Raw genomic sequence first — 288,358 nt, forward strand, 5'->3', positions numbered from 1 at the left:
GTTTTAAGATATGCATAATTCTTAGTGAAAAAGTACATATATAATTTATAAATGAATATACATACACGAGGAGTACCCAATACCTTTTTATTGATAGGATAAAAAATTAAAAAAAAAACTTTTTGGAAGCCACTGGTCTAGTCCCTTGCATAAGACTGCAAACAGTGAGTAAATTAAAGAGCACAAAGAGTTCATGTCATCAGGTTTATAGTCTAGGAGTGAAGACTATAATAGAAGGTGAAGAGACTACTTCTGGATCAAGGAGGATCAACGAAGACTTCATGGAAAAAGGTGGTATTTGATATAATGTTAAAGAATGGATAAGCTTTCAATGAGTGAAGATTTGAAGGAGAGATAGAAAAGTATTTCAAGTATCAGGAAAAGTAGGAAAAAACAAAAAGGCAGAAAACGATGATACTTCATGGCATAACAAACAAGTAGTTGTTCAGTTGGATTATAGACTTAGATCAGGGGTTCTCAGTGGATCTTAGGTGGCCTATGAACTTAGATGTGAAAAATACACCTCTTTTTGCACTGCCCTCCAACTAAAATTGATCATTTCCTTCAATTATTAATTTTAAAATTTTCTGAAAAGGAATCCATGAGTTTGATTGGACTGCCAAAGAGGCATATGACACAAAAGAAGATTAAGAACTACCTGCTACATTAGCAATCATATAAAATGAGCTTAGATTGGGGCCGAATCATGAAGGATTATATAGATGCCAAGCTAAGGAAGTAAGATATAGATTCAGACTGCTAAACGTGAATAAGATCTTAGAGGTCTTGTTGTTCAAATGTTTTAGTCATATCTGATTCTTTGTGACCCCATTTGGAATTTTCCTGGCACAGACTTGGAGCGGTTTTCTATTTCCTTCTCCAACTCATTTTACAAATGAGGAAACTGAGTCCAACAGGGATCAGTGACTTGCCCAGAGTCCCATTGCTAATAAGCATTTGAGACCACATTGGAATTCAGGTCTTCCTGCCTCTAGACCCAGTGCTCTATCCACTGTGCCACTAAATGCTGAGATAATTAGATAATTAAGTATCCAGGATGACACTATAGCCAAGAGTATCAAATATCATCGAGTTCAAGAAGGAAGAGGATTGAGAAAAGACCACATCAGCTTGGGAATTCAAGATGTTAAGTAGCACTTTTTGTAGTAGCATTGACTAGGGGATGGTTTAACAAGTATCCTACATGAATGTTATGTTTTTTTTTTCTGTGCTGAACACATAGAAGCACTTTTATGAGCTAATTGCAAACTGTAGAAAACTAAGAAAACAATATATACAACTACAACAATGGAAATGGAAATAAACAATAGAAACTGAAGGCTATGACAGCACAATGACCTCACACGTCCCCAGAGAAGGTGCCTTTTCCCTGCTGCTTTGCAGGGCTTGTGGGGTGGGGAGGTGCCTATGAGTGTAGAACCCTGTGATAGAGAGCCTCCTCCAGAGTCAGAGCTGACTTCTCAACTTTACCAATAACATTAGTTCCCTGGACTAATTCTAATTTTTCATTTCAAAATTTCTAATTCTGAATTTTCAGTCTCCCCTATTGATAAATTAAATTGATATAAATATCAATTTAAATGAGTAAAGTATAGGCAAGGAGATAGTCTTCACCAAGGGTTGCTTCTTGACCATTTGATATTCAAATTGGACCAGTCAATTCTGACATGATTATAAATCTGCCAATCAACTCAAAAAGTCTATATCTCTTTGCCAGTTCAACATGGTTTTTTAGTCCCTTGGCCTCGAGGTTGGGCTTGTCAGTGATCATCTTCCCTTCCAATAACCTTATCGTGATGTGAATTACCTCCTGCTGGCAAACTGGTACCCAACTCAAAAACCACCTCTCAAATTCATGGCTACTACCAAGGTTCAAATGTGTATTTTTTTTAGACTTCTTGGTTCCTGACCTCAAAGAAAAATCAAAAGGTAGCCAGGAATTGTTTCCCCCATGCAATAGCTGGGCGCCTTTTGTTTATAAGTGTTTGGTCACTTGCCAATCATTTTTTTTAAACAAACCACAAGGCTGGAACAGGATCGATCAGGATTTCCTGCATCATCCCAAAGGTCCTTCAGCAAGGAGCCACAGCATATGTCCTACACAAAGGACCCTACGCATATATCCAGGTTGATGAGTAGGGCCCCAGTCCAGCAAGTCTGACTGTTCCTCAGTCACTTTGGTTACCTAATATCCTTTAAAGACAGAGGAGAATTGGGCCAAAAGCTAGAGAATGGAGGGATTTCAAGGATAATGTACTGAAGAAGATAGGATGGGATGGCATAAGAGTATGGAAAGGATCAACTTTGATGACAAGGGCCCATCTCATTAGAAACTAAAGAAGGAAAGGGAGGATGAATGGAAGTGTAGCCATGTTGCAAGATATAAAGAGGGGGGAAAGAGGGAGACCAAGGCAAATGACCTGTTTTTCTTTAAGGTATAAAGTGAGGCCTTAAGCTGATAGGGCATGGACGTGGGGGAGTGGTGATGGGGGAGTCTTGAGAAGAAATGAAAATGAGGGCATTTGCTCTTTTCTGATCCTCTGGTGCTCCTATTATTTCTATAACCTTTGAAAAAGTAGCTTAACAACCACATCCGTAAATTGCCCTTTGCCTAAAAAGTCCAAGAATAAAAAGCCTGCCCCAAGGCCATCATTCACACAAACAAACCCCGTAGAGAAAATGGGTCCAATTTCTCTGCCACAAGAACATTAACCTCCAATCAATTGGTACTAAAGGGCAGGCGAGGCTAAGAATTCAGGAAGGAGCAATGCCATCCCAAACCCAAGCCCAAGCCCTGTTTCCAGGCTGACTCCTGTAGCCATCATCATTCAGAGAAGTGACTCTTGTGGAGATGTCACTGGGCAGCTGACTAAGTGCTACAGCTCCTAAATACTCACCAGCCACAGTTACTGAAGACCCAAAAAAGAAAATTATCACCAATCTCTGTCACCATCAAATGTCTTAACATCAGAAACTAATATGGTTTGATTAATAGAAGTGACTAAAGAAAATGCCTCAAGAACCATAACTTTTCTAGACTCTCCAGCAAAAACCACAGTGTCTTGTGTACAGTAAACACTTAATATCTTTTCATTCATTCTTTCAGTATGCTGAGGTATAGTTTGTCTGGGCCTGGTATTTAGATGCATCAAGGGCTACATCATCTAATCCCAAACCCCTCATTTTATAGATAAATTGAGGACCAGAAACATTATGAGTTGCCTAAAATCATTGCTGAATGCATTCCAAAGCCAAACAAAAATGACTCATGGATGATCCATTTTCTTAAATTATCCATGCTGCTGCTTGATCCCCTTCAATTGGCATAAACTAGAGTTGGCTTCATGTTCAGGATTAAATTGATTTTCCAGATCAAATTCTTCATATCTGTTTCTAAGTTCAGTTTCCTCACTAAGATAAGAAATGGATAGAAACTAAGTTTAAGCTAATTCTTTCCAGAATTTAATTCAATGCCATAGAATATATGGTTTATGGTTTTGACAACTTTTGAAATTACAAGCATTTATTATCTCTTTCCCATTGTTCCCACTGAACAACACACACACAAACCCTCATAACAAATGTACTTTGTCTGGCAAAATCAATTCTGAGATTGCCCATGGCTCAAAGTGTATGTTTCATTCTGTGTATTGAGTCCATCTAGCAAGAGGTGAATGGCATGTATGATACATACATGTTTCAGTCCTTCAGACTCATGGTTTATTGTTGCATTTGATCAGAACTCTAGTATCTTTCCAAGCCATTTTTCTCTATAATGTCATTATATAAAATGTTCTGGTTCTACTCACCTCACTTTGCAACAATTCATAAAGATCTTTCTAACTTCCTCTGAAGCCATCCATTTCATTTTTTATGGTACAATAATGTCAATTATTTGTTTAACTATTCCCAAAGAGGAGAGTATTTCCTTAGTATCGGGTTTGTGATTACTATTTTTGTACATTAAGTCTTTTTCCCTTTCTTTAATCTTTTTTTTTGGGGGGGGGGGGGATATAGGCCTACTAGTGGCATAGCTGAGTCAAAGGACATGCACAGTTTGATTTTTTTTTTTTGAGCAAAATTCCAAATCGCTTTCCAAAATGGTGACAAGTAATAAAATGAAAAAATGAGGGGGGAAAAGGACATTCCAATGTTCTAGGTAACAATTCATTCCTTTTCCAGAAACAAAAATTAAACTAAGACTTCATTTTGTTTACTATTATAAAAAGACAAAAAAATACATCTAAATTGCAAATTTTGTCCTAAGTAGTCATAGTTCATATAGAAATTACAGGAGAGTCTAGCTATGCTTAACTTCTTTCTCTGAGCTATGAACAATATCATGGCTTTTTAAAATATTTCATAGGACAGAAAACCTTTTTAAATGCTGCTTGCTAGCAATGGGAAATAAGATGAATGCAGCAAACTAGAAAAAAATTCATCACATTTGTAAAGAAAATATAACAAAAAGCAAAAAATCCAAGCCTATCTAAAATACTACTTCTTTATATGAGTTTCACGGAAGAAATTCTATTTTTAGAAGTATAATCGTCTCATACAACTAAAAAAGAAATCCAAATTAATTCCTTTTAATCTTAATATGTATTTACTGACTAGAATTAACAATGTTAATTGATACCAACATTTAAGGAGTGCCTAGAGGAAATATTTTTGTTTGGAAAACAAATTTTAATTTGGGGTTATTCAAAATAGCTCTTGGATGAACAATATGGAAATATGTTTTGCATGATAATACATGTATAACCCAGATTGAATTGCTTGCCAACTCTGGGGGTGGGGGTAGAGGGGGGAGAAAAGGGAGGGAGACAATCTGGATCATATAACAATGGAAATTTTATGTGGAAATTTGTTATTACATTTAATTTATAAAATAGCTTTATACTTTTAAAAAATAGCTTTTGGAAGCTTCTCCCTTATTATACTTTTCATTAGCCTGTTAAGGAATGGTATTGCAGAGGCAGCCAGTTGGTTCATTGGATAAAAAGGTAGGCCTGGTGATAGGAGGTCCTGGGTTCAAATCAGACCTCAAACACTTTCTAGCTGTATGACTACGCAAGTCGCTTAACCCCAATTGCCTTGCCCTGTTCTTCTGCCTTGGAACCAATTCTTAATATTTATTCTAAGAGAAAAGTTGGAGTTTTTTAAAATGATATTGTAATATTTATTTTAAAAAACAGTAAAGTATTAAATGTGCTGATGGACAATTTAAAATTATTCTACTGAGAATTTTTCTATTCAAAAGTAGAACAATGTAACAAATTTCCCTTCAGTGAAATGAAGTAACTAAACAGTCTTTCAGGCAACTTTCAGATTCAATGTTTTGTGATTCTCTAAATTGAACTAGAAAATATTTTAAATGTAAAATTCCACTATCATTTGCAAATGGAAATGACCTGCTACCAATAATTTTGCACTTTATAGGTCATGATCCCAAATAGAGTAGGAATTATGCCACACCTAAATTATTATAATGGTAGCTACAAGTAAATTGGGTATAAGATAGGATTTACTGTATGTAAGTACCAGGTTAAAGCTTAAATGAGGGAGGAGTAGTATCTCTGGTATGGAGGGCTTGTTGTGCCCTCCTAGGGCAACTCTCCAGCCTCTGACCCTCACCTGACACCCAGCTCTCACTTGTGGCTCCCAGTAGCTGCTAGCATGCGGCAGCGGCCACACCCTGGGCAACGGCTTCGACAGGCCAGCCAAACCTTGTGAGGGTAGCCATCGGGTCGTCGACCCCTGGTGAACCAGGACTTTGCTCACCCAGCATGTGAAGACTGCTTCGGCCAAACAGACGGAAGAAACCAACAAGAAGGTTCAGAAACCAATAAGAAGGTTCAACGGCTGAGAGGGCGACGCAGCAAAGCACTGTGGGGTGCTTAGGGCGTGTTGGAGCACAAAGGACAACACGGCCATCCAATGCAGTTGAGGAAGTCTCCAGATGTAAAGACTTTTCGTACCACTGGACCCAGGCTTCCAATGCCGAGAGAGTGGGACTGTCTCTGTGCATCGACTTTTCCACTTAAATCTCCTTCACGCACAAGTGTTTTTGTGCACACTCATCTATCCCCACCCTCTTCAAGCCATATGAGGGTACATCACAGATGAAAGCGCACAAAGACAACTGTCATTCTCGGTTACCGAGAGACTACTACTACTAAAGCTTAAATTATTTGCATCTATTTCAAAGGGGCTTCTTAGTTAATTAATCCATCTAAGTATATGAAGATTATATGACTTAAGAAAAATAAGAAACCCAATTATTTTTTTAAAAACTGAGTTGGTTTACCACAGGGCATTTATCAAACCAATTCCTCTTTTTAATTGAAAGCTTCATATTAAAACATTGGCAATTGAGTTCAACAAGTACTTGGCACCGCTACAAGGTATCTTCACTGTCTTTCTTGGCATCAATTTTTTGAGGCAAAGGTGTTCTCTTGATTTGTTTTTGAAGCCGTCTATTCTGCATTTTTTTAACCCCTTACTTTCCACCTTGGAATCAATGGGCTAGGCAATGGGGGTTAAGTAACTTGCCCAGGATCACACAGCTAGGAAGTGTCTGAGGCCACATTTGAACCCAGGACCTCCCATCTCTAGGCCTGGATCTCAACCCAAAGACACCCAGCTGCCCCCTAAGGGATGAATTCCTAACCAAATTCAGGGATAGAAGCAATTTCTAAAGATAATATTTATAAAAGAGGTAGTTTTGATTATATGAAAATTGAAATGCTTTTTTGAGAACTCAGAAGGGCTATTCCTCAAAACTAGCTCCTCACCAGACTCAATCATTGCTGCTGTTAACTCTGGTACTCTCTACTACAAGCTTTGGTTGATAGGGGATCCAGTCTACATTCCACTCAACTATCCAATAATCTTGGAGATGCAGCAATATCATTCACCAACTCAATTAATGCTTGTTTCCTTTTACAGGTAAAAACAAGCATAAAATTCTTTTGGCTTTAAAAATTCTTCACAATCTGGTCCCTTCATCTTTTCCACACACTACAATCAATGGACAATAGTGTATTTTCTGTTCTCCATGGGACAGCCCATCTCCCAACTAATTACTGTTGTCTTCCTCACCCAGAAGGTTCCTCCTCCTCACTTCTGCATCTTGGCTTCCCTCAGGAAAAAGCTCAGGTCACACATACTCCTTCCTTGGTCTCTCCTACTACTTGTGTTCCCTCTGAGATTACTTGCCCTTTGCACTGCATGCATCTTGCATCTATGGAGTTGTTTGTATGCTGTCTTCATTGGAATGAGAGCTCCGTGAGGGCAGGAATCTTGTTCTTGCCTTTGTTCCCCTCAGCAGTTAGCCCGGTAACTAGCTTAGTTTGTCAAGAGCACTTACTGCACCCTGCACCATTGACTCATAATAAAAGCATGTGGTGATATGTCTCCAAGCCACTCTCAAGAGGAAAGAATATAGAACACTCTCCTATTCCCAAGCATTTGCAGGGTCTGGCATTCTGTAGATCTGGGTGGCCAATAACAAAACCAACTTTAATGTTTTCTGGAAGCAACAATGAAATATCACAAATCAAGCCCTTCTTGCTTCCTAGTGTCCCAAGTTACCCCATTCCCAAAATGCTTACTTTAATAGAAAACTTTGCCTACATTTGCCAGTCGGTAAATATGAATGCTGATCGTCCCACTAGGGCTGAAAATTGCTTGATTTCTTAATGCTGTTTTAATTAAGAAATATTCATAATAGCAACCTTTAAAAGGGGGGTGGAGGAGAAACTAATCCCTGTCTAAGAATTTTAAATCTGCAGGGGGCAGAGGGCCTGCCTTCATGAGTTCACTAGTACAATGGAGCTGCCAGAAGAGGAAATTCCCTTTACCAGGACATGTCAGCACCTTCTCTGAAACTAAGGCTTAAGAGAGTTGCCAAGAGCATGAGTGATTAAGAGACTTCCTCAGGATCACACAGCCCATGGGAGTAAGGGGTGAGACTTGAATCCATATTTCTGGTCCTGAGAAGTCTATCTACCCTGCCATAATGTCTATCTCTAAATCTAGCAACACTGACAATATCTAAGAAAATGTCATACTTTCATCATCTATAGTCACATTTTCCTCAGAATGTGTTTTGATTGGCAAATAAAACAGCTAGGCAGATTTCAGCACTATTTGAAAATGGAGAGGGTTAGAGAATTACTGCTTAACAAATGAGAGATAATATCCCACCTTCCAGGAATATTACATAAATTAAGTAAATGCTAATAGTGAAGAGGTTCAAGGACAAAAAAAAAAGGTATTCCAAGTTCTCAAGTCTCATTATTTTTGATGGGGTCTTTTAATCCTGAAAATGCATTCTCACAGAGTAATACTCATATCTTTATTCTACCTTCCTCTTTCTAGTTGTTCAAATCCTGCCCATTCTCCAAGGCCCATGTTTTGCTTCATAACCCATTTTTGTCCACTTTAGCCTGCAATGATCTTTAGGATGAAAGATCTAGAAATGGACAAAGGATACTTAGTTCAATCCTTTTGTCTTGCAGCTGAGGAAACTGAGGCCAAAATAGGTCAAATGACTTGCTCAAGATCACGTCTTTACTCATGCATCACCTAAGAAGATACTTTTAACATTCTTTATATTGTCCTCAATTCATCTATAATCTTTACAAATAGAAGCTTCTCAACAGAATGAACTCTTTCTACTTTGTACCTTCACTGAGTAATACAAAGTCAGCAAGGTGGAATGGAAAGAGGTCCCTCAGATAGAGAAGACCTGGTTTCCAGTCTTGATTCCTCTTTCTTAGACAAATCATTTCAGTGACTCAGTATCTTCAGCTATAAAAATGGAGATTCATATCTGCCCTCCCTACCTTATGGGCTTATAAGAGACAAAAGTGAAAGTTCTTTGAAAGGAATAAAACATAGGACAAATGAAAGGTAGTGAATTGCCAAACAAATCCATGTTCAATTAATTTTCTCATTAGGTATAGGTTTAGGAGAGACCTGGGTTGAATCTTTCCTCCCATACTTAGTTTTTATGTGACCACAGAGAAGTCACCACTTCCATTTGTTTTTCTCATTTTATAGATGAGATAATATTTCTAGTCCTTAGCCTTTCAAATTTGTTATAAAGCTCAAAGAAGATAACACAAGCAAATAACAAATAATATTCAAATAACAAAATTTCATATAAATGTCAGGTGAGTGCATCAATATGAGATTAATACTTTTGAGGCATTTAAAGTCACAATTATAAGAAAATTATATATGGATCTTTTTCCCTCAGTAGATATTTACCACATGCCAAGGAACATATTTTCACACAATGGTCTTAATTTCTCAATGTGTTCATTAAACTTTTTAAAATCCAACACCATTGAATTTTTAATATATTTTTCATATATGAATGCTATCAGCATAATGAACCTTATGTTAGGAATGCCATCTTGTGGTTGGGACCAGTCTATTACACAAAATGAAAGGCAAATTCTCATTTAGAAAAATTTCCACTATAATTCACAAATCCTAATTGTTACAAAAAAGTATATTAATATAATTCAAAAATAAGTTTAATTTTATGTTTTGCTTATGCCAAAAACATGCTAAAGGAAAAAAGGAACAAAAGGGAAATGTTCAACAAATTTATTGGGATGTATAAAGTTTCTGGTTTCAAACATTACAGAACTGTTTTTATGAAATGGTAAAAATTTGGCTGCTACATCTATACAAATATTATTAATTTTGAAAAACACTCTAGATTAGGATAAGAAATTTCATTTACTTAACAACTATTAACAGATGTTATTTTATTATGATGCTTATCATTTAATAATAATAAATTATAACATAAGAAATAATGCCTACAATAGACTTTGTTCTCAAGGACTATCATTCCAACAAATCTACACTGTTAAATTAAGTTGGAGGGCTAAGTAATTGTCTAATTAAATCTAGGCAATCTAGATGCCAATTAAGGTAATTCTAGACAAGTATGATTCCTTCAAGACAAAAAAATATAGTCTTGATCCTGTTGGATGAGTTCATCATTCCCCAGGGACAAGTTAGACATTTTTTGAGGTACATTAACCTTCTAGTCACTCGAATACCAATAAATGTTAACAGATGTGGTACCCAACAGCAGCATTGAATATTCCAGTTGCCAAATTACTAATGGAAACCAGAAATCTTAGCTGTTAACAAGGGCAAAGAAGGGCTCCAGTCATCTTTCATAAGCACAGCTTTGATTTATGATGACTACCACAATCATATCCTGAAAGCCCATGCATTTATGCATTGTTTCCAGTAAACTGTCTAGTTAAGAGTATTTGTAGACACAACATTTAATTCTAGAAAATATGCAAGTTACTGAAATGGCAACTTCATATATATTATAAACTTCTAAAACACACATTAGGTATAATGACAAATACTCAATATTTTTTATTAGGAAACTTTCATGAAATGCTTTTGTATAAGTGTTTCTAGATGTTCCTTCATGACATTCACATCAGGGGCACAGACTTGATATTCTGACCCTTGTTGTTTTATTCTCCCTAACAAGCCTTCATGTGGTGGAGGTAAAGCATTGTATGAACTTAGTAAACTAAGCTGACCTGATGAAGTCTGATTTATTTCTTGAATCTTTAAAGCCTGCATGATAGCAGAAGCAAACTTGGAGTAATGGGCTGTAGAAGCCAAGATCACTGGACAAGTTTTATCTTGTACTTTATCTGCAACTACTTTAGCAACAGCAGTGTGAGGGTCTAAAATGTACCCTGAAGTATGATATGTAGAATTAATAGCAGCTAGGCAGTTCTCTTCAGAACACCAATCGGCTACAAAATCCTGCTGAAGCTTTTCAACTAGGATTTTTTCTAGCTGAAAGTGCTGCTGATTTTCTAACTGATGAAATAATTTTGACATCAACTTTCCATCTCTATCAGTCACGAAGTGTAAGTGTCGTTCCAGGTTGGAAGATTTCAGAATATCTAACGATGGAGAAAAGGTCTGTACCAGTTTCCTTTTCCTTAGATCATAGAGTCCTGTTTTTATAAAATCAGTTAAAACATGGTTTTTATTAGAAGCACAAATAAATTTCCGAATAGGGATTCCCATCATTTTGGCATATACTGCTGCTAATATGTTACCAAAGTTTCCTGTGGGAATACAGACATCTACTGGGCTTCCAAAAGAAATAGATCCCTGACTAACAAGATCAAGATATGCAGAAGCATGATAAATTATCTGGGGAAGCAATCGGCCCCAGTTTATAGAATTAGCTGAACTCAAAGTTGTTCCATATTCTATTGTCAGAAATCCAGTAAAATCAGAATCATTAAACATTTTTCTTAAAGCTGTCTGGCAAAAGTCAAAATCTGACTTAACACCAACTGCCCACCCATTTTCTCTCTGATTTCCAATTATTTGTTCTTTCTGAAAATCACTTATTCCATTTTCAGGAAAGAATGTGACCGCACCTATTCTTTGCTTATCATTGCTAGGAAGACGACTAAAACCATTTAACACAGCACTCCCTGTGTCTCCAGAAGTAGCTACAAGGACCAAATAATTACAAGTTGGAGGAATACAGTATGCAAACAGATGTGGCAGTAGTTGTAATGATAAATCTTTAAATGATCCTGTTGGTCCATGAAATAATTCCAAAATGAACTGATTGCCCCAAAGATGCCTTACAGGGGCAATTTTAGAGCAGGTAAAGTTTTCTCCATAAGCAGTTTCAATCATTTCTCCCAATCTGGAAGCAGGTATGTCAACAGGATGTATACACCTCTCCAATATTAATTGTGCTCTTTCTATATATGTTGCTCCTACCAAGCTTTTCCATTCTACAAAGTTTAATTTTGGAAATTCCTTTCGAGGAACAAAGAGTCCACCATCAGAAGCTAATCCCTCAATAACAGCTTCACTAAAGTGTTTTGAGAAAACTTTTTCTTCAGAGCCTTTGGGCTTATATCTAGTTGAAACAAATGTTTCTGAATCTACATCTTCATACCTCTTAATTGCATTGAAGACTTTATCAGCTATTACCTCTGCAGATGCTCCATCTTCACAAAATATACGAATATCATACCATTTTTTATAGAGTTGTCTCCTATACTGAAGTACTTCTTTCAGAGGCATTCCAGAGTTAGGGCCCACAATTCGATCAATCTTCGTTAAATTCAGACGATTAATTATATCTATCACAGGTACATCCAGATATACAACTATTCCATTTTTCTTCAGATAGTACATGGTAGCATCATGCAATGGATTAGACCCAGAAAGGGAAATTACAGCTCCAGATGCAACAAAGTTTAGCAGCACTTTTCCTTCCTCTTCTAAAAATTGCTCATGACCAACTTCCCTCAATTTTTCAGCCACAGTCATATTCCACGTTGTTTCAAGGATATCATCATCCACATCTATAACACCACAAGCTAGTTTCTGACCTATTATTTTGCCAACTGTTGTTTTCCCAGCACCAGGAAGTCCCATCAATAAAATATTTCTGTCTCCAAGGAGAGAGTGAGTTGAGAACCATGACTTCTTTAATTCTCTAAATGTAAAGGTTCTTGGAAGAATCAACTTTAGGTGTCTATTTGCTTTAAAATGCATAAAAGAACTACATGTCTTGGTTATTAGTTTCAAATGATGACACCGACTAATATGAAGCATTCTCTCTGCACTTGTCTGTCCAGGCCAACCTACAAATGGGCATATGCCCTTATCAAAAACAAAATGTGTTAAAAAGGACCATTAGTTACTAATAGCAGCAGTTTCAAAATCATGTCAGATTGAAGAAAATCATCATAAATGTAAATCAAACCAAATTATATAAGCTTTTCAAACTTGGGGTTTTAAATATTCTTAACAATTTCATACAATTAAATTGTTTAGATAATAAGCAGTAAATTTTTAGAAAGTATATTTTACCTTTAAGATGCATAACTGAAAATATTTTATACAGAATATTTCAGTTTGTGAGCTATATGCTAGCAAAGAATATTTTGTTTGCATCCTTACTTGAATATTCCTGAATTATCTGCAATTAGGACACACATGATATAATATAGTGATAACATTCTCATTACTTATAATACACAAAAACTGAAGTGTACTCCTTAAACCAACCAATATTCCTTTTGTTAACATTAGCTCCAAGTCAACTATAGCCAGCATCCTTGATTTTCTCTGATCAAGTTAAAAGCAAATGCCAACTATAAGAAAGCATTTCTTTAAATGTAAATTTCAATTGAAAATGAGTTTCTTAAAAGAAAATTTATAAATTCTAATATCAGGTCCAAATAATTTAATAACTTTATTTTTAATCAGGGCCTAATAAATATTCTATTTTTCCCTCATTTTTCTTTTGAAGTCACAGTCACGAGCAGGTATTCTCTCACCAACTAAAAAGAGTGATTGATTTGAAAAGAAGAAATCTATTTCCTTATAGAAATATACTATAAATATAGTAGTTACTATAATTTGGAGACAGTGCTAATGTATCAGAAAATGACATTATTTTATAACATTCTTATCCTACACTTGCTTGACAAATGCAATAAAAAGAAAAAAAAAGACCCAGAATCAAATACAGTCACTGTTTATTACTATATTAAGTTTAGACCTTTTTTAATATGTAAAAAGAAGGGGTTCTATTGCATGATCTCTAACATTCCTTCTAATTCTAAGCCTATATAAGGCAAAAAAAAATTAATTCTTTGCTCAAATTTTATTCAGAAATATATTTTAATACTTTATTTGTAAGTAAAATATAAAAGAAGGCATATATTTTTAAATCCCTTTTTCAAAATATACATAAGTTTTTTAAAAAAAAACCTAACCCCTACATAGCTTAAGTTTTAGTATTTCATGTTTTCATATTTTTCATGTTATTCATATTAAATGTATTCAACATTGAATAAAACCCTCAAAAGAAAGGAAACACAATGTTTAATTTTATGATTATAACAAAAAAAAACATAAATTAGTGATAAATGCCTATAATAATGTTATCTCTGCTGTGAAAACCATCTTTTATTTAGGTTACTCCAAATTACTATGGAGGGAAATATAGGAACAAGTCAAATCCCAAACCTTCTCCAAAGTACTAACTTTGGAGTTAATCAAAATGTTTAAACATCCGTTTAATGACAGAGAACAAAGTTTTCCAGGCAACAGTTGTTCTGGGACTCAGATGTAACCCATAATTCCCCATTCTTTTTAGGAGACCAATTACCCTTTGGTAAAAGTCTCATCAACAATGCAATAATGTTGTCAGTATTTTAGAAACGATTTCAACTAAAAGTAGTGATCATAGGTACTTATGCTGTCAGGCAAAAGTTAACTTGCACAGTTGTTTTAATGGTTTGGGTTTTTTTTTTCCTTCATAACAGAAACTAGAATTCAACCAAAGTATGTTAAGGTGAGACATTATTTTAACATGTTCTAAAAACAATTTGCAAGTTTTCTCCTTTATTTCCCATTTACTGATATAGACAAAATCTTAGTCATGATTTCAATAATACAACAGACCAAAATTTCATTAGTGAGGGTATTTGTTCCACTAAATCACACCATGACCCTTTACAATGGTCTTTAAAATATATGACCAAAATATTCACTATCCTACAGACAAGCCAATGATGAGTCTCTCTGAACTTAGTGAGGTGGGTTCCTAGATAACAGGTATGTAGTCCATCATTGGGTTTGTAATTAAAGCCCTTTCAACTTGGTGGGGACAAATATACACAAATTCTACTAAATAGGACCTTTAAGAATTCCCATAATGGGGGGCAGCTGGGTGGCTCAGTGGATTGAGAGCCAGGCCTAGAGATTGGAGGTCCTAAGTTCAAATCTGGCCTTATATACTTCCCAGCTATGTGACCCTAGGCAAGTGACTTAACCCCCATTGCCTAGCCCTTAACACTCTTCTGCCTTGGAGCCAGTCCACAGTATTGACTCCAAGACTAAAGGTAAGGGTTTAAAAAAAAAAAAGGATTCCCTTAATGTTCTAATAAGGTATGCGAAGATGAATTAGCAGAAGGCTCACTAACATAAATATATATGAATAACTATAAGCTATCTTTTAATTTAACTTACAAATAAGTTAATAGGGCAAGCAGGAATTCATTCCTCGGTGACTTTTCTTCAAATGGTAGGTAATATACTTCACTTCCACCAATCAATCTGTACACATAAAAAAGGCAGGAACAGATATTAAATGAACTGTGTTCCTTTCAAAGTCAAGGCGATCTTTCTGTATAAGCTTGATTGTTCAAAGCAGAAATACATTAAAATTAATCAAAGTTGACAGTATAAGGCTGTAACGTTTTCAAGATATTCTACAAAGTCTACTTTAAATCGTAAAAATTGAGCCATAAAACGAAAATGTTAAATTTACCTGTTTCTATTTCTACCTAATTCCATCCTATTAAAAAAAAACTAAGACATAAATTCTATATGTTCAAACAGTCAAAAAAAAGTTATAAGGTGATCAGGTTTTGCCACATAAAAATGAAAATGTCGCATAAGTGTCAATGTATAGAAGAAACCCCTACTTCAATAAATATTGAAACTCAGCACTGTTGGCATGAGATGAGAAATATGGTAACTCCCACGTGTACCAAAAAGTTTTTAAATTTGACTTTTACTGATTGATAAAATAGCCAACACTCTAAAATTAGTCTGCTATTCATTTGAGTGTCTAAATAAATCATACTCTCTCTTGAGTCATTAGTTTTCTTGCCTGTAAAAAGTAATTTTAATATATGAACTCTAAGGATCCTTTCAAATTAAAGGCTTTATGAAAATTTGACCCTTTTTTTAAACCATCTTATCAATTTAACCAAAGTAATCCATTGTAAAGATAACTGAAATGAGTATTTCAACAAAGATGTACAGGCCTTTAGCCTATAAATCTACAGGTATCTAACTATTACACTACTTTAATAAATTTTTGTAATTTTATGAATTCACAAAAGACTTATAAATCTTAGATGAGTTCTAAAAGTTAAAAAGGAAAAAGACAAAATTTGTTTACAATTATGGTTATTATTGGATCAATGTAGTAATTCATCAATATTATTTCACAAACCATTATAACAACATCCTATGAATGCTACTTTATTTGAAAGACAATAAAAAATTAAGACGTGCAAATTTTCCTTTATTAATGTTGGTTGTAAACTGATTTTGCAGTGTGAATTCAATTTGCTTTACTAAAATCAAAAGCAAGAAAAGGGAAATAACTATACATTTTTATTTAAGAGAAAAAATATTAAGACATATAGAGTCCAAGAAATTTTAAAACCTTGTTTATTAATTAGAGTCCAAGATCTATTCCATCTTATTCTGTTTTTCTCTTAGTGTCATGGTCACGAACAAGTAATATTACTTAAGCAAAATGGTCATATATCTGACAACAGGTATTCTGTAGTAAATGCTTTACAAGTGATTGATGAATGTCATCTGAATGAAAAAATTACTATGAAGTGAGCATTACTTTTATTTGGAGAGTGCTAAAATATCTTAAAGTGCTAATTTTCCTCTATTTTTAGTGTTCCTTATCCTATATTTTTGCTTCTCCGGTCTTGCACAATCAGAAGAACTTGAGAACTAATCTTCTCACTGCTTTTTACTAATATGATTTTGAGCAAATCATCAACTTTGTTATTTCCACATATAAAATGAAGGGGTTAAACTGCACTGACACCTCGAAACCCTTCTAACTCTGTAGCTATAGAGCCAATGAAGTGAAGTCCTTAACAGACATTTAATGTTTTCCAACTTCTCTACTTCAATGGAACCATATCCTCTATGTGGAGACTTCTTCAAATAATACAAAAATCATAAAGTATAACTCCTCATTCTCAGACATTCTCCTGCACTTTCTCCCATAATTCTTCCAAACAGCTCTTCAATATGCTAAGGGCTGACTTTTATCTTTTATCATTTTGTGATTACAAATACTACACTCTGTAGGTTATGTTATCCTTAAATCAATATGAGACCAGCCTATTTCCTTTTCTTTTTTATCCTATTTCTTATAGACAAGTCATCACTGGCAATAAGAAAAGTCACCACATGCCTTCTTTGGTAATTATTACATCTTGTGATTCATAGTCATATAGACCAAATGGAGAATATTGGTGTTAAAGAACTTCATGATTTTCTACACAATCAGTTTTTTGTTCTTTGTATGCTGAAATGTTTTGTTTTTGTTGATGACTCAAGTTCATAATAAAAAGGAAAAATTTTAATAGAATGTTGTTTAAAAAATGAATATCAAGAAATTGAATGTACCACTAAAATTGAAACGCAATTTCCCAAATGTTATTTATCCTGCTGTCCTCTCAATTCAATATACAGTTCACTGTTTACTTGCAGCATCCACTCAATTGATAGTAAGCATTTACTAAGTACTTACTACATAGTCAGGTACTAAACTAAAAACTGGGGATGACAAAGTGAAAACAGTCCCTAACAGTCTCTCAAGGACTGAAATTCTTGCTTGTCAGCTCTGGAAGGTGGGGAGAGGGAAGAAGGGAGAGAAAGAAAATTAATCATGTTAATATGGAAAAATATTTAAAATTAAATTTTTTTAAAAGGGAAAGAATTGTATTGGCCCAGTTGGAAGTGTTGAGGACCAACAGGAAAACAGGTAGGAGAGAAGGGGTTTCTTACTGTACACATATTCCCAATTGGACTAATGACTTCAAAGCTTTCAGCCCAGAGTTGTAAGTTATCCTAATCACATGAGTTTTCCTTCTCCATTTGCTTCCCTTTCAGGTTTGTCTAAAACTGTTCCTTTTCTTCACATGGATACTGCATGCATTAGTGAGAGAATGTAATCTAGGTTTATGCATAATATAGTCATCATTAGTGCATTTGCTTTAATAAATGAGTACTTGTAGTGTTAAAAAAAAAGTACTGAAATTCTAAGGAGAGAGGAGGAAGAGAGAGAGACATGGAGAGACAAAGGGAGAGGGATAAAGAGACAGACAGACAGACAGAAGGTAATTTTGAGAAAAGAAAGCACTAGTAGCAAGGAGAACCAGGAAAAGCTTCAGGCCCACAATATTTTAGCAAATTACTTTGAAGCCAAGAACCCTAAGAGGCAACAATGAAGAAGAGCATTCCATGCAATATGCTAGTCAGTACAAAAGCTCTGTCTAAAAGACAGGCGACATAACATTGCATGTGAGGAACAAGCAAAAAGGGCTAGATTATATACAGATTAGAGAGGATATTAAAGGTGAAGGACTCAGGTTATGAAGAGTCCTAAATGTTAAATAGAAACTTGCATTTGATCCTATAAGTAATAATGGAGTTTACTGGTCACGTGGTTTAGGAAGGTCATTTTCGCAGCATTGTAGGTAGGGGGAGACTTAAGGCAGGAAGACCAGTCAAGAGCCCATTGGTAATAACCATACTTATGGACCAACTCAGTAAGCTGCCTTCCCATCCCAACTGAATGTTATCATTTGGACAATGTTACACTGTCTCTCCACTGAGACTCTGTTGTATTACGGGACTTTATGCAATTCTAATCATGCCATTTCCTAACAGTCAAGATTTTGCCATCCAAGGGCAATTTCACACTGGACATCACTCATTGTATACCTGACACTCAGTAATCAGAGGAGTATTGACAGCTACCTTGGATGTTGCACTTTGAAATAGCACATAGACACAGCTTTGAAGTTTACAACACAATTTATGTACACTATCTGGTCCAAGAAAACACTGTGAGGTCAGTTCTCTTAAGTTGGGACTGATGCCATTTTAAAGTGAGAGAAATAAGGGACATACTTAAAGCTGTTGAGCTAGAAAGGGCTGGAGGAGATATTCAAACCCAGATTTCTCCTATAGCCAAGACTAGCACTTCTACTAGATCATGAACTTCTCATGGCATATGAGCTTTCTGGTCAAGCTTTTAAGGGGGAGCTTTTGGTCTGTCAATTTCTTAATAGTCAAGAAAGAAAAGAGTCAATTCTGCTGTGAAGACTGGATTGGCCATTGAAAAATCACTTGCAAAAGACCATCTTTTCTCTTACATTTTCATCAATTACATTTGATATCACTTTCTCACAATGTTTCATAGGTTAAGTAGGCACATGAGGTGGGCATAACTGTAGTCTATTCATAAAAGTAGCATTCATATTTTTCTTGATCAGAATCTTCTCTTCTTTCAGATATCTTAAAAATCGATCCCTTAATACATTCAAAATTGTTTCACTTCAAGCATGACATAGTGGATGATGCTGAGCTAGAATCTTGAAAACCTGAAACTTAATCCTATTTCTGACAAATTATGTACTCAAACAGGTTCCTTAATCTCTCAGCTTTAATACCTATATTATCTACCTCACAAGAGTCCTTTTAAGGCTCATCCCTCAAGACCCAAACTATTGATGATGAACCTCTGACTTCTCTTAAAAACTGAAAATATACTCAAATATACTTATCTTTGTGATTTTTTCATTATCTCTTCTTTAATTATAGATTAATATTACAGAGTTCTAATTTACCTACACACCACTTTAAAGGTTGAGGCAAAATAGAGGACTAGAAGAAAATAAGAGAATACATAAGAGAAGGGATATTAAAGCTGATCTAGTCCAATTCTCTCATTTTGCAGAAATGTTAGCAGACTCTGAGAAATGCTTAGGCTTCCTCAAGGGCAAATAACAATAGCAAAATTAGGCCTAGAAAATGTCTCACAATTCTCTAACCAAGGTCCTTTATGAATTATCTCAATAATAAAGTGGAACTCACACTGGGCTACAGATAAAAATCCTGTATTACTTCCCCATATGTATACAAATTATTCTAGATCCAGTGTTCTGTATATATAATATCAGACCACATTTTATTTTACTACAAAGCAACCAAAATCAAAGAATTCCAAAGAATCCAAATGTACCATTAAAGTATCTATCAAGTTACATATTCATCGTCTTTCCTATGCATATTAATTTAGTTTATCAAGAAGCATATTGATTTAAATGATCAATAAACTCCTCCCAAAAAGCAAAGCAAGTATAATTCCAAAAAATATTTTAAATGGCCTAAGATTTTTATCTATCATAATTAAACCAATTACCCAATTTTAGAAACTTCAGGTATTCTAATCAAAATACTTTCATGTCTATCAATATAAAATCTTTGCTTTTATCTATTCTTCTAAAACAAGAGTTCTTAACCATTTTTGTGTGTTATAGATCCTTCCGGCAGTTTGATGAAGCCTGTGGACTCCTCCTTTAAAAAAAATGTATAACTGAAGGAAATGCTAAATTTAACTTAGAGAAAAAGAAATATGTTTTTCTATATCCTAGTTCACAGATCCCATGAAACCTATCCATAGTTTTCTACAGGGGCAATGGATACCGGGTTAAGAACCCCTGTTCTAAAACATTAACACATGTATGCATATGTGGTGTGTAAAGTGTGGGGGAATATGTGTATTGGGGGAGGGGTGTCTCTGCCTATGTGCTAAAGCTGAAAAAAACTTTCCTAACACTAAAAATCTTAATTGGCCCAAAAAAGTACAGTTATGCCATTCTAATCATGCCTTTCATTTTGAACCAGATAACAAAGTATACTGTCTAAAACTGAAATAATCCCCTAAGCAAAAAGGCAAAAACAGACAAGAAATTTTAACAGGCTCAAAGAAAACTAATTTTCTCTTCCTTCTTCCTATGTTAGGTTACATTACATATTTCATTGTAATGTCAGAATTTCTAAGCTACTACCATAAAATCTCTAGGAGAATTATGAGAGATCGCTTTCAGTAAGACTCTGGATCAGAGAGAGGTTTAGAGGTAGTGCCAGATTTTTACTTTTTTTTAAGTTTTTTTTAAATTAATTTGTTGGTTACATTGTAATTCCCAGGTATCTTCCTCCCTTTCCTTCCTTCCCTTACTGCACTAGAGAAGGCATCATTTGACTTAAAAAACATATGTATATATAAACTATATTTTTTTCTTTTTCTGTTTATCAATTCTTTCTCTGGAGGAAGACATTCAGAAAGCTATTCTTCAAATGCTAATTCTGGAGCTAGATATTTTGATCTCTTGATTCTACTTGTTTCACTTTTCATAATTTCATGCAGATACTTCCATTTAAAAAATAACTTACTCGTCACTTCTTATAGCATAATAGTATTCCATTGCCACTATAACTTGTTCAGCCATGTCCCAATTGATGGGCATCCCCTCTATTTCTAGATCTTTTCCACCACAAAGAGAACTGCTATCAATATTTTTGAGCATATAAATTCTTTTCCTTTTTCCTTGATCACCTAGAGGAAAAGACCCACAAGTGATATTGCTGGGTCTAAGGATATATATGGTTTTATAACTCTGTGAAGAATGCCAGATCATTAGGGAAGAAAAGGATTTCAGGAATTGTAGGTGTGAAGGTAACAGATGGAGGGCAATTTGTATGAATGTATTAAAGTGGGAGAGTATAAAATACGGAAACAGAGAATCCATAGAATCACAGATCATATAAGCTCCTTCCTTCCTTTTACAAATAAGGAAACAAGACCAGAGAAAGGAGTTAAATGAACAGTGGTAGTAAATTCAACTTTTTTAGAACATAGTGGGCCTGAAGGGGTGATATTATGAAATAAAATTTGGCAGGTAGACTGGATCCAGATTATGAAAATCCTTAAACAACTGGATTATGAAATTTTTTTTGTATCACTCTATGTGATCCACTTATTTTTGTGTAGGGTGAACTATGTAGTAAACCTCTGCATTGAAAAGTTGGGTTTTGTTGTTTTCTTGACAGATGAGTAAAATTTAGAATGGAAAAGAAAAGACTTGAGAAAGGGTTTGGGAACTACTTTAATGATCCAGGTATGAAGTAATTTTAAGAGCCTAAATATTTTAACCATTTTCTGCTTTTAGAGGTATTAACAGTTGTTTGGTGGGGTCAGCATTATAATAACTCTTTCCATCTATGTCAGTGCTATCCTTCAAAGAGGATACCACTAACCTATATTTCTAGGACACACACATTTTAATTCTTCTAATAGTGATGATTGGTTTTTATGGAGCAACCTATATTTAGCCACTCAACCTTCTTATAAGAAAGTACAGGACTTGATAACATAGTAGAAGGGATGAAATAAATGATTTTATTAATAATTCCACTGAACTCCAAAAGGCTGTATTAAGCCTCATTATCTCTTCAGAAAGACATTAACTACTGAACTATTTTATTTGCATCTATGTCCCCAACACCTAACATATTACCTTACCCACAGTTGCTTAAAATTGTTCAATCAATGAGTATTTTATAAAGTACCTCCTTTATGAATGGCACCATGTTAAGTGCTAGGGTACAAAGGCAAAAGTGTAATAGTACCTACTCTCAAGAAGCTTACATTCTGACAAGTAATATGTATATATTAAAAAGTATATAAATGCATATATTTTTTAATCCTTACCTTCCATCAATCAATATTGGGCACTGGTTCAAAGTAAAGGGTGGGGGTAAGGGCTGAACAATGTGGGTTAAGTGACTTACCCAGGTTCACAGTGCTAGGAAGAGTCTGAGATCAAATTTGAAACCAGAACCTCCTGTCTCTGAGTCTGGATCTCAATCCACTGAGCCACCCTGAGCACATGTATTTTTAAAATGATAGTTTTGAAAGAGAGGGATCAAAAAAGTCTTCACCTAGAAAACATGATCATGAAGCAGAGCTGTAAAGAAAAGCAGGAATTCCAAGAGGCAAAGGCAAGAAAGAAGGACATTTCAAACATGGAAGATAATTACTGCAAAGGTAAAGACAGAAAATAGAGCATTATATGTGAGGAATAGTGAAAAGGTCAGTGTGGCCAACCTGAAGGCTGTATAATGAGGAGTAAAGCATAAGACTAGAAAACTAAAAAAGAGATAGGATGTAAAAAGCTTTAAATATCAGAGGAATTTATATTTGATCCCACAGAGACCGGACGAAGTAGGGGAGTAACAGGGTTAGAACTGTACTTTTAGAAAATCACTCTGGCAGCTGTGTAGAACACATTTTAGAGTAAGAAGTCTTCAGTCAAGGAGACAAACTGGGAGGTTAATTGCAACTATCCAGAATAGAGGTCATTACAGGCCTGAACTAGTGGAATAACAGTGTAACAAGAAAGAGTAGAAACACATTCATCAGATGCTAGAAAGACAGAAATGGCAAGACTTGGCAAACAATGTAATACATGTGGTGAGACTGAGAAAGAATTACACAACACTGTAAACTTCATAGTAAGTAGAAAGATGGTGGTACCATAAAAACCAATAAGAAAGAAGAAAGAGTGTTGAGTTTGGGGGAAAGATAATGATTTCAATTTAGATCATACTGAGTCTAAGGTCCCCTTAGAACAGAAGTGTCAAATTTAACTAGCAAAACTCACAAGTGACACCAAGTCAGACTAAAATGTAATTCGGATAAATTTAACAAAAAAAATAAAATGCAAAAATACATGTGTGTTTTTAAGTCAATATGAAACCCATTTCTGTTGTTTTACACCACTGCCTTAAAATATCCAATTCAAAACATCCATCAGTGAGTTGGTAATGTGGGATTAATGCACAAGAGAGAGGATTGGGCTGGCTAAATAAATTTGGAAGTTGAGGCAGCTAAGTGGCTCAATTTATAGAGAGGCAGATCTAGAGCCAAGAGGTCTTGGGTTTAAATCTGGCCTGTCACTTCCTAGCTGTGTGAGTCTAGGCAAATCATTTAACCTCAATTGCATAGTCCATACTTCTACCTTGGAAGAAGGTATGGTTTAAAAAAAAAAAGACCTGGGAATAATAACTGAATCCATGGAGACTGAAAAAGTCACCAATAAGAAAAAAATGGGTCCAGGACAGAGCCCTGTAGTATAACTACAGTTAGTATAATCACATCAATGTAGATGATAATCTAATAAATAAGACTGAGGAGACACCAAACAGGCAGCAGAACCAGGAGAGAGCAGTGTCAGGAAAACGCAGAGTAGAAAACATCCAAAGAAAAATAGTAGTCAACAGAGTCAAAAGTTAGAGAAATCGAAGTGGGAGAACAGGGGCAGCTGGGTGGCTTAGTGGATTGAGAATCAGGCCCAGAGATGGGAGGTCCTGGGTTCAAATCTGGCCTCAGACACTTCCTAGCTGTGTGACCCCCCACTGCCTAGCCCTTACCATTCTTCTGCCTTAGAACCAATGCATAGTATTGATTCTAAGACAGAAGGTAAGGGTTTAAAAAAAAAGTGGGAAAACAGAAATGAGTCCAATAGATTTAGGCATTAAATGACTATTGTTGAACTTCTGTAACAATTGTTCTTGTTCTCAATTAGAGCCTAAAAACCACTGATAGTAAAGAAGGATCCTTAAAATAGCAAAAACACAACCCTGGAGATGAAATTCAAAAATACTAAATAAATAAAAAAGAGTTAAGGGTATTAATATTCTGACTTTTTTATAACTGTAAACCAAAAAAAAACTATAGCTAAAAAGCACTGGAGAGAGTTACTATGGTAACACTTCTGAAATAATACTCTAGACCAAGAAATCTTAGCCTTTTTGTGCCAGGAACCCTTCAAGAATAATGCTTTTAAATACATAAAATAAAATATATGGCATTACCAAGTAAAAAAATGATACTAAAATAGCTATCAAAATATTTTTAAAAACAGATTCACAAGTGCCAGATAAAAAAAGATGTCTTTACGTTATCCTACAATCCCCAATTTCTCTCCTATGATCTAAAATGCTGAGTAACATAGTAAGACAACATCAAGAATTGTATGTTACCAATATGAGATACTCGCTTTATTACTAAGGGGATATTAAATCAATTATATGCATAAATGATTATATATATATATATGGAGATGGGGAAAAGAAGCATGAAGGGAAAGGGAAAGAAAGGGAAAGGAGATATGGGGGGAGGGGACAGGGAACAGGAAGCTGATGAGAACCTGAATTACTGCAAATTAATTTATTTGGCCTCCTTGTTTCTAATCTCTCCTCTATTCAAACCATCCTTCACACAGTTCCCAAACTGATGTTCCTGACACACTGGCCACCTCACTTTCCTGTTGAAGATCCAGTGGCTCTCTGTTTCTAAAAGGCTTATAATTTAAAGTCCTTCCTAATATGGCTCCAACCTCACTCTCCAAACAGATTTCATATTACTCCCTGCCACAGATTCATTTCATTTAATCTGGCATGCTGTCTCCCACTTACAATATTCCACCCCTGCTTCTTGCCTTTGAACAGCAGGTCTTCCATGCCTGAAATACTCTCCTCCTCTCTGCCTTTAGAATCCCTTTAAGATTAACCTAAGGTGTCATCTCCTGCTGTTTAGTTGTGTCTGACTCTTCAAGAACTCATGTGGAGTTTTCCTACAAAAATATTAGAGTGCTTAGCTATTTCCTTCTCCAGCTCATTTTACAGATGAGGAACTGAGGCAAACAGGGTTAAGTGACTTATCCCAGGGTCACATTGCTGAGTGTCAGAGACAGATTGGAACTCAGGTTTTCCTGACTCCAGGCAGGGTGCTCTTCACCACCTAGCTGCCCATACTCTCCAACTTAAAACCTTTCATCTGTTATTGTATTACATTTGTACTACTCAAAATTACCTTGTATTTTGCTCAAAGGTTAGAAGCTTGTATCCACAGAGGAGAATGTAAGCTCCTTGAGGGCAGGGACTGTTCTTGATTTTATGTCTTCAGCACTCAGTATAGGACATGGGACATGTACATATTAGATGCTTAATAAATGCTTGTTTAATAAAATTTCTACTTTTAAGTTAAAATTATTCTCATTTAAAAGTCCAAATCAACTGACATGAGACAATCACAATTTTTAAAATGTTTTGCAAATAAAGACCATGTAACACTTATACTTGCCGATATTTTCAACACTTTTAACTGATCTTTTGACAGTAACATCCAGTAACAATTTTTCTATAATGTTTATTGTAACAAATTTCAAGATAAAGAGTAAACTATTTTAAAATGTAGATTTGTTGATTAAGTTTTCAATACTGACAACTAGTAAATTAAAAAGAATTGCTTAAGTGCTAAGATTATTGCAAATTAAATTAGAGAGGCAGTGTGGCTCCATGGGTCTCAAGTTCTGCCCTTGAAATGTATGTCTATGTGACCCCAAGCAAGTCACTTATCCTTTCCATTCACCAAGGCTCTGAGACTAGAACATATAGTACAAGCTAATAATTTGCTTAGAGGGAATTTCCTCACAATAGTTTTCTATATCTATAAAATGAAAAATCTAGGCACTCCTTTGCCACAAATTAATTGAGTTATTGGTCCAATTAATCCAACCTGATCCAATTATCAAGTCTAAGGAAAACCTTTTTGAGGACTAATTAATTCTAATTTTTAAATTACTTGGCAATTTTTGAAAAATCAGGAGGAAGCACTTATTTATTCTATCCTATAATTAAATAATAGCTGGCTTTTATCTACTACTTTAAAACTACTTGACATACATTATTTCATTTGAACCTCACAACAGTTGAAGTACAACAGGTATGGTTATCCCCATTTTACAGATGGAGGAACTTGGGCTGAGAAGGGTTACATGACTTGCCCATGTATACACAGCTATTTTAGTGTTAGAAGCAGGATTTGAACCCAGGTTTCTTTTGACTCCAAGCTCAGAGGTCTTTCCACTACACCATTCTGTATCTCAGGAGAGAGAAAAAAAATTAGTTGCTTAACACAATATATTTGTTTAAAACATTTAAAGCACATGCTTATTTTGCTAAAATATTATGTTTGCATTTAGAAAAATATAGAAAATTCCAAAACTTCAAAATGATAATAGCCAGCTAGCATTTATATAGGACTTTAAGGTCTGCAAAGTGGTTTACAAATATTATCCCATCTGGAGGTGGGGGGAGGGGAGGAGAGATTAGGAATTTAAAAGATTACTCTGTTATAAAAATTAATAATATGGAAATAAGTATTCAAGTAATAACACATGTATAACAGTAGAATTGCTTGTCAGTTCTGAGAGGGGGTGAATGAGGGGAGGGAGAGAAAATGAATGATGTAACCATGGAAAAATAGTTTAAAATTAAAAGCATCCCTTTTATCTTATAATAATCCTTGGAGGTAATTGCTATTATTATCCTCATTTTATAGATTACGGAAACTGAAATAAGCAGAGGTCAAGTGAATAGTCCCAGGTCATACAACTAGTAAATAACAGAAAGAAAATACTCTGATCTTGTTTTTTGGGTTGATTATGATACAACAACAAAAGCCATTACAGAGTTACCCATGGATATAGTCTATTAGAGTGAGACTATTATTTCTCAAATATTTTACAAATATCTTCTTTGTAAATAAGACAAACATCCACTATGTACCTTCCAAATCAAATAACATTCACCTGAGTTATAAACTGAGAGGATCATTCCTTAGAAAAAAATGTCCAAAACTCTAGAATATAAGAAAACTAAAACCAAGTCGATCCTTGTCACCACTCTTACTTTCCAAATGTGAAATGCTAAGTTTTTTAGTCTTTTGAGGTATTAAAGATGTCAACTAGGGGGCGGGGGAGAGATTAGGAAAATACTGTTCTCTTAAAACTTTACATTAAATTCTAGCCCCAAAAGAATATGCCACCTTAAGGATAGGGACTATTTCGTATTCCATCTTAATGTCCTTTAGCCCCTAGCAGAGTTCTTGTGGCATACAGGAGGCATTTTTAATATTTCTGATTATCCCATTAATTAAAATCAGTACCATAAGTACACAAATTCAATTACTATTGTTCCTGCTTCTCCTAGGTAATGCTTCTCTCTAGGATAAAAAAAAAATCAGGATATAAAGACTAGAACATTAAGGAGAATGTCAGTAGTTTAAGGTATTAAAAGCACACACAGTAGGGTAAAAATTAACATTAAAAGGTCCACTAACCTTATTCCAATTCTTGAATAGACTGACTTCTAAGGTCAACTCCAAAGTCAGTAGTAAACAAAGACTAGAATCTAAACTTCAACTTCAGTCCAATGATGAAGGATTCTCAGTTTCTTCCCAAACTGATTAAACTACAGTGAAGAGATGTGAAAGTTGAAGTTCCTATACTAATTAGATATAATAAATTTAAAAATCAACATTAGATGAAGAAGTTTAACACTTAGTCAAATATTAAGACTACAAAGAGTACTGTAAAAGATTCAAGTTAGAAATGGGCTGCCTGGCTTTTATAAAAAAATGAAAAGACTTAAGTTGTACTCTTCTCCTCTAAATCTTCCCTGTTAACAAAGCAAAAAAAAAAATATATATATATATATATATATATACATTAAGCAACAGTGTGATTAAATCCCATTAAGCAAAAAAAAAAAAACAAACAACAAAAAAAAACTGGTCCTGTGGGGACTCATATTTAATCCCTAGGTATACTGTCATCTGTACTAAAACCAAACAAGAAAATGCAAAGGGCTGGGGATATGATGCCATACTGAAATACTCTTAGCTTTTTAAGTCACATAGATTAACTCCCAAATAACTTGTCCTACCTTAAACTGTGACTATCACTTCTCTTTCTCCAAGTAATCTTTCAGTCACCTTATGACATCTGCTCATGACCTGAGGCTGAATAACCCCCAAAATATTAAAAGTCAGATCAATATTGGCTAGGGATTAACTATACCAGTTCTATCCAGTCCAATTTGATTGGATGATTCTACCTGAAAAGGCCCTGAATTTGGTGGTCTTGTAAAGGCCCACCAAAAAATATTCTAGTCTATGAAGCCATTTAAAAATTTATCAGCATGGGGGAATTTCAAAGGCAATAATATGAACCAAACAGTCTACTAAGGCACGTTTACTCGCTTTGGAGGAATTCTTATTTTTAAAAAGCTAGCATTAGTTATTTAGCGCTTTAAATGTTATTTTACTTGACTATTCAAATATTCCAAAATCTAGTTAGTTAACCGCCGTTAAAGGGATGGTTACCGTTCGTATGAGGGTTCCTTTCACTCTACAAAGAGGTAGGAAGCATATCGTTTGGAAGCCCAGGATTTCAGCTGATGGAAGGTAGTTCCTATCCTATCCTCGGAAGGTAGTTTTAAATAAAGGAAGGCAGGTGGAATTTAGGTGAAATTTGGCAAACGCTTAGGTGATGGTTCCTTAACCCATCTGGGGGAGAAGGCCAGAGAATACAAGTCAGAGGAGAACAATGTTTGGGGTTCAGACGCAGTAACAAGTCCTTCGCTCTACAGGAAAGGGTGGTCTTCTGGCCAGTCCCTTGCCCAGGCAGGAAAGGGCTCCTGAGACGGGGAGGTGGGCGTGGAGTCCCAGCCAGGTAACGGAAAGGGGGAGGGGGCGGGGGCAGCTGAGGGAATTCGGTGGGTTTCCGGTCTGGCTTCCTCCTCAAATGACTCACCCAGAAAAGTCACCCCGAGGAGACGGGGGAAAGAAGGGGATAAGGAAAAGGGAAACATCCAGAGAACGCTTCCGACGACTGCGAACCACGGCTTGCAAAGTTAGGGTTTCCTCGCCGCGGCAAATAGCCTGGACCCAGTCCCTCCTGCAGCAGGCGAGTACAAGCCTAGGCAACGGCTCCGCCCCCTCGGCGCAGTGCACGCCCTCCTCCCTCGCTCCGCCCCGCTTTCAACGGTCCTGCGCTCCCGGATGCAGCTGCTCTCATGCCTAGCGACTCTGCGCAGGCGCCGTCGTTGCATCTGAGCTCCTCTTCCATATTCACCACTCTCCCCACAACCCTAGGGGACTTCGTTCCTTGGCTCTTCCCGGGCAACGCCTCTCTCCGCTCCGCCTCACCTTCTGAGTCGCTTCTGACCTCACTTCATTCCCCCCTCAACCTCCTGTACACTCGACACTGCGCCTGCGTTAGGGAACTGGCCTCACTTTCAGTTGCCAATTAATAAGCAGCCACTACGCCTGCGTGCAGGCGTCCCTTTCTGTGGGTAGGTTTGGCCTCTTTCTTCCGTCTCCCGAGAGCTGGAAAGAACCAAATATATAAATATAATTTTGTAAAGAAGGATGCTGTTACGCACACTGAGTTCCCCTCGCCGCATTCCCAGAGGGTTTTGGCGCTCCGGTGAGAAAAGGTCCTGCCAGAGAGAGGAGAACTCTCCCACTTTCTTTACTCCCTTCACTTTATGTTACCGGGTAACGGTTTCTATAGCAACCGCCAGGTCAACAACGCGGATCCCCTTTCAAGAGCGTGGCCATAGCTAGAACTAGCTAGAACTGTAGGAACAGGTCGAGGAGCCAGCTAAAGTGCAAGCCAGGGCTGGGGACATTTGCGAGAGGAGCTGGAAGGTAGAGAGGGCACAAAGGGAGGTGGAGGGGGCTAAGAGAGGGTAAAGGGAAGAGAGCAGAGAGGGGAGGCAGGAAGGAACTGACCGAGGAAGGAAAGGAAGAAAGAAGTGGGACAGAGAGCAAAGAAACTTGGAGGAAGGGGCGGGTGAGGAGGCATTTGGTGGCAATGGACTCCCTGTGCCCTCCCGAGAGCATTTATAACCTCATACCCGCTGACACGAAGGTTCCTGCCAAGCCTTCGAGGTAGGTGGGTAAGCCAAGATTCATCGGTAAGGGAGAAAGGGAAGTACTCTTCAATTGCAGGAATAAATAGTCTTGCCTGTTGTAGCACTTTTCTGTAAAGAAATAAAACTGTTATCCTTAAAATTAATAGCTTTTTCTACATCAGAAAGAACATACATATATGTGCATATATGTATTTTGTATTTATGTATATATGTACAAGTATATATGTACAAGTATATATGTTTATACACTTATCTCAGTTATATATGCTTTTGAGATCTGAAAGCACAGTTGGCAGCGCCTTTACTACATCAGAAAAACACATATATGCATATATATGTTATTTGTATATATGCATATATACGATATATCAGTGATGTCATATTCTTTTGAGGTTTGAGGGCACAAGTGGCAGCGCCTATACTGTGAGAACAGTTTCAGGTACTGAAGTGCCCCTTTTCAGACAAAAACTCAGCCTTCAGTTTAGCGTAATAGGGTAGCTGCTTTCTAACTATGTCATTATGTACTCTCCTACATATATAGCATGATCTTTTTTGTAACACTCTTCAGGCAGAGGTGGAAAATCAAATTTCAATTTTTCCTCATGAAAAGAAACTTGAAATTGAATTTCAAGATTCATTTGTCTGTAGATAACTGGCTTACTGTGTAAAGGGATAATGAATGATGCTTGGCTTTTTCCAAGTATGTTGCAAAAGTGAAAGTTTTTCATCTGTAAATTATCTGAAATTCTTGAAGTAAATAATAGGTAATCAGTAGCTGAAGTTTTCTCTAAACTTGAGTGCTCTAACTTTTGAAATTGAAAAATGTCATCAATTTCCCTAATTTAAAGACTGCTTAATTCACTGCACTGGGAAGAGGAAAAAAAATAAAGTTCTAATTTTTGTTCTAATTTTTCCCAGTGTTATGCCTTTTTTACCCTAAATAAGGGCTTTAATTAATAAATTGAATAGCTAATCTTCAGTAAATATATAGTCCCAGAAATATCTAACTGAAATATATGATTTTCCAAACTCTTCAGTAGAGTACCTGATGCCTTTTTAATACCTTTTGTATTTACGTGTCATTTCACATTCCCTTTCCAGATTGAATACTGCCTTTGTGATTAAGAAAAACAAATAAAACATACAATATAGGGACTGTATTTAACTGTGTACAATATTCTGTGCTATATAAGTCCACTTCCTCTGCCATTTAATGGGAGGTAGAAGAAGGAAAGTTCATCCTGACAACTTTTAAAATTTTATTGAATTTAGCAAAACCAGCAAGTTGGAATACTATGTCCCAGAATAAGCATAAGTAGAAGTTCTTAGTTGATATCTTCCAGTAACTTTCACCCCGGCCTTGAAGTCTTGGAGATAGTTTCAGTAGCAGCTCAATTTATTAATATCGTAAAAGGTATAATTACTGTTTACACAGTAAATCTCCACTTCTACAAAGTGGTTAGAGAATGTAGTGTATTCTCAGATTTTTTTTTTTACCTGAAGATATCCCATAGTGATCATTTAGTCCATTCCTCTCATTTTACAAATGGAGAAACTGAAGGCTATCAAATATTCCCAATATCCACTTAGTGGTAGAGCCAGGATTAGAAGCCAAGTTTCTTAACCCTAGTATTTCTCTAGTATTTTTACAATATTGTGTTGCCTGGTTAATGTAATATAATTTAATAATAATAAAAATAAGTACCTATTTTATATATCTTTGATCAATCTTTGATTCAGAGGATACTCTAGGATCTTAGAGTACTATACAGATTGAGAAATTAAGAAACATATGTCCTTTTTTAGACCCAAGTTAAAATTTTATTTTCTTAAAAATAAATCTTTGTGTATTTGGCATTATTGTTTTTATTAAAAGGAAAGTATAGCAAATGAATGCCTAGTTGAGTTTTCAATATATTCAGAGTCTGACTAGATTGAATTTTATAATACTTAATTTTTAAAATAATTTTAATTTTATTCCAGTGATCTTCTAATCACCAGACAAGATTAACCTCTTTAATACAACTTAAGTATTTATTAAGTAATCAACCTACTACTTATTTGACAAATGTAAAGTATTTGTAATATGGAAGATAATGTACTAGCTGCTGTTCAGCATATAAAGAAGTATAAATGTGATCACTGCCATCCATGACCTTAACATCTATTTTTTAGAAGACATATGCATGAAAACTATGGTATAAAATGACAGGGCATGAATATGTAGATCATAAGTCCAATGGAAGAACAAGGGTAAAAATTTTCCCAAGGTGAGATGAACTAATGTTCTAATAGTGAAAAAGAAAAAAGCAATCCCTGTGTTTGTCTCTTATATCCTTTTGTAATTGAAATGTGACTTAATAAGGGTATGATTATATGGATTCAACAAAGAATGCTGAGTAATCATTAAATTAATTAATTAAAACTAACTCTAGAGAATGAATGTTAAATGGCTCTATTCTTAACCCTATCCTGCTGAATCATCAGTTCCTTCAAAGAGGTTATAAGAAACATTTGTCATAACTCTATACCTGGCATCAGGCATGTTATTTCAGAATAGCTGCGGGTAATAACCAGCACAGTAAGAGCCAGTGCCGGCAGCCAGACTTTAAAAACCAGCATTCCACTTTCCATTTATAATTTAGATGCTTATCTATGAATACAGAATCATAGATTCAGAGCTAGAAGTAACCTCAAAGTCCAACTTCATTTTACACAGGAAATTGAGGCCCAGAGAAGTCAAGTTCCTTTCCCAAGGTCACCCAGAGAGTAAGTGGCAGCTGGAATTTGAATCTGGATCCTCAGAACTAGACACATCTATTTGCTTTTTCCAGGGTACCATGCTTCCTCTGATTAATTATATGAACTCCTAATGTTAATGTGTCACTCCATTTGATCTCCCTAATCTCAGGCACATAATCACTCTGCCTTTGATTCAAGCTTTCCCTCTTTAATCTAGTTCCACATTATCCTTGGAAAACTATATCCTCTGGAACCTATATTCTAATTTTTTAACCCTTACCTTCTTTCTTAGAATCAGTACTGTATATGGATTCCAAGGCAGAAGAACAGTTAAGGGCTAGGCAATGAGAGTGAAGTAACTTGCCAAGGATCACACAGCTAAGGAAGTGTCTGAGGTCACATTTGAACCCAGCACCTCTTATCTCTAGACCAGGTTCTCAATCCATTAAGCCATCTAGCTACCCCCCTCTATTTTGTTTTCAACAAGCTTATTTTATATTCTCAGATTTTTCCTACTTATTAACTTTTAACAAAATAGAGATGTCCCCTAAGGACACCTAAAACTGAGAGAACTGGGTAATATGTAAAGTATCTTCCAATTTATAATTCCTTTGACATTCTATTAAATCACAAATCTCCCAGTAGTCACCATTGATAACTACTCCTTTCACTCAACTTGATACTGAAGGACAGAAATATGAGTACTTGATTTCTTCCTCTTTCATTTCTAGTACATCTCTCTACCACCATCCTCTAATAACCTTTCCTTATTCTAAATCCATTTTTCCCATTCTTGTTTGCCATCATTTACTCACTTTCAAAGTCACTCTCTAAATTTCAAGAGGTTGTTTTTTTTATTAGCCTCCTAGTTTATTGTCTTGATAATCACTCTATATCCTATTATCCTCACTGGAAACTTTAAAATCCATATTAATGAGTCACCCTTAAAGCCTTGCCCTAAAATGGTTCAATATTAGTGATATCCTCTGCTCATTTCAGCCACATATGATCATGTTCACATTTTAGACCATCCCATTTATTTCATGGAAATTTGCCACATTTATGATCTTAAATTTCAAAACTCCAAACTCTCATCACAACTTCCTATCTTCCCATCTCTCTACACCTCACACTAAATTTGATCTTTCCCATCAATATGAACCTTGGTCAGTTGATCCCTTCTAACTTTTCCACTATAGTTTTATTTTCCTCCATATCTGGCTTTAATCGCCTGGTCTGCATCTTTAATAATTTCCCATACATTATTTTATAATATCTCACCTTTAAACTTGTTACTTTTCCTAATTTACTAGTCCTCAGATATAGATAACCCCAGCATCAAATGTTATACTTAGCCCTTTTTTTTTCTCCAATTCCAGAGGCAATCATGATATTTGTCAACATGACAGTACAAATTCCTGAGTTAAGACTGGAAACTAGGTCCCCAAAGTTTCTGTATAGTCACCCAGACTTAAAATAGTTAGAGGAATAAATGTGCAAGCTCAAAGAACTGCCCCCCCATTAGCCAGTTCACCTTATTAACATAAAATCTTGCATTTGGCTACAAAAAAAAATTTGCCTTCACAAATATGTAATCTGTGACTGTCATGGTAGTATAACGGAAAAAGAGCTAGAGGTTTTTATGGACTGAAAGTTCAATGTTATTTAACATTGTGATTTGGCAGCTAAAAACTAATGCAGCCTTGGTCTTAATTAAAAGGGATTTAGTTTTTAAGAAGTATAAAGTGATAGTCTCACTCAGCCCTTATGAGACATCTTCTGAATGTGTTCATTTTAAGAATGTCATTGAAAAGCTGGAAAGTACCCAGAGAAATGCAAACCAGGATGGTAAATAATCTTGAATCCATGATATATGAGGATCAGTTGAAGAAATATTTAGCCTGAAGAATAGAAAACTCCATGAGAACATGGAAGCTGTCTTCAGGTATTTGAAGGTCTCTCATGTGAGGCAGGAATTATAATTGTTGAGTCTGTCCTTAACAGAACCAGAGGACTGGGTGGAAATTGCAAAAACAAAACAGAACAAAATTTTGGACTTGATATTGGGAAAAATTTTTTCTGACAATTAGAATTGTACAAAAATAGAATGACCTACCTCTAGGAAAGGTGGTAGATTCCACCTGCTTAAAAATCTTCAAGTGGAGGCCAGACACTCTTCAGGTATATTTTAATGGATATTCCTTTAGTATATGTTCCAGAATAATTTAGCTTTGTAGCTTTCCTTACCACATTGGTTAACTCATATTGAGCTTTAAGTCCACTGAAATCACCAAGCATTAGTCTTTAATTTTAGCCCTATTATTTTTCACCTTGTTTATTCAGTCCATGATGTGAAATTCAAGATCTTTTTGTATTCTGATAGTCACTTAGTTATCTCTCTTACTTCTTCCACAAATTTATTAAGGATTCCATTTAATGCTTCTGTCCAAGTCTGTTGAGAATATCAAACAACATAGATCAAGCAGAGATCCCTAGGTTATTTCATCAGAAACCTGCCTTTCAAATTATTTCATTCTCCTCAATGACAGTTTCAAGCCTTTTTGAAGGGGCAAATATTGTGAGTGAGCAAGTGAGCAAGTCACAGCTTCTTGGGGTTTTGGTTTCTTTTGTGAAATGGAAATAATATTTGTATGACCCTCTTCAGAGTGGTTATATAAAAAGTTCTTTGTAAAATTTGAATTAACATATAAATATTATTTTCTTTTCTAACTACCCAACTTTATACCCATGTCCCACACTTAGAGCTGACAGTTAACTAACTACTTTCCTAAGATCATCTAATTGAAAATCCTTCAAGTCCCATTTACTGGCCCTCAAAAGTTCTCATTATATTTATTCTCTAGTCCTTCCTGCTCAACAGAAGTATTTTTACACCTTTATTTCATTATTTCATTAAATATCCACTAGCATTTCCCCCTCAGCTGTCTTGAATAGGTTATTCTGGGTTTCAAATCTAGCTTTGCTCTTCAGAAAGTCATGTTCCACGCCTTTCAGTCTTTTAATGTAGAAGCTTCTAAGCCCTATATTATCCTGATTATAGCTCCACAGTATTTAAATTGTTTTTTCTGGTTACTTATAATGTTTTCTCCTTTACCTGGGAGCTGTGAAACTTAACTATAACACTTCTTTGGGTTTTTAGTATAAGATAGCTTGTTTTAAACCCTTACCTTTCATCTTTGAATCAAAACTGTGTATTGGTTACAAGTCAGAAGAGTGGTAAGGACTGGGCAATGGAGATTAAGTGACTTGCACAAGGTGACACACAGCTAAGAAATGTCTGAGGCCAGATTTGAACCTAGAACCTCCCATCTCTATGCCTGGCTCTCAATCCACTGAGCCACCCAGCAGCCCCCATAGAATATCTTTCAAGTAGTGATGGGTAGATCTTTTTCTTTAATTTCAATTTTATCCTAAATCTTTTTCTAAAATCAGGGTAATTTCCCTTAATAATATCCAGACCCTTCTTTTAATCATAATCCTCAGTCAGACCAACAATTTCAAAATTCTTCTATCATTTTTCCAGGTCATTTTTTTCTAGTGAGATATATTCACTTATATTTTTCATTCTTTTTATTTTGCTTTATTATTTTTTGATATCTTACAAAGTGATTAGCTTCCCCTTGCCCAATTCAAATTTTTAAGAAGTTATTTTCTACAATAAGTTTTCAGATCTCTTTTTTCCAATTGGTTGACTTTCTTTTCATAATTTTCTCACTTTTCTTATTTTTATTTTAATAACATTTCATTTTTACCAATTACATGTAAAAGTAATTTTAACATTCATTTTAAAAAATTTTGAACACCAAATTTTCTCCCTTCTTCCCACTCTTCCTCCTTTATCCCCTTCCATTCTTACCCCACCCCATCCCTGAGTCAATAAACAGTCTAATATAAAGTTTACATGTTCAATCCTGTAAAATAATTTTTTTGCTTTTCTTGCATTATTCTTATTTCTTTTCCCAAATTTTCTTCAACTTTTCTTATTTGGTTTTTAAGTTTCTTTTAATATCTCCCTCTTTCTGAGCTTGCAACTATTTTACATTTTTCTTTTGAAGTTTTAATATCTTCTGAGTTTTAATCCTGAGCTTCTCTATCACCATAGCAACTATCTATGCACAGGGTCTTTCTCTGTTCTTTGCTCATTTTTTGCTTAATGGCCTATTTCTTGGCTGTTAATTTTGTGAGGGCTGGGCTCTGCTTCTAAGATATGTAGGACAATGTCCCAGACTTAAGTTTGTTTTTTTGTTATTGTTGCACTGTTATTTTCTGATATCTTTCTAGGAGCCTTTGACCTCTTGGATCTTCCACTGCTCTATAATCTAAGAGCAGAACTTGCTATTTGTTGACTCCAAATACTTTTCCCAGAGATGTCTGTCCTTTTCACTTTAATTAGGCCAGACTATCACCCCTGGGAGGTCACACCTGCCTAACATCCTTCCAAGTTGCCTTAGGTTACATTACCATTTTACCCAACTTCTAATTATTTCTGCCACTATAAAGTTCATTATCAGGCATTATTTGAAATTATTTGGTAAATGAGGATTTAAGAGAGCTGGGTAATGTTCTGCTTTATTCCACCATTTCCCCATAATTCTTTCAATTATAGCAGACTTAATAAAAAGCTTAAACTATATAAGGAACTATCTAAAATTTTAAAAGTTTTCTCCCAATTCATAATTTATAAATGATCAAATGATATGAACAGTTTTCAAAAGGCAATATGTTAATAATCTCTTGAGAAAATATTCAACCTCATCAGTAGTCAAAGTGATACAAATTTAAATCATGTTCAACCTCAATCTTATCAAATTGGCACATGCACAAATTTGAAGGCAAAAAAACTCATATGGTTAGTTTGTATGTAGTAATCCTGGATTTTGCAGTAAAAAATGCAAAAATAATTATATTCTCTCACCCAGTAATTGCACCATTGGAATTCAAAATTATTATACCTTAAAATGTTATCAAAAAATTTTCTAAATGTCCAAAGAGTGCTAAAAGACTGCCTGCCCTTTGATCCAGCCATACCACTGCTGGGTTTATACCCCAAAGAGATCATAAGGAAAAAGACGTACAAAAATATTTTAGCCACACTCTCTGTGGTGGCAAAAAATTGGAAAATGAGGGGCTGCTCTTCGATTGGGGAATGGCTAAACAAGTTGTGGTATTTGTTGGTGATGGAATACTATTGTGCTAAAAGGAATAATAAAGTGGAGGAATTCCTGGAACTGGAATGACCTCCAGGAATTAATGCAGAGTGAAAGGAGAAGAACCAGGAGAATATTATACCCAGGGACTGATACACTGTGGTACAATCAAATGTAATAGACTTTTCTATTAGCAGCAATGCAATGATCTAGGACAATTCTGAAGGACTTATGAGAAAGAACGTTATCCACATTCAGAGGAAGAAATGTGAGAATAGAAACATGGAAGAAAAACAACTGCTTGATCACATGTATCGATGGGGATATGATTAAGGATGTAGACTCTAAATGATCACTCTAGTGCAAATATTAATAATATGGAAATAGGTCTTGATCAATGACACATGTAAAACCCAGTGGAATTGTGTATAAGCTACAGGAGGGTGTAGGGGGAGGAGAGGGAAAGAACATGAATCATGTAACCTTGGGAAAATATTTGAAATTAATTAATTAAAATTTTCCAAATTAAAAAAAGAAACCCACATAAATTTTCAAAAAAAAATTTAAGACTTCAAAGATTTTCATAATAGCATTATTTGTAATTGTAGATAATTGGAAGCAACCAAAGTTTAAAAATAAGGAAGTGGCTAAATTTTGGTATATTAGTTAACAAAATTAATGCCATTAAGAACAGGCATCAAAAATACTTTAAAAACCTTCAAAATTCTTTAGGAAATGGTGCCAAGTGAAAAGAAACAGAATCAGGGAGCAAAGCCCATGCTTATTTAAACTGAGGCAAGGAAAAGTGATAATGAATGAACAAAAAAATAATCTTGATAGAGATTTAGGAGTGACTAAAATTTTATAGCATTTTATGCATGGGAATTGATTATATGTAAAGAATTACAATTCAAATTTAGTTATATCAATGTTCAATAGTAAATTTATAATATATATTTTTTAATTATCAGCTGTTCTTTTTTGGTCAGAGATAGCATCAAAACAGATGTCTAGATAATTATGGGTCCCCCATCCCTATTTTATCATGTTACTCTTCCAGGCTTGTAACTGTTTCCAAAACACCACATTTATTTTTTCTGACTGTGTTGATGTTCTATAATAAACTTCAATCGCTATGTTACTTCAATTTCTGCATTCAATTCCCTGGCTCTTGGATTTCGTCATGTGAATATATCTTCTTATCAATTTTGCTTCTATACTCATCCCCTCCACCACTTTCCCCAACACAACACATGCTACCCTTTTGCCTGTCTTGTACCAAATCTGTATGCCAGTCATAGATTGTGGTTTACCAAGTCTCAGTGATATGCATAAGGTGAAATTTTCTTTCTTGAGATAATAATGTTCTTAAATAATGTCTCCTGAACATTCTAGGCACCCTCTACTGCTATTCTTCCAACATTTTAGCTACTCTATATGGGGTTTAGCTTGGTGATATAAATTAGCATTTTTACTTTTCCTCTTTCCCTTTCAGTTTAAAATGCTTTTCATTGATTTTCATCATTTAAAGAAAATACATTCTTACATTATTGTTAGGTTCAAAAACCCACATTTCTTTATGATAAGCCAGGGAACGGATCATTACTGATTGAGGAAATCAGGAAAACTATCATATAATTTCATTATATGGGCATTTCTATAGATATCTTTTTTAAAATGATGCACTTTGAATTGTATGCTTCTAACCTGAGTTGACTAAATAGCCAATTTCTTACAGTTTTACAGTTTTTCTTTCATTTTCTGTGGAATCCACAAATTGTTTAAAATTTGAAATATTTTGCTCCTTTCTATGTTGAAAATTTGATCTTTTATCAGAATAATTCTTTTTCTTTAAAATGTGATAATCAAAATTGCAACCATACTATATATTTCTAACACTTGTAACACTAAAATGCCATGAACTTGGATAAAAAGCATTTAAACCAAATATGTAAATATTCAGATTTTTTTTTCAAAAAAAGGCTAATTGGGGAGGGATAAATAATGTCTTTTAACAAAAGAGTTACCATAGAATTCGCTTAAATAGAAAACTCCCTTGAAGCATTTAAAATATGATTTGATTTTTAAAATATTTGATCTAAGTATAAATTTCAAGAAAAACATATTGCAAATTCTGAGATACAATGTTTTTTAACCCTTTACTTTCTATCTTAGTAGCAACACTAAGATAGAAGGGCAAAAGCTAGGCAAACTGGGTCAAGTGGCCTGCCCTTGCTCATGCAGGTAAGAAATATCTGAGACCAGATTTGAACCTACATCCCAATCTCTTTCCCACCCAAATGGCACTTCTAGAGAATAGTGTCAGGATGTCATTGTCTCCAAGTCATGGTTGTCTTAAGGTACTTTAATACCTTAAGTTGACTAATACACATACACACTTCCACATAGACTGATCTGAACTATTAGCAACTTTCTCTACTACTGAACATGGGACTGCCATGGTCACCTAACACCTCACTGTACTTTGCTAATTTGGTAACATTTGATTGTGACTCCTTTGCATAAGTACAGATTTCATTTGCTGAAAATCAATGCATTTTAATGATTAGAAATTATGTGAATAAAATGCTGAAAACTTGGGCTTCTTTTTAATTCAAGATATGTATCGATATTTAAGACAGCTGTGAAAAATGACTTACAGAAAGGTAAAACTGCGTGCAAAACCATGGGGCCAGCGAAAATTGAGTTGCCTTCCCCAAAAGACTTTCTCCAGAAACATTCAAAGGTACCAAAACTTCCACCCAGTAAGTGACACCATTCCTCTTTTATTAAAAATGTAAAAAGAGATATTTAAAATATTAAGGTGTTTGTGATTTGTAATACATGTTAGGTGTTCATTTTTCATTTAAATATTATATTTCAATTTAATTTTTATTAATTTATTTTTTTGTTATTTATATATATAATATATTATATAACATAATAATATAAATTATTAATAATTTAAATTAATCCACTCAATTATTTATTTACTTTATTGATTGCTATTTATTAATTATTTTATTTACAAATTATAGTTTATTCTAAATAATTAATTTGATAGTTAATAATAAATATTAAATAAATTAATGCTTAATTAAAATTTAAATATTAAACATAAATTTGGACATTTACTTTGATAGGTAATGTTGGAAGATTGTGGACAAGGAAGAAAGTATAAGTAATTAGCAAAAGAAACCAAAATAATCATCTTTTTCTTTTTTTCCCAGAATTGCCCATTTAATAGGCATTAATAAATACTCAATTGCTTTAAACCATTTTGTAGCTGAAGAAACATATGGGCAGAGATTAAGTGATTTCCCCAAAGTCACACATAGATGAGATTCAAACCCAGCATTCTCTTTAGTATACCTAACAGTGCCATGTACATTTAAAAAAATTTAGGGAATTAAATTGCCAGAAGGCTAAGGTTATCAGGGCCAACTGCTACAATGTCAAGTAAGCATAATATACACAGCAAGGGTAATGGAAAAGAAAGTTTTCAAGAAATGACAGTTAGGGTGTGAAGGGATCAGCAAGAATGGGCTTATGAAGGTTAGTGAGGTATACTGAATTACATTATGAATCTATTTTGAGACAGTCTTTAAAATATCTAACAATAATATGGAAAATATATATGTTCATATGAGGATACTTCTAAAGATAACTGCTATATTTTTTATTTTAAAAAGTGGCTTGGCCTTATTAAGTATTTTAAAATGTTGAATTTGGCCCTTTTCCTCTGAAATAGCAAATATTAGATTGAAAAAAAAATTCAACCATAATCTTGAAAATAAATTATTTTCTTAAGGCATTTAAAAAGGGAACATGAAGGGGGGTTTTGTGTATTTTGATTAAAAATAATAGCTAACAATAGCTATTTATAGCACTTTGAAGTTTGCCAGTCATTGTACATGTATTATTGTGATATGTCCAAGGTCACAAGGCTTATAAGCACCCTAGGCAGCCTTCACATTTGGTATCTTTGTGAGTACAGAGCTCTCTCTACTATAACAATTAGCTACCAGTAAAATAGTTGTTAAATAAATGACAAAAATGTTATTGCTTATCTTCATACATCATATACTTTTATATTTTACATTCAATACATGGACCTATTATGGTACATTTAATTTTATTCTATATCATAAAATCTTTCATTTCTAGTTTGTTCTTCTTAAAATACTTGAAAATGTTCGTATTAATATTTTGCCATCTATAGTACTAACAAGCAATTTTATTTGTAGGTGACAAAAAGCTTGAAAAGCCTCAACGAAAAAAACCTCCTGTGCCATCGAGGAATGATCATCCAATTATGGGAATTCAGAGTGGAAAAAACTTCATAAACACAAATGCAGCCGATGTCATCATGGGGGTAGCCAAGAAGCCTAAAGCTCTTTATGTTGACAAAAGGACTGGAGACAGACATGGCCTGGAATATTCAGGACTTATTCCAAAGTACATAAATAAAAAGGTAATCTTATGATAAATGGTGTTAAAGGCTTAAGATTCATGGGCATTTTAAATGAGCATTAATAATTATTTCATGTATTAACAACTGTAATACTTTGAATGGTATAGTGGAGAAAGAACTGCATATAAAATCAGGGAAATTTGGGTTCAACTACTGCCTCTGACTCATACTGGCCACATTACTTAATTTCTCAATCCCCACAAGTAGTAGCCCCAAAGGCTATTGAGTTGCTGAACAGTTGCTAATGATCTGCATTTTTTATTTACTAAGAGCTCTTTATAACAATGAAATCACAGTTAAAAAAAAATAAACTTCATCAAAGCCCAGTCTGTCTAAACTGTCAACCATCTGTTATAGTTGTATTTAGCCCCAATATATGACAGAATCTATCTTTGTTGTTCATATTTTGAGTTCCCATACCTAGCAGAGTAAATGAAAGCCATGATTGTTTGGTGTCTTTATAATTATGTGAATTACTTAAGTAGTTCTAATTAGCATCCTCTTAAAATTCAGATTATGACTACTATAATATAGATTTTAAAAGACTAGCCTGTGAGAACAAAATTTTAAACTAACTTATTAAGCATTTTGCAAGAATGTAGGAGCAAAATGATGGAAATATAGAGGATTCAGTTCTAGAATCACTTGAACCTTTAGTGTGATAGTTATGCACTAGGGCAGTGTTGGCAAACCTTTTAGAGATCATGTACCCAAACTGCGCCTTCAAGCCACCTGTGAGACACACACACACACACACACACACACACACACACACACACACACACTACCCCAGAAAATGGAGGGAAGAAGTACTTGCATTGGTCTGCTAGATGGAGAGACATGTAAAAAATGTCCTCAGGCACAGTGGAGAGGGGGAACAGAGTGGTCCCCTCATGTACACCTGGACATGCATGCCATGTCTTCGTCAACATGGCCCTAGAGAATAAAAATTATTATTATTTTATAAGACAATTTGTTCATTTTTATGGAGAAGGGGGATAAGATTAAAAGAATAATAAACAATATTTCCCTTGTCTCTGAACACTGAAAAATAGTGTGCCTTTATCCTTTTATTTAGCAAGATAATTTTCATGACTGAGTTTTGTGGGAAAAGAATAAAAATGATAGGTTTAAATTTACATGGCCTATTTTTCTCATAAAAAATTAAAACATCTATGTGTCTATGAATGGTCCCATTTGTCTATGCTTTTTAAATGCCTAAATAATTTTTAAAAGTTTATATGATTAAATTTAAGCACAGACCACAGAAGTAACAATAATGTACACAGTTGGAGTAGTGATGCAAGTAAATAGGCAAGGCATTAATAGGAAGGTGAGAAAATTTTATCAGAAGTTATTTCTGTTCTCGAATGGCCTTCTCCCTGACTAAGAAAAACACAGAATGCATATTGAAGATTTTACTCTTAAAGTGCACATATGAACACATAAAACATGAAAGTCATTACAGACCTCTTTGCAAAGTCAGAATTCCCAGGAATAATTGTCCTAAAGATCATACTATGTTTATCTGTAATGTTTGCTTAAGAAGCAAAGTACATGTCTAAATACATCCAGAATATAAAAAATATTATGTATGTTCAAAGTTACCACTTAAATCTGATATCTTGGCAAGATGGAGCCCAGTAACATACACTGACAAAGTAGAAAACTAAGCCAAGAACAATATGTCTTTGGGAGACTGGAAAATAGAATGTAGCACCAAGATATGAACTTGCCAGAGATGTCATACATAGCAACTTAAGGTTGGGAAAATATCTTTTGTATTAAACATGAATTTACAAGAGCAACCTTTAGTAATTACCAAAAAGTTTTTCACTGAGTTCAGCAAAATATTGCCCTAAAGGACTTTCTTCCAACCAGTTACTTCTTTTAAACTCATAAAAGATTTTTTAAGAAATGTAGCTATGTATTATATATACATTATTATATCTATATAAATATATTGCATTTATATATAAATAAGTTTATTTATTTAAAATAAACTAATAAGCTTTGTTAATGTCAAGTGTGGTGTAAAAGAAATATGGTTACTAAAAATGTTTGCCTTTTTAAGTAAGGATATAATGTAAACAAGTTGAAATAGAAGAGGAATATCACATAAATAAGTAGGGTAAATAGAACAGTGAAAGTCTGTTTGTGTATATATTTTGTCCGTGTGTGTATGTTATGGAGGAAAATATATTGTTTGTAATTTGTACTATTGGAAAAAGTGCCTGTGACATCCAGGATGACATCAAGAATAATTGACAGAATGACACGTTGATAGCAGTGCCAGAATGCAGTCCACTAGCACTGACACACTGTTAAATACAAAGCAACTTTATTTGGGTAGAAATCGTGTGGAGAAATAGCTAACAAATATTTATCAGTTACCTACTAGGTGCCAAAACACAGCTAAGGGCTGGGGATACAAAGAAAGGAATTCATGGCAAATGGCTTCCTTTTTTTTCTAGAAAATATGAGGCAAGGTTCTCAACTGAGAGAGTGGAGTAGGGGGAGGCATGGGAGGTTGGAGGAGGGATGAAAAGATCTGCAAGAATCACCATGAGGAGTGGGAAAGTAAATGGATATTTTATAATATATACATATATAGTAGAATTACCTAACAGCAGAGAGGACCCAGTGAGGTTATGTAACAAATTGGTCATGGATCAGCTGAGAATGGTTGCATGATTTTCTTCATCTGTGTTCTGCAGCACATCTATAGGAGTAAAGACTGAGAATGATGGGAGAGATCCAAGACTGAGACTTGGCTGGGAAAAACTGGCAATATGATAAGGGACCCAAGAATTTAAGAAAGGAGGACAAGGTATCTTAAACTCACCAAGCATAAGGGCAGGAGTTGGGAAGAGGAGAATAATTGTAGGCCAGGCATCAAACTGCTTGAGGAAGAAAGGGGAGTGACCTGGAGGCCTACAGAAAACAGCTCCCAGGATTTTGATTTGGGTGGCAGAGATGAATAGCATGAACCTCCAAGGAAGAGAGGTGACTGAGTGATGTTGGAAAGGGAGGAATCTGCTAGTGGCAATGAGGACTATTCCAATTCCCCTGCCTTTTCCTGTAAGCAGAGGAGAATGAGTAAATGTGCAGCCAGTACTGAAAGGGGTGCTCAGGGAGGCTGTGCCATCAGGGGAAAGCTAGATTTCAGTAGGGGCTAGTAAATGGAAGGAGTGGAAGAGGAAAAGACTCAAGACAAAGGCAAGTTTTTTGCCTATGTTAACAGGGCTGTGTGGAATTTGTTTGAGGGGGATGTGAATGAGGAATCTACATGTATAGCCCCTTTAAACTTTTCTAATTGCTTGGACTTCCAGGATTTCAGTTTAATCTTCAATAATTACCTCCTCTCCAGACTGAGATATCCACACATTCTCCTGCATGGCAGTATTTTGGCTGACTGTATTATATTCCATATCCCTGTACTTAACAAGTGTAAGTTACAAGGCTCCCCTAGGATGTTGATAAATCTTTTTACCTTTCCAATCATGCAAATCATGCAAAAGAAACCTCTGGAATACTAAGTATTTAAAAAGCAAACAAACAAGATTCAATCTGTTAGTTAAAATAAGTATCCATGCATAATGTGAAGGTGGGCCAATTTGGTAACAATATAGAACTGATAAGAGAAAAATCAGGTTAGTTATTTCTACCCAGACAGACCAGAATCCACTGGTCCCAATGGGGAGAAAATTAATTTAGTCAGGTGGTATGGTTTTGAACAATGGCTAGGATCAAATGGGAACGATTAAGTCTTTTTTTAAAAATAAATTCAAATAAAACGTATTAAATCAATAATGGGTATTGGTTCAAAGGCAAAAGAGCAGTAAGGGCTAGGTAATGGAGGTTAAGTGACTTGTCCAGGGTCACACAGCTAAAAAGTGTCTGAGGTCACGTTTGAACCCAGGACCTCTGGACCTGACTCAATCCACTGAGCCATCCAGCTGCCCCTAAACAATTAAGTCTTTAAGGTATATGGCAAATGAATTTTAAAATGTTTTTATTTTCTTCTCAGTCATTTGTCTCTAGAGTCACAGGACTTGGAAACAAATGGGCCTTCGGAGTTCACTTAATCTTATTCCTTCATTTTACAAAGGACAAAACTGAGGATTTTAATAGCATACCAACAAAGGGAAAACAGATTAAACTACATATGTAGTGATCGTGCTTAAATATCTTTCTCAAAATTCTTTCAGGATTATGGCATTACTCCCCAGTATATATGCAAGCGAAATGAGGAAGTTAAAAAAGTGCAAGAAGAATATGACAACTATGTCCAGGAGAACCTTAAGAGGGCAGCCATGAAGCGTCTCTCTGATGAAGAGAGGGACTCAGTTCTTCAAGTGAGTACCGGGTAGCATAAATTCACCCAAGACTCTCCAAAGCATCCCTGAAATATTCTGGTCTGTCCCATTTCATTTTTGAAAGCAGGAAACTATGCACTGGAAACATTGACAACTCCTGAAAAGCTGCTGCTTTTTAGAGGGGAAAAGAATAGTCATATTTTTGTTTAATGAGTGTAGCTTTCAGCTTCAATATATTCTCTTTCTATGTGTGTCTAAAAGAATTATAGAAAACAAATCTTGCGCTATAAATTTATGTTTTTATTTTCACTCTTATACTTTTATTGTTTTCCTAAAGCCTACCATCTCCGGGTTAGATATTTCTCACTAGATGGAGCTCTCTAATAGAGCTACAGTATCATGATAGCGGCACCTAAACAAAACTAATATGAAACAACTTTCACACTATTCAAACATCCTAATCCTTAGCTTCACATTTTTTCCCCTCTTACTATGGAATCTTATTGGTTTAAAGTCTTGACTATAATAGAATTTTTTAAATTTAATTTTTGGTGTTATTTTCTCCTTTGATAATTTTTTTCCAAATACATTTAAAAGCTATTTTTAACATTTGTTTTTTTCTTAATTTTGAATTCCAGATTCTCTCTTTCCTTCCATACCAGAAATGGCAAGCAATTTGAAATAGGTTATACATGTATAATCATGCAAAACATATTTCCATATATAATAGAACTTTTTTTAAAGACATATAACTCTTTTAAATTAGATTTGCACCTAGAATTATACCATCTTTAGAGAGGGTAAAGGGTATATTTTGTGTGTGTGTGTGTTTTCTTTTTATAAACTTGTGGGTGCATTCTTTATTTCTTCCTCATTTGTCTTACAAGTACATTAATCTATGCTGGTGAATATGGCTACGATGATCACTAATCAACAATAACTTTTTATTTGGATGTTTTTAATGAGCAGAGTCAGGTACTGTTTACTGAGGATACAGTCCCTTCTCTGGAGGGGCTATCTGATGGTAACATGCCCTATAAATAACAAACTGAATCATATCACATAGCCATCGCAAACCAGTGCCATAGTCAATAATTGGTAAGGAAGCACAATAGTTCAGTGGGAGGTACAAGCATGGAAGACTAAGAGAGGCAGAAAAAGGCTTCAGGAAAACATAGGAGACATCAGCTGATCCTTGTAACAATGTAAGAGATTAAAAAAGAAGAGAGGAAGGTACTCTAGATAGGTAGAATGGGATAAGGAAAAAGCACAGGCCAGAATATAACTAGAATATTCATGGAACAGCAAATAGACCAATGGGAATAAAGATGAATATTCAGGGAGGCTCTGGGATGATGTGGGGAGAGCACTGGACAGGACACTGAATTCGGAGCCAAAGGACTTGGAGACAAGGCCCAGCTCTGTGTTTTACAAGATGTATGGTCTTGGGCAAGTTACTTGAGCCAACGAGCCAAGATTCTTCATGGGTAAAATGGGGTTAATAATAATATGCTACTTACTTTACAGGGCCGTTCTGAGCATCAAATGAGATCATGCTTGTAAAGCATTTTGAGATCTTAAAACGCAGCATTAACAGCCTCTATAGCTATGTTGGACACCGGTAGGAGATGAGGTTGACGGGGGCAACCTTGTGGAGGAGCTTGGATCCCAGGCCGGAGTTTGTACTTGACCTAGGCCATGGGAGCCACTGAAGGTTTTCTGGCAGGGTGAGGCAGCACACATTAAGCATTGTTTTAAGCAAATTAATTGTTTAACAATGGGAACGAAATGGAAGGAGGAGGGGGTTTTAAAGTCCAAACAGTCCTGGCTGTCCAGGAGCTCCCGTTCTAATGGAGAAGACAACCCATTTGGAAAGTTTCAGCTGCAAGGCAGAAGTCTGATGGTCTGTAAGGTGCAGCAGCAAAGCAGATTCTAGTGCTTCTTCTTTCATATCATTTCCACTGGTAAAAAATAGCAGTTTCTGATGTTGAACCCTGGGACAGTGCCAAGGATTTGGTGGTAAGAACTCTCCTTTCTGGGTCTTTAATAGCAGTGAGTTGCCAGGGTTCATCGCTACAAGGGCTCCTTCCCAGGATGATGGTGAAGGGCACTGGGCTGGAAGCAGTGATTCTCCAAAGCTCCTAGACAGAGCAGAAATGGTAGTCAGGGTGACGATGGTGGTTTGGTTCCTACTTCTCAGGTTGCCTGGATACTCCATGTAGGCTGGCTTGTCTGCTGTGTGTGTGTGTGTGTGTGTGTGTGTGTGTGTGTGTGTGTGTGTGTGTGAGTGTGTGTGTGTGTGTGTGTGTGCGCGCGCATGTATGAAATCCAAAGAGATCCAAAAGGATCAGGATTGAGGAAAGAGCATTAGGGATGGTAATGAAAAAGGCCTAAGAACTTTGGAGTGAGCAGTTTCATTTCAATAACGAGGAAGAACCATATTACAGAGGGTAAAGAAGAGATTGGGAAAAGAGGGGCACTAAGTATACATGACTTTTTCAAAGGGTTTCACTGAAAAAGTGGGGAGTGAAATCAAAGGGATAGCCAGAAGAAATGGTAAGAGAAAGTAAAGTTTGGAGGTGGTGTGTTTTTTGTTTTTTTAATTTCAAGGATGGAGACCTGAGCATGTTTGGGAAGAAGCAGGAAAACTTCTAATAGGAAAAGCTATTAAATGGGGGCAAATTATTGGATAATTGGGGACCACATGGGATCAAGGATACATGCAGTAGGCAATATTTTAGGGAAAAGATACTTACTTGGAGTGGAAAAAAACCACACACAAACATACACACACCTCAGTGCTCTACAGTATGCCATTGAGTCTGCTTTGCAAGCGAATTATATAGGTTCACAGCTACTAGCAACTTTAATGTGATCTCTGACAAAGGAATTTTGTTACATCTGCCTTTAAATGGTCATAATGATGACAAGGCATAATAATATGGTCATAATAATACTCCAATTGGGAGTACATTGATGCCTAGAGAATAAATAGAGTCACCACAGCAACACAGCCACTAGCCTTGTAGGCAACTAACAAAATGCTGAATTATTCTCCTTTGGGGAGCATATCGTCCTCAAACACATTGTTCCGTGCCTCTTCCTGATGGAGATCTGCCCATACATGGGATCTGTGTCTACAACAACCTAGTTCACTCACTCTGAAATGTTTTGAAAAATAAAACCAAACAAAAAATAGGTAATACCCTCATAACATTATAGTGAAAATATTCAAATACTCAAAGGGATCTGTGATCTCCCCTATCTGGGAGATCCCTCTAACAATTCAGATTAATTCCTATCTATCTTTTGCAATTCTCATCCAGATCCTCCCAAGTGTTTGCCCAGGAGATCCATCCAAACTGCTGGAGGAACTCCTCACCTCCACAAGGGTGCGAGGAGCACACTCTGGCCGTCTACCTGCCCTTCCTCACTTTTGCCAGCCTCTAAGAGTTCTTCATAGTTTCTTGTTAGTTATATATTGCAACCTTCTGACATACATTTGCCTTCCATTGCCATTTGTGGAAAGCTCGTTTTTACTTCTCCAGAGGCAGAGATGTTCCAGATCTTGCTTTAATACATCTATCCTATACATGACAGAAGTTTAGGGTCAGTAAACTTAGGGTCATTCTCCCAGAAGCAATTCTGCATGCCTTCCTCCTCCTTTTCAACTCTGAACTCAATTCCTTGTTCATATATATTGTCTGTCCCAGATATACATAGTACTGGACAAAAGTATTCAATGGACCCCTTTGAAAATCTGGTGAAACATATATGCTCTTCATAAAAAAGTTTTTAGATGCATAAGACAGTATTGTAAAGAAAACCTATCATATCAAAATGTAGTTACTAAAAGTTCCTTGACCCCAGGTTAAGAACTCTTTGAATAGAATGTCCATACTGAAATCTGAGCAATAGGCATTTTTCATCTATTTTGTCTTTCTTTTGTAGATGGACAGGTCAAACTCCTTAGACTGATTACAGATTTCTTTCAGGAAGTTTTGAAATGTGTCGGTGCTTTTGATACAAGCAAACGATGACATCTGCAAACAGGAACATGTTAAAGACCTCATCATCCACAGGGAATCCATCCTTAACCTGTATTCTGTTCTAGATCTCCTCCATCATAGGTGTAAATACTTTTGTTGAGCATACATCTTATTTTTTTGCCTTGCTTGACTTTTATTATCAAATTCAATCTGTTTTTTTTTCCTCTCTCTGTTCTCTCTAAAATAACAAATGCAGATAAAGAAAAAGAAAAAATACTTCCATCTAATTGGGGCGGGGGGAGAGTTACATGTATGATAAAGAGATTGAGAAAGTTTTTTTCAAATGGCAATCCTTAAACTTAGGGTCAAAACTGATATTAATGATAAGGAAGGTCAAAGAAGACTCTTTTGTTATAATTTAGCTTTATACCAACTTTCTTTCTGTCTTTGATATTGAGTTAAATTCAACAAAATTTTTATTAAGTGTTATGTGCATTTCTTAGGTATTGGGGATACAGAGATGAAATAAGACATAATTTCTACCCTCACAGAGTTTACAATCTTTTAAGGAAGACATGTACATGCTTAAAAATCATATGCAAAACAAACAAAAAGCAAAAACAAAAACAATACCCAATGGTTCTTCACTCTCTACCCAATATAAATGCAAGGACATGTTCATTTTTCTGGCAGTCAAGGCTTTCCAATATTTGGTTTCATTCTACCTATCCAGGCATCTAATTAATCTTACTCTTTCTTCATATATCCATGTTCTAACCAAACTTGCCTACTTAGCACTTCCCACTCTTTCCCAATCTCTCTTACTTACTTGCCAGGGTGGATTCCTCACTTTTACCTGGGAATGGCAATCAATCCATCCTCTCTCCCTGGAAAAATCCTGGCTTTCAAAATCTTTCTCTTTCTTCAAGATTTATTTCAGGTACCACCTTTTCAAGAAAGCCTGGCCTGATTTGGTATTCACAGTATGTCATCTGTCTTCCTTCCAGTATCTCATACCAATTTATTTGGACTTTTCTCATGCAAGTGCCTACATTCTAGTACGGATTAAAGCACATGTCTTTCCTAAAAGGCTGTAAATATATTGTAAGATAGAAAAGACTGAAGAGGATTATGGTTAGTGTAAGGAAAGGGAATAGAATTGGAAGTTCCTCAAATGATAAAGTTTATTCAATTAAATCAACGAGGGTCTGAGGGAAAGGTAGGAACAACTGGAGATACAGGAGAATGATATAATTTAGTACCAATCCTAGGTAAGGTGATTCAGAAAGAAGTGGTAAGCGTCAATATTATTGTATGAACAGTACTGTGAGGAAGACAGTGTACTGGAAGCAGCTATAAGAAAGGCTCAAATTTTATATTGAAAGTCCACAGGAAAACATTATAATGATGATCATAACAAAATCATAGGTCCACAGCCAGAACAAACCTTCAGGACAATTTAATATAACTTCCTTGTTATTCAGAGAAAGAAACTAAGGTCCAGAAATGTTAAGTGTATTTCCCATAATCACATGTGAATAGAAGAGCTGAGATTTGAACCCAGGTCCTCCATTCACTCTTTCAAATCCATTGCTCTTTCTGTTACTGCTGCTCTCCAGCCCAAGATTCTCATGAAGACAGTTTGCTGGAACATGTCTCAAAAATTGTTAAGCATGGACTATTTACATTGAGTTTTCCAATATTACTAAAACTCCATTCTTCTTACTTTAGATTTCTTTCTATTTTAGTTTTGCCTTTCTCACAAATCCTCATTAATTTAATTGAATAAACTCTGTCATATAAGGAATTACCAGTACTCTTCCTCTTTCCTGGGCCAACCACAATCTTGTTCAGTCTTTTCTATCCTACTTTCATATTAATTTAAACCAGCAACTAAAATATTAAGGTTTTATTGTATTCTACAAACAAGTTGAAATTTTTCATTTAAGAACCCATTTGGAAAGCTACTAAATCTGATGACCCTTTCGATGCTATCTTAAAACCTTTAATAAATCACTACCCCATTTTCTTTTTTTTTCCAAACCCTTACCTTCCATATTAGAATCAATACTATGTATTAATTCCAAGGCAGAAGAGTGGTAAGGGCTAGGCATTGGGGGTTAAGTGACTTGCCCAGGATCACACAGAAGTGTCTGAGGCCAAATTTAAACCCAGCACCTCCCATCTCTAAGCTTGGCTCTCTATCCACTAAGCCACCCAGCTGCCCCCGACAACCCCATTTTCTAAGCAATAGTTAAACTCCCATGCTTCTTTATTTTCTTATACTTTTATGCAAACAAATATATATCTCTGGCATAAAAATTTTTATGCATTAAAATAAGTTCAGACAGCAGTTGGAAACCATTTTTAAATGGGGACCCACTAATAATCTATATTATAACATTATATATAAATATATATAATGTATTACAGATATACATATATGTATATATTATGTGTTACTATTCATTTGTATATATAGCTGTATATAATAAAATGTATTAAATACGAAGAAACAAATTGTAGCTCCTAAGAGATCCATAGCCTTGAATTTAATGAGTTTTATGAATTTAAAACATTACTTAGAATATTAAATTATCATGTTTATTAACTTTAATGATATTTGAATCATCACAAAGATAAAAAGGAAATTTAAATCTCTTAGTGTATGCCCTATTCTTTGGGCAAAATATGTGCCTCAGAAAATTGAATCTTGGCATTAGGTGGAAAGTTCATTTTGCCAGACAGGTGAAAAAAATAAATATTTTTATGAATGAGTAAATTTTTTTAAAGAAATGAAGTTGAATTTGGAAATGTAGTATTTCCAATTCAGAGATATCTCTATTATAAGTAGTTTGGGGTATTTTTGCTTTAAGATAATAACAATAAATTATATATTAAACTATTGTTCTGAACTTATTACTGCTTTGTTTGATGTTATTTTCTAGCTTTGGATATATGCATTTGATTGACTGTTTTCTTTTTAAGTACAGTTACATCAAAAACGATAGCAAATAAATACTCCCAATGGGAGTTGAACACACATCCAAGGACAGAAATTGGCCCTTGTACAGTATTTTTGTTACTGTTGCCAAGGACTTGATAAAAGCATCCAAAGTGGTTTTCTTTATAATGCACTCATCAGCTTCCTTTGCATTTCATGAATTTACAGGGTCTGAAAAAGAATTGGGAAGAAGTACACAAGGAATTCCAGTCTCTTTCTGTATTTATTGACTCCCTACCAAAGAGGATTCGGAAGCAAAGACTAGAAGCAGAAATGAAACAACTGGAACATGACATTGGTGTAATTGAAAAGCATAAAGTCATCTATATTGCTAATAAGTAGTGAAGAATTTGTAGAATATAATTGTTTTAAGTCAGAAAAATACAAAATGGAAAATAAAATTAAATAATAACATGCTGTCAAAGGAAGAAAAATAGTATTAAGAGAACAAAGCAGTAATGTTTAAAGAATAATGTGAATTGTTCACTTTTATAATTTTTTTTTACTGGTGTGAGATTTCCAGGTATGAACAAATTAAATTTCGATTTTCTTTGTACTTTTCTAGAGTTTTTTGTTATTGTTATTCTCTATCTTAAGAGTTTCATATGTGTGTATATAATTAATAGATTTCTTATACCAAGAAAATCTTAGCTCAGTACCCTTACCCTCCTTTTAAGCTTCATGTCAAAGTTATTTTAATGGACTTAATATCAGTTTGTTAATAGTGCTATCTCTCCCTCTCTGCATACATTCTCCACCCTAAAAGATTATGCAAAGAACACACCTCTTTTTAAAAAATCAAGCTATTTGAGTTGGGGCATTCAAATGATTGTCTATGCCTCCCTCTCCAACTCTGAACATAAGATATGATGTATTGGAAAGGCACAGGACTACATAGCAAAATATTTGTTTCCTATCCCTAACTCTGTGACTTACTACCTAGGTAGCATATTAATCCAGTGCTCTTGAGTGACAACTTTTCCATAAAACAATAATAATAATTACCATACTCAGGACCAGGGTAGCTGTGACTGAGAATAAAATAAGAATACATCAAAATTCATGGGCCACAGCCAAAGCAATACTGAAGAAAAATTTTTATCTCTGAATGCTTATAGCAATAAAATAGAGAAAAAGCAGATCAATGAATTAGTCATGCAACTAAAAAGACTAGGGAAAAAAAAAAGAAATGTCTGATATACCATTCCCAAGCTGTCTTTGTTATCTGTGGCTTTTCTGATTCCTTTCTTAGATAAATACTGCCTTACTATACCAAACTGAAAGTTCTTATTTGGGAGTAAGGAAAGGGGAAAGGGTGAGAGAAGGAATAGATTTGCAAAGATTTAATTATTCATTGTGTCATTGAGGATACTGAAACAAAAGGAACATCTGACTTCTTGCTATACTATGTAAAATATTTTGCTTTTTTATTCTATTATTTTATTATTCATAGTAATGTACTCACATAACAATTGAATGTTAATTTATTGGTCCTTTTCTGACCCTCCATTTCCAAGATATTTATAGATGAAAATTCATTTAATAGCAAATAACTGGCAGAGGTTCTTCAAGGCACAATGTATTCAGAATTAGAAAGGACCCAAGAACCATCTTGTTCCACCTGTACCAGGAACTAGAGTCTTCTCTGCAGTGTCCTCAGCAAGTATTTATCTAATCTAGGCTGGAGAAGGGGAGATTTAGTGCCTCTTGAAATAAGCCATTTCCCTTTTGAATAACTAATTGTCAGGCTTCTTATTCCAAAAGTTTTTAATGTGTTACATCCAATGGGATGGAATAATGTTAAAATAGAAAAGGAAGTGGGGAATATCTATTCCACTAATCAAAAGGAGAGTGAACCCCTTTGGAGGATCTTAGGCATTGAGTTTCAGTTAGGAGAATCCATCCTCTCATACATAAACTCCGTCTCATTTGCCTTTTAGGATTTCTTGGTCCCCAATGAAAAAACCCTGTCTTGAAATTAAGGTGTCATGTCCAGCTATTAGAGATACAATACACTTTTTTTGCCCCCAAATAAAGACCTTGTGTCTGGTGAAGTAGAGAAAGAATGTCAAAACACCTAAAGATCATATGATAGCTAAAGCTATAACATATATAAGGAAAAGAGGTCAAACAAATGTTTATCTTTTTAATTTCAACTGCACACATCAGCAGCATCTATGAGTACAGAGGATATTATCTACATGGTATATAATGAAATTACTTTTTTGTAACACACACACACACACACACATACCCCAAAGCTCATTCTGATGAATAATTTTCTTTAAAGTAGTCTATCAGACAATTCATTCATTCCATTCATGCATATCATTGCTCAAAACATTTTTAAATTCATTGCCTCTTTTGGAACTACATTCTTTGAAAGTCCAATGCTTAGAATAATGTCTGGGGCATCATAGATACTTAAAATAAATGCTTATTGATGGACTGACTGGCCTCAATGAAGACCAATTACTGCCCTTTGAGAGTGGATTTGATTTTTTAGGCAGCCAAAAGTCATCCAAAGTTAAAGTTCAATTCCATAAATATTTACCAACCAACTTTTTACAAGACGCACTGCTAAGCAATGGGGACATAAGGAAAAAACTGAGGCTGTCCTATAATCAAGCTAAACAAAAATAGTCTTTTCAGACAAGGTAAAAGAAATAACACTTGTTTGTATAGCCTACAATTTTATGAGAATTCAAACTGTTTTGAACAGTGTGTCATTGGGATGTACATTATTATAGTCTCTTCAAATGAGCAATGTGAAAGAAGGAAAAGTGACAGCATAGAATTTTAAGTGCAAAGATCTGGGTTTAAATGCTTGCTCTGAATCTTGTTACCTAACCATGGGTAAATGGCTCAACCTAAATCAGTCTACGTTAACTATAATATGAAGGAGTTGGACTCTTGATTGGATTCCAAATCCTCCGATTTGATTGAAATTGGCTCTATGATATGTGAATTTTAGTTGCCATGACAGACAGATAGGGAAGGACCTGACTAGATATGTAAATTCTGGTATCCTTCCTTTTCTAAAAAAAAAAAAAACAAACACTTTTTTTTAAAAAACCTCAACTTCCTTCTTAGAATCAATACTGTGTATTGGTTCTAAGGCAGAAGAGCAGTAAGGGCTTAGGCAATGGGGGTTAAGTGACTTGCCCAGGGTCACACAGCTAGGAAATGTCTGAGGCCAGATTTGAAGTCAGAACCTCCCATCTCTAGGCCTGGCTCTCAATCCACTGAGCCTCCCAGCTGCCCCCCCAAAAATCACATTTCTTCAGAATCACCCCTTGTAGATTCAAAGATGCTACTAAAGGTAGTGTCTATGTGCACATCATATAAAAGATTAAATAGTAATTGGTTTTCTCATATCAAATGTGAAAAACAATTTCAATTTTCACAGTCATAATGCACATATTTCTTTTGATTACTTCTCTGAAAGAGAGCACATTTTTATTCATTTAATTTATGTTTTCAATTAATAAAAATCTAATTTCTCTCCTCTGGCTCCTCTCTTCCTCACTGGGAAAAAAATACTCTTGCAACAGACATAGTTAAGCAAAACAAATTTCAGCCGTGTCCAAAAAATGTATTCCTCATTCTTCACTCTGAGTCCAGCACCTCTCTTTCAGGTGATAGATAGCAAACTTTATCACTAGTCCTGTGGAATCATGCTTTGTTATTGCTTTGATCAAAATTCTTAAGACTTTCAGAGATGTGTGTCTTTATAGTGGTGTTATTATATAAAACTGTTCTATTGGTTCTATTCACTTCACCACTATATTAGTTCACGCAAGTGTTTCCAGTTTTCTATGAAATCATCCATTTTGTTATTTCTCACAGCTCTATAATATCCCATCACCTTCATACCATTTGTTCAGCCATTCCCTAATTGATGGACACTCCCTTAGATTCCACAAAAAGCTGCTATAAATATTTGTGTACATATAGGTCCTTTTCCTCTTTTCTTTGATTTCTTTGGGTCATAAATCTAGTAGTGATAGTGTCGTGTCAATGGTATGCACGGGATAGTAACTTTGGGAGCATAATTCCAAACTGATTTTTAGAATGTCTCTGCCCATGCACAACTCTACCCTCAGTGTACTGTGGTGCATGCTTTACCACAGCTCCTCCAACATTTGCCATTTTCCTTTTAGGATGCAATATTAGATATAAAAGCCCTTTTTATGTTTTTATTTTTAATGAATTTTTTAAAAATTTAAATCTCATTCTATAACCTTAATTTACATGTGTCCCCATTGTCATCTCCCAATTGTCTTCAGACTGCCTGTGCCAAATCTTTCCTAAAATTTAGCACCCTACTCACCTATCGTTGGTCAAAGCCATAATAAATAGTTCTGTAGATTTGGAATCACAGTCCTGGTACAATAGGCATAAAATTGCCATGCTGTTGTAAGGCAAGTTGCTCTTCATGGTAGGACTCTCTTTTACCAAACTGGACAGTTTATGTAGTTTTCCGTTATCTGTACAATTACTCCCTCTCCATGGTCAAAATCATTTGGAGTTGGCTTTATGCAATTTGTGATTGATTATTGCTTCTGAACTTAGATGCATTGGTAATCTAAGATGAATTTTCCCTCTCACAATGCACATTGCAATACATTCATACCTTGCCATAATGTGTGATTTTCAGACATATTGTCCCATAAGTCCTCTTTAAAAGAGTCCACTTGTAAAACCCTTTTCCTCTATAATATTTTGCATTGCATGAAATGGAGCATGCAGACTAAAACATCACTTATCCTGCCCCATCAATGCATAACTGGCCCACTTCCCATTTTGGTCTTAATATCGCTGACACTTCTCCAGCACAATTTTTCATTGTAAATAATATTCAGTCTACCATGTGTCTTTTCATTGTCCTTTGGGTGAACTTTAATTCTTTGGATTCTTTGTTATTCCATGGTCTACAGTCATATATTGCTAAAAGAATATTTTGCATGGACTTCTGTCAGAAGCTTAGGATTACTAAAATACCAATGGCAAGGTAGCCTGCCCTCCAAATCCAATTCCTTGTCCAGTGTCTCTCTGACATGTATTGATCAAAGGTTTTCTAGGTTGTCTATCCTACTGCATATCTTAGTCTTTTTCATCTACTTGATTATCCCAGGATGAACAAGAACATCTAAAAGACCACAACACTTATAGGAAGTCCCTTTTCAATTTGGACTCTGAGTAGAATATCCTTTCTGACAGTAGCTAACGCTTTTGATGAGTACAACTCAATAAATAGTTGTTTCCTCTGTATTAGAATATAATCAACTTCATCTTTGTGGGGTTTTTTGAGCACTCAGTATACCCAATGTCTCCCCTTCTCTTTTTAAAAATGGTTTCCTTATATCTGTGTGAAAATTCCATATAATCTACAAGTCTTGGGCCCCTCTTGTTTCTTAGTCTTGAATTATATTTTCTAACATGTTCCTCACCATTGTCATCTTTTTCATTGAAGTTACTGAATATTAAAGCATAAAGCAAATATTGATTTAATTTGAAAGGTCTTTAGTTCTTCATAGAATTTCTCTTTTTCTTCACCTTCTGCCATAGATGAGGTAGCATAACCGAAAATTATCTTCCCAGTTTTTATCATCTCCATGCAGATAAAGGATGACCCTTTATAGGTATGGCTAACCTTTCTTGGGGGTCATGTACTTTGGCAGTAAGCTGGTGAAACCTATAGACCTCTTCCCAGAATAGTGTTTTTTAAATGCATAAAAACAATACTCCATGGTATTACAAAGGAAATCATATAATAAAATTATAAATTATATTCATTCTGTTGAAATAAAGATGTAATTTTTTTTCATTCAAGACTTACTGAAATCTCCCCATGGACCACATGGGGAAGAGCCTTTTCTTTAAAGGAAACACTTTGCTCTATTCAATCAAATGTTTTTTGTTTTTTTTTTTATAACCAGCAAAAGTAAACCCATGGGACTTCGTATTCTTTATATCTTTTTTATTCAGTTGTGTGACTATCCAGATATAATCTCTTTTAGACTATCATTTACAAAAGACTAATCATTCTGCTTTCATACCTGGATCAAAGTTTCCCTCACTATACTTGAAGAATTGTTCTGAATATTTTATAGAGATTAGAAAGTAGGCATATGGGTTGGTAGTTAGAAAGTAGGCATATGGGTTGGTAGTTACTGATATCTTTAAATTGCCCCTTTTTCAGTAATAATGAAGCTTGTAGTCTTTTCTCCAAAGACATTATACCTTTCCCTGTTTCAGAGAGGTTGAGAATCTATCCTTTGATGCCCTCAAAACTTTTGCTTCTAACATGTACCTCCTCTATGACCATGACATCTCTTCTTATCTTTGCTTTCTTTAGAGAAATATATACTTCTTCATAAAATATATCTACACTATCATTGCTAAGGAATATCATTTTAGAAACTGATAGATCTTGTCCATCTTTTATGCCTTTGTTATACTTCCAGTTTCATCCTTCAGTGCTCTCAAGATGATCCAGCTTAATTGGATCTTTTTTTGTTTTTGTTTTTATTTTTTAAAATTTATTTATTTAGTCAATTTAGAACACCATTCCTTGGTTACAAGAATCATATTCCTTCCCTCCCTTCCCTCCCCCCACCATTCCCAAAGCTGATGTGCATTTCCACTGGGTTTTACATGTATCATTGATCAAAACCTATTTCCATATTATTAATATTTACACTAGGGTGATAATTTAGAGTCCATATCCCCAATCATATCCCCCTTGACCCATGTAATCAAGCAGTTGAGTTGTTTTTCTTCTGTGTTTCTACTCCCACAGTTTTTCCTCTGAATGTGGATAGTGTTCATTCTCGTAGATCCCTTCAGGTTGTCCAGGATCACTGCATTGCCATTGATGGAGAAGTCCATTACATTCAATTGTACCACAGTGTATCAGTCTCTTTGTATAATGTTCTTCTGGTTCTGCTCCTTTCACTCTGCATCAATTCCTGGAGGTCAATCCAGTTCCCATGGAATTCCTCCACTTTATTATTCCTTGGAGCACAATAGTATTCCATCACCAACATATACCACAATTTGTTCAGTCATTCCCCAATTGAAGGGCATCCCCTCATTTTCCAATTTTTTTGCCACCACAAAGAGCGCAGCTATGAATATTCTTGTACAAGTCGTTTTCCTTATTATCTCTTTGGAGTACAAACCTAGCAGTGCTATGATTGGATAAAAAGACTTTTAATGCCCTTTGGCCATAATTCCAAATTGCCCTCCAGAATGGTTGGATCAATTCACAACTCCACCAGCAATGCATTAATGTCCTCACTTTGCCACATCCCTCCAGCATTCATTACTTTTCATTGCTATCATGTTGGCCAATCTGCTAGGTATGAGGTGATACCTCAGAGTTGTTTTGATTTGCATCTCTCTGTTTATAAGAGAATTAGAACACTTTTTCATGTGCTTATATTAATAGTTTTGATTTATTTAGCTGAAAATTGCCTATTCATGTCCCTTGCCCATTTATCAATTGGAGAATGGTTTGATTTTTTTGTACAATTGATTTAGCTCTTTGAAATTTAAGTAATTAGACCTTTGTCAGAGGTTTTTGTTATGAAGATTGTTTCCCAATTTGTTGTTTCCCTTCTAATTTTGGTTGTATTGGGTTTTTTTGTACAAAAACTTTTTAATTTGATATAATCAAAAGTATTTATTTTATATTTTGTGATATTTTCTAGCTCTTGCTTGGTTTTAAAATCTTTCCTTTCCCAAAGATCTGGCATGTATACTATTCTGTGTTCACCTAATTTACTTATAGTTTCCTTCTTTATATTCAAGTCATTGACCCATTCTGAGTTTATCTTGGTGTAGGGTGTGAGATGTTGATCCAAACCTAATCTCTCCCATACTGTCTTCCAATTTTCCCAGCAGTTTTTATCAAATACTGGGTTTTGGTCCCAAAAGCTGGGATCCTTGGGCTTATCATAGACTGTCTTGATGAGGTCACTTACCCCAAGTCCATTCCACTGATCCTCCTTTCTGTCTCTTAGCCAGTACCAAATTATTTTGATGACCACTGCTTTATAAGTATAATTTGAGATCTGGTACTACAAGGCCACCATCCTTCACATTTTTTTCATGATTTCCCTGGATATCCTTGATCTTTTGTTCTTCCAAATGAACTTTTTTATGGTTCTTTCTAATTCAGTAAAAAGTTTTTTTGGTAGTTCAATGGGAATGGCACTAAATAAGTAAATTAATTTGGGTAGGATTGTCATTTTTATTATGTTAGCTCATCCTACCCACAAGCAATCAATGTTTTTCCAATTGTTTAGATCTAGTTTTAATTGCATGGAGAATACTTTGTAGTTGTGTTCATAGAGTGTTTGTCTTGGGAGACAGATTCCTAAGTATTTTATATTGTCTAGGGTGATTTTAAATGGAATTTCTCTTTCTAATTCTTGCTGCTGAGATGTGTTGGAGATATATAGAAATGCTGATGACTTATGTGAGTTTATTTTGTATCCTGCAACTTTGCTATAGTTGTTGGTTATTTCCACTAGCTTTTTAGTTGATTCTCTAGGATTCTTTAAGTAGACCATCATATCATCTGCAAAGAGTGGTAGCTTGATCTTCTCATTGCCTATTTTAATACCTTCAATTTCTTTTTCTTCTCTAATCGCTACTGCTAGTGTTTCTAGTACAATGTTAAATAAGAGGTGATAATGGGCATCCTTGTTTCACTCCTGATCTTATTGGGAAGGCTTCTGGTTTATCCCCATTGCAGATGATGTTTGCTGATGGTTTTAGATATATGCTGTTTATTATTTTTAGGAAAGGCCTTTCTATTCCTATGCTTTCTAGTGTTTTCAATAGGAATGGGTGTTGTATTTTGTCAAAGGCTTTTTCTGCATCTATTGAGATAATCATGTTATTTTTGTCAGTTTGCTTGTTAATATGGTCAATTATGTGGATGGTTTTCCTAATATTGAACCATTCTTGCATTCCTGGTATAAATCCTACCTGATCATAGAGAATAACCCTTGAGATAACTTACTGGAGTCTTTTTGCTAGTATCCTATTTAAGATTTTTGCATCTATATTCATTAAGGAGATTGGTCTATAGTTTTCTTTCTCTGTTTTTGACCTGCCTGACTTTAGAATCAGTACCACATTTGTGTTGTAAAAGTCATTTGGTAGAACTCCTTTTTTGCTTATTCTGTCAAATAATTTGTGTAATATTGGGATTAGTTGTTCTTTGAATGTTTGATAGAATTAATTTGTGAATCCATCTGGACCTGGGGATTTTTTTCTTAGGGTGTTCTTTGATGGCTTGGTCAATTTCTTTTTCTTACATGGGGTTGTTTAGGTAGTCTATTTCTTCCTCCGTTAGTCTAGGCAATTTATATTTTTGTCAATATTCATCCATATCACCTAGATTGCCATATTTATTGCCATATAATTGGGCATAATAATTTTTTATGATTGCCTTAATTTTCTCTTCATTAGAGGTGAGGTCTCCCTTTTCATTTTGTATACTATCAATTTGGTTTTCTTCTTTCCTTTTTTTAATAAGATTGACAAGTATTTTGTCTATTTTATTTGTTTTTTTCAAAGTAACAGCTTCTAATTTTTTTCATTAAATCAATTGTTCTTTTCTTTTAATTTTATTGATTTTGCCTTTGATTTTTAGGATCTCTAATTTAGTCTCCATCTGAGGATTTTTAATTTGTTCATTTTCTAGTTTTTTAATTTGCATGCCCAATTCATTGACCTCTGCCCTCTCTAATTTAATATATGAGTTCAAAGATATAAATTTCCTCCTGAGTACTGCTTTGGTTGCATCCCATAGATTTTGAAAGGATGCCTCATCATTGTCATTTTCTTCATTGAAATTATTATTTTTTCTATGATTTGTTCTTTAACTAACTGATTTTGTAGAATTGTATTGTTTAATTTCCAAATAGTTTTTGATTTACCTCTCCATGTACCCTTACTAATTATTATTTCCATTGCATTGTGGTCTGAGAAGGTTGCATCTATTATTTCTGCTCTTTTGCACTTGTATGCAATGTTTTTATGCCCTATTATATGGTCAATCTTTGTGAATGTAGCATGTTCTGCTGAAAAGAAGGTGTATTCCTTTTTATCCCTATTTATTTTTCTCCACATATCTACTAACTCTAATTTTTCTAAGATTTCATTCACTTCTCTTACCTCTTTCTTGTTAATTTCTTGTTTCATTTATCTAGTTCTGATAAGGGAAGGATCAGGTCTTCCACTAGTATAGTTTTTCTGTCTATTTCATCCTTGAGCTCCACTAGTTTCTCCTTTAGAAATTTGGATGCTATGCCATTTGATGCATACATGTTGAGTACTGATATTTCCTCATTGTCTATATTACCTTTTATCAGGATGTAATTACCTTCTCTATCTCTTTTGTCTAGATCTATTTTTACTTTAGCTTTGTAAGATATAATGATTGAGAATCCTGCCTTTTTTTTATCAGTTGATGCCCAATAGATTTGGTTCTATCCTCTTACTTTTACCCTATGCATGTCTAACTTCCTCAAGTATGTTTCCTGTAGACAGCATATGGTAGGGTTATGGTTTCTAATCCACTCTGCTATTCACTTGCATTTTATGAGTGAGCTCACTTCATTCACATTCAGAGTTATGATTACCAGCTGCGTATTTTCCAGCATTTTGATTTCCACTCCTAGTCCTGCCTTTTCTTCTTTCACTATTTCCTTCTACACCAATGTTTTGTTTTTAATCAGTCCCCCTAATTCCCACCCTTATTTTACTTCCCTTTCTACCCCCCTCCCATCTTATTCCCCTCTTATTTTCTTTACAGTCTTTTTATTTTTTATTCTTATTTTAATTTTTAAAGTGTTCTAAATCATTCTTTTTTTTAATTTTTTATTTTATTTGATCAATTTCAAACATTATTCCTTGGTTACAAAAATCATATTCTATTCCTCCCTTTCCTCCCCCCCTTCCTGTAGCTGTTTACATTCTTTTTAAATAACCCCCCCTCTCCCTCCCTTGTATTGCTTCCCTCCCCACCAGTCCATTTGTTACCCTTCTCCTTTCCTACAGGGCACAAATCAATTCTCTGCCCCAATGTATTTGATTGTTCATCCCTCTTTGTGTCAATTTCAATGTACTTAAGAATTGATTATTTCATATTTCCAACCTCTTTACCCTTCCAATGTATTGATATTCTCCTCCCTCCCACCAATGCGCTTCTTTGTGACATATAAATTTATCCCATTTTGTTTCTTTTCCCATTTCTCTTAGTATTAACCTCTTTTTTTAGCTCTAGCTGTATATATATGTATGTGTATATACATATATATTTATGCATACATATATCTATATACATATTTATGTCTTGGCATTTCATCCTATACAGTTTGTTGCTGTTCCCTCTAGGTATAATTCTTCTAGCTACCTAGGTTATAGTAACAATTTTTAAGAGTTACCAATGTCCTCTTTTCTTATAAGGATACACATCATTTTAACTTATTGGGTCTCTTAAAAAAAGTTGGTTTTTTTGTTTTGTTTTTCTTTTTTCCCCCTTTCTTAATTACCTTTTGATGATTCTGTTGGGTTCTATGCTTGGATATCAAATTTTCTGTTCAGGTCTGGTCTTTTCTTTACAAATGCTTGGAATTCTTCTATTTTGTTAAATGACTATACTTTCCCTTGTAAGAATATAGTCAGTTTTGATGGGTATTAATTGGATCTTTTGATTAATTTTACCCCAGGTTTTTTGTTCTCCATGCTTTCACTTTTTGAAGAAGTAATAGCTCTCCTCCTTAAGATTTTAAGCAAGTTCATACTTTAAAGCAATGTTACCCTTGGCTGCCATGACTCTGTTTGGCAAAGAGATCGCCTGTGTTTGGGCTGATGCATGTTCTAGTCTCTTTTGGTCTCCTCTTTGTACTAATCAATTTAAATAAATTAAACTTCCTTAGGAAATGATGCTAGCCTCTGCCAATGTCTGCTCATTTACCCATTTTCTCCATTTTTCATCATCATTACCTGGTTTAAATAGTTTGAGTTGGAATTACTCCAGTTGTGCACTTATAATTTATATTTTTCTAATTTCTATATGATGCAAATTTGCATTTTATTTAATATACTATAATTTGTCTTATTCTAATTCATATTCTAATTTGCTGTTAGTTAACATCTGCTATAAAAAGCTAATGTTTTAACTGTACACAGTCAGCTGACTTGGTAATAAATTCCACATCATTAAATAGTTGTTTCCTCTGTGCTCAAATCAATTTCATCTTCATGATGGGTTTTTTTTTTTTAGTGGTCAGTATATCTAGTACCTCCTCCTCTTTTTGAAAAAAAAATAGTTTTCATTTTGTGTGTGTGTGAAGGTTCCATGTAATCTAAAAGTGTTGAGCTCTTCTTGTTTATTACTCCTAAACTATGTTTTCTAACATATTCTTTGCCGTTCTCCCCAAGGCTTACCTTTTTCACTGAAGTTACTGAAGATTAAAATATAAAGTAAATATTGATTTAATTTGAAAGGTCTTATTTGGATCTTTGTGGAATTTCTCTTCTTCATCTTCTACAATAGATGATAAAATATAGCCTAAAATTATCTCCCCCCCCCTTTTTTTTTGCAAAAATGTATCATGAACACTGCAAATTCGAATGGCCAAATATCCCACAAGATGACATTTCTAATTGTCATTAGACATAAACCAATTCCATAAATTCCATTATTTGCCTCTTCTAGGAGAACCTATGTGCCAACCTTCTTTTAGATTAAGTAAGGTCAAAGTTGATGTGATTCAGTTTCTCCAGTTGTTAAGTCAACTTTCTGGTCATTAGAAAAGAAGCTCACATTTAGATTACCAGTAGTTTGATGGGGGTTGGGGGAAATGTTTTGAACCAAACTTGTGATTTCATTGGTATTTTGAAACTCTAGTGAGGAATTGTCTTCTATCAGTGCAGATTGGAACATATTCTGATACTTAAAGTCTTCAAGATTTGTCTGGGGGACTTAGAAGTTTAATAATTTTTCCTGGTTCACACAGCTAACATACTATGTATCAGAGACAGAACTTGAAACAACATCTTGGTATTGAAGTTGGCCTTCTATCTGCTATGCATACCACCTCTCCAGGTTTATAGATGCTCTAAAAAAACTCAGTAGCTTTGACTATCCTGTTTTCTTTTCCACCATTTTGCCATTATTACTGCAAAAACTAATGAAGACAAGACTGAAGACTGGCTTGAATTTTTGTTTCATGGGTTGTGATGACAAAAGACAAATTACCAAGAGACCAGCCCATTGGAGATGAGTATTTCAGTACTTACCTAGGCTAGCCCTCAGAAAGCAGATAGATTGTTGCCCAGAGTGTACTTGAAGCCTTTCCACCACAAGGGAACCTGCCATAGTTTTACTTCTGGCATTCATCCATTCTACAATGAGACATCAGAGTAAGACTTTGCAAGGGTCTGGTTGGTGCTACTCTATAATTGCCAGGCTGAGTCTTTACCCAGCTGAATCTCTTTAAAAATACCTAAAAGAGAAAAAGGAATTGTCTTACTCTAATCTATTTCCTCTCACAACTAAGGCAACAACAGAGTGATGATTTCAGTCTTGTGTAAGTTCCCCACCCAACAACTCAGAGTTTCTTTTTCCCCCCTTCCATTTTTGGCCTTAAAGGGTGGTTGACTATTCTTCTGGACAAATCTCTTGTTTTATCCAGTCAACAGCACAAACTTTGGACCTCAAATAACCTAGAAGGTTGTACATGGTTTCAGCTATACAGCTTCTAAAAATCTCTCTCTCTCCCTCCCTCCCTCACTCTCTCTCTCTCTCTCTCTCTCTCTCTCTCTCTCTCTCTCTCTCTCTCTCTCTCTCTCTTCCCCCCCTTCTTCCCCCTCTCTTTCCCTCACCTCCTTCTGTCTTCCCTCTTTCCCTCCCTATCTATTCCTTGCCCCAGATTTTCCTTGACATGGACAATGCAGAAGGCAGCTGCCACCTAGTGACACACTACCTGGCACTGAAATTAGTGTTATATAGGCATGATGGTTACAGACTACAAAGGAATAAATATTGGCTCCATATTGTGACATGATTGCGGAACTTGGATCACTAACCGATGACATCATCCAACTACTTCAGCAATTGTGTAGTTCTGTAACACACCCAAAGTTAATGCATTACACTAACACACCCATTGGAGGAGTAAAATACAGTAGTGAATCCTAAGAGGTTTTGTTCATTCTTAGTATATTTTGATAGCCTTTAGAAAATAATTATAATTCTTTAAATTGCTAGTATTGGAGTTAGATTTCTAACTTTTTACAAATCTTTCACTAATCTAGTACCAAAAAAAAATAAGTAACTGATGACTTACCTCATAGCCTTTTTCAAGGGTGTGAAAGAACTTTAAAGTGACCTAAAAATAAAAACTGCAAGCAAACTGACTTATCATAACTTTGACATCTTTTATTTACGTGTACAGGCATACCTTATTTTATTGAGTTCATTTTATTGCCCTTAGTAAATATTGTGCTTTTTACAAATTGGAAAAGTTTGTGACAACCCTGTATTCCCTGCCATTTTTCCAACAGCATGTGCTAATATTATGTCTCTATATATGATAATTCTTGCAACATTTCAGACTTTTTCATTAAAATTCTGTTATGGTGACCTATGATCAGTGACCTTTGATGTTACTATTGTAATAGTTTTGCAGCACCACAAATCATTCCCAAATAAGATGATAAACTAACTTATTAAATGTTATGTTTTCTGACTATTCCACCAACAGGTAGTTCCTCCATCTATCTCTTTCTCTTCGAGCCTTCCTATTCCCTGAGACACAAAAAGATTGAACTTGGGCCAATTAATAACTCTTCACTGGCTTCTAACTGTTCAAGTGAAAGGAAGAATTAATCAATATGACAAACTGCATTGTTGCCTTATTTTAAGACCACCACCCTGACCAGTCGGCAGTCATCAACATCAAAGCAAGACCCTCCACCAGCAAAAAGATTGTGATTCATGGAAAGCTTAAATGATGGTTAGCATTTTTAGCAATAAACTATGTACATTTTTAGATATAAACAATTGCACACTTAATAGATTATAGTCTAGCATAAACATAACTTCTATATGCCCTGGGAAATAAAAAAATTTGTGTGACCCACCATATTGCAATATTCACTTTATTGTGGGGATCTAAAACTGAACCTGCTATATCTTTAAGTCATGCCGGTATTACCCAAAAGACCTTTCTTGCAGTTTTGGTATTATCGCTCAAATATATGAAATGGATAACAGCAAAGGAAAGTAATGAATGCTGGAGGGGATGTGGCAAAGTAGGGACATTAATTCATTGCTGGTGGAGTTGTGAACTGATCCAACCATTCTGGAGGGCAATTTGGAACTATGCCCAAAGGGTGACAAAAGAATATCTACCCTTTGATCCAGCCATAGCACTTCTGGGTCTGTACCCCAAAGAGACAATGGACAAAAAGACTTGTACAAAAATATTCATAGCTGCGCTCTTTGTGGTGGCCAAAAACTGGAAAACGAGGGGATGCCCATCAATTGGGGAATGGCTGAGCAAACTGTGGTATATGTTGGTGATGGAATACTATTGTGCTAAAAGGAATAATAAAGTGGAGGAGTTCCATGGAGACTGGAACAACCTCCAGGAAGTGATGCAGAGTGAGAGGAGCAGAACCAGGAGAACATTGTACACAGAGACTAATACACTGTGGTATAATCAAACGTAATGGACTTCTCCATTAGTGGCGATGTAATGTCCCTGAACAATTTGCAGGGATCTAGGAGAAAAAAACACTATTCATAAGCAAAGGATAAACTATAGGAGTGGAAACACCGAGGAAAAGCAACTGCCTGAATACAGAGGTTGAGGGGACATGACAGAGGAGAGACTCTAAATGAACACTCTAATGCAAATATTATCAACAAAGCAATGGGTTCAAATCAAGAAAACATCTAATGCCCAGTGGATTTATGCGTCAGCTATGGGGGGTGGGGGGAAGGAAAAGAAAATGATCTATGTCTTTAACGAATAATGCTTGGAAATGATCAAATAAAATATATTTTAAAAAATATATATGAAATGGAAGCAAAAGAAAAATATTCCAAGTATTGATTCATTATATGGCATTTAAATGTTTTTTAAAGCTTCAGTCAGACTATTTCATAAAGATGAAATGAATTCACACTTAATGAATAAGCTGATAGATTGGGAGTTTTTTGATTATCAACATCTTATTAGAAAGAAGTATGAGGGTCAGAATCTGGGGGATCTCCCCATTTAGTTTGGGAACTACTTTCCTTCCCTCACCTAGAAACCTTTGTATAAATCAGCAGGTTTCAATTGGAAGAGTTTAATAATAACAATGAAAATTCCACTGTGAAAGATGCAAGTCAGGAGTACAGTCATCTAGAAAAAGACAAGGAGCAGGAAATGGATAATAGGAGTGGCAGAAGTAAAGACTGGGCAGGAACAAAATCAATCCAAAGAGTAAGAAAGTGAGTCAGAAGTTAAGCTGGGGAGCAGGCAAGCAATCTTGTAAAGCCAGGAGGATGGACTCTGCCATGAGTAGCTGATGTCGCCTCATGTTGGGTTGGGGAGACTAAGGAATGAATTGAGAGAGAGACTAATGCACCATAGAAGACACATGCAGGAAATGGGCAGCAACTAGTGGAGAATTAATGGCTAAAAAAGCAACCACCTAATTCATTCTTTTTTTTTCCCCTAGTTATTTTGTTTCAATGAATGCTTTTGATTTGAATATGTAGCCATTGTGCTTGACTGAATTTGACTTAGTAAAAGGAATCTCTGTGGGAACTCTGGAATAGTACATATAAACTGTCAGCTACCACAACAGCATTGAAAGCCTAGGTTGTAACTTAACTGGAACGACAATGAGAAGGAACCTCATGGAATAATACAGAAATTCAAGATTCTTTTAAAAAATTAATACATTTCTTCTAAAATCAAAACATTAAGAATCTATGGTGCCATTGGTGTGGTGAGAACTCCTTCCACTAAAAAAAAATGGCAACCTATCACACTGAATTACCAACTTAACGAGTCATCTGACTCTCAGAAAGTTTAAATGACTTAACCTTATGGTCACATAGTGTGTGGCAGAAGCAAAATTGGAACTGAGGCCTTCTTGAATCCAAGGTTCTAAACTCTAACCATTTTTACCTTGCAGTATCCCTAAAATCCATATCTCAGTTTGAATTGATCACTGTTCCAGATAGTAATATCATTATTGAAACCCATGAAAAGATAATGAATGATGGATGAGGCTTCTTTGAGAATTAACATTTTCCAGGGCAGCATCAGTGTTTTAACATAATGAAACCCCAATTTGTATGTGTAGGTCCCCTACACACAACTTTTCTCCTCTTTGGGTATCATTCTCCTCTTCCCTTGCCTCTTCTCCCTGCCCCATACACACACACACTTTTCTTCCTCTTTGCCAATTCATCTTCTTTGTGACTTTTAAAACCTGGCTCAAAATATAGTTTACCCTGGAAGAGTTCCATTAGCCTATCAGATTCTGTTAACACTTCAGTTCAATATAGATGGCCTACTGGGGGGAGGGGGGGCATCCCCAGTGTCAGGCCAAGGTCCAACCCCCTCCCCCAAAAGAACACATCTCCCTGCTTCCTGAGGCCCTACCCTTGCATTCTCTGGTTCTCTAGGGCCCAAGCAACTTAGCACCCATCTATTGGCTTCTGTAACCCTGTAAGACTTCTCAATTGCTGACCTGCCATGGAACATGACCATTCCACCTTCCACCTTTTACCCCAAAAGGACCTTCCCTAGAAAGCCAGAAACCATCACGTCCTAACCAAACTACCATGTGTCCCTTTGCCCATTGTGAGGTAGCCTTCTAGGGTCTCAGTGATACAATATCACCCCCTGGCTGGTCTTCATGGGAGTATATTGAATAATCACATACCCAACAGATTTTTCTCTAACCATCAATACTCTGCCAGAACTCAGTCCCCAATTGTTAGCACCCCCTACCCCCTTATATTTCTCCCTACCCTAGTGATTCAGAACCCTCTATTCTATTATCAATGTACAAACCCCCATTCTACATCTTTATTCCCTTCCTTACTGTCCCCATCCTTCCTCCAAGTCCTCTGGAATGCCTGCTCCAAAATTAGCTTTTTTTATTCTTAAATCTCTTCTTTTCTCACCATTTCCATCATCTGGGAATCACTGAAGCCTACTTCCTTCCTGATGACAGTACTTCCCTCTTCTTAGACCAACTATATGTTCTATCATAGCTTAAAGCTCTTCAAAACTCTTTTTTTTTTTACCTTTCTAGGCTTCTCACACTCTTCTCCCCCAACACATTCTACAATCCATCTACCTTGGCCTTCCCACAAGTCTTCACATGACACTCACCTTTCTCACACCTTTTTCTCTGTCTTCACCTCAGCTTTCCCCCCCCCCTTCCTTAAGGACTCAGCTCAAATCTCACCATCTGCAGATTTTCTCAGTCTCTCTAAAGCCTTCTCTACTCAGATTAACTTTCATTTACTCTTTTTATCTTGAATATTGTCATCTTCATTAAAATGTGAACTCCTTGATGTGAAGAACGATTTTAACTTTCTTTGAATTTTTAGCACGTAGTATAACATCTGGTATACAGTAAACATTTAATAAATGTTTGTTAAATGACCAAACAACATCCAGTTTATTTTATAGTCTATTAAATTAATTTTCTTCCTAATTATAAGTTTATATATTTACAGTATGTAGGAAGTATTCCTAACTATATCTATTAGGTTGTCAGAGTGAAGTTAAGGATGATATCATCCTGCAAAATCAGAGCCCTGTGGTAAAGCAGTAGGCATTGCCCTTCCTGTAAACCTTTTTAATTCATTATTCTGCAAAAATGTTCTCCAGTTGCTTCACCTGGAAGGGTTTCTGTCTCCCCAATTGAACTTTAAACTCTCATTTCTTTTATATTTCATTTACATAATCCCAGATTGATTTATGATTTGAAGAAGTTCTAAGCAAGGAGGTAGCTTAAGATACAGACAGGAAGCAAAATGATGAGTCTACAGAAGCCAGTAGAACTTTCAAAATATAAATCTTTGAAATAGATAAAGAAGCCTTTTCATTTCTATTTTAAGTACAAGTACAAGGAATATGAATGACTATTTTGAATGACTGGATTTATAGAATCCAGGTGTACTTGTACACACATTGTGATACATATGACTTTAAAAAACAGACCTTCATCCTCCCTCCTTTCCTCTGCTGCTCTAGCTTCTCTAAGTAGTAGAATGAGTCCACTGACAGTTTCAGTAGAAAATTACTAAGTTATAGATTTCTGAAGTAAAAAATTAACTTAAAAACTCAACCAAAGAACTTAGAAAGGTACATACAATAACGGTTTTCACAACTGCGCATATACTGGAAAAAAACATTTGACCATTTGATCAATGCATGTTTGCTGACATTACTGACTTTATTAGAATTTTTGTCATCCAGGGTGAAAACAGCTGAATAAATTGGGAAAAGGGGGTGTCTGGGGTAGAGCATAGCCTAAATGTAAATCATGCCTCAATGAGGGGTGAAGATGCTGGCCCAGCCTTTAACTTTGGAGGGGGAGGAATGTCTAGGAGAATGGTACCATGGCAACAGAATATGAGACATGGTGGTATTGCCTAGTGATTGACCAAAAGACAGGGCTAAGAAATGAGGCTTTCACAAAGAGTAAGTGCTCCCTGATTTGTGGACTCTAGAGCAAAACCCCATTGGCCCCATGTTAGGTACAATTCTGATCAGCAATGTGTCTATGTTAATTGGTGAGAGGAAGAATATATAAGATATAAAATGCAAAATATAATAAATTCCTTTTAGGAAGCTATAATTTTTTAAAAGAAATATACTTTTATAAAAAGTTAAAGAATAGTAAATATATTAATATAATAGGAATATCATTGTTCCATAAGGAATTATAAAGAATCAGAAACTCATGGAAAGACAGATGAACTAATATAGTAAAGTAACCAGAACCAGGAAAACAATACAATGACTATACCAATGTAAATAGAAAGAACAACAAAAAAGAATTGAATACCACATAATTATAATGACCAGCTTCATCCCTAAATAATTAAAATATGTGTGTATGTTTATGTATATGTACCCCTATGTAGATGTAGATGTATATATATACACATATATGTATGTACATATGTGTTTGTGCAATATATATATATATATATATTACATATATATATCACTACCAGGACTATAGCGGTGAAAGGCTATGGATATGGAATATTAGATATACTCTCAATCATAAACTATGTGTTAACTAGTTTTGCTGAATTTTTTCTCTTTCTTTTCTCTTTATTAATAAGAGACAACTCAGATTGAGGAGGGTAAGGAATGTGTTCAGGACTGAATGTGACATAAAAACAAAAGTTATTTTTATAAATAAAATTATTTTTATAAATAAAAATTAGAGAACAATCTCTAAGGTTCTTTCCATTCTGAGTTATCTACAAGAAAAGAGAAAGGAAAAGAACATACCAAAAACAAGAAAATAAGAGAAGCCAAGTTACAAAGGTGAAACTGAGCATAGATTGGATTTAACCTTTCTGATATCAGGATAAGAAAATTTACAGAAAAATCATAGCACTTGGCATTTGCCAGTGGCACCATAATGTAAATAAGACGAATGCTTCAAAGTCCCATATTCAACTTTCATTGACAAATAGAAATACTGATTGAAAAACCAGGTTTAAAAGATTTAGAAAGAGAGATAGAGGGAGAGAGAGAGACTTTGCTATTGTGACAGAATGACCTATTTCCATTTCCTTTATAGATATTGATCTGCTGGGGTATAACCTCCTCTTACCACGTAACCTGGAAAGATTTCAGTCAGCTTCTGTATGATCTTTCACTGTCCCAGGTAGAAAGTCTGAGTGAGAAACAAGGCTTCCAAGACTTAGGAAGCTGTTAAAAAAAACCCAAGTATAGGATCTGTGATTAGCAGACCAATCAGGATCTAATATGGCTATTTGTGCATTTTCCCAGTTTAAATACAAGAGCTAGTAACCCTGAGAGCAATGTGTATTAATGGATGAAAAAAGTTGGTCATGTCAAAAACACTGAGGTTCAGTCCCACTGTCAGTCAGGGAAAATAAACCAGTCTCTTAAGGACTCCTGGGTAAGTCAACAATTCTATAAGACTGTGAATTGTAGAGGAGATTGTGATAAGCACTAGGAGAAGAGATATTCTCAGCCACAGTTGCCTTCACTGACCAAATCAAAGGTGTACTTTTTTTTTTAACCCTTACCTTCTATCTTAGAATCAATATAAGGCAGAAGAGAGGTAAGGGCTAGGCAATGGGGGGTAAGTGACTTGCCCAGGGTCACACAGCTGGGAAGTGTCTGAGGTCAGATTTGAACCCAGGACCTCCCATCTCTGGGCCTGGTTCTCAATCCACTGAGCTACCCAGCTGCCCAGCTGCCCCTTCTACTTTTTTTTAATACAACCTATTTCACAAATATTTACTAACTTCTCAAATAATGGAAAATACTTTCTGTTATTATTTTATGTAAGAAGTTATTTTATATTTGAAAGTCAATTCAGTTCAGACATTCGTTATCTGCCTAAAGTTCATTTGACCATAGTGATGTTCAATTGGTAGCTTTGCTATTTGTGGGGAAATTTATTTCTCTTTAATAAAAAAAAAGGGATTGTTACTATGGAAACTGCTTACCATACAATACTACATAGCTGCTTTATTTATAAAATATGCTTTTCTTTCTTCAGGGAACATATATTACTTTTTCTGTCCTTTAACAAATACCAACTTTTCCCCTTTCACCTGATTTGCAAATATCATAAAATGTTGTTTATAGGCAATTGCTAAGGAAAAGCATCAGGAAATGAGGAATGTTGGTGAGGCTGGCCCTTCACAGCTGCCATGGGATGGAAGTAATGGAGCACTCCAATGATCTCTGGAAACATGTGATCAATCTCTCTCTAGCAGCATTTCCCTAGATTCTACTTTCTTCCTCTCCCCATCCACCCCCATCCCATGCATCTTCATGTTTATCCTGTTTGGATGTTGCTATGCAAAGATTCAGAAAAGAGCTGGCTTCTTTTTTTTAATGACTATCCTATTCATCAAATGCATTCTTACAGCGGTACAAAAATTCTGCAGAAGAATTCTAAAAGTCTTTGGAGAGACTGGCTAAGAATATCCAAATAAGACAGGATGTAGATTTAAAAACTGCCTAAGCCTTCATTTGCACATTGCAATGTACATCAACTCAAGGGGTACATAGAAGACACTCTGGGGGCGGGGGGGCAGCTGGGTAGCTCAGCGGATTGAGTCAGTTTTAGATATGGGAGGTCCTGGGTTCAAATCTGACCTCAGACACGTCCCAGCTGTGTGACCCTGGGCAAGTCACTTAACACCCTATTGCCTAGCCCTTACCACTCTTCTGCCTTGGAACCAATACACAGTATTGATTTCAAGATGGAAGGTAAGGGTTTTTTTTTATTAAAAAAAAGACAATCTGCATTTTGGAAATAAATACTGTTAAATTTGCTTATAGAGCCAAAATTGTGTGATATTAGTTTTAATTTTTCATACTTCTGAGGCTTTTTTCCCCTGTGTATCCCTTTATTTACTGATAATAATATGAACAGTTAAAATAAGATATTGATCATATAACCTCCCAAAAGTCATATGCATTCTCAGACTCTCAAGGGGAGATAAGAATAGAACTTAACTCATAGATTTGGGGGGGGGGGAAATAATGTATATAAAGTCCTTTATAAATAGTAAAGCATCATATAAATTTAAATTGTTATTGTTATATCATTTTTCCTGTCTTTTTTTAAAATAGACTTCTGGTAGACATGGTCCTAGGGAAAGTCATAATCTTGTTATTATCATATTATATTTAATCTATGCAATATTGCAAAGGAAAATTAAAATTAAAGCTTTTGTAGTTAAATAAAAATATTATGATAGAAATCCTAATAGGTCTCCTGTAGGCTCACTGAGAGTAGTCTGGGTATAGATCTTCAGTAGCAGACAAGACAGCAGCTAATAATATGTCCCCCAAGCTGTTCCCACACAATTATAATTTTCTCTACTAGGTCTCTCTATTTTTTAAAGCTTTTCCCTCCATGTAAATTGGTGATTACAATGGATTAGTTTTATATCAGGGTAATTATGGGACTTTGATAGTGGTCTAGTACAGCTCATTAGTTGAGTTCAACAGGATATTTTGAGTTCTGTATTCCTGGTAGGATAATTTGTCTTCTATCATGCCAAGTCATGAGAGATATTATAAGAAGTTTCTGATAAATACTTCCAGCCATTACATCTAATTTCCTTAGATATTCGGTAGGTGTTAACTTTTTATAGCCTTAAGAAATGTGTTATCTATTTTCTACCATTTCCTTGTACCATCCTTATTGATCAATGAATGTATTCTGGGTTCCTTAAGAATAGTCCTTCTGTAATTTCCAATTATAATGATCTAGTCCTGAAATGTCATCACAAACCCCTTCATTGTAACAAAACCACTCAATTCAGTATTTGAGTAGATAGATAAATATGTGTTTATATATGTATATTATGTTGACCATGTCCATGTATATGTCATCCATGGAGGGCCTTTTGATTTTACTCTTTTTGAGTCTGACAATCTTGTTTTACGAAACCTCAAATTTACCTTTGTCCCATTGGAACTTGCCTTCAAGAAACTCCCTCACTGACCCTTGTCCCAGACTGAACAATAGCTGGTTCTTCTATAATTTCCTTGATGAAAAAGAAAACATGAGAAATCTATAACCAAAACCTCAAATAGTAGCTCATTATTCTTTGAGTATTTGTTCATGTGCATATACAAGATTAACAGACATTCAGTAATTTAAACTGATTGAAATGTTTTTGTAGACCTAAATGTTTGATATTTGTGATTAGAACAACATAAAAAAGTAATTTCATTAACTAGTATTTAATAACATCTTATTATAATTCTAGCAAAGTCTAATTGTAGCCAATAAAATATATATAAGATTAGTTGCTAAGAAAATACAATTGACCAGACTTACCAAAGTTTATAAACCTGACAATGAAACCAATCATTATTTGTAGAAAAAATTAAACAAAAAGAAAATACCAGATAATACTAAATAACAATTCTAGTTCATTCTCCATTATAAAATCAAAACAATATTTTAAAATGCTTGCTCAGAGACAGTGTATGGTAAATCCAAAGATCTCAGCTTTGAGGACAAAAATCCACTATTTGACAAAAACTACTGGGAAAATTGGAAAACAGTATAGGAGAGATTAGGTTTATATCAACATCTCACACCCTACACCAAGATAAACTCAGAATGGGTGAATGACTTGAATAGAAAGAAGAAAACTATAAGTAAATTAGATGAACACAGAACAGTATACCTGTCAGATCTTTGAGAAAGGGAAGATTTTAAGACCAAACAAGAGTTAGAAAAAATTACAAAATGTAAAATAAATAATTTTGATAACATTAAATTTAAAAGGTTTTGTAAAAAAAAAAAAAACCAATGCAACCAAAAGTAAAAGGGAAGCAACAAATTGGGGGGAAATTCTTTATAACAAAAACCTCTGACAAAGGTCTCATTACTCAACTACATAAGGAGTTAAATCAATTGTACAAAAAAATCAAGCCATTCTCCAATCAATAAATGGGCAAGGAACAAAAATATGAAATTTTCAGATAAAGAAATTAATACTATTAATAAGCACATGGAAAAGTGTTCTAAATCTCTTACAATTAGAGAAATGCAAATCAAAACAACTCTGAGGTGCCACCTCACACCTAGCAGACTGGCTAACATGACAGCAAAGGAAAGTAATAAATGTTGGAGGGGATGTGGCAAAATTGGGACCTTAATACATTGCTGGTGGAGTTGTGAATTGATTCAACCATTCTGGATGACAATTTGGAATTATGCCCAAAGGATGCTAAAAGACTGTCTGCCCTTTGATCTGCTAGGTTTGTACCCCCAAAGAGATCATAAGGAAAAAGACTTGTACAGGAATATTCATAGCTGCTCTCTTTGTGGTGGCAAAAAAATTGGAAAATGAGGGGATGCCCTTCAATTGGGGAATGCTGAACAAATTGTGGCATATGTTGGTGATGGAATACTATTGTGTTCAAAGGAATAATGACCTGGAGGAATTCCATTTGAACTGAAATGGCCTCCAGGAATTGATGTAGAGTGAAAGGAGCAGAAATAGAACTTTATACAGAGATGATACACTGTGGCACAATTGAATATAATGGGCTTCTCTACTAGCAGCAATGCAATGATCCAGGACAATTCTGAGGGACTTATGAGAAAGAAACTATCCACATCCAGAGAAAGAACTGTGGGAGTGGAAACACAGAAGAAAAACAACTGCTTGATCACACGAGTCAATGGGGATATGATTGGGGATGCAGAATCTAAACAATCACCCTAATGCAAATATCAATAATATGGAAATAGGTCTTGATCAATGACACATAAAACCCAGTGGATCTGAATGTTGGCTATGGGAGGGGGGTAGGAAGAGGTGATGGAAAAAACACGAATCACCTAACCATGGAAAAATTTTCTTAATCAATTAAATAATTTTTTTAAATACTAGCTCAGGCTCATATCAAACCACCATTGCCAGATTCAAATGCTAAGAGTACTCACATGACAATTCCATTTTCAAAAGAATTAAAAATTTTTTTAATTAAATTCAAATTTTTCAAAATTAAATTTGAAAATAACTTAAAACTCCTTGCTTTCTTTTTGTAGAGAATGAGATGTTAATTCAATATTCTCACTTCCTCCTGAAGAATGAGATGCTGAGGATCTAAAAACAATATCTTTTAATTCACTTTAACTGCTTTTTTAACTGCCATAACCATGCTCAAATGGATTATACATTTTGCTCATGTAAACCACTATTTTAAAAGTTTATTTTACATCCCTTGAACTCTTGTGTACTTTTTTTCAGGATTCGCTTTCTTTATGTATATATATGAATGAATCCCAAATTAAAATACCACATGCAAATGGTTGAATATCTGTTTGAGGTAACAAGATTATAGGCATTCTTTTCTACTGATAGTTAAATTGACTTGACTGAAATTTAACTTTCCTAGTCTCACTAAATAGATTTATATCATGGTCTCACAAACTACATGCAATATTTTCTAACTATTCTTATAACTTCATATATTTTCAAAGGTCTCATAAGGTGGTAGATGATGAACTCAATATTCATCCACTTGATTATTTCACTGAAAATTCTACATGCCTGCATCTTCAATTCCTTTATGTTTCAGTATTAGCCTATCTAGAATTAAATCACTTTCCATGATTATAGAAAACTTGCCATAACAATAGAAAAGAGGGACATAATTAAAATAAAGGAAAAGGGCTCCCCTAATTTAGAGTATTAATTAATGCCAGGTGGAAGTTGGCAATGATGCACAGCCATGTATAGAACATGCCAAGTATAAAACTAAAGTTTCATTCTAGGGAAAACAGCCAAGTACTTTCTCAGCTTTCCCATGATACAGAACTATACCTGCAGTTACCAGAAGACACTCCACAGGGCTGCTTGCATCACCAACCATTATATTCCATAGCATTTCTTCTGATTATATTCCCATATAATTGGGAATGGCAGTTCCCAAATGGCAGTTCTTTCCAATTATGTTTAGGGTTGAGTATCACTATCTCCTGTTGTTACAACCATATCCATAAAAATCATCAGGATCTACTATTCTTTCCTCAATCCTTCTGACATTGGATTGAGAAATTATCTCAATTTCAGTCTCCAATTCTGCATAGATAATGAATATGTGATGATTTATACAAACTTAAAGCACTCTGGAAAATTCATTACAAATCTCTGAATTAACAGTTATTAAATTATATAAAACCTCATAACAAAATAAATGCAAGTGAGTTGAAACTTTCCTACTCTAGTTAACTATGAAAATTGGCTTTTTTTCCCTTTTCTAGTTTTTAGGTTAGAGTAATTTCTCATTTTAAAAGGGACCTGAGACTTCCAGGAGCAGAGCCAAGATGGTGGAGTACAGCAGAGAAGCTCAGAGTCACAATGAGAATCCTCTCCAACCAATATTAAAATAACGCCACAAAATCAAAACAGGAGTGAAAGAACCAACAAGGAGACAGGGTGAAACAACTTTCAAAGAAAAACCCAAAATAAAATGTAAGCAGAGATCACCTGGGGCACAGGGATGAGTGGAGCACAGTCAGCAGGAGGCTAGAAAGGAGTGAAGAGCAATCCACACACTCCCACCTCCACATCTGCTGTTTCAGGTCTGGAATCTAAGCCCAAGGCAACATTCAGACCCTAGACCCTACCTGAGCAAATAGAGGTCCAACCAACCCACACCCCTTAGAATTCTAAACCTCTGGTGAAGTCCAGAGTCCCAGCCCAGGGCAGTCTGTGCTGATATGGGCTAATCTGTGTGGGCCCAGAGTGAAGCCAGGAGTCCTAGTCTGGACCTGTGGACAGGACATAGATCCTAGTTTGGGGTAGTTGGGAGATCCAAAGTGGGTCAGGATCTTTTTACCAAAAGCTCAGTGTGGATAGCTCAGTGTGGGCAATCAACTGTGTGCAGATTAGATCAAGTACACAGTGAGGCCAAAAACTTATACCTAAACCTGAGGTTAGAATTTGAGCAACCCCAGACCTGATCAAGCTCAGAGTAAGGCCAAAAGCTTTCCCCCAAGCCTGAGGCAAGTCTTTAACCTATCAGCATCTCAAGGGTTAATTGAATCAGCAGTGGGAGGAGGCCCTCAAAGCTCCCAGCCCTCAGACCATCATATCACACCACCTTGGAAGAACTAAAACTGGCAGAAACCCAGAAAAAAAAAAAGCTAAGGGCAGCATCAATGAAGGACTAAAGTTTAAGAAGGTATCCCAGAAAACAGAGTCTACCTCTAAAAAGGTAGGTAAAGTGAGAAGACAACAAAAAAGCACCTAACTCTAAAGAATTTTTATAGAGATAAAGAGCAAAGTACAGACACAGAAGGAGACAGTGAAAACAAAGCAAACATACACAAAGTCCAAAAGAAAAATATGTATTGGTCCCAGATTCTGTTATAACTCAAAAAAAGACTTCAAAAAATATCTTTAAAAAGACCTTACTCAAGGTAAGTACCTCTAGAATTCCCAGGAGAAAATAGGAAGGCCAAATTCCATAGCTGGCCCATGGACATGTTTTAAAGGGAATCTAATAGACAAATGGAAGGGAAAGAAAAGAGAATACTTAGCTATATTTAGAGTCATCATAGACTTGGTGAAGTCATTCCCATTTAGCTGGAAAATTCCTTGTAAAGATGGACTTAGTCTTAGATGGACTCCAGGTTCAGGCTATAAGGTAACCTTGTCTAGATTTTGGCTCCCTAGGAAATATCTTAGACATGAAATAGTTAGGGATCCAGGTGTTCTGATTTAGTTCTCTTTTTGCACCATTCTGTGGCTCCAAGAAAAGATCATATCTATATCACCTTCACCCCAAACATCTCCCAATTGTCTTAGAAAGAAGCCCTTCCAAGAGGAAATTGGGCTATTTAATTAAAACACTCACTGTCTTTTACCATTAGTCACAAAATATTTTCCCAAATTTTTCTTGCCCATTTGCAACAATCAGTCAGGTCTACAGTTTACCAAAGCTAAATTAACTTTCTTATACTCCAAAACACATATACATTCATCAGAAAAGTCCCATGTTCTCTAGGCAGAATATGAAATAGCTTTCAAATTTTTAAACCACAGCATTCAAATCAAGAGTTAATACCTAGGATAAAAGTAATGTTGATATACAATATTTTCCACATACCCCATATCAAAAACTGTAAGGAAAACACTAAAATACAACATCGTGAATCCCAGACTTTTTCCTTTGGCTCCTACTGGAGATTCTGATACCTGGATAGCAAGTTCTATACTCTGAGCTGTTGGGTATCAGCAGTACAATTTCAATCATTAGTGTGGGTTGAAATTATGTATTATCCTTCAGCTATATTATACTATACTATACTATACTATACTATACTATACTATACTATACTATACTATACTATATTATACTATTATATTGTATTGTATTGTATTTATTATATTATATTACATTACATTACATTACGTTACGTTACGTTACGTTACGTTACGTTACATTATGTTATGTTATGTTATGTTATATTTATTTATTATATCATATTATATCATATTATATCATGTTATATCATATTATATTATATTATATCATATTATATCATATTATATCATATTATATTATATTATATCATATCATATCATATCATATCATATCATATTATATTATATTATATTATATTATATTATATTATATTATATTATATTATATTATATTATATTATATTATATTATATTATATTATATTATATTATATTATATTATATTATATTATTATAATCAGTTGCTATTAGTAATCTTAAACTGGCAACTTCCTATAGAAAGTTAATGAAAGTTAGGTGCTCTTCAAGAGAGATACCAATCTCTCCTTATGAAGAGTAGAGAAATCCCCCTCCCCACACAGCTTTATATACATAAATATACACCTTTAATTCACTCTTTTCTAATATAGACAAAACTCCTCATTTTCCCCATGTTCCTCTTTTTCTTATTATAGATTTCAAATTGCTCTGGTAGTCAGTATTCAAAAAGTTAAAAGAAGCTAGGTGGTGATGGAAAATTACAGCTCCAAGGGTTCCTAACTCTAAAGTTATAATCTTGACTCCCTATATCAAATGTTTCAGTATGAAAGACCTTGGCCATGTCTAAACTCTGACTCAACTTAGAAATTGCAAACTTGAGGAATGTTCCCATGAGTTCAAGAACACGGGGAAACTTAAGGAGGGGAGGACAAGACAAAGAAAATACAACATACTCAGACATTGTATCTTACACAGGTAGTGGTGGGTGACCAAAAGCATTGTGTTAATTTCTTGTAAATTCTGAGTTTACTTGTATACCTTTGGACATTGCCGTTGAGTTGACCACTCAGAGCAGTATCCCCATCCTCTCCCCTTCTCTAATAAAGGCCACTTTTTTCTGTAAGTATCTTATCCACGCTCCTGTCTGCTCATTAGAGTGACTTTGGGGTGCAGACCCTGAGATTCCACCCTACACAGTGGCTAACATTTAAACCGCATGCATTCAAGATTATTACAGGGAAACTATGATCTAAGAAACACATCAGTAATACAATATAGACAAAATTCAGAACTTAAGTTCTCAAGCTTCCACAAGAAGCTTTTTTTTTTTAAATTCACAACTATTATCAAAAAAAAATCATGTCTCGGTCAAGATGGCGGTGTAGAAGCAGCGAAAGTTCAGACCTCCGAAACCCTTCCCTACCAATTGCAAACAGAGTGCTCCTAGGCCACCGAAATTCAAGCTGAACAACAGGATAGACCTGGGGAAACCTCCTCCTGGACCTGGATCAAAAGGTACCGCACCCCAAAAGCCAGAACCCTAGATCACTCAGATCTAAGGGGTAGACAGAAAGAAGGTCCCAGGACCCATCCCCCCCAACCCAGAGTGCTGAGCCCAAGGCAGCAGCGGGAACCTCAGGGCTCTTAGGACTCACCTTGAAAGCAACCCGAGCCAGTCTCCGGAGCGCCCAACACAGACGGCAGGGAAGCATAGAGAGAAGGGGGAAGCCTATGGCCCCCTGGCTGGGTTCTTCCATTTGGGTCTCGGGGGAGGTCCCAGCTTTGGGGCACCAGCTGAGCCCAATCCCATCGGGAGCCCTCAGAGCTACTGAAAGGACAGAGGGCTCAGGGCTGGCAAAGGGGTGGCTCCGAAGAGCCTACCTTGAAAGTAACCCAGGCCAGTTTCTGGGCACTCAACACAGACTGAGGAAGAGGAGGTTGCTGCTTTTCTCTTTCTTCTTTTTTGGCTCCGGGATCATTCGGCCCACACTACCTGAACCTAATCCCATCAGGAGCCATCAGAGTCCAGGCAAGCCACTACCCCTCCCCCCTTAGAGAGCAGGGTCTTCTGAAAGAACCAGTTGAACCTAATCCCATCAGGAGCCCTTAGAGCTGCTGAGAGGACACGGAGAACTCAGGGCTGGCAAGGGGGGTGCTCCGGGGAGCTTGCCTTGAAAGTAACCCGGGCCAGTTTCCGGGCATTCAACACAGACTGTGGAAGAGGAGGTTGCTGCTTTTCTCTTTCTTCTCTTTTGGCTCTGGGATCATTTGGCCCACACTACCTGAACCTAATCCCATCAGGAGCCATTAGAGTCCAGGCAAGCCACGACCCCTCCCCCCTTAGAGAGCTGGGTCTTCTGAAAGAACCAGCTGAACCTAATCCCATCAGGAGCCCTCAGAGCTACTGAAAGGACAGAAAACTCAGGGCTGGCAAAGGGGTTGCTCCAAAGAGCTTTCCTTGAAAGTAACTCGGCCAGTCTCTGGGCACTCAACACAGGCCGTGGAAGAGGAGGTGGCTGCTTTTTTTTTTTCCCTTCCCTTTTTTGGCTCTGGGATCTTTCGGCCCACACCACCTGAACCTAATCTCATCAGGAGCCCTCAGAGTCCAGGCAAGCCACAACCCCTCCCCCTTAGAGAGCTGGGTCTTCTGAAAAAACAGAAACCTAGAGGCAAAGTCAAGATGGCAGCCTAGAAGGAGCATAGACCTGGCAGCCTGGCTAGAGCTTTAGAGATCCTCCATATCTGCTCCAGCCATCCAGGAAGTTTAAAACTCAGAATAAACCCATCCCAAATAAGCTGAACTCAATCCCATCAAAAGTCTCCAGAACACAGGGAAGCACAGGCTCCCCATCCATCCTCACTGACTGCTGAACTTTAAGCCAATCAAAAGCCTCCAGAGGACAGGAAAGCTCAAACCCCCAACAACCCTCCCTCAGAGATTACACCAAGAGATCCTCTGTTAAAGCTCCAAGAGGGGAGACTGATAGAAGTCCCTAAAAAACAAAAAAATGAGAGGAACAAGAGCACAGACAAATACAGGGAGGAAAGAAGGGGTGAATTTGAACAAACAACAGAAACAGAAGAAAGAAACTACAATAGACAGCTACTACTCGCCAAATGGAACAGAGGGGGAGAGATCAGCAAACGATAAACCAGAAATCCCAGCGAATTGGATACAGGCTGTGGAAGAACTCAAAACACAGCTAAGAGAGGCTGAAGACAATTGGGAAAAGAACTTAAAAATTAAGATAAGTCATCTGGAAACAGAGGCACTTGAACTAAAACAAGAAAATAGTGTCCTGAAAGCCAAAATCATCCAGCTGGAAAATGAGGCAAAGGAGATGAAAGATGAAGCAAAGGAGATGAAAGACGAGATAAAGAGGATGAAAGACAATCTTCAAAGAAACTCAGACCAGAAGGAAAAAGACGACCAAAAAGCCAAAGATGAAATCCAATCTTTAAGAACCCGAGTAAAACAACTAGAATCAAGTGACCTCACAAGGCAGCAGGACACTATAAGACAAAACAAAAAGAATGAAAAAATTGAGGAAAATGTGAAGCATCTCATTCACAAAACAGACGATTTAGAAAATCGTTCAAGAAGAGACAATTTAAGAATAATTGGACTACCAGAAGACCACGACAAAAGAAAAAGCCTGGACATAATACTAGAGGAAATTATCCAGGAAAACTGTCCCGAAATCCTAGAACAAGAAGGGAAAGTGGAGATTGAAAGAATCCACAGATCACCCCCTGTTTTTAATCCCCAACTGACAACACCAAGAAATGTTATAGCCAAATTCAAAAACAATCAGATAAAAGAACAGGTATTACAAGCTGCCAAAAAGAAACCATTCAGATACCATGGAAACATGGTGAGGATAACACAGGATCTTTCTGCATCCACACTGAAGGACCGAAAGGCATGGAATATGATATTCCGGAAAGCAAGGGAACTAGGCCTACAGCCAAGAATAAAATACCCATTAAAACTGACTATATTCTTACAGGGGAAAGTATGGTCATTTAACACAACAGAGGAATTCCAAGCATTCATAAATAAAAGACCAGACCTGAACAGAAAATTTGAAGTCCAACCACAGAATTCAAGAGAATCATCAAAAGGTAATTAAAAAAGAGGGGAAAACAACAACAACAACAAAGGTTTTTTTTAAGAGACTCAATAAGTTAAAATGATATGTATCCCTATAAGAAAAGAGGTCATTGGCAACTCTTAAAAACTGTTGCTATCACCTAAGCAGCTAGAAGAACTATACTCAGAGGGAAGGGACAAACTGTATAGGATGAAAGGACAAGACATAAATAGGTATATAGAGATATGCATGCATAAATACATATACATGTGTATGTATATATATATATATACATGACTAAAGCTAAAAAAGAAAAGAGGTTATGACTAAAAGAAATGGGAAAAGAAACAAATGGGGGTAAATTTATATGTCACAAAGAAGCTCATGGCGGGAGGGGGGAGAACATCGATACACTGGAAGGGTAAAGAGGTCGGAGATAGGAAATATTCAACTCTTACGTACTTTGAAACTGACCCAAAGAGGGAAGAACAATCCAATCCATTGGGGAAGAGAATAGATTTGCGCCCTATAGAGGAGTGGAAGGGTAAAAAACAGACTGGTGGGGAGGGAAGCAGTACAAGGGAGGGAGAGGGTGGGGGGGGGGGAATTTTTAAAAAGACTACAGGGGAAAATAAGGGAGGGAATTAGAAGGGAGGGGGGTAGAAAGGGAAATACAAGGGGGACTGATTTAAAGTAAATCACTGGACTAAAAGGTAGAGCTGAAGAAGAAAGGTTAGAATTAGGGAAGGATATCAAAATGCCAGGGAGTCCACAAGTGACAGTCATAACATTGAACGTGAATGGGATGAACTCACCCATAAAACGTAAACAAATAGAAGAATGGATTAGAATCCAAAACCCTACCATATGTTGTCTCCAAGAAACACACATGAGGCGGGTAGACACCCACAAGGTCAGAATTAAAGGATGGAGTAAGACCTTCTGGGCCTCAAGTGACAGAAAGAAGGCAGGAGTGGCAATCATGATATTTGATAAAGCCAAAGCAAAAATAGACCTGATCAAAAGGGATAGGGAAGGTTATTATATTTTGTTAAAAGGGACTTTAGATAATGAGGAAATATCACTAATCAACATATATGCACCAAATAATATAGCACCCAAATTTCTAATGGAGAAACTAGGAGAATTGAAGGAAGAAATAGACAGTAAAACCATATTAGTGGGAGACTTAAACCAACCATTATCAAATTTAGATAAATCAAATCAAAAAATAAATAAGAAAGAGGTAAAAGAAGTGAATAAAATCTTAGAAAAATTAGAATTAATAGACATATGGAGAAAAATAAATAGGGATAAAAAGGAATACACCTTCTTCTCAGCACCACATGGCACATTCACAAAGATTGACCATACATTAGGTCACAGAAACATGGCACACAAATGCAGAAAAGCAGAAATAATAAATGCAGCCTTTTCAGACCACAAGGCAATAAAAATAACGATCAGTAATGGTACATGGAAAACCAAATCAAAAACTAATTGGAAACTAAACAATATGATACTCCAAAATCGTTTAGTTAGAGAAGAAATCATAGAAACAAATAATAATTTCATCGAGGAAAATGACAATGGCGAGACATCCTTTCAAACCTTTTGGGATGCAGCCAAAGCAGTAATCAGAGGTAAATTCATATCCCTGAGTGCATATATTAACAAACTAGGGAGAGCAGAGATCAATCAATTGGAAATGCAAATAAAAAAACTCGAAAGTGACCAAATTAAAAACCCCCAGCAGAAAACCAAACTAGAAATCCTAAAAATTAAGGGAGAAATTAATAAAATTGAAAGTGATAGAACTATTGATTTAATAAATAAGACAAGAAGCTGGTACTTTGAAAAAACAAACAAAATAGACAAAGTACTGGTCAATCTAATTAAAAAAAGGAAGGAAGAAAAGCAAATTAACAGCATCAAAGATGAAAAGGGGGACATCACCTCTGAGGAAGAGGAAATTAAGGCAATCATTAGAAATTACTTTGCCCAATTATATGGCAATAAATATACCAATTTAAGTGATATGGATGAATATATACAAAAATACAAACTGCCTAGACTAACAGAAGAGGAAATAGAATTCTTAAATAATCCCATATCAGAAAATGAAATCCACCAAGCCATCAAAGAACTTCCTAAGAAAAAATCCCCAGGGCCTGATGGATTCACCAGTGAATTCTATCAAACATTCAGAGAACAGTTAATCCCAATACTATACAAACTATTTGACATAATAAGCAAAGAGGGAGTTCTACCAAACTCCTTTTATGACACAAACATGGTACTGATTCCAAAACCAGGCAGGTCAAAAACAGAGAAAGAAAACTATAGGCCAATCTCCCTAATGAATATAGATGCAAAAATCTTAAATAGGATACTAGCAAAAAGACTTCAGCAAGTGATCAGAAGGGTCATCCACCATGATCAAGTAGGATTTATACCAGGGATGCAGGGCTGGTTCAATATTAGGAAAACCATCCACATAATTGACCACATTAACAAGCAAACCAACAAGAACCACATGATTATCTCAATAGATGCAGAAAAAGCCTTTGATAAAATACAACACCCATTCCTATTAAAAACACTAGAAAGCATAGGAATAGAAGGGTCATTCCTAAAAATAATAAACAGTATATATATCTAAAACCATCAACTAATATCATCTGCAATGGGGATAAACTAGATGCATTCCCAATAAGATCAGGAGTGAAACAAGGATGCCCATTATCACCCCTATTATTTGACATCGTACTAGAAACACTAGCAGTAGCAATTAGAGAATAAAAAGAAATTGAAGGCATCAAAATAGGCAAGGAGGAGACCAAGTTATCACTTTTTGCAGATGACATGATGGTCTACTTAAAGAATCCTAGAGATTCAACCAAAAAGCTAATTGAAATAATCAACAACTTTAGCAAAGTTGCAGGATACAAAATAAACCCACATAAGTCATCAGCTTTTCTATATATCTCCAACACAGCTCAGCAGCAAAAACTAGAAAGAGAAATCCCATTCAAAATCACCTTAGACAAAATAAAATACCTAGGAATCTACCTCCCAAGACAAACACAGGAACTATATGAACACAACTACAAAACACTCACCACACAACTAAAACTAGACTTGAGCAATTGGAAAAACATTAACTGCTCATGGGTAGGACGAGCCAATATAATAAAAATGACCATCCTGCCCAAACTTATTTATCTATTTAGTGCCATACCCATGGAACTCCCAAAAAATTTCTTTACTGATTTGGAAAAAAGCATAACAAAGTTCATTTGGAATAACAAAAGATCAAGGATATCCAGGGAAATAATGAAAAAAACCACTAATGAGGGGGGCCTAGCAGTCCCAGACCTCAAACTATATTACAAAGCAGCAGTCATCAAAACAATTTGGTACTGGCTAAGAGACAGAAAGGAAGATCAGTGGAATAGACTGGGGGAAAGCGACCTCAGCCAGATAGTATACGATAAACCCAAAGATCCCAGGTCTTGGGACAAAAATTCACTATTTGATAAGAACTGCTGGGAAAATTGGAAGACAGTGTGGGAGAGATTAGGAATTGATCAACACCTCACACCCTACACCAAGATAAATTCAAAATGGGTGAAAGACTTAAACATAAAGAAGGAAACCATAAGTAAATTGGGTAAACACAGAATAGTATACATGTCAGACCTTTGGGAAGGGAAAGACTTTAAAACCAAGCAAGACATAGAGAGAATCACAAAATGTAAAATAAATAATTTCGACTACATCAAATTAAAAGGCTTTTATACAAACAAAAGCAATGTAACTAAAATCAGAAGGAAAACAACAAGTTGGGGAAAAATCTTCATAAAAACCTCTGACAAAGGTTTAATTACTCAAATTTATAAAGAGCTAAATCAGTTGTACAAAAAATCAAGCCATTCCCCAATCGATAAATGGGCAAGGGACATGGATAGACAGTTTTCAGATAAAGAAATCAAAACTATTAATAAGCACATGAAGAAGTGCTCCACATCTCTTATAATCAGAGAGATGCAAATCAAAACAACTCTGAGGTATCACCTCACACCTAGCAGATTGGCTAACATGACAGTTATGGAAAGTAATGAATGCTGGAGGGGATGTTGCAAAGTAGGGACATTAATTCATTGCTGGTGGAGCTGTGAACTGATCCAGCCATTCTGGAGGGCAATTTGGAACTATGCACAAAGGGCGATAAAAGAATGTCTACCCTTTGATCCAGCCATAGCACTGCTGGGTTTGTACCCCAAAGAGATAATGGACAAAAAGACTTGTACAAAAATATTCATAGCTGCGCTCTTTGTGGTGGCCAAAAATTGGAAAATGAGGGGATGCCCATCAATTGGGGAATGGCTGAACAAATTGTGGTATATGTTGGTGATGGAATACTATTGTGCTCAAAGGAATAATAAAGTGGAGGATTTCCATGGAGACTGGAACAACCTCCAGGAAGTGATGCAGAGCGAGAGGAGCAGAACCAGGAGAACATTGTACACAGAGACAAACACACTGTGGTATCATCGAACGTAATGGACTTCTCCATTAGTGGTGGTGTAATGTCCCTGCACAATCTGCAGGGATCAAGGAGAAAAAAACACTATCCAAAAGCAGAGGACAAACTGAGGGAATAGAAACACCAAGGAAAAGCAACTGCCTGACTACAATGGCTGAGGGGACATGACAGAGGAAAGACTCCGAGCGAACACTCTGATGCAAATACTAACAACATGGCAATGGGTTCAAGTCAAGAACACATATGATACCAGTGGAATCACACGTCGGCCACGGGGGGTGGGAGGGAGGAAAAGAAAATGATCTTTGTCTTTAATGAAAAATGCATGGAAATGATCAAATAAAATACTATAAAATTAAAAAAAAAATCATGTCATGGCATTTCATGCCATGAGGAGCTTTCCTCCATTTAATGGGTCTACCATTACCCAAATTTAGATTAAACACATTGAGATTTTATCACCTAAACTCAGCCAACCAACCATTTGATGCTTTGGTGCTGCTGTTTGCATCTCCCATCTATACCCCTTCACCTCCTCTCCTACTTCCATAGACTAAGGGTGAGAAATTGCCTCATTTCACTCACACAGAATACAAGCAAAAATACAAAAATACAAAAAAAAATACATACACAAAACCAAAACATACACACATGAGTGTGTGAAGGTTTCACAGACAGAACTGAAACCCTTTTGGGACAGAAGTACATGGGGTCATTGCCAATAATCTCAACACCTAGAGATACCTGGGTCCACAATTTGAGGACATATATCTCATAGCGGTCCCCTCTGCTGGACTTGCTGGGGCAGACACATCTCTGGGCTTGCTTATAGTTCAACAAACTCCTGATTAGAATGATTCCATTTCCCAAATACAGGAAAATCCTTCTTACAGAGTTTCACTCACTCAGCCAACCTGCCAACCTGAGTCTGGACTGGAACTCAATGAGTTCTTATGAACATCTCCCGTTAAGAGTCACTCTAGCAAGTGGTTCAAGCAGCAAAACTTCGAATCTCACTGGGGCCTCCAAATATGGAAACCTGAAAAAAAACACAGAACCACCAAAGTCTTTAATGAGACTCTGGGAACACTGCCCCTGAGAAAATTGCCAAGAATTGGAATTTCCTTCAAAATAAAGAACTTGGGCTTATATTTATACCTTGGCTAACCTAATCAATGAGAAACAACTGATTGGGGACATAGGGGCTTGGGAAAGAGGTTCTAGTCTGAGGCTAGGATACTTGGGCTAGATCTAAACACAATAAGAGAATCTAAGATGGAAAAGGTACTTAAGACTTGACTAAATCCTAGATGCCCTAATGGGTGCTTAAAATGGCTTATTGTTCCATCTGGAATAGAGGGACAGTCAGGGAGTTTCTTGGAGGCAAATTTTAGGATTTCATAAAACAAGGTTGTCAAGTTCTAGCCATATTATAAGCTCCATCTGGAAGTAGACCTTTGGGAGTCACAGTTAATGAATCCAATGGGGTATTCCTAGTACTGTGAACTGACAAATGAGGTTTACATATTCCAGTCATGTTTCTGAAGGTTTTTAGCTGTTTATCATATGCTCCCTCCCTCCCTCCATCCCTCTCTATATATTGAGAGAGAGAGAGAGAAAGGGGGAGAGAGAGAGAGAGAGAGAGAGAGAGAGAGAGAGAGAGAGAGAGAGAGAGAGAGAGAGAGAGAGAGAAAGAGAGAGAGAGAAAGAAAGAGAGAAAGGGAGGGAGAAGGAGGGAGAGAGAGAGAAAGAGAGAGAGAGAGAGAGAGAGAGAGAGAGAGAGAGAGAAAGGGGGAGAGAGAGAGAGAGAGAGAGAGAGAGAGAGAGAGAGAGAGAGAGAGAGAGAGAGAGAGAGAGAGAGAGAGAAATCCTCTTCCTCCTTTTAGGCAAAGCAGTATTCATCTTTCCATTCCTGCCCTAGCATACTGTACTTTGTGTTTTGTTAATATTCCGTGGATTTTTGTTCAGATACATTCCATAGTGATTATTGTATATTTTATAGTTCCAAAAGAATATATTAAGATTGGTATTGAATAGGTGTTAATTGCTTTAAACTTGTTCCTCCCATTTAGCTTTTGATCTCAGCATGCTAGTAAATCTCTTAATGTACTTAGCTACTGCCTTCTCTTTGATACTTTAATGTTGGATATATCTTGCCTGGAGGTATTTGTAGTTATCACATTCATACTATTGAATCAGTGTGATCTCAAAAATTAAACCGAAAGCCACTTCCATATTTCCTTGGTATTTGTTGAATTCTACACTTATAAAGTCCAAATGACATTTTTCTATTATCAGAGAGAATCTGAGTCAAAGGGGTTGTTTAACATGATTTTCAGTGGAGTCTGATAGCTTGGTGTCATCCATATAAAGAAAGAAGAGGATGTGTAGATTCCACTCTTCCTTTAAATTAGAGTCAGACTTATTTCTATTGAGGAGATATGATTATGGATTTACAGTTAGGTGGAACCATAATGGGTTTTAAAATGTCCATCTGAAAAAGTCACACTTTATAGCAATTGTTCTTGGCATTATTATGTTGGCGGATTATTTCAAATGGAGAACAGCTCTCCATGTGGACATTAATTATTCTAATATTCTCACATTACTTGGGTCTAATTTATATATTTGCAAAATATGAATAAGCCATAAAACATAATTGAGTCAAAAGCTTCACAGCAATCAACAAAGACAGTATAAATCTTATAGTGCTTCCTGGCTACCTGTTCAATAATTATGAAATCACTAAAAAGTTATTTTTCCCTGGAACTTTTTGGTGGACCTCCTTTGCTCCTCAATTAATATAGTTTTCTTATAAGTATTTATATTTATAGTTATATAAACTACGAGTGTTTGCCATAAAACACCCAAATATGTAACTGGCCAATATTTGAAGGGTTTACTGGTACTCTCATTTCATATTATTATCATTATCTTTATTACTATAGCAGCTATTGTTGATAACAAAGCAAGAAAGTCAGTGCTTTTATAAGGATCAGAATCATAATTTCCTTTTTACTTTTTTTTAAAGAGAAATCAAATTGAAAAAAATTTAAACCCTGACCTACTACCTTAGTGTCAATTCTAAGAAAGAACAACAAGGGCTAGGCAATTAGGGTTAAGTGACTAAGCCAGGGTCACATAGCTAGGAATTGTCAGAGTCCAGATTTGAACCCAGGTTCTCCCAATGCCAGACCTGCTACCACTCCATCCACTCTGCTATCTAGCTGCCCCAGTAAAATTAAATTTTAATTAATTGTTTATTTATTTGTTTCTAGGTTAGTGATTGTTGCAGTGTGGGGAAATCTTTGGAGTGGAAATTCCCATCAATCATGTTGACTGGCAAATTATCTATAACTTAAAGTCTTAGTTGCCCCCAGTCCCAAAGCAAGTATGTGTTAGCAGAAGAACCTGAACTCATGTCTTCCTCTTTGGCAGGCTTCTCAACTGAACCTTTTCAAAGGCTTTAAATGGAAGTGGTGTCAGAGACTCTCTCTTTTAGAGGATGGGTTGTGGTTATTTTAATGGACCCATACAGAAGGAATTAAAAAGCATATTCCCAGTATCTTGTGTCTATAAGGAGGCTCGTCGTTAAAACCTCAATCAAATATAGAGCAGTTTGTGGAATTTGGGGTTAGACTTTTTTTATTTCATCTCAGCACTGCAATATCCAAACAACTTCCAGCGTATAGCTGTAGCTAAAATGGCCAGGCCAGTCTTCTTGCCAATGATAATTGTATCTGCTGTAGACGCTTTCCTTGCTTTTTATCACTTTTTAGATCTTGGAACCTCTCAGACTTAAGCAGTAGGCTCCAATCCTGGAAATGTTCATCTCGGGAGAGACATGTATAAAACCTAGATCAAGAAGGAATTATTATGATTTATTATGGCCCTTGTACTAGGCTCACACTTGCTTATGCGGGGCTTGTGCTTTAGGTGCTTTGAGCTCCTTAATGGTTTCATGGCAACTGGAGTGGAGATGATGGCAAGTCAACCCATTTCTCCATTTTACTCAAGTCATGGAACAAAACAGTCTATATGTGGTTCAAAGACAGAAATGAAGAGGGAGCTAAGTAAGATCCTTCCCTTTTAAATATCTACCAACTAGATATTTCAGGTCCATCAGCTTTTCTACCTCTCTAGCCAATATGGTGGTTTAGCATCATCTCAAAGTTCAGTTGCTTCACCGATGAGTCACCTCTGGCAGGAAGCAAGTCCCAAAGCTCTCTTAAGGTTTTCTGGAAAAAGGAATGAAAATCAGCCATGCATCATGGATTGGCCATTGTTACGTGCAGAGGAGAGAAATGAGTCCCAGAGAACTTAAAGTCAGACAAGTGGGAAAGCTAGGGTTCAAACCCAGGTCCTTGACTCTCTTTTTTGGGTCTTGTTATCTACTGTGGTGATAGCCTACTTAAAGGGATCCCCTTAACAAAATATTTGAAAGAATCAGAAATTTATAGCTGTAAAGAACTTGAGAGGCCATCTAATGCACTAACTTTCATTTTATGATAAGGAAACTGGGGCCCAGAAATGAGGTGACTTATCTGAAGCCACATAGCTTCTAATAAGTAGTAGAATCAGGATTTGAACCCAGATCTTCCTTCTACAAATCCAGCAATCTTCCCACTACACCACTTAGCCTAAATCTGTTGTTGTGGTTGTTTGATCATGTCCAACTCTTGGCACAGATACAGGAGTGGTTTGCCATTTTCTTCTTCAATTCATTTTGCAGATGAAGGAACTGAGGCATACAAGGTTAATTGATTTCCTCGGGGCCATGCAGTCCAGTAAGTGTTTTGGCCAGATTTGAACTCAGGAAGATGAGTCTTCCTGATTCCCAGATAAGTATTCTATCCACTACACCACCTAGCTTAAATCTAAAACTAAATCCAAATATACATGAAACAATATTTTTAAAAACATTTATCTTTTTTTTGAGTTTCATGCTACAAATACTCAATTAAATTGTGTGATGTACTAGTTTTATAATTGAAGACCGAGGTCTTTTTTTAATTTTTGAACCTGGCATCATTTAAAATCATGCCTCTGGTGTTTGATACCAGCTGCATGTAATGAAAGGGTTCATAGAGTATTTCAGGATGTTGAGAAGTTTAGCAGCACAAACCAGCTCATTCACACATTATATAGTTCTTTTAAATACATTCAGAATGAGAGGGGGAGGATAACTGGTAGAGAGGAAGAGAGGAAGGCAAGTCAAGAGTCCTAAAGTAAAAAGGAAAGAAACAAAAAAACATAGAATTCTGATTTCTTATGGCCATGGTACTCTTTGGGGGGGAAGGGTAGAGGGAGACAGAGACAGAAGCAGAGGGAGGGGGCAGGAAGAGAGAGAGAGAGAGAGAGACAGAGAGAGAGAGAGAGAGAGAGAGAGACAGAGAGAGAGAGAGAGAGAGAGAGTTTAACTTTCAGAAAAAGATGTCAACACATCCAATAAGATAAGAGATATCTTCCCCCAAAATCTAAACCACTGTCAGGAGGTGAAAGTTTCTAATGAGAGAGGATAGATAGGGGCATCAATTTAAATGATCCAAAATCAGGATAACTCTGCTTTTAAAGCTCAGTGGAGTACTACTGAAAATACCTACGACCGTCCCTAATTTCCTACCTATCCCTTTTTCACACCACAACGGCCATCCTTTCTTATTTTTTACCTCAAACCTTGCTTATCTCCATGCGATTTCTGCTTACCTTTCACATGGCTTCCAACCAACTCCCTCTACCTCTGTCTAGAATTTCATTGAAGGTATATTATTTGTATCTGTACATTATAGAAAAGGAAATTTGTTAAGTAGGGCAATAAAGTCATTGATTTAGTCAGAGGAACCTCAAAAGCTATTAAAGGCCAACTCTCTCAGTATACTAGTAACTTAAGTAACTTGCCTTTGGTCTCATAAATTACAAGTGGAAAAGTTGGTATTTGAACTCAAGTTGAATGACTCCAAATACAGAGTTCTTTCCATATACTAACATATTTTAATGCTAGAGGTATTTCCCTTTACAAAGGCCATTGCCCTAAAAGTGGCAGATTATAAATGATCAAAAAAGGTTGATGAATCCCTTAAATGTTGACAAAATGATACATTGAATTCAAAAGGTACAGAACCTTGACCAAATGACAAACTCCATGGAAATTAGAATGGACCAAATAGAAGCCAACGACTCCAAGAGACAACAGAAAAATTTTTAAACGAAGACAAAAGATTGAGAAAGTAGAAGAAAATGTAAGGAGGGAGGGCATTCTAGGCATGGTGGAGAGCCAATGAAAAGGTTCAAAGTCAGAAGTCAGGGTGGCTAGTTAAAGGAATAGAAAGGTCAGTGTAATGGGATCCTAGAGTGCATGTGGGTGAGTAAGATGTTAGAAGACTAGAAAGTTGGGGAGAGAGACAAGTTCTGAAGGACTCTGAATGCCAATCTGAGAGATGGCAAAGATTCACTGGAGTTTATTGAATGGGGGGGGGAGGGGAGAGGGAGGATCAGACCTGCCTTTAGAAAGATAACTTTGGCAGCTGAATGGAGGACTGAAGTGGAGAGAGCAGAGGCAGTAGAACCACCAATAGGCTATTGCACTAGTTTAGGTGTGAAGAACCTATACTAAGATGGTTGCAGTGTTAGAAGAGAAGGGGGCATATATGAGAGATGATACAAGGATGAAATCAACAGAAATTGGCAACAGATTGGAGATGGAGGAATAAGAAAGTAAGACGTCAAGGATGATAGTTAAATTGTGAGCCAGGATACATGGGAAGATGGTGGTACCCAACAGTAATAAGGAAGTTAGAAATAGAGGAAGGCTTAGGAGTAAAGGTGATGAGTTCAGATTTGGTTTAAGACAGTCATAGGATATCTAGTTCAAGAAGTCTAATAGGCAGCTACAGAGACAAGACTGGAAGTCAGAAAAGAGTTTGTTAAAGCTAGATAAGTAGATCTGAGAATCATTAGCAAAGCAATGATAATTGAATGCACAGGAACTGCTAACATTATCAAGTTAAAGAGTATAAAGGGAAAAGAGAATGGGACCCAAGGCAGAACCCTGGAGGAGATCCATTGTAATTTAAGGAGTACATATATATGTAATATATAATAATATAATAAAAACTGAAAAAGTACCAACCTACTTTGGTCGAGAGAGTTTCCTCATCTGAGAGTTCTCTATGCCAATGAAATCACAAGTCCCATCCCTATCCCTGTCCATAAGGACAAGTCCTAGCATGGCAAAACAAAATAATTCTTCTCATTAAGTGGAAATGATGACTCCCTAAGAAAAGGAAGTTGAAAGAGCCAGTGGGAAGGAACGTCTGACCCTAGGGGAGGGCAGGGATTATAGAAATATTTTAAGCTTCCCAGAGAATACTGTCTGCTGGTTGCATGCATTATAGTCATGCGTTTATGCCTTATGCCCCTAATAGATGATAAAACAGCACCAAACGATCAGAACTTCTGCCTTAGCTGGACTTTTGTCTCTTTCCCAACACCTCGCACACTTTTGCTGCCCAACAGACGCTTAATAAATATTTGTTAAATGAATGAATGGATGGGAAGGTGTTTCCCTTTGTCCAGAAAGAGACCTGCTCCTCCCATGGAAGGGATGAAGGGAAGGAATGTGAAGAACCCAGCCTGGAAAGCCTACCCTGCAAATGCAACCTTAGATTTATGGAAAGGCTGCCTCCATAAACCTCATGTTTTTACAAAGAGAAATCATTTGCATCTTGTACAGTTTGGGACTTTCCTTCCTTCAGCTCCTTCTATGATTCAAACCTTTGGGCACATTTTGGCTTTGTTATCTAGATCTTAAGGGAGCACTGACATAAAGAGAGAAGGTTATTTGAGTGCCATTTTCACCCTTCTGTTTGTAGAGTATAAATGCTACAATTAGCTCTAATGCTTCTATTTCTTAGGGGGGATCTGGTTGGCATGCATTGTTCCAGGGATGCCCCTGTGCCTGAATACATTCTTATCAGGATGGGCAAGCAGGGATACTCTGGGAAGTTAGCATCTCAACAAGAGTCCTGGCATCCAGGTAGGAGTGATTTCTTGTTGTTTTCCTCTATTGTTATCTCTTCTTCAGACACATAATTTCTTCTCTCTGGAATCCAAATGTCATTATCCAGTCTAAAACATTTATCCAAAGGCACCAATCCTCAGGTCACCCAAAGGCCATCTTTTTATTTTGGCCTGAATATTTCATTCTTTCCACATAAATTCTTTGGAAGAGGAGTTCAGCCAAATATATGTGTAACCTTCCAAGTTGTATCTCCTCTTCTAAACAGAGGCTACAGTGCAGCAGGAAAAGAAGAATAACAACAACAAAAAAACCTTTAGATTTAGAGGCAAAAGGAGGCAGATAGATGGTCCAGTGGATAGAGAGCCAGACCTATAGATGGGAGGTCTTGGGTTCAAATTTGACCCTGGACCATCATTTAATCCCCACTGCCTAGCTCCTACTACTCTACTGCCTGGAACCCATACTTGGTACTGATTCTGAGACTGAAAGTAAGAGTTTAATATATATATTTAGTGGCAGAAGACCTCTATGGAGGCTCTGATGTTTGCTAGCTCTGTGGTCCTTATGGGTCAGTCATTTAACTTGCCTGGGCCTTTGTTTCCTCGTCACCTATAAACTGGGAGTAATGATTCTTGCCTGGCCCTGCCTACCTCACAAAGCTATTTTGTGGATCAAAGGAGATGACTAATGTAAAACATTTTGGAAAAAGACTATATAAACATCAGTTAATAACACCGGTAATAATAAGTGCAAGTTGTTTCTATAAAGTAGTGAGGCTAATTATTTTCTGGTGTGGAGAATCTATCTTATTACTTCACCATCAAATCTCATACTTTCTACACATAATCATGCTGCCCTTTCTATATGCAGATGACACACTGAGCCATCATCAGAATGGCATGGGCTTATTCATACTATTTTCTCCATCACTTTCTCCCTGTTTGCTTTGTGAAAGGAAACCATAGGATCATACATTAAAGCTTGAAGGGATCTCAGAGATCATCTATCCCAACCCCCTCATTTTACAGATAAAGAAAATGAGGCCTAAAGAAATTAGATGAACTCCCTATAATCATACAACCAATGTCTGAGGCAGGATTTGAATGCAGCTCCCTTGGCTCCAGGTGCATGCTCTATTGACTAGACCATGCCACCTTTCTCAAGGGTAGGAACTTCATTATTTTTGTCTTTGTACTGCCAATATCTAGCACAGTTCCTAAAATATATTAGGCTTTTTAATATGGTTATCATATTTAGTTCTAGAGACCAGAGGTCCAGAATTCAAATCTGACCTCAGACACTTCCTAACTCTGTGACCCTGGACAAGTCACTTAATCCCCATTGCATAGCCCTTACTGGTCTTCTGCCTTGGAACCAATATGTAATATTGATTCTAAGAATCAAATTTTAATAAGCCTGTTGATTTTTTTAAGTCTATTGATTGATTATGTTGACATAGAATAAACTTAATTGACTCAATGAGGATGAAACTAAAGAAAGACTGATATAAAATCATTAAGGTGTAGTATCCTTCCCTCCAACCCCAGGGCAAATTTACCAACTCTATCTTGAAATGTCAGAGTGGTTGCCCACAGGATGACTGGCTATTTTTCTCCATCTTCTCAGGGTAACCTTGGAGGTAGGAGTTTCTGACACTGTTGTTCATTTCTGCCCATATATTCCTCATTAATTATCAACCAGAGTTAATTAATGTTTAAAAAGTGTACTTACTAAGCAGGTAGCAAGGGTGTTGTTGCAGAAATATCTCCCCAAACCAGAGATACATTCTATTCTTTCACACCCAAAATTCCTGAGGAGAATGGACTCCAACTTACAGTATGTGACCATGGGGTCAACTCACAGCTCTTGGTTCCTGGAAGTCCTCTTCTCCCTTCAGAGGGAATATATGAAATTTCTCCTATATGGAGTCCTTTTCTGGACTGATATACCTCTGGACTGGTGGATAGCATAGCTAGCTAATTTCAAAATGGTGGAGCAAACCAACTGAGTGGTGATCATATTTAGAAGTAAAGGACTCTGGAGAGAGAATTATCTTTGCTCATAAGTAGGAGAAAGTTTTCTTTTGTCTCTACTTATCATCTCAACATCACTACCCTACCTTCTTGAGGAGGTGATGACATTATGAACCTCAAAATCCAGAAGAACTTGGGTTCTCCTTGGCATTTTTGAGCTGCCCAAATTTAGAGCCACTTGTATCCTAAATGTTGTCATGGACCACTTGTGCCCAATATGCAGCAATGTCATCCAAATTCATTTTGGCCCAATGAGCCAAAGTTGAAACCTTTGTACCTTGAGTCCAACATAGAGATGCCATTGATCTTCTTAGAAAACAAAAGATGAACAACTGTATCTAAGCTTAGCACAGAGCCCAGTACACAACAGGCACTTAATAAAGATGTGTTGACTAGCTAAAATGTAGGATTTCAAAAAACATGGAGCCCATTTAGAGTAGCGTTAAGCATTTAAAGTACATTTCATGGAGTATTGAAAAAGGCAAAAAAGGAGGGAAACATGGGACATAAGTAAAAGACGAAAATATTCCACTTTGTTTGTTATATGGACAGTGTAGAAGGGAGAAATATAAGATAAGGTCAAAAGGTAAAATGATTAAAGATTATGGAGAGCCTTGAATGCCAAAATGAATTCTTTCTGGACTAAACATTAAAAACAAGGATAATATATTCCTAGAATAAGAAGCAACTCTTTCTTTTGTTTTTAATGTATATAAAGATTCTGACTTTGGGGTTTCTATTTTTCAGATCATTCCCTGGAGGTAAACATTCAAATTATTCTTCAAATATTATTCTGTTGTTCTCTATATATAAAATAATATATTATATGTAATATAATATATATAATGTTTTCTTGGTTCTATTCATTTCACTCTTCATTATTTCATGCAGTTCTTTCCAAGTCTTTTTTAATTAACCTGCTCATAGTTTTTTACAATGCAGTAATATTGTCCAGCCCTTCCCCAAGTGATGAACATCCCCTCTATTTCCAGTTCTTTGCCACCACAAAAAGAGCTGCTATAAATATCTTTGGGCATATTGGTTCTTTTCCTTTTCCCCTGATCTCCTTGGAAAACAGACCCAGATTGCTGATATTGCTGGATCTAAGGGAATACACAGTTTTATAACTCTCTGGGCATAACTCCAACTTGCTCTTCAAAATGGTTGGATCTGTTCTCCAACTAACAGTATATTACTGTCCAGGGTTTCTTGATTAAGTTATTCTATTTAATGAGCTAAATCTTCTAGCATTCACCTCTTTTGGACTATTTTCAGTTACTATGTACAGTCTTCTCTGCCTCATGATACGATAATAAGCCGAAGATCTTTGGGGTCCTTTATCTTTCTCTGAATCTGATATAAGCCTACAAAGTCAAATAGAGCTCTGGCTAAGAAAGATAAATCATTAATGACAATAGCCTGGACTTTAGATTGAAAAGACTAAGCCCAAGGTTCTTGGAAATTCTAGAAACAACCCAACAGAATATTCAAAGACAATTACTGACCAAGTCAATTTACAGGCAGAGGAAAAGAGAGAAGACCCTGGGCTTGTCACTGTGCCACCACAATCTAAAAGGCACCTGAAGCTATCCATGGAAATCCAATGGAGTCCAATCAAACACCACATGCCATGAATCACTTTCCTGTAGGAGAGACACTCCTTCCAATTCTCTCTACTGAGACTTGAGAAAAGAAATAGCATGATAGGGCTTCTGTTTTGATCTGTTTTTACTTGTCCCTCTGGGAAGACTAAGAAATAAGCATTTTTTTTTTGTGTTGTGGTATCACTATTATGAATAAATAGAATGCTTTTGAAAAGTTTCATATTACAATTGTGCAAATGAAAGTGCTTTGTCCCCTAAACATATTGTTGTAACATATATTTTGTTGTTCAGTCGATTTTTCCAATCATGTCCAACTCTTTGTGATGCCATTTGGGGTTTTCTTGGAAGAGATAATAGAGTGGTTTGTCATTTTCTTCTCCAGCTCATTTTACAGATGAAGAAACTGAGGCAAATAGAGTTAACTGACTTGCTCAAGGTAAAATAACTAGCAATTGTCGCAGGTCATATTTGAACTCAGGAAGATAAGTCTTCCTAACTCCAGGCCCAGCATTCTATCTGTTGCACCATCTATCAGCCCCCAGCATATACTATTTCTACCTTTTCAATGGAATTTAATAAGAAACAAGAAGATACCATTAATTCAAACTGTACTTCTGAAAATCAACAAGGAGATTCGAGTTAAAATTTACCTTTGCTCTGCCTAGGCAGAAAAGGTTTGCTAAGCAAACTAATAGAGCAAACAATATTCCAGGGGCCTGTTAAAGCTATTTAAATGGAGAAGTGTTTTCAAGAAATTCAGAAGCATCCATTTACATGGAAACAATGTGCTAATTAATTATAAACTGTCTATCAAAGCTTAATTCCAAATGACCTGAATTTCTGGGCAATCCTTTGTTAGTCTAGATATTATTATGTATACTTGAGAGTAATCAAACTACTTTTTTTTTAAGACTGTCTATGTTTGATCTTCTTAAAAAAAGTTACACTCAAATGTAAAACCCACTGGAATTGCCCATTGACTACGGGAGGGGGGTGGGGTGAGAGGAAAGAACATGAATCATGTATCCCGGAAAAATGTTTCTTAATTAATCAATTAAATAAAATTTAAAAATTTAAAAATAAATAAAATTTAAAAGTCACACTAAATTTCCCCACTTGCAATAACACAAATGTGCTTCACTGAGTAGAATGGGGAAGTACAATTAAGACCTCTAGCTCCAAAAAAACAGCAGCAGGCAATGTCAAATTGAGGGATTAAATTGCCCATGGGTGCTGACACTCAGTAATCTCTGCCTTTGATCCTGGTCTCTGTCTAAATTCTTCTTAAAGACCTGTTATTCTGACCTGCCTGAGTTAAATTATAGGATTTAAAACCACACACTCATACACACACACACACACACACACACACACACACACACACACACACACACACATTTGAGGTCATCTCATCATTGGCTCATAGGAGGCCATCTAATCCAAATTCCTCAATTTACAAATGGGGAAACTGAGGCCTAGAGAAAGTGAAGTCACCTAAGTGACTTCAAGTACCTCAGTAAGTAGCTGATCTTTGAATACTCAACCCACTGTTCCTTACACCCAATAATCCTCCTTCTTAGACTCTTTCTCTGATGTGGTTTTCTGCCTTTGATGCAACACTTGTTTTCCCCTTGGCCTTTTGCTTTGGATCAATATCAAAAATTCTTAATTTGAGGTCCAAAAATATGTTTTTTCAAAGTATTTTGATAAATATATTTTACAATAACTGGTTTTATTTGTAACTTTATGTATTTTATTCATTAAAAAACTTTATTCTGCAAAGGGGTTTTTAGGCTTTGCCAGACTGCTAAAGGGGAATAAAATACAAAAATACAAACAAACAAACAAAACATTAAGAATCCCTGATCAACCTCCCACTTTAGCTTCTACTCTTTCATACTGGCAAGCACTTAATAAATGTCTTAATTGACTCCTGGGCAACTGATTCATTCTCTTAGACCTTTCTATAAATTTTGCTAGCTGTAGGCTTAGGGGCAGGTGAAGACAACTAGAGCCACCAGACTCAGGAAAAGAGTGGCATGTCCTCTACCTACACCTGAATCAGAGAAAAAGAAAATATTTCAGCAAGAAAGCAGTAATGAACTGGAGGGATTCCAAGTGAACTAGAAAGACCTCCAGGAATTGATGCAGAGCAAAAGGAGTAGAACCAGGAGAACCTTGTACACAGAGGCTGATACAATGTGATACAATTGAATGTAATGGACTTCTCTACTAGCAGCAATGCATATAAATTCTGAGGGATTTATGAGAGAAAGAATGCTATCCACCTCCAGAGAAAGAATTATGGAAACAAAAATGCAGAAGAAAAATGTATGATCAATCACATAGTGCAATAGGGATATGATCAGGGTTTTGATATTAAAGAATCGCTCTACTACAAATATGAATAACATGGAAATAGGTTTTGAACAATGACCCAGTGGAACTGCTTGTTGGCTTTGGGAGGAGGGGAGAAAGCAGGAGGGAGGAGGGATCATGAATCATGTAACCATGGAAAAATATTCTAAATAAAATATTCTAAATAAAAATTTAAAAAAAGAAGAAAATGTAAGCAATCTCCATTATATCATTGGTGCTAGTATACGATGGTTAGAGTTAGCCCTTCTTTTCTTTCTTTGGGAAATGAATATTGTAATATATGTCAGGCTATGAGAATGAAGGCCAAAGTGGTCTTGGGCTTCTTACTTTCAAGGAAAAGAGGTTTGTGCTATGACCTCTGACTTTTTAAAAATATATTTTTGTAGCCATATTTCAATATAATCAGTTTCCATTGTAATCCTCTATATTTTAATTTACACATATAAAAATATTTTTCTAAGACAGGGTCTTTATTATAAGGAAAAAGATGCTGGCCCATGAGGAGGTGTGCTAGTTATATCCAACTTCAAAAACTAATTATTAAAATTGGGGAGTAAGCATTTACATCTCTGAAACCTCTAAACACCCTACAAATGAGGGCTTGAATTATTGTTTTGTTAATTGTCTAGACTAAAATTGGTTGAAATAAAAATGGTTATAATCCCCGGTCTAAGTCAATTCTTGTTGGTTGGTGTCCTTTGGACTAGAAGAAAATGAAAATAATATCACTAGTGATATCTTTTGACTCATACATGAATGAGATTTAAATGAGACAGAGTTATACAAAATCAGTAGCCTCATCTTTCTCTTCCAGTCATTAAAGTCCAGTGGCAAGATAAAAGTCAAGACGATGGGGGATGTCCCAGGATACATTGGATGACCTTGGCTTCTTCACTGTCTAGACAAGCCATAAGAGCTCTACAGCTTCTGCTCTCTTCATGGCCATTAGAACAAGTTCTCATCAGCCACTTATGCCTGGGGTAGACATTCCTCCAAATCACCAATGGCTTTCAGTCCTGTCAATTATCTTCACCTTGGTTGAGCCTGTCTTTGGAGACAGTTTTACTGGAGTGTGGCCACTGGGGATGCTACAGTTTCCTGGAACCATACATGAGAGCTGGGAGGCAGGTGGACACCAAAGAAGGATGAGCAGCCTTCAAATGGGCTCAGCAAGCTCTCATACCAGAGTCCTTCCTGAATACTTACACATGCTATTAATTCTTGTACTTCTTAGGGGGTGGGATATAGTGTCCATTTAAATAAAAGATTTCATTAAAGTTGACATTACTGCAGATTCGGTCTGGAGTCAGAAGTGATCCTTCAGGATTGAGTTCAGATCTCATCTCTGTGAATCTTGAAATTTCTCAGACTTGTGAATGTTAAAAAATTCCCCATTTGGGAATTCTCCATTGGGACAATTCCCTATTGAGACTATTCCCCATTTTAAACAGTGAAGCTACTTAGATCTAAAATGTGAGAACTCTACTTAGATCAGAAATGGGAAGACCTCTACTCCACCCATACTTAAGCCTGCTTTAGGGGAGAAAACTCCTTGCTGAACAATGAAAAATACTTACACCCATACTTAAGCCATGCCTATTTTTAGAATTAATACAAAAGGGTGCTAAGTACCTATAAAGGTCAGGCAACTTGTGAATTTACAAGGAGCAAAGAGGTGAGAACTTACTCAGAGATTCTAGTCTACTCAGGTGTGGATTACTAAAAGGATTAGTCTACTTAGGTGTGAATTCAGAATGAGCTGTCCTTTGGAAACCGTCTACTGTGATTGGTAGATAGAAGAACTTAGGGGAGGTGACATAGGAGAAAACCCCCTATATAAGAAAAGGACAGGCTATTAGAAAAGGGTCTCTGAACAGTCTCTAAGGAGGCTGTTAGAAGGAGAGTGCTCTAAGGAGGAGGCTCTGAAGAAACAGTCAGCTGGGAAAGGCTGCCTTGAAGGGTCTCTCTCACGACTCTCTCAGAGGCATTCAGATTCAGGATTGAGCTGGTGAAGTCAGCTGAGATGGAGCTGGCCTGGTGTCACTAGAATCCTTGCTTGGATGGATCTTGTGATGAGTGATTAAGGACTGACTGATCTCTCTCTCTTAAGACTCAGGTCTAGGCCATGTTGGCTCAAGGCCCTTCATACTTATTCCTTTCTTACTCTTTCTCTCTTTCTTTAATTCCTCATTGTATTAATTAAATAAAATTCTCTATAAAACCCAGTTGACTTGGGTATATTCATAATTGGGAATATTTCCCTGGCGACCACCTTATATTTGATTTTAAAACAAGACACTGTAGTGAAAACATATTTTCTGCAGTCACAATTTACTCATCCACACTTATATCTATCACAATTTATATCTTCCACTATTTTACTCACTACAGTTTACAGCCTCAACCATGTTAACTCTTACAGTTTATGGCATCTACTCTTTTAAATGCCACATCTCTCAAAACAGTTTCCAGGAATGGGCATTAAGACAACATGCTCACTTTTAAAAATAGGAAACAGGTTCAGAAAGAAAAAAATAACTTAGCCATGCTCATCATGTTTTAAGTGTCAGATCCTAGATTCAAATCCAACTCTTCTGAGTTTAAATTCAGGATTATTTTACAGAACTATACCGTCTTAGAAACTCATTGTCTCTTGCCCTCTGCTGCTTTTAAGAAGTATATGCCTCTCTCCCTTTCAAGGCTGGAACCAATAACTATTAAAAAATCAAACACAAGCCAAGAAGAAAACAAAATGCTCTTTGAGACCCAGATATGAAAAATCATGATAAAAAATAGTTTGCATTTATATAATTTTTTATGAGCTTTGAAAACTGCCTTCTTCACAGTTCTGAGATAGATCATGCAATTTTTATTAGCTCCATTTTACAGATGAGCAAACTGAGGCACAGATGGCTTAAGTAATCTGCTGATAGTCATGAAACTATGATTCAGAACCAGATCTAATACCTTTTCCATTTCACAATGTTACTGTTGTAGAAATCAAATCAGATTCCCTAGAGCCTGAGTTGATGAAAATGAGAGAAGGGAAGAAGCTTTTAGTAGAGTGGAAACTGTGCTTGTCTTGGAGTTAGTGGATTTGAATCCTGCCTGTGAAGTTGACCAGTTATGTGACCCTGTGCAAGTCTTTTTCACCTCTCTTTGCCTCAGATTCCCAATATATAAAGGGAGATCATTGTTCATCTGGGGTCCCATTCTTTGTTACTCTGCGGACCAAACATAAACAATACTGGTCATGGCCATGGAGTTTTCTCAGCAAAGATACTAAAGTGGTTTGACATTTTCTTCTCCAGTGGATTAAGGTCAATAGAAGTTAAAGTGGCATGCCCAGGGTTACACAGCTAGTGAGTGTCTGAGGTCGAATTTGAACTCAGGTCTTCTTGATTCCATGCCCAGAGCTCTTCCCACTGAGCCAGCTAAATGCCTCCTAATTAATACCTATATTACAGAGTTATAGTGAAGCTCAGGTGTGAAAACTGCTTTCTAAATTTTAAATAGCTCTTGAAAGGTCAATTTTTGTCAAATTGACTTCTATTGAAGACCAACTCAGAAAACACAATAAAACCACCTTCTTTAAGCACAAATCTCACAGTATTTGCTGTCTGAACTGGGGGCAGGTGAGGAGGAGGGTCAGCCAGACACCTTGGCAAGAGTTCCTTCTACATAGGATTTTATACATTATAAACTGATGCTTTATATCTCTGATATCTGGCTCATACAGTCACCTATCTTTTCTTACTTATTAGGATCCTTACCCTAAGGGTGGTGATTCCTGTACAGGATACAGATGAATTAAAATAGGGATTTTCTAGGTAAATATCCCAGCACCTACCTCTTCCACCTCCCCACCATTAAAGGTGTCTTTGATAAACCAAATTTTTGATAAACCAAACTCAATTTTTTTTGGAAAACAAGGAAACTTCACAGGTGGGGTTTACTCTAGTCTGGAGATAAGATCAGTTGCTGAGCTAAACAGAGAAGATTGGATGGTACCTAGAAAGGTCTCTGACATTCAAAACCAATTCCAAGTGCCCTCTCAGCCTGGGACTACCAGAGACCTGATTGGAAATAACCCGAGATGAAAGGACTGAAAGGTTCAATGACTTTTTTTTTCTTCCCTCCTCCCTCATCAGTAGAACTCCAGACTAGTGAAAAATCTCTCCCCTTTTCTCTTTGCAAGCCCTCCCTATTTCTGACCTGTAATGAAGAAACTGAGCCAGAAATGGATCTGCTTCCCCAGCATTCTGTGGTTTATCAGTCTCTGGGATGTCACAAGAGAGTAATGTACTTCGAGTCTGATCTGGAGAGAATCCATCTGCTGCTGAGAGAATAGCTCAATCCCCTTGCCATTTAATTCTCACAATCTCTCCTACTTCAGTCAATGGGGCTGTCAATTAAGGAGACCTTTTTGGGAAGGGTACATCTTTCCATTAGGAGTCTAAGGCTGGCTGATGCATCAATTAATTTTGCATAAGCTGCTCTATCACCATTAAATGCTAATGTGTTCATTCATAACCCGGAGGTATTGTGCTAGGGTCACGCACATGATTTCTGCATCCCGCCCTGAGGATTTATTTAGTACTCAGACCCTTAGTTCTTGCAGCTGTGTCCTCTCAATGACTGCTTTATGGTGGCCAAGAGAGTTGAGCTCTGCTGCCAGACGAGGAGATCTAGAAGAACACATGGACAGATTGCTCTTGTATGCTGAAGCTATCTAATTCCCGTTCGGGTCAGATGGGGAAATAGTGGAGGGACGTCTCCTAAACAATTCACTTCTCATTGTTACTGATAGCAGGTAGCAGAGGCAGAGAGCGGTGTAGGGTGTATACCAAGAGATTAAACACGAAAGCAATGATATTCATTAAGATTTCATCCCGATTGAAATGTACTGATATTTTAACACCAGGATCTGACTGCATGATACAGCAGAAGCATTATTTCGCAGCTACGCCAGGAAGAGAGGATTGCTATGTCAATTGCATACTAATGAAGGCTTTTACTTAGGATCTTATATTTAGAGCTGGCAGGGAGTTTAGTGGTCATCTAGCACAACCATTTTATTTTAAAAATGAAGAAATGGATGCCTAGAGAGATAGTAGAAGGCAGAGGCCAGGGTTTGAACCCTCATTCTATAATTCCAAATTAGCACTCTTTCTTATAAACCACATGCATAGTTTTCTTTTTTGTTCTGTTTTTCATTATGAAATAAAAACATTAAACATAAACATTTCCTTATACAAATAATAAAAAAGGATTGTATGTAAATTTTTGTTACAATTATATCCAACTTCCAAACTCTAGCAACATCGCAAAAATTTAATTTGGCTATATCTTAAGTATCAAGAGGATGGACTGGTTACTAATGTAGGAATCATTTACAAATCAGCTATCTGTGTGCAATTAGTTTGTTAGAGCAATGATAGAAAAGATGAAAATTAACACCAAATGAGAAGAAAAATAAGAAAAAATGATGAACAATTAAAAGAGTACCATTAAATATCTACTGACTTTTTTTAAGAAAGGAAATGGATAAAGGATTAGACATAAAGCAATTGATATAATGCAACTGCCAAAACTTGAAGGTCATAAGGCTCTAAAACACATTGGTCATCAGTAAACACTTGTTCTTCTTGCCAAGTGGAGAAATATGTCAATAAAGGACAATAACTTTATGATATAGATTCATTAAAAAAAAAGAACAAGACTTGATTTTATCAATGTTATCTCATACAACAGAGATGGGGTGGATCACTTGAAGGAACTAGAGATATTTAGCCTATAGAAAAGAAGGCTTAAGGGAGACATGACAGCTCTCTTCAAGTATTTGATGATCTGTCAAGGGAAAGAGGAATTAGACTTGTTCTATTTGGTCCCAGAGGGCAGATCTACGAGCAATGAGTGAAGGTTTCAAAAAGGCAAGTCTGGACTTGACATCATAAAAAATTTTTCCTAACAATTAGAGCTATACAAAAATGAAATAGCTAGGGAGATAAAAGGTTTATGCTCCTTGAAAGCCTTTAGGTGGCAACTAAATGACTGATTGCCAGATATTTTGTAGAGGGAACTATTTGTCAAATATGGTTGGATTAGAAACTTGTTGGCCTCCCTTCCAAATAGAAAAGTCTGAGAGTATATGATTCTCTGTGTGTGTATGTGTGTGTGTGAAGATAAAAGATCTATGTACTAATTTCTCAGCTATAGAAAATTTGCTCAAATATTGAGGGTATGAATAGAGAATAGGTAGATTCAGGTTTTTTCAATCAGATTTGACAAGTCATATCTTAGCCATCATACAGTTGACTCCAAAGTGCAGAGAATATGAAATCTCACTTGGATAGATTGTTAATTTTTTAAAGTGATTTAATTACATAAATTACTTCCTTGAATATTTTACTCCAACAAAGTGAATTTCATGTTAAAGTCATAAAAATGCTTTGATAGAGAAATAAGTTATTTTATGGTAGCAAATCCAAAAAGTCAAATCATAAAACAGGAAGACATATGTGTGTCAAAGAGGTCTGCCATTATCAAAAGAATGTTCAATATGGAATCCAAAAAACAGGTGAGATCTTCCAAATTCCTGATATTTGAATATAGCATAGTGTTAATTATCAAAATCTGGAATACTCCTAAATGAAATCTGTGTTCACCTAAAAGAAATCACTCTAGGAGTCAGGGAATCTTGAGTTTAAATCTCTGATATTTACTCTCTGTGTTACCCTAGATGAATCATTTAACCTGCATGAATCTCAGTTTTCTCTTCTACAAAGTGAGGAGTCTAAATTAAATAATTAAATAAATTTTTCAGAAAAAAAAAACAAAGTGCCAGGTGGTTGGTCTCTGTGGTCCTGCTAAGTTTTAAATCTATGATCTTAGGGACTATCCACTCATGATATACCAAGTGGATGAAGAATTCTTTTTGTCCAGACTATGTTATTGTGAGTCCTGACTCTGCTATTGTCACCTGCTAATGCTTTTCCACCTATTATGCTTCCTGACCTGCTTTCTCTGGAAATTGCAATCAATCTAGAATAAGGTGTCAACATGTTCTGATTTGCACTCATATTCTAAGAACTAACATAACTGTTATATCCCTGTTAAATGAACAAATGAATGTGATTTAAAATCTACCCCAGAGCTGTAGAAAACAGATACTCCATCCCTATTTAAACACTGCTTCCTCCCTGAAACGTGTGACTAAACATGGATACGACAGGTGGAGACCATGAAATGAACAAGAGGTCAATGGACTAAACTGCATTTAGGAAACTGTACAGTACTTTTAACCAATCAAAACTTCTCCCTGAAACAAAGGCTTATCTTTGTAAAAATCAGAGCTCTTCCTGTGATGAGAAATCATGACATGTAGCAATTTCTGAAGGATTCTGAAGTTGCAAATTACCCAAAAGGCAATGGAGAGTGGCAGAAGGTTTTAATAAGGTTGCAACATATTATATAGAGAGAGATATAGATACAGATATAAATATATATGGATAAAAAGCAGCACAAAAATATCCTCAGAGAAATATGGTATCAGAAAAGGAAGTAGCCTGGCTGATTGATAAGAACAAAATGAATCTTGTGCCCCATTGGTGCCCCTACCCTCCATAATTTTCAAAAGACCTCCATTATATTAAATGTGGAATATTTTCAGGAAGATGTGAATAACTCCTTGCTCTGCAGAAGAAGGCACAGAAATATTGAAATGTACAATGGGGAAGGAGGACCAACAGCTCTGCCATCATGGTTCCAAGGACATGCTAAAGAAGATGCCATTGAATTTCTCCTATCTGTAGGTGGAAAAAGAAATCAGCTTCCTCAAAAAGAGTAAGATCCTTAACCTAAATTACTTTTCTTTTTCTTTTTGTTCATCCAACATTTATAAAGTAAAGTGTTTTCTGTTCTGAACCACGGGGAAGCAAAATATCATCCTTTTTACTGGCTTTTGGCCACAATGGATTTCATCCAGACTCCTAACCAGTGACTCAGTGACTAACCATCTGAGTCACCAAGTTCCATATGTTTGTGTGTTTCAGAGTGGTTCCCAGACTGAACATTTTATATTTATTTTCATGTGTCAGTACTCATGGACAATTAGATATGATTCTGAATTTAGCGTGTGTACTGACACCAAGTGACTGTCTCAGATCCCAGGAGAGGGGGAAAAAAATTCTATGTTCTGCACCAGAAATTCACCCAACAAGCATGAATTCATAAAACATTTAAAGATATACATTTAAAAAACTGTAGTGGCAAGACCACCAAAATGCAGAGAGCAATCATATATTTAGAGAAGAAAGTGACTTTGGGGATCACCCACTTCAACCTCCTCATTTTACAGATGGAGAAACTGTAATAAAGCAAATCTTCCAATTTCACACAGGTCGTAGGTAGCAGAGCCAAGCTTCGAACCAAAGCCCCATGACTTCAAATCCAATCTGCTTTCTGCTATCTACCAAGTAATGCTGAGAAGCATTCCAATAGCAAAGTCCAAGTGAGGAATTTGAGAGACTTCCAATGTGAAACCAGATTTGGAATCAGAGGATCTAGCATCAAATATTGATTCTACCTATTTACATGTGTGACCATTGACAAATTGCTTATCTGGCTTTTAATTTCCTCACTTATAAAATGAGGGTGTTGGCTTAAGCAATCTCTAAGTTTCCTAAACCCTCTGATCTTTAATAGCATCTATAAATGTTCATGGTTTTCACCATAGTGGTACCATAGGATGCCTAAAGAGTCATTGGAAATGATCATACATGATTATGTTTATTATTATTTTCAAATTTAACATAACATAAATGATTTAATTTAAACATAAATTTAGCATAACATAATTTTAACATATTGAACATAAAATTATGTTCCATAATTATGTTGTTAGGAACATATAGATAAGACCATTATTATTGAAACAGGCTAAATCTCTATTTTGTTAAATAAATAATAAGTTAGGGTAGGGGCTTAAGCTAATTACTTAATGAAAGAGATTGCAAGTTATTAATGAGAAATAAATTATTATATTTTGTATTATATTGATATTATTATATTATAGATCACTACTGAGATCAGAAGTATAAAATTAAGCCTATAGCAAGGAACCAAATGGTAAGCCAAGACTGGGTGACTTACTATGATCAGACCTCAGATCCCAAAGCCCAATGAACCTGTTACATGCTGGGGCCATGTCTCTCTTTCTTCAGATTTGCTACATGAAGATAAGGGAAAAATAAGAGAAAAAGACAAATGCATTACTTTTGCCTTTGATTTTCACAGATATGAATCTCATTCTCCTTATACATGAACAGAACAAAATCCACAATTGGTTTATGCTCTTAATACCATGTTTTTCTATTTTTTATAAATCCAGCATAGTTTCTTATATTTCTTATATTTCTGTAGCATTTTTCCAAGAGCCTTTCACATATCATTTCACATATATGTTATATAATCTTGTGGGATACAACAGGCTTTTATTCTTCCTATTTTATAGTTGGAGAAACTGAGGCACTGGGATGAATAAACTGACAATGTGATATGAGTCATCATGGCTAATTAATGGCAAAAGTAGGACAAGACTTAGAACTCCTGACTTCTGGGCAAGAACTCTTCACACTAGACCAGTGAGGCATGGACAAATCCCAATATGCTCTCCCCCATGTCATACAATATGCCAATGGCAGGTTCAGGGATAAAGCCCAGACACCTGAGTTGATGTTATTCTTTGAAAATAATCTTTGGAACCATTCTTCTCTTCATTTCCTTGGTTAATTTTTCTCTAGTATAAGTAATATGTGTCTTCTTTCATAATAGCAACATGGAAATGTTATTTTATGATAATACATGTAAACTATGTCACCCGCCATTTTGAGCAGGGGCTTGGTATGAGAGAATTTGTATGGCAAAATGTTAGAAAACAATTGTTAAAAATCAACAAAAAAAACTAAAATCCTCTTATATTCCATCCTATGTAATTGTTGTCCCTGTTTTCCCATAAATTTTCCATAAAGGAAATGGCCCATGAACTAGAAGTCTTCCTTTGATTCCATCTTTTTTTTTCAATCTGTTTAGAGACATTGAAAGCACTTTACAATTTTCTAATTACATTCCAACCTGATTTCCAGTTCAATTCCAGACCTAGATCATTATTCATTTATAGCACTTTACTTCATATATTTGTGCTAGTGGGTTAATTTGTCACTTAAATATGTGACTACATATTTATTACATATACATATGTATATTACATATACATATACATATTATAATTTGAGAAATATGCATTTTTCTCTTTTTTCTATCCTATATGATTAATGTTTTTTACATTATTAAGAATCTCACCAAGGAGATTTTGTGGTATTCAAAGTGTGATGGGCCAAACTGGACCCCATGAGGGAAACAGAAAATAGAAGACTCCTGTCATTAGGTAACATGATCTAGTTAAGATTATATGAAACAGCAAAAATAATAGAACTAGAAAATGTCAAAAAAAATTTTTAAATCTATAGTATTTCCTTTGTGGAAAATTTATGGGAAAACAGGGACAACAATTACATAGGATGGAATAAAAGAGGATTTCAGTCTTCTTTATTGAAATTAGTGTTCACAGAGATGAAATAATTCAAATACCAAGTAAAATGAAGATAAACCATCTTGTAATAACACTCACTACATAGTGATTTTTGTTTTTTGCAAGGTATTTATAATAAGGGCATAAATTTAGGTCTCAACAGAATCTCAGAAGTCACCTAGTCCAACCTCTTTATTTTAAATATAAAGAAAGTGAGAACCCCCCACAGGGTAAAGTATTTGTCCAAGGTCCTAGAGGTATAAGTGGCAGGTTCTGAATAGAAACTTGGGTCCTCTGACATCAAATTTGTCAAATTTGTAATTATTTTCTCTGGGCCACACTGCCTCTATATAATAGATTCTAGAATACTTTAACACTTACAAAGCACTCTGCATATATTATTGAATGTGATCCTCACAATATTCATCTTATCTGTATTTTACATAGGAGGCAAGTGAAGCTCAGAGAAATAAAAGGTTGCCCAGGGTCACACAACTAGTGAGTGTCAGAGGCAAAATTTAAATTCAGGTTTTCCTGATTCAAGTTAGACATTCTGTCCACTCTACTGAATAGCTACATACATTAATTAACTCATTGATAGCCATAATATGAAGAGGTAGGAAGAAGTAATGAATAGGGAGCTAGAGTGGATAAAAAAAACAAATTCAAGTCTCTCTTTTAACACATACAGGCTGTGAGACTCTTAGCAACTCACTTAATTTCTCAGTATCATACCCTAATGCTCTAAGACAGTTAGTCATAGAACAGTTGTCTTTCTTCATTGGAAGAAAGAATTTCCTCCCCCATTTTCTGCGCAGTTGAAATCATAATTTGTCTAATAGTGCCAGTTTGGTCAGAGAGTATAGAGCTTCCTCCAAATGAGATTGCAATAACCCTGGTAAAACTACACATTATGAGAATTTCAGAGAAATGTGAAGATCGATATGAACTGATGAAGAAAAATGAAAACATATGTAATGACTACCATAGTCTCAATGAAACAGTTGGTCGAGAAGCAGAGGGAGTATGAATATGGAGTGTTGTGTACTTTGGTATATTCATTGCTGGGACAATTAGATTTGCTTGAGTTTTTTCTTTGTTACAAAGGAAGATGCAGGGAGGGGAGAGGAGTTTTCCCGGGAAATTACTATGGTGGAAAAGCAAAAGGAATCAATTAATTTTTTTAAGGCATTGTTAAGGGAAATGAAAAAAAAAACTACAGAATAGGTAAAAGGTAAATGTTGCAAAATTATAAAACAAAACAAATTGAAAAAATAAACATGGCCCGAGGGAAAAAACTGAGGAGATCCCTCTGCCTTATTTCATTGCATAGTTGAGAGGTTCACTGCTCCTTTGCATATTATTTTTTCAATGTTATTCATTCATTTTGCTGTCTTTTTTTCTTTCTGTCTCTCTTTTTCTTTAAAAATATTATTTGCTATATGGGATGACTCTTTGGAATGGGTACAAGTTGAGGAGGAATACTGAGAGACATTTTGGTGATATAAAACCAAAAGATATCAATAAAATTTGCTTTAAAGTAATTATTAATGGATTATTACACAAGCTTAGTATAAAGTTACTAAATACTAGCTGTTCTCCTATATCATTGTTCTTGTGTAATTAACCTCCCCATGTCATTGCTTTCACCTACTTTGATTCAATACAACTCAATAAATATGAAGTGCCTACTATGTGCTAAGAACTGTGCTAGGCTCTGAAGCTACAAAGCCAAAAACACAAGTACCTTTTCTTGAGTTTACATCCTAGGGAAGGATACAACATGAAAGCAGATACGTAAATCTAGTGTAATCTAATGAATGGGAGTAGAAGGATCTGGAAAAGTAAACTTTTTGCTTTTGTGAAATCAATGAATAATATTCACTGGAGTATGATCTGTACCAGTTTTCACCATTTTGCTATGATAGTGCTGACCTTACCTCCCTTCTTATCCTTGTGTCCACTGATGTTTTCCATTTTAGTTAAAATGACACTTATGTATTGTTAAAGGACCAAAATTAAGTTACATCATTCCACCCTGCTGGTTTAGAAACTAATACATTTAATAGACACTCAGAATCTTTCTAAACGTGCTCTTCATGTTCAGGAGACTGTGTTCATACGGGCTGAATGTTTTCCCACTCTGTAGGTGTTCAATAAAAATTAATTGATGACAATCCTCCCTCCCCTTAAGCTTGGTAAAGGTCATATTTCTTTCCATGGCTTTAGCCCAAATCTGAAGAATAAAACAGTAATCCTTGGGGAGAATTCTGAGCCAGACCCTTGGTGGAGTACTATGTCCAGTTCTGGGCTCCATAACTGGAGGGGGTGTTGAAAACTTGGAGAGAGTTCAAAGATGGGGGTCATGGATTTATATAAAGGGGAAAAACATACACATTATAGACTCTCAGATATCTGGGGATGGTTTAAGAATGTTTCAGTGTGCCAGAAGTTGTACTGAATCCTTTTCCTTAAGTCCCTTTCAGGCCTAAATTGAGTTTTTTTTAAAAATACACCAGGTTGATTCAGGTTTCATAATGTCAATTCAAATATGACAGAATCACAGAATCTCAGAAATGGAAGGGGCTAGAATGAATCTATTCTCACAGAATTAAAGAACTTTAGAGCTGGACCGGCCTCAGCAGCTGAGTCCAGGTCATATTTGAGAAAGATTCTTCACTATAACCATTGGGGAGAATTCTGAGTCACACCCTTAGGGGAGTATTGTGTCCAGTTCTGGGCTCCATCTTGAGGGGATGTGAAAAACTTGGAGAGAGCTCAGAGACCATGATCACGAATGAAAAGGAGGAAAAAAAAATATCACAAATGCTCATATATCTAGGATATGACCTTAGAGGCATCTGATTTCTTTGTGATATAAAGTGAGAATTAGGCAGGAAAAAAAGCCTGTGGTAATCCCTACTCCCGCTTCATTGTCTTAGAAATCTATTTTGGCCAATGTGTTACTTTATTTTTCTGAATAAATATTCGTTACAAGAGGGAGATTCTGTGGAGAGGGAAATTCTCTGCTAAGGGGGGAGGAGGTTGAAAGTATCAGTAAAAACGTTTCAAAATTCACAAATGAACTAAAAAAGAATAGAATGGGAACCTAAGAAGGTAAATTTTATTAATATCTTTTTAAATATATAGCTTTCTATGAAAAATCTTTTTTGTTTTTTTTTATATTATATTTGTGTTTGTTGAAGATTAAATTCACATTTCAAATGAGAATGGGGGGGAGGGGATTCTATCTCCTGAAGCAAATTACACATCTTTCCCCAGTTTTCTCCATTATTCAGGGTTTTCAAATACTTCAGGGACACAGGCACCTTTAGGTACCCACTTCAGCAGCTCAGGGGTAGAGCATAAGCAGGGTGTGGTAGAAAGGGGCTTCCACTAGACTCCAGAACCAAGTAGCCCGAACCTTGAGCTGCCGCAGGGGAAAAGCTCAGACTCCGAGAGGCAGCCGCAGGTCCTCCGGCTACTTACTAGAGCATCTTCCCGAAGCACCATAAGGGGGAGGAAAGAAGCTGCAGAAGGAGGAGTTGGCGCCCAGCCAATGGGAGCCCGGGGCAGCAGCGCGATCCTTTCCCGCCAGCTGGCTGGGGGCGGGGGCGGAGCTGTCCCCAGTGGCCGGTACCCGGCGCCGCATCCCCCTCCCTTCTCTGCTCCCGCCCCTCTTGCCTCTCTCTCCCTCCCAAGAGCTCCCAGCTCCCTTTCTTTCCTTCCTTCCTGCTTTCCTCCGGGAGAAACATGGCTGGGAAGAAAGAGGAGGCGCGAGACAACGGGCGTGGGGTCGTGGTAAATGGAAACTCCTGATTTCCGGGCAGTAGTGAGCGCCCACACCCTCTGTATCTCCTTCATCCCTCCCTCCAGGCTCTTACCCTTGGCCATCTCTTTCCTGAGAGGAGTTGAATACTTTTCTGTAATTCTAATAAGGCTGGCTCCTCTGCTCTAGCGATGGACAGAGCCCTTGGGTATCGCTCAGTGTCTCCCAGGGACACTTTGTTTCCATCTTCCAACAAAGACCCTCAATCCCTACCCCTAGACAAACTCAACCCAGGGAGCACTCATTGCCCGTTCTCTTTTTCTTTCTCTTTCTCTTTCTCTTTCTCAATCTCTCCCACAGTCCAGACTTTTTTGTTCTTCATACCCCTCACCAGAGCCCCAGCCTCCGCATCCTGGTCTTTGACCTCGCTTTTTGCCTTCTCTGCCCCCAAACCTGACTAACCCCAGGCCTAGCTTTTAGAACTGAGAGCGAGGGGTTAGGGATGGGGAGGATGCCGGTGGGTTTGCACTTTATAACCTTCCCCCCTGGACTTTCCTTGACTGTAAAATACTAAAAGAAAAACGTGAGAGGATCAGTATGGGATTATGAGATTTTAGGCAATCGGCCGGACTCTAAATCTCAGTTCCTACCCAGAGAGCACCTCCTGGGTGTGAGGCTCCGGCCGCTTTAAAGGATTTCCTCTGGTGTTTTTCATAATAGCCTTCCACTCTTCCTTTATTGGCCCGCTTTGTTCCAGCTTCTCCTCAGGTTAAAGTTGAAGTGGAGGGCGGTTTCCAATCCTGAGCAAACCCTGTAGAATCCTTTATAGTGTGCCATTTGGCCCATAGCATATCAGCAAATGATAGTGGTCATGGAAATATTGGCTCCCGATTCCTTGTTTTAGGGCTAGGTCAATTCAGTAAATTTTTGTGGAAATGAACAGAATCTGTAAATTAAGGGGGAGATGATATTACATGGATACATAGAGTGAAAAGAAGAAAAAGGGAATGGGAAGAGGCAGGGAGGGACTCCTTGGTTTCTTCTGTTTAGATAGAACTTATTGTTCTAGTGTTCATTTAACGGAGGGAACAATGGTCTTGGTGGAAATCACCTGATTTGGAGTCAGAGAAATACAGTTCAAATCTTGGACTCACTGATATTTTTTGTGATTGTTTGGTCATTTAATCATGTCCAACTCTTTGTGGCCCTGTGGACCGTTGCTATTGGTGGGGGGATTTTTGGCCAAGATACTGGAATGGTTTGCCATTTTCTTCTTCAGTGGATCTTTTTGTCAGGCAATCAGAAATTAAGTGAAACTTGCCCAGGATCACACAGCTAGGATAGGTCTGAAGCTGGATCTGAATTCAGGTCTTTAGAACTCCAGACTGTAAGATTTAAATTAAGATCCAGAGGGGCAGCTGGTAGCTCAGCGGATTGAGAGCCAGACCTAGAGATGGAAGGTCCTTGATTAAAATTTGACCTCAGACACTTCCTAGCTGTATGACCTTGGGCAAGTCACTTAACCTCCATTGCCTAGCCCTTACCACTCCTCTGCCTTGGAACCAATACACAATATTGATTCTAAGAAGGAATGTAAAGGTTTTAAAATTAAAAAATTAATATCCAATAACTCCAAGTGTTATATTTTAGGAAATTTATTAATAATCACTTGAAGTAAAAGAAAGAAAAGAAAAAAAGTAAAACCCTGAGTAAAGAAAAGTTTTCCCAGGCTTGTTTGGGAGAAAAGAGAGAGGGGCAGGGTCACACTCAAACTTTATCTCCAAAACATAAGGATGTACATGAGAAGGAATGTGGGAAGCTGGGATTTTGAGTCCTGAGGAGCAGATTCTAATTACACAAGACCCAATACTCTTAACCACTGAACCACCACTGCCCTCTTACCTCAACTTGCCTCTTACACAGCTGCTACTTACTACCTGCATATTAAGTTACTACTTGAATGAGTTCTTTCCCTGGGCCTCAGTTTCCTCATTTGTAAAATGAACAATATGATTGCTAAGGATCCCTTTCAGCACAAATCCTTTTACACTGCTCAAGAAATTAAATGAAACATCTTCAGCTTTACTAGTTTAGTTCTACTTTTATAACCCCTGGTTTTTAAGACATCAATGATAATAATGTTACTTTATATTTAACTTTACTTTAAAGTTTGCAAAAAGCTTCACATTTATTATCACACTTAAGGAGATACATGGACATTACAATATGCTGAGATACACATTTCATCCACTTGGCTGTATTTGCAGAAAAGAACAAACATCCAAAATAGGATAGTTATGAGAACAATCACTTGGAATGTTTTGGCTCCTGCCTCAAGCAATTAAAGTTTGTATCACTGAATTGAAAATTTCCCTTCCAGCAGAGAATTCACCAAGAAATTTCTCTCTAAATTAATTTCCTTAGAAGAAACAGCCCAAAGAAAACAACCCTAAAGGGATTAAGATTATTGCATTGTTGTTGGGTTTCAAGATTTCGACAATCACAAAACTAAACCAGTATAAAGAGGGGAGGTCAGGTAGCATTTCTCACTACCCAGGAACCAGCTGGCTATAATGATTCTGAATTCAGACTCAGGATAATTTTTTTAATAACCCACTTCAATGCTTCCTTCACAAAGACCCTGTGAGGTAGGTACCACATAGGGTCTTCAATTTAGAACTGGAAGAGATCTTAGAAACAGTGTAGTCCAACTCTTTTTACAACTGAGGAAATTGAGACTTACAGAGATTAAGGTGATTTTTTTCAATGTTATACAAGTAGTTAGTGGTGGAATGAGAATTAGAACCCAAGGAATATTGATGTCAGTTTTACAAATGAAAAATTGGAGTGCAGAAATTTTAAGTGACTTGGCCACCTAGAGTCAGCAGTGGGATTCTAACCCTTCTCTCTCCTGGATCAAAGTCCATGTGTGTATATAGACATGTACATATACATTTACACACAGAGAGATACCTATTGGGCTACCCAGTGTGACCTTGGACATCTTCCTGAGTCTCACTTTATTAATGTGGGAGTGTGTGGTCTTGTTGATTCAGAGGTCTTATCCAACTCTGAAATCTTATGATTTCTACTGACTTTTGGAGAAGACCCACAATATTTGTGTGTTATGGAGCTCCGATGAAGACATACTCTCTATGGTCCAAATCAGCACTTTTCCTGCAATTTAAAATCTTGGAGAGTTTCCTGAAGCTTTTAAAGATCAAGTTATTTGATCAGGATTACACAGCTAGTTTGTGTTAAGAGCAGGAACCCAGATCTTTTTGACTATAAGATTAGTTTATTACCTGCTACCAATGGAGGGTACAGTAGCTGATAGAGGACTGAGTCTGGAGTTAGGAAGACCTGTATTTTAAGTTCAGACTCAGACATTTACAAATTGTGTGACTTTGGTCAAATCATTTTTAACTCTGCCTCAGTTTCTTCACCTGTATTATCTGGGGATAATAATACCTTTCAGGATTCTTGTGAAGATCAAATGAGATGATATTTGTAAAGCACTTAATGCAATGCCTAGCACAATGACTGGGTTTAATGTTAGTTGTTATTTTTCCATCTTCTCTCTCCTTAATGTCATATAAATATTAAAGTGAGTATTCAAGAGAAGATAGAAAAGTAATTATGAGTCACTTGTATTCAATAGAAGATAGAAAATAAAATGAGTAGTAAGCAGCCAATTTCACTAAAATGGCATACCAAAACTGTACATCATTTATTATTTAGATACTGTAAATTCTTATATACTTGGCCCTTTGCATACATTCCATAAAGCAAACAACTCATTTATAAAGTATGTTCTATTAGGTGTTGTTAGCATATTTGGCAGACTCCATCCCTAATTCAGTTCAATATTAAATGTAGGAAAGGCACTGTGCTAGGCACTGGGAATAAAGACAAAAGTGAGGTCATCCAGAAAAGTCATCTTCCTAAATTCAAATCTAGCCTCAGACACTTTCTGTGTCACCCTGTGCAAGTCATCTAACCCTATTTGTCTGGGTTTCTTCATCTGTAATAAGAGCTGGAAAAGGAAATGGCAAGCCACTCCAGTATCTTTGCCAAGAAAGCACCCAATGGGGAAATGAATGAAATGACTGAACAATAAACCAATGTAACTAAAATCAGAAGGGAAACAACAAATTGGGGGAAAATCTTCATAGAAACCTCTGACAAAGGTTTAATTACCCAAATTTATAAAGAGCTAAATCAATTGTACAAAAAACCAAGCCATTCTCCAATTGATAAATGGGCAAGGGACATGGATAGGCAGTTCTCAGATAAAGAAATCAAAACTATTAATAAGCACATGAAGAAGTGTTCTAAATCTCTTATAATCAGAGAGATGCAAATAAAAACAACTCTGAGGTATCACCTCACACCTAGCAGATTGGCTAACATGACAGCAAAGGAAAGTAATGAATGCTGGAGGAGATGTGGAAAAGTAGGGACATTAATTCATTGCTGGTGGAGTTGTGAACTGATCAAACCATTCTGGAGGGCAATTTGGAACTATGCCCAAAGGGCGACAAAAGAATATCTACCCTTTGATCCAGCCATAGCACTACTGGGTCTGTACCCCAAAGAGACAATGGACAAAAAGACTTGTACAAAAATATTCATAGCTGCGCTCTTTGTGGTGGCCAAAAATTGGAAAACGAGGGGATGCCCATCAATTGGGGAATGGCTGAGCAAACTGTGGTATATGTTGGTGATGGAATACTATTGTGCTCAAAGGAATAATAAAGTGGAGGAATTCCATGGAGACTGGAACAACCTCCAGGAAGTGATGCAGAGCAAGAGGAGCAGAACCAGGAGAACATTGTACACAGAGACTAATACACTGTGGTATTATCGAACGTAATGGAGTTCTCCATTAGTAGTGGTGTAATGTCCCTGAACAATCTGCAGGGATCTAGGAGAAAAAACACCATTCATAAGCAAAGGATAAACTATGGGAATAGAAACACCGAGGAAAAGCAATTGCCTGACTAGCAGTTGAGGGGACATGACAGAGGAGAGACTCTAAATGAAACTCTAATGCAAATATTAACAACATGGAAATGGGTTCAAATCAAAAACACATGTGATACTCAGTGGAATCACGCATAGGCTATGGGGGGTGGGAGGGAGGAAAAGAAAATGATCTTTGTCTTTAACGAATAATGCTTGGAAATGATCAAATAAAATATTATTTTAAAATATATATATATAATACAAAGCAATTGGAGGAAGGAAAAAGCAGTAAAAATTGATGGTGAAGCGGGGAGACTTCACAGATATCAAAGCTGAGCTTTAAGAAAGATAAGGATTGGGACACCTAGGTAGCCTAGTAGTCAGCGTGTAAGACCTGTTGTCAGGGTGATCTGAGTTCACATTTAGCCTCCAACACTCCCTGGTTATATGAACATAGGCAAGTCAGTTAATCCCAATTGCTTCATCCTCGCTGATCTTCTGACTTGGGATTTAATTTTTTTAATATTAATTGGGAAATTTTTATTTAATTAATTTAGAATATTTTTTCATAGTTACAAGATGCATGTTCTTTCCCTCCCCTCCCCACATCTCCTCCCATAGCCAATGCTCAATTCCACTGGGTTTTTCATATGTCATTGCTCAAGACCTATTTCCATATTATTGATATTTGCACTAGTGTGATCATTTTAGAGTCTACATCCCCAAATATATCGTCATCAGCCCATGTGATCGAGTAGTTGTCTTTCTTCTGCGTTTCTGTTCCCACAGTTCTTCCTCTGGATGTGGACAACATTCTTTCTAATAAGTCCCTCAAAATTGTTCAGGATCACTGCGTTGCCACTGATGGAGAAGTCCATTACATTCGATTGTACCACAATGTGCCAGTCTCTGTGAATAATGTTCTCCTGGTTCTGCTCCTCTCACTCTGCATCACTTCCTGGAGGTCATTCCAGTTCCCATGGAATTCCTCCGGTTCATTATTCCTTTAAGCACAGTAGTATTCCACCACCAACAGATACCACAATTTGTTCAGCCATTCCCCAATTGGAGGGCATCCCCTCATTTTCTAATTTTTTAACATCACAAAGAGCATAGCTATGAATATTTTTGTACAAGTCTTTTTCCTTATTATCTCTTTGGGGTACAAACCCAGCAGTGCTATGGCTGGATCAAAGGGCAGACAGTCATTTAGCACCATTTGGACATAGTTCCAAATTGCTATCCAGAATGGCTGGATCAATGCACAACTCCACCAGCAATGAATTAGTGTCCCTACTTTGCCATATCCCCTCCAACATTCATTACTTTCCTTTGCTGTCATGTTAGCCAATCTGCTGGGTGTGAAGTGGTACCTCAGAGTTATTTTGATTTGCATTTCTCTGATTGTGAGAGATGTAGAACACTTTTTCATGTGCTTATTAATAGTTTTGATTTCTTTGGCTGAGAACTGCCTATTCATGTCCCTTGCCCATTTATCAATTGGAGAATGGCTTGGTTTTTTGTACAATTGATTTAGCTCTTTGTAAATTTGAGTAATTAAACCTTTGTCAGAGGTTTTTGTTATAAAGATTTTTTTCTTAATTTGTTGCTTCCCTTCTACTTTAGGTTGCATTGGTTTTATTTGTACAAAACCTTTTTAATTTAATATAATCAAAATTATTTATTTTACATTTTGTGATTTTTTTCTAACTCTTGCTTGATCTTAAAGTCTTTCCTTTCCCAAATATCTGACATGTATAATCTTCTGTGATCACCTAATTTACTTAAAGTTTCCTTCTTTATATTCAAGTCATTGATCCATTCTGAGTTTATCTTGGTGTAGGGTGTGAGATGTTGATCTAAACCTAATCTCTCCCATACTGTCTTCCAATTTTCCCAGCAGTTTTTGTTGAATAGTGGATTTTTATCCAAAAGCTGGGATCTTTGGTTTATCATAGACTGTCTCACTGAGGTCATTTACCCCAAATCTATTCCACTGATCCTCCTTTCTCTCTCTTAGCCAGTGCCATATTGTTTTGATGATGACTGCTTTATAATGCATTTTAAGATCTGGTACTGCTAGGCCACCTTCCTTCATATTTTTTTCATTATTTTCATTATTTCCATTTTGCTCTTCCAAATGAACTTTGTTATTGTTTTTTTCTAATTCAGTAAAAAAAAGTTTCTTGGTAGTTGATGGGTATGGCACTAAATAAGTAAATTAGTCGGGGTAGGATTGTCATTTTTATTATGTTAGCCCATCCAACCCATGAGCAATTAATGTTTTTCCAATTATTTAGATCTACTTTTAATTGTGTGCAAAGTGTTTTGTAGTTGTGTTCATATAGTTCCTGTGTTTGTCTCAGCAGATAGATTCCTAAGCACATTATATTGTCTAAGGTGATTTTAAATGACATTTCTCTAACTCTTCCTGCTGGGACATGTTGGAAGTATATAGAAATGCTAATGATTTATGTGGGTTTACTTTGTATCCTGTAACTTTGCTACAGTTGTTGATTATTTCCACTAGCTTTTTAGTTGATTCTCTAGAATTCTTCAAGTAAACCATCATATCTTCTGCAAAGAGTGATAATTTGGTCTCCTCATTACCTATTTTAATACCTTCAATTTCTTTTTCTTCTCTAATTGCTACTGCTAGTGTTTATAGTACCATGTTAAATAATAGAGCTGATAATGCGCATTCTTGTTTCACTCCTAATCTTATTGGGAATGCTTCTAATTCATCCCCATTGCAGATGATACTTCATAATGGTTTTAGATATATAATGTTTATTATTTTTAGGAAAGGCCCTTCTATTTCTATGTTTTCTAGTGTTTTCAATAGGAATGAGTGTTGTATTTTGTCAAAGGCTTTTTCTGCATCTTTTGAGATAATCATGTGATTTTTATTGGTTTGCTTGTTGATATGGTCAATTATGTGGATGGTTTCCCTAATATTGACCCATCCTTGCATTCCTGGTATAAATCCCACCTGATCATAATGAATAACCCTCATGATCACTTGTTGGAGTCTTTTTGCTAGTATTCTATTTAAGATGTTTGCATCTATGTTCATTAGGGAGATTGGTCTATAGTTTTCTTTCTCTCTTTTTGGCCTGCCTGGCTTTGGAATCAGTACCATATTTCTGTCATAAAAGGAATTTAGTAGAACTCCTTCTTTGTATATTATGTCAAATAGTGTGTATAATATTGGAATTAGTTGTTCTTTGAATGTTTGATAGAATTCATTTGTGAATCCATCTGGTCCTGGGGATTTTTTCTTAGGGAGTCCTTTAATGGCTTGGTCAATTTCTGTTTCTGATATGGGGTTATTTAAGTATTCTATTCCTTCTTCTTCTGTTAATCTAGGCAATTTATATTTTTGTAAATATTCATCCATATCACCTAGATTGTCACATTTATTGCCATATAATTGGGCAAAATAGCTTAAAATGATTGCCTTAATTTCCTCTTCATTAGAGGTGATGTCTCCCTTTTCATCTTTGATACTGTCAATTTGGTTTTCTTCTTTCCTTTTTTTATTAGCTTGACCAGTACTTTGTCTATTTTATTTGTTTTTTCAAAGTACCAACTCTAGTCTTACTTATTAAATCAATAGTTCTTTTACTTTTGATTTTAATAATTTCTCCTTTAATTTTAAGGATCTCTAATTTAGTTTTCATCTGGGGATTTTTAATTTGTTCACTTTCTAGTTTTTTAATTTGCATGTCCAATTCATTGACCTCTGCCCTCCCTAATTTGTTAATATATGCACTCAAGGATATAAATTTCCCCCTGAGTACTGCTTTGGCTGCATCCCATGGGTGTTGTTAGATGTTTCATCATTGTCATTTTCTTCATTGAAATTATTGTTTCTATGATTTGTTCTTTAACTGATTTTGGAGCATCATATTATTTAATTTCCAATTAATTTTTTATTTGCCTTTCCATTTGCCCTTACTAATTACTATTTTTATTGCATTATGATTTGAAAAGGTTGCATTTGTTATTTCTGCTCTTTTGCACTTGTTTCCAATGTTTTTATGCCCTTGTACATGGTCAGTCTTTCTGAATGTACCATATGCTGCTGAAAAAAGGGTGTATTCCTTTTTGTCCCTATTTATTTTTCTCCATATATTTGTTAAATCTAATTTGTTTAAGATTTCATTCACTTCTCTTACTTCTTTCTTATTTATTTTTTGGTTTGATTTATCTAGGTCTGCTATAGGAAGGTTCAGGTCTCCCACTAGTATAGTTTAACTATCTATTTCATCCTTGAGCTCCACTAGTTTCTCCTTTAGAAATATGGATACTATACCATTTGGTGCATACATGTTGAGTACTGATATTTCCTCATTGTCTATACTGCCTTTCATCAGGATGTAATTACCTTCCCTATCTCTTTTAAGTAGATCTATTTTTACTTTGGCTTTGTCAGATAATCATGATTGTGACTCCTACCTTCTTTTTTTTCAGTTGATGCCCATTAGATTTTGCTCCAGCCTTTGATCTTTACCCTGTGTGTGTCTGCCTGCCTCATGTGTGTTTCTTGTAGACAACAAATGGTAGGATTTGGGTTTCTAATCCACTCTGCTATTTGCTTCCGTTTTATGGGTGAGTTTATCCCATTCACATTCAGAGTTAGGATTACCACCTATGTATTCCCCAACATTTTGATTTCCTCTCCTAGTCCTGTCCTTTTTTCTTTCACTATTTCTTTCTACACCAGTGTTTTGTTTTTAATCAGTCCCCCTAATTTTCCACCCTTATTTTACTTCCCTTTCTCCCCCCTCCTCTTTTATTCCCCTCTTATTTTTCTTTACGGTGTTTTTAAACTGCCCTCCAATCTCTCCCTCCCTTGTATTGCTTCCCTCCCCACTAGTCCATTTGTTACCCTTCTACTTCTCTATAAGGCACAAATCAATTCTCTGACCCAATGGATGTGATTGTTCTTCCCTCTTTGAACCAATTTCAATGCATGTAAGAATTAATTAGTTCCTGTCTCCAACTTCTTTATCCTTTCAGTATATTGGTGTTCTCCCCTGCTCCCACCACGCACTTCCTTATGAAATATAGATTTACTCCATTTTGTCTCTTTTCCCATTTCTCTTAGTATTAATCTTTTTTAACTCTAGTTGTATATATATCTATATACATATTTATGTTTTGGCATTTCATCCTATACAGTTTGTCACTGTTCCCTCTAAGTATGATTCTTCTAACTACACAGGTGATAACAATTTTAAGAGTTACTAATATCATCTTTCCTTATAGGATTACAAATCATTTGAGCTTATTGGCTACCTTAAAAAAAAGTTTTTGTGTTTTTCCCCTTTCTTAATTACCTTTTGGTGATTCTCTTGAGTTCTGTGTTTGGGCATCAAATTTTCTGTTCAGGTCTGGTCTTTTCTTTACAAATGCTTGGAAGTCTTCTATTTTATTAAATGACCATACTTTCCCCTGCAAGAATACAGTCAGTTTTGCTAGTAGTTGATCCTTGGTTTTAGATCCAGTTCCTTTTCTTTCTGGAATATCATATTCCATGCCTTTCAGTCCGTCAGTGTAGACGTAGCCAAATTCTGTGTTATCCTAACTCTGGTTCCATGGTATCTGAATTGACTTCTTAGCAGCTTGTAATATTTTTTCCTTGGTCTGGTAGTTCTTGAATTTGGCTATAACATTCCTGGGTGTTAACAATTGGGAATTAAATACAGGAGGTGATCTGTGGATTCTTTTAATGTCTGATTTTCCCTCTTGCTTAAGAATGTCAGGGAAGTTTTCTTGGATACATTCCTATAGAATGATGTCCAGGTTTTTTATTTCGTCATGAACTTCCAGTAGTCCAGTAATTCTTAAATTGTCTCCCCTGGATCTATTTTTAAGGTCTGACATTTGTTGTTGAGGTGTTTCACATTTTCCTCAATTTTTTCATTCTTTTGATTTTGTTTTATAGATTCTTGCTGCATTGTGAAGTCATTTTCTTCTAGTTGTTGGATTCTAATTTTTAAAGACTGAATTTCATCCCTGGCTTTTTGGTCATCCTTCTCCTTCTGGTATGATTTTCTTTTTAGGTCATCTTTCATCTTTGCATCATTTTTCAAGCTGGTTAATTTTGGCTTTCAGGACACTATTTTCTGTTTCCAGATGACTTATTTTGCTTTTTAAGTTCTTTTCCCAATTGTCTTCAGCCTCTCTTCATTGATTTTTGAATTGTGTTTTGAGTTCTTCCAAAACCTGTGTCCAGTTTACTGGAGTTTCTGTGTTTTTGCTTTGTGTTCCTTGGTCTTCCTCTGTTCCATTTGCTCTTTGTTCATTACCTGGATAGAAGCTGTCAACTGTCATTTCTTTTGTCTTTTTCTATTGTCTACTCATATCCCCCAATCCCTGTAATTGGCTGTAATCTTGCTCCTCTTATTATTTGCTGGATCTGTGGATTTGGGCTATTCTGTCCTGACGGGGCTTATTCACTGCCCTGATGATTGACTAGGTTAGGTTGATGGTATTGATGAGCCCTGAGTTTAGATCTTCCCCAGCTGGCAGCAGAAGCTGAAGGTGTAGGTGAAGGGAGCTGTGCTTCCTACCCTGTTATGAAGATATTCTCTAGTGGTTGTAGCCTTTGCCCTGGGATTGGAGTCAGCTGGATTCTTACAGTTGCTCTCTGAGCAGTCTGTAGGGGAGGGGTGTTGGAGTTTGAGCTTTCCAGCCCTCAGAAGGTTTCTTATCTTCCCTATTGATAAGATTAAGCCAGGGTGAAGTCGATCTGTAGTGGTAGATGAAATCTTGAGTCTAGCCCAAAGATAAATGCATCCTGGTTGGCCTAGAAATCCAGCTTAAATGAAAGTTCTGGGAGCACCCAGATGATGGAGAGTGGTGCCATATGAGTGCATTCAATGTATGAATTCAAGAGATGGCATGAAGCTTCAGGGTGGTAGAGGAAATCCAAGAGCAGACCTAAGGGTGTCCTTAGGTGATTTGAGGCAAGGATTTTTAATTTTTTAAATTAATTTTAAAACATTACTAGTATCTGTAAACTTTTAAAGAATATTTTGATAACTATTTCACTATAATTGGTTTCCTTTGTAATCCTAAATATCTTATCTTATGCATTTAAAACATCAATCTGAGGAAGAGCGTATAGGATTTCCAGACCATCAAAGAAATTAATGGCAGAAACGTTAAGGACTCCTGATTTAGGGAAATATACTGGACAGGGGAGACAAAATTGAGATTAGGGAATACTCTACCACATAGAGTTTGAGAAAGGTAGTGATGGGGGGGGAAATCTAGAAATCTAGGTTGAGGCTAGATTTTTGTAGGCTGAAGATTTTATATTATATTCTAGAGACAATTGAAAAGTGAGTGAAAAAGTCATAGCTTTTTTTGCCTATCTATGTAATTTAAAAGAAAATAAAAAGCTGAAAATCCTAGGAGCACCTGCTAGTTAGTACTTAGAAACTGTTTAGAGTTTACTCTTGATTATTCCCAGGTATAGAGACGGAACTAAAAATTCTCCAGAGAAAATCTCCATATAGATAATCCAAAATAATTTTCATTTGCATAATAAAGTCTGTTTTAAAATTGGCCTAGTTGTGACATTGGGCAGAAGATTTTTTTTGTTGCTAGCTTTCTTTGTAAGTATAGGAATGTGGAGACTAAAGATTGTAAATTCTAATGTGTCTTTTTATTTTAGATGAAACCATTTGGGTTCCATTGATTTTTACTTTAAGAAGTTTTGGTTCATATTCTTAATTGATCATGTTATGGGTGAGAGACAGCAAGGATTAGTGGATAGCATAGTAGATATAGTACCAGACCTGGAAATGGGAAAATATGGGTTCAAAGGTGGTCTCAGACACAGCTCAGGCTGTGTGACTCTGGGCCAATCACTTAAACCACCATTGCATAACCCTTGCAGCTCTTCTTCTTAGAATTGATACAAAGACAGAAGGTAAGGATTTTTTAAAAAAGTGGATAGAGAGCCAGACTTGGTCAGGAAGACAAATTCAAGTTCTGCTTTTTATACATTAATTCTGTGATCCTAGACAGGTTCCTTCTCAAATCACCCAGATAGCTCTCTAAAACTATATATTGATGACTTGCTAATGTAGATCAGCAAAGGGAATTTCCATACCTAGAGTTCTCCACACTGAGAAGATATCCAGCCTGAACCTAAACAGGCAGCTAAGGGATACATTGGATAGAGTGCTGAATCTGGATTCAGGAAAACCTGCATTCAAATTTGGCATCAGATTCTTATTATTTGACCCTGAGTAAATGATTTAACTTTATATTCTTCAGTTCTTGTATCTTTAAAATGGGAATAATTATAGCACTTACCACTCAAGAGTTATTGTCAAGAGAAAATGGCATTATACTTCTAAAGCACTTTGTAAACATTAAAACACCATTTAAGTTATAGATATCATTATTATACATATCTATGCATGTGACTCATTTATAAGCACATGTGAACGATAATCTCCCCCTTCCACCACATTCATTTAAGATTTGCATGATATAGGTCAAATCTACCATACCCTCCCTCACTTTGAGGTGTTGGAAGTAGTAGAGCGTGTAAGGATAATTTAGGATCGTGACCTAATCTAAGTTTGGTTTTTGGTTGCCAGGGGATATCCCAAATAAAATACCCAAGTCAGTTTGGAAATCTATGGTGGTTTAATCAATATAGAGGGAAGAGATCAAGGAGAAGAGAGAGGGAAAGGGTATAGGATTTCACCTGCCTGGCCTGTGCCAGGGGGAGTTCAAAGTCCTCCACAACAAGGTTTCTGAAGAAGATTAGAGGCTTCTAAGTGGATAGTGTTTGGAAAATATAGGAGGAAAATCAGCCTAAACTCTGAGAGAGCTCAGAGAAGATGCCACACCTGAACTAGGTTACTAGGCTTCCTCCAATATGGTATCAAGGGAAACTCACCACTAAACTGGACAATAGCTACCACCACGCCAAGATGCCGAAAGGCTCAGCACACTGCCACCAGTCACCTCTCCACCACAAAAGAGGCTGGAAAGAGGAAGTGACGCAAAATATATAGATGGTTTTACATCATTTTCCTGCGTCTCATCTGTACCAGTGGTAGCTTAAGCTTGACTTAGGACAGCCCAGGAGTCTGTCAGCTGTTTCTGATTTGTCATTTGTTAGCACATGTCTATCATACGCCATCCTCCTAGATACTTAATCCTCAAGTATGGGTGTAGACATTCCTGTTTTTGTTAGACTAAGTAGGGTGGAGTAACCTAAAATTCACAAGGGGACATAACATGCAGTGAAAGGGATTAGTGAGACTCCCATGAAAGAGGGAGGAAGCCAGGTGGACAGGGAAATGAAGCCCCCTGATCCTTATTCCTACTTCTTACATATAATAGTATTTTTTTTCAGAATTTATTTTTTTCCAAATGGATAAAATTTAGGAAGTACAGTGATCTCTCAGGACACATTCCTATCTCTTATCTGCTTTGATCTGCTCTGATTTTCAACCTGATCTTCTGTTCATTTCTCCTTTGGCAGCCCATTCTCAGGGCTCCCCAAACTAGCGTTGGACTTAGTGTGGATACTAAATTTTAGCCCTACTGTAGCTCAGAACTCCCAAAACCAAACAATCCAAGAGCCTCAGCCTTCCCTGAGGGCAGAGATTACAAGATTATATCACATGTAAGATAGGGTGGTTTGGGGATGGATTCGACATTTAAATGTAGGGCCAGTATCAGAAGAATAACTTTGGGAAGGCCAGATGTAGGCTGACAGTCCCAGTCCAGGCAAAGCCTGTCCTGAGGTAACAAACACAGTCCAGGTTATATCAAGAATAGATGATGGCCTTATTAGTCAAGGGAAGGTGAAAAGGGGATTCGGAATAATCTAATCTAATATAAACTACGTAAAACCCCTCCAGATCTTAATGTCCTGTAACCAGGAGTCATCTTGGATTCAAACTACACTGAACTACTTAGCTGTCAAAAGACCCAGACCCTAACATAAGTAGACCTTCACTAACCAAAACCAACCCCCCTTTTGGTGATATTAGAGGTTTGGCAGTTAGGCAGGACAAGACCCAGGAGAGCTCCTGGATCCAGAAGGATCCCAGACCAAATCTTACAGACAGATGCCCAGGCCATTCAGGATCACACCAGGAAGCTCTGTAGATATCAGTCCAGCCAGCAGGGAAGCAGGTAGGATGGAGAAGACCAGATAGAAAAAAGCCAACAAGGGAAGGCAGCCAGTCCCCTCCAGGTAAACCAGAGAGATAGAGCCAGCACAGGACCCTCCTGTTCCTTAGCAACAGCTTAACTCCCCCTTGCAGAATTCCAGAATTCCTTACTCTGCTATGCCATTCCTCTGCCCTCTGCAAACACACACTTTCCTCCTTAACTTAACTTTTCCTTATAACACACCTTGCCTGGCACAGTGTGCATTTTTTTAATAGCAAGGGAATACTCTCTGCTTAAATTCTGTGCTTCCCTATCTCTCTGGTCGTTATACTTTTCCTTCTTTTCATTAGGCATTACCCCCAAAGTTAAAACCTGCTCATTTAGACTAATTGAGACATAAAGTTAGTCTACATTAGTGAAAAATCTGATTTTTAGTATTTTAGCAAGCACTTATGTGTTAGGTACTATGGTAGGCTCTGGAGATAAAAAAAAAATATATATAAATAGTCTCTGTCCTCAATGTGCTTATATCTTAATGGGGAGAAATAATAGATCCACAGATAAATATATACAAAATAAATCCAGAGTAAATACAAAGTAATTTAAGGGTGCTGAGCACTAACAACTATTTGGCCTCCAGAAAGGCAGCCCCTAAACTATAATCTGAAGGAAAGGACTATAAGGTAGAGATGAGAAAAGAAAGGACATTCTAGGCATGTAACTACTTCAAATTTTTGTAGTAACAACAACAAGAATAATCAAATGTTCCCAAGGCAGATCTCCATGGGGAAATGCTATAATGTTTCATAATGGGAGTGTAGTTTTAAAATATATTTTAAAATATTGTAAAATTTATATTTATATCTAATTATAAAATTTTATATTTAAATATATATTTTTTAATTTTATATAATTTATCTATAAATTTAAATATAATTTGAAAATTAAATAAAAATTATCTATAAATTTAAATTATCCATACATTTAAGTATATATCTATAAATTTAAATATAAATAAAAAATTAATATATACATTTAAATATATAAATTAATGGTCAGTCTATATGTTCCATTGACATCTCTGGCAAGAGTCTAGGGAAAGGTACTTAACTTGGGTTTCATGAACTTTAAAAGGAATTCACTATATTTTTCACTATAATTGGTTTCTTTTGTAATCCTACGTATTTTGCAAATTTAAAACTTTTATTCTGACAAGACATTCATAGACTCCATCAACTTGCCAAAGGGGCCCATGACACAAAAAAAGGTTAAGAATTACATTTCATTTAGACTCTTGTTGAGGATTTTCAGGATATAGATAAGAGTCACAGAGGCTGAGGAGATCTTTACCTTCTATCCAGATCATCATGTCTACTCTTTGAAAGAGAATCGCCATTGATGAGATCATAGGTCCATCAAAGTAGATCTAAATTTTGCTTAAGAATATCTTCCTGTAAAATGGTAAAGTGTCATCTTATCAGTCAGGTTCATGTAATTTTTTTAAACAAAAAAAGGGCAAAAGAAAATTCTAATGCACTGTTTAGATGATCATGAACTCTGAGTTGGTGGAATCTAAATTAATAGTAAATAATTTGTTTATTAAGACCATACCATTGCTTAGTGATGAACTAGATTCAGTCAGATATACAGAGGTAGCATTGTCTAACATAATGGATAGACGCCAATCTGACATTCAAAAGGATCTGGATTTCTAGTCCTGCATCTGATGCGTTTTCGTTTTGTGACTAGGAGCAAGTCTTTTAACCTCCTATGACCTTCTCCTACCCTCCACAATAAGCTGTAGCCAAGTAGCCATCTTTTTTTCAATGCATGGAGTTTCCAAACTAGAAAATTCCATAATCTTAGATCCAGACCAAGATCAAAGACAAAAAATCCAAATGAATAAAGAGTATTTAGGGTTGGAAAAGTAATGTAACACAGTAGATAGAGAGCCAGCCTCAAGAACTCTAGAAAACCTGAATTCAAGGCCAACCTCCAAAAGAGACAGACTATAAACTCTAATAAGTTATGATTTTTCAGTACTCCCAGCAGCTCTCTAAGACCATAAACTATGGAATAGATCCACTTTGGGAAAAGGAGTTTTTTTCAATGGTAGTTTCCAACATCAGTGAACTTCTATGTCCAGTGTTCCTTCCTCCTCCATCACCCCCACCCATAAAGTGCTAAAGAAATTCCAAAAACCAAGTCAACAAGACCTGGAAGGATTCATGAAAAATGCAAGACTCAAGTTGGTCCTTAGAGATAGTTCAGTCTTGGATAGGAGAAGTAGATAAGAAAAACAGAGAAGGGACATGAAGTGTGACTTATTCAGGAGACACAAGACCAGTGTGGCACTAGAATGGGGTGACTTTAGTACCACTTTATTGGTATTCAATAACTCATTACTTAATGTGTTGTTCAGTCAAGGCTTTTGGGCTTTTCTTGTCAAAGATACTGGAGTGGTTTTCCATTTCCTTCTCCTGGGGATCCCCTTTAGTCAGAACTTTCTCCTATGCCACTACCATCTTGAGTCACCCCGCACACCATAGCTTTTATTGAACTAGGCTTGTCCCTCTGCCATGACTAGGCAGAGATCCAGGAGGGGATTACTTAACAGACTTCCACAAATTGCAGGAATTTTAATAAATTCTTAAGGGAAATAAAAAGGATCTTTATTGTCATCCTTTGTAGACAGACTGTGCTTTCTGGGGGTTGTTTCCTAGACCAATGGGTGGGTTTTTTATTATTAATTTTTAAAATTTTATTTCATTGATTAAGTTTTTATTTTTAGGGTTTTTTTTTAGTTTTTAATGCTTTATTTTTGTTTTATTTTAATAACAAATTTCTGCATATGTTTTCCCAAGTTATATGATTCATGTTGTCTCCCTCCCTTCTTCCCTCCCCCCTCCAAGAGTTAACAAACAATTCAATCTAGATTGAATTATATTGTCACACAAAACATATTTCCATATTATTCACTTTTGGAAGTGAATAATCTTGTAAAACCAAAATCCCCAAGCATATACCCAAGTAAACAAGTGACAAATCACATGTTTTCCTCTGCATTTCTATTCTAGCAGTTCTTTCTCTAGAGGTGGATAGCTTTCTTTTTCATACATCCCTCAGGATTATCCAATAGGTGTGTTTTTAAATGTACTATCCAATTAAAGATAATTTCAACCCAAGTAATTTTATTTTCAGATTTCTAATCATTGGCCAGGATATGACTTGGATTTATTCACCTACCCTCAGCACTATTATGAAGATTTGAACTATGTACTTATACCTCATGGTGTCATTGTGGACAGGTAGGTATATTTGCTTCTTCCATGATTCAGTTTAAGAACTACCTAGGAAGTGTCTGAGGCCATATTTGAACCCAGGACCTCCAGTCTGGGCCTGGCTCTCCATCCACTGAGCCACCTAGGTGCCCCCTCCAAGTTGTGATTCTAGCACATACTGCTTGTGTGACCTTAGACCAGGCATATAAACTTTCTTTCAGAGGTGTGCTAGTAAATGTTTAACAACTAGGTTGGGAAGGGGAGTAATATATTCAGCATGCATTTTATGTTTATCTGCATTTTAAAAAAACTTTACATTTTAAAAAAATTATTAATTTTTAGGTTTTATTTTTTAATTTTTTCCATGGTCATATGATTTTTATTGTCTCCCTCGCCTCTTTCCTTTCCACTCCTGGAGTTAACAGGCAATTCCTCTGGGTTATACATATATTATTGCTCCAAACCTATTTCCATATTATTCATTTTTGTAATAGATTCATCTTTTTAAACCAAAACCCCAAATCCTATGCCCATATAAATAAGTGATAAATCATATGTTTTTCTTCTGCATTTCTACTCCCACCGTTCTTTCTCTAGATGTGGATAGCTTTCTATCTCCTAAGTCCCTCAGAATTATCCTGGATCATTGCATTGCTGCTAGTAGCAAACGTCAATTACATTGGATGGTTCCACAATATTTCAGTTTCTATGCACAATGTTCTCCTGGTCCTGCTCATTTCACTGTGCATCAGTTCATGGAGGTCTTTCCATTCTTCTAGAAATCCATCAATTAATCATTCCTTATTGCACAATAGTATTCCATCACCATCATATACCACAATTTGTTTAGCCATTCCCCAATTGAGGGACATCCCCTCGTTTCCCAATTTTAATCACCACAAAAAGCACAGCTATACATATTTTTATACAAACAGATCCTTTCCCATTTTTAAAATCTTTTACTCTGCATTATTAACTCTTTCTTAGGTCTAGATAGTCATCAAAGCTATAAGTCAAGGCCAGTTTTATAGCAATTACTGATTTCTAAGGTGTCGATGCTGGGAGTGCAAATTTCGTATCAGCTCTTTGCAGCTGGCTCCAGCATACCCCTCTGCTGGTGCTCTAGGCAACTCTCTGTAAGATTAAGTTTCAGAGGAATTGTCCACTTGCATTATTAAAGGAAGTTTTCTCACCTGGCCTACTCTCTGTCTCCTATTATTCCTTTCAGATCAAATAATCCCACACACGCTAATCACTGAATTGAGTTTATATTTTATAATTAATAGTGAGGACATTGACTTTTGGGATATTTATAGTTTAAAGAATATTAGATAGTGAAATTTCTCATACATTGCATGGTCTGACAAAATTGAACAATAGCTAGCTAATTTACTCAAAAAAAAAAGAGAAAAAACTCAAATTACCAAAATCTAACAGAAAACAGATCACAGTGAATTGAAAGTCAATCCACAAGATCATCATTAGTTATCACATCTTAATTGATGCTAATTAAAGAACTTAAAAGAAATGGATGAATATTTCTAAAAATATTTTTAAACTAGATAACCTAAATAGAATGTTAGAAGGAATAGTCAGATGAAAAGTCCAAGGTATCATCTTATATCCATCAATTTGGCAAAAATCAGTTTTAAATGGCTGTGGCATGCTTTTGCCTTGTTTATGGCCTTAGAATTCTTCCTTTGACACTTCCTGGGACTAATGTAAAAACCTTCTGGTTGGTCTTTCTGCCTCAACTCTCTCCCTACTCCAATCCATCCTCTCAGCTATAAAGTGACCTTACTGTAAAAAAAAAACTTTAAATTTTTTAAATTATTTTTATTTTTTAAAAATAATAATTCCCCCAATTACATGTAAAATGATTCTTAATATTCTGGGGGGGGGTGAGTTCCAAATTCTCCCCTTTCCTGAGACAGCAAGCAATCTGATATAGATTTTACATGTGCAATCATGTAAAACATGTTTCCATGCTAGTCATTTTGTTGGAAAAAATTCAAACAAAAAATTATAAAAGCAAAATATGTTTCAGTCTGCATTCAGCCTCCATCAGTTCTTTTTCTAGGAGGATAATATTGTTCATCATGAGTCCTTCAGAATTGTTTTAGATCATTGTATTGCTGAGAATAGCTAAATCATTATCATTGGAGCTTGGAGCTCTTTTGGGCAACAAAATACTTTTTCTCCTGAAGCACAATCTAATGCTGGATATTATGCTAGAACACCATGGCCCTGAGAAATTTATGGCAATTTATTTTTGTCCTTTAATTTCCTTTCCAGGATTGAGAGGTTGGCAAAGGATATCATGAACGACATCGGATACAGTGACATCATGGTTCTGTGTGTGCTTAAAGGGGGCTACAAGTTCTGTGCTGATCTTGTGGAGCACCTAAAGAATATCAGTCGAAATTCAGATACGTTTATCTCTATGAAGGTTGACTTCATCAGATTAAAAAGTTACCAGGTAAGCTAGCAGATTTTCCATTTCAATAATATCACCTGGAACCAAATAAAACAGCATGCAGAGAAATTAAATTCCTAAAAATAAAAATTCTCAAAACAAGATGTGGCTTGGTAGCTGGGAGTGTTTTAGGAAAAAGACTGTTTTACTTTGGATAGCACAATTACTTTCATTTCTCCACCAAAATATTTTTTTGTGGTACCGATATCAAAAGATTCAACCCAAGGGTAATTTTATCTTTTTTTTTTAAATAGTTACAAATTCCACATAATTACCTTCTAGGACTTGAGTTTGACATTTCAGGTGAATCACTATTAGGGCAGTCTAGAATTTCTGTTCCCTGGTGGACTCTCTTGGCCCTAGGATAATATCCTCTACTTTGGCTGCTAGGCATAACCAGAAATTGAAAAAGTAAAGCCATTTGTGGACACTGTCACCTAATATAATTTAGAGAACCCAGAGCAACCCTAAACAAAGACTCCCCCAAACCCTAAACATTTCTGAAAAGAGAGGAGTGAGTCTTTCCCTTCTGAAAACAGCATCCTTAGGACCTTAGTCCTTTTTTTACTTCTCTTTTGTATATTTCCATCCATCTTGCCATGACTTTCAGCAATATGTACTCTCTAGGCTTGAGACTCCTTTACTTTGGACCATGTGTCTATTTGAAGGAGAGTTTGTCACTGTTTTCTGGGGTGATGTTTTATTCTAATTTATTTTGTTCCCTTAATAAACACTCCTTTCTGCAACCTGTGTATAATGATTCTCAACAAGTGATCTTGTAAGGAAGCATACTCATGGGAGGTCAAGCTCTTGGTATTAGAGGACCATACCCAACTCCTCAGGGTGATCCTCTAGAACTTTGTGGGGGAGATACAGCCTTCCTCTGGGACCTGACTCATGTTTGGGAGTTAGGATAAGGATCTTTAGAATATATATGGACCCCATCATTTCTACTATTATCATTATTTAGTTAAACATAATTTAGTGGTTGTCTAAATAACTACTTTTCACTCTACCCCAGTCCAGAACAAATACTTTCACTTTTGAAGCTCAGACAGGGACTTTCTTAGAGTTCTGACCCATAGTCATTCATAGTCCCAAGGTCTATGGATAAGCAGGGCTAATGATGATCATCTTTGTACCAAATGCAAGAAAAGGAAAATAACTGGATGAGACAGGTCAACTTCTGAGACAGTGCCTATGAGAAACTCCAAAACAACTCCTGTGAAGGCACAACTGTTCACTTCAGGCATGCATGACCTCTAATTAAATATCCTTGAAAGTGGGTGGAAGAAGCTGGTCTAGGCTAGAGTTGTGATGAGTAGAGACTTGTGGCGAAACCTTAGGTACTACCCAAAAGAAAGAGAGACTCTTGAGGTCAGGCTCTCACCTCTTTCCCCACAGCACAGCCTAATTAAAGAAAGTATACTAAATAAACACAGCCAAATAAGGGGAACCAAACCAGCTCATTTCCCTAAGTATTTGGGGTTTCTATGTGCCTCTCAAACCAAGGCATTGGGAGAAGCCTTTTAAAAAATGGCATGCCTAGAGCCATGAACAGTTCCAGAAGTCTGTTAACCAGGAGGCTGGAGTAAACCAAGGGCTGCTTTCCAAGTATCACATGGTCCTAGTCAGAAAATTCTAACATTTTTCCTTAGAAGTTTAAAAATAAGTGTATAATTTTGCCAAGAGCTTGGTTCCAGCCCTGCTCATGGCTCCAGGGGTCCTCATCAGGTGGAGAGGCATAGGTGGAAGTGAATGATGGAAGACAGCTGTGTGTGTGTGTGTGTGTGTGTGTGTGTGTGTATCAGCCTGGGGCCAAGCTCTGCATGGAATGGCTGCTTCACTTGGTCCAGGTTTGGTATCTATTTTTATACCCATTTTCTTGGCACACAGCTACATTATTCAACATGCATGTTCAAATGCAGATAATTGGGTAAGTGACATATTAACTTTAGACAAATCGTTTGATTAACATTCTGGGATCATTCTATACACATATTGTAACTATTAATTCTGACATGATATACAAAGGTTTTGCACAAGATTAAATGACTTTGTCACAGGTGGCTTAATTTTCTCATTAACCTGTGAGAAACTTGAGCTTTCAATCAAGGAAAATCACTTATTACCTTTAGCAAAAATAGATAATCAATCAGAAATTCTAGAGACAATCAACAATAATAGTAGCAAAATGGAGAGATCAATTCAGATTTAATAATAGACTAATCGTTTTTCAGAATTTGTTGGGGAGTTTTGGTTGGTTTTGGTTGGTAAATCAAGTCACTGAGGCATGATGAATTAAGGCATATTGTACAAGTCTCTCCCTATGGTGATTTATATACTGGCTCAGGATTAGTTTCTGTGCATGAGAGTAGGGGAAATCTGGGTATGCCTTTCGTTGAGAGTTACATACATAAGCAGAAGTTACCCCATGATAGACTTTTGGAGAAATAGTGTGCAAGCATTTTGCTCTCGTATTACTTTTTCTGAGACCAGGGAGAGGACAATAATCATGTAGTAAGAGATGTTGATGAGAAAAGTCACACAGAAGGGGCTGAGTGGATGATCCCATCCTGCCAAGGAGTCACTTTGTGACCTCCTAGCTTCCACATGTGACCATGTCAAGACATGATGGTTCCCAGCATAATTTTAAAAGCTCACCCTCTAAAGTACTCTTCTAATTCCACATCAAGATGTGGTCCTAAATACTTGAAGGCTGTGCCAATGGAGCACCATCTTTGGCAGGTCTTTCCCTACTAGAAAAGCTTTGAATATAGCCCAGGAATGGACTGGACATCTAGAGCAGGAGGAACAGGCTGACTAAGTTCAGAGCTCATCACTAAAAGGTTGCCAATAGGTAAGGAATCTTTGGAATCACAGATCTTAGAGCAGGAAGGGACATTAGAGCCCCTTACAGGTGGGAGAGTGAGGATCATGGAGATTAACTGCCTTGACCAAGGTCATATAGATAATAAGGGTCAGAGTCAGGACTTGAATACAGGTCTCCTAATTCTGAGACTGGCAGATGCTTTCTTTGACTTTCTTTCTTACTTTCTCCTTTCCCCTTTCCTTCCTTCCTTCCTTTTTATTCCCCAACACTTGAGAGCACCCTTTCCTTTATACTACCTCAGTCCCTAGAGAGAGTGGGTTCCAGCTTAAATGCAGTTTCTCTATAGATTCACTCCATAAAATTCATTATGTGTTCAAGAAGAAGTAGAACAATGTTGACCTGAAGGTAAAAAGAGGTAGTTGAGCCTGAGTTATTCCATGACTAGCAGCCATTAATATCACCAGAATAATATGTGTTATAACCCTGGGCCCGTGTTTCAGGGGAAAGCTCAGAGCCATTAAAAGAACGGTGCCATTTCTCCCAGAGAAACTCTATCTAGTCCACCACCTTCCAGTTCTGAGATCAAGTCATTTTTCATTTCAGAATCTATTTAAAATATGTTGTGAGGACTATCTTTATAACTGTAAAACATAGTGTGGAGATTTATTCTTCATCCACTTGGTTTTTCTTCTCTGGTTAATTAGTCTGAACTCTTGAGTGATTATGAATCTAATATGGGAAACTCTAGCATTCTAGAGTATGACACAGAGCATAATATCATCTGCAAACAGGGGCAATCTGGAGGACTTCATAGTCTGTAGAGAATCTCTCTTCCTTTGGACTGCATATTGTACATCCTTCATGATGGTAACTAAAAGCTTTATTTTATTCCAGACTAGATAACCAAATGATCTTGTGCAATTATATTTGTTGTTAATGATCTTTCAATGAATCTTATGTGATTTGGATTGAAATTTATGTGATTGGCCAATACTTTGTTGTTTTAAGGATTGAAGGGAATTGGACTTGTTTGAGTGTAGTAGGGAAAGATCTTGATGGGTGGGAGACCTTTTAGATTTGGGGAAGAAAGAAGGATAATTAAAGATGCAAACTAATAGGGAAAAAAACAGGAAGAGATGAGATCAAGCACACAGAATAATAGTATTACTTCATCAGAGACTGGGGGAAAGGAGGTAAAATGAGGAATGATGTCAGAGGTTTTTAGATGAAGAGAGGGGAAGGACAGGAATCTAATATTCTCAATATTCTCAGTATATTCAAGAAATTTCTTTAAAATTTTACAGTAAGTTTCTCCAATAAAAGCATCATTTTATGGGTATCTAGGTGGCTCAGTGGATTGAGAGGCAGACCTAGAGATGAGAGGTCTTGGGTTCAAATTTGACCTCAGACATTTATTAGCTATGTGTGACCTTGTGCAAGTCACTTAACCTGCATTGACTAGCCCTTACCACTCTTCTGCCTTAGAACAAACACGCAGTACTAATTCCAAGACAGAGGGTAAGGATTTAAAAATAAACAAAGACACAAAATCAGAGAACTGAGTCAAATTTATAAGAATACAAGTCATTCCCCAATTGACAAGTGGTCAAAGGATATGAACAAGCAGTTTTCAGAAGAAATAAATCAAAGCTATCTATATTCATATGAAAAAATGATCTAAATCCCTATTGATTAGAGAAATTCAAATTAAAACAACTCTGAGGTACCCCATTTAAATGACAGAAAAAGAAAATGTTAAATGTTGGAGGGGATGTGGAAAAATTAGGACACTAATGCATTACTGGTGGAGTTGTGATCTTATCACAAATCTTATCATTTTGGGGAGCAATTTGGAACTATGCCCAAAGGACTATAAACCTGTGCATGCTCTTTGACCCAGCAATACCACTACTAAGTTTGTAACCCAAAGAAATCAAGCAAAAAGAAAAGACTCATACGTGCAAAAATATTTAGCAGCTCTTTTGGGGTAGGAAAGAACTGGAAATGGAGGGAATGCCAAACAATTGGGGAATGACTGAACAAACTGTGGTATGTGATTGTGACAGAATACTCCTGTGCAAAAGAAATGATGAGCAGAGTGGTTTCATCAAAACCAAAGAAGTCTTAAATGAACTGATGTAAAATAAGATGAGTAGAACAGGAGAGCTTTGTACACAGTAATAGCAATATTGTATGATAATCAACTATGAATGACTTATCTGTATTGATCAATACAGTCATCCAGGGCAAGTTCAAAGAACTTATGATGAAAAATGCTATTCACCTCCAAAGAAAGAACTGATGCATCTGAATGCAGATTGAAATATAATTTTTTTCACTTTATTTTTCTTTTATTTCTTTTTTTTGGTGACATGGTTAACATGGAAATATGTTTTGCATGATTTTATATGTATAATTGATATCGCTTTTGTTGTCTGCAAGATGGATGGGGGAGGGTGAGAGGGACAGAGAATTCAGAATCCAAATTTTTAAAAATGAATGTAAAAAATAAATCATAAATTACAAAGTAAAAAAAAAAGAAGAAATGCCTTCAACTTAGAGAAATGGGAAAGGAGACAGAGAGGGAGACTTGGAGAGAACATTTGAAATAGCTTGAGAGGTTAGATGAGAAATAAATTAGGGTGGAATAGAACAAGAGGACTTGAAGCCCCAGTAGAAAGTGGATCAGATGAATTTATAATTTGCCCATGATCAGTTCAGCAGCTTCTGAGTAGGAATGGCAGAAGAGAATAGTGAAAGTAAGTCAGGGGTGATGTTTGGCAAGAAATGAGTGATGACAGAACAAAGTAGTGAGAGACTGGAAAGTAGAAGAAAGGGTAAAGTTGAAATGGCTAACTACAGTGTTTATATTGGAAAGGGAGAAAAAGTAGAGCCAGAGCAAGGCTAATGGCCCAGAGAAAGGACTGGAGATCTCTGATTAGAGAAAAGAGAAGGTTTAAGAGGGATGAAGCATAGGGAGAAATGGAATGACAGGAGATTGCTGTCAGATAAAGGAAATCAGAGTTCCTTATTAAAGAAATGGAACATTTGTGGGGACTGATGAAATTCAGTTTCTTGCCTCTAGCATGAAACTTCTCTCTATGATTGGCCCAGAGTAGCAGCTCTTCCCATCTCAACTTTCTTTCAGACCTTTTTTCACTTCCTTAGGGAATATGTCTATGACTGTGATGCTAATTTCAGATGGGTTATCTTGGATTGTTTTGTTATAAAAGGAATTTCTTATTTAAAAAAAAGAATCAGATTTTTTTATAAAAAAAGAATCACAATTTCAAATGTTCCCAATTTTTGTCTATCATCCTTCCTATTTTATCCCTAAGTGCCTTTGAATTAATTTTGCTTAATCTGACCAAGCTCTATAATTTATGGATGGATTGTGGTAACTATAATGTAGTTATAAGTAGTTAGTCTTCAGTACTTGCTAGAGGATTCAATGAGCTCATCTTGCTTGTAAGTTTATTGAGGTGTCTACTTAGGGATCATTTTTTAAAGTTTTCTAAATTGTAGACATTTAAGGTGCTCATTATTGGTAGTTCCTAATTACAGCTTTTTTGTCTTCTCAACTCTATTTTTCTTGCATGTAGGAATGTAAATACTTAAACTTTTCCTCCTTGGAAAAGACTAAAGTCAGGAAAAACCTTCCCCTGAAAAGGGGCAATGCATTTCCTATGGATTTGCAAGATTCGGTTGTGTTTGATTCAGTAGAGTGAAAAGATGCCTTAATGGCTCTCTCCTAACTATAGCTCTCCCATGTCAGAATTATGTAATATTCCTCAAAAACTATAATAACAAAGATAATCTTATTTGACCCTTTGATGTTAATATCAATTGGGGCATAAAGCCCAGAAACATATATTTGCTGAAAGAATTCACTTCTCTCATGGAGGAGATCCAAGTGGAAGGGTTCTTTAGAGATATTTCTGTTTCAAATAAAGCCCTGATTGTATTAAGCCTCAGAACATTGTAAAGTCTCCTAAATGAAATTTTGCCCTAACTAGCCACACAAGAAAACCCTAGTGAGTTGAAGAATGCTTTTTTGTCCAGATCATGATATGCAATTGAAAGAATAACCTACAAAACTCATCTGTTAGTACATCCATCTTGGACAGATACCTCCTAAATAGGCTGATGAGGAACTGTATAGCCATTAGGAAGTTGCATGGTTTGTCTACTGACCTCAAGCTTCTCCTTCAAACAAAAGTCCATTATTATCATGACTGTTCTTCTGACGTTGTTGTAAGATTCGTAGTCATGGGATACAATCATCTCCAAAGAATCAACATTGAAGATAGCCCATAAGCATGCTGTAAAATGAAGGAATTACATGGGAATGGCCACCAATGAAGTGTATGATCTGAAAAAAGGGTGGACTGGTCATTACTGAATGTCCAAAGAATAATGGACAGCCCCATCTTCTGAAAAGAATGCAAGGAAAACTCCTCTCCTGTGGTGGAAACCCCTTGATGGGGAATTTATAGGAAGATGGATGAAAATTGTACACAATGGTCAGGCATGAATCAATTGCAGTCTGCATCATTGAAATGAAGGCATAGCTTGGTGAGATCATGATGGCCATGGAGTTTGTTATATTCTTATTGATTACATAAAAGGAGGTCAAAGGTGTAGAGAAATTAATTACTTCCTTGCTCTTCCTTAGACAATTACTTTATGCTGTATCTTCATTATTTTGTTAAAAGTGAATTTCCTGTAATAAGAAAATCCATATTTAAATATATTTAAATAAATATTTAATTTAATTTAATTTAATAAATATTTAAATAAATATTCTTGCACACAGACATATAAATATTCCAAAACCAAATGTCTACTATTTAGATTATCTACTGTTTTATATCACCCAAATTTATATTCTCCAAGAGTATAATTAACAGAAAATTAATCTTATATTATATATGTAAAATATTCAAGGGTCATCTCTGTAGATTGCTAATAAATCACTTTTCTTCAGGAGTAATAAGGTAGAAATGAATGAAAGAAATGGAAGAGAGAATCAGGCCCATATGAGTTTATTGTAGATCTAATAATTAGAATCTTTACTTGAACCTTTATGTTACTTTTGAACACTAGCATCTTACATATTTGCCTACTAGTGGTAATATTGTACATATAGATCAACCAGTTTTTAAAGCTGCTATCTCTATTGTTTTATTAGTATTGATAGAGAATAATGCAATAAATAATAAAAATCATGAAAACATAAGCTGAGAAAATGCAATTGCAATCATTAGTATTTGCCTATACACTTATCCCTTCCATATCACAACTTTCCCCATCATAGTTTCTAAATACCATGGGTCAGCATAAGAAACAAAATGAGGATTTTTCTGGAGTTTTGCAGAAGCTACAGATGACATGTGAAGGTCAACAGACAACCCAGAAAAAGTTTAGGAACTCAGAAATTCATACTTAACTCAAAATTTACAATAAGATACTGTAAATACCCCATAAAAGACAGAAGAAAAAAATTCAGACTTGCTCTCTGGTACAAAGGAGGGCCAAAAAATTTTACACCAGTTTTCCAGATTACAGGAACTGTGACTGATATATTATTTGTTCAGGAAAGGAATTTTTAAAAAATGAAGCCACATCACCTCTTCCTACAGTTATGACTGAAAAGTGCACTTACACAAATTGTACCAGCTGCTACCACTGCTGGCAGAATTCTCTTTCTTTCCTTCCTTCTTTCTTTCTTTCTTTTGTTTGAGATTGGCAGTATTTTTAAGTAGAACATTAGCTACTTATTTTTATGACTTGGTTTGTAAAATTATATATATATTATATATATATAAATAAAATATGAAATACCTTCCAAGGAACTGGCCAACAGATAATGACATTTTTTTCTATAAATCAAATGAAATTGAAATTTCCTTCTTGGCTTTCTCGCCTTACACTATACAAACTTTCCTCTAGACATGGACAAATATAGCATCCTTCATTCCATTAGAAGTAATGCTGCAGTGCTACTGGGAAGCAACACTTGGCAGGGTTGCAAAAGACTGCTGGACTCTAATGCCCTTACCAACTGTTTATAGAATCCAAACTTGGTACAAAAGAGAAACAAACAGGCTTTGCTTTGTGACCCCATGGACTGGAACACTTTAATAATTGTTTGAGAAGGAAGAAAGAGAGAAGCATTTTTTAAGACTCTAAGGGATATAGAAGTGGAAGAAGGTGGAGGGAACTGAGCCAATGAAGCAGAGATTCTTAGGAGCTGACAAGCTGGGAAATTAATTTCTTGACTTTTAAAAATAAATTTTATTGATTTTTTTTATCACCTATGTATATCCTGGTGTCTTCCATAATATCTCATTCCCAGACAGCCCTTAGGACAAAAAAGAAAATTGGGTATGGCTGAGGGAGGAGGGGAAAAAAAGGAGGAATCAGCAAAATGAACCATTATGCTTTAAAAAAAAAAGTCTGACCTTGTATGTAGTATTTCATGCTGAAGGCTTTTCACCTCTGCAAAGAAAATGAGGAGGTACTTACTAATCTCTGTTGTTTGAGGGCAAACAGTAATGATATTTGCTCGGCATTCCATTTCTACTCTTTTGTTGTTCAGTAGATTTTTATAGTCATCACTGGATGTTGTTCTCCTGAACCTGCTTATTTAACTTTGCATCATTTCAGGCAAATCTTTCCATATGTTTCTGTATTCTTCATATCAGCCATTTCTTAGAGCTCAAAAATAGTCCAATATATTCACATACCACAAGTTGTTAAGTGATTTCTTAATTTATAGCCATCTATTTGTTTTCCAGTTTTTCTACTACAAAAAGGGCCACTCTAAATAATTTATGTAGATGCGACCTTTCTTTTTGTCATTGACCTCCTGTGGCATGTGCCTACCAGGGAAATCTTTGGGGATGGACATTTTAGTCACTTTCTTTCCATAGTTCCATATTGCTTTCTAGAACAGCTGAATGAATTCACACCAACTATATATTAATGTACCCATCTTTCCCCCATCCTTGCAATATTATCTGGTTCTGTCTTGTCACCTCTGCCAACTGCTGGCCATGGGTGAAAGTATAGAGTTGTTTTGATGTGCATTTTTCTTATTAATAGTCATTTGGAGCATTCTTTCAAACTTTTGTTAACAATTTGCAATTCTTCTTTTGAGAACTGTTCCTATGTCAATTCGTTTTCCAAGCTCAGTCCCTAGATGGGGATGGCTAATGTGCCAAATTTTTAAAGCTGAAATGTAGACCCAGTTCTTCAAATTGACTCACTCTTTATGCAAACAAGCCTAGGGATAAAATTCAGTTAAGGTTGCATTGTTTTCACATGCCTATTTTCCATGGTTAGTCCAAGATGATTTGTGAAGAAAGTAAAATTAGAGGCTCGTTAGAAAAAATCTAACACACCATCTTTGCCTTTAAGCATTTGCCCCTACAGTTTGAAAATCAACTACGTTTCTGTATTAATTAACTATTCCTAAATATTGGCAGAGCTGAGAGAGATTTTGAATGCCAGAAAAATACCAAAGCACGACCTTGGCAGGAAAAAAATACTTGCCATGCAGGAGATGTGAGCCCAGTGGAGAAGTTGGCAGCCTTGTTAAAGACGCTAGTCACAGCTAAGTATAGGCAATGCATTTACTCTCAAGGGATTGGACAGAAATTATTGGTCCATACGATGACCTTAAATGACCTTGGTCCATCTTCTTTTAACTGTTATTGCCCTGATCAGAGAGAAATGATAATTCACATAACATGCTATTTTGGAGTGGGAATAAACTAAATCTCTACAACATCCCCAGATTTATTTTTTAACCAATAATTTTAGTTATTCTCCTATGAAATCTTCTGTTGCATTTAAAGAGTAACAAAAGTTTAATGAGGGGATTTTCATGACTTTGTCCAGCCGTAGAGAATTGCTACCTCCTTCATTCTAATCACTATCAGAAGGCTAAATGGAATCTGGCTACAAATGATAGGCTTAAAGCAGAAAAAAAAGGGTAAGGAAGAATGAGAGAGTGGAAGGTGCCCTAGACTTAGAGTCAGAAAGACTTGTATTCAAGTTTGAATTCAGATACTTACAAGCTAGGTGATCCTGGGAGGAAATGGTCTGATATTTGTAAAGCACTTCGTTAGCTATCATTATTATCAAATAGTATTATATTTTATTACACTTAAAAATTATGTCATATTATTGACATTAACATACATGCAAAAGCCATACACACAGGCAGGTGAATATGATGACAAACAGTAGTGACTCAATTTACTTAGGTCAGGTTGGGGATGTTTTAAATAGTGTGCCATTTTCTAATTCTTTTTTCCCCTAATTTGGAAATAGTATTTAATTTAATAGTATTTAATCTTTGATCTGACAATTTGAAGTTCTGAATATGTATGAACAGTTAATTTGGAAACGTCTTTCACCTCAGGAACCATCTGTCTCTTGTTTCTTAAGATATGAGATTTCATTTTTGTGATATTATTTAGAGCTCCCTATGTCCAGAGCTACCAAAGTCTTTTCTTTTGTGTGTATTACCACTTATTTTTTATTTTTTATCCTTGACAATATAATTAATAACATAATACATATGAATTGTTAAAAATATGTAATAAATTATAACAAATATGTTTATCCAAGAGAAACAAATTCTCATATTAGCTATGTCCAAAAATCCATGGATCATTCTTGTTCCCCTTCTTTCCATCCCTCCCCAAGAAGACAGGTTGTACATATATTATCATATTATACCTATTTCCCCATTTATCATCTTGTGAATCAAGACACTTCCACTAGAGAAAAATTCATGGAGGAAATAAAGTGAAGAATGGGATGTTTCAATCTGCATTCAGACTCTGTCTGTTCCTTCTATCATGGTGGATAGCCTTTTTCCTCATGAGTCCCTTGGAATTGTCTTGGATCCTTGCCTTATTAATAATAATTATTATAATTATTGATCATAATTGATAATAATTAATTAATAATAATTGATAATAATAACAATGGATCATTACACATTATTGTTGTTATTGTGTACAATGTTCTCCCAATTCTGCTCATTAGATCACTTCATATGTTTTTCCAAATTTTTTGTGAGGGCTGAACAAATTGTGGTCTTTGATTATAATGGAATATTATCATGGCATAAGAAATGACAAACAAGATGATCACCAAAAACACCATCTTTTCTTGAGGCATATATTCAGGATACACAAGTTTGAAGCATCTGTTGTACAGACCACAAAGCATTGACATCTTCATTTTCTTGACATGGGTTCAAATTTTACAACGTTTTTTAAAACCAGCAACCTGTTATTTTGCTTTAAAGTGATCAAATATTCAAGTCTATTGATTTAATACAGAGTTTCATGGCATTTTCCTAGTATTTCTTTCCTTCTGCATCCTCTGAAGAAGAGGCTACATATAAGCTGTAATTGTATTAATAGAATTCTTTTTGATTAAGCTTGTCCCAAGCACTGCAATGAAATCACCAAGTATTCCATCACTTGGTATTTCTTGTTGCCTTTGGATACACAATAGAACCAACTCTGTTGACTCCTTTATTTGCCTTTCCAAGCAAAACTTGGGCATCATTCTGCCATTTAATTCTAATTTCCTTATATCTTCTCATTTCATTATTAAGGAGAATATCAATATGTATAGTATTCAGTTCTTGTATTTTAAATCGTTGGTCTTTGGACCAACAAGGATCTCATATGTAGAGTAGGAATAATTAAGCTAATGTTTATAGACATTCTAAAAATGCTCAATTCTTACTTAGTATTCTCTGACCTGTGAATGTTAAAAATTGTAAATGCCAAAACTGTAAAGGGTTTTGGCCAAATCTGTAAAGGATAATTTCTAGTGTTTTGACTTAAAACCTAAAATAAGTGGTCACCATGGGAAAATTCCCAAATATGAAAATAACCAAGTCAGCTGGGATTTTATGGAGATTTTAATTAATAAAGAAAGAAGGCATTAAGGGAAGGAAAGAGAGAGAGAGAGAGAGAGAGAGAGAATTAATTTAAATTGCTCTGGCTCAGGCTGAGCCAAGCAGTAGAAAAAGGCCTAGGCCAAAATGGCCTAGGCCAAAATCTCCTGAATACTTCACACCTTTTTGTTAAGCTTTCCTTTTATAAGTTACTTGACCTTTTAGGTACTAATTTAACCTTTATAGGTATTTAGCACCTTTTTGTATTAGATCTAAAAATAGTCCACCTAGCTTAAGGTTTTGGCTTTACTATAAGGTATGAGTTGGGGACTTTCATTGTTCAATCAGGAGTTTACAACTTTATCTTCCCTTAAGGCACTATCTGAGTAGGGTGGAGTAATTTTAAAAGTTCCCAATACATTCCTGATTACGTATCTCCATTGTTATAATAGGGGAATAGCTTAACCAAATCTTCTAAAGTAGAGTCTGAGTAAATTTTAAGATTCACAGACTCCCTTTCTACTACTCCCCTAATATCACTCAAGAAGCAGAAAGACCTTAAAAAAAAGGGAATGTTTTATATTTCCTTTTGTTCCATGAGTTTCTATTCATGGCCAAAGAATTTTCATCCCATGTGACTATCATAATGTAACATCTCTCCATATTTAGCTAGTCTTGTCCTCAGAAATTATGCATAGTTTGTCACCGGATCCAGGGTCATAACTAGAACTTTTTTTAATATGGTGGAAAAACTATTAAATGAGCAGATTGGAGGGCCAAATGGGGTAAAATGCAGGAGAAAGTCTGACTATGGGTACAATTATACTTGTAGATACGATGGTTTGGCCCCTGCCATTTAAGACTGAGGTTCTTAGCTTATGACCCATTAATTTTTTTTTTATGTTTTAATCATTGTATTTCATTATGATTGGTTTCCCTTAGAATTTTCTATACTTTAATTTGTGCATTTAAAAACACCTCTAAAAGGATAGAAATATGTAGAACATCATTTTAAATATATATGCTTTGTATTTTTGTGAAATAATGTCTTCTTTGATGGGAGTGGGGAAGGAGAGAGATTTTAATGTAACAAACAAACGAATAAAATAATTTTTAAATGATAAAAATAAATAAAAATAAAAACACCTCTAAGAACTTTTGTTCTAGAGGGCTTGGAAGGGGAGAATGTACTATAACTGTGGCTGATGAAGGGCAATAAAGTAAGACATAGGGGTAGTGGTTGCTGTTGGGGAAGAGAATGCTCCCTTATTTGTGGGTAACTTCAGGGAAAGCCCTGTTTGCCACCAATAGACTCCTACAGGTTGATTGCCTAAACATGGCTAGAAGGGACGTAAGGATCTTGAAAACTCTGCTACTGTAACATATCTTGAAGCACATTCTACCCTGCGAGAAAGTCTTTGCATGCAATCTTGAATTCATAATTTACATCATAGTTTTTACAGTTAAATATCTCTTATTTCTTGGGCAGACATCATTGATATGAAAATTCTAGTATCTCTGATACTAAGAGACTTTTTCTCCCAGCTGTTGTATCAAAAACATTCTCTCAGATTTACTAAAGAACAAATCATGAGTAGGAATAGGCACCTTGAGCTAATCCACAAAATCCTTTCAAATAAATCAAATCCATTTGTGCAAACAGAATACAATCCATTTTTTAAAAGAAAAATACAGCATAAGGATAGAAAGATGGAATGGCTGCTTAATTCCTGTATTCACTCTAACAAAAGGTGTCGACATTCCTTGTTTTACCTTTGACCTTTGGTTTGGAAATGTATTTGCAACTGGCCTTGTGGATGGATTAGAATGCTTGGCACATAGCCCATCCCTTGAGTATATACAGAAAAGGGAAAGACTCTAGATTTGTTGTAAGCTTGTTTACTCTGAGATTTGTACTTCCATCCAAGTCAGGAGGAAAGAGTTGTCCAAAGTAACTCTGAAGTCAAAAACTCAGTTATCTAATCTTTGTCTGATTTAATCTCCAAAACTCCATTTTTACAGTACTCTGCATGCCATAGGCACTTCAGAATATTGTTTTAGCATCCGCTATAGTAAAGTCTAGAGCAGAAATTCTACTAGAGCAGTGCTTTTTCAGTTATATATCCTAGAATCTTGACTTTAGTGTTTGCCATCACATATTTTATTCAGGTTTTTTTTTGTCTTTCTAGTTTATAGATTTCCTCATATTTTACAAATATTGCTGAATAGTACACATCATTTGCTTTGTGGAAAACAAATATTGAGAAGAGATTACAAATGGTAACACCTTGAGTCTTGATAATATGAGAGTGCTTCTTAAGTCACAAAGACAACCAAGTTGAAAAGCATTGCTGGGTTCTGTCTAAAAGCAAGGCAGCATTGCCTTCAGCTATCAATGGTTTTTCATACTCATGCTATTCTCCTAGAACTTGGGAGTCCTCTATATACACAGTCCATATTTTACTAGTTATATCTAAAGAACTTCTGATATGATGAGTTATCGTTGTTAAAGATCTTTAGGCAGCAGACTCCTTCCTTTTATTTTGGGGTGGTTTATGCAATTTTTTTTATTATTCTTGATTTATCTTGTATCTTCATGTGTGTTAAAATATTCATAGAATCATAGATCTGGATCTGAAAATGACATCAGAGGTCATCTGGTCCAACTCCTTCACTTTACAGATAAGGAAGCAATGGCCCAGAAAGCTTTATCAGCATGTCCAAAGTCACACAAGGGCAGTATTAATAATATTAAATAATAAAATAAAACTAGATTATTAAGGGATTATTAAAATTAAATGATATTAATAAAAATTAAAGCTAAAATTAATTAAATTAAAATAATATTTTAAAAGCCAACATTTATATAGTGCTTTAAGATTTACAAAGCATTTTATAAGTATTACTGCAGTTTATCAGTAGATTTCTATTACTCCCATTTTTCAGATAAGGAAATTGAGTCAGGCAGTAATTAACCTCTGGTCACGCAGGTAGTATCTGAGTCCAGATTTGAACTCAAAACTTCCTGATTCAGGCCCAAGGCATTCTCTGGCTCTATACCCAGAATTTATCTCTGCCCTCCTGATAAGTGTCAAGCCAGCATGTTCTCTACTACTTAACTCCTTGAGGACACAACCTTCATTATTCCTGTCTTGTTACCCCTGTGCCTTGCACATAGTAGGCACTTCATAAATATTTGTGGAATTGTTTATTCTGCAGTTGAATATATTTGGTAAAATATGATACATACCTCAAGATTCAGGATAGGAATTTTTATTATCTACTGGTTTTCTTCCCTAGAATTTCTCTATAAGAAAAGATCATTAAATATACAAAGTTTCTCTATATAGGCAACTATTTAAATCTGGAATAAGAATATAAATAATAAATGACCTTTACATCATAATGCTTTAAGGTTTACACAGTGTTTGAAATTCATAATTCCATTTGATCCTATTAGTCAATAAACATTTATTAAGTGCCTTCTGTGTGCTAGGCCACTGTGTGCTAAATGCTGGGGAAGGCACTCAAAGAACTCATATTACAGCCTCTGAAACTATAGGTTTCATTCCCTTTTCCACTAAAAAGGATACCAAGACTCAGAGTGGGTAAAGGATTTTTTTTATGGTCACCCAACTATTAATGTCAGAGGCTAGATCTGAACTCAGGTCTCTGCCAGCTCCAAGCCTTGGTACTCATTCTCCTATACCAGACTGCTTCTTTCTCAAGTAACAGTAGCCTGAAAAATGCACAAAAGCTTTAAAATATCAGTTGTCCCATTCTTGACTTGGTTGTTATCATCAAAAGCAATTTTAAATTCCATCTAAATATGGTGGTGTGCAAAACAAGCCAGCCTCCTGGTATCCATCCTCAAGGTGGATTTTATGAAGTGAAGGAGGATAAAAATGGAAAATTACTCCAAGTACATAAACAGGATATGATAGGCTTATTTTGTTGGGGTGAAATACTATGGGGCTCCTACCACTCTCACCATATTCTTCAAGAGGCTTTTCTTCAAGCCCCCAACTAGTTTTTTCCTCTTTTTTTCCCCTTTTAAACATTATTTTATTTGGTCATTTTCAAACATTATTCATTAGAGACAAAGATCATTTTCTTTTCCTCCCCCCTCTCCCAACACTTCTCCCATAGCCCACGCGCGATTCCACTGGGTATCACATGTGTCGTTGATTCGAACCCATTTCCATGTTGTTGGTATTTGCATTACGGTGTTCATTTAGAGTCTCTCCTCAGTCATGTCCCCTCAACCCCTGTAGTCAAGCAGTTGCCTTTCCTCAGTGTTTTTACTCCCACAGTTTGTCCTCTGCTTGTGGATAGTGTTTTTTCTCCCAGATCCCTGCAGGTTGTTCAGGGACATTGCATTGACCCTAATGGAGAAGACCATTATGTTCGATTGTACCACAGTGTATCAGTCTCTGTGTACAATGTTCTCCAGTTCTGCTCCTTTCACTCTGCATCACTTCCTGGAGGTTGTTCCAGTCTCCATGGGATTCCTCCACTTTATTATTCCTTTGAGCACAATAGTGTTCCATCACCAACATATACCACAATTTGTTCAGCCATTTCTCAATCGATGGATACCCCTCATTTTCCAGTTTTGGGCCACCACAAAGAGCGCAGCTGTAAATATTTTTGTACAAGTCTTTTTCCTTATTATCTCTTTGGGGTACAAACCCAGCAGTGCTAGGGCTGGATCAAAGGGCAGACAGTCTTTTATCGCCCTTTGGACATAGTTCCAAATTGCCCTCCAGAATGGTTGGGTCAATTCACAACTCCACCAGCAATGAATTAATGCCCCTACTTTGCCACATCCCCTCCAGCATTCATTACTTTCCTTTGCTGTTATGTTAGCCAATCTGCTAGGTGTGAGGTGATACCTCAGAGTTGTTTTGATTTGCATCTCTCTGATTATAAGATTGAGAACACTTTTTCATGTGCTTATTAATAGTTTTGATTTCTTTGGCTGAGAACTGCCTGTTCATGTCCCTTGCCCATTTATCAATTGGAGAATGGCTTGATTTTTTGTACAATTGATTTAACTCTTTGTAAATTTGAGTAATTAAGCCTTTGTCAGAGGTTTTTGTTATGAAAATTGCTTCCCAATTTGTTGCTTCCCTTCTGATTTTAGTTACATTGGTTTTGTTTGTACAAAACCTTTCTAATTTGATGTAGTCAAAATTATGTATTTTACATTTTGGGACTCTTAAGTCTTGTTTGGTTTTAAAGTCTTTCCCTTCCCACAGGTCTGACATGTATACTATTCTATGTTCGCCTAATTTACTTGCAGTTTCCTTCTTTATGTTCAAGTCATTCACCCATTCTGAGTTTATCTTGGTGTAGGGTGTGAGGTGTTGATCAATTCCTAATCTCTGCCACACTGTCTTCCAATTTTCCCAGCAGTTTTTATCAAATAATGGATTTTTGTCCCAAAAGCTGGGATCTTTGGATTTGTCATAGATTGTCTTGCTGAGGTCATTGACCCCAAGTCTATTCCACTGATCCTCCTTTCTGTCTCTTAGCCAGTACCAAATTGTTTTGACGACCGTTGCTTTGTAATATAGTTTAAGATCTGGGACTGCAAGGCCACCTTCCTTTGCATTTTTTTTCATGATTTCCTTGGATATCCTTGATCTTTTGTTCTTCCAAATGAACTTAGTTATGGTTATAAGTAAATTAATTTGGGTAGGATTGTCATTTTTATTATGTTAGCTCCTCCCACCCATGAGCAATCAATGTTTTTACAATTGTTTAGATCTAGTTTTAGTTGTGTGGAGAGTGTTTTGTAGTTGTGTTTATATAGTTCCTGTGTTTGTCTCGGCAGATAGATTCCTAAGTATTTTATATTGTCTAGGGTGATATTAAATGGAATTTCTCTTTCTAATTCTTGCTGCTGAAATGGGTTAGAGATATATAGAAATGCTGATGACTTATGCAGGTTTACTTTGTATCCTGCAACTTTGCTAAAGTTGTTGATTATTTCGAGTAACTTTTTGGTTGATTCTCTAGGATTCTTTAAGTAAACCATCATATCATTTGCAAGGAGTGACAGCTTGGTCTCCTCATTGCCAATTTTAATACCTTCAATTTCTTTTTCTTCTCTAATTGCTACTGCTAGTTTCTGGTACAATGTTAAATAATAGAGGTGATAATGGGCATCCTTGTTTTACTCCTGATCTTATTGGGAAGACTTATAATTTATCTCCATTGCAGATGATGTTTGCTGATAATTTTAGATATATACTGTTTATTATTTTTAGAGTTTTTTCCTCTTAGATAACCTCCCATCTACTCTTTTATAATTTTATATCTACCCTATTCAATACACATTGTTTCCATTAGAATACAAGCTTCTCGAGGGTTTTTTGTCTTTTTTTGTATTCCAGCCAATTAGCACAGGACTTGACTCATAACAGACACAATAATGCTTGTTGGTTGTTTGGAATTGGTGGGCTGGAACATGTACAGGACAGTATCTATAAGAATTACATCTTTATTTTCATAAATATCTAACCAAAATTTTTCCGTTTCCCCAATTATTTAAAAACATTGCCATAGGGGGCAGCTGGGTAGCTCCGTGGATTGAGAGCCAGACCTAGAAATGGGAGGTCCTAGGTTCAAATTTGACCTCAGACACTTCCCAGCTGTGTGACCCTGGGCAAGTCAATTGACCCCCATTGCCTAGCCCTTACCACTCTTCTGCCTTGGAGCCAATACACAGTATTGATTCCAAGACAGAAGATAAGGTTTAAAAAAAATATTGTTGTAAGAAGGGTTTCCTAGGTTTTTCTAGATTGACAAAAGGGCTCTTGAAACAAAAAATGGTTAAGAACCCGGTCTCCACTGTGAACCGATAAACCATTCTGAAAAGTCATTTGAAAACATGCCCAAAGGGCTCTAAAACTGCATGCCCTCTGGCCAGAAAGATCACTACATTGTGTGTGTGTGTGTGTGTGTGTGTGTATAGTCTATATCCCAAAGAGATCAAAGATAGAGGAAAAGGACCTACTTGTACAATAATATTTCTTGTAGCTCTTTTTGTTGTGGCAAAGAACTGGAAACTGAAGGAGTGTCCATCCATTGGGGAATGGCTGAATAGGTGGTGGTATACGACTTTAATGGAATACTATTGTGCTAAAAGAAATGATGAACAAATGTTTACCAAAAATTCTGGAAAGAACTCAAATGAAGTGATTCAAAATGAAGTGAGAAGAACCAAGAGAATGTTTTGCACGGTAATAGCTATAATGTACAATGACCAACTGGGAATGGCAACTATTATCCACAAGGCAAGAATCCAAGACAAGTCCAAGGGACTCATGATGAAAAAGGCTCTCTGCTGCCATAGAAGGAAGTGATGTAGTCTGAATGCAGATTAAAGCACACCATTCTTTACTTTATTTCATACATGAATTTTTCTCTAGATAAGTGATATACATCTTATCTCACAAGATACTGAACACAGAAATAATGTATTGTATGATAGCACATGTGCAAGCTATATAATATTACCTGCTGTCTTGGGAAGTAGAGGAGGAGGAGGAGGAGGAGGAGGAGAGAGAGAGAGAGAGAGAGAGAGAGAGAGAGAGAGAGAGAGAGAGAGAGAGAGAGAGAGAGAGAGAGAGAGAGAGAGAGAGAGAGAACATGGATCACAAAAATGATTATTAAAAATGGTATTGACATAAAAAACTTAGGGAGCAATATAAAGAAAAGAACCTTGCTCAAGCTGCTAGAGGGGTTGTGGATCAGGGTAGAGGCAGGGAAGGACCAGGAAAGACCTCTTATAAAATAGGAGATCAGAAGAACAATACAGGATCACATCATCAAGAAATTTTATTCATGCCCTTCGATTGGGGAATGGCTGAAAAAAGTATGGTATCTGTTGGTGATGGAATACTATTGTGCTCAAAGGAATAATAAACTGGAGGAATTTCATGGGAACTGGAACGACCTCCAGGAAGTGATGGTCGTGATGCAAAGTGAAAGGAGCAGAACCAGGAGAACATTGTACACAGAGATGGATACACTGTGGTACAATCGAATGTAATGGATTTCTCTACTAGCAGCAATGCAGTGATCCAGGACAATTCTTAAGGACTCATGAGAAACACTATCCACACCAAGAGAAAGAACTGTGGGAGTAGAATCACAGAAGGGAAACAACTACTTGATCACATGGGTCGATGGGAATATGATTGGAGATCTAGACTCTAAGTGATCACCCTAGTGCAAACATCAACAATATGGAAATAGGTCTTAATCAATAACACAAGCAAAACCCAATGGAATTGTGCATTGGCTATGGGAGGAGGGAGGGAGGGAGAGGAGGGAAAGAACATGAATCATGGAACCATGGAAAAATATTCTAAATTAATTAATTAATTAAACTTTTTTAAAAGAAATTTTATTCAGAATCCCCATCAGATATGGAACTCTCCAGTACCATTAGTTTTATCATCTTCCATGGCAACAGTAGTGGATAGATGGGAAGTTTGTTTATGAGTTGAGATTCATTTGTTGTTTTTAAGGGATCCATGATTTCATCCCTGTGGCATTCAGTCACAGACCTTTCTTACCTTCACCTTCTCAGTCCTGTTGATTCTTTACTTTCTTTCCTCATAAATCCTCCATGGAAGGACCTCCCAAAGTCGTCTTAGCCTTTTTGGCAGGGAGGGAGATTATAGAGGGAAACAAGCAACTCTGTCTTCATCATTTTCATCATAATGATTGTATTATTCTTTCTGGCACTGATTTATTTGCAAATGGCTTTTTAAGGGAGCTAGGTGGACTGTTTCCATGCCTCAAAAGTGACTAGTTCTAGCCATAGTTAAGCACCTTGTTTTGGTTGTTACTAAGAGAGATTAGGCATCGTTGTCTGCTGGCATCAGCCTTTCTGGAGATGGAAACTCCTTCAGAAGGCACTTAGAGTAATGAAGCCCCAAAAGAGCCAAAGTTCCCTGGAGTAGACCTGATTTCCCGTGAGGTATTTTAAAGCAAGTTTTGATGACCTTTGTGAATCTTCGCCATTTAAAATAGATCATAGCTTGGGTAATTCTGCACTCAGGCCACACCCCAGGAATGCTGAAGGTCAAACAGAATCTCTCTGTATTTCTCCTAAGTACTCAATTGGCCTTAAGATTGCCTTGGCTCTCAGTGTTTTTATTTTCACTGAAATGTATTTTTAATTTATAACACTGTGTACATAGTGGGTGTTGGTTTCACTCACTGGCTTCCAAAGGGCAATGGGAATAGTGGATGCATGAGGAATGATTTTGTAGAGGTCCATTGTAACTTTCTATCTATTTTCAAAGCAGTAGAAGCCAAATTAGAATATTTCTGCTAGAAATGTTTGCATTCCTCTCCTTTGGATGAGAAACTGAGAAATCTAGTAAATAGATGCTATGTATGTCTTAAGAAGGTGCTCTTTTGCAACTATAATATATTTTGTTATTAAATTGTATATTTTGGGGTTCCAGAAAGAGGGTTTATTTTTTTCTAGCAAACTCAGCTTTGGAATTTTGAGGTATGACAAAGCTTATCCCAAAAGATACATAATACAGTGTTAGTTTTGGATTTTACTTTCAGAATTATAGTTCAGTATTATTAAAGTTATCAAAATAAGAAATTTCTAGCAAAATATATCTTTCCACAAGTCAGTTGATTTCCCCAGAGGCCAAAATAGAATCCCATCAGTCTACCAAATTCAAATGTATCCTGTTTTATGAAATCCTATTCAGTAGTAACTATGGAAATCTTACTCATTTACAGTTGGACCTGAAGATTTGTTCAAGAAGACAGAATTGATAGGTTTTTGTTTTTTGTTTTTTGGTTTTTTTTGGTTTTCTAATCTCCTATATGCTTTATAATCCCTACATAAGGAGTGAGGAGCAGCAGAGCTAACCATAGAGTCAAGAAGACTAGGAACGATTCCTATCTTTGTACTATATCACATATATGACTCATGGGCAACTTAATTCATCTTCCGGTGGTCCAAGCAGCATTCTAAATGCAGCATGATACAGTGGGGAAATGGCCCTGGATTTAGAATCAGAGAACATACATTCAATTCTGACCCTGCTAATTTATTACCTATGTGACCTTGGAAAAGTCCCTTGAACCTCTCTGTGCCTCAGTTTTCTCAGTTGTAAAATGATGAGGATGAATTAAATTATCTCCAAGATCCTATTCAGTTCTGCACATGATGCTAGAACATTGTATTACAAAAGAGTTCCCTGATCTTCACTGATGTACCATTTCCTATACCAATGAAATCCCAAGTTTGAAAAAAAAAAATTAAGTGGTGAATATGTTCCTCTAAAAATAACTTAAAAGTAGTGGGGGTTGAGAGAAGGTAATTCTTATTTAAATACTAATTTCCAGCTCAGTTGAAATAATTAGAGTAAGTATGTGCAATAGCAGAGGTAAAGGAGTATTCATATGTGCCTACACCCTGTTGTCCCTTTATGAAATAAGAAGACATTTCCCTGATTTAATTAAAGGGAAGCTTGGCATTGATTGGGTAATGAAACCAGCTTGCCAGCTCCCCATGAAACACAGAAAATTCCTAGAGCTCAAGGAGAGGAAGCTAGAAAACAAAAGGATGGAGAGGGGTAGCTGCCATGAGGAGTGGGCAGCTGGATTCTTGGAGTGAGGTTTTCTGAGCTACTAAGACACAAGGCATGTCACAATGGATGGATGCTGTGGCACTAAGACCTTAGCCTACTCTCCTACACATCCCCTTCCTCAAGGACAGACACCCAAGTAATAATTATTTCCTTTCTCCCTTTGGGCTCCCTCATGGGAACTTGGAAGATTGTCTGCTGAGCACAGAGGAAGATTCTGTTTCTTAACAGTGTATTTATTTACATTTCTTTGTTTTAAACATTTATTTTGTCTTGTAAGCCAACAGTTGCACTAAATGGTGTTAACCACAGGCATTTCTAATGAGGTGTACTTATTGGGAAAGTAATTGTGAGGGGAATGTTTTGAGAAAGGAAAGAGATTGAAAACTGTGTTTTGCCAAAGTGCTGTCTGAGAGAGAGAGACAGAGAGACAGAGACAGAGAGATAGAGAGAGACAGAGAGAGAGACAGAGACAGAGAGACAGAGACAGAGAGGAGGGAGGGAAGCATGGAGGGAGGGAGGGAAGGGGAGAGGGAGAGGGAAAAAGGGAGAGAGAGAGAGAAGGAGGGGAGAGAGACAGAGAAGGAGGGGAGAGAGACAGAGAGAGACAGAGAGAGACAGACAGACAGAGAGGAGGGAGGGAAGCATGGAGGGAGGGAGGAAAGGGGAGAGGGAGAGGGCAAAAGGGAGAGAGAGAGAGAGAGAAGGAGAGAGGAGGGAGAGAAGGATGGAGGGAGGGAAGGGGAGAGGGAGAGAGAAAAAGGGAGAGAGTGAGAATGAGGGAGAGAGAGAGAAAGAGAGAGAGAGAGAGGGAGGGAGGGAGAGGGTGAAGGAAGGAGAGAGAGGGGGGGACAGGGACAGGGAGAGAGAGGGGGGAGGGAGGAAAAGAGAGAATTCTTACCCATATAGGCAATGAGTCCTTAATAAAGCTAGAGTAAATAAGACAATCCTCATCAATCCTTCTTCCCCCACCACTCAACTACATTAGTGCCAAGTCACTTATTCAAGAAAGAACAATCAGACTCTACCTAGAATGTGGAAAAAAATCTTTAGGCTAAACTGGTCTCTTCTAGCAGAGTAGACATCTGGATTCCTAGAATGGCTTTATTAAGGGTAAGGCTGATTTCTTCCTAACTTCATAACAATGATTCCTCAACTTAAAAATCTTAAGGGAACAAATTCTTTTTTTTTCTTATTTAAACTCTTGCCTTTGGCATTAGAATCAATACTATTATATTGGTTTCAAGGCAGAAGAGCAATAAGGGCTAGGCAATAGGAGTTAAGTGACTTTCCCAGGGTTGTACAACTAGGAAGTTTCTGGGGCCAGATTTAAACCCAGGACGTCCAGTCTCCAGACCTGGTTCTCTATCCACTAAGCCACCCAGCTTCTCCACCACCATCCCCCCATTTTTTTAAGGAAGTCTACCTGGGCATTTAGTGGGTTGAACATTTGCTAGGCTGCTCAGTTTTGGGATGGTAGCAGTAGCAAATTAGGATAACTCCAGAGCCTGAAAGAATCTATAAATTATCTAATCTAGCAGTTTTCAAAAGATAGTTCAGTGATTCCTGGGAGGGTCCCCAAGGTATTTTTAGGGGCCTATGAATCTGAAACTATTTTCATAACAATACTAAGACATTTTAATTTCAAACACAGTAAATATCAATAGATATAACCCATGTAAACAAGGCTCTTTAGCAACCTCAGTATTTTTAAGAGTTTAAAGATTTCTTGAGATCAAAAAGTGTGAAAACTGTTAATCCAGTCTAACCTCATTTTACAAATGTAGAGAGGTTCTTTTTGACCCCATTTGGACTTTTCTTGGCAAAGATAATCCTTCCCCAGTTCATTTTTTACAGATGTGGAAACTGAGGTCAATAGAATGAAGTGACTTACCTAGGGTCACACAGCTAGTAAGGGTATACTAACAGATTTGAACTCAGGAAGACATTGAGTCTTCCTGACTCCAGGCCAGAGCTTTATTCCCTGTTAAGTGATTTCCCCAAAGCATCAAGTAGGCAGAACTGGAGTTTTAATTCAGATTCCACGACAGCAAGTTGAGGGACTTATTGCCAAGAAGGAATTTCTGGTATTATTTTTGGCAGACCTCATGGAGGGCCCTCTGGGTCCTGACCTTGCCTTTGGTACAAGAGGAAAGGCTAACACCATCTGGGCTCAGGCCAGTTACATGTAAAATGGGAAGCACTGCCTTCCCCCAAAGTCTTTTCTATCTTCTGCATAACTGGATGCAAAAAGATTCTGAGAGGTGGAAGACAAGATTTCTTCTTAAAATTGATCCACTCAGAGGACCAACAATGCCATTAAGGTACACTGCCTCCCTCTGGCTTCATGGGATTTACATGCCTAACTGATAAACAGTGACTAAGTCCCTTAGTAGAAAGAGGGTTGAATTTAGAGTCCCCAAGACCTAAAATTGAAACCCACCTTAGACATTTGTTACCTGGGGGACCCTGGACTAAGGGGTCACTTAACCTGTATCAGCCTTAGTTTCCTCATCTATAAAATGGGGATAATAATAGTACTAATCTCCCAGGATTGTTGTAAGGATCAAAAGAGATAGCATATGTGAAGTGCTTTGAAATCCTGAAAGCATTGTATCAATGCTAGCTACTAAGCATTCATTTCAATCTATTCAATTATTAAACATCTACAATAGGACAGGCACTGTGCTAAATGCTGAGGATACAAAGAGACAAAAGACAGTCCCTGCCCTCAAGGATCTTATAATTATAATAATAATAATAACTTCTCTCCTTTAGCTACTCCTGAAGCTAACAAAAAGCTCTGCTATTTTCAGCAAGAAGTGGGGCAGAGGAGGTATGGGGAAGTGTGATGATTTTCGGTGGGAGAGAAGAAAACTTGGAACAAGAAATCTGGACATTCAAATTTAGTGCCAAGTCAAGATTTCAAATTTTCATGTTCATAACAAAAATATACCTTCCTTTTTCAGGATAAGATATGTCCAGAACTCACTGGAAGAGAAAAGGGATGCCTTCCAGGCATGTTGCAGAGGTTTTGGTTGTTTTTTTTCTTTGTTTTTTAATGACCTGAATTTATGCCATTACTTTTCTGCAGAGCCAAGCCATAGGAGGCTAGTTTCATTGAAATTCCCAGATGGGATTTTTACAGTTGAGTTGCTGACCTTCTCCTTTTCTCCCACCTCTAGACCAGCTTTGCTTCTGTTCCCAGCTAAGTGGCTAAAGCCAGGAGATTAATTGAAGAGGTGCTAACTAATCGAAATAATCTTCCTTGTTTCTACCCACCCTATCACAACTACCAAGTGAGGAAAGGGTGGCAAAGAAGCACTCAGGAAACAAATGAGCTCACCCCATTCCATCCTTGAGCAAGTCACTTCAACTCTGGGCAACATTTTTAAAATAAGGTTGATTTAAATGAGGGGCCCCTGACCTTTATTTGTGTATCTTGGATGCCTCTAGCAGCCTGGTGAAGCCCAATAATACCTTCACAGAATAATGTTTTTTAAATGCATAAAACACAGAAAGTTACAAAGAAAGCCAATCATTAAATAGTTACAAAAATATATTTTAAAAAAATAAGCCTAGGGACCCAGGTTAAGAACCATCTCCTGGATTATATGATCTTTGAGGTCTCTTCTATCTCTCCATCTCTAAAATTTCATGATACTATATATTTGTTTTTTGTTGTTTGTTTATTTCAATTGCATCTGACTTCACTCCATTATGGATTTTCTTGGCAAAGATACTGGAATAGTGTGCCATTTTCTTCTTTAGCTCTTTTTACTGAAGAGGAAACTGAGGCAAACAGGATAATTAAGCAATTTCCCCATATATATTCATATATATACTTAAATACAGACAGTCTAAACCTGTGATTTCATCTTGTTAGAAAGCTCTTGGTCAAGGAAATTCCTTCTATCATTGGAAATTGGCAATTCTTCTGAATCTTATGTGAGAAGTAAGAAGCTAAGTGATAGCCCATGGGCCAGTCTGTGTTGGGGACCAGCTTTGACCCCAGGTTGTTCTGATTCAAAGGCTAACTCTATCCACCATGCAACACTGTCTCCATCATGCTTTGGTACCTTCCTCCACAGTTTTAGCCCACCTTGGTTATTAAATATACTTAATAGACATTTAAAACATGCAGTAACAAATATAACTTTTCCCTCATTTGAGATGGCAATAAAAATGTATAAATTACTAAGGAAGATTTAAATATTAACCAGGGTATGTAAAGCACACTGTGTCCCTTTGGAGAGTTCTCAGTCCTTTTTGAGATAGAGAATATAGTGTGGGTGGAGCAATATTGAGTGGAACTTCATCATAACAAACCCCATTCACCATTCATTTTTTTTAAGGATTGGACCAAGTCCCAGAAATCAGTGTTGCCCTCATGTAAAATTTTCCCACATCTGATGTCTGAAACACTTGGTCCCTTGGAAAACACTATAAAGAAGTTGCACTGAAAATCATAAACTCTTAGAGCAAAGGTCATGAAATTTTGTCACAATTGCTCTAGAATGGAATTTTCTTTTATTAGATTGTTTTATGTTTATAGTAGTTAGAATACTTCTAGTAGAAATGTTTTTATTTGCATTTTTTAGTCCAAAAGAGCAAACAATAAGAACTATTATTTTCAGAGTTCTAGATGCTATGTCTGAAGCAATGTGACTCCACAGTTTCATCAGTCATTTCAGCAGTAAGTCAAGTAAAGGGAAGATTTTTCTACCCAGCTCAATAAAACATGAAACTCTCTGAAGTGATAGATATATGCTTTCTTATTGAAAGAAATGCCAGATCTTCCTATTGCTCAAGAATTATATGGTTTCGGGAAAGAGGCACTAAATTAGAAGTCAGATCTGGAAATCTATTCCTGGCTCTACTACTGTGTTAATCGCTCAGTTTCCATATCTGTAAAATGAGAACAACATTTATTGTGTCAATCTCACAGTGATAGTGGAAGGATCAGATGAGATCATCTTTATGAAAATCATTTTAAATCTCTAAAGCTCTATATACATGCAAGATATGACTTTTATAATTGTAACTAGTGAATTATTTAATTAAAATATAGTTCTGTGATAATCTTATGCTTCAAAATCCAGGGCCATGCCAGTATCCAAGCTAACAGATAATCCTAGACATTCTCCCCTTTATCTATGTAATTACAATTTAAAGATTTCTCATCACTACTTGCACTTAAACATCACTCAAAGTGATATCTTTGCCTCCATTTCCATGTAAGTAACTGTGCCAAAATGCTGCATTTTTCTTTTTAATCTGTGATTCTATCCAGGTAGGGAAACCCTTCCCCCTAACAATGTAACTTGGCACCTGCTCTGCAAGTTATAAAGATTTTCCTAGAGTACTATAAAGGTTAAGGGACTTGACCAGGGTCACCCAGTCAGTATCAACAGCAGAAAGTTGAACTCAGATCTTTCTTGTTCTGTGGCCAACTCTCCATCCATTATGTCACTGCTACCATCTATATATGCCACTATATTGCTGCTTTGGACACAGTTATTCAATGAGGTAAGGAACCATAGGTTGGAGCCGAATTTTCAACTGGGAGAATTAGATCGTAGTCCATTCCCTTATTTTACAGATGAGGATACTGGGTTTCAGAGGAAGTGAGTTCTCCAAGGTCACAGAGATAGCAAGGGGCACAGCCAAAAGTTGAAGCCAGATCTTCTTACTCCATAGACAACATTAATTTCAATACATCATTCAGTCCCCCAAAATGCAATTTGGCTTCTTCTGTGACTAGCAAATCCTTGGAATAAATATATATGCATATATATATATATATAGTAATTTGGTGCTTAAACATCTTCAACCCAGTTAATTAGTCAGTAGAAAGAATGATATCTACAATTTTAAACTAATCTAATATCTCTAATCTAAAGTGGAAAATTTTGGGGAGAAAAAACTAGTAACCAAAGTGACTAGCCATAAACAAAACTTGTGTATGATTAAAAGTCTTAGTAGTAATAACAATCATCCCTTTGAAAGAGATGTCAGTGGAAATCTTGGATTTGTTTTTATTTTCCATAGAATCAAATTCACTAGCTGACATTCTAGAAAATACCAAGAAATGTCTGAAAGTTAACCTTTGAGTCACCTTTTGAATCACAGTTATTTGGCAAAGTTGATAGGTATAGTATAGCCTTGTTTTTCTTTTTTCTGTTTTATCACATATATGAGAATAGAAGAAAAATAAAAAGATGGCATCAGAGTAATTCAACTGTTTACCAGATATAAACATCCCATCTGTGCATCCCATATGTGCCTTACCGTGAGGGCCATTTATTCCAGTGAATAGAAAGTTGGATATCCAAGCCAGAGATCTAGATTCTGATCATGGTTCATTTAATGAGTGACAAATTACCTTTACTTTTATCCATTTTCATGACTGGAAAATGGAAGAAATTTCCTCTCTTCCTCCAGGTATAGTGGGAAAATGACTAGGTTGATAGAGCAACATTTTGGGGTCTTGACAAGATCACAGGCACCCCCACCACTTAGACCCAAGAGCTTTTCTTTTTGGCTAAAATTGGAATGAGATATACTGAGCCCAAGAAGCAGCATGAAGTATATAGACAATGAACCAAAGAGAGTTTCTGGGGTAGTAGTTCTAGTCATTACAGGTTCAGGTCCATTAGGTAGAAGGCTCCTGTAAGATTGGGTTAAGTCTGAAGATCTCCCATGCTGACTTGTTGCTGTGAGTTCTGAGATCCATGGTCCAAGGGGAGACATGATGACTCGAAAGATAATTCATTCAAATGGGGGATTGCAGCAAGAATCAACTCAGTAAGCAAATTTCAGAGAGGAACATTATAAGATTAATTAGAGGGAAGCTAAACTAGAAGCAACAGAATGTTATGTCTTCAGTTACACCAGAGAATCATAGAGCATTCATTTTGTTTTGTTTTTTAATCTGGAGAGATTTTATTATTTTTAATGTTTTAGTCTTTGTTTTATTTTAATAACAAAAATCCACATAAGTTTTCCAAAGTTCTATCATTTGTATCGTCTCCCTCCCTTCTTCCCTCTCTCCCCCCAGAGTTGACAAGCAATTCAATCTGGGTTATACATGTATTATCAAGCTCAAAAATGAATATTTCCACATACCCAACAAGTGGTCATTCACCCTTTGCTTGGAACCTCCCCAATCAGGGGGAGTCCACAGCCTCCTGAGGCAGTCTAGTCCACTATTGGACAGCTCTACTTTTTTATAGCTTTTTGCTATTATATAAACTAAACTTGACTCTTTGTAATCACTACTCATGTTCCTGGTTCTGCGCCCTATTTCTAAATCAAGGATCAAGCCTATTACCATGGAAGAGATTAAGGGTAACTGGGGCACTAAGGAAGAGATTTCTCATCTTGGAACAAATTTATTCTAACAAACTCAGCCAAGTAGACCCAGGCTGATGGCCAAGTGGAAGGTGAGCCGTAGCATTCAGAGAAGAAGCCAGGCGAAGATCCGGGGGCTCTCTGTGCTCCAAGAAAAACTGATGGTCTGCTTTGGTGCCAAGATGCCAGCACCAGGGACCAACTGGGGCGGTCTGGGGAGCGCCTGGCCAGCAATGGACAGTCTTCCTCCATCCCACGTTCTCCTGCACCTCCTCATCCTTCAGGACTCTCCTCTTTCCTGAAGAAGATCTGCAGGAAGAGGTCAGGATGTGAAAGTGAACCCAGGCTGTTCAGGGCACACACCCCCTTCACCCTTCTCCCACTGGGTGACTCGCCTCCCACCCTGCAGCAGAGATTGAAAAGACCTGAGGAGCATGATTCCAGCTCCCTGGGGGAATATGTACCCAAGACAAGCCACCACACCCCTGTCCTAGCTCAGTGCTGGAGCTGGGCACTGATTTATGTTCAGGAAGAGAATATGAATGTAAATGCAAAATGCGTGGGTGTAGCAATGAGACATACTGGGTAGGATGCGAGGAGTATAATGTCAAAGAGCAGAAATAAAACGACTCTTACGTTGCTGCCAGGAAGCAGTTATGTGTCAGCCGGACTACACCCTCATCATTTCTCCTAAAAAGTATCTTTATCTATATTCTTTTTTTTGTATTTAAATATAAATAGATATATATGAAATTTTTTATGATTATTACTTGCTATGCATGCATTCATCGCCACTCATTCTACCTATTCCTATAGATCTGATGCCAAGAAGGAAACTCCCTTTCAGTGTGTCCTGTTTATTTTTTATTAGTCTCCTAGGGTCACAGATTTAGAGCTGGGAGATGACCCAGAAGTTATCTAATCCAATTCCTTCCTCGGAGATTTATATTATAAGGTATTAACGCTATAGAAGTTACGTGACTTGTGCAGGGGAGTATGGGATCAGGAATGGGATTTTAACTCTCATTCTCCTACAACAAATGGGAAGCTCTTTCCACATTGCCTCTGTCATGAGGCAGCATGGTGTAGAGATTTAAAGTCACAAGGGAGGAGTTCAAATTCTGGTCTCTTTGAGTTTCAGATACCTCATTTCTAAAATCGTGGGTTTTTATAAAGAAATACAAGGTATAATGGTTTCTTTACTCCTCGCTGAGGAATCTCTACCAATATGGAAAGAAGAGTGCCAATAAGGCACTTAACAATAGAGAAATTTTAAGTCATGGCCTTGCCACAAATTGTAAATTTATAGAACTTTGGATAGGGACCTGGACAAATCACTCAACCCTTCTGGCCTCGGTTCTTCATCAAGAAAATGAGTTGGAAGGGGCAGCTGGGTAGCTCAGTGAATTGAAAGCCCAGCCTAGAGATGGGAGGTCCTAAGTTCAAATCTGGCCTCAGATACTTCCTAGCTGTGTGACCCTGGGCAAGTCACTTGACTCCCATTGCCCAACCCTTACCACTCTTCTGCCTTGGAACCAATACCCAGTAAGGGTTTAAAGAAAGAAAGAAAAAGAAAATGAGTCGGAGAAGGAAATGCCAAACTATTCCAATATTTCTGCCAAGAAAACCCCAAATGGGGTTACGAAGAGCCAGACATGATCAAAAATGACTGAACAGCAATAATGGACTGGACCCATTATTTCATTGCTTATAGGGAATTCCCAGTGAGGACCATTCTCTATCAGTACAGATGGGTACCTCCTCTGCAACTGGAAGTCATTGAGAGCTGCTTGGAGCCATGAGAGAACGAATAACCTAGTCACAGTGTCAGTGTGTGTGTCAGGGTTGGGAATTTTATGCAAATTCATCAAGGAGATGAAATCCTGTTTTGCAAAGAGCTTTTTTAGGGATTCCTGGGGCATGTGGCTTGGAATGATGTCAGAAGACTGGACACATTTCCAAGAGTCAATGGTGATTCAGAGACAAATGTGGCATGCAGGCTTCATTGTTCAAGAGTCAACTTGGAGACCAACTTTTCTAAACTCAAGAAGTCCATATTCTTTCAAGCTACTATTCCCGACATATTGCTCATGAAATGATATCATTTCTTAGAGACAAGCCCAGGAAAATGCCTCTTCCTGTTTAAATACAGTCTTTAAGTGAATCCCCACAAATAAAATATTCATTTCCAATCTTTATAAACAACTTCTGTTCTACCTGTTTGTTTTTCTTTTTGCTTCTAAAAATAAACATCTAGAAAAATCAGCCACATAAATTAGCTGGCCTGGCAGGACTGTCTTAGGGATCTGTTTCCTTCTTTGAGCTTCGTTTACTAGATTGATAACCAGAATTGTCAGAGGATAGAAAAGCCCTTTGAAGACTAAAGTGCTATTCAAAATGTCAGGTATTATCTTAGCCAATCACCAGGTTATTCTTTCAGACTCTTAAATAGTCTTTGTAATTAGGATGCATTTTATCTCTCCTCTTTCTTAGCTGGAGATTCTAAGAAATGCCTGAGGTATTAACTTTCTGTGGGCTTGCCAGAGCAAGCGGGCCATCCTACCTGTGGAACAGTAGCAAAAGCTGATGGGGGAAATCCAGTCACAAAGAAGTTGGGCAACTTGTCTGAGGTTACATAAGGGCTCGGCAACAGTGCCAAGATTTGTATCCGGAGTTCCTGGCATTGAAGTCTCCTGCTTCGTTTACCAGCCTCACCATGGAAAATAAGTATGGAGCCACACACAAGTCTTAAAGGAAATCAGGCAGCAAAGCCAAGACTGATATAAAGTAGTCCAAGTGGTCTACCTCTTCATGCCTTATTTTGGTTTTCCTTGGAATTAAAAATCAAAGGAGTGGGAGACCTCCCAAGAAGCAAACGTTTACATTGCCTTAACCAACTAATAGAGCAATGTTTTTGTTTTCCTTTTAATGTTCAGGGTTCCAAAGAGAATCTGGTATTGATTAATATAAATGGAATTATAGGAATTGGGTGCACTGAGGGAAGGTGTCCAAATGTTGCAAGCTTGCATAAATTAAAAGTTTGTTTCCTAATTGTTTGTTCCCATAAATCTAGAACTGGAAGGTCTCAGAGATCATCTAATCTAATACCATTATTTTACTGGGGAAGAAACTGAGGCTCAAAGTTATTAATCATTTATATGGTAAGAATCAGAGTCAGATATTCTAACAACCGAATTGGTATTATTTCCAGGGCACCTTGCTTTAAGAGAAGTGTAAAGGGGGAGGAAGTGCAAAAAAAAGGAGAACTAGAAGGATGTGCAAACCTAAAAGTGTGTTATACATACATCTATTTTTCTCAGAAAGTCAGTTGTTAAACATTTACTTGAACCATATTATCTTTCATGGTACTATGTTAGAAAGTGTGATAGAGTTCATGGTGAGTTAAATACCAGTCAGATTTATAAATGATTGACTAAACCACTCGATGATATATGTCTCCTCAGCAGGAGAACACACCAAATAGAAAAATAGGGAAGCATTTTTTGTTTCTGCTGTCCCTCATTGTACAGAATGGCATAGAGAAAGAAATGTTGCACTTGTAGTCAGGAGAGGGCTGGATTCAAACATCACCTCTGGCGCTTATTGATTATATAACTATTAGGGCAAGTCACTGAACCTCTCTGGGCATCAGTTTCCTCATCTGCAAATAGGGATAGATTAGCCATTGTCCTTACCTCACAGGCTTATTCCCAGGATCAAATGAGATTAGGTCTACAAAAGCATTTTGAAAAACTGAAAGTACCATATAAATTATGATCATAGTATCTAGTCATATATTTTGATTTCTGTTGTGAGGTTGAGATGATCTTAAGGTTTTACAAAATTGTTTTTTACTCATTTCCCATATCATTTGTTGCTCAAAGAGTCCAAAATGCTGGTGTGGAGGAAAAATGTTGGCCGTAGAGTCAAAGGACCTGAATTTGAATCCATGATTTTGCCATCTTCAGGACCTTGGGCAAATCACATCACCTCTTGGGAATCCATTTCTACATCCATAAAATGGGGGGGGGGGGGAGGGGTTGGACAAGATAATCTCTTAAAAGCCCTTCCAAACTCTGAATCTGTAATTCTATGAATGCTCACTACAGCTTATAAATATCAACTTAATGAAGAATGATTTTCTCTTTCTTCCTTAGTGGTTCTAAATAAAGAATACTGCCACTCATATTTTTTCTCCATTTTTCTCCTTATCTAAATTTAGTATGAGATCATCAACAATTCTGTTGTGTACTTTTAAGACCCGGATGCACTGATTCTAAAAGGAAGAGTGCTGGCTATCATAAATAAATTTATAGAAGCATTCTTGCCACATGATGTATCACAAAGAAAACTGGTCATCAGGAAATCCAAGTTCAAGAATGCTAGTCCTATGTATTCAGCCTTTGTCTCCTGGAGTACTGTGTTTGGGTCTAGATACCATGGTTTAAGAACACTGATAAGCTGGAGAGTGTGTAGAGGTGAGCAACTAAGATAAGCAAGAATCTCAAGGATCAATTGAAGAAATTGGTCATGTTTAGTCTAGAGATGGGCCAGCTAGGTAGCACAGTGGATAGTGTGATAGGCTGGACTCAAAGTTTCATCTTCCTGAGTTCCGATCTGTCCTCGGACACTTCCTAGCTAGGTAAATCATTTAACCCTGATTGCTCAGTTTCCTCATCTATAAAATGAGCTGGAGAAGGAAATGGCAAACTACTCCAGTGTCTTTGTGAAGAAAACCCCAAATTGGGTCACAAAGAATCAAGGATGCCTGAAAAACAACTGGATGACCACCTTCTGAAGATGAGATGTGGTGGAGGATATGATAGCTACCTTCAAATATTTAAAGGGTTGTCTTGTGGAGGAGAGATTAGTAGGCTTGATAGGCTTCAGAGTTAGAACCAGAAACAGTAGAAGAGAGTTTCACAATAATCAAACTTCCCAGCATTTAGAGCTCTCCCAAAGATGAGTGGACTTCCTCAAGAGTCTTTGTGGAGATCTGTCAAGTACATTATTCCTCTTGGCTATAGGTTGGACTAGATAGCCACTAAGGTGTCATGTCCAATTCTCCAGTTCTCTTGATTCTTTCATAATCCCCTTTACATCACTTTTGCTATAGCCATATCTAATGACATTTTCCCCCAATATATAGCCAATATTTTCCCACCTTCAAGCCCCTTCATCCCTCCTCAACTATTCCCTCCCCTTCTTCCTCAATTTGTTGAGAGCCTGCTTCATTCTGTAAGAACCAGCTAAAACATTATCTAGTCTATCAAATTTTCTCTGATTTCTCTGAATCAGAAGTGATTTCTCCCTTTTCTGATCTCCCATATAATTTTATTTTTACCCCTATTATCACATTAGACCTCTTGGCATAATTATATTTGTACATACCTCCCTCACTTGGGGACATGGATCACATCTTATTATCTTAGCAATGAGCATATTTTTATGTAGTTGGTACTCTATACATGTTTGCTGCCCAAACGAGAAGCCAACTAATACATATAATTAAGCATCCTAGTTCCCAGTTCCTTTCCTTTCCCTCAACTCCATCTGGGAAAACCCCATCCAAAATCCCCCTTTTGTAGACTTTTCCACATTTGGAATCCATGGCCTTTCCTGCTTTCACAAAGTTGCCATCAGCAAAGCCAAGCTTTCCATATTAAATGAAGTCACTCTTCCTTGGTGCCTCAAGGAAGATGATGTTCTTTTGATGACGAGATAATAAAAGAACTGGTGATATCTCAAAATCTATAGATTTACCTGTGTATCTGTCTAGCCAAAAAGATGAGCTCATTAAAGGAAAAAAAAAACACAACTGGTTTTATTAGTTTGGGTACTTTCCTAGTGAACTGTTTTTAAAGTTCATGTAAGATTCTTTTCCCAATATATATCTACTCTGTAAAATCGGGCAGGCTGTATTTATTTTTAACTCTCACTGTGGATTCCATATAAACAGTGTTTTGGTAGATGTTACTTCCCGGTGGCAACTAAATGCCCAGGTATAGTAAAGTTGAGTGGTTCCCTCATCTGCTCCCAACATACAAATGCTGTTAGGAAACAGTTGTGCCATTTAAATCATATAGCCTTAGTGCATGCCATTTTTGCTGGTATTAGTCAAAACTGACCCAATGAGTGGGCTCCATAAATAACAGTACTGTGTAATCCAAAATTCTGGTGTGGTAGTAAGGAATGCTTCTCTCATCTGCACACCTTCCAGGAAGATGTGTATTGTATGCATTTGCAATCTGTGTGCCAGTGAATTAATCAGAATCAAGGATCTATCATGAAATCCTCCAAAGTCATGTTCCATGAACTCAAAAGGTATGTATATGCTAAGTCACTGCTACATCATCTAATTGGCTACAGAGAGTAAATATTTACAAGCATTCATCCTAAAGTTAAATGAGGCATAAGATTTCTTTTGATGCTTATGTGGGAAAAAGAATAGCACATGATCAATTTGGGCAAAAGAGAAGAAAAGAACAACATTTAGGAGAAGCATGTAATAATAAGTGAAGAAAGCAAGGCCAGAGGTTTTTGTAAGAAGTAGTTTAATCAAAGCATTCGTGAATGGAATTGGAATTGAATACCATTTCTGACAGATGTTTGGGGCTTGCTATAAAAATATGTTGTTTTCTGCTTACCACCATGTAAATGGAAAGGAAAAAGTAAATGAGACTGAATGCTATGTAATTACAGTGATGAAAGAAGCCCCTAGAAGAGATGAGAAAATGCACCTCCCTCCTTTCTTTGCAGACATAAGGACTTTGGTGTGGACCACTGCCCACCCAGTCAGACTTGGGTCATACATTCATTAGTTTCACTGAGCTGCTTTTTCTTTCTCCTTTTTTTTATTCTTTCATACAAGGGATATCTCTCTAGGGAGGGTAGAAAGAGGAATTTATTTGGAAGTGAGAGTGATTTAAAAGTTAAAAAAAAGTCAATATTTTTTCAGTGAGTATGAAAAATATATTGATTTCAATGGTGGAAATACTGGAGAACATGGAGTCCTGAGGTTCTTAGTCATTTTGGTCCTGGTAGGGAGTGAATCATATGTGAGGATGCAGATTTTCTTTTCAATAGGACATTTGGGAAAGAGTTACAGGATTTAGAGTTTGAAGTAACTATCATCTAATCATAGTGTCCAATTTAGATCTAAAATCTTCAGATTGACTAGCCTAAGCCCCTCATCTTACAGAGTAGGAAACTGTGGACCACTGATATTAAATAACTTGCCAGAAGTTATAAAGTTGGCATACATTAGAGATGATATTTGAACCCAATTCCTTGGACTCTAGAGTCAATACTTTCTATTTTTCCATTTTCCATGAGAAGACCAAGCCCCTTAGCGAGTAAGTGATTTGTCCAAGATCACACAATTAAGTAGGATCATATATTTGATATCATATATCTGGAAAGAACCTTGGAGGTTATTTGACCTAATCCACTCATTTTATAGATAGATGAGGAAGCTGAAGCCAAATTGGTGACCAAGGATTTGAACTCAGGTCTTCTGACTCCAAACCCCATAGTCTTCCTGGCAGACCATATTGCTTCCCTATAGCAGCTTTGATTTGAAATCAGGTCCTCTGGCTCCATATTCAGTGCTATTTTAACTACCTGACAATCTATAATGTCAAATTGACTTTTAAAGTACTATATTAAGTATTTGTTGAATGGGCAGCTAGGTGGCAAAGTGAATAGAGTGCAGGGGCTGGAATCATGAAGACTTATGTTCCTGAATTCAAATCTGGCCTTAGACACTTACTGGCTGTGTGAATGTGGACAAGTCACTTAACCCAGTTTGCCTCAGTTTCTTCACCTGTAAAATGAGCTAAAGAACGAAATGGCAAAGTACTGCAGTATCTCTGCCATGAATACCTTAAAATGAAGTCACAAAGAACCAGATATTACTGAAAATGACTGAACAACATATTTCTTGAATTTATATTGTTTCCAGAAAAAAATTTTGAGTACCTGCAATGTACTCAAAATTTAGTAAAATCATCACAGTGATCCAAGTTGTAAGGCAATTTTGCTCCCCAAGTGGGGCAGCTAAATGGTGAAGTGAATAGAATGCCAGGCCCAGAGTCAGAAAGACTCTGAGACTCTTATCTAGCTGTGTGACTCTGGAAGACTCTAGATAGATAGATAGATAGATAGATAGATAGATAGATAGATAGATAGATAGACAGACAGACAGACAGACAGACAGACAGACAGACAGACAGACAGACAGACAGACAGATAGATAGATAGATAGATAGATAGATAGATAGATAGATAGATAGATAATAGATAGATGAGAGAGAGAAAATGGACAGACAGAGGGAAACATAGACAGATAGATAGAAAGATAGACAGACAGAAAGATAGCAAGATAGATGAGAGATAGAGAATGAATAGATAGATAGATAGATAGATAGATAGATAGATAGATAGATAGATAGATGAGAGAGAGAGAATGGACAGACAGAGGGAAACAGATAGACAGACAGAAAGACAGACAGGCAGACAGACAAACAGACAGACAGATAGATAGATAGATAGATAGATAGATAGATAGATAGATAGATAGATAGATAGATAATAGATAAGAGAGAGAGAGAATGGACAGACAGGGAAACATAGACAGATAGATAGAAAGATAGACAGACAGAAAGATAGCAAGATAGATGAGAGATAGAGAATGAATAGATAGATAGATAGATAGATAGATAGATAGATAGATAGATAGATAGATAGATAGAGTCTGTGATTCAAAATGTGCATGTTGTCTCCTCTGATGAAAAACAAGCCCCATGATTACAAGAACAGGTTTTTTTTGTCTTTGAATTCCTAGTGCTTACCAGCATGTTTAGCACATAGTAGGAACTTAACAAATGCTCATTAATAGTTTGATTTATTCTCTTCCAAGATTTTCAGACTTTAAACCATCAAAACATAAAAATATTGCGCAAGACTACTAAATCAACACTTCAGACTTCACCTCTTCTCTGTATTTTCCAAAGAATTCTTCCATCTAGCTCCATGTCTTCTGGAAAGCCAGACCAGAAATTGGTCTCATCTTCCAGCCGATTGAAAGGTTGATTACTCATATCCTTGCTTACTAAGTTAGTCAGCAATCTCATTATAAGAGTTTCTTAACTAATTTCTCATTTTGAAAGCTAAGCTATTTCCATTTCACATACATAGCATCTGGCACATAGAAGGCACTTAATTGTTGTTTAACTTGACATTTTACTGAAGGAATCATGAATCACTAAATCAAATGTAATGCTGGTCTACATTCAGTGGTTGATTTTTATTGATTGATTGAGTATAGTGGAAAGATAACTCTGACTTTAGCAGAAAGCCCAAGTCCAAAAACCAGCTCCAAAATTCACTACCTCTATGACCACGGGCAAGTATTTAATGCTTTGTACGTCAGTGTCCTTTTCTTAAAAATAAGAGGTTTGGGCTAATGACCTCTAAGGCCCCTTTCATTTTAAAGTGATGATCCTGATATCTCACTCCTCTTCTACCCTGCACTGTCTATCTGAGGCTGCACAATCTCATTTCCTGTCGGGTCCCTGAGCTTTCTGTATGCTGCGATTAAAGAATCATTTATTAAAGAACAATTTAGTCCTGAGGAACACTAATAGAGACCAGATTCTGTTTGTACAATATGAGCAGACAGATGTGCATTGTTTTGTGCTACTTTTAGATGAGCAATGCTGTTTACAAGAAATTTTCCTGAGACCACCCAACTCATTTTACTTGGAGCCTCCAACTACTTCCAAGTCCTGGCCTCCAGAGAAGAGGAAATTTAATAGCTCGTTGCCCCACCCAGTTCTGAAGACATGATTTAATCTTGAAAGAATTGGTAATCCTCTCCCACCAATCAACATTCCTATATCAAATAAAGTATCCATTTTTATTTCAAAAAATTAAGGTAACTTGGGAGCCAGGATGGCAGAATACATTTAGCAACCTAGATGAACTCTCCCAGCATTCTCCTCCAAACAACCTTAAAATAACCCCTCAAAACAAATGTTGGAATAGCAGAACTAATGAGAGGCCAAAGTGAGTTATTTTCCCAACCTAAGACAACTTAAGAGGTCAGCAGGAAAGGTCTGTGACACTGAGGTAGGGAACTTGAAGCATCAGGAAAACAGACGATGGATCTCAGAGGCAACTGCGTTAGCAGCAGTAGTTTGGGGAACTTTCAGCCCAAATATATTCTGTGTTGCAGGGCAGGACAGAGTGACAGAGTGGAAAGGAGTGCTTCTTTTTGGTCACAAGGGAGCATGGGTCCTGGTTGTAGTTCCAAGACTAAGAGAAACACTAGCTCTTGCATCTTCAGAGGAAAGGGGGCTGTCCTGGGTAATGGCCAGAGAGCAGACCAGGAGAGCACCACCTTGGAAGCACCAAAAACTTACAGACTCTCAGAACTAGCTCTGGAAAAAACATCATGAAAAAGCGTGAAACTTAGGATAGTAACATAAAGTTCAAAGTCAAGAAATAGGATGGAAAAAATGAGCAAACAACAACAAAAGAACTTGACAATAAAAATCTACTTTGCTGGTAGGAAAGACCAAGAAGAATCTAGAAGATAACAAAGGTAAAAATAGCCACAAGCAAAGCATCAAAGAAAAAAATGATAATTGGATCTAAGTCCAACAAAAGTTCCTGAAAGAGTTAAAGAAAGAGATGAGTGGTAGAGGTAAAATTGGGAAAAGAAATGAATGATGCAAGAAAATTGTGAAAATGGGAATTAACAGCATGGAAAAGAGGCAGAAAAAATACTAAAGAAAAAAGCACTAACAGAATTGGTCTAATGATAAAAAAAAAAGCACAAAAATTCACTGAAACAAAGAACTTTTTAAAAAAGGAATAGGTCAAATGATAAGAGGAGCACAAAACTTAATCAGGAAAATAATTTCTGGGGGCAAGTGGGTGGCTCAGTCTAGCCCAGTCTAGAGAGGGGAGGTTCTAAATTAAAATCTGACCTCAGATAATTCCTAGCTGTGTGACCCTGGGCAAGTCACTTTACCCCCAGTGCCTAGCCCTTACCACTCTTCTGCCTTGAAACCAATACATAGTATTGATTCTAAGGCAGAAGGTAAGGGTTTTTAAAAAAAGAAAGGAGATATGGAAGGAATAACTTTTAGAGTAGAAAGGGGAATGAAATGGGGCAGATAATGCTCAAGCTCACTCTGATTGGAATTGTTTCACAGAGTAAGAATGTATATGGATATACATATTCAATTGAGTATAGAAATCTTTCTTACCCAATAGCAAATAAGAGGGGAGGAGGACAAGAAATATGGGACAGGAAAATGATTAAAAAAAAAAAGAGGGCAGATTAAGGGAGTAGGTGGTCAGAAGCAAAACAGACTCTGAAAGGACAGAATAAAAGGAAGGATAAACAGAAAAAATAGGATGGTTGGTATATTATTATATTATAGTTAGTAATTAAATTATAGTTAGTAATCATAACTATGAATGTGAATGGGATGAGCTAACCCATAAAATGGAAGCAGATAACAAAATGGATTAGAAACCAGAATCCAACCACGTTGTTTACAGGAAACACACTTGAAACAAAAATATACAGAGATATAAAAATAAAGGATTGAAGCAGAATCTGTTTTGCTTCAGATGAAGTAAAAAAAGCAGGGATAGCAATCATGGTCTCAGATGAAGCAAAAGCAGAAATAAACGTAATTTAAAAAATAATCAGGGAAATTACATTTTGCTAAAAAAAAAGGACCATAGACAATGGAGCAACATGAAAAAATTTTACAAAAAGTTTCTCTTATAAAGTCCTCATTTCTTAAATATGTAGGGAACTGAGTCAAGTTTATAAAAATTACAAGCCATTTCCCATTTGATAAATAGTTAAAGGATACGAACAGGCAATTTTCAAAAGAAGAAATCAAAGCTGTCTATAGTGATGTGAAAAAATGCTTTAAATGATTATTAGAAAAATTCAAATTAAACCAACTCTGAGGTACTGCCTCACACCTATCAGAAATGACAGGTGCTAGAACTGATGAGGGGAAATAGATATAGTAATAAACTGTTGGTTGAGTCATGAACACCATAGTACAAGCATTCTAGAGAACAATTTGGAACTATGACCAAAGGGCTATAAAAATGTGCAACTCCTCAATCCAGCAATACTACTACTAGCTCTGTATACCAAAGAGATAGAAGAAAATGGCCTTTATACACAAAAATACTTTTACTAGCCCTTTTTTTGGTGGCAAAGTATTGGAAACTGAGGGAATACTAATCAACCAGGGAATGACTGAACAAAGTTAAGGCATATAATTGTATTGGAGTATTATTGTGCTGTAAGAAACGAAGGGCTGGTTTCATTAAAAATATGATAAGACCTATGTGAACTAATGCAAAGTAAAGTGAGAAAAAGCAGGAAATCTTTGTACATAGCAATGTTGTAATGATGCTCAATTGTGAAAAGCTTAGCTATTCTGATCAATTCAGTGATCCAAGACAATTCCAAAGGACTCAAGATAAACAAATGCTACCTCCAAAGAGAGAACTGATGAACTCTAAGTGCAAAGTGAAGTATAATTTTCTTTTTCTTTTTTGTAATGTGGCTAATATGGAAACATGTTTTACATGTTTTCATATGTATAATTGATATAATTTGCTTGCCTTCTTAGTGTGTGGAAGAGGCAAGGGTGAGAGGAAGAGAATTTAGAGCTCAAAATTAAAAAAAATAATAATTATAAATAAAGGTGACTTTAAAATTCTAATTTCTTACCTTTTTTGAATATTACTCATAATCTAATGGTTCTGTCAAAGACTTTTAGGTAAAAATTTAAACCTGAAAGCTGATACAACAGATGACAGATTTTAAACTTTTCCATATTTTTTACCTTTCTTCATTCTGGCTTTTCACATGAATGAGTGCTTTTCTTCTCATCTATGTGCTATGCCTAAGAACTCTGATTAATGAAGCCAAGAATTAGGATGATCACACTAGAGTTAGGAGAGACCTCAGAGGTAATCTAGTCCAACCTTACCCCACCCCATTTTATAGATGAGGAAACTGGGGCAAAGTTTTTGTTGTTCTGTTACTTTAGTCATTAATTCATTTTTCATTTTTTTATTTTCAATTGTGCTATCTTTTGTCTGCATATCACCTTTATTTCCAAATATAGCCTTCTTCCTTCTCTAACAGTGAGCCATCCCTTAGGAAAAAGAATACCAAAGAATTGGGGCAGGGAAGCTATCAAACAAAACTAAGCAACACATTGATGAAGTTGGGCAGTACATGCTGTGTTCCACACCTTTATTTACTCACCTCTGTAGAGAAGAGAGGGAGGGTCATTTCCACTACTGGCCTGAGTGCTGATTATAATTATACTGTATTCAGTTTCATATTTTTGTTCTTACCTTTACACTGTTGTAATTGTCATATATTTTTCTGCTTCTGATTACTACAACCTACACTAGTTCAGACAGTTTTTCCTGTGCTTTTCTAAATTCTTCATATCATCATTTTTGACTGTTCAGCAATATTTATTATGTCCATTGTCCATTTGCCAGAATTTGTTTGACATAATATATAGTTCAGAGATACCAAACATGTGTGAGTAGTTGCACTGCTGAACAGCACTCCTGAGTGCCACCCAACTATGTTAAAATGTAATTGGGAAATATTTAACAAAATAAATAAAAAAGCAATGAAGCAGATGATGGTAATTTATGGTTTTCTAAGTCATTATGCATTCTGTAGATATATTAATGTGTGACTTAGTGCCCAGTTTCTGCTTGATTTGAAACCATGAAATAGTTGATGAATATTATTTTGTTTTCAGTTCTTTGCTATTACAAAAAGTGTTGCAATGAATACTTTTATGTATATGGAACTCACATTTTTGTCTTCTACCTCCTTGGAGTCTAGGCACTGGTGATTTCTGGCTCAAAGAGTGTAAATATTCTATTCACTTATTTAGTTTAATTCTAAAAGTTTGATCAGAATAGTTATATAGCATTGGGATGCACTGGGCAGAGCACTGATATCTAAAGGACCTTGGTTCAAAGCCTGGCATTGCCACTTGCTATCCATGTGATCTTTGATGAATTAATTCATCTCTCTGGGCCATTCTTTTGGCTCACGATTTTATTATTCTGACTCCCATGGTAGTATAAAGTGTTGCTTATGTTGTGATATCTCTTTATCTATCTACCTGTCTGGCTGTCTATTTATCTTTCTGTACATCTATCTGTCTGTCTGACTCTGTCTATTTATCTTTCTATCTATCTATCTATCTATCTGTCTGTCTGTCTGTCTGTCTGTCTGTCTATAATAAAAAGTAGATTACTTCAACAGATTCAGATTAAAAGAACCCTTGCATTGTCTGGGAATTCAGCAGTCCTCTGTACCAAACCCCTCTATGTTTCAGATGAGGAACATGAGTCCCTGAAAAGTGATGCAGCTCATTCAAACTCATACAAATAGGAAGTGACTGAAATCCAGAGAGGATATGATTTGATCAGATTATACAGCTATACAGAACAACCCAACTAAAAGCAAGTGTCACCAGAATGTTTCATTGATTCATTGTGGTTTTATTAGGTAAAGCAAAACTCTGATTTCTATTTCTAATTCTGCCAGTAACAAAATACTTGGAAGAGAGGGAAATATTTACATCCCATCAATTTCACAAGGATTTGGCAAATATTAACTAGTTTTTTCAAACAACTCCCATGTCTATATGATCTTAAGACTGACAAAGAACAAAAACATTGAGTTAAATAATATATTTTGCCCATTTTTTTACAGATGAGGAAACTGAGTCTTAGTGAGATTAAGTTACTTGCCCAAGGTCACATGACTGTTGGGATCCCACAGGTCTCAATTCTGAAACTAGGTCCCTTGACTCCAAATTTTTTCACTATACCCAGCTGCATAGCTACTTCTGTTATATAAGTATATAGATGCCTTATATCTTACATTAGTTCTTAGTTATTAATGGAAACCTTACTTTTAAATTCTTGTTACATAACTAATTAAAAAATACCTAAAGGCATACATTGACACAGTTCATTATCTTTTATTTTTATTCCAAATCACCCAAGGGCCAGTCTTTTAAATTTAAACAGTTAATTATTTCTACCCTTTTCTCCTGACCCCACAACTCAGGAAAAGTAGAGCAGAATTTTGCATTGCTCTGAGAGGCGATATTATCCACTTTTATCATAAGTATAAAGATATGTTTTTAAGACAGAGAAATGATCCTAGACTTGTACTCTTCATTTCTATAGTGCTTAAAAGCTTATAAAATACTTTCTACAGAATGACCCTTTGAGCTAAATTGTATATGCATTTTTCTCCATTTTACATGAACAAACTGAAGTTCAAAGGAATTGGCTAAGCAACTTGACCAAGGTTGCATAAATACAGTTATGTTTCAATTACTTGGAACAGAGTATTCATATTTTTCACTTTGTGACAACATTGGCCATGAATGTATACTTCTGCCAACACTAGGCTACCTTAGAATAAGTGTTTGTTGACTGAATGATTATGGACCCAATTTTTAGTACTTGTCTTTCTATTGGCTTGCCTGTGAAAAGATTTTTTTTTCTGTATAGTAATGATTAGCAGTAATCTTCCTTCTTCCTCTTTCCCTCCCTTTCATCCTCTTCCTTCCTTCCTTCCTTCCTTCCTTCCTTCCTTCCTTCCTTTTTTACATTTCTGAGTGGCCTGGAACCTTACCTGATTAAAATCTATTGAAAATCTATTAACTATAATTAAGGCTATATTTGGACAAATGGACTATTTGTCAAAGTATGCTTCATAGCTGATGCAATGAGGAGTTTTTTGAAGAATTAAAGAAAATGTGTCCAAATCTTATGAATTCAATTTCAAACCATATAAAACTAGTGAATTCAGCCAAAGCATATATTACATATGAAAAGTTGGGTTTTTTTTAGTTGTTAAGTTTATTGTATCAGACCAAGGGAATGAACCTAGGTGCCTCCTAAATGGTTAAATGATTTTCTTAAGATTTAAGCTAGCATTAAAAATCAGGTTCTATGACACTGATCTAGTACTCTTTCTACTATAGCATTGTGTTAATATTAGTTACAGTTAAAGTCCATTGAAAGAAGGAACATATTTTAACTTTTTAAAGTTAACAATGAGATATAAATGATTGTGGAAAGTAAAGTAGATAACTTGATTATATGAAATTTAAACATCTCACATAAATGAAGACAATGCAATTATAATTGGAAGATGAATAGGAGAGTAGGGGAAATTTTTTTCAACAAGTTTACCTGATAAAGGCATCATTTCTCAAATATATAGGGAACTGAGCCAAAATTTGTAAAAATTAGAGCCATTCCCCAATTGATAAATAGTCAAAGAGTATGAATAGGCATTTTTCAGAAGAAGAAATCAAAGCTCTAAATCACCATTGATTAGTGAAATGCAAATTAAAACAACTCTGAGAACCACCTCAAACTTATCAGATTAGCTAACATGACAGCAAAGGCAAATGACAAATACTAGAGGAGATATAGAAAAATAGGAACACTAATGCATTGGTGGTAGAGTTGTGAAATGAACCAACCATTCTGGAGAACAATTTGGAATTATTTCCAGAGGACTATAAAACTGTACATACTATTTGATCCAGCAATACCACAAACAAATCCCCCCCCAAAGAAATCAAAGAATAAGGGAAAGAAAGGATATGTGTATAAGGGGTAAATTTAGGGTTGAGACTGAATGTAAAAATTATTGGTTGCCAAAGATTTAATTTCTTAAATCCTAAATGAAACATTCAAGTCAGAATGGAATTTCATGGTTATCTAATTACAACAGGAGGAAGAAATTAAGAGAGAGAGAGAGAGAGAGAGGGAAAAGAGTTAATTTAAACTACACTGGCTCAGGCTGAGCCGGGAAGGAGTTCAAGGCCTTGGCCAAGGGGGCCTCACCTGAGAGTCAAGGAAAAGGGGAGTCAGTTCTTATCACTCAACACTTGACCATCTCAAGGAAGTTGTCTGAGGGAGATCCTTCAGGCTTTAGTTTCAGGATCAAACTGTCACTCAGTCCTCTCTACAGGAAGTGATGAGAACTCCAAAGGCAGTTCTCTACATCACTTCCTGTGTCTCACATGTGCCAATGGTGGCTCAAGCTTGGCTTAGGACAGCCCAGGTGACAGTCAGTTGTTTCTGATTTGTCACTTGCTAGCACATGCCGGTGTAGTGTGGCTGTGTACATTCCTGGGTGCTAGACTAAGCAAGATGGGGGAAATCTAAAAATCACAATCCCCCTGATGATGATTGGGGGATTAGTCTCCCCAATTGATCATTAAATATAAGCGTCCTGCACCCCAAAAATTTCTAACTGCAGGTGTATTCAAAATTTTACCTTCTAAGAGGAAAACTACAATAGTTAAAGATAAGGGGGAAGTAGAAGATAGAGAGACAGCAAAACCAATGTTTTGTTGCGTGCATTGACAAAAACCAATTAGGGGTTAGTCCCCTTTTGGCATAAGAGTGTACATTCAAAATAAATGTTCAACCAGCCTTCAGTTCAATCAACTGCACCCCAAGGTTGATTCTGAATCTTCCTGTAGTGTAAGGGTTTTGGTATCTTTCTGCAAACAGTTCATTCTCTGGATTTTAGGAGTTAGCAAGCTTCTTCCCTGAAGATCTTTCTCGAACAAAAAATTTAAATCTTGGATTTTATGAAAATACAATCCCCCCTGAAGAAGGTGTTGAGAAACACCCAGTTCAATTCAGAATGCAAGGTTTAGTTATGAGGCATGTGAGTCAATTATCAAAAGAATAAACAAAAAAAAATCATTGGTAATCATTGGTTTTGTTCTCTTTTCCTCTTATCTACAAATTATTGCAATCTTTAAGTTGATTATGTTTCCATGATTCTTTTGGGGAAACTGGTTTCCCAATAGGATCACAGGGGGGTATATATATATATATATATATATATATATAAATAGGGATTTTGAACCCCAGACTTCAATCCCCAGAAGTCCTTGGTGTTTCCCAGAATTCCCTATAATCTCACCTGAGTCTCCAGGTTGGCAAGATCACAATTGTTATTTAACTGGCAGTAATGCCTCCCATGTTGTCTTCTGCTCCATTGCAATGATGTAGTAAGTAAGCTAAGCATGGGGATTCTGAATTGGCTAATCAGTCATGGGCACGTGGTTTTTATTTGTATCTTCTTTGTTCCTTGATTTCTAATAATCCTTAATAAACCTCAAAAATATAATATTTTTATTACTAGATACCAATTTAATTTTTACATGTGAAAAAAATATCTATAGTAGCCCTTTTTGTGACTGCTAAGAATTGGAAATAGAGAGAATGCCTATCAACTAGGGAATGACTGAACAAGATGGGGTTTATGATTGGAATGGAATACTATTGTGCTATAAGAGATTAGCCATATTGTTTCATAAAAACCTGGGAAGACTTAAATGAATTGATACAAAGCAAAGTGAGCAGAACCAGGAGAACATTACTCATGGTAACAGCAATATTGTAACAATGCCCAACTATAAAAGACTTAGCTACTCTAATCAATATAATGATCTAAGACAGTTTCAAAGGATTCACAAAGAAAAATATTATCTATGTCACAGAAAGAACAGATGAACTCAGGGTATCAAGTGAAACATATGTTTCCACTTTGTTTTTCTTGGGGTTTTTTATGCCATAATTAATTTGGAAATATGTTTTTGCATGACTATGCATTTATAATTAATATGTTGCTCACCTTTTTAATAGGTGGGGGACAGGCTAGAAGAAAGGAGAGAATTTGGAACTCAAAAAAATTTTAAATGAATGTTAAAATAAATAAAGTAGAATTGTTGGGTTTTTAAAGTCTACAATGTGGAGAAAAAAATGTTCCAGGAAATCATATGAGACCTCATTCACACTAAGATGCAGAAGACTATTTTACTATGTTAAATTTTACCGGGACCTTTTCAGGTCAATCACACATATACACTCAAAGGGTCCAATTTGTTTGCACTTTTCAAACACAACCAAAACCAAAATAACAACCTCATCCCAAGGTCTGAACAGAAGGATATCCTGCTATAAGATTCCAAACAAAGTTCAAGTAAAAAAGCAAAGTCCCTTTATTTGTTTTTCAGCTGAGTTTCCTTTTTCATTGTGTCTTTAATTGCACCCACAGATCATGTGTGCTGCCTGGTTTGTCTTTTCATTTCTAGATTTCCTTTATTTTTGCTATTGGCTTACAGCTGTGCCCAGCCCCCTGGCATCACTGATCTCTTTGCCTGACCTTATTCCCCTGAATTTCTCACGAGGGAAAGAGACCTTTCTTTATACTGGTAGGGACCACTCAGTCACCAAGGGTCTGGGTGGGGTAGGAGAGTACCCTAATCACACAATGGCTTAATACATCACTGTCATAAAGAAAGTGCCTTTTTGTCTTGCAGAAAAGTCATGTCAGAAGTTAAACAGCTCCATACAGCAAAGGCAGGAAATACCTGATATGTGTGACCTACAAACAAACTCACACTTCCTATATACTATGTTAACATTTATTTTCCAGTTCAGATACTAATTAGGCCATGAAACATTGTCTTTCTTTTGTGTAACTATAACCAACACAATGAATTGAATTATGAAAGTCTTTAACCTTGACACTTCATATTTGCATTTTTGAATTTAAATTGTAGATAGTATGGATATTTTTTTGCATGTAAGATTTAAAGAAAAGAGAAAGATTAAAAGAAAAAAAGAAAATAAAAAAATGGTTCCTTTTGAATATAAAGAAATTTTAAATTTAAAAAAAAAATGATGATAAATAGCCTTTGGACGCCATAGGAAATTTTACTTCCTATCTCTTTAGTATGTGTATTTGTGTATGTGGTATACACCTAATGTGTATATATACATATAGTGTATTCACTGTGTGTGTATAGATGCACATTATAGAAATACAAAGCAAAATATAATATATGTATAGCATATACACATATATTTCATGTATACAAACACACGTTTGGTGTTGTAGATTACAGATATCTGTGTTTGGATCATTTTGCATGTGTGATTTCATTTTTGTGGGGAACTCCCTAAATAGAGACTCTGCATTGCTAATGATCAACAACTCATCTATAACTTAGAATTCTAACTGGGGTAATCTGTGGTTAAGAGATTTGCCCAATCACAAAGTTTAGTAGTTATATATGATCCATTATCCATATATGATCCAGTTATATGATCCATTAAGTTAAGTACTTTACATAGGCTATCTCACTGATCCCTCAGACAGTTCTGGGATGTAGGTGGTATTCTTTTCTCCATTTCACAGATGAGGAATCAAGGCTGAGAGAGGATGAATACCTTGCCCAGGGTTGCACCACTAATACGAGTTCAAGGAAGGATTTGAATATAGGTCTTCATGTCTCCAAGACCAATACAATATACTGTACTGCTTCTCATTTGGGTCTTATCCACCTAGTAGAGTGATTGTGGACTCCCTTGAAATCAGAGACTTTGTTGCATTCAAGTTTGATTTTTGGAAAAAAATATTAACAATTAGAATGATATGAAACAGGGCAGCTAGGTGGCTGAGTGGAATAGAAAGCTATGTCTAGAGAAAAGAGGTCCTGGGTTCAAATTTAGCCTCAGACACTTCCTAGTTGTTTGATCTGGGTACCTTGTCCTTATTCTTCTTCTGCCTTGGAACCAGTATTTAATAGTGAGTCTAAGATGGAAGGTAAAGGTTTAGTTTTTAAAAAAAGAACTATACAAAAAGAGAATATGTTGATCCAGGAGGTAGTGAGTTCTCCATTCCACCACTCCCTACATGAACATTTGTCTGATATATTAAAAAGGGGATCTTTGTTCAGTTATGGGTTGACTGTATTGGAAGACTTCTGAGAAATATTTCAGTTTTTAGATTCTGTACTCCATGGTACTATCACGTTGGTGGAGATTCCTTAATCATACAGAAAGGGGGACCTTGATTATTTATCAGATCTGTTTGTATTGTTGCTTTGTCCTTAACTTTCAAACTACTGATAAAGGCATTCAAGATCCTTTAGAATCTGGCACTATTCTCCCTTATCACCCTTAAAATACTACCCCCATCCAGGCTATCTACACTCCAGCTGAACTGGACCACACTTATCTTAACCTACATCCATCTCCTATTACTTAGCCCAGTGCCCTATATTAAATTGTTGTTCAGTCATTTCGATCATGTCCAACTTTCTGTGACCCCATTTGAAGTTTTCTTGACAGAGATCCTAGAGAAGTTTGCCATTTCCTTCTCCAGATAATTTTACAGATAAGTAATCTGAAATAAATAGGGTTGAGTGACTTACCCAGGGTCACACAGTGAATTATAATTTTTTAACTGTAGTAAATTCATTTGTTTCATCTTTCCAGTTTTTTGTAACTCTATCTCTATGTATCTTTTATTAGTCCTGTATGCAGCTAGTTTTGTCATTTGTGTTTATTTTTTATGATCTCTTTGTCCTGAGATCTCTAGTCAGGATACCAGTTCCTTGAGAATTGCAGGTTTCGAGAGAGATGGTTAAGGTTCAAGAAAATAAGAGTTGCTTGGGGGCTACTTGATACTTCAAGTAAGTAGCAGAAGGACTATTAAAGAGGAAATCAATCCATATATTCTAATACCAGCTGAGTACAAGCTAGAACAGAATTATCAGAAACCCTAAAAATGGCCTCAGGTAGAAGAAAAATATGCAGGCAATTACATTGAAAAAGTAGAGATTAAAGCAGTTAAGTTAGTGACAGGATATTTAATTATACTTAGGAATGTTTTCCTTTTTGATCCTTGATGAACTTGGGATATATCAGAGATTGTAAGTATCACAGAACCACAGACACCATGTGGTCCAGCCCCTACCTATGGAAGTAAATTACTTTTACAACACCCTTTACATATAAGAATAAAGCTCCTCCTTCCTACCTGAAAACCTTTCATGATGAATAATTCAGCACCTTCCAAGGTGACTAATTTCATTTGGGAAATCTTAGTTATTTATAAAGTTTTCCTTATACCAAGTTTCCCAAAAGTCTTAGTGAAGTTTTAACCCTTTATGGAACTGTAATCTAACATCCTTTAATTTCTACCAATTGAACTTCTTCCGCCCTTGGATACAGCTAAAACCTATCTGATCCTGCTTTCAAAGGAAAATCCTTGAAATATCTAAAGACAGTGACAAATTCCCATTGGTCGCCAAAACCAAGGTTTCCTTTTAGAGGGCTAAATATTTTCATCTCCTTTATGTGATTATCAGGTAGAATGATATGGTATCTTTTACCATCCTGGTCACCCTTCTCTGGACACACTTCAACTTACAAACTTAGCATTTAGAGCTAACTACAATACTTTGATGCTCTCTGACCAAGACAGAGTATAATGAAAGGTTGGAGGATGAAGGGATTTTTAGTTACTCAGTCATGGTATTAGCCTGGCATTCTTTTTTTTGGCAGTCACATCACACTCTTGATTAAAGCTAAAATACACTGACTCAGTTTTACCTCATGTCCACATACAAACTACTTTTTTCCATGAACTATAGTTATTCTATATTGTACTTAACCAGCTTTTTAAACCATAATGTAGGACTTTATCAGTAACTCAGCATTATATATTTTACTCAGATAGAATTATCATTAAGTCTCATAAATATCATTAACTCAGTATTATATAATTAATAGATTTGGCCCATTGTTCCAATATGGCTAGATCTTTGTGGATTCTAGAATTATTTATAGCTTCCAACGTCTTGACATCTGAAAATCTGCTAAGAATTCTACCTCTGTCTCTATAAAGATAACTGTTAAAAATTTGAACAACACAGGGGCAAGCAAAAAGCCCTGTGATGTTCTATTAGAGACCTTCCACTGGGTTGACATCAGAATATTACTACCTATTTTTTGAGTCTGGTCAGTCTACCATTTTGATTTTTACCTAACTGTCCCATATTTCAAAACTTAAGAATATTTTGAAAGACTTTTAGATGTACTATATCTTAAGATATTTCATCCATCAGTCTAGTCTCTCTCAAAAGAGAAAATGGGATCAATTTAATATGGCTTTTAAAATATACTTATATTTTGTCTTTATATTACAATAATTTCAACCCCCCACCTGTCCTGATGTGTGATAAAGAAAAATAATTAGGCAAAAACATCTGATAAAGGGATAGCATGACTAAATCTTTGTATGGATTATTCTGTCCTAGTTGACTTCTAACCTTTGTGTCATGAGGAGGGAGGCAAATCCCTTATCTGGTTCCTGGAACCTTTATTGGATTTCTAGTTACTTTGAATTCAGCTCACTTTTATTTTGTTGTGATCACTATAAATATTGCTCTCTTGATTTTGCTGATTTTGTCCTGGATCAGCACATACAAATCTTCCCATTAGAAGTCTCTGATTCCCTCATTCATTATGACTTGTTTTATTTTAAATAAATTTGTATTGATGACTTTTTTGTATCACCCCAGTATTCCTCTCCAAGTCCTTTCTAGAAAGTCATCCCGTATAACAAATAATGTTTTTAAAAGAAAACAAAAGAAAAGGGAAAGAGAAAATATCATAATCAATATATCCCCAAAAGTCTGAAACTATGTGCGGTGTACAACACTTACAGATCTCCTTCCTCTGTTAAGGACTAAGGAGAAAGTGTCTTCTGATATCTTTTTTTTTCCAACTCATGCTCATTCTTAATAATTTTCAATATTCATTTTTTATTTTTCCCCTTGTTGTCAGTAGTCATGAGTATGTGTGTGTGTGTGTGTGTGTGTGTGTGTGTGTGTGTGTAGGTTCTTCTTACCTCACTACATCAGTTCATGTAGATCTTTCCATGTTTCTCTGATTTAATCACATCCATGATAGCACAGCAATATATTGTTACATTCACATGCCACCCTTTGTTTAACCATTGCTCAATTGATGGACATCTACTTTGGTTTCTGGGTCTTTGCTATCACAAAAAAAAAAAACTTTTTTCTAAGTATATTGGTGTGCATAGGGACTTTCTTTTTATCATCTTGAATTGTTCTAAATGTACATATACTGCCCCATAATTATCACCTGCCCTATCCAACCACCTGGTGGTCCTGGTAGGAACTGGGCCCAATGACTGGGTCTATGTAGAAAGGAGTCCACAAGCCCTCTAGGAAGGACAATGAGCTGAAAGGCTTTTGATGGTGACCATCATCAGAGATGCAAACACTGGGTTTTAAACCATTGAAACAACCATATATCCAAGTCTGAGGTGGGGGCTTGTTGATAAATCCAAAGTGGACAACTATCAAGAGATCCAGATATAGTCTGAGGGACCACAGTCGACAGCTCATTCATAAAGCAGAAGCGTGTGTTCCCAACAGTGTTAATGTGGTACGTGGGTGTGAGATGGAAGAGATTCAGGAAACCAAAGAGACAAAGTGATGGGAAAATGAATCAAATCCAGAGCACTGAGGCAAAGTGCTTGGTCAACAGCTGAACTGTATTCTGCCTACTTAAATTAGTGTTTGAGGAACTAACTGTTCTTCCATAGCTTCCAAAAACATATACATGTACAAAGGTATGCACCTACTTGTATGGAATATATATAAATATATGCATGTTTGGAAAATGTGTGTATTTCTATATTTATGTGTATGTATTTATACATGTGTATATGTAAAATAGCCATTGTTCCTCACAATCACTTTATGAGGTGAATATTATTTTTACATTATTGTACTCCTTTTACAGACGAGGAAACTGAAAATGAGAAGTTATCTGATTCACCCAGAATCAAGCAGCATATAAGTCTCAGGAAAGATCTGAATTTCTGACTCTGAGTCTAGTGAACCATTGTGCTCAGTTATTATGTGTGATATTGATACACTTCTTCATTCTTCCAAATATGAGGCAAGTACAGGGTTACCAGTGGATATTTGGGGCCAGCCCAGGCATACGTATCCACATGGCAAAGACCTAGGCAGATGTTGATATGACCCAAGAGCAAACTAGCAAGAGCAAATGACCCATTGGAAACTTTGAACTCTTGTTCTCACATACCACACTGGATTTAATGACTCTGCCCTTATTGTTTCTCTTCGTATCTCCTTGTTAGTAGTTGATTTCATATTTCTTAGATTTTTATTGATGTTTTTGCTTCTTTTTCCATTCTACCTTTCCTGAGCTTAGATTACCCTCAATGAGTTAGTAAATTGAGCTCAGATAATACCTCATGTCTTCCCTTTCTTAAAAATCCTAAAATTACCGGTATTCTTTTTCCAGAAATCAATGTAAAAGTCATGAGTCTGTAGTTAGAGCAGTCTACTTTTTTACTCTTTTGTACACTCCAGACAGTGCTCACACATTTCCAATGCTATAGCACTTGCATTCTCTACAATTTCTCAGATTACTGACAATGTCCAGCAATGACATCCACAAGGGCTTTTAGTTCCCTAGTAGGATGGAACTCTTCTGAGTTCACTGACTTGAATTCATTGAGACATTCCTTTGCCTTTTCACATTATTTATACTAGATTACAGTTCCTTCTTAGTAATTTTTGGTTTATCCTCTTAAGTCTAAAGATCAATCTCCTTGGTGATGAAAACAGAAGAAAAATAAGCATTGAATCATTGTCATCCCTGTTTCATACATTATTACCTTACTGCCCCCCCCCAACAGCAATTCTATCCCTTCCTTCTTCCTCCTTTTTTGCCCTAGCCCATATTGCTTTTTTAAGCCCTTTGGGTTTCCTTAGCATTTGTTACAAATTTGACTCATTTTAGATGTTAGCCTTGACACCCACAGCCTATGCTACTTTTATTTAATATTCATTTAGTTGTCCTTAATTCAATTCCTTTACGTGTTCTAAGCTTGTCAGCATGTCCCTTTGGCTATCATTTGTATCTAAGATATAAATATATCTCTTTTCTTCCACATTACAATCATTTAGCTGAGATTCTCCTATTCACTTGAGCTGTCTTTTCCCTTTAAGACTACACACACACACACACACACACACACACACACACACACACACACACACACACACACACACACACCCCACACTATGGAATACTGTATATCTTTTATTTTAATGTTAAGAAACCAGTTCCTTTTGTCTGAAGTTCCTTCACTCCCCCGTCTTCTTTTATGAATTTTCACATGTTCATCTGCTCCCAGTTTCTAATAATTTCTACTTGGGCAACTAGTTCTTTCTCATTTGACACTTTTCTATCTCCTGAAATGATCAGTAGAGATAAATCAGGGTGCTCTAGCTTCAGCAGAGAAAGATCTCTGAGAAATGGCTAAATAGTTGGAACCCCAGAGTCACAATGTCCTGCCCACTTTAGTCTTGAGTTAGGAACTGAAAATTGATTTCTTCTATCTGACAAGGTGGTCTCTAGCATACTAGTACCACATTATCACTTCTGTTTTTCTTTTCTTTCTTCTTTATACAAATGTTATCCACCATCCTTTCCCCTCTACCTCATGGATTTCCACACGACTTCTTGATCTATAATGCAACTCTCCTGACCCATTTCATTTGCTCCATTGATCAGAGCTATCTGATCCATGAACAAGTGAAACCTTTCCATTATCATCTAAGTTGGATTACATAAAGTTACACTGATACCATAGGAGGCATTGTGACATCCTCAAACAAGTTTTGAATTTGTAATCAGAAAATATGGATTTGAACTCCAGTTCTTCTATTCATTGCCAAGATTAAGTTATATCTCCCTATCAAACTATTCATTTGTAAAATTAGGGATTTGGATTAGATGACCTCTGAGGGCTCTTCTAGTCCTAAAGCTATGGTCCCGTGTACTACTTAAGCTTTGGTCATATGATAGAGTTTCATAAATATTCTTTTTTCCCCTTTTGAATCTTGCTTAACTTTCTTTGGTTTTATTTCTTCCCTTTTTTGTTTTGTTTTTAGTGGTGATTAGAGGAAGGAAAAAGAAACTTTTTGAGACCCAGGTATTGAGCAGTGGCAGATAATATTTGCATAAATGAAAATAAAAACCAGTGCTGGCTTTTTACATGTCCTAAGAGGATATTAATAAATGCTAAAAAAAAAGAAGATAGGGAGAGGAGAAAGCCCAATTAACTGGTTCCATTTAATTAGAAGCCAATTAGTTTGGCCATTAAGGTACCACATAACAAAGTGATTAGTCCCTTTTTAAGAAATATTTTAAAAAGCATTTGATATGGTATAAACATGGTAAATGAATTAAAGTCTAAAATTGAGTTGGGGAAAAGCAGCAAGTTAACCAATCATTAGAAACTGAGACCTTGAGAACCTGCTGGTGTGTTTGGATTTAAAGCAAGCCCCTCTCACTCTGGAAATGAGTTGTGATTTAGAGAATGCTGCTTTTGTTTGTTTTGATTTGCGTTTTCCTTTCTAGATCCATAAAGGGACAGGATATTTACTTTGTCTTGGTCCTGTTTTTCCTAAATCTTTATCTGAGTGTACAGTCCAGTACATGAAAAATGACCACTCCTAGTGGTTCATTATGATATTATTTGTATGTGCTTTGTTCAGTATCTAGAGATGTTACCTATGTAGATCAGTGATTTCTAAATTGTCGTCTAAGAATGCCTTTTGACATATGACTGAATTTCAGTGATTTTTTTTAACATTTCACTAAGTCTATATTATTTTTTCTGATTTTTATGCCTATATCTTCTCTTCCCCTAAGACTCTTGAGTTGTGTCCTGTGTCCTTCCCTCTCCCACCAATTAGAACATAGAGGTAGACCTAGAAGAGATTTTAGAAATTATTTTATCCAACCATCTTATTTTAAAGATGAAGAAATTGAGGCTCATTAGAAGTCAGTTGACTTGTCCAAAGTCACACAAATCATAGTGGGAAAGCTGAAATTTAAACCCATTTTTTCAAATTTTATTTTATTTTATATAGTTTTATATAAAATATATATTAAAAAATAAAAAAAAATATATAAAAGTTTTATACTTTTCTCCTGTTTCTTTGGGGCGAGGTGGGGGGCATCCTCCCCTGGCTCACTCCCCTATTTGCCACCCTTCTCCCAAGCTATCCCAGCTTCAAGAAAGAGGGTGTCTAGAGACAGGGCAAGAGCCATCCTGTCCCTTTTCCCTCCATTGGAGCAAATAAGATCATGTAAGGGCTTTGGCCCTTCAGTTTCTCCCCACCACTCAGTAACCTCTGGATTCCCAAACAAGGTCAGTGTACTAAACCCCCTTTAGACCTGCACAGCCAGCTTGGGTTGTGTACAAAGGCTCATACCCATCTTCTTTTCTCTTAACTATAATTTTCAGCCCTACCTTAAGCCTCAATTCCCACTCCCAAAAGAGCCCACAGTAGTAAGTTTTAAGGACGAGTTTTGTTGTTCAATCAGGTCTGACTCTTTGTGACCCCATGGACCTTATGTCCATGAGCTTTTCTTAGCACAAATAATGGAGTGATTCACCATTTCCTTCTCCAGGGTGTCCCCATTTTACAGATGAGGAACTAGGGCAAATGAGGATTAAGTGATTTGCTCAGGGTCATATAGCTAATAGGTGTCAAATTTGAACTCAGATCTTCCTTACTCCACCCAACATTCAATCCACTGAGCGACCTAACTACTTAAGGGTGAGCTAAAAGGCTTCCATCTTTCCTTCAAACCAAAAAGAAAATCAATCGTTCCTTCTCTGAGGTTACCTTCTTCTACTTTATGTATTTTACACGTTTATTTCATATTATCTCTCCCATTAAGAATGTAAACTCCTCAAAGAAAGAGACTCTTCTTGTGTCTTCTTACCTTTATTTTTTTGCCCCCAGAACTTAATAAAGTGCCTGGCATGTGAGAACTACTTAACAATGCTTCTTCACTGATAGCTCCAAAGTGGAATTAGGATACTTCCACAGCTCTTTCTCTCCAATTTAGTCTATGTCTGTTCCTTTCCTCACTTTCCCCTGCCACCTCATACTGCATCATTTCACAAGCTCAAAAGCAGGGATTATTAACCTTTTTTGTACAATGAGCCCCTGTAGTGTGGTAACCTGGAGAGGCTTGTAGATCCCCTTCTTATAATTATGTTTTTAAATGCACAAAATAAAATGCATGAAATTACAAAGGAAATAAATTATAGTGAAATATACTTATTGTTTTTTAAGGGAAAAGGACCCATTTGTACAAAAGTATTTACAGCAGCTCTTTTTGTGGTGGCAAAGAATTGGAAATTAAAGGGATATCCATCACTTGGGAAATGACTGAACAAGTCATGGTATATGATTGTAATGGAATACTATTTTTCTATAAGAAATGACAAGCAAGATGATTTTTTAAAAATCTAGAAAAACTTACATGAACTGATACAAAGTGAAGTGAGCAGAACCAGGAGAACATTGTACACAGTGACAGCAATATTGTACAATGATCAACTATGAATGATATATTATTCTTAGTAATACACTGATTCAATAAAATTCCAAAGGGCTCTAGATGAAAAAATACCATCCACCTCCAAAGGAAAAAAAAATGATAGTCTCATTGCTGATTAAAGCATACTATTTTTCACTCTTTTCATTTTTAATCTACATTTTCTTTGACAACACACCTAATAATTTTGCATAATTTCTCATTTATAACTATATTAAATTACTTATCATCTTAGAGAAAAGGCAGGGGAGGGAGAGGAATGTAGATTTGGGAACTCAAAATTTATTTTAAATGTTAGTTTTTACATTTAATTGGGGGGAAAGAAAATGTTATTTAAATATATATATTATCAATTTTTAAAAAATTTAGACAGGGCAAAAATCTATCACTGGAGTCCTTGGAGAGGTCTAGTGATTTCTGGTTAAAAATCTATATTCTATAGGATAATATTCAGATGCACTGTATAAAAAGGAAGAGACTTGTCTTATCCCCATGAAAAATACTATAGTTCAACAAACATTAAAATCCTTCTACATTTCAAGAACTATGCTAAAAGATAGGGATACATACAAATAAGAAAAAGACAGTTCCTGCCCTCTAGGAGTTTACAATCCACTGGAGGAAGATAATACACAAAAGGAAGATGAAAAGAGAGGGTCACCAATGGGTACCTAGCAAAGCTGAAACCAAGCAACAAAGATAGAAAATGAAGAGTTGGGAGTGGGGGTGGATAAGAAATTTTGAGGTTTACACTAGGTAGTACAGTGGATAGAGCACCAGGTCGGGAGGATCCAGATTCAAATCTGGCCTTGGACCCTTCCTAGCTATGCAACTCTAGTCAAGTTACTTAACTCCAGTTGCTTAGCTCTTGCCATTCTTCTGTCTTAGATTTGATACTAAGGCAGAAGGTGTAAAGATTATAAAATTTTAAAAAAGGAAAAAGAGAAAGAAAAAATAAAATGAAGATTTCCCTCAAAAGTTCTGAATCCTCATTAAAGGAACTTTGGGAGAGAGTTGATTGCTCCTCCCTCCAACCCCTCCTTTCAGAGGGGAAAGTCAACTTAAGGAAATGGAAGTTGTTGAGTAGCAAAATCTAAATCAATCTACATGGTGATGAGATTTCAGGTGCTGAGCTTTACCTGGGGGGAGGCATGGTAAATCATGGAGTCAAATGGAGCTCAACGGTGGAAAATGAGGCTTTCTTCCTCTTTAGAACTATAGAACAGTATGAATCCACTCTTTCGGTTCTTTGATGATTCATCATTAACTGAAGATCAAACAACCAAAAAAATGGCGTTTTGAAGTTTTCTTATTCATTTAAATTTTTTTTCTCCTTTTCTTTTTTAAAAGAATGACCAATCAATGGGTGATATGCAGATAATCGGAGGAGATGACCTTTCTCAACTAGCTGGCAAGGTATGCCCATTCAACTTGTCTCATTGAATACTGATGTTATGGGAAAGTCAATAATGTTTATTGCAATAAATTTCAAACACCTTAGGTTTGTTTGTTTGTTTTTTTGTTTGTTTGTTTTTTAAATCCATTTCATGAATGATATGGAACTAGGATTTGAGTGGTAATATATGTATAACCCAGTGAAATTGCTCATCGACTCTGGGAGGGGGGAGAAAAGAGAAGAGGGAGACAAAAATCATGTAACCATGGAAAATTTTTTTAAATTAAGAGAAATTCATTTCAAACAAATGGAGATGTGAAAGCATATAAGAATGTCTTTTATAATGCCTGAAGATGGTGACCTTTGACTCTGAACTTTTTTTTATCTTCATTCAAACATCTTGATGTTTAGAATACTTTTTGTTCATCTAATCTAATCTAGGGATTAGATTTAGAGCTGCAAGGTCTTTTGAGATCTTCTGGTCCAATATCTCTAGTTGATTGATAAAGAATAGAAGTAAAATGAGTTGCCCAAGGACACACTGTTGCAGAAACAGTATTTTAATCTAGGGCCTCTGATTTTAATTCTAACTAAAAGTGAAAGGAAAACATTTCCCTTTATTCTCATCTACTCTCTCTGTGTCAGCACCTGGGTATTTTGATGATAGCTACCATAGGAATGTTCAGATACATGGAAACCATTTGAAGGATTTAATATATTTATTATTTATATATGATAATATTTATAATATAGATTAACTATATAGTCATCATAATATATTAATATAGTTTAATAAATGATCCTCTGAGCAAAATTCAATTCTACATAGGGTTGTGATGCTATAAGAAAAGTTCTTAGTTCTTCTTCCTCTTGGGTGGCTAGATGGCCCAGTGGATAGAGAGCTGGACCTGGAGCCAAGAAAACTCATCTTCCTGAATTCAAATCTGACCTTCAGACACTTCCTAGCTGTATAAACCTGGGCAAGTCACTTAACTATGTCTGCCTCTGTTTCCTCATCTGTAAAATGAACCAGAGGAAATAACAAGTCAAGTCAGGATCTCTGCCAAGAAAACCCCAAATGGGAGCTCCCAAAGGTTTGAACCTGATTGAAAAATGACTGAAGATAAAAACAAGAATGGAAAATAAATGATCAACCCTAGAAGTATAAAAGAAGATATCTTTAAAATTAAGAAAAAGTAGAGAACCTTCTAAATAAAAACTAGAGAACTTCTCAAACTCAGGAGTTAGTTTGATTTAATAAATTTCACATAATTTATATTCTAGCAAAACCATGGATTCAAAGGAATTGGATGAGTTTACAAAAATATAAAATACCAAAATTAGTAATGGAAGAAATGAAGGCTTAAACACCCAATCTCAGAGAAAAGAAGTTGAATAAGCCAAATTGGGGTACAGATCATTAACAAATGGATTTACAAGAGAATTCAACAAAAATAAGTAATTCATACCTGTGCTATAATTTTTTTTTTCAAAATAGACACAGAAGATATTTTATCAAACTCTTTCTGGGACCAAATACAACCTTGATTCCAAACCAGGAAGAGACTGAGCAGAGAACTGTAGATAATGGAAGGAAGGAAGGAAGGAAGGAAGGAAGGAAGGAAGGAAGGAAGGAAGGAAGGAAGGAAGGAAGGAAGGAAGGAAGGAAGGAAGGAAGGAAAGAAGGAAGGAAGGAAAGAAGGAAGGAAGGAAGGAAGGAAGGAAGGAAGGAAGGAAGGAAGGAAGGAAGGAAGGAAGGAAGGAAGGAAGGAAGGAAGGAAGGAAGAAAGAAAGAAAGAAAGAAAGAAAGAAAGAAAGAAAGAAAGAAAGAAAGAAAGAAAGAAAGAAAGAAAGAAAGAAAGAAAGAAAGAAAGAAAGAAAGAAAGAAAGAAAGAAAGAAAGAAAGAAAGAAAGAAAGAAAGAAAGAAAGAAAGAAAGAAAGAAAGAAAGAAAGAAAGAAAGAAAGAAAGAAAGAAAGAAATGATTGAGGAACTCTTTCCACTGCCTTGTTGACAGGGGTGGATGGGAGTATCCTCCAGCCAATTCTCTTTCCCCTTTTTCCTTAAAACAAACAAACAAACAAAGAAAAAAAACAGATGTGTATGAGGTGGGATGGGCTATGCCAACCATAAGATCATGGGAGAACCACCCCCAGTCTGGAAATAAAGTCCCAAACTTGGTCCCTTTCATTTCATATGCCTCGTAATAAGTGAAAAGGCTGTTTTGATTCCAGCATAAATATACAAACAGGAAGGAAGAATTGTTCCATAAAGCAGATGGTCTCTGAGGAATGTGACCTGTAATGCTAGCTTGCTGTGAACGAAAGCAATGCAGTCTTTGTTTGTTGGAGCCTGGGCTGACTTCTACCTTGTCGTCATTATCCCCGAACAACTTCAGCTTTCTAAGCGAAATGGATCGGGCTAGAACACAAGGATTCATCTTCCATTTTTGTGGTTTTTCCTATTACGCAACAAGAGCTTGGATGGGGAAAAGGAGTAGCAGCCACATTGAATATTTTGAAACTGCAGAATAATATTCGAGTAACAGCAAGAGTCTTGATTGAAAACAGCCTGGTCTTTCTTCCTTGCTCCCCCAAATGAATGAACTAGGCAGCATAGCATGTGGGACGGAGAACAGGATCTGGAGTCCCAGAACATAGGTTCAAGGGCTGGCTCTGCCGCTGCCTGGCTCAGTGACCTTGGGCGAATCAGCGTCCTCAGCCCTGTTTTCCTCCAGCCTTGGAAAAGATCCTCTCTAAAGCCATTCCTATCTCTAGAGCTGGAATCCAAAACAGAAGGAGGACCAAATGCCTCCGTGACTCTCCTGTCATAAATGAGGCTTAATTTTTTAATTAAAAATTGCATTAATCAGTCAATCAATCAGCAAGCCCCGATGAAGCCTCTGCCTTGAGATCTCATTTTGAGACCTCATGAACAATCTTTAGCAACAGTTTTGACATATTGATCATTATAAATACTCACAATTGCGCACTTTTAGGGGTTTTCCCTCCCTGGGGTGCGAAAGCTGCTCATTTCGACATTTTTTAATGGTTCCTATGTGCGTGCTAACTGACAGGATAACAACCAAAGATTTCCAGTTTTTAAACCCACGAAAGACAGTTTTATGGTGCTAGAAACAACAGCATATAAAGTAAAGACTTCAAATTTAGTGCACTAGATTATCTTTAGGACTGCGCATTAATTCTGTAATGTTCTCGGTATAAAAAATAAAAATAGACTATTCGTTACAGAAAATTGGTGAAAGTCTTACAACTGAGCCTGTAGGCAAATTGCTTAGCGAAATGTAATCACCATAAACACTAAAAACGAAAAACTATTTATAATGGAAGTTCTTTCAGATGTAAAAAAAAAAAGGCAAAACTTTAATGAAGCAGTCTGAGCCTTCAAATAACTTCTGTTGTTAATGTGATTAAATTACTGGGTCGCTATTCATAACTTCATAGGTTTTATACCAGGAAGGAACCTAAAAGATCATCTAGTCCAACCACCCTCATTTTGCAGATGAGGAAACTAAGATCATTAAGTTTTTGCACTAGTAGATTAATACTTTTTCATTTGTTTATTTGGGGGTTTTGTTTTGACAGGTGAGAGAATTTGTCTATAAATGTTATAATAGACTTCCTTCTACATTCAAGGTGAGGGGTTAGACATGTGGACTTGAAAATCAAATGAATTTGTAAAAAAGTTATTGCATCAATATACTGATGCTTTATTAATAATACCTAACATTATATAGTGCTTTAAAGTTTGCCAAGTCCTCTATCACTATTATCTCACAACTTCCCTAGGAGGAAGGTGCTATTGTTACCCCCCCCCTTGATTTTATTAGGGTTATTTAAGTATTTTATTTCTTATTAAAATGAAAAGTTTATGTTTTATTATGAAGATATTTTATTTTACCAATTGCATGTAATAAATTTTCACATAAATTTTCTTAAGTCTCCTTCCTTGGAGCTGGTAAGCAATTTGATCTGGGTTATCCATGTATTATCATGCAAAACATATTGTTCATTTTTGTAACAGAATAATGATATAAAACCAAAACCCAATTAACAATTGGAAAAATCACGTGCTTCGATTTGTATTCTGACTCTAAACTGAGACAAAGAGGTTAGATGACTTTGTGCAGGTCACACAGCAGGGAAGTATCTGAGGTCATATTTGGACTGGGATCTCGACTCTAGGTTCAGTGCTCTATCTACTACACCACCCAGCTGCCTCATTATCAGACAAGCTCTTAACCTCTTTCATCTTCACTTTCTATCTGTAAAATGGGCTTAATGATACTCAGATAACCTTAAAGGGATATGCAAATGCTAATTAGTTTATTATATTCCTCTCAGTACTTGCCCAATTGCCCAATAAACTAGAAGTTCCTGGTGGGCAAGAACTACTTCTTTTGTCTTTGTTATTCCTGGCACCTAGCTCAATACCTAGCAAATTAACCTGAGTATCTTTATCATCAAGTCACTTTCCCTCCCTGAATCTCCATTTCCTCTTCTGTAAAATGGGAGAACTGGAGGAGGTGATCTCAAAGACCCTTTGAGATTTAAATTTAATGATCCAATAAAAATTATTGTTTCACTCTCATTTCTACTAGCAGGATGTCACATTTAAAAAAAATAGTTTTTCTTATCAAAACACACCCAGAAAATCCCTTTTAAAAAATACTAGAGGACCTAGTCACAGGGGCAGTCATTAAAATTACTAAAGCCTTCTGTCCCCATTACCTCTATCCTACCACTGCCTCCACAATCATAGTTGCCCTAGCCATTGGCATATCTAACCCAGACTAGAACCAGAGGGGGAAAGTCTTTATTACTTCTTAGTTGTTGCTGAGACATTTTTCAGTCATGTCCAACTCTTTGTGACTCCTTTTGGGGTTTTCTTGGCAAAGATGCTAGGATGGTTTGCCATTTCCTTCTCCAGATCATTTTACATATGAGGAAACTTAGGCAAACAGGGTAAGTGACTTGCCCAGGGTCACACAGCTACCAAGTGTCTAAGGTCAAATTTGAACTCAAGAAGATAATTGTTCCTGGTCCCAGTTCCCAGCACGCTATCCACTATGCCTGGAAGTACAATATCTGTGTACCCAGTAGCAGTACCTCTGTATGTCAAAGAAAAGCCAATGTAGATATCAGTTCATGACTAATAAGTCAAATCAAGCTATTGTTTAGGTGCTTGATACAAGGCAGGAGCATGCACTATACCAGCCAATCAACCAATCAACCCTCCTCAGTCCCAGACATCATCTTAACAAGTCAGCAAGCATTTGTTAAGCATTTACTAAAAAGCAGAAACAATCCTTGCCCTCTGGGAGCTCAAATGATAATGGTGGAGACAATATTCAAATAACCCTGCACAAATACCATATTCTTGAGGTGAACTAAAGATAATCTCAGAACCTAGGCATGGAGAGAAAACTGGGAAGGCTTCTTTCAGAAGGTGGGATTTGAGTGGAAACTTGGAGGAAGCTAAACATCAAAACAAGGAAGGAGAATATTCCAGACCTGAGATAGGACAAGAGAAAACCCATATATAAATACCTGCTGTCGTAGCAGTCATCAGAGTGTTCCCAATGAGGAGATAATTTACAGAACTCCAGTGGCACTGGCTTTATGATGGCCACTCCAGGAGCCAAGTCCTCCATCTCTCATTTCCAGACATTCTCTCTGGCTCTTCCTCATGTCTGGAATATTCTCCCTCCTCTACTCTATTGACTTCTCTAACTTCCTTTCATTCCCAACTAAAATCTCACCTTCTACAGAAAGTCTTCCCTAACCCCTTTTCACTCTGGTGCTAATCATTTTCTATTTATCCTGTCTAGAGATAGATAGATAGATAGATAGATAGATAGATAGATAGATAGATAGATAGATAGATAGATATTTGTTGCACGTTGTCTCCCCTGTTAGATTGTAAGGTTCTTGAGGGCAGAGATTGTGTTTTGTCTGGTTTTGTATCCCCAGCCCTTAGCACTGTGCCTGGCACATAGAAGGCACATCATAAATGTCAATGGATTGAACTCCCTAAATCTTAATTTCATTCTCACATCTTTTCCAAAGATCCATTTCCTCAAGCTATTTTTCACATCCTCTCCACATGTGTAAGTCCTCTAAAGTAAGATGCCAAACCTTATTTACCCAGCCACCTGGGTAAATTCCTCTGATACCCTGGAGGACACCCCCCCCCCCCCCCCGTTGTTTTGATTTTTAAGAGAAAGAGTTCCACGATTCACCGTGATAGAGCATTCCCAGGAAAATGTTGATGCTAAAACGACAGGTTTTCCTGAGAGAACAGCATGAGATCATTGAAGGAGCTGAGCTGTTTCCCAAATGCATAGCATGTAATGTAATAATGTAATGGCATGATCTGTAATTATGTTGAAGAAGGGGATACTGAAAGCTTTTTAAAGGAAAAATCAATAGAATTTTGTTGTTGATTGGATTTGAGGGAGACTGAACCGAAGATGTTAAAAATAATCCCATATTCTTATTCAATGGGGATAAAAAATGTCCAAGAAATAGCTCACAGGTATCACTTTTCCATCCTGTGGAAATGAGGACATCATCTGGAAGGAAGATCCGTGACAGAGGTAGCATGGAAACAACTGGCTCAGACGCATGGAAGAAAGGAAGAAACCAACTTCACAAATAAGACTTCTGAATCAATATAAGTGGCTAGAAGAACTCATTCAAACGAATAGAGAGAAGAGGAAAAGACCCCTTCCCCTAGAAGGGCAGAACTTTCTAGTTTCCTGAAACCTGAAATTCAGGGAAAGAAAATGAGGGAAGTTTACGTAGAAAAGGATCCTCTTTTTCCAGGGAGAGAAGGCAAGTCTCCCTTCCAGACCAGTGATCCTTGGGATCCCTCCCAGTACTGAAAGCTAGTCATCATAAATCTCTCTCTTGCTATCTGAAAGCACTCTTACCATGCCTTCCCTAGGCTTCTAGTAAAATGAGTGTTGGGGACGAAGAAAACCCTGTACAGAAAGGGGGCTTTTTTCCCTCTTACAGTATGGAAAAGATATTCACATGGAAGTCTGTCTGAGTCATGGGTTTAAATCTGTGGAAGAAATGGAGCCTTTAACGATCTAGATAAATGACCTCTCTACCCCACCAGGATAAAAGCATTTTTTTGTATGTGTTCAAGCTGTCTGCACAATGTGCTCCTATGAATAAGTTTTCTCTTTTAGGGGTTAGTTTGATTCTGACCCACTGCAAAACCAGTACATCCATTAGAGCAAGAAAATAATATTCATGTCTAAGGGGAAAAAAATCTCTAAAATCCAAGGATAAAACTCAATGCATGGAAACAATGGCTAGATTTGACTGCCTGAGAACACAGATGTGTGGGTTAAGAGCATAATGTCAGGGTTATTTTTTTTTAATTAATCCAAGCAAGTTTATAATCCAGTGCCAGAATGAAGCATCTGAACCTGCCAAATTTTTTTTGGCCCTAGTTGTGTTAATAACTATTTCAATCATTCCTTCTCATTGTATCTCTGACTAGGCTGAGAACTTGCCCAATGACAGAAACACCCAAATGTACTCAGAGATCTCAGATTCTATTAGATTGGGGGCTTTTCAAGGAACAGGATTGTATTTGTCTCTCTTTGTATGCCCAGCACTTAGCACATTGCCTAGAGGTGGTAAGCACTCAGTAAATATTTCCTGACTGACTCATGATCCTTTCAGCTCTGAGAATTATCAAAGAAATAATAGGTTGTTCTGAATTTTCTATAATCTCATATATATTAAATAATATATACTATACACACACATATATATACATTCACATTTAAAGTCATTCTTCATATCTGTAGGCAATATAACTGATGCTAATTGCTCTTTCTCTTTGATTGTGGCTAGTAGCTACCAGACATTTCTCATCATATATGAAAGATTCTTATTGGCAGGAATGCAGGAACAAGCTCAAACCAGCACTGGAGAGCTGGTTGTTAAATTTTCAGTGTGAGTCTTTAAAGCTTGGGAATTAGTAAATGTGGCAAAATAGTACTTGACTTATTGTTTTGTTGATTGTCTAGACTTTGCAAAGTGATGGAGGAAATGTTAATAATTCAGATTAAACTCAAAAGTGTGTTTGGGAACTTTTTTTTTTCCTGAAGAGCCTGGTTATAAACATTTTAGTTCTAGAACAGCTGAATGAGGTATCACAGTGATACATTGAATTAAGAAAATTAAATATAAAAATTTTTCAGTCGTGAAACATTTTTGAATATTCTATTTTTAACAAACAATTGTGATCTGTATATACTTACCTTGAAGTCTGCAGCCTGAAATACCAAGAAAAGAAAAAGATTCAGAGAGAATATTTTTGGTTCCTCACAAAACTTTGCCTTCAGCCAATGGGCTGGAGATTTTACTAGGGTTTTTTTGGTGAGGAAATGAGTTAGGTGTGATGAGATGATTCAGACAGTTACTGGAAAACATCTGAGATACAGTAATCATAATATTATCAGATTGGAAGTGTTTTAGAAGGTACAGTAGGTTTTGAATAGTCTCAAAAAATGAAAGCACTTAGAAGACTTGGAAGTGGACTTCAAAAAATAATTGGAAACAAATTGTAGTTCAGCCAGAGACACAGAAAATGTTAAGGATGGGCACAAATATTAAGGGAATTACTAACATTATTCACTGGGGGGGGGGTATGAATGAAAATGAGGACAAATCACTTTCTAAATTTTGATTTAATCTTGCTGTGAGGCCCCTTGGTACCTGAGGGCTAATAATAGTTTCCATTTGTATAGCATTTAACAATTTACATTTATTTCATCATTTGATTTTCACAACTTTGTGGGGTAAGTAGGGTGAGCATTACTGTTCCCATTTTGCTGATGAGACTCAGAAAGATTCAGTCCCCTGTCCAAGTTCACATACCTACTAAGAGGTAGATCCCAAACAAGAATGTACTTGTTCTGGTTTCTGATCTAATATTCTTGCCGCTTAAATCACACATAGCTGTCTTTCGTTTTGATTTAGCCAGAAAAATGGAGGCAAATAGGAGTTCCTATACCTGCCGTATCTGGAGCTAGTACAGTCTGGTAATTAACTGCAGTGGTCTGTTACAATTCAATTTTTTCTTTCTTCTCTAAGATGTTACCATTGAATTCTTTACATCCTCAGGTTTCGGGATTTCATACCTGAATCCTGATAGAGCAGAAGGCAATATACATCACTTAAATAAGTTTACCTTGGCTTCTTTTCTAGATGACAAAGGCTTCAGAGTCTTTTAGTCTTCAAATGAACTCATGATGGGGGCATCTATTTGTTGGTCTGTGATCTTGGAAAACTCTGAGAAAGGAAGATGTATAGGCACTTAACAGAAACATAGATAACCAAAAAATGAGAATCTCCTAGTGGTCAAGGGACATGGGAGGTCCTGAATTCAAATTTTACCTCATATACTTTCTAGATTGGTGATCCTGAGCAAGCAAGTCACTTAACCCTAATTGCCTATTAACATTCTTCTGTCTTGGAACTGATATTTAGTATCAATTCTAAGATGGAAAAGAAAGAAAAAGGAAGGAAGGAAGGAAGGAAGGAAGGAAGGAAGGAAGGAAGGAAGGAAGGAAGGAAGGAAGGAAGGAAGGAAGGAAGGAAGGAAGGAAGGAAGGAAGGAAGGAGGGAGGGAGGGAGGGAGGGAGGGAGGAAAGAAAGAAAGAGAGAAAGAGAGAGAGAAAGGGGAGAGAAAGAAAGCGAGAAAGGGGAGAGAAAGAGAGAGAAAGAGAGAGAGAGAGAAAGAAACAAAGAAACAAAGAAAAGAATGGACAAATAATGCATGATTTCCTAATGGTTCACCAAACAACTTTTGGGGAGTGTCATATTGCCAGGCTTACTATGGCTTTCTTGTATCCTTAATGTGCCAGTTGTGATGGTTAACTATGCCATTTAGGTGGAAATTTGCTCTATTGGTCAGTTTGTCAAGAACGTCATTGGGATTTCCCATTTTTTATTTCATCAGTTGACTAATTTTGCATAGTAATCTTCTCTTTGAGGTGTTTGAACAATTGTAACCTTGTAAATATACTTTTGGAGCTTTATTGTTAGAATTCCAAGTACTGTGGTTTTTGGAATGTTCAATTCAATAGACCCAGAGCACACTGATTTTGGGGGAGATTCTGTTCAAATGTTCTCTCAGTTTTAGCCACAATATCTTCACTTGCTCAACATCTCCCAGAACTAATCTTATTGTGAATTGAACCAGTTTCTTAAAATTTTCTCACCCAATTGTTAGTTAAATTTCTCCAGGTATCCTCCTTCTTGTTGTGGGAGGCAAATTTTCTTCTTACTACTATTAGGGACTTGAGTTCAGCTAACCAGAAAATACAAGTGACTATTTCTTCCATGTTTGTCATCTTCAATCTGAGGGACTAAAACAAAAAATTTTCATTTGTTATTCAAAAGTCATAAGATTAAGCATAAAAAAATCTAACCAAACTTTCACGTTTTTGTAAATTCATTGTATTTATATTTATGATATTTTTAAAGTCTAAAATGACACTATGATTTGGGGATATGCAATATATACAATAACTACAACAATATCAAAAGAAAGAACAACAGATAAACAACTGAAACCAAATGCTGTAAAATTACATTGACCACCATGGGAAAATATTTTTAATTAATCAAATAAATAAACTTTTAAAAAAATTACATTGACCAAGTTTGACTCCTAAGAAGAGCTAGAGAAAGTCATTCCCCCTGATTCTTTTCAGGGATAGGGAACCATGACTGTGGAACACTGTATATGTCAGCCATTTTCAATGCATTGTTTAGTTTTTATCTTATTCTTTTAACACTTCATAACAGGTAATTGTTTCTGATGGTAAATATAAAAGATATAAAAACAAAAGATAACCATTTTTAAAAGAAAAGTCAGACTGGGAGAGGTGCCATGAGATTGGAGATAGTCAAATATTGTCCAAAATTTTCATAAAGGGAAAATTCAGTGAACTCAATTTGGATTCCTGTTAAAAACTCTAAAGCAAGGGTTCCCAACTAGGGTCTATGAACTTTTTAGAAAATATATGAATAATTGTATTTCAATATAATGTTTCCTTTGTAATCCTCTGTATTTTATTACATACATCGCACAGCATGCTTCTGAGAAGGAACTTGTAAAGTTCACCAGACTTCCAAAGAGGTCTATGACACACACAAAAGAGGTTAAGAATCCTTTTTTTTAAAGCACATTATTAAAGGGATGGTTTGTGAGGCTTCAGAAAGGAAAGGGGTAAATGACATCAAACTTAACTAAATATGTTTGTTGAATTGTCATGCCAGATGAACCTCATTTTATTTTTTGATAGGGTTATTAAGTTGGCGGATAAGGAAGATGTCATAGGCATACTATAAATTAATTTTAGCAAAATATCTGACACTTTTCTTATTGAAAGTGTGAACAAACTGGAAAGATATAAGCTAAAAATTATCAGTTATCATTATTACTAATAGCTAGCATTTATATAGTGCCTATAATGTGCCAGGCACTATGCTAATCACTTTGCAAATATTATCTCATTTGATCCTCACTACAATCCTGGAGGTAGGTGCTATTATTGTTATTGCATTTCATAGTTGAGGAAAGTGAAGCAGACAAATTAAGTGACTTCCCCAAGGCCATCCACGAAGTATCTGAGGCTGGATTTGAATTCAGATCTTCCTGACTCTAGATTCATTGTTTTATCCACCAGTTATAGGGATTTGGAATCCTTTGATCAAATTCAAAGAGTAGTGTCATCTTGGAGGGTGGACTGTAGTAGAACATCTCTAGGGATAGATATAGATATAGATATAGATATAGATATACTTGACCTTTTGCTAGTTGCATCCATGCTTTGAGTAATGATAGAGTTCACATGTTTAGGAAAGGTTGGCAAGATTGTTAAGAGCTTTTGTTAGGCTAGAATAGTAGGCTGAATCTTATAGGGGATTATAAAAAATATCTCTACAAGTATTGGGCATAGCAATCAGGGACAAAAAAAACCCCAATCTTTATGGGATAGGGGCAAAATTCTAGGAATTTCAGTGGGCTGTAAATTTAACATGAGCCAATAGTGTGTTGTGGCAGTCAAAAAGCTAACTCATTTCTAGGCTTTATTAAAAGAGTCAAGGAAGTGACAGCTCCCCTGTGCACAAACTAATTCAAGAATTTCTGGAGCATTGTGCTTGGTTCTGTGTGCTAAATTTTAAGAAAATTAATACAAGCTGAATTGTGTCCCTTAGAGAGCATCCAAGATGGTGGAGAAGATTGAATACTTCTGATGATTAGTTGGAACAACTTGAGATCTTTTACCTAGAGAAGAGAAAGTTCAGAGAGGGGAACAAGATAGCTGTTTTTGAGTTTTTCAAAGGCTTCTAAGTAGAGACAGATTAGACTTTTTATGTTTGGTCCCACCAGGGAGAATGAAGAGCCACTGACGAAAGTTATAATAAGGAAATTACAGGATCAATGTAAGAAAAAAATTTCCTGCCAATATAAGATGTCCAAAAGTAGAATGAGCTGCATCTGGGGTTGTGGGTTCCTTTTCATTAGAGGATGGCACCAGGTCAGCAAATGCCAGTTGGATGAGGGGAGTGGATAACCTCTGAAGACTTCCTAACTCTGAGATTATATAAATCTGCTTAATATCCAGAAGATGCTATGACAAGTCAAGGCAAATTAATTCAACAAACATTTATTGAGTACCTGTGTATGAGGCACTCTTCTAAGCACTAGGGATATGAAGAAAAGAAGAGAGGAAAAAAGTTTCTGCTGAGGACCTGGGATTCCTACTGCAACTAAACTTATTTGATTTGGCACAAATTAATGAACACCCAGAGTGGTCCAGAGGAACTGGGTCATAGAGCCACACATTTAACAGGATTCTCGGCTGTAGAGACAGCTGGAGCAAAATGAATTTTAAATGGAACAAAACTCTTCAAATTGTATTCTGAATAACTGTGTTTCACTTGTCTCTTTCAGAATGTACTAATTGTGGAGGTAAGCTGGCTTTACCCCATCCATTTTTTGATAGTTGGCAAAATGTTATGGTGAGTTTTTAAATTAGCACTCAGTGTTCCTCATCGCCAAAGAATTATTGGATTCTCATTGAGTATTAGCTGTTTCTTGGATTCTATAGAACAAGATGGTAAGATGTAATTGCTGTCCTTAAATTCAATCAAAAACAGGATATGGATTCTTGTGAATTGATTGATTGATTGATTGATTGATAGTCCCAGCTCAACCATTTCCCAACAAACCTTTATAAATCACCTAACCCTATTTAGTCTCAGTTTTCTCATCAATTAGCAGGGGTAATAATATCCACCATATCTACTTAAAAACATATTTTTAGGGGGCAGCTGGGTGGCTCAGTGGATTGAGAGCCAAGCCTAGAGATGGGAGGTCCTAGGTTCAAATCTAGCCTCAGACACTTCCCAGCTGTGTGACCCTGGGCAAGTCACTTGACCCCCATTGCCTAGCCCTTACCACTCTTCTGCCTTGGAGCCAATACATAGTATTGACTCCAAGATGGAAGGTAAGGGTTTAAAACAAAAACAAAAACAAAAAAAAACATATTTTTAGCAATATATATGGTAATGAGTAAAAAAATACATTGCAAATAATCAAATATCATACAAATGTAAGGTTCCATTATAAAAAATTCAATTAAATTATTAAGTGGCTATTAAGTGCTGCTACTAACCTCCTGTTAGAGAGATGGATTCTGAATTAGACTGATGATGAACATGTCTTTGGACATGTTCAATTCAGGAATCTGTTTTGTTTGACTGTACACGTTTGTAATAGGTATGGTTTTTCTTGCCTTCTCAGTTAGGGGGCAGGATCAGAGGGGGGAAATGTAGATTTTTTTTTTTAAGTATCTACTATGTGCAAGGCTTTTTTTCTTTTCTTTCAAAAAGAATAATGCCTTGCTTTTGGATCATGGAATTTTAAAATGGAGGGTTCCTTAGAGATCATCTCTTCCAAGTCCCTCATATTACAGATGAGAAAACTGAGAGTTAAAAGAGTAAAGTGCCATGTTTAAGCTAACACAGGTAGCAAGTAGACCGCTTTATCCTTTTACTAAGGGCTTTGGTTTCTACTGACTTACTCGATCTTTACAACAACTATACCATATAGGAGAGATCATCTCCATTTTATGGCTGAAGTCTCTGGGTATGATGTCTGGGTAGTCTCACAACTAGTTAGTGATAGGTATGGGGATGCCAAGTCTCTTTATGTCTGAGCTACTGCTCTGTCTTCCACATCCACTCCCCCTCTAAGACTCAGCTTCCAAATTTCCAGAAAGGGTACTCATCCATTGGATATCTGAGATGGAAATTGTATCACATTTGTCCAAAAAAGAAGAATATACTCTTGTCTAGAACAGGGGTTATTAACCTGGGATATTCTGACTTCTTCTTGTTTATTTAGGTTTGTAAAAATTTTTTGATGAATGCATTCAAAATAATTGGTTCCTTTGTAATTTTATTTTATGCATTTTAAAACATTATTCTGAGAAAGGATCCATAGGCTTTACCAGATTGACTGTCAAAAGTGGTCCTTGACTCCAAAAAACATTAAGAACCCCTGGTTTAGAGTAGGCATAGGCAGGTATTTTTCAGTGAGTCACATAGAGTTTTCAAATGACCTTTGTTGAGAAAATATTCTAAGTTATTACCCTGAGATTCTCTCTCTCTCTCTCTCTTTCTCTCTCTCTCTCTCTCTCTCTCTCACTCACTCTCTCACTCTCTCTCTCTCTCTCTCTCCCCTTCCCCCCCCTCAAAGCATTATTGCTCAACTTGTGAGGTGTGTGTCCTTCATTTGAAAAAAAAAATGTTCAATCCGGGATGCTGGCATATAATAAATCTTTTTGTTTTAGCAATCAGCAACTGCCAGCTTATTTCTGTTTAAAAAAATTTTCTGCCCCCTCTTTTGCTTTAATTGTGCCTCAGGTCATCATCAGTGATGATCCCCAGCCAAGGGCAATTGTGCCCAACTATCCCAAGTCTCAGTTCCCTCCCTGTCACCAGCTGCTTTCCAGACCCTTCTCACTTCTTTAGTCACAGAATCTGCCCCTAAATGGGGATGGAGAGGTGGGGGTGGTGTTTATCCTTTAAGGGTATTGAGATGTAGAATATGTCCATGAAAATTCATGTGCATTGTATTGTGTTGTATAACCGCCAGGCCAAATTTAGTTCTTGAAAGGGCACTCACAGCTCTAATTCTAATCAAAGGGAAACCACATGTACATATCCACAGACTGAATTTAGCCCTTCCAGCTAGGAGCCAAAGGCTTCAAAGAGTCACTTCATCTACACTCCATTTCCTGGGAGAAGAGCAAGCCTTAAAAAGACATCATCCATCCAAGCTCCTCCCCTCTTATTTGATAATATTCCTAATCTCCTGGTACCTTGTTATTGGGGAAGATGGATGTTGACTATATCTATGTCTTTTTCACAAGGATGTTGTTGGAACGGGGAGGACCATGAAATCTCTGCTTGACAAAATAGAAAAATACAAACCCAACATGATTAAAGTGGCAAGGTGAGTCTGAAATTCAATTGAATTCTATTCTTTCTCATTTTAAAAAGTAAATGAGAAAGAATTTTGTAATTAGAATTACTAAGTAAGTCATTTGAATTTTGTACCCTAGGACTCCATCTCCCAGAATTCCTCTTTCATTCCCACAGACTTCCTTACCTTTTATAGGTAAAAGTTTCTGTAACTCCATCCTCTCTCTTCTCCCACTTTTGAGGTCAGGAAACTGCTCTTTACTCAGGCTATTCCTTTCTTCTACTTCAAGGGATTATTAATAAATCTTATAAAATATAATACTTGATATATATAAAATATGAGATATAAATATAATACTTCATTAATTTGGGTTCAATTATAAATAGTGTAATAACTAAACAAATAAATATAATATAAGTGATTCGATATTAATTTTCATCTAACAGTACCTTTGTAAAATATAGATGCTTCCACCATGATCCTTTGTCCTTGGGAGATCTATGATTGACTATGATACAAAAATCACCCCTAATGGCTCCCAAGCTACTGATGGGGCTAGGGAAGGGATGCCATGATGCTATGTCTTCCCAGGCCTTCCTCTACCACCACTCACTCTTTGGCCCTTCTTAGAAATGGCTCAGATGAGCCCTGTAGAGAGCGCACTACTTTCTTCCTTGATCAAAGAGGCAGAGCTCATGGTGCAAAGAGAAATGGGGTCCTTCTGACTCCAAGACAACCTGGGTGATTCTGTGGGTCGCCAGGTGTGGGGTAGCAGGAAATGCATCTTAAAGAGGCCACCCAAAGATAGGCTATTTCAGCTACTCGTAACATTTTGTCCCTTTTTAATGACAGTTTGTTGGTGAAGAGAACACCCAGAAACAACAGCTTTCGACCTGACTGTAAGTACTCCTCTTGAGAATCTTTTGACTGCCAATCGGTGATATTCAATGCCCATGGTCCAACAGAAGCTGGGTGGGCCCGGCAGAACCACCAGGTCCCTCTGAGAGCTCCAGCCACCTAAGAGAGCTGATGGGCCCCAGATTCCCAATTTGCCCATTTCTGTCTTTGTGGTTACTGTCGAACTTGGTCATTGATCACTGTTCTTGGCTTTAGAGTATGACTTTATTCCATGTGATAACAACTCAAAGGAGGAACATGGTGTGCTCATTGTAAGACCTGCATTGAGGAGGGATGTTTTCCTGTCTGAACAGGACCCCATAAAGTCTTGCCTCTCCCTTGGCCATCTCCATGGATCATCCATAGAGATAGAGTATAAATGTGGGAAGGATTATGCAAATGGACATTCAGAAGCTATTATAAAACAAAATTAATCCTGGTAAAGTATTATGTGACTGAATTTTGAGCAAATCTGGAAGGAGAATTCCTCCTAGATTGGTCATTGGGCCAAATTGTTTTTCATTGCATAAAATCAGACAGAGGGGAAAAAAACAAAAACTAGAGAGGATACTCCCAGGCCTTAGCTTTCAGGACATGCTATCCAGGAGATGAACTTTTTCCTCATAGAATGCATCTCTCTCATTCTTCCACATAATCCAGGCAGGTCAGAAGCCTGAAAAAATAAACCTACAGACTATTGATTTATTATGTTATCTGTAGAAGTGACCCTTTTCCCCCTTAGTTGTATGGCATCTGGAATGTAATGCAAAAAGTCCATAACTTGATTTTCACAAGTTATGTTTGCTCTAAACCCCTGAGATAATTTGGCTGAGGCTTTGGCAGGCAAGCTGAATAAACATTAGAGCAAGGGAAGTACAGTATGGATGGAGAACATGCCAATGACATCAAGTGACTCCCTTTAGACCAAAAACAATTTTTTTCAAGACTAAAACATTTTCTTAATTACATGTTAGTCAAAATAATTAAGATTTCTAAAAAGTATGATCCCATAATAGTATCCTGTAGCATTCAAATTCAGTTAAAGGTTGATTAAGAATGTGCTGTACTAATTGCTGAACCTGATGCCAAATATAAAATAGCACAGTACCTGGTATACAATTGATGCTTAATAAATGCTCGATGCTTGACAGATTGATACAACTTATACTTTTTAGTCAGGAATTTTAGAGAAATAATAGGCATAGTACAAAATAGACTATGATGAGTATATAAGAAAGCTGGCAAACAAATGAATATGAGAGAACTGAATATGTCCAGATGGATATAAGGGAGATAGTGGATCAGTAGTAAAGGTTCTCTGGAAGAAATGGCATTTGAGAAGAGCATTGAAGGGTGGATGGAATATCAGCAGATTGAGTTGGGGGGATGAGGGCTTTCCATGTGGCTGGAGTAGTGTAAGCAAAGGCTTGAAGGCTGGCAAGTTCAAAATGCTTATGAAATGATGAAAAGTCTTATTTTACTTACAAATAGGATGCAAGGTGAAAAGCATGGATAAATTAATAGCCTGGCACCTTAAGGTGGATGGTCTTGAATGCTGGGCCAGGGATTTGCTGGCCTTTGTTTTGGTAGACCATTTAATAGCTAGCATTTATATTGCACTTTAAACACTATTATGACCATTTTATATTTGAGGAAACAGACTTAGAAATAAAGTGAAAAATCCAGAGTTACACAAATATGGAGGGTCTGAGCCAAGATTTGAACTGAGGTCTTTCTGACTCCTAAGCCCAGCATACCGGGCATTCACCACCTCAACCACCCAATTTTGAGCCCTCAGAAGGTTTCAAGCCCTGGATTGGCATGTTTAGATCTGTGTGTCAGTAAGATCATTAATGGTTGTCCTTACATACTCCTCCTGGGCTTACTTAGGGTCAGTGGGAATGGAGAAGACTTTGGGAATTCATTCTTCTTTCAGGCAAGATGGTGGAAATGAGACCTTCCCAGAAGGAGATTCCACAACCCAAATTGGAGTGACCCAACCTGGTGTCCAATAACCTTCCCTGGCAGGAAATTCTTCTTTTCCTTAATCTAAATCTCTCATGCTGCAGTTGAAGCTAGTTTCCTTTTGTTCTGCCTTCTAGAGAGAGAAAGCACTATGTGGTATTTACCTCTTGCCTACTCGCAGACCCTTATGGACCCCATGCTCAGAATTCTCTCCTCCAGGTTGAATCCTCCCATTTCCTTTGACCTTACTTCATCAGAGGCATCTTCCAACCCTTTCCTCTCCTGGGTAGCCATCCTCTGAATGCCCAAGTACAACAGGAGGATTGCCTCACAGTTCCCAAGTTCCAGCTTTTTCTAGATGAATGCAGTAGTCTAGGAATAATGGCTGCTGTCCCTAGAGCCCATCAGAGCTTTCAGAATGCTTTCAATGATTTTATTTAATGTGACTGTGCTTGCTTTTTTCATAGCATCACATGAGAAAACTCACATTCGGCTTGTTATGCACCAGGGCACCTGGTTCTTTCTCGGTTCTTTTCATTCAGAGCCATTCTTCAAAATGATTTTGCTCACAAAATATACCACCTCACCTAAACCCTTATTGAACTGCATCCAAACCTGTGTATTCTTTTCACTTCTCTAGCTTGCTTCTGGCCAAAGGAATAAATGGACACAGAATGAATTCACAAAGTTCTCTTAGCTAATAGACTTACACTTATCTATCTTTTTTTTTTCCTACAAAGATACTGGATTTGAGATTCCAGATTTATTTGTGGTGGGCTATGCCTTGGATTACAATGAATACTTCAGAGATCTCAATGTAAGTCTTTCATTGCTCCTAGCTTATTTCCTAACCTACTGAAAATTTTAGGTTCAGTTCCATTTATCAGAAATATATGTGTGTATAAATAAGTAAATGAATGAATGAATAAATAAGCAAACAAATGAATAAATGGATGGATGGATAAATACGTGAATGATTGAATATATATACATATATATATATATATATATACTTTTTAAAAACTCTTACCTTCCGTCTTGGAGTCAATACTGTGTATTGGCTCCAAGGCAGAAGAGTAGTAAGGGCTAGGCAATGGGGGTCAAATGACTTGCCCAGGGTCACACAGCTGGGAAGTGGCTCAGGCCAGATTTGAACCTAGGACCCCCCATCTCTAGGACTGGCTCTCAATCCACTGAGCTACCCAGCTGCCCCCATACATATATTTTTAATAAGTCTAGAAAAAATAATACCAGGAATGCAGGTTATTTGCAAGTCATTTTTCTATTCATTTGACAACTGGACAAATAGGTGCCTAAAGCTAACATAGGAATTGGTGCATTATCTCTTTTCCTTCTAGTCATATAGTCTACCCTTTGATTTATCCTAATAACTAAGTTTCTTGACCTTCTGTCAGTGGTGGGAATAACATGAGATTCCCCTCCTATCCCTAAGGCTCATGCCACCCAAATGAAAAGGGTTGGACAAGAATTCATACTGTACTCAAAATCATTAGAGTCCAAGACTGTCTTGAAATCAGAGCTGGAAGAGTGGAGAACATCAGACATTTAGCAAATGATTTTGCATATATTTTTAAATTATAAATACTGATTATAAGTTTGCAGAGTCTTATTTATGGAAGAAATTTAGCTGTGCTTCTCTATTTACTGTGTACCTAATTCATCTTAAAATCCTATTATTTCAGCATATATGTGTGATCAGTGAACAAGGCAAAGCAAAATATCGAGTCTAAAGAAGTACATTCTCACCACGTGAAAATCTGCAATTTTCCTGAACTCCCTATATCTTTGACTACAATTAAAAAGCCTGTGTGTGTCTGTGTCTGTGTGTGTGAGACAGTCAGCTCTACAGACATCCCTATGAATCAGGATATTAAAAAGTGGTTTCATCTGAAATCATTCTTTTCAGAGATCATAACAGTTGAGTAGCATGTCTTCATCATGAAACACAAGGCATGCTTTTTACTTGATTTGTTCCAAGTCAAACACTCCACCTGGTGACTCACTTCTTCTCTTCATGTTCCCATATTACACCTTACTGGCTCAGATAGTCCTTTGGACTCAATGTTTTCTCTAGAATTCCCCACCCTAACCTGCTAGTTACTCAATTATTATTTTCTTGCTGAACAATTTCTTAGGTTTTTTGGGTTTTTTTCCGGTCACAAACTGAGAGATGAATTGTTTTCCTTGAGATCTGAGCCCACACAACTGGGATGCACACAATTCCTGAGCCCAGAAGGAAAGAGGGAGGAAAGATAGTTTAATATATATTTATGTGTTTGCCCATTTCTGGAGGCCATTGTCATCCGCTTTGTCAAAATCTTTCAGAACCTCAGGGTACTCTGAATCTTAATGATGCTATGAAATGAGCCTTTGCATGGCACTCTGGAATTGAACTTCCAAGACGTGACAGTGGCATGTCCTGTCTGCACGGACGTACTCAACTGTGTTTAATCCACTGAATTTTAATTAGAAAAAAGCACAATGCCAGTGAGGCTTTCATTTCTAAGCTGTTTCCCTTGATTTTGAGTGGTAAATGAGCAAGTAGCCAGATCTGGAGTAGAAAGGACAGCTCCTTTCACATGTATATTTCCACCCTTGGAGCTAATCAAGTAGAAGTCTGTGCTTATGTTGAAATTATTCCAATGCTAGTTTCAATTTTCCTCTCCTTTATGCCTGAAGACGAGCCTTCCCTGCTCCTCCCCCCTCCAACATTGTCATAAATGTGAATGCACGAGCTCAGTCTGAATAAAAGAAATCCTCTTGCTAGATCAGGGGATCCTTCCCCCCCACACACCTCCCAAGCAAGCTGACTTCACCACTTCTGCCATTTTTATAAGATCTTTTCCTAATTTACAAGGGAGTTTAATGGGAAATAAACTTTGGAGTGCCAATAGATCTTCCCCTGTTCTCCTTCACTTCCTGAAAGAAGCTGTCTCAACATAAATAACTCAGTAGCCTTCGCTTTGTTTAGAACCGTATGGGGCATATTATTGTTCAGCTCTGACTTCTTTTAAACTAATAAAGATTAAGAAAACTTGTCACATTTCCTAAGTGTTTATGATTTTTTCCTGCTTCTGTGTTATTGCTTTTATATATTTATATACTCATATATAGTTATATATTTTATAAAAATACATATTATATTTTGTATAAATATATATATATATGTAGGTATATTCATCAGCTCATACAAACACATATCCACTTCTAGCCTTGTTAAAAAAAATCTGTGTTTGGGCCAGTGACCTAAATATATTCCAGCATTTTATTCAGCATATATTTCACCCAGCTAAGTGGCTTTATTTTCTTTTTTTTTCAACCTAGGTAAGTTCCAATATATCTAATAACCTAAGCAAAAGATTATTACAGAATTCATTCTCCTCCTTCCTAGGCCTCTCCCCTGCTTAAGTTTGTTTATAAAAACATGGAATTTAGGTTATAAAAGAAGATTTTTTTTTCCTGTGTATCCCTGTTCCAGTCTCAGAAAAAAACAAACCACACCCAACCATCCCAGGAGGGGAAACCAGCAGTGGGAATTCCTCCCAGGCCTGTGCTCTAGAAATATTCGTGTCCTAATTATGGTTTGATGCTTACCGAGCTCATTTGGCCAATTTCATGGAATATCAGTGGTCAATGTAAAATAGGACAGCTGTGTCAAAACAAATAGAATAAGTATAATTATCTATAATGATGCCTCTTCATCAGCTGCCACAAGAGGACACAGGCACACATTTCCTTTTGGTTATTGCATTTATTCATGGACATATCCATAAAGTATGTATTATAAAGACCTTATTTTATGAAGTGCTTTTATATTAATCAATATTAATAGCATTGAAAGATCTGTAAATTGATTAGAATTTAAAAGTTTGAATCAGTTTTACAAAATGAACATGTTGAATATTTTGCTTGTAGTTGTGAATGTGGGCAGAAAGTGAAGGAGGTATATATATATATATATACACACACATATATATGTACATATATTATATTCATACAAATTCAGGCATTTTGCCATTTTTTTCTTATCTCCATCAAAAGTGTGGCAAAGTCCTGATAAGCAGCTAGGTGGCATGGATGGTGGATGGAATGCTGAACCTGGAGTCAGAAAGACTTCCAAAGAGATCCCCCCCCCCAAAAAAAGCAAAGGACCTACTTGTATACAAATATTTCTAGCAGCTCTTTCAGTGGTGGCCAAGAATTGGAAATTGAGGGGGTGTCCATTAATTGGGGAATGGCAGAACCAATTGTGGTATCCGATGGTGATGGAACACCACTGTGCTGTAAGAAATGATGAACAGGATGCTTTAAGAAAGAGCTGGAAAGACCTACATGAACTGATGTGGAATGAAAGAAGCAGAAACAGGAGATCATTATACACGGTAAAGACAATGTTGTGGAATGATTAACTTAGCTATTTTTAGCAATTCAATGATCTGGGATGATTGTGAGGGACTTATACCAAGAATGTTATCCATCTCCAGAAAAAAGAACCATTGGAGTCAGAATGCAGATCAAAGCATGCAATTTTTCACTTTAGTTTATTTGTGTTTTTATTTGGGGATTTTGGTTTTATATGAATATTCTCTTACAAAAAGAAACAATATGGTAATGGGTTTTGCATGATAATAGATGGATAAATCCAGATCAAATAGCTAACCATCTCTGGGAAAGGGGAGCAAAGGGAGGGAGATAATTTGGATCATTTAACTTTAGAAAACCTATGTGGAAAATTGTTATTATACATAATTGGTAAAATAAAATATATTTACCCCCCCCAAAGAAAGAAAAACCTTTTTAAAAAGGCTCAGACATTTACTAGAGTAGTTTACCATTTCCTTCTTCAGCTAATTTTTACAAATGAGGAAACTGAGGCAAACAGGATTAAGGGACCCGCCCAGTATTCCACAATAAGTGTTTGGTGCTAGATTTGAACCCAGGTCTTTCTTCCTGACTCCAGAACCAGACTAAAGTCAGAAAGATCTGAGTTGCAGGCTTATTTTTGACAAGTATGGAGTAAATCACTTAATTTCTTGGTGCTTTCAAGCAGCTATCTAAAAACTAGAAGTGACACAGCTGCTGAAAAGTTTATAGGCCCCTTAACAAGCTTTAATAATATGACTGTACTGGGCTATCATCTCTGCCCTCTAGTAACTACATTCCACAGCCCTAAGAAAATGGAAATCTTCCCCTGGAACCTGAGCTCTGGGTGAGTTTTCATTTTGCTATACCCAGTTCCAGGTCTCCATGTTGCTTCTTGGCAATGTCCAAACCAAGCCTCCATAGAGGTAGACTCATCTTTTTCCAATTCTCTCCAAGTTCTTTAGAGCAAAGATTGGCTTGCTCCATTATATTTTTATCCCCAGGGCTTGGCACATGTGGTTCAGTTGTATCTTGCTCTTCATGACCACATATGGAATTTTATTGGCAAAGATACTAGAATGGTTTACCATTTCCTTTTCCAGAGGATTAAGGCAATCAGAGATTAGGTGACTTGCTCAGAATCACACAACTAATGAGTATCTAAGGCTGGGTTTGAACTCAGATCTTCCTGACTCCAGCCCCAGGGCTCTATTCATTGAACCACTTGGCTACTTCTAGTGCATGTTAATTTAATTAATGTTTTATATTTCTTTAATTAATTCACAGATATGAACCTTCCCACAAAAAAAAAAACACTCCCAAAATTTGTTAGAATAAAAAACTTTGAAAATCAAATGATATTGAAGTGCTTTGATATCCTTCTCCAGTAGGTTAAGTGATTTGCCCAAGATCACATAACTAGTATGCATCTAAGGCTAGATTAGAACTCAAGTCCTCCTGGCTCCAGGCCCCAAGCCCTATTCACTGTACCATCTATCATTCCACAATAAAACAAATAATATTAATATGTGGTTTTCTGAGTCAATATATTTCCCCTATGGGTCAATATGGATGGTGTAATGCCTGCCATTTCTTTTTGAATTGGACACCACTGGTCTAGAAACACTGAGAGAAGTTCAGTGGCTTTCCTGGGGTCACCCAGCCAATATAGATGAGAGGCAGAACTTGATCCCAGATCTTTCTGGCTCTACAGTCAGCTCTCCATCCACTATGTCATCCCCAAACAGCAAAAGCTACATGATTTGATCTACATCTGGTATGGTTTTTCAATTCACTTCCACAAATTTATTTTGAGTTTTGATAATAATCGTAACAATGTCAATGCAACATTGAGTGTTACATTGAGTAGTTTCTATCAGTATTAACTTGAGGATTATTAAAATTAGCAAATCATATTATAATACAGCTTATTCTTCCATAGGCGGTTTAGTGTGAACATATTAGATTTGGGGTCTGAAGGCTTGGAACAGAATTCTGGCTCTGCTAACTTCTGGCTTATGTCACCTTGTGAAAGTAATTCATAGCTCAGTTTCTTCATCCCTAAACTGAAAGAACTGGAAACATTGGGGACAACTAAGTGGCACAGTGGATAAAGCATCAGACCAGGAAGACCTGAGTTCAAATCTGCTTCAGAAACTAGCATCCCACTGTTTGCCTCAGTTTCCTCATCTGTCAAATGAAGTAGAGAAGGAAAATGCAAACCACTCCAGTATATTTGCCAAGAAAATCCTAAATGGTTTTGATTATGTGTGAGTGTGCTCTTACATCAATGACCAATTTGAAAGTGTGTTTTGCATAACAATAAAAAAATTATAAAAAAGGAAATCCCAAATGGGGCATGACTGAAATGACTCAGTAACAGCAACAATAAAAGTGTTCTTCCAGGTGATTTATCCAAACCATCAACTACTGATTTATATCATATGATAGGAGAGGCTACATGTTGTTCCCTGACACAGAATTATATATAGTCAAAGTCTGACTGATGCAATATAGCCTTGCCTGTAAGGCAGGAATTCTTGGCTCTAAAACACTGAAAACGTGTCTGTAAGTGGATGAACTCTGCCCGAATCAACCAGGTGCACTTACCTGCTTACCCGTGAGATAGTTTGTACGTTTCTATAGGAAAGGGGGCAGAGAGCCCGAAAGCCTTCATAGTCCACCATCCTAGGAAGTGTTCCTGCCCTACTTTCTAGAAATGTCCCAGGAATGTAGCCAATCCAAAAGCTTTAAACTAAGCTGTACTCTTCCCTCAGTTATCTGGGTAATATTGGCAAAAATGAGATTTGTTTTTCATCTTAATTACCTGAATATCACAGAATGCTTTTGAACCCTGGGGTCATAAAGAATAGTGTGTGGTTGGTATATAATCACTGCTTTATAATAAGTTTCAGCACTTGTCTCATTAATGAGCTGATTATGAAGTGATGATAATATAGAAAGTATGCAATGCCTGTTTAACTACTTATATACTATTTTAGCGGTGAAGCAAACTAGTTTGTTCAAAACACTCTACTGATGTGAATTAGAAGATTCAGATATAAGCTTATTTTTCAGATGGAAAAATTCAAGTACCAAACTGAGTTGTCCAAAGCTAAGAAGCTAATAATAGTGACAATTTTTTTAAAGAAAAGAATTAAATCTAGATCTTTAGGTAAGAATCTTAAAGTTAGAAGAGACTATCAGTCACCTAGTCTGCCCATAACTGGATAAGAATACCTGACTACATCCCTGGCAAGTATTGGCACAGCCTTTGTTTGAAGAACTCTGGAAACGGGGAGCTCACTATCTCCTGGAGTAGGTAAGCCATTCCCTGTTGGATAGCTTTAGGCAAATAGCTGTCCCTCTAACTATCCCCAGCTGTTTCTAGGTCTGTCCTTTGGCACCAAAGAGAACAATGCTATAACTTCTTTGGTATGACAGCCCTTCAAATATGTGTAGACAGCTATTATGTCCCCAATAAACTTTCTCTTTTCCAAGGTAAGCATGCCCAGTGTGTTCATCTAATGCATGGGTGGTATTGTTTTGAGTTCCCTCATCATTCTGCTGAATGTTATTCTAATTTAACAATATCCTTCCAAAATATGAGGTACAGATTTGAATCTAGTATTCTAAATGTAATTTGACATGGGCAAAGGAGAGGTATCATCTCCCTTTTTCTGTTTTTATTAATGCAGCTTAAGTGATCTTGCCTTTAGGTCCTTTTCCTGCTTCTATCTTCTCCCATCCTATATTTGTACAGTTGAGTTTCATAAATCTAAGGCATTTATATATCCTTATACTTTAGCCGATGAGATTTGATTAATCATTCTCACTGTCTTTTTAATCAAATTGTTAACCCTTGTTGACACAGCTCTTTCCCAGTTTTGTGTCATCTGTAAATTTGGTCAATAATTCTTCCAAATCATTGATAAATTCTTTGGCAACAGGACCAAGGACAGAGCCCTGTAGCACTCTCCCAAAGACATCCTTTCAGTTTGCCATATAGCCCCAACTTATCTCTAAATCCATAAACCCTACCATTCTGCACAATCTAGATATACTCCAAGCTTTCTTTTTTCATAGTGAACCCCCTAAACACACACACACACACACACACACACACACACACACACACACACAATCTTGGAATGATTTCTCTACACTCACCTTTGAATCTACTCATTAAAATCCTGCCCATCTTTGAGGATTTACTCTTTTTTTTTTTTGCAATAACTAGCCTTTATAAAGCATTTTAAATTTGCAAAGCACTTGACCTAGTTATTTCATCTGATTCTCACAAAAGCTCTGTAAAGTGGATGTTAATTGTTATGCCTATTTTATTGATGAGGAAACTGAGGCAATTAGGGGTTGAATGATTTACCCAGATTCACATGCAAAGATTTACCTCAGATACTTTGACTCTATCCAGTGTACTGCCTATCTGTAGCACTTAGTACCATGACTTCTAAATAAGTCACTCACTATTTGTGTTCCCTTAAATAAACTGATCAACCTGATTTCTAACTGATAATTGTAGTATGGTAGGAGCTCGATGTACTTAGGATTCCATCATAGCACTCCCAAGAGAACAAAAAATCACCAGAAGATACAATGAAAATGAAAATGAAAATTTTTAGAGAAAATACTATAAGCTTCTCCGTTGTCGATATGGAATCTGATGTGGTACAATAGGAGAAGCTTCTAAGGTAAGAAGAGTCACTTGGCTTGGGCTTAGCCTCCACCTCAAGTGGATTTACCTTAGTGTCCATTATTCAGTTTGAAACTGCTAGCCTAAGATTCCCTTCAGGGTAGATTCTCACGGGAACAGGGAACAAGTACAAGCTTTGGGGTCTCCAACTAGTCCTAAAACTTGGGGTTCATCATATCTTACTAGACTACAAGTTTGGGGTTTCTAGATTCCATGTTGACACCATCAAGCCAAGGACTACATACGAAGATGGCCAGATTCCTCCAAAGACTCTAAATGGACCCAAGCCATAGAAAGGTGGAAGGCACAACAAACTAGAATCATGACAGGAGAGATGACCAGACCATCACTTGGGCAATTCAAGCCCAGGTAGATTCATCAAAATCCTGACTGGACCAGACCAGCACACAAGCAGCCTCCACCTAACCTAGAACATGGAAAACCTTCATTCAAGCCACTGGGAAAAAATGGTCATATCAGCCCATATTCATTCCATAGTCAGAAAAAAAAGTCCAAAAGGAAAGTAATAACTTCATGAGATAACAAAAAAATATCAAAACAAGATCAAAAGACTGAGAAAATAGAAGAAAATAGAAGATATCTAAAATCAAACACAATAAGTCAGGAAAATAGGTGAAGGGGGCAATGACAGCCTTATCAACAAGGCGGAGTCAGAAGGAAATATTGCACATTTGGCCTTTGCCTACACTAACCCATGAATCAGCACAGGGCAGGGACAGGTGATCCATGCACCTGCCATGAAAAAACAAAGCTTTGGGGAGACAGGCTGAATAAGCCAGCTCCATTCATCTTGATTTTTTTTTTCATCCCATGTTATACCTCATTGACTCAATTTTCCACTCTTCCTCAGAGTTTCTTGTTGATTTCAGCCTCTTGGACTTTGACTTCCAGAGAACCAGGATTCCCAGCTTTATCATGGCCTTTGTTTTACTCTCGCTTAGCTCCCATTCAGACAATACTCCTCTTTTCCCAGGAAAAGATTATTCATCTCCACTGTATCAGCCCCGATGACTATATTAGTAATACTGGCATGCGTCAGCTCCTTGACAATACACGGGGCCAGGAATGTGACAAATGGTAGTTTGAAATTTTGTATTCTGGATGCTACATTATGTAATGTTTTATGAATGGTTAGAAAGTAATTTAGAATGATGCTAAGGTAATTAAAATATTCGTACCCTTTGACCCAGAGATTGCACTGTTGGCCTATACTTTAGAGAAGTCGATTTTTTAAAAAAAGACCTTCTATGCACTAAAATATATATATATATATATATATATATATATATAAAACATCATTTTTTGTAGTAACCAAACCCTCAAAGCAAATTCAATGCCCATCAGTTGGTACAGATAAATTCTTTGTGATACATTACTGTGATGAAACAACAAATATGATTAATATTGGGGAACTTATTTGAATTGATGTAAAATTAAGTAAGTAGAATCAAGAAAACAATACAGAGACAGAGAAAGAGGGAGAGGTAAAGAGACAGAAAAAGGAAAGGGGAGAGATCTCTGCGAAAGAGATAACATGCCTAATGACAATAACACTATAAGTAGAAAGAACAAAAGAAAAACAACTCATTTGTTTGCTATGAAGAAAAGCTATGAGAAGGTAATCCTTCCCCCCCACCCTTATTCTTTGCAAAAGTAGAAGACCATGGGTATGGAGTGCTGCATATATGCCAAGTGTTTCAATGTGTTGGCTAGTTTTCCTGAAATTTTTTCTTTTTTTAAAAAATTCTTTCTTAAAAAGGATGGTCCTCTGGGAAGGGAAAAGGGCAGGATACATTGGAAAATGTACGTGATAAAGAATAAAAACTATCCATAAGATATATTGTAAATATTTCATGAATAATCTGAATGAAAGGGGGCTAGTTGGGGATAAGGAAGAATGAGTAGCATCTTAAAGGAAAACACAAAATGTCACAATGACCATTTTAAAAATTAGAAAAGTATTTCCAAGAAATATGACATTGCTTTTTGAACATTGGAGCAATAAACTTAACTAAGTTGATTTAGGACAAATCCAGGATAGCTTAGGGGAAAAGAACAAGTACTGAATGGAGATTAAGCTTCTTCTATTCAAGGGTGACCGAAAAATAACTGTCAGTCTTGCTCAATAGCAGGTCATTTGTGAAGTAATAATGACTAATATTTATGTAGTATTTCAAGGTTTTTTGTTTAGTTATTTCAATGATGTCTGACTTTTCGTGACTTTTAAAATAAAACAGTGTTTTGCCATTTCCTTTTCTGAGGAAACTGAGGCAAATAGGCTAACAGGGATAAATGGCTTGCTCAGGGTCACATAGCTAGTAAGGGTCTAAGTCTTGATTTGGACTCAGGAAAATGAATCTTTCTGACTCTGGGCCCAGGGCTCTATCCATTGTGCCACATAGTTGCCCATTTTAGGGTTTACAAAGCACTTGTCTCCATTAGAAAAGAGAAAATGGAAGGCAGGTGAAAAAAAAGCTTGCTGAAGCATACAATTAATTGTTCTCCAGAAGGGTGATTCTCTTCCTCTAAATTCCCAAAATGATGTAGGCAGCTTATGCTGTGATGCAACTTGGATCCATTGTTTTTCATAGCATTATACATAGATTAAGAGTGGGGAAAAGCTGGTATTATCTATTCCAATGTTTTAATTTTGCAGATGAGAAAACAAACACCGAAACATCAAATGATTTCTATGAAGTTGCTAATCTCTTCCCTAAGTTCCATCACCAACTGCCTTCTGGAATTTAATGTATTGTTATTAAATTTGTTTTTTTTATTATATATTTATGTGTTATATACTAATTTTATAACGATGGTGATGATGATAATATTATTATATAATGATGATGATAGCCAGCCCTTATATAGCACTTTTAAGGTTCGAAAAGCATTTTATAAATATTTCATATTATCTTAAAACATCAAAGGAGAATTAAATATAAACTTCTTTGACATTTTAAGTACTTCCCAGTTCTTCTGACTCCTTGTTACAGTCCAGTAGGGGTCTCCGCATATTGCCCTACTCACTGCCTCTCCCTCCTCCATGCATTTGTCCTGGTTATGTGTCAAGTGTGGAACACTCTCACTTCTTAGAATCCTTGACTTTGTTCAAGATTCATTTAAATGACACCTTTTCAAGGAGGCATTTCCTGGTCCTTAAAGCTATGAATGCTTTTACTTCTAAGATTACCTTCCATTCTACTCTATAATTGTCTTGTGTGTAATTGGGTTTGATCTATATGGTAGGGACTTGTATTTCAAGGGGGTTCCATTCTAAGACCATCATGGGTGACCGAATCCATGAATATAAGCAAACACCTGCTCTTAACTATGGGTAACTGAATCAGTGGATACTGGGGCACAGCTGAACTATCAGCACCACCTCTCTTGTGCTTTGGGGCCATTATTAGAATAAATAAGAACTTAAAAAAAAAAACACCCTTACCTTCTGTTTTGTTTCAATTCTAAGATAGGGCAGTGAGGGCTAGGCAATTGTGGTTGAGTGACTTGCCCAAGATCACATTGCTAGGAAGTTTCTGAGGTCAGATTTGAATCCATGACTTCCCAACTTCAGGCCTGACAATCTATCCACTGGGCTACCTAGCTGCCCCACTGAGGGTTTTTTTTTTTTTAAAGGCACTGTGATAATGCTACAACAAATGCCATCAGATAAAACAAGAGACAGATACAAATTGGAGCCTAGTAGTATGGGAACAAAGGGAAATGAGTCATGTACTGGCCTGGTAGACTTCACCATGTTATATAGCCTGTACTCTCTTGGCTAGTAGTTTGGAACTTATGAACCATTTTTAATTTTTTTTCTGGAATTTTCCAAATTTTCCAATTTTTTTTCTTTTTTCCTTTTTCTCTGGTAATTGAATCAGTAGATATTAAATCAGTGGATATAGAGAAACAACTTTTTTCTCTCCCTCTCTCCTTTTCTCCCTCCTTCCTTCCCTTCCTTCCTCCTTCTCTCCCTGTCTTTCCTTCTCTGTCTCTCTTTCTCTCTTCTGTTTCTGTCTCTGTCTCTGTCTCTGTCTCTGTCTCTGTCTATCTCCTCTCTCTGTCTCTGTCTTCTCTCTCTCTCATTTTCTCTCTTTCCCTCTCACTGTCTCTCTCCCTCTCTGTCTCTCTGCCTCTTTCTCTCTCTCTCCCTCTCTCCTTTCTCTCTCTCACACACACATACACATACTCTCTTCCTCTCAGGGTGTGAGTGTGCATATATATGTAATATATATGTATATATAGATATATGTTTCCTCTTCCATTTAAATGTAAACTTCATAAGAATAGGGACTTTTTTTTTGCCTTTCTTTTTATCCCTGGCACTTAACATAGTGTTTTATATAGGGGTCCTTAACCTTTTTCTACATCATGAGTCCCTTTGGCAGTCTGGTAAAGCTATGGACCCCCTCTCAGATTGATGTTTTTTTTTTTTAATTTGATCATTTCCAAACATGATTCACTGGAAACAAAGATCATTTTCTTTTCCTCCCCCCCCCCCCACCTCTCCCTCTCCCATAGCCAACACGCGATTCCACTGGGTATCACATGTGTTCTTGTTTCGAACCCATTTCCATGTTGTTGGTATTTGCATTAGAGTGTTCATTTAGTCTCTCCTCAGCCATATCCCTCCACCCCTGCAGTCAAGCAGTTGCTTTTCCTCGTTGTTTTTACTCCCGCAGTTTATCCTCTGCTTGTGGATAGTGTTTTTTAGATCCCTGCAAGATTGATGTTTTAAATGCATAAAATAAATAATGTAGGATTACATAAGAAATCAGTTATGTTGAAATCTAGTTATCAGAATTATGTAGAAGACAAGTTCATGCACTCCAAGGTAATAACCCCCCAACCTGGTCTGTATTCTCTTGGCTAGTAGTTTAGAACTTATGAACCATTTTAAAATTTTTTCTGGAATTGTCCAAATTTTCCAATTTTTTTCTTTTCTCCTTTTTCTCTGGTATTTGAATCATTAGATACTGAATCAGTGGATATGTATATTTTTCACACATGTAATTATATAGCATATATATATGTATATGTGTATTCCATATTTTATATATAATGTTATTTTGTATATTATATACTATAGTATACATTATATACTACATATTCAAATAAATATAGTATAATATAGTATATAATTAGGTCTGGAGTCAGGAACACTCATCTTCATGAGCCCAAAACTGGCCTCAGACATTTACTAACTATGTGACCCTGGGCAAGCCATTTACCTCTGTTTGCCTCAGTTTCCTCATCTATAAAATGAGCTAGAAAAGGAAATGGCAAAACACTTCAGTATCTATGCCAAGAAAAGCCCAAATGGGGTCACAAAGAGTCAGGCATAATTGAAACAACCAAACAACAACAAAAATAAATACTATATATTTGTTAAATTATATATGTATACAATTACTATATGTAAACATTCATAGATATTTTTTTAAAAGATACAGTTCCTTGATATTTGACCTTGCCTGATGGTGGGAATGGGGTCAAGTGAATGACCTCCCAAAGATCCAACTCTATTATCCAATAATTCAATAATTTTCTTCCTATATGCTTTGCTTCAATATGCCCAATACCAGGTATTTCTCTATGGGTTAAAATTATACACACTAATGACTTGTTCCCTCAAATAACTATACATGGAGAAAGAGAAATGGCCATATTTAGGTTTGGATAAATACTAGTATGAAAAAGCTAAAATGCTCCTAATGGCTGTTTAATCTTTGTCTTCTTGGTCTCTAGTTTCTGGTATAATTCCTGACACACAGTAGGAGCTTAATGAATACTTTGTTCATTAATGTGTACAAGTCATCTCTTCTGATAGAGTGTCAACTCCTTGAAAGCAAAGAACATTTCTCTTCTATGTTTTTAATTTTTTGGTTGATTAATTTAAAATTTGCTGATTGATAGACAAAGTTTGATTCACTCTTCACATAGCACTGTGCCTGGTACATAGTAGGTACTTAACAAATATGTTTTTTTTTTATTGAATTGTTTGATTGAATCACTTTCTTAGCTGAATTGACCCTCGTGCAGTTTTTATTTTCCTCCTCACAAGGTGTACATCCTCTAACCAACTGTCTAGTCAAAGGATACCCATTTTGGAGGGTCATTATGGTTTATGGCTGGAAGTGTTGTTTGAAATACGTAAAATTCCATTTTTGTTTTGAACAGATCCACAGCTCCTCATTTATAACATTGTTTATTTCACATACCACAACATGCTTTAATTAAAAGATCCAATAAACTTTTTCAACTGTGGTTGCACCCTATGACTCATAAGCTTGGTTTCTCCTTCCCCTCCCCCCAACCCAATAAGTCCAACAACATCTGGTAGCTTATATAAGGAGAGAGGATGTTCTTTACAATTGGTAATCTCTCTGGACAACATGTTTCTGCATTTGGCCAAATTCCATTTTTCTCAGAGTTGCTTTCTCATACACTCTAACTGGCATTCTCCAGCCTAAAGATGTACACATATGGGAATTTGGTCCACTATTTGATTATTTTTTTTAAAAAGGACATGATCTGTAATCAATCTCTAAATTTTAATTTGGCTAATTTTACTTTATCAGTGATCAGTTTCTAAATTCTAGTGTTAAATTTGTTTATAATATCTTATTATGAGTATTTGTGAGTCTATTAACAGAGAAAAAGAACAAATAGGACTACTAATTTAGCACTGGAAGATCTGGTCCCCTTCATTTTAAAAATGAGAAACCTTAGACCTCAATGAATTAAGTGATTTGCCCAAGATCAGACAGATAAAAAAGTTGCAAATCTGAGACTTGAACCCAAGTGTTCTGATGCCAAAGTCTAACGTACTCTCCATTGTACCTTCATCCTGGTGCCGCCTTGCATGTATAGCTACATTTATCTGTGATGGTTATACATTACAAAATCCACAGAAACTCAGTGGCCTCTGATAAATCACTGAAAAGGAGATAAGGATCAGATATTGCAAAATATCTCTCTAGACATGCAGCATTTTTTCTTCACAGATGTTTCTCACATCCTCTGACTCACAGCTCTTCAGACAGCATAAAATATGCATGATATTCACACTGTTAAAGCTTCTTAAAACATGCCCCTAGGTTTCTGAATGTTTCTGCTTTAATATCTTTTCTTACATTAAAATTTAAATTTGAAAACAAAAAAAATTAGAAAGAGGACATGTTCTGCAACTGAAATTACATCCATTTAAATCAGATCAGATTCCTGTGATTTGGGACTATTATTTCTTCAGGCAGAAAAGGATGAAGCTATTCCAAGTCACTTACCCTGCATCTGCTTGCTTTTTTATTTCTCTGGATAAGATATGTTGAGAGTAAAAAACCATATTGTAATCAAACTTGGCAGCCCCAAAGACTTTAATTGAGTCCAGATACACAGAACACTTAATTTAATTTTCAGTTTAAGGATAAGACAACATTGACATCCAAAATGCAATTTAGTACGATGTAGATAAGGTCTATGAGGGCAGGGACTTTTTAACTTTTATTTGAATATTGCTATCACTGGGAACAGTGCCTGGCACATAGTTGGAGCTTTGTGTGTGCTTATCTAATTGAATTAGATATGGTTAAGTTAGACCCAGTTAGGTTTGTCATTAGCTTTATATGGAACTGTGCTGTCTGCTCTGCTTCAGTCAGTCAATTAATCAATGAAAAAGCATATTTATTAGATGTCTACTATGTGCCAGGGACTGTGGTAGGTGCTGGGGATATTCAGACAAGAGTGAAAGAGTGAGGGGCAGCTGGGTGGCTCAGTGGATGAGAGCCAAGTCTAGAGACGGGAGGTCCTGGGTTCAAACTTGACCTCAGATACCGCCTAGCTGTGGATGGATCCTGGGCAAGTCACTTAACCCCCATGATCTAGCCCTTACTGCTCTTCTGTCTTGGAATCAATACAGAGTATTGATTCTAAGTTAGTGTTTAAAAAAAAAAGAGCAAAAAAGCCTGTGCCCTCAAGGAGTCTATATTCTTTCTGATGCCTGTTCATAAGTTTGGACAAGATAGAGATTTAGATATGTGTGTGTATATGTGTGTGTGTATTTAATAGAGATGTATAGCTAGAGATAAAGTGACGAAATAGAGATAGAAATCTATAAACACTATAGATATAGATAGATGATAAGAATTAAATGATGTCTAGAGAGATATAGAGATGGATGTCCAGTCATTTGGCCATGCCTGACTCTTGATCTCTTTTTGGTAGGTTTTTTCTTGGCAAAGAAACTGTAATGGTTTACCATTTCCTTCTCCAATAGATTAAGGCAAACAGAGGTTAAGCAACTTGCTCAGGGTCACACAACCAATTCAGATTTGAATGCAATTCTTTTTGACACCCGGACCCAGCACTCTATCCATGAGCCTTCTACCTGCTTCCAGAGAAACATAAATATAGAGCTAGAGACAGACACAAATATAGATGGAATAGAGATTGAGATGGCAGAGAGAGATAAAGAGATATAGAATCAACACATGATATTTTTGAGGCACCAGCAGATGGGGGAAAGACAAGGAAAGATTTTATGTAGGAGTCAGTGCTTGAGCCAAGTTTTGAAGGAATCTGGGGCTTCTAAGAGCTGAAAGCGAGAAGGGAATGCATTGTAGGCATCATAGACTGCCATTTCAAAGGCACAGAAAGGGCAAATCTTACATGAGGAGCATTAAGAAGACCACTTGGGCTGAATGTTGGGTTCGTGAAGGGTGGTCACATAGAATAAGTCTGGAAAGGTTGAGATTAGGTGGTGAAAAGCTTTATATGCCAAATAGAAGAGATTATTTTGCTCCTAGAGGGAAGAGGGAAGCATTGGAGTTTGGTGAGTGACATGATCAGACTTGAGTTTTGCCTGTTTATAAAAAGTCCACCTGAAAACCTAGGGATCTGTCCTCTCTCTAGCAATCTTATCACCACTTCTTTCAGCTCTTATTATAGGGGAATGTTACTGAACTGGAATATTTTATTAGACAGATTCCTGGCATTCAGAATCCCTCCCCCCAAAAAAATTTTAAGGGGGAAAATGAAGTGATTTGCTTTTGAAGATAAAACAAGTGTGTACATATGCACATATTGCTAGGGAGACTCCATAGACTTTGATGACTTGGGGAAATTGGTAAGGAAAGATATTTGCTTCTGTTTGGTAGAGAGGTGGATGCTATAGATACCAAGGATGACAGATGTTGCCAGATACAGTCTTTTGCTGCATCTTGCCTTGATTTTGCTGAAAAGTTGTTGGTTTTTTTCTTTTCGGTATCAAATGATAGCATTTGTACAACCCAATAGAATTGCTGGTCAGCTCTGGGAGAGGGGAGGGAAGAGGGGAGGGAAAGAAAATGACTCGTGGAAAATAGAAAAATGTTTTTAAAATAAATAAAGAAAACGTTTTTTTCTTTGTTACGAAGAAGGATGTGATGTTGGACAGATGGAGCACTGTAGTGTTACAGGGAGATGACTGCTATGAAAGCAAAGGCAACAATGAGTATTTTTTTATACATCAATGCACTTTTTTTCCAAATATTGGCAAGCCAACTTCACAGTAAGATATTAAATTGTTGTTGTTCATCTCCGAGTAACATACTGCCTTAATTTAAAGACTGTTGATTTGATTGGAAGAGTTTTTAATTTATGGTATTTGTTTTGTTTTAGAATTTCCAGTCATGGAGAGAATCTATGGCAACCTGCTGTTTGTCTCAGACATGCTAAAATATTACATACGCATTTATTCCTTGTCAGCACCAAATAAAAATGTTCATCAATCCTACTGAATGCAGAACCCTGACAAGACCCTAGAAGCTCTTGGATTCAGTTTGGCAAACCATGGGAACTATGGCTTGGGAATGAGAAAATAAATTATGTATAATATTTATTTAAACTATTCAGCAATGTGACTGACTTGCACTTAGCTAGAGGAATGTTTTTAGGAAGTGAGAGACAAATGTTGTTTTTTTGCTGTAAGAGAAAACAGCATGGGAAGAATGGAGATGTTTGTGCAATTCTAATCACAAATATATTTTCCTTTTGCTGGTTTGTCTCCTGAGTCTCTTCCTTTTGTCATGCCCAGCTGATGCATTTGGGGCCCAGCTTTGCTCCGTGGGTGTTGAGAGCTGAGGAAAAGTGACTAAAAGCTCTGCTTTCAGAAGCACCCACAGGCAACATTTAAGAAGCTGGTTGATTTAGTCATTTCCCAACCTGCTGGAAAGGCAACCCAGATGAGAGCAGCTGAATTTCTTCCTGATTGTGAGGGAGTATGTGTGAAGTTGAGAGGCAGGAAGGCCCCTGGGTGCCCTTGGGCTTTATTAATTCCCCAAACCAAAATTTCCCAACATCCTGCTTGTTTTCTTAAATCAAGGCTTTCATTTCCTGAAGCAAATTTTGAAAAATCATGTCCTTCTATCTGATTATAAAGTGACTTCACCCTTTATTCCTCTAACATGACTCTTCTGGGATGCTTCATCCTGGCATCAGAAAACTCAGAGGCTCTGTCTAAATGGCACAAGTTCCTCCTACAAAATGTCATTCATATGCCAGGCAGTATTATTTCCTTACAGACATGGTGGCAAGGGGATATGATGGGAGGGAATAGAAATATTGTCTAGGGAAGAGGACAGAGACCAACCTGGACCTAGGAGGACTTGTATTTAAGTTTTGCCTCTGATATAGAATTACATATTGTCAGAGTAACTGTGGGCAAGTCAGTCCCTCTCTCGGTGCCTCAGATATCTCTCTAAGACAACATTACAGATAAGGTAGGGTAGTTGGGTAGCACAATAGGGCCAGGATTCCAGAAGACCTGGGTGCAATTTTTCTTTAGACACTTACTAGCTGTGTGACCTAAGCAAACCATTTCACCTCTTTCTGTCTCAGTTTCCTTGTGTAAAAAGGAAATTTTACTTCCCCTATAGAATAGGAATCATAATAGCATATTCCTCCAAGGCTTATTGTGAGCATCAAATGATAGGACATTTGTAGAGTGCTTTGCAAATCTTTATAGAGCTATATACATTATATATACACATATATATATATATCCTAGTTATTATTTTAAATTGGTAATTTACACTGACAGAGGCAGGTTCCATGCTAGGAATCAAGATGCTGATAAAATAACAGATCCAGGTCAAACACGATCCCTAAAAACACCTGTAAATCTGCCCCTCATGGTTTAAGCCTCCACTCCAATTTGAAGTAGTATGCCTTTCATTTCATTCATGTAGAGATACTGATTTCTTACCATGTTAACAGAAACCTAGACAAGTACTTTAAGTTTAAAAGCATACTAAGATTTTTTGCGACACCTGGGATTGGCTAGTTGTCTATAAGTAAATCACACTTTCTAAGTCCCAGGTTCTTTATCTGAAAGAAAAAAATAGAAAAGAATACCAGTAGTAATCTAAAAAAAAGTATGAACTTTATGGTGTCCTCTAAATGTCTGCTCTTACTTAAGCTCCTTGATTCTTCTTGTCATGGCTTGATGACAATGGATTCCACCATTTAAAGAGAAATACATCCCCCAGAATTCTTTGGTTACTGTGGAAACTGGTTCCTGTTTGGGTCAGCCTGTGAATACTGGGTGAAATCGTTTATCATCACTAAAATGTTACTTATGTCCTTTCCATCTCCTTCCTGAAACAGAATGACTTTGCACACCAGAAGCCAAGGTTGACCATTGCTTAAGTTCTCCAAGAAAGCAGTCCAAGTGGGTAGTTGCATTTTATTTGGAATAAGCCATACCAAACTCTCACATATTCTTTAGAAAACAGATCAGTTGGGGGCAGCTGGGTAGCTCAGTGGATTGAGAACCAGGCCTAGAGACGGGAGGTCCTAGGTTCAAATCCGGCCTCAGTCACTTCCTAGCTGTTTCACCCTGGGCAAGTCACTTGACCCCCATTGCCTAGCCCTTACCACTCTTCTGCCTTGGAGCCAATACACAGTATTGACTCCAAGACGGAAGGTAAGGGTTTTTAAAAAAAAAAGAAAAAGAAAACAGATCAGTCACGTCCATCAACTGGCACCACAAAGCAGCCAAGTCAGCCTGACTGAAGCAGAGAGAAAGACAGGATGTCTCGTGCCAAGCAAGTCAAACCACCAAGATCATCTCAACCATTGAGACTTTGATGGCGATAACCCATGCATGACACCGAATCCATGATTCTTCAGGAATAGCAATGTCTCTAAGACACCAGCTCTGCTTCCATTCAAGGCTCTGTGGACATCACAGAAGAGAAGGGACTCACTGGCCACCACCAACACCAACTACAATCATCAGCCTGGGAGGAGATCTGACCTGGTGACTGCTTCTGCAATTTACTCTGCCTTCTCAATAGCCAAACTTCTAAAGACCTGGAAAATAAATTCTTGTCACAAAAGTCCTTGCACAGTCAAATGGTCCAACATCAGAAAGAGATGTGATATGGGGCAGCTGGGTGGCTCAGTGGCTAGAGAGCCAGGTCTAGAGACAGGAGGTCCTGGATTCAAATCTGACCTCAGATACTTCCTAGCTGTGTGACCCTGGGTAAATCACTTAACCACCATTGCCTAGCCTTTACCTTGGAACCAATACACAGTATTGATTTTAAGATGGAAGGTAAGAGTTAAAAAAAAAAGAAATGTTATTAACTGTAAAAAATGACACTAAGAAAGGTACATCACCATAGGCTTCTTTGCTGTACCTTAAGGACCATAGGGCCCTTCCATCTTGTAGTTGAAACTAATATGAGTTGTCTCCTTCATTCAAATGTGAGTTCTTTTAAAATCAGGGCCTGTCTTTTGTCCTGTCTTGCTATTTTTATCCCCAACACTTAGCACAAATCTTAATACATTTCTTTTTTTTAACCCCTACCTTCCATCTTATGATAAATGCTGTGTATTGGTTCCAAGACAGAAGATCAGTAAGGGTTGAGCAATGTAGGGGTAATAAACTTGCCCAGGATCTTGGAGCCAGGAGCTTGGGAGTATTTGAGGCCAGATTTGAACCCAGGACTTCCTGTCTCTAGACCTGGCTCTCAATTCACTGAGCAACCTAGCCACCTAAAAAGAATGTCTTTTTAATCATTTATTCATTCATACATATGCTGCCATCTAGGACCAGTAGAACCTGTACTATACCAGCTCCAGAACTTTCTCATGGCCCAACTGCCCCAAATCATAATGGGATACTTTCATAAAGATATGTGATCATTCATCACTTGGAATTCACCATCCAATGTGATGATCCTCACTGTAATTTCTTCATGGAGTCTCCTATTAGTCCAACTAGAAAGAACCAGGAAAAGTCCATGGGGGCAGAGCTTATACTCCCCAAATCTGGGATATCCCCTATTTCTGTTTCCACCTCCATTCCCCACTGATGACCTAGTGAAATGAAACTTCTGAAAAGCCAATTTCAAATTCATATGTCAAGTGCACGTGGCATTTGTCCACAGTTATAAAGGAAATTTTCCGCCCCCCTTTCTGGAGTCACGTCATCGGCATACCTGCATACATGAGTGTGAGCTTGACCCTGACGTGGACTCAACCAGGAGATGAAAGGCAGGATTAAAAGGGTTAAGCAGGAAGTATTCGGTCTCTTTATCCCTGGTGTCCTGCCAGTTAGGGTGCTCCTGGACCGGCCATGTGGAAAGTTAGCTAGCCTTTATATGGATCTCTTTCCTCTCCTTTTACCTAAGTAATTCTAATAAACTTTATTAAAATCTAAGGAACAGAGTCCTAATTTTATTAATACAAAAGAAAAAAATAGTTTAAACATCATACTTGTTGTGTAAGTCCTGATGAACATGGACCTTTCTCTCTGAATCTCAACCTTCTTGTCCCTCTGAAGGGAACCACCGTAGACCATCTTGCAACTGAGGTTCTCATGGACAATACTGTTCCCAACAGGTTGGGTATAGGATTGTCACTGGAAATTGTATGCTTCCCCTCATCCAATGCCTATCACTTTGGAAACACTTTAAAAAATGGAAACAGACCGTGAATATGTTGTCAAAGGAATAGCCTGGCTAAATTGGGAAAAATCTCATCACTAGATCACTGACCATTAAGGGATGTAAAAATTAAATTTATATCTCTAATAATAAAAATATTACAGTTTAGGAGGTTTATTAAATATCATTAGAAATCAAAGAATAAAGAGGATACAAAATAAAAACCACATATCCATGACTGGTTAGCCATTTTCAAATTTTTGCAGCCTTACCACAATCACTGCTGATGCTACATCATGAAAGAAGAGAGAGAGTGGGAGGCTTTACTGCCAGTTAAATATCAATAACATGATCTCACCAATGTGGAGATGCAGGAGAGATTATAGGGAATTCTGGGAAATACCAAGAACTCCTGGGGAATGAAGTCTAAGGTTCAAAATCTCCATTTATACATTCCCCCTGAGACCCGGGGAAGACTAGTCTCTCCAGTGGGTCTTGTAAACATACCAGCTATGAAATTACAATAATTTGGGGATAAAAGGAAAAGAGAACAAAGCCAATAATTGCTAGGCACATTGACAAAAAGCCAGTTAGGGGGCAGTCCCCTTTGGCATAAGAGTATATATATAAAACAATGCATTTAAACCCCACACAGTTCAAATCACCACATCCCAAAGTTCACACTGAATCTTCTGATGCAGCCTGTGGTCTGTGGAGGCATCTTCATGTTGCCTTCTCCAAACAGTTCACTTTCTGGATTTGGAGAGGTAGCATGTTTCTTAAACCAAAATTACTCTCAAAAGGAATTTTCAGGTGTAGCAATCTTTCAACCTTGGTTGAGATTTTTTTTTAATTTCTATTCCTGCCATCATTATGTATAAATGGAGATTTTGAACCTTAGACTTCATTTATACAGGGAGCAAATACATTTCTTGTACATAAAAGTTCACAAACCTATTTTTTTGCCCTCCCTTTAATTCAGGGTAACTTTATTTTTGGGGGGTAAAGCAGGCCCCTTTCCCATTTATTTTTTTTAGCAGAGTAACATTATGATCACAGTACAATGGATAGGAGATCAATTAGAGACAGGAAGACCTATCGGAACCAACCTGACTGTTAAGAAAGAAGAAAAAACTACTTTCCAAAAAGGGAGTGATCTAATCGATGAAATTCCAAAGCTTCAAAATATTCAAATATTGAAGAAATGACCTTCCACAATAGAATAAAGCTAGTTCCAAGACCACTTTGTGTCTGATATTGGACTTCCATGAGTCCACCAAAAGATAGGAATCCAGACTGCTTTATGGCCAGCTTCTAATCATGACCCTGCTAAAAGCCAATAAAGTTCCTAGGCTGACTATTCGAATGGAAATAACCAATTGATGAGTTCTGGTTTACTTGAAAAGACAGTCTTCCTACATTCCTCAAATCATAAATACAACTCATTCAACATTCATAATACTATATTTATTATTCCACTACACTTCTTATAAAATGTGAGATAATATGTGGAAAGCACTTTGAAAATCTTAAAATGCTATATAAATGTTAGTTATTTCTAATTATTATTGTTATTATATCCTTACATACAAGACACCAAGCCAGGTTCTAGGAGTGGTTCAAAGACATGGCCTCTAATTTCAGGCCCAAGTTGATGTGCTGATACATCTATATAAATGACCATAATACAACAGAATTGAAACTAAGTGTATAGGGAAGTATGAACAAAGGATTGTATGAGTTTAGGAATTAAAAAGATCACTTGCATCTGAGGAAATCTAGGAAGGCTTTCTATAGCAAGTGTCAATTGAATGGGGCCTTGAAAGATGTGTAGGATTTATTAGAAAATAAATGCCTTGAGGTCAAGGACTGTTTTTCTTTTTGCTTCTTTTTGTATCCCATGACTATCGCAAAGCACCTGAGTAAGTGCTGCCAGGCCTAAAGTCAGGAAGACTCATCTTCCTAAATTTAAATCTGACCTCTAACGTAGTAGCTATATGACCCTGGGAAAGTCACTCAACCCTTTTAGCCTCAATTTCCTCATCTGTAAAATGATCTGGAGAAGGAAATGGCAAACCACATCAGTATCTCTGCCAAGAAAATCCAAAAAGAATTGTCATACATGAAAAACAACAAATAATAAATGTTTATTTCTTTTCTTTTGCCACTCTGTCCTCCCTTCCTTAATATGCTCTCTCTTCCCTCTTCCCTCCCTCCTTCATTCTTCCTTCATTCCTTCCTTGAATTTGAACAAAGGTAGAGATAAGAACAAGGCACTGCAGGCTCAGGAAACAGCAGGACTAAGATGCAGACTGTGCTGTGTCTTGAATGCCAGATTAAAGCATTTGGAATTTATTTTAGTAGACTACCAAGAACTGATGAAATTTCTTGAGCAATGATGTGTTATGTTCTTCAGTAAGATTAATCTGGTCACACTGAATGAAGGGAGGATAGAATGGAGGCAGCTGGTCCTATGGGGTATTCCTTTGATTTTATTTTATTTTTGGAGTTGCAAAATTCCACAAATAATTACTGGATTTCTAATATTAAACTATCTCTCAAACATAATGGTTTTTTTTGGAGGGGGAGGGTCTTGATTCATTAACTGATAGATAACTGATCAAATTAACTAAGAGAGAGAAACAAGAAAAGGCTGGGAGACCAGGGGAAAACATCCTTGCTAACACAAGTGACCATTGTTGTGAGTACCTGACTTTATTCCCCACTTTGGTCAAATTAACTCTGCCATATGTAGAGGGAAATGTAGCTGGGATGCTAAGAAAGAAGGGCATCTATTATACTGGTGAATAATTGGGCTGGCCACAGCCTTGCTGCTTTTAGGTGACTCTAGTTGTTCCCAAGTCTCATGGAAAAGGAACTTTGATGAGATCCAGGTCTCAGGGAGGTTACAGCCTACAGAGGATTGGCTTCATGACATTCTCCCTTATGTAGGTAGAGAATAGGTCTATGACTCTTCCCTGTTGTATTAACTGGCTAGATGATAGCCTAGGAAGCAATGTATTGTCTGTTTTCAATTCCTAGTGGTTTTTCTAACTACCTTCCTGAAGCTAAGACATTTTGGGAAGGTTTGGGATGGGAATTGGGGTTTACAAAAATGAATACAGAACAAGAAGAACAAGTGATGCAATACAATAACATAACCAAAAATCAATAACCATTATTATTGCTATTTTCGATCTTGGCAATTTTGATACTAATACAAAACTTTCCTATCTTATTTTACCACTATGCAAAGTCAATTCAACTATAACATTTCCATTAACATGATTTCCAACTAATGCTGTTACATGTAACTTCCTTAACTATTCTGTTACTCTGGTTTCAAAACCTATGGTTACCTTATGTGCTAATCTAAACTAAGTATCTAGTAACTCTTAAACTACTTGCTCACTGTTACTCCAAGTATCACTCCAAACCCTTTCTGTGCAATCTTCCCCACTCTAGGTGGTCAGTCAGTGCTGAGAAGCACTTGGTACTGTGTCTGGTGGCAGGGGTGGCAGCTTTCTCAGTAAGAATCAGCATGCCCAGTGGCTGAACCATCAGGAAACTAAATCAGGTTGAGGGTAATCAACAGCTCTCCAACCCAGAGGTGAGATGGGGAGATGCCTACCCCAATCATGGGGAGATTTCCCTTGATGGAATGAGCGAACGAGAAAAATATATTCCAGTGACCACAAAAGGTGCAAAAAGCGAGCATTGTGGAATGAGTGGAGCTTGATCAGACATCTATGATGCCAAGGTCCTCCACTGCATCCCTGGCCATCATCAACCCTCTTGGCTTTCTTCTTGCCATTGGACTTTGATGACTCTGGAAGAGAGAATGAGGCTGATGAGGTTGTGAACCTCTGACTCACTCAAATCCAATTTACACGCAAGCCAAGATATCACCCTACAATGTCATTGATCCTCTAAAAAGCAGGATAAACAACAAGAAGGTAGTCTATAAGATGAAATTCCCAGTCGGATGCTGCATTTTGGATATGACAAGGATTCTAAGACTATTCTACCGCTTTCAGGATATATTTGAATAAATAAGCTGGAGAGTCAGGCACAAGGGAAACTGACTAAACAGTGATTAAAAACAAAGATTTTACTAGAAAGGGAGAATGGGTACAGGAGAGAGATTCACTGGCATTTCATGGACAGAAAAAGGAAAAAGCATGGAACTTCATTTTCAAAATAGTTTTGCATCACTTTCACTAATATTATAGGAATGTCCCCTTTGCCATACATTTTAGAGTATTCTGCCAAGACTCTTTTTCAATTTCCAACTCATATCACAGATTAAACAATATTTCTATGATCACACTTCCCTCCCCTCCCCCAAACCCTGATTTAATTCCAATTCAATTCTGAAAACTTTGACTAAACATCTAGGAACCTAGCTTTAGGCTGGGATCTGGCTCTGCCTTCAAGAACCTAAGTCAGCTGAGGAAAAACATGTAACACATAGCCCAGGGCCTGGCACATAGTGGTTACTTGATAAATACTTCTACCAACTATTGACTGACTGATAAAGAAAGAAATTTCGGTTTTGAAAAAAGCCTGAATAGGAGCTCCAGTTAAAAGTTAAAATGACAGAGATGTTCAAATTATATTTGAATAGATAACTTTATTTGTAAGTTATTTTTAAATTTTATTTTTATTCTGAACTTAACATACACTCAATAAAATGGAAATTTTGCAGCTACTTGGCAGTGGTTAGAAAGCTGGGCTTGTAACCAGAAAGACTAGAGTACAGTTCCTGTTTCAGATATTTACTTTCTATGTGACCCTGCACAAGTCACTTAATTCTGCCTCAGTTTCCTCATTTATAAAAGGGGGATCATAAGAGCACATACTTCACAGGGTTGTTGTGAGGATCAGATAAGATAATATTCTTAAAGTCTTTTGCAAACTTTAAAGCTTTAAAAAGTAACTTTAAAACTTTAAAAATATAAATGCTTTGATTATTATTGCAAAGTATTATTACAAAAATTATCATTATAAAGCAAACTTTAAAATGTTATATAAATGCAAAATTTGTTGTTACAAAATAGAATATAAAAAGAGGATTGACCATTAAACCAAAGATCTCTCTGTCAGTTTGCTTTTTCAGTTATATCATTAGTTCAACTTGGGGCTTTCTTTTCTTTCCCTTAAACTCTTACCTTCTGTCTTGGAATCTGTACTGAGTATCTTTCCCAAGGCAGAGGAACAGTAAGGGGGAGGCACTGGGGGTTAAGTTACTTGCCTAGGGTTACACAGCTAAAAAGTATCTGAAGTAAAAGTTGAACCCAGGACTTCCCATCTCTAAGCCTGGCCACCCAACTGCTTCATAAAGTACAGCTTTCAAAACTCTTCTGATTATCTATAGTTCTTTCTGGCCTTTTGTATTCTTTAACAGATGACCTTTAAAAATAAAAATAAAATTTTTAAAAAGGAGAACACCCAGTTTTTGGCATCCATCTTGGAACCAATGATTAGTTCAGCTTTTTGAAAGTTCCAACTTTTAATAGGAGAGTTAGAATAGCTCTATATCTTTTCAGCACCAAACATTCCTTCTTGTGCGTAGGCAGCTCAGTTTCACAAGCTCACATGAAATACTCTTTTACAAAAGCCCTTTGGTCTGGCACCAAAGCAAAAAAGAGTGACAAGCAGAGCATAAAATCTCCTGATCATTCTGCACTCCAACTTCAGGAGCCCAGAACCGATAGGCACCATCTCCATCTCCATCTGGAGAGAGGGAAGTAGAGCTAAACCCTAGCAGCCTCCTAGAGTCATCCCTACCAGATGTAATTCTGATCCTGTTGATACCTTGGGAAGCCCTGATGGACTCACCAATTCTCTTTAAGCCTTGCTTTCCTCCTCTATAAAATATGAAGAGGAAAACAATTAAAAATAAAAAATAAAATATGAAGTCATACCAAGTTTCCCCAAAATAAAAATAGATAACCTTTGTTTAGTACTTTAAAGTTGGCAAAACACTCAACAAAGATTGTCTCATTTTATCTTCACAGCAACTCTGGGAAGTAGATGCTATTTTTATCCCAAATTTTACAGATAAAGAAACTGAGGCGGAGTGTAAGTGATCCACCTAGGATCATATAGCTAAGAAAATGTCTGAGACAAGATCTGAACAAGAGTCTTCAGAGCTCTACTACCCAGCTCCCTAGCAGGGTGGCTGAGTAGTAATTGTTTAGTAGTGTTGTGATAAGAGTGCTGGCCTTAGAATCTGGAGACATTTTGTAAATCTGAGACAATGTTGTCATTGTAAAAATTGTTCTCCTGGTTCTGCTTATTTCAGCCTGCCTCATTTCAGGAAAATCTTCCCAGTTTTCTCTGAATTCAGTCCCTTTATCATTGGTCACAGCATGATGATATTCCATTATGTTTATTTTCTTTTGTTTAGTCTTCCTTCAATTGGCAGGCATTCTCTTTTAGTTTCCAATTCTTTGCTACAACAAAAAGTGCTGCTATTAATATTTTTATGCAGTTATATGTCCTTTTATCTTTTAGTTCTCAAACTTATATTCATGACCTTGTTGGTTTTTAAAATATATTTTAATATCTGTATTCCAATATAAGTGGTTTCCTTTGTATCCTCTGTATTTTACTTTAGGCATCAGACTGTTTCCAAATGGTTAAGAATCTCCATTTTGCAATATTTATCTAGTAGTTGTATTGCTGAGTCAAAGAGTAGGAAATGTTTGGTGATGTGGGTGATATTCTGTAATCACAATTAGTTTCCAGTAAAAAATTTTTTAAAGTTTATTTATTTAATTAATTAATTTAGAATATTTTTCCATGGTTACATAGATCATGTTCTTTCTCTCCCCTCCTCCCAGCCCACTCCCATAGCCAACAAGCAATTCCACTGGGTTTTACATGTGCCATTGATCAAGACCTATTTCTATATTATTGATAATTGCACTAGGGTGATTATTTAGGGTTTATAACCCCAAACATATCCTCATTGACTCATGTAATCAGTCAGTTGTTTTTCTTCTGGGTTTCTACTCCCACAGTTCTTTCTCTGAATGTGGATGGCGTTCTTTCTCATTAGTCCCTCAGAATTGTCTTGGATCATTGCACTGCTGCTAATAGAGAAGTCCATTACATTCGATTGTGCCACAGTGTATAATGTTCTCCTGTTTCTTCTCCTTTCACTTGCAACAATTCTGGAGGTCATTCCACAGAACAAAATTATTTTTTAAGAAATAAATGAAAAAATGGGAAAAATGGTGGGGGGAGAACAGAATGGTTGGGAAGCTCTAGCAGTAGTACCTCATTTTGTATTTGGGACTGTTTTTCCATTTTGATTTTTCACCCCCAATGTCTAGCACATAGACATTTAGTAAATGCTTATTGGGTCAGAATAGGTATTGGATAAAGATTGGTATCTTACTTTCAGGCCAAAGTAAAAAGTCTTCAGGGTCAGGAATAATGGAAAGTTAGCCATGTACTAGAGGTAGAAATGAAAGAACTTAAAGCAGAGTTTAGAAGTTCCCATAGAGTTTCATTTATTGTCCATATAAGACCACGAGACAGATTCCGTTTGAGCCTGGAAATGGAAGTGTGCTGTGGTCCCATGGTAGAACCCCTCCAAAGCCATTCTTTTCCCAGCTCGCATCCCCCATAAACCAAACTGATTCCTTCAACACAGCCTCCAATTGTGCCTCTCTTGTGAGATGAACGTCTGCGCCATTTTCCTAACAGATGATCAAGAGAGACTTCCTAGGAGCATGGCCCCAGGAAGGACTTCACTGCAGAGGTTCATTGGCTGACTTTGAACAGGCTCTGTCAGATGTGACAGATGTAGCCCTGGATCTGGCAGGAGGATGAAGTCAGTTGTTTGGCTTGGCCATCAGAACAGTGCAGGCTGCCTGAGCAGAGAAAACTGCTGGAGGCTTGAAGGGTGGAAGGAAGAACCTATCTGGGTAATCTGGCAAGGGACATAGGTGATGGTGTTGCTCTATCTGTACAGGATTAAATGCTATTCTGATGGGGGGGGGGAAGCTGTAGGAAAATGAGAGGGAAGGAGGGAGGAAAGATGAGGCAAAGGCCAGGAGAAGAGAAATGAGGGTCCCTGATGAAAGGTGGCAAAGGCTATGGAGCTGACCTGAAATGGGTGGAGAGCAGGACTGTTGGTGACCTGAGATGGGAAGCCCAGGCAGGGGAAGCAGGGGGAGCTCAGGTGAGAGGTGTTTGCAGACAGCTGCTGGGAAGTCCTAGGCACAGGTTGTCTGTATTTTTATCGGTGATGGTGAATCATGGGCATTTAGTGTCAGAAAGACTTACTGTTCTGATGCCTCCTGACTCCACTGTGGTATTTTTAACCCAGTGTTTAATCTGAGCAGAACAAAAAAGAGAAGGCTTGTAATTATCCCTTGTTCTGGGGCAGAGGAACCAAAGATTTGCCATCATTCTTGTGCTGGGGCTTTGCATGATGGATGAACATTGGAGCCACCAAAGGAGGAGGCCAAGCTCTCTGCCTGAGCCTCGTGGAGCTCCGTGTTATTCCAGGAAGCCGATGTGTTGGATGGAAGTGTTTTTTGTGGATCTGCTCTTGCATTGTTTCTCAGGCAGGGCTCCCAGTGAGGAGGTACATGCCTTTGTGGGACTGTTTGTACTCTAGCAAACACAGCAGCCATTATGTACTCCTCAGCATCCTACACGCAGCTGTGAACACTTGTGTGCGAGCCAGTTTATCTGCAGTGGAATTAACTGAGAAAGGAATTTTTGAACCTTTTCCCAAGTCAGTTCCTTACATTTCTCTGGGAATGTCCCGGGCTCCCTGACATTCCTCTCGTGGCCAACAAAAACAGGCAAAGAGAGTTTTGCTTTGATGTGAGTGTTACCTCGGAGCTACCCAGAGGTGTGGCTTTGGGATCATAACCCCCCCTCTTCCATATGGAATCTCCATTCACAATTTTTTGGCCTGGAGCTGGGAAGGTGTCTCTTGGGACAGATGACATAGACTGGCCTTCCTCTTAAAGTGATAACTTCTAATAATTAAAAAACAACTAGTCTATGAATCTAGGTTGTATCTTCTTGTCAATCAAAGCAGGGGAGACAGTTTACTTAGCAATTTAACTCCTTAAGAATCTATTAAGAGGGGCAGCTAGGTGGCTTAATAGATAGAGAACCAGCCCTAGAGATGGAGGTAATGAGTTCAAATCTGGTTTCAGATACTTTCTAGCTGTATGACCCTGGGCAAGTCACTTAATCTCAATGGCCTAGTCCTTACCACTCTTCTTCCTTGGAAGCCTTATTTAATATGAAGTCAAAGGCAGAAAATAAGGGTTTGTTTGTCTTTTTAAAGAATGTCAGATGTGCTTAACATTTTTTATTTGACGGTCTGGTAAAGCTTGTGTGTAGACCCAGTCCCAGAATAATTTTTTTAAAGAATAAAGTAAAATACATAGGATTACAATGGAGACTAATTATATTGAAATACATGTATAAAAATAGCTTTTCATGTATAATCCAGTGGAATGGATTGTCAGTTCCAGGAGGGGGGAGGGAAGAGGGAAGGGAGAGAAAATGAATCATGTAACCATGGAAAAATATTCTAAATAAAAATTTAAAAATAAAGTAAATTGACACTCAAAAATGTGTATAAAAATAGTTTAAAAAATAAATTCAGAGGGCAGTTGGGTAGCTCAGTAGATTGAGAGCCAGGCCTAGAGATGGCAGGTCCTGGGTTCAAATGTGACCTCAGACACTTCCCAGCTATGTGACCCTGGGCAAGTCACTTAACCCCAAATGCCTAGCCTTTACCACTCTTCTGCCTTATAACCAATGCATAGTATTGATTATAGGATGGAAAGTAAGGGTTTACAAAAACTCCACAGTCCCCAGATTAATAATATCTGGTCTATATGTTCATTTATGTCTGTAAATCAATAAATATTTATTAAGTACCTACTATGTGCTAAGCACTGAGAGGCAAAAGGAATCCCTGCCCTCAAGGAGCTTATAATTCAGTGGTGAACACAACATGCAAACAACTATATACATATAAAATAGAGACAGATTAAACTGGAAATAATCTCAGAGGGAAGACACCATCATGAAGGGGGATCAGAAAAGACTTCTTATAAAAGGTTGGATTTATGCTGTGTCTTGAAGGACACCAGGGAAACCAGGACGCAGTGTTGCAAAACCAATTCTATAAAGGATTATTTCCTACTATGGGGCTATTCCTACAATTTAGGTATCTGCCACCAGGTGAACAGTTAGTTGCTCATCTAAGCTTTCTCTAGACATGGAGTGCTGGAGCACTAGCCAATTACAATTTTTAAATTAAATATCCATATATTTAACAAAATGCTTTATTTGGACAAATTTTGGAAAAGGAAAAATTTAGAGCAAGATTTAAAGAAATATGAAATCACAGGTACTTCTGAAACTTCTACTATTAATAGCATTTAATTTAGCTTAATTTAACTGGTTTTCTTTACCAAGAATAAATTGTAAAACTCTTCACTGACCAATAAGCCTTCTCTTAGAGTCTGAAGACTTCCAGAATTCAGCTCTGGCTCAGAGTTCACCCTCTGTGCTGCTACTTTGACATTAAGAGACCTTACAACATTTTTTTCTTCTTGTCAACATTAATTATCCCTCTGTTAATTCTAATTGCCCTAGAAAAAGGACCTCATATTTGATTTGCAATCCTAAATGCTTAAAAATAGTTTTCTTTTTTTTGTCAGAAAGAAACTACTTTTCCAGGACACATACTCCTTTGTTTCTAACCTCATGTGTTTCCTCCCATAAAGACAGTGGGGAAGAGTCAAAAACTTATTAATATATGTTCAATATATTATTCCATAACATTTTTTTAGATTGGGCCTCTCTATCTCACCCATGCTACAAGTACAGCACCCCTTTCATGGCCTGAATCAACACAGGACCTTTGACCTGCTCCATTTCTGACTTGGACAGGATTACCTCCTGTTTAGGTAGTTTGGAGGTCTCCACACTCCTGGGAACTCATCCTGTTGGTGCTGGATTTAGTGGAGACAGCCAATAGGTGTTAGCCCTTTTATACCTCAGAACACCAATGCTTACACAAACCTCCAACCTTAGTCTCCTCGGTAGCAGGGATTACAAGCATACATGACCATACCTGGCCCATAATAGTCTTTTTTTTTTTCCAATCAGAAGAGAGTTCTTTTGGCAACCAAGTTTTCTTTAACTCATATGTTGTCATTTATGCCCAAATGATCTTTACAGCTCATAGTTGTTTAAAAGTTATTTTGCTTAATGAATATTAAATATCACTCACTAGCTAACCTAGACACTCTCAAAAAAAAAAAAGAGACTGTGCCTTTTTTTCTCACAAGAAAAAAATTTTGGAACAGAATAGTATTTTTTAAAAAACAAAGCTATATAGTATTCTCCCTCATGAGAACATGAACAGGAACCTAAATCCCATCTTGGTGTGTATCCTGGCAACTATGAGCTTTTACTACTTTCTCTCAGATGATAAAGAAATTGACCTGGGTCATTATGTCTGTGACAGTAAAAGTTCATTTTCTAAGGTTCCCAGGGACAGAAAAAAACACCAATTATGCAAACTAACTTTTTATTGTAAACTATGTGAATGGACAAGAGAGTCTCACTTATGCAAATTAATTTGAAGAGCATCATGATACAAATGGAAAGCATAGTAGACATAACAGAAGGAGACCTGGGTTAAAATCTCATTTTGGGCATACAGACACTAGTTGTGTGCCTCTCATTGTGCCTCTCTTGTGGGATGAATGTCTGCGCCATTTTCCTAAGAAATGATCAAGAGAGACTTCAATGGGGCTGATGGTACCTGGACTGCCTACTTCATAGGATTTTGTTGTGAGGAAAGTGCTTGGCAAACTTTAAAATGATAACAATCCCCTGCAAATATACTTTTAGATACTCAACAAAATGATAAATCATATCAACAATTCTCAGCATGCTGGAATCTTTTAATGACCTTAAGAAGCTCAGCCAATTATTTGGAAATCACCTGAAGTTTCCAGATCTCATTAGTTTACCCTTCTAGGGCTTACAACAAAGAACCCTATCCACCTCCAGAGAAAGAACTGTGGGAGTCAGGATACAAATCAAGGCATAAGATTCTTCACTTTAGTTTATTTGGTTTTTTTTTCTATGAATATTCTCTCACAACTATGAATAATATGGAGAGATGTTTTGCATGATAATACATGTATAACCCAGATCAAATTGCTTACCATCTCTGGGAACAGGGAGGGAAGGGAGAGAAGGAGGTCATTTGGATCTTACACTTCAGAAAACTTATGTGGAAAATTGGGATTACATATAATTGTCAAAATAAAATATTTTTTAAAAAAGGGGGGGAGTAACGATACTCCTTACAGAGAGAAACTAATTTCTACCTGCCTCAGTCTCCCCGTCTCCCCTAAATTTTAATCTTTACAGATTCCAGGGGAAGTTAAGTGATTCAGTGGAAAGAAAACCAGGCTTAGAGGTGGGAGTTCCTGGGTGCAAATGTGGCCTCAGATATTTCCTAGATGTGTGATCCAGAATAAATAATTTAACCCCCATTGCCTAGCCCTTACCACACTTCTGTCTTAGAACCAATACTTAGTGCTGATACTAAAATGGAAGGTAAGGGTAAAAAACAAACAAACAAAAAAGAAGTTAATCCTACTTCCAGCCCAGGTCACAGGGACAATACCAACTTTGTGAGACAGGAACTAGAAAGCAATATTTCATCTTGATTACTTAATAGAGTCAACTTGATTGGACTACATTATAGGTTGGATGAATTGAAGGATGAAGAAAAATCTAAATTCCTCAGATTAAAAGGGGATACATAGTCAGCCAGGTGATCTAAGACAAGGGTTAGCAGTAACCAGTGGCCAGTGTAGCAAAGCAGGACCCAAGGGCAGAAAGGAAGCATACTTATTGATGATCAATCTTTGATCCTAGAGACTGCAGGAAAAATGTTGACCGGCTAATAACCGTAACCTATTTTTAATTAAGAGACATGCTAATTAACCTTTTACTGATGCTGTCAGAGTCTTTGGATTTCTCTAAATGATAGGTGCTAAAGATATGCCAACTATTTCACTGAAAGCCTGGGGCAGGATTCTCCCTGAACTTCTCTGAGCAAGATGCACAGGGAGAGGTGTGCAAGGAGGGAGGGAAGGAAGCCGTGGGAGAATCTGGCCCCCTAGTAAATACATCATGCTATAAACATGAAGATCCAGTTCTAAAATATCACCCATAATTAAAAATAGGTAGGAGGCTGATTCTGGCACACAACGCATACTGAAAAGAACTTTCTGTATTCACTAGCCATGCTCTGTTTGGTTTGTTCCCAAGAAGTTGAGAAAATAGTTCTGTTCTGAAATAGCTCCAAGCTTGGAGAAGCATTCTGAACCCTAACAAGTCAGCACATGGAAGAATTCCCCAAAGTCTCCCCCACCCCCACCCCCATCCCATCTTGTACTGCCACAGAAATCCCTCAGGCCCAGTTAATGATGGTCTGAGTGACATGTAGAACCATTAAAATGCTATCCAATGTGAATAAAAAAGAGAATTGTCAAAGTGAAGCTAACAGGAGAACATTGCATTAAATTATGAAATAGGAAATTAAAATTAAAAAATTAAATTATGAAAAATATGAAATGAATTGTATGATGATCCACTGTGAAAGACTTGGCTACTCTCAGGAATACAGTGATCCAAGACAATTCTGAAGGACTTATGACAAAGAATGCTCTCTACCTCCAGAGAAAGAACAGTTGGGTCAGATATAGATCAAAACATACTGTCTTTCACATTAGTTTATTTATAGTCTTATTTGGGGGGTTGGTTTTCATAGGAGTATTCTCTTACAACATTGATTAATATAGAAGTACGTTTTGCATGATAATACATGCATAACCCAAATCAAATTACTTACCATCTCTGAGGGGGGGGGGAGAAAGAGGGAGGGAGACATTTTAGATCTTATAATTTCAGAAAATATCCATTGAAAATTATTACATGTAATTGGGAAAATGAAATATCTTTGAATAAAGAATATTTTTAAAATGAAGTTGAGCTTCATAAACATGATTTGGTGACTGGTTATATGTTGTCATATGTGCAACGAGAATTCCCTGAAATCCTCTGAAGACTGGCTATGGACCCTTTGCTAGGTTTCTGAAGTTTAGTGTGAGGTGTCCATGGTTTGGGCAATCAGTTATGCCCATCACTCTGAAAGAGCCCCACTAATACAACACGTTCTATTCAGAGACCATAATTCCATGGTTCTGGGATCTATCATGTAGATTTTTCCCTCTAAAGGCATAGATTGTATTCCCTTCCTGGGATACCATGACCAGAACCTCAAAGAAACCCACAAAGTTGATACCTAAACCACAAGGAGCTCAACATAGAATTGCCAATGGGACAACACTTTGACTTCCCAATGAATCCCTAACTCTCCCATAGGATCCTCTGTGGTTCTTCCCAGATTCATAGCACCTCTGGAATGTAGACCTGAAAAGGCACAATGCTTTTGACATTTAAAAAATGCCTAATAAGTGCTTGTTAGTTGATTTATTGAAAAGCAAATAAAATTTGGGGCTGATAGACAGGCAACCCTTTTCCCAGCAAATTTGTCTTATTCAAAATCCCCTCATGTAATAATGGGGAGTAAAGCATGGAGTTTATATTCCCCTATCAATAAGTTTAAGGTCATTACCACTCTACTGTTGCAGGAACCACGGGAGCAATCTTCTTCATTCTCCAGGCAGCATGATGCTCAGAAGCTCACTTTTCCTCTCTTTAGAACAGGACTTCTTAATTTTTTTATGCCATAGACTCCTTTGGCAGTCTTGGTGAAGCCTATGAATCTCTTTTCAGAACAATGTTTTTAAACACAAAAATAAAATACATTGGATTACAAAAGAAACTTATAGTTAGTGTAAATAAAGACATCATTTTTTGCCCATCCAAGTTCAAAGACAATCCTCCCACCCAAAGTCTGGCCATGGATGGGTCCAAATTCACGGGTTTGAAAAAGCAACAGTTCTTGACTTGGATCCATGGACCCATACAACCTCCAAGACTGATTCTTTTAAGAAATATCCTTTCTCTGTTTGGTTAGATTCTGGATACACATTCAATCAGTCATTCTTTCAATGAATATACATTTATTTTATTTTTCAGGCAAAACTGAGTGTGCCTCAGGGCCACAAAAAAGAAGTGATTTGTTCAAGAATACAGAGGTAGTAACTAGCAGGGGTAGGATTTGAATCCAGGTTTTTTGATTCCCTTTCTAGCCATCTATTTATATTTATACCATTGGGCAAGTATTCTTACCACTTCTTTGGGTTGTTGGTTCACATCAAGGTTGCATTTTAGGTTTTTTTTTTTTCCATATAAACTTCTCAACAATTGCTTACCAAATTTGTTCATGCTGCTTTTCAAATACTATACATTTATTTTAGATTCCCTTTCTATTCTTCCCCCTCTTCCTCTGAGACAACATAATACAACAAGACTGATAAATGATTAGATTGGCTCCAAAGTAATTTAATTATGGGATCTAATTCAAAAATCCTGTTGGGTGAAATTCAGATGCCACTTTGGGAGCTTTCTAGTGATAAGAGCAGAATACAACAAATATAATATTACTTTTTATTTCATTATTCTTTCCATTAGACACCTATTTGTTAACCTCAAACCAAATAAACTTCTGTGCAAGTGAAGATGGCTCCTTTCTGATCATCAAATTCACACAAAATCCTCTGTGAAAGTACATACACATTTAATAAAGAAATAAAATACAGATACAGAAGAGACAAAGGGAATAACTGCTTTTTGCTCAATAATAGAGATGGTTCTTGTGGGCTCTGGCTCTGCTGAGGTTAACAGTTCTATTCTAGGTAACTTCAATGACTTGGATCTCTATCTCTCCCTGATTAAGTGGAATCCCCCACCTCTCTTCCTCCCTCCCTTTCCTCTCTCTCCCTCCCTCCCCCTCTCTCTTTCTTTCTCTCTTTCTCCCCCCCCCTTCTCTCTCTGTCTCTCTCTCTATCTCTCTCTGTCTTTGTCTCTGTCTCTGTCTCTCTCTGCCTCTGTCTGTCTGTCTGTCTGTCTGTCTGTCTGTCTGTCTCTCTCTCTCTCTCTCTCTCTCTCTCTCTCTCTCTCTCTCTCTCTCTCTCTCAATTTAGAGTACCTTTTGTTGTATTTACCACAGGTTCAATTTGTGATATTTCCATTGGAGGCAAAAATGGCTTACACTTCTGCCTAAGACCAATCAAAAGAAAGTAAGAATAACTAACAAAGTATAGCCAGTTAAGTCATTTTAATATTTACCTATCCAGAAATGAGTTCAAGGAATGCATCATGGTAAGTTGGAGCCCTAGTTTTACTTTTAAAAAGTCAAATATATAATATTCTTCTATTAGAATATCTGCATTTTTGGTTTGGTCATACTTCTACATAGTACCATGAAGTAAACTTTGAGGGTTAGGAGAGGACCAAAAGATCATCTAACCCAGCTTCCAAGCAATATAGGAATCACTTCTGCAATCTCTCTGGTTTTCCAGTCTTTATTTGAAAGTTGCCAGAGCTAGGACCTTACTATCTAGCAAAACAGACTATTCTAGGACAGCTTTAGTTGCTAGAAAATTATTTTTTGTTTAATACTGTGTGACCTTGGCTAAGTGACTAATTATCTGGACACAGCTTACTCTTCTGTAAAATAAGGGGGTTCTGAGGTCCCCTGTAACTTAAGTTCCATGTACAACCAAAAGCTATCTTTTTATAAGTCAGTCATAGTATTTCTATGTGGTGATTTATATAGCTAGCCATTGCAGTGAACAGAGCACCAAACTGAAGTCAGGAAGACCCATCTTCCTGAGTTAAAATCCAACCTCAGTCACTTATTATCTGTGTCACCCTGGGCAAGTCACATAACCCCTCTTGCCTCAGTCCCTTCACCTGTAAAATGAAGTTGAAAAGGAAATGGCAAACCATTCCAGTATTTTTGCAAAGAAACCCCAATGCGGTCACAAGGAGTTGATGACAATATAGGATTGCATTCAGATGCAATGCAGAACAAGCCTGTGCTTTCTTCTCTAACTTTAGAACAGCTATTACATATTCTTTAATCCTTTCTCAAGACTACTAAATACAGTTAACTCCTTTAATTTGTCCTCCTAAGGCATGGTTTCCAAACCTCTCACTGCCATGTTTACTCATCTAGACTCATTCTAATTTGTCAATTCAATGCCTATAATGGTATTCTAGGTATGGTCTGGCCATTACCCTGGGCTATTTTGTGACATAAATACTCTCTAGCAACTAAAGAAAGATACCAATATTAGACTCGGACCCTTAAAGATAGAGAATACCTTAGAAATCCCTGGTGCAATCCCTCATTTTACAGAAAAAAGACCTGAAGTTCAGAGAGTGTTGTCTAAGATCACAATGATAGATTACCTTAACTTTTTAGGAGTATATGCAGCCCAGAAACAATTGAACACAGTAGCCTAGAACCTGATTAACAGTAGAATTTAAGTTCTTCAAGTGAAAGAATTGTATTAGTATTCTCAACATTTAACATAGTATCTTGTACATGGGTTGGCACTTAATAAGTATTTGAATTGCATTTGGTTTACCCTAGAACACTAGCTACTAGAATGAGGGGCTCTCTGTATGACTAGAACTGCAAGAAAGTAGTTTGGAAGAAAATGTGTTTAGATCAGCATATCATACTATATACTACAAACAACTCCCAATGGATGTCACTAAATTATAAAAGATGTCATTAAAAAAATAGGAGATGGAAATAAGTACCTTTCAGAATTATAGCTGGAAGAGAGAGAGCAGGAAAGAAGAATTCTCAGTGGAACAAGTGAAAGGCAACATAAAAGATAAACACTTTTGATTACAAAAATTCAAAACCTTTTCCATAATTAAAACAAATGTGGCTAGAGAAAGAATGAAAGTGTCAAAAGGAGGGAGCCTTTGCTTCAAATGACCATGATAAAATTCTGGCATCCAGCATATATAGAAATTAGCACAAGAGTCATTTGAATTGAATAGTTTTTGAAAGATGCAAAGATAACTATCATGCACAATATTTTAGGTGTTCTAAATTATAAATAATATAAGAAATGCAAGCTAAAATAACTTCAATTTCCCATCACACTCACAAAATTGTCAAAAATGATAAAAGATAAAATAGTCAAAAAGGGATGGGGCTGTGGGAAGATAGACACACTGCTAATATAGTTCTAAATTAACCCAGCCATTCTGGAAAATAATTTGGAATTTTGGAATAAAAAGTCACAAAACTGTTTATATTCTTTGGCCCAATGACCCCATCATTGGGCATCTAGCCCATCCCATATATAATGAAAACAGTAGTTTTATGATGGCAAAATAACTGAAAATAAGGCAAATATACATCAATTGAGGACTAGCTGAGCAAAGTATAATTAGCAAATATAATTAAGTTTTATTTTAATAAATAATAATGATCATAAATATAAAATATAAAGAATTCTAAATAAACTGATGAGCCAAAGAAAGCAATAGCAAATAGTATCCAAACTCATATTAATTATGATGCCCAGCCTTGAACCTGGAAAATAGATCATAAAACCTACTTCCTTTCTCTGTAGTAGACTATGAATACTGAATATTGCGCATGATGATAAATGTCATTCTCTTGGTTGGTTTTATCTGCTTTTCTTTTTTTTTAATGTTTTTTGTTCTGTTACAAAGGAGGTTACAGTGGATGAGGGCTAGAGAAAAGAGAGGATTTAATATGTAAAGAACAAATGGAATCAACAAAACTTTTTTAAGATATATGCAGTGCTTTTCCTGAAGAGCTCCACAAAGCTAATAAGCATCTCTTTTTCTTTTCTTTTCTTTCAGATTAGCTTCAAACTAAAGAGAAAATTATATAATGAGAAATGGTGCCTCAGAAGGCTAGGAATAGGAAAAAATTCACCTGAATATGGAGCTAGTTCAAAATCATTCTTAGCAGATAACTGTCCAATAGAGAGTTACTATATGAATGGGATACAGGGACTCAGCCAGAAAGAAAATATGTCCCCATCACAGGGGGTATGTATTTGGGGGCCTAAGCCAAGAGACTAATGACTAGAATTCTCTGGGAAGTGCAATGTCCCCTTCTACCCCCAACATTTATTCTACCGGAGACCCCTCTGGAGGCTCATTAATTAGCAAGGAGTTTTGGTTTGCTCTAGCCAAGACTGGGGCCTGGGAATAAAGGCGTAGTTCCCAGCCCTGCCAATCTGGCATTTTTCACAAGAATTTGTTTTGCAGGAGGTTATTTCTTTTAGAATGCTTGTCTTGCCTTTCATCATTCATAAGAGACCTCACTAATTTGTACTAATGATGGGCAGACCTAGTGCTGATCACAGGAGCTTGCGAATGAGTGAACAAGCCAACAAGCATGAAGAAATTGAAGCCACCATGCCATAAAATGCAGTTTATTAATTTTCTTTGACAAGAGCTGTTTAATTTGAATTATTTATGATGCTTTGTAATACACTAGAGAATGTCCTATGGCGGAAGCAATGTAGCATGCCAACCTGAGACCTACCTATGCCTCTAAATTATTAAGTTCCTTCCTGAGAAATAGCCTTTTTGGAGAAAGGGCCTTCCCTTCTCTGATAATTATTCTCTGATAATTCTAACATATTTCAGACATAAGTTCAAACATAAAAATACATTATGTCTACATTAACAAATCCACCTAAAATTCTAAACACTCAACCTCTTAAGATTGTTTTCATTGTTTTCAAAATTGAACCACTGCTAGAATCCAGATCTAAATTATTAGCAATAATTTGTATTCAGAATATAGTGCTTTGAGATTTTCATAGCATTTTCCTCATAAAAATCCTACATAAGTTCACCTAGAGCTGGAACTCAGGTCTCTACTCTTCAACTCCATTTCTCTACAGCACATTTCATCACCATTTGGCATGATGGAAACCTCACTAAACTTGAATCTGAATTCTACCTCACAATTACTAGCTGTATAACCTTGGAAAAGTCACTTTCCCACTCTGGGCCTCAGCTTCTTATCTGTAAAAAGGGGATAATAATAGCACCTCTCTCACAAGGTTGTTATGAGAACAAAAATGAAATAATATATATAAAGAGCTTTTTTCAATCAATCAATTATTTATTTAATATATTCATTATCCCCGCCCCCCCCCAGTACCTCCCTATCACCACTTTTCATCTCTTTCCCATATAGTACTTCCTTTCAGTTCAAAGGGAACTTGGGAGTCAGAAGAAATCTTCAGGGCATTTGAACTTACCAATTTGTTTCCAAGAAAGAATTAGTCAAGAAAACTTTGCCAAGCAATCCTGTGTCCTTTGAGAAGTGGGATAAGGATATATATGGCCCTGGCAAATAAGCAACTGTTTTGCTAGGAAAATCGTATCTGTTATTACTCACATTTCCTCCTAGTAGAGACATAGAATCATGGAATTTTAGAGCTGGAAAGGACTTCAGAGATGGAGGAAACTGAGTAGAACTCTCCAGATTTCTAACAGCTACAAAAAGTTGGCTTTGCCATTTCAGGTATACAATCTGGCCAGGGTCACAGGAGACTAATAACACATCTTATTTACCACTATTCCATCCAGCTCACCCATGTTTCACATTTATATTGTAGTTTCCAGATAAGGAACTGGCCTAGACAATGATTTAAATTTGTAGGGAAATCCTTTTTTTTTTTTGCCTGTGGGAAATCTTAAACCCAAAAGGAATAAGGCCATTTCCAAGTACAGATAAAATAATTTCCACCACAAGTTAAGTTCTTAGATGTCAGGACCTGCTTTCTTTCCTACCCTACCCTATCTCCTTCCTGACAGTTGTTCTCACTTACCAGGTGCTACTGCCCCAGAAACCTTACTGGCCATGCTGAGATGGGTTCCTGAGGCCACAGAAATCCTTGTGGCAGAGGAAAATTTCCTAGCCTAGATTAAGGTTCCTTCTTGCTATTAAATAGTATCAAGGAATTTTCTCCATCAGTGAGAGTTGTGCCAGCACAGTTAGAGTGTATCACAGCCCATCATCCTGCTGTATATGCATGTACAAATTGTGCTAAAGAAATAAAAACTGGAAGGAACAAATATACACAAAGAGGTTTATGTAGGGGATGACACTATTCTGAATGTGATAAAATATTAATTCTCAAATTATATGAGAGAGTACTACACAATTCTTTAAAAATCTCAGACAAGGCAAATACGAAGCCATTAATAATGATTACTTCATAATGCTCCATGCCTTTTTAAAATACAATATCACTCAGAATAATCTACATTCACAATGGAATAGGAAGACTTTTACAAAGAATATTCAACAGCAGACCACATCTCTGAGAGGTGAGGGGACTATAAAAGCTCATTCAGGACATATTTTTTAATTTCAAGAGGAAAAAAACAATTTGTTACTTTAAAGACTTTTCACCAAAAAAGTAGCTTTGTGCAATCATATGAATGGATCAGAGAAAGTTAATACAAAGATTTTATATATGTACATATATGCATATATAATTCACAATATCAACAGGCCTCCAACCCATTGGTGAGTGAGGGAGATTTCTACCCCACATATATGAAGACTTCCCCAGCAAAATGGATGAATGAGAATAATTTGTCCCAATGGCCATGAAGGCAGCTGAAGCAGACATTGGGGAACTCTTAGAGGTTGGTCAGACATCAAAGATGCCAAGGCCATCCACTGCATCCTGAGTCATTGCCAGTTGTCCTAACTTTTGTCTTACCACTGGATTTTAATGACTCTGGAAGAGAGAGGGAGGCTGATGATTGTGCAATTCTGCCTCACTTAATCCCATTTCACACGGGAGTCAAGACATCATCCTCTGATGCCATTGGTCCTCTTCAAAAGAATGGATAAACAACAATATACTTTATACACATACATATATATTTATATGTATATTTATATGACAGAAAGCTATTCCCCAATTGATAGAACAGAAGCAGTTTTCAAAAAAAAAGAATTGCAAACTATTAACAACTATGAGGGGGGCAGCTGGGTGGTTTAGTGGATTGAGAACCAGGTCTGGAGATGGGAGGTCCTGGTTTTAAATCTGGCTTCAGATACTTCCTAGCTATGTGACCCTGGGCAAGTCATTTAACCCCATTGCCTATTTCTTACCTTACCACTCTTCTGCCTGGGAACCAGTACACTGTATTGATTCTAAGATGGAAGACAAGAATTTTAGAAAATAAATAATTTTTTTAAACAGCCATATAAAAGAATGCCCCAAATCACTAATTAATAAAAAAAATACATAGTGAAACAACCCCAGGGTCTCACCTTACACCCTGCAAATAAGCAAAGAAGACAAAAGATGGAAATGGTCAATGTTAAAGGGATTGCAGAAAGATAACCACACTGGTGCATTGTTGATGAAGTCATGAATCAGTAAAATATTTTGGAAAACAAGTTGGAATTATGTGAATAAAATAACTAAAACGTCTATACCCTTGAACCCAGAAAGTCCATTTCTAGACCCCTTAAGCTATAGAGACAATTGGTAAGTCCACTATAGACCCAAATATTTAAAGTAGTTATTTCTCTGATAGCAAATAACTGGAAATGAAATACCACAGATGCCCATCTCTTGGGGAAGAGCTAAATCAATGGTGGTACTTGAGTGAAATGGACTATTACCGAACTATAAAAAATGACAAATGTGAATGATACAGAAAATCAGGGAAAGATCTACATTTATTGAAGTAGTGGGGTAAGCAGAGCCAAGAAAATAATATACACAACCACTACAATAATATGAAGGAAAAGAACCTCATGAAAATGAAACTCAAAAGTGAATGTTGCAATATGACAAAGGATAATGATGACTCCAATGAAAAGGTATGAGAATGCCTGCTGACATAGTGTTAGACTTAGAATTGAGATCAAATCCTGTCTCAGATATTCTCTAGCCATGTGACCCTGGGCAAACAATTTAACTTCAATTTCCTTGTTGGTAAAATGGGGTTAAAGATAGCATCCACTTCCCAGTGTTGTGCCATATGTAAAATGCATTGGTTATCCTTAAAGTATTATGATAGTTATTATGAATTTTCCTGTTCCTTATCCGTCATCCTGAATCCGACCCATAATTTATTCTGACCCCACTGCTTATAGGTACTGAGTTGGAATGACGGGTGTTTTGACGATCCCCAAGACCAGTTGTAATTGGTCCATGGTGACTGCTTGTGCCTCCACACCTTACTGGGTGTATAAGAGGGAAATACCAGAAGGAATAGAAAGACTGAATTTGAAAGACTGTCTCAGAAGAAGATGAGATGGAACCCACTGATCACCCAATACCTGCAGCTGATAGCTTGGAAGCTTGAATTTGACACTAAAATAGTTCTTCTTTTCCTTCTTGTAGAGGCCATTTTAATTAGCAGCTAGAAATTGCAAAATAACTGCCCCCAAATCGGTCCTTCCTTGATGAATTCAACCAGAGGCGCTGTTGGACGCCCAGCTTGCTTGACAGCTCTGAGATTTGTGCTTCAGATATACGTGACATAGTCCCCCATGGTGGGATGGCAAAGGTTACGAGCAAAACGGAAGCCACAAATGGTAACGAATGTCGGAAGCACTCAGAGAGTTCTCATTAACAACCAACCTGCCAGGTAGTTATCAAATCTAGCATTTCATCCCGTGACTTTAGAACTCCACTATCTCCCCGTCATCTCTCCGAAGGGCCCCACATTCATTCCGATATTCCTCCATGGTAACCTCTGCAGGAAACAGTTCATCTCCCAGAATAGCCCCTTCTCATTAGTTGATACCATGCTGCTTTGCCTTGAGATTCAGCAGAATGTGGCTGCCAATTGTTCTTTTCCCTTCTCCGCTTTCTTTCCCAACCGTTTCAGTTTGTCTGGACTCAAGGCAGGATATTCGCAGAGCAGATCGGTGTTGAACCCGGGGCAGTGTTGGGTTTACCGCCTTCTCGCCGTCAAAGGGGCATGAAAGAATGCTCTCCACCTCCAGAAAAAGAACTGTTGCAGTGGGAATGCAGATGAAAGATGCCGCTTTTTGCACTTGTTTATTTAGGGTTATGTGTTATAAGATTATTTACTTACAAAAATGGACAATATGGAGATGTGTTATACATGTGTAAACCAGATTAAATCACTTCCCGGCGCGGGGAACACGGAGGGGAAAAGCGAGGGAGATAATGTGGATCATGTAACTGAAAAATGTATGTAGAAATTTGTTATGTTAATAGCAATAAATAAATAATTTTTTTCTTAAAAGGAGCACTATTTGCAACGACAATTAGCAGGGGAAAATGTCCAAAACCGGTACCAGGTCCAGTTTAGAACAGAGTTTTAAGAGGAGAAAGAAAAAAAAAATCATGAGAAACTTAGGTCATTTGAAGAAAATACCCCCTGGCTTCCCCAGCTTTTTTACTTGCCTCAGTTTCCACCTCTTTCCTTCATTTTTGACCATTCACTGAGGCGTATTCCTTGTTTGGGCTAAATGGGTGAGCCTGCGAAAAACGCATCACATTGCAAAGTTTGCACCCAGGCCTCTGCCCTTGTTCAGACTAGGGTTTGCCAGGGGGGAAAAGAACTGGCTTTCCAAATGCTAACCCTGTAGAGGCAGATGACATATTCCCAGGGACGGTCCTGGCCGTGGTCTTTCATTGGCCAATCGGATCACCCCACTGGTGTGACTTTTAATTTATGCCTGTCAATCAGGAGACAAAGAAAAAGGCTCCAACTGGTCACTGAGGAGCCCCCCTCCCCCGCCCCAATCCCCTCACACACACACACACACACACACACACACACACACAGAACAAAGGAGCGGCTGGGAGCTCCAAACCTAGGCTTCGGGGAGGGGAGCTGTCTCTTCCTCAGCCCACCCCTCTCCTGGCCTTTTGTGCTGTTTTCCAATGACTAGCCGGGGAGGCAGTGGGGCAGGTGTTCACAAAAGGCGAAGTGCAGGACGGACCAGAATTTTCAAGAGAGCCACATTTAAACTTTGCCACATCTCTTCTTTGGAGGAGTAAATGCTGGAAATGAGGCTACTGGGTTCAAGCAAAATATTCACGTTTGAAGAGGGAAATGATTTCTCTTTGTCCTTTGTCGTTGCTATATATCGCTTATTTTTAAACCTGGTTTATCATTCATTACTCCACATCTTTCCTATTCAATTCCATTTCTTCTCCTACCCACCCACCTGTGAAACAGTGGAAAAAGGACTGTAATACATTTGTTAAAATTACCTTCTGTCTTAGAATCTATCCTAAGTATCAGTTCCAAGGCAGAAGAGCAGCAAGGGCTAGGCAATTGGGGTTAAGTGACTTGCCCAAGGTCATGCAGCTAGAAAATGTCTTATGTCCTATTTGAACCTGAGACCTCATATCTCTAAGTCTGGCTCTCCTTTCATGGAGCCACTTAGCTACCCCTATGAAGCATTTTTTAAAATTATTTTCCATGGCTACATGATTCATGTTCTCTCCCTCCCCTCTTTCCTACCCTCTCCCTGAATTTACAAGCAATTCCACTGGGTTATACAAGTGTTATCACTCAATACCCATTTCCATTTCATTCATTTTTGTAACAGAGCAACCTTTTAAAACCAAAACCCCAGTTATATACCCATATGAAGAAGTGATAACTCATTTGGTTTTCTTCTGCATTTCTACTCCCACAGTTCTTTTTATTAAAAATTATTTATTTAATCAATTTCAAATATTTTTCCATGGTTACATGATTTATATTCTTTCCCTCCCCTCCTCTCTTCCCCCTCCTGTAGCCAATGCTCAATTCCACTGGGTTCTATAGGTGTCATTGATCAAGACCTATTTCCATATTATTGATATTTGCACTAGAGTGATTGTTCAGAGTCTACATCCCTGATCATATCCCCATTGACCCATGTGATTAAGCAGTTGTTTTTCTTCTGTGTTTCTACTCCCACAGTTCTTTCTCTGGATGTGGATAGTGTTCTTTTTTCTTAAATCCCTCAGAATTGTCCCAGATAATTGCATTGTAAGGCATTTTTTAATCCAATCATCAACTGAGATAAATTTCAAGCACACAAGTACAGAAATCAAAAGTATAAATTACACAAAAAAGAATACCATCTCACTTTTATGATTAGAACCTAAAAATCATGAATATAGAGCTGAAAGGGACATTGTGGGTCATCTCAATGAACCCTTTCATTTGTCAGATGAAGATACTGAGAGTCAGAGAGACTACTACCCCAGTAAAGTCATAGAGTTAGTAAGTGACAAAAGGGGGCTGTTAGGATCATTTATAATCTTTCTAGATCTAGAGCTAAAAGTCATCTAGATGAAACCCCTCATTTAACAAATAAAGAAACCTCTCTGAGGTTAATTAATTTGCCCAAGGTCACATAGGTAGCAACTAGCTCACTAAGATTTCCTGCCCTCAGATTAACTTGAATCAAGTCCATTTTCTCCTCTCCTCTTTCTTTTCATTTCCTGCACAGGGAATACATTATCATATTACACATTAAAATGAAGCACTTTTATTTATACCCATCCATTTAATGGATAAGTTACTTTAATCATAGTTTAATTAGGTTTTCCTGAAATAATAAGTCATTGACTGCCTTTTGAAGTCTCCACCAACCAGTTAGATGTAAGAGAATATGCCTTGGGCCAGTGGTAGTTGGTCCCTAAGAAGTCCTCAAATAGTCACTTAATTTCTCTTCAAGTAGGATAAAGGAAAATGGCCTTTCTCAAGAGTCAGAAGAGAGTACAACTGGAATTCTGCCTCTGGGAATTCACTTGCTTTATGTCTAGGGACAAGTGACTTAACTTCCTTAACTTTCCATCTCCTCTTCTGTAAACCATCTCCAGAGTATTTGCCTCACAAGACTTTTGTGTAGGTTAAATGAATTAATTTATGTCAAAGAGCACATAAACCTGAAGGTGTCATGTTGTAGCTCTTTAGGTATACCTAATAGGGTAGCTGTACAGGATTTTTTAGTTTTAGTGACATTGTTAACTTTAATGGCTTGTGTTTCTTGGCACTGTACTTTTTCCATAGCATTCAGATTTCAATTAAGAGAACAGAAGTGAATGTATCACCACGACCTTTTACAAATAAAAAATCTTGACAAGAAAGGGCTGAGATTAAGCATGACCCCATCCTTGTGATCTTTCAAAATATGAAAATTGCTGAAAAGAGTGACATGGGAAGTTCCTAATTCCTGAGTGTAAATGCGTTTATCAGCTTAGACTATCTGTATAGGGAAGAGGCTGACAACAAAAGAGAGAGTGAGGGAAAAGGGCCACAAAGATTTCCCTCCCCCACTTCATCATTTTACAAAGGAACAAGTGAATGGCACCTGAGACACAGAATTATTGATCTCTGCATCATTTTTTTCACTTATCATAAGCACTTCCTCTTGCCTTTCTTCCTTCTTATCCCTCTCTCTTTGCATCTCTGCTTATATTTTCTCTTCATTTTCCACTTCTTAAATATGTAGGTACCAACGTACCATCCAACTGTCCAAGTGGTTCAATCCAATCCAATCCAATCCAAAAAGCACCATATTATATGCCCAAGGTCACATAGGTAGCAACTAACTCACTAATATTTCTTGCCCTCAGACTAACTTGAATCAAGTCCATTTTCTCCTCTCCTCTTTCTGCAATTGGAGAAGGAATTTCCTCATCTAGGGAATCTTCTCTATCATTGAAATCACAAGTGCAGTCCTTATCCCCTAAATGACAAGCTAATGAATTTATTTTTCAGTTTAAGAAGAAATAGGGAGCCAGGGATGTTTCTAGATCAAGGGAGCAACAATCCTCAGATCTGTGGTTTCCTAAAACAATGGACAATGGAGCAAGTGAATATCATTGTTTATCTTCTTCATCTCCTCCAACTTATGGACTCATGCATTTGAAAGGAATATTAGAAATCTTTCAATCAATTTCTGATGAGTGACAGCATTCCATAAAGCTCAGCCTGTGCTAATATACACCCCCCCCCCAGGTTTACATTTACTATCTGTTTCTCCTTGTGTTTCTCCCACAGGGCACTTACATCTAAACATTATATGGAAATAATTAATGGAACCAGCTTTTGCTCTGTTGGTGATGGATGGTACCAGGTGGTTAGGAATAGAAAAAGGTAAAGCAAAGGTCATTCTGTTTTGAGGACTTTTCAATCATCTATCTTGTCACAGCAGAGACAAAAGAAAAGGGTGGCTGATAACCATATGATGAAATGGAATTCTCGTTTCGCATTTCGTATTCTGTGGATTGGTTTTGTCTGGAATGCTACAGGTGAAATGCCTGGAACTCTCAGTGTCTCGAATGAGCTTTTGTCATCCCTGAAGCAGGTCTTCCTCTTTAACAGTTTATGGAAAAAGAGGAGAGGACAGTGGGTCTTTGTGTCTGTCAATGGGCTCACTGTTTTCTCAGGCTGGCCAGGCACGCTAGCCAGCATGTTGTTCTCCATGAAATTCAGTATTGTTTTACCACCCTGACACAAGGGCTAGATGCTGCTGGCCTTACTGCAAGAAGGAGAAAAATGGTTTTGATCATAAGGAAACAAAAGAGCATGCACGGCTCCTGAAGAAAGCAAAGTGCGCTGAATAATTCAGGCCTCCTCTCCTTACATCCCTACCTGTGGAAACCAGTTTAGATGAGAGGCTCTTGTTACTTTAGTCACCCACAGCCAGGAGAAGGTAGACAAGGAGGTGATTATTGCCCATATTATCTGGTAGTCAATAGCAAAACCACAGCAGTCAGTACATTCTATTTATTCACCCATAAAATGTTTATACAAAAAAAAGAAATACAGGAAGCATTTCCTTTTTTGTATAACAAAAAAAAAACACACACAAGAAGACCCAGAAATGGTTCATTTATTAATTTAATGCTAATTCAATAAGCATTTATTAAGGGATTCATAAATGCAAAAAGGTGTACAGGGCACTGGGGATACACAGACAGAGAGGGAATCAACTCTATGCTCAAACATCTTACATTCAACCAGAGGGAGACAATGTGGCCACAGATGAATAAAAGTAAAATGAATACAAAATAATATCAGAGTGCCAAGAGCCCTAACAAATGGAACTCATTGGGAAAGACTTTATATAGGAAGCTAAGTGGAATGATGGATAGAATGCCAGATCTGGAGATGGGAAGACTCAAGTTCAAAACCAGTCTCAGATACTTAGTAGCTGTGAGACCCTGGGAAAGTCGCTTAACCCTGTTTGCCTCAATTTCCTCATTTGTAAAATGAGTCAGAGAAGGAAGTGGAAAACCATTCTAATTTCTTTGTTGAGAAAACTCCAAATAGGATCCCAAAGAATCAAACATGACTGAAATGACTAAACAATAGTCTGTAGGAAGTTGCACTTGAGCTGAACTTAGATGGAAACTAGGGTTTGGGTTCTAAAAGGAAAAGGTTGAGAAAGAGGGTCCAAAAGACAGCCCTGGTGAACACAGAGTCAGGAGATGCCTTCTTGCCTATGAGGAACCACAAATGAGAGCTAATTTACTGGCACATAGAGTATGTGAACAGGAATGTTTTTGTTTTGTTTCCAAACAAGACCTGGTTTTTCATCATTATAAAGAACTTCCAGTAAGGAAATTCTCTCCACCAATGCAAATCAGCTCCTGTTCCATAAATTAAAAACTTCGAGAATCTCCCTGAGAGACTGAGTGACTCAACTATGGCATCGGGGGCAGTTAGTAGTAGTTAGAGGCAGCTAGGTGGTACAATGGATAGAATGCTGGGCATGGAGTAAGGAAGACCTGAGTTCAAATACAGTCTCAGATACTTCCTGTGACCCTGTGGAGGTAATATTAACACCTACTTCCCAGGGTTGTTAGGGTCAAATGAGGTTATATTTGTAAAGTGCTTGGCACATCATTGGTGCTATATAAATATTTATTCTTTTCCTTTCCCAGGGAGAAGAACTGAGGGATTCTTCCTGACTCTACTAAACCAGGAGCCACCACCTATGATGATAAATCATGATGAAGGTCATAAAATAACACTGCTTCCTTATTCTAAGTTCATTCTAAGCTGGTCAGAAGCTGACTTCACCTTTGAATGCTGGACACTTTAGGTTGGTTTATTTTATTATAATTTTTAAAATAAATTAGTTCTGATTGATTTTTTTTTAAATGTGTACAGCATCCCCCTCATGGCATTTCACCTTGGGGCATTCCAGTCTAGCCTAGAGACTAATTCCCCTTCTGAGCTTATGCAGATATGCTCTCCTTGCTTCTGATTATATATGACTCATTGCTGGGCTGAGTCCAGACCCTCCACATCATAGCCCTCTTCACCCCTCCCCATTGGTTGCTGTGGTGTTACACTGGGTTGATTCTAAGTCAAGACTGAGGCCCTCCACTTGTGAAAGGAAGAGATGTATTCACTGAGAGTTCCTGTGACTCGGGGGAAGACAGTTCTCTTCCATGTGAAAAAGAATTTTTTCAATTCCCTTCATTTTTGTACTGGAAAGCAAATCTTGTTCCTTACTTGAAAGACCTGGAGTTTGTTTCTGGTTATCCCAGATATATAAAACATATTACATATTATAATTTTATTATGCTATATATTATACTTTTATTATATCCATTTATATATTTATAATAATATATTATCATATACCCATTTTTCTATCAATGAGGGTACAGAGAAATGCTATGTGGTATACACAACATTTTAAAGTTTGCCTATAAATGTATGAGAGCAAGTTATTCCACAAGCATTCATTCATATCCACCTACTTTTTTTTTCAGGTATATATTTCTGCACTCAAATAGTTAATTATTTTCATGATTAGAAACAAATTTCCAGGTTGGTCTTCAGAAACAATTATATCTAATGTAGTACAATGGAAATAATATTAGATTTGTAGTCAGAGAGCGTGGGTTTAAATCTAGAGCCTTTCACTTATTACCTCTGTGATCTTGGGCAAGTCTCTCCCTGGGCATCAGTTTCCTCATCTGTAAAATAGGAGGTTGGACTAGCTGGGCTCTGAGATCCTTCTCCAGACCTTCAGAACAATGATCCCATGCTATCATGCAGCTGGTTTTTTCAACATTTTAGAATTCCTTCTTATGACTATAGCTTTTTCTCTAGCAGATGTAATTTTAATATATTTCATTTTCCTTTCTCCTCAAGAATATTTGTTCTTTGTTTTAATTTGTCCCTCTGTTTCTATAGCGATAAATCTCTTTATTCTTTTTCTGCCTACTTTCTCACATCCTGTGTACTGAGCTCTAATGTTCCTCCGTTCTAATTTTCCAGTTTCCAGTTTTTTTGGTATGAAATATTCACATTGCAGGAATCTTTTTTTGAATGAATATCAATAATGTTAGCTGGAAATCATGCTTTTTTCATTATATTTGGCAAAAAAATACAACTTTTTAAAGAGCCTCCACCCTTCAGCTGTAACTTATTATAGTCTACCTAAATTCACCAATCTAGCCAGAAGGCAAATGTTTTCTATTACGAGTGACATTTATCAGAGAGTCTTAGAAATAGGTCTCCTTCAAAACTGATCTAGTTTGGGAGCAGAAGATCTGACTCATTTGTGAACCTCGCTGGGCCTCGAAATAAAACAGACAGTAATATGCTTAAAACCAGGCTATTTGCATCTTTGGTACATAAACATCAAGCATAAAACTCCTCAATTTTTCTTAAATAAGACATTTATATTAGTCGTCAATGTTGTACCACCTGGCTTAATATCTCTGCCAGTTTTTCATTTGCATGGACACTTCATAGTTTACATTTTTTTTCACATCATATTACCTCCCACATCTTGTGCACATCATTAATTAGATCCATGAGTCTCTGGTGGCAGCTCAGTGGACAAATCATTGTTCATCACACGTGTGTGGACATTTTCAGGGATTGGAATGAATAGAACAAAACCCACTCCCATACATCCCCTGGGCTAACTTGGACAAAATAGGGCTGGAATAATTCTTGCATGATGGGCTTAGACCCTGAAATCTATGGCCCAGAGCCACTTAACTCCTAGTCCTACTCATAATTGGGCTGAATATAGGCAGGACCCCAGGCGCTCATGCCATAGTTATACATCATCACTTGTACATCTTATAGTTTGTAATATTCATTAGACTTTATCTTTGTGTCAATTATCTGATTGTTGCAATGAATGAAATAAAGATAAATTATCTTAAATTATGAATACCATCAAATTTATAAATGATTAAAATATAAGAAGTTCTGAAAAATGTTGGAAATTAACTGCTTGGAACTTGCCCATGGAAGCTTTGTTTACATATGATAGCTATGTTCAAAGCCTAGTTCTCGAAAATTATTTAACTCCTGATGTAGTTGTACAAAGTAATTTTTGTGGTCTAGCTTGGGAACCTAACCATTACTCATAACATTATTCCCTAGGTAGTTTGGACCCAAATAATGCCTCTGACTCTTACTATCTATATGACTGGGTGCGTCACTTAACTTTTCTGAGTCTCACTTCCTTATCCTTAAAATTAGAGGGTTGAACTAAAACCTCAAAGATTCCTTCCAATTCTAGATTTAGGATCCATTGGGAAAATGCACCTCCACTATGGATAATGTCATACCTGATATTTTTTTAATGGAGTAAGGGTTTACACAATGCTCTACACACATTCTCATGTGATTCTTGGAGCTTCTCTAAGAAGTAGCTACTACAGGTATTAGTAACCCTATTTTACAAATAAGCCTCAGAGACATTAAATGATTTGCCTCTTGTCATATAGCCACTATGAGAGGCAGGATAATTTTAACCCAAATCTTTCCTAATTCCAGGTCCATCAATTTGCTACTGTTTTTCCAAATCTAGTTAATTCATCATAAGGAAATATATGCCAAAGTTCTGCCTTTCACTTTAATCTTGTTAAAAGCAAAATCCTTGGTTTTCTATCCCATTAAATAATGAAAGACACAATGGAAGAAAGAATGAAAACCCACCTGACAGGGAAAAACTAGAGAAAATGATGTCATCTTTATGGAGGCTGCTTTAGATTCTGGCTATACTTCCTTATCACTTGAGGTTGAAATCCATGTTTTGGAAAAACTCTTCTCATAGAAATCTTATCAGATAAGCATCTCAGACACACATCAGTTTTGAGACAGAGATTCTTTCCACTGCTTTTCCTTGAAAAATAAAATCCTAGTCAGAGTGTAGAGACGATAGATTGGGCTGCCAAGGAATAAATGCTATAAACTCTTGCGTAGCAACCTATCTGTCAATTAGGGTAGAGCAGAATGGATGACATGAGGAAAATGTCTGGCAAAATAGTATGGTGGGTGAAAGATGAAATGACTGAGGAAACAAAGGTTCAAGCCCCCCAGACTTTTGATTTATTAAGCAATGCATGCCAATTGTCTAATAAATTGAGACCAGACCCCTTTCTTAGCTTAGGATTGAACTCTGAATACTGGGGGAGACAGACTTTTTACACATTAAAAATAATTAAATAAAACCAACTAATTAAGAGAAAACAATGAGAATATAAAATTAGATAATCTGAATTCTAATTGGAGGAAAGAGTAGAGACTTTCCAAATTGAGAAGTGGAGAGTGAACAGGTACAATTCCCTGCAATCTGAAAAAGACCCCCAAATGGTCTATATACAATCATACATGGAAACAACTGATTGACAGGTACAGGACCAATTTTCAGATAAGACGTGGGTTGCTTGAGATATATAATTGTGAGGAAATTCCTCCAATCAATCTGTGGATCTGATTGGATTTCTGGTTAGTATAACCTAGGTTCTTAGTTAAGGGTCTCCATACAGCAGGTAGAGATGGTTCAGTTTCCCAGTCACACAGGGCTAGGCTCAAACAATGCAATAATATTTTCTCACAATTCCCACAATTTAATAAAGTTTTCCCACAAGACAGAAATTGGAATAAGCCCATAATTGACTAGAAAGGGAACTGAGCTAAGTCCAGAATTAAGTCATAAGATGGAGTCAGTGTAGTTCACTCAATTCCACCACCATTTGCTGCTTCAATCTCCTCAATTCCCTCACCTTTCCAGTAAATCGTGTGACATAGAAGACATTACATGCTTAGAGATATTGAATAGAAGAAAGAGAGGGGAATTGATATTTAGGACACTTGGATCCTCATTTTGCCTCTTCTATCAGCTTTATGACCTTGGGCATTCAATTTCATTCAAATCAACAAACATTTATTAAACTCCTACTATGAGCAAGATGAGAGATAGTTGATCACCTTGGAGAGAGAGCCAGATCTGGAGGCAGAAATATAAACAAATCCTGCTCCTGGGTAACCAAGAGAAAGTCAATTAACCTCTCAATGCCTGAGGTGCTCCATTAAGACCATAAATTACAGATCATCATATACACTACTGATCCTCTTAGGAAAAAGGAATTTCCACACCTGGAATTCTATACACTGTTGAATCAAAATCTTACATATGAATCAAAACATGCAAGGAACTATTAGAAGTGCTAGGAATACAAAGACAAAAAAGAAATAAAACTAGTCCCCAACTAGTTTACATGCTATTGGTATGTCATTCCCCCTGAGATTAAGTTTCTTCCTACATAAAATGAAAAGTTCAAACCCATCTATTTGTCAAGTTTTTCCCAGCTCCAAAACTCTATGATTCTCTGTATTGAGTAATTAATTCTTCAATCTTCATATAAGCTTATGTGAAGAACATTGTTGGCTTCATATTGGTCTTTTCCATAAGTTGCAATATTTGAAGATCTATAAAATAGGTCCCATTACTTGGACCAAGAGAATTTAAGATTGGCAGGGTCCTTATCTAGTCAACTCCTTGATTTAACAGTTGAGGAAACCAAGACCCAGAATTTGTCCTTTGCCCATGGTTTTATGTCTAAGAAGCATCAAAACAAGACTAGCCCACCCCTCATCTAATGCTCTTTCCTCTTCGGTCAGCCATCTTATATTGCTGTTTTAATCTAATAACAGATTATAGTGAAAATCACAGATGATTCTAGGAACTCAGCATGAGTGAAGAGTATAACATATGGCAACTGAAAAAGGCTAAAGCAATCTTGGGCTTCATTAAGAGAGACTTAGTGTCCAGGTAATAGTTCCTCTGTACTCTGCCCTAGTCAGATCTAATCTGGAGTTCTGGATTCAGTTTTTAATGTTGAATTTAAGTTTGATATCAGGAAAACCTTTAAAATTAGAGCTGCCTCAAAGTGGGATGGGCTGGGGAAAGTGCTTCATCTTATTTGCAGTCTTTAAGCACAGACTAGGTGATTATCACTTCTCAGGTATGTTGTAAGGTAGGAGTTAGTCTTGATGGCCTCTGAGGACCATCATAACTTACTTTACAGCTCAATATCTCTGCCAACTCCAGATTACAATTAGATTCCAGGTGAGATTGAAAGTGGTGTGTCTTTGTGAAGGTAACACAGAAGGATATCTATGGGTACTCTATACAACTCTTGAATATACTCTGAACAGTTTACACCAGTAATGGAATTGAATTAGGGGATCATTCAGTCTAACCTTGGGGAAGAAATCAAGATTAATAGGTTTATTCCCAGGTATACCACTGTACCAACTTAGGTGAATCATTTAACCTCGAGTATTCAGGCTTATAATGCAGATCTTACAATAGCCACCTCACTCAATGGTGTATTTTGGAGGCTTAATTAATGCTTTCTAAAGCTTTTTTGACACTCAGCTGAAAAGTGCTATTTAGGTAGAAGAGATTATGATTATTGGGTTTCAACTCAAGGTAAAGGAAACTGTGCTAACAATTAACACATAGATTTCCTTCTGGTCTTTGTAATTTGTCCTTTAAAATACTATCATACTTGCAATCATTTTGAAATTACATGAAAACACAAAATAGTAATACCTGAATTTCTCCTCTAGCATCTTTCCCGCCCCCAAAAAGACATGTAAAAAACAATTCCCTTTTTTTTTGGTAGGATGAAAACCAAATATAAAAGCAAGTTAAAGAACAATTCATTATATCTCCAAGCAAATTCCAGGGTCGTACTCATGAGTTACTAAATTTGTTCATTATTAGTCCTTTTTCTTCCCAAATGCAGGCCCCAAAGTAGAACTTTAGTTAATCTACAGACTGCTTTCATCCCACTAACAAACCCATTTCTTACTCTTCTACCCAGACCACACACCATGAAATGAAATTGCAGAATCATAGAATTTCAGGGTTGAAAGGATCCAAGATGCCATCAATTCTAGCCTGTACCTGAAAAAGAATACCCTTTATTCACAAAACACAAGACAATTTACAAGTCATTTCTTAAAAATGGGACCTCCTCATGATGCACTTCATTACATTTTGGGGCAACTCTAATTGTTAAGAAGTTTTCTTAACATCAAGTCCAAATTTGTCTCTTGGCAACTTCCAAGTGATCTTCCTCTTTCCGTCCTCTGGGGCCAAAGCAGAACCATTCTAATCCCACTATTACAAACTTCAAATACTTCAAGTGACAAATTTCAAATATCTAAGAAATCCAGATATCATGTCTGCTCTTTTCCAGGCTAAAAATGCCCAGTTCATAAGATGATGGTTTTAGATGTGGAAGGGAACTCAGATTTTGAGAATTCAGAACGCAGAAACCATAGAGGCTGTAACTTTTCCAAGGTCATTTCCTCTTAGTAGTAAAGATTCAAGTCTAGCTCTTCAGGTCCAAAGTTCTTTCCACTATACAAAGCCTCTTTCCTTCATATGGCAAGAATTCAAGACCTTCAGTCTGACTCCCTTCCTCTAGACTCTTTCAATCTCATCAGTATCCTTCCTAAAATATGGCACCTGTGTTGACCAACTGCACTCCAGATGTTCTCTGACCAGGGCAGTATACAATGGGACTATCACTCCCTTATTTCTAGAAGCTGAGCCTCTCTTAATACAGTGCAAATTGTAATGATGAAAAGATTATGAAAAGAAAAAAACAGCCCAAGATTCTTAAAATGACACATATTTATAGCTTGCCTAAGATACAGTACAGCTTGCTAGTCTATCTCAGTGTTTTGTCAGTATGAGGAAAGAGGAGAATATATATGGAAAGACTGGGAAAGTAGTATTTGTTTTCCATGGAAACAGGTGGAAGGTGTCAGGTTAGCAAACCTAGTTGTTTGTCCCCAGAATTAGAGACTGTTTTAACTGTGGCTGCACAGACAACATCAACTTTTCCCTTAAAAAAGAAAAAGAGATGAATTGATCCAACCATTCTGGAGGGCAATTTGGAACTATGGCCAAAGGGCATTGAGGACTGTCTGCCCTTTGATTCAGCCATAGCACTGCTGGGTTTGTACCCCAAAGAGATAATAAGGAAAAAGACTTGTACAAGAATATTCATAGCCATGCAGTTTGTGGAGGCAAAAAAATTGGAAAATGAGGGGATGCCCTCGATTGGGGAATGGCTGAACAAATTGTGGTATATGTCAGAGATGAAATACTATTGTGCTCAAAGGAATAACAAAGTGGAGGAATTCCATGGGGACTGGAACAACCTCCAAGTGGTACAGAGCGAAAGGAGCAAAACCAGGAGAACATTGTACACAGAGATACACTGTGGTACAATCGAATGTAATGGACTTCTCCATTAGTGGCAATGCAGTGATCCTGAACAACTCAGAGGGATCTATGAGAAAGAACACTATCCACATTCAGAGGAAAAAACCATGGGAGTAGAAACACCAAAGAAAAACAACTGCTTGATTAAATGGGTCGAGGAGGATATGGTTGGAGATGTAGACCCTAAATGAACATCCTAGTGCAAACATCAACAACATGGAAATAGGATTTGATCAAGGACACATGTAAAAAGTGGAATTGCCCATCAGCAATGGGAGGGGGGGGGGAAGGGAAAGAATATGATTCTTGTAACCACGGAATAATATTCTAAACTGACTAATTAAATGAAATTTTCAGAAAATTTAAAAAAGAGCCTTGGAATTGAGATTTAAAATTCTGGGTTGACAATAGAACTGCTTCAGAAAGAAGAGACCAGGGCAGCTACATAGACAGTGCAGTAGACAGAGCAACTGACCTAAGTTGGGATGACCTAGGTTCAAAACTGGATTTCAGATACTTCCTAGTTGTAAGACTCTGGGCAAGTCATTTAACTCCAATTGCCTAACTACTGTGACTGTTCTGTCTTAGAATTGATACAAAGACAGAAGGTAAGGAATAAAGGAAGGAGGGAAGAAAGAAAGAGAGAGAGACAGAAAGAAAGAGAGAAAGAAAGAAAGAGAGAAAGAGAGAAAGAGAGAAAGAGAGAAAGAAAGAAAGAAAGAAAGAAAGAAAGAAAGAAAGAAAGAAAGAAAGAAAGAAAGAAAGAAAGAAAGAAAGAAAGAAAGAAAGAAAGAAAGAAAGAAAGAAAGAAAGAAAGAAAGAAAGAAAGAAAGAAAGAAAGAAAGAAAGAAAGAAAGAAAGAAAGAAAGAAAGAAAGGAGGGTAGGAGGAAGGAAGGAAGGAAGGAAGGAAGGAAGGAAGGAAGGAAGGAAGGAAGGAAGGAAGGAAGGAAGGAAGGAAGGAAGGAAGGAAGGAAGGAAGGAAGGAAGGAAAGAAGGAAGAAAAGAAACTCTACTTTTGATGCTTCACATCAAGTTTTGCATTTAGAAAGCTCCCTTTTGTGCAACTGGCAGTAGTCAATCACATGCTGCCTCCCCTCTTTCCCCCTAGGTCTCTGCTACCCAGTCTTCAAAAGCAAAACTATTCCATATGCCACATGGAAGCATTGAGAGATCTTTTTTTCCAGGAAATTAGCAGGAAGGACCAAATGTGTTGCATTCATAACCCTCCTACGGGTTGGCTGTTCTTTCCAAATGGTGTGCCTGGCCTGGTTCTCCTTTGTGAAATGCTAAGTAAACAGGTCTTTAGTTCCCCTAAAATGCTAAAAACTCCTTGAGCCCCTTATGCAGGAGAGTTTTCGTGGTCTCTCCCACTACTAGTGACATCACATTCAAAATTGCTATGAACCTGCTTTGATGTGTCTTGAAAATAATTATATACATTCATGTTGTCTTTCCTATTTGGATGCATGCTCCTTGAGGTCAGGGACTAGTTAGCTTTTCTCCTTATATCCTCTTCACTTAGCACAGTGCCTGGCACACAGGAGGTATTTAATAAATGCTTGTTAATTGATTTATTGATTGATATACCTATAGAAGAAGGGGGGTAAAGCACCTGTTATAGTGTTTAATCAGTCCTTCTGACTCTATCTTGGGTCACTTTTGCCTTCTGTGTCTTCTCTAAGCATCTACAATAACAGAAGGCCTGATTTTTTTCAGCTTTTTAGATATGTAGATGGGTTTGCTGAAGTGGAGTCCTCTACTATGCTACCCCCTTTAAGGGTATCGAGATCATTATTTTATGGATAAGGATAAAGAAGCTTAAAATGGTCAAATAACTTGTTTATAGACAACGAGTAAATATCCGCAAATATATTGATAAATATAACAGTAGCCCTGATATTCACATAGTGCTTCAATGCTTTGGATGTAAAGTACTTTGAATCCCATGATCTCCTTTGAGCCACATGATAACCCTGAGATGTAGGACTAGAAGCATTCTTAATCTGATTTTATTGCTGAGGAAACTGAAGCTCTGAGAAATGTATCTTTTGCCCACAGTCATGCATTTATTTAATCAGTATCTAAGGTAAGGTAAATTTTGAACCCAGATTTTTCTGGCTCTATGTCCAGTACTTTGTTCATTATGCCATACCATAAAGGATCTGTGAGGTAAGACTAGAAAGATAGATTTGTCCTAGATTGTAGAGGATGTTAAAGACCAGACCAAAGAGTTTGTAGTTTACCCAACAGGCAAGAAAGAGTCTGGTGAAGGCTGCTGAGCAGAAGAGTGGCATGGTCAGATCTCTGAACTAGAGACAACATTTGACTATTTTGACATTTGTGAAAGGTGGTATTGAAAAGAGGAAAGACTGTAGACAGGAAGAACATGTAGGAGGTGATGTGGACCTGAACTAAAGTGGTAACAATGTATATGGATGGTGTTTGGAGGCAAGATGTATATTAAAAGTAAATTTCATAGAACTGATTGAAGATTTGGGTGAAGGAGGAGAGGAGGGAGTCAATGATATGTCCTGGGTTTTAGGCATGGATAATTGACAAGACGGTAATATCATTAAATATAGAAGTTGGGAAAGTAGACAAGTTTATTGGTAGAAATACTGAATTCAGTTTGGGATACATTAATTTGAAGCACCAAAGGGACATCTAAATGGAGATGTCTAACTGGAATTTAGAAACATGGGACTCAGGAGTAATTGAATTTGGATATATTTGGATATATCTGGAGATCATCTCTATAGAAGGGATAATTGAAGCTAAAAGACTAGAAGAGATCCTCAAGAGAAAAAGTGTTCATAGATCTGATGAGGAGGCCAGGCACACCTTTGGGGAAATTGAGGTTTAGCAAGATTCCATGTCTCATCCATAATTAGGATGTAATCCTAGATCCACCGACCTTAAACTCAGTGGTTTTTTTTTTTCCAAATTAGCATCACGGATTAGAGATTTTTGTAACTAGAAAGGACTCAAACTTCTTGGATCTTTTGACCTCATGTTTTTTTCTTGTTCCTTACAATGAAGATACTATATATGAACAAAATTGAAGTAACTTACTGGTTTTCTCTTTGCACCCTATTCCTTGCGTTTCCAGGAAAGCTAGCATCTCTTTGGCATTGAGTTAAAAATATTTTACCTATTTGTAGTGTCTCTTGCCTAGCACCCATTTCTGAAAGCTTGTTTTGACAGTCAAGACCACATTAATCTGTTTGTTTTCCTCTTAACTGAATTCTTGTTGCTTTCTAAAGGAATCTGCTCATAAAGCCACAGTGCTAAATAGTAACAAACTGTTTCCTTTTGCAGCAGGGGAGAAATTGTTTTATCTATGATTTCCTAAAAGGAAATAGCAATAAATAAACTGAATAAACATCAGAAGTGGCAAACTAGTAGTCAACTGCTAAGTAGCAACCCCAAATTGACAATTAAAGACTCATAATTGTTTTTATTGGCTTGTTCTGGATCCTTTCCCAACCTCGACTGTCCTGTCCCCCTGCCAAAGAGGTCTTAACTCTTGCAGAATGTGGCTGAAAATGGAGCACGTTGGCGTATTACTATTCTTAAAAGTAGCAAAACAAGAAATGGAGGGATGATATGCCATCAGAGAGAAAGTGAATATAGAAAAAAGCACATACTACAGGAGACAAGAGCTCCATTTTCTATTCATTAGAGAGATGGAAGTGACTGTTATGTGATAGACACAGTGCTAAGTGGTTTACAAATATTATTTCATTTTTCTTCACAATAGCCCTGCAAGATAGATACTATTTTATAAAATATCTAATATATACCATATATTATATATACTTTATCATTTTATTTATTTATTTATTTATGATGTAGTATAGGCACTGTTTTATAATTGAGGAAACCGAGGCAAACAGAAATCCTGTGATTTGCCCAAGGGTTACACAGCTAGATTTGATTTCAGGTCTGGGTCCAGAGTTCTCTCCATTGTATCACTGTGTTAGCTACCTTTAGGTTTCCTCATGGGAATTAATTTGTTTTTGGCTTCTAATCTAGTATTTCTTCACCTCTCATAACACAAAAGAGTTGTTTGTATTTGATCAAAGCAACACAGTAGCCCTGTCATTAGAAGAAGCTACTGTACTAACTGATGTTTTCATTTTAATTTTTATAAGCATTTATTTTCTCTCCTTTGAGAGCTACCCCCACCTCACTGAACAATTAAAAAGGAAATATAAATATGCTTAGTCCTACAAAACAAATTTCTGCACTGGCTAGGTCCAAAGATGGATGTCTCATTCTTCATTTTAAGACCACCATTTCTCTAGCAGGAGGTGGGTGGTAAATGACATCTTTTTTTTTTCCTTTTAATATCACACATATATGTGTGTGTGTGTATATGTATTAATAAATGCTTAAATAATTGGTTGATTGATATACCTAGAAAAAGGATGGAGAAATCCCTAGAGGTGAATTCTGATTCCAAATTGTCTTCAGCAGAGAACCATATACTTTGAAGAAGCAGTATGGGGTAGGCACTGAAACACAGATGGGCAGGATAAATAATATTCTCTTCCTCATACTTACTGTGCCCACACAATGCAGGACTGTGACAGAGCCAGGGAGTCTTCCTGGGACAAGAAGCAATCAGAGACTATTATCCTGAATTTAGTATTTGAGGATGCAAAGGTTCTAAGATGGAAGAGCCCTACTGATGTACAGCTGGCACACAGTAGACATTTAATGAATGCTTGTTCCCTTATCTGGGTCTGAATTGTGCCTTATGTCATTACTGTGTGACTCCAATCGCATCTCTTGGTTCCTCTGAGCTTTCTTTTCCCCATCTCCATGTAACCTCATTTATCCCCAGGTGTGGAGCTGGTCCCTGAAGGACCATCTTGTGATGCTGAGTGCTGCCTACAGGCAGAGAGGAGTCTCTGTGGAATCTGTAGCACTAAAGACCCTTTGGGTTTGTCCAGGGGTGGTTTCTCCCTCTGCATCCGCAGCACAGTGTCACTGGGCTGTCTGTCTTTCAGGGGACTGTCCCAGCCCTGGATGGGAGTGGGGTTACCCATAAAACAAGGATAATAATACCTCTAACACCTACCTCACAGAGTCGTTGCGGGGTTGAAATGAGGTCATGTACATAAAGTGCTTGGCAAAGTTTAAACCTTGATATAAATCTGTGCTATTATTGGGAGAGATTTAGCTCTCCTACTTCCTTCCTGAGAGAACCATCCGTTAAATATTTATAATATAATTGGAAAATACTTGCCCAGGAGCCACTATTTGCTGGCCTTCGTTTTCATTAGGGAGTCAGTGGGAAAGGAAAAAACTCCCTGGGGCCCTGTCTATATCACAGTAAATAGGTTGGCAATTCAGACTGAACAAATTTACTTTTGCCTGAATTATTCAGATAATTGAGAAAAAAGCAAACGTTTTTGGCAGGAATTGCCTGGCAACCTTGCCCAGATTCTCTTGGTCACTGTGACTCCACCCTCAGATTCAGTTGTTTGGTTGGCTGGTGTGTGTGTTTGTTTGTTTTTGAGGGGCTGGGGGGGGGGGATAATTTGCTAGCTAGGATTTCTATCAGGATATGACCCAGAGTTAGTCAGACTAAATCAGGAGACCACAAAGTCCACTAGCAGGGCAAGGGCAGACAGGCATTATCTCTACATTGAGAAGTCCAAGGAAGTAGCCAGGCCATCAGTGAGAGCTGTAAAACAGGCCAGAAACAGCAAAGCTTCCAGAAACTGGCAACCAGAAGAGGTCTCTGGTAGCCTTGAAGGCTGAAACAATTTGGGCTGACCTGTTTAAGACCGTCCTACCTGGTTGGTTCTTCTGGGTTTGAAAGATCATCATTCATCTCTGACCAAGGTAGCACATCAGATAGTAGGGATGTGGCCCAAATAACAGAGAGGAGAAATCCTCCTGGGGCTCAGAGATAAGACTCCAGGTTTCCATGTTGTAGAGTGCCCACTAGAATATAGAAAAAACTCTTGAAGCTGAGGTCTTCCTCAGGCTCTTTTCATATCTCAGGGGTATCAATTGGGTGCTTGGGCTCGTCCATTAGCAATGTTTCATTCTTGCTACATGACCAACTCATCTTCTTTTTCAGTCAGTCATAACCTTGATTATGTATTTTACGCCACATAAATAATTACAAAAATTCAATACAGATTGGGCTTATTGAAAGCACTACCCTATTTCCCAAATCATATTCATCCTGATCCCTTCCTCCTCCTCAATTCTGGTTCAGCTCATTGTTCATGTGCAGTCTATAAACTAATGGATTAACTCCATGGACAGCTGGTACAAACTGCATGTCATAATTACAGTAACATGTTTTTCATCCATTTTATTTTTCTGGTACACATAGTTAGACTAACCAACTGTAGGGTATTGAACTAATTGCATCGAACCCTGGAACATTACAAAATCTCCTCTGTAAAATAGATTCGTTTAAAAACAAGGATGCTGGTACTATCCAATCTAG

General features: G+C 36.7%; 3 protein-coding genes and 3 long non-coding RNA genes across 23 annotated transcripts; 3 read left to right on the plus strand and 3 right to left on the minus strand.

The window, feature by feature from the left end:
• Positions 1-9,631: 9,631 nt before the first annotated feature.
• On the minus strand, positions 9,632-30,172 carry THNSL1 (threonine synthase like 1). 13 transcript variants are annotated; one of them, XM_056800083.1, is made up of 6 exons: positions 28,985-29,326; positions 27,941-28,071; positions 26,503-26,695; positions 25,631-25,725; positions 15,109-15,195; positions 9,632-12,729 (listed from the first exon to the last, which is right to left on the minus strand). In XM_056800083.1, exon 6 carries the CDS (start codon positions 12,679-12,681, stop codon positions 10,447-10,449), a length of 2,235 nt encoding a protein of 744 aa, XP_056656061.1. In that variant the 5' UTR covers positions 12,682-12,729; positions 15,109-15,195; positions 25,631-25,725; positions 26,503-26,695; positions 27,941-28,071; positions 28,985-29,326; the 3' UTR covers positions 9,632-10,446. The 13 variants fall into 13 exon arrangements, with proteins under 13 accessions (XP_056656061.1, XP_056656064.1, XP_056656066.1 ...); XM_056800086.1 differs by lacking the exons at positions 25,631-25,725; positions 26,503-26,695; positions 28,985-29,326 and adding exons at positions 22,546-22,695; positions 29,415-29,893; XM_056800088.1 differs by lacking the exons at positions 25,631-25,725; positions 26,503-26,695; positions 28,985-29,326 and adding exons at positions 22,546-22,695; positions 29,415-29,893 and having other exon boundaries at positions 27,941-28,107.
• Positions 29,966-54,792, plus strand: ENKUR (enkurin, TRPC channel interacting protein). 5 transcript variants are annotated; one of them, XM_007504850.3, is made up of 5 exons: positions 29,966-30,099; positions 41,070-41,215; positions 42,698-42,924; positions 47,136-47,282; positions 54,405-54,792. In XM_007504850.3, the coding sequence occupies exons 1-5, from the start codon at positions 30,032-30,034 to the stop codon at positions 54,576-54,578; spliced, it is 762 nt and encodes a 253-aa protein (XP_007504912.1). In that variant the 5' UTR covers positions 29,966-30,031; the 3' UTR covers positions 54,579-54,792. The 5 variants fall into 5 exon arrangements, with proteins under 5 accessions (XP_007504912.1, XP_001376228.1, XP_007504915.1 ...); XM_001376191.4 differs by lacking the exon at positions 29,966-30,099 and adding an exon at positions 30,172-30,556; XM_007504853.2 differs by lacking the exon at positions 29,966-30,099 and adding an exon at positions 30,174-30,556 and having other exon boundaries at positions 41,089-41,215.
• Positions 54,793-115,101: 60,309 nt separating this feature from the next.
• Positions 115,102-135,584, minus strand: LOC107650175 (uncharacterized). The gene is made up of 3 exons (XR_001625169.2): positions 135,420-135,584; positions 120,993-121,288; positions 115,102-115,211 (listed from the first exon to the last, which is right to left on the minus strand). It is a non-coding gene; the product is annotated as an uncharacterized LOC107650175 (long non-coding RNA).
• On the plus strand, positions 120,246-224,288 carry PRTFDC1 (phosphoribosyl transferase domain containing 1). 2 transcript variants are annotated; one of them, XM_007504863.3, is made up of 9 exons: positions 120,246-120,374; positions 138,673-138,779; positions 141,048-141,231; positions 202,763-202,828; positions 215,822-215,839; positions 218,307-218,389; positions 219,212-219,258; positions 221,962-222,038; positions 222,925-224,288. In XM_007504863.3, the coding sequence occupies exons 1-9, from the start codon at positions 120,327-120,329 to the stop codon at positions 222,970-222,972; spliced, it is 678 nt and encodes a 225-aa protein (XP_007504925.1). In that variant the 5' UTR covers positions 120,246-120,326; the 3' UTR covers positions 222,973-224,288. The 2 variants fall into 2 exon arrangements, with proteins under 2 accessions (XP_007504925.1, XP_056656069.1); XM_056800091.1 differs by having other exon boundaries at positions 120,364-120,405.
• Positions 171,725-189,086, minus strand: LOC103097821 (uncharacterized). Its single transcript, XR_473419.3, has 2 exons — positions 188,951-189,086; positions 171,725-172,291 (listed from the first exon to the last, which is right to left on the minus strand). It is a non-coding gene; the product is annotated as an uncharacterized LOC103097821 (long non-coding RNA).
• Positions 224,289-238,562: 14,274 nt separating the features above from the next.
• LOC103097587 (uncharacterized) lies at positions 238,563-242,716 on the plus strand. The gene is made up of 2 exons (XR_008912421.1): positions 238,563-239,169; positions 239,997-242,716. It is a non-coding gene; the product is annotated as an uncharacterized LOC103097587 (long non-coding RNA).
• The last annotated feature ends 45,642 nt before the right edge of the window (positions 242,717-288,358 follow it).

The sequence above is a fragment of the Monodelphis domestica genome, chromosome 5 (genome assembly GCF_027887165.1).
Source record: "Monodelphis domestica isolate mMonDom1 chromosome 5, mMonDom1.pri, whole genome shotgun sequence".
NCBI lineage: Eukaryota > Metazoa > Chordata > Mammalia > Didelphimorphia > Didelphidae > Monodelphis > Monodelphis domestica.

Excerpts from the sequence above, each read along its gene's own strand:
- THNSL1 (XM_007504860.3), bottom strand. The coding sequence starts at position 12,681 with ATGCTTCATATTAGTCGGTGTCATCATTTGAAACTAATAACCAAGACA.
- PRTFDC1 (XM_007504863.3), top strand. The coding sequence starts at position 120,327 with ATGGCTGGGAAGAAAGAGGAGGCGCGAGACAACGGGCGTGGGGTCGTG. Across the intron at positions 218,390-219,211 it reads AACATGATTAAAGTGGCAAG|TTTGTTGGTGAAGAGAACAC; the intron begins GTGAGTCTGAAA and ends TTTTAATGACAG. Across the intron at positions 219,259-221,961 it reads CAACAGCTTTCGACCTGACT|ATACTGGATTTGAGATTCCA; the intron begins GTAAGTACTCCT and ends TTTCCTACAAAG.
- ENKUR (XM_001376191.4), top strand. The coding sequence starts at position 30,480 with ATGGACTCCCTGTGCCCTCCCGAGAGCATTTATAACCTCATACCCGCT. Across the intron at positions 30,557-41,069 it reads GTTCCTGCCAAGCCTTCGAG|ATATGTATCGATATTTAAGA; the intron begins GTAGGTGGGTAA and ends TTTTAATTCAAG. Across the intron at positions 42,925-47,135 it reads CAAAGTACATAAATAAAAAG|GATTATGGCATTACTCCCCA; the intron begins GTAATCTTATGA and ends AAATTCTTTCAG.